The sequence below is a fragment of the Hemiscyllium ocellatum genome, chromosome 30 (genome assembly GCF_020745735.1).
Source record: "Hemiscyllium ocellatum isolate sHemOce1 chromosome 30, sHemOce1.pat.X.cur, whole genome shotgun sequence".
In the NCBI taxonomy this organism is placed as follows: Eukaryota; Metazoa; Chordata; class Chondrichthyes; order Orectolobiformes; family Hemiscylliidae; genus Hemiscyllium; species Hemiscyllium ocellatum.
Window position 1 is genome coordinate 54,958,215 of NC_083430.1, and position 288,358 is coordinate 55,246,572.

Here is a 288,358-nt window from a genome sequence, read left to right on the forward strand (position 1 = left end):
GCCTGTACTGCGCTGTAATGCTCAATGTTCTAAGACTTGATGGGCTGAATGGCCTGCAGCCATGCTCTATGGATTTTGTGAAGCTCAGAAACAAATACTGAGCAGAAAAGCCAAACTAGAATCACAGGTGCTGCCAGATCATTGATTTCTTCAAACACTTATTGTCTTTGTTTCAGATTTCCAGTATCGACAGGACTTTGCTTTCAATCAATATCATAGTATTAACTAAATTACGTGGTTTCACACCTTTTCAGAGGTTTTCAATATGTATACTGTCAGAGGTAGGTTTTTGGAAGTGTTGTTCCAATTATTTCATGATATTTTCATATAGTACTTAAGTTCAACATTGAAATGAATTTAAATTCCTCAAAACCTGATTCTCTGGGTCAAAGTTAATACCAATGAGGAGCTACAAGGATTCAATATAGTGATGGCTTTACTTTTAAGGACACAATAAGGAAGAACAGTAAATACTAGTGAACTTTTTAAATACCAACCTGTTCAGAGATGGTATTACACACCTCTGGAGCAAGTGAAACTTGAGCCCAGACCTCTTGGTTCAAGATAGGGTCACTACCACCGCACCATAAGATAGGGTCACTACCACCGCACCACAAGAGTCCAATGCTCGTAATAACAATAGATGCCAAAAACAGCAGCGATTGCATCTTGTGCAGTCATTGAGGAAAATACAAAGGCGAATGTTCGCTTTACTAACTGTCTACATCCCATCAGTGACACTGTTCTCAAAACTCACCCCAAACTTCCAGGTTGTATTTTACTTGCAGGATCCAGCAGTTAACAGCACATAGAGCTTTGTCGCAGTAATTAAATCTTTGAATGCATTTAAATAGATTTATTTAGTATTGTCACTTGTACCTCGGTACAGTGAAAGTGGATAGTGTCACCACATTCCAGCACCATCTTGGTTTACAAAATAAATTACAGAATAAATTGTATAAATGGCAAAAAAAAACCTGAATAATTAATACCAAATTAATATTACTGAGGCTGAAACAGCTTTAAAAGTTCATCTCACTCTCTCCATACACTTCATCCCCTCTGCCCTTTCAGTCACTGCTATCTAACATTGTCCCGGGTCCCTGACAATGTGCTCCTTTCCCATTGGCACCATTGCTTCCATGTCTGGAGACACTGACGCTGTACGGATCCTGTAGCCTCCCCTGACTCTAGATATTGACCGATGGGATCCTGGCTTGTCTTCTGATGCTGCCAGTCAAGATGGAGATACACAGGTAGATGATCAGAGCAGCTGCCCTTATGGCAGAGAGAGAACATTACCTCCAGGATGGAGATAGTGGGGGATTCAGTGATAAATATCAAGGGGTGATGGTTAGGTTCTCTCCTGTTGGAGATGGTCATTGCCTAGCCTTTGCATGGTGTGACTATCACTTGTCAGCCCAAGCTGAGATATTGTCCAGATCTTGCTGCATTTGAACATGGACTACTTCAGTGTCTGAGGAGTTGCGAATGGTGCTGAACATTGCACAATCATTGGCGAACATCCTTACTTCTGACCTGAATACTGTGTGCTGTTAGGTCTCCTCATTTAAGAAAGGACTTTAATGCATTAGAAGCATTCTGACATTTAATTGATTCATTCCTGGGATGGGCAGGCTTCTTATGAGCATGGGTTGTACAGGTTTGCCTTGTATCAATAAGGGTTTAAAAAAATGAGGAATGATTTTATTGAAACACATACTGACTCCTCCTCCTGAGGAGTTTTGACAGGACTAATGCTGGAGGGACGTGTTCCCTGTAGGAGAGACTACAACTGAGGTCACAGGTTAAAAATAAGGGATCTTCAATTTAAAATTGAGATAAAAGAACTTGTTCACTCAGAGAATTGTTAAGTCTTCAGCTCTCTCTTCCACAGAACGCGGTGGACATGGGGTAATTAACCAACAGGGACAGTCAAAAGGTATGAGCCAGATGGAAATGTAGAGCAATTGAATCAGCCGTGACCTTATTTCATGGCAGAGAAGTCATGTGGGGCAGAAGGGCCTCCTCCTGCTCTCAGTTTGTATATTTATAGTATTATTACTAACCTTTAATTGATGGCATTCAAATTAATTCTCTTTATCAGGTTAACCTCATAGTTCCAACAGTTTGCCATTTAGAGGATCATTCGTAACATTAGCAACATTGCCCCCTTGAGGAAATGACATGAATTAGAACTTATCCTTTTCATAAGAACATTAAAGAACAGAATTTGATAATGTTCCACACTGGAGATTACAGGGCATGGGACTGGGGGACATACTGGCATAGATTGAGATTTGGTTAATAGACAAAAAACAGAGTATAGGGATAATTGTATAATTCTCAGATGGCAACATGTTACTAGTGAGGTTCCACAAATGTTATTACTGGGTCTACAACTGCTTATAATCTGTACAAATGATTTGGATGTGAGAACCAATTGCCATATTGCCAAATTTGCTGATGACACCAAACTGTGCTGGAATGGGCTTGACAAAGTTTAATATGAAGTTATTTAGTTTAATAGAAAAGCAACAGAAAGCTCAAATTGAGAGTGTTTGGGAGGTGTCCATGTCCAAAGGAATCTTGTTGTCCCTGTTAATTAGTCACTTGAACTTAGTATGTAGGTGTATCCATGAATTAGAAAGGCTAATGGTATATCAGCCAAAATCACAAGAGGATTTGAATACAGGAGTCAAAATGTCTTGCTGCAGTTGTATGGAGCTTTGGTGAGACCTTGCACAGACTTTTATGTACAGTTCTAGTCTCTTTACTTATGGAGAAATGTACTTACTATGGATGCTGACCAGATTAATCCCTGAAGACAGGATTATCCTATGAGGATGGATTAGGACTGGGCCTGCATTCTTGAGAGGTTTGAAGAATGAGAGGTGATCTCATTGAAGCATATACAATTCTTCCAGGGTGTGACAGGATGTTTCCCCAGGCTTGTAACTCCAGGTCAGTTAGGACTGTGAAGAGGGGCAACTTCCTTACTCAGGGATGGTGAATGTTTGAAAATCTCCACCCCACAGGGTGGTGGAAGCTCAATGATTCAGCAGGTTCGGGACAGAAATTGATAGTTTCTAGAAACTAACAACAAGATATATGGAGATAATGTGGGGAAATGGCATTGAGTTAGAAAATCAATCATGGTGAAACAGACCTGATGGGAAGAATGGCCTACTCCTGTTCCTATGTTGATCTCAAAGTGATTCACCCTTCTCGATTTACAAGCACATAAAAAATGTTTTGGTGAATATGAAATACACACACATTAATCTCATTCATTCACCATTGGAAAGCCTACCTTAATTTATGCAAATAGGTTGAAATGATACATTTGCCATTTCTGGGACACAAAGTATCAAGAAATTGAAATGGAGCATAAAACCCAGCAATTTGAAAGCAAGCAATGACAACGTCTCTTATAATAAAATGAAATAACCCCCTCAACTCAGTTGATGTTAATTTTTTTTCTCAGCAAGTCTGAGTTCAAATGGATATCATGGAAGCAAGGCCATTCAGTCCTACTGGTCGATACTGGCATGAGCCCCTTCCTTACCCACATCCTTTCTCTTGCATGCAGTTTTTCTTAACTTCTCTTTAAACTACACCTTGTGACCACAGGGTCCACATTCTCATCAATTTCTGGGTAAAAACATTACTGCTGATTTATTGGTGACTCATTAATGATTGCATCTTGGTCTTTAGTTTATAATATCTCCACAAGTTGAAACGACATCTTTGCGAGTATCTGATTACAACCTCATATAATCTCCACCAGGTTACCAGTGAGCCCTTTGCTTTCCAAGTAGATCAATGAGTAAATGTTCGTTCACAATTTAAATCATGTGGAATGCTCTTTATATATGAATGATGCAGTCCCGTCTTTATCATTGGGTCAGGACAGCCATTCTGAGAAAGTCAATGTGCTTTAATCCATCTCCCCATTGACTGTTTCAAAACCTTTTTTTGTAATTCTGCCCTGAAAGCTTGGCCCATTATAATGAGATTTTGTTTTAAAAATATATTATTTGTTGAGGAACGATCTCAACGGAAAAATCAAACCTAGAGCTTTTATTTGCCTGGGCTTCAGCATTTCTGTTATGAAGAGAGGTTGGACACACTGGGGTTGTTTTCCTTGGAACAGAACAGATGAGGGTGGATAAGATTGAGATGTTTAAAAAATTATGTGATGTGTAGACAGGAAGAAACTTTTTCCCTTGATGTAGGGATCATGATCGGGGCATGAATTTAAAGGAAGGAGTAGGACGTTTAGAGCAGAGGGAAGCTTTTTCACCCAGAGGGTGGTGGGAATCAGGAATTCATTGCCTCTCAGGGTGGTAGACACAGAAACCCTCAGAATATTGAGGAATGTGCACTTGCAATGCCAAGGTACACAAGATTATGGGCCAAGTGCTGGAAAATGGGATTAGAAATAGTTAGGAGGGTGTTTTTCAATTGGCACAGACTCAATGGGTCAAAGGGCTTTTTTCAGTGATGCTGATCTCCATGACTATGACTATGACTAGTTATTGCTGAAATAAAAATCATAGCTGTGACCAGCTTTCCATTCCCTTTTCCCAGCAACAAACTATGAAACGATTTTTGGTTTTTCTTGATACATCTTGCAACCAGCACGTTAAAAGCTCAATGCTAGATTAGCAAGTCAGAATTCAAGAGCTCAAACCCTAACACAGGCTGTGAAATTGAATTCTACTGAATTTATAAATTGTGGGCCAGCACTAGAATCAGATGGAAAAGTTTTTGATTGTATTAAAACTTTTCAACTGATTGTTGGGTCTGAGGTTGGGGGGTGGGGGTGCTCACATTGTAAACTTTATTTACAACATTGCTGACTGACCTTTTACATCTAAAACACTTTACAAATTCTGGTTCTGATCTACTTAAGATTCCTTCTGAGTATCATCTTCAAATCTAGATTCTCAGTTCTCTGTTTCTTCATCCCAGACATGAGTATGATTTTGTGAAAAATGAAATCCCAGGACTGATCTCTGGGAAGAGATACTTATCACAACCTGTCAATCAGATTGTGATAAGTAGCACTTCATCCTTGTTTTCTGCCTCCTGCTCCCAAACCAATTTCCTCTATAATTGTTGCTAATAATTGACAGTGCATTTCAAACAAGTTCATCAAAAAAAAATTATATTATCAGCCTTAAGAGTGATCTCTTCAATAACTCAACCCCAGGTCATTATTTTGTGCCCAAGATAAGGCCTTACTGTCTGGTCTGAGAAGGTTTGTCAGGGAGCAATCACAATTATGTCATAGATGTACCTTGTCCATCCTTGGAACTAATAGGCAATTCATTAAAAAATCATCAGTTGTGTAATGAATGTAATTTGACCACTATAATCTCAGCTTCTGTTGTAGAGAAGTTGATGGCATATACAAACAGACAAGAGACCTGATCGAAAGAGATTCTGCTGAGGGCATATGAGCAGCTAAAGGGCTAAATTAAAAAGCAGAACCAAAAAGGTAATAATCACCAGATATTATTGTTCTTGCTAATCTGTAAGCAAGCAACAGCAGATAATTAAGAAGGAAATTCATGACTGTCAGCAAAATATATCCCAGTAAGGAGGGAAGATTCTAAGAGAGGGATAAATCAATCACAGTTAACCAAAGAGGTTAAGGAGAGTATAAACTGAAAGAAAAGCATAAAAGGAGGCAAAGGTCAGTGATAGCTGCAAAGTCTGGGATTAACTCAGAATCCAGCAAAGGACAACTAAAAAGATAATAAGGACAGAGAAAATAAACTATGGTGGCAACCCAGGAAGAAACTTAAAAACTGACAATAAGAGCTTCTTTAAAGAAAGCGAGAACTCAAAGTGAGCATGGACCTTTAGAAAACGAATCTGGGGAGATAGTGGAGGAGTTTAACAGATATTTTCAATTAGTCTTTAAGTGCAAGATACTTCCAACATCCCATTTATACTAAAGAATACAGGGGGAGAAATTAAATACCATCTCCATCACAAGAGAAACAATATTAGACAAAATAATGGGGCTAAAGGCAGATAAGTCCCCTGGCCCTTACGGCTTGCATCTTAGGATCCTAAAAGAGATAGCTGTAGAGATACTGGAAGAATTGGTTGTAATTTAGCACAAATTCTTAGATTCTGGAGAAGTATCAGAGGATTGTGACATCCCTATTCAAAAAAGAATGGGTGGAGAAAAACAGGTAACTATAGGCCTGTTCACCTGACATCTATTGTTGAAAAAGTTTTGGAATCAAATATTAAGGAAGTAATAGCAAAACATTTGGAAATTCATTGTTTTATCAAGCAGAGTCAGCATGACTTAATGAAAGGGAAATTGTGCCTGACTAATTTAAGCTTTTGAGGAGGTCTCAACTGGAGTGGATAGAAGGAAACCAGTAAATGTGTTGAATTTGGACTTCCAGAAGATATTTGACATTTCTCTCACAAAAGGCTAAGTCATAACAGCCCACAATATTGGAGGTAGTATATTGAAGATAGATGAAGAATTGGCTCATAGACAGGAAACAGCAATTGGGGTTGGAGGATGGGAAAGAATCAAAATAACTGCAGATGCTGGAAATCAGAAACAAAACCATAAATTGGAGAAACTCAGCAGGCCTGGTGGAATTAGGTTTGAGGAATCAATTGGCCTATTCCTATTTCTCACGGTCTTTCTGAACTCAGGCACCATTTGACCTGGATACAATCATAATCAATACATATAATTTCTCTAAAAGGTATGTACAATCTGTAATTCTTTTAAGGTTTTCATCAATTATGAAGGCCTAATTGTAATTTTTTGAATCAAGTGACAATTTCTTCTACTTAATTCAAAAGATGAGCTGACGAGGTCGTTAAACAGTTCAGGATGGCATGGCATTTAACTAAAGAGATTTTACTCAGTTCTAATCCTGTACATGGTCAGGACAAACACAGTCCCATTTTTCATCTTAAAATTACTCCAGATAGAAACACAAAAGTGAGACAAGTTGGAAATTCATTTGCTAATTTATTAACAGTAAAGAAATATATATATATATATATATATCATTGCACTAGTAATATTTTCCTAAAAACTTTGAAAATCATAGTTTATACCCTTAAGTGATTAAATTCATATTAATTAAGGCCATAGCCCATGTTAATGACCAACTACGCTGCAATATAAATGTAATGTCAAACATACATTGTGCAGTAAATTCTCATTCCTTTGCATTCACACTGCAGTGAGGATTCAGAAAATTGGCAGTACAGATACACATGTCAGAAGAAGGAATGAAGGAGCTGGGCCACAGGGTCTCTGTTTGAATCAAATCATTATGATAACATGGTTATCGACAAAAAGAACAAACATTCAGCTTATTCCTGATCAGTTATGCAACAAATAATCAAGATACTTTGAAGTGGTCCAATCAATAGGAGCTTGAGACTTACAGTTCAAAGGGTCCTGAACATTCCAATTATGGTATTCATGACAACCTCCTGTTTAAAAGATACAATTCTTTTGGTTTGGCTTCATGAATGTCACAACCTCAGGGTTTCCTTTACTAGGTCTTTGGCTGGTGGGACACAGCTCACCCTGCTGCTTAAAGCCACCTATGAGGCTTTACAATTTGGTTTTTAATTCATCTATCAGCTCACTCATCCCTTTTTTTTCTGAGAAATTGAATTTAAGATTAAAACTACAATTGCAATTCCTGGCCAGTGCAGAAAGTAAAACAAAGAACAAACAACTTTTAACATTTACATTGTTATATACACCCATGGAACCCTTCCTATGTGCCAGGTTACAGCAGAAAATTGGGAAGCCCCACTAGTACAAAGATTCAAAATTTAGAAACCTGATGAATACTGACTGTTTGTTCATTGTGAAGCAGTGTCATCATATACTGGCACTTAGGGTGCTGGGAACTTTGGAACTTTTCAGAACTCAGTAGAACTTCCACAGCCACAGTGAATCCTGTATCATATGAAGCATGTGGCAAGGTCCGAGGAAGATATCCAGTGAAAAGGGATTGGATGCTTGTGCAGGAAACAAATGGTTCACAATGAATTAACAATTCTGGAAAGCGATGCAATATCTTTGAAGAGATTTAATGCAGCATAGATTTAGGATTGTGGAAGTGAGTTTGAACATCTAAGTGCACCCTGAGAAATTGCGGAATTAAACAGCAAATAGAGAGCATAGTAATATGGACAAAAAGTAGATGCTGTCATTGCCACCCCCATCCTCTTCCCCAGAACTTCAAATGACCATTTGGCCTGTAAACAGCTTGGGAATAAACATACAAATAATTTGGCTTCAGCTATTTGACCCCACTCCATCTGTTTTATAAAATGTACATTTATATTGAAGAACATGATCACAATTTTAAATTAATTTGTGCAAGCCAAATATTGTCTCTTTAGAATATACTTGTTTCCAAGTGTGCTTTTTAAAGATTTATTTTCAAATAACTGATGCTTCCAGCAAGTGAGAGGCCTATTAAAGAACCTGATTTTTATTATTGGCCTTTGATTATGTCTAGCTCAAAGATAAAAAGTTGGGCTAATTCTAAAATACCCTTAGCATTTCTCTGCAAGAACAATCATCCTCAATGATCAAATAATTTCACAGACATAGCCATCATTTAATAGAACTGAAACCTGCCAAGTTCAGAATTTTCCCTGTGGCCATATCCATTTAAAATGATCAATTGCTGAATATGACAACTATTAACAACTTGTACAGAAAAACAATTATATTTCCAGGTGAAATTTGGCAGTGAGTGGATTCTGGTCCATTGAGTGTTAATGTTTAAATAATGATGAATACTTTGTTTCCAAACAGTTCTCTGGAACTGAGAAGCACACAGTTATATGTCCCACTGGGGTGACAAAGTAGATTAGATTACTTACTGTGTGGAAACAGGCCCTTTGGCCCAACAAGTCCACACTGACCCACCCATACCCCTACATTTACCCCTTACCTAACACTACGGGCAATTTAGCATGGCCAATTCACCTGACCCACGCATCTTTGGACTGTGGGAGGAAACCGGAGCACCCGGAAGAAACCCACGCAGACACGGGGAGAACGTGCAAACTCCACACAGTCAGTCGCCTGAGTCGGGAATTGAACCCGGGTCTCAGGCGCTGTGAGGAAGCAGTGCTAACCACTGTGCCACCGTGCTGCCCGTTAAGTAGCTGCACATTAATCTAAGATAAGGATATGAATGCCAAATGAAAGGATTTGGATGTGGGATAATCAACAGAATGGTGCCATTATTGTTAAAGGAGGGCTGGTGCAATTTATTTTTCTGAAATCCAACAGGGTAGTTGTTATAAATGCCCATTGAAATTCTGGTTTAATTATTAATAATAATAAAAGATTATTGTTATTAATTTTTCAGTGTATAATATAAGCTGTTCACTTACCAATCGAACTACCAACATCTAGAAAACAAATCATTTTAATCATGCAGCTCTCAGGCAGCACCACAAGCCTCTGCTTTTAGAGGGGATGGTCATCATGAAAATCCAGCAAGTGACCATCCTCAAAATTAAACTCAAAGATTCATGAAAGACAAGTCATGACCAAGTCCTTAGTTGCCTGTTTTACACTTGTAGATAATGGTATATAGGTGGGTTTCTCCAACAAACAAGTGGAGGAGGGAAACTGCAATCAAGAGAGGAGTGCAATATTTGAAATGTGCAAAGTTTCCAGACAGCTCATTTAAAGACTGAATACAAAGCTTCTGTTCCAAAGCTGGCCAATGCATGTTTGTAAAGGGAAAACAGGGAAGTGTAAAGCAACATCTTTGATTAATGTTTTCCCTTCTCCCCTTGGCTCTGAGGAAGAACCCTCCTATATTGAAACAGAGCTCACAAAGCCAGTGCAGATGTTATAACAGGAGCGTCCTCAAATACTAGCTGCTTCACTTAAATGAGGGTGAACAGAATTAAACATTTCACTCCACAGGAAGACGACTGTTGATGATATTGTATCATTATGTATTCACTTGCTAGAAACAAGATTTAAGAAAAATTGATTACACAGAAGACACATTAACTGCAGAGTTTACAGAAAGCTTCGGAATGACTGAAAAAAATACCACATTGTCCATTTGTATTTGAATAGATTGAAGGTAATTCAGTGCTCTCATGAGACTACAGAAATAAAATTAGTGCCAACATTTATTTCAACAAAACTTAAATAAACCCTACATCCAGTGAAAATAGAATGTTGTACAAAAAAATCAGTGAAAGTGGAATGACAGTCTCTTCACTAGAGACTGGAGAAATTAGCTTCTTTTATTCATCATATTCATTTACTTGTGATAAGTGTACCAATTTCAAGAATTTAGAGCCCCTGATATTGATTGATTTGGATTTACTAATTAACTCTCAAGAATCAGACAATTCAAGGTTTTTCAAAAAAAAAGAACTTGCACTTTATAAATATATATCAAAGCTCTTTTCTCAGCTACCAGCAATCTAGCCTTGGGTCCAAATCTTCATCTTAGCCTTTCTATTGTTTCTCAAATACAGAACGCATGAGGTGTTATAATCCAGTGACAGTTACAAAGAACCTTCAATTCAGTGACTGTCCTTGAACCAGACCTCAGTTGGCTTCAGAGAATATAGCATCATTACCCAATGAACTGACAGTATTGCAGTGCTCCAATAAGACTGGACTCAGGTTAGGTTGGGAGCTGGAGAATGAGGCATTTTGTAACCAGGAAGTTGCAGCTTTCTACCATTGGTTCCAGATAATGCCACATTCTAAGATAAAAGGAAATCAGTGCCCAAAATCAACCCCTGTCTTTGCACACTGAAGAGACTCAGGTTAGAAATCTAACATCACCTTCATAATAACAAAAGAATGAGGGCGGGGACAAAATATCAAAAGGATAGGCAACTTGTGAAAGTCACATTATGGCCTGTATGTAGCTGCTGTCATTAGCAGGATAGTGGTATTATAATTTATTTACAATTTCAAAACCACAAGCTGAACCACAGCAAGTGACTTCTTTAGGGAGATCACTGGAAAGACAGTCTCTGATTTTTGATAGAGGACTTTTTTTGGCTTCAAGTTATTAATAGTCATTCTGCCTTATAAGTTAACAAAAAAGAATAAATTTCTAAGTAATTGCTGGTTTTGATTCACAGATAAAGTAACCCCAAATCCCCTCATTTTATAAGATAAGTGTGCTTCCTACTGATTCTTTTTAAAATGTAGTTATTTAGACAGGGAAACATTATATCCTCATTGACAAATTTAAAAAGTCTTAAACCACCTCCCTTAACATGCATCTTGTTGCCATAGAAACCACAGCATTGAGTGCCAGGTGGTGGTGTTACAATTGCACAATCCAGAATGACTGACAAAAATTATCCTCGCTCGTCTGAGATCCCTCTGATCTCTGACTGTAATTAGCACAGCGACACTTTTCTGTCTTCTGCTTTCATGGAATTCAGTTACAGTATAAAGTAAAAGGTGCAGCACTCCAGGCAAATGTTTTCTTAGTTTTGCATAAACAAGGCCATTACGTTTCAGCAGAAAAGCTTTTCTGAAGAATTGCTCATTTTGGATTGTTTCTGTCTTCCAAGGCAGGGAGATTGACTTTGAGCGCAGTGAACTCTGAGGTTTGACGCCCAAATTCTTCAGTTACTCTTGTAGGGCCAGCTGTCCATTTCCAGCTTCCAGCTTCCCTACATTTAGGAAGAAAAATGTTTTAACTCACAGTTGTTTAACTGATGTGGATAAATCTCTCAAACAGAACCTTCCATTTCATGCAAAATCATTTGCAATTTACAGATACAATTTTATATCAGCCAGGTTTAGAGGAATTTATTGCTGAACTTTTAACTCTTTCCTATTACAGCACAAAGTCATTTTAATGAAAATTTTCAAACAGGCCTCTGAACAGGTCAGGATTAAACAGATTTCCTTCATTTCCTGTCTGACCAAATTACAATCCGTTCATTAGAACAGAGGAGTGGTGCAAGAGAGGGCTGGGAAATAGACAAAGGGGAAGGTCAGTGGCAGATATTTAAACAGATATTTCATAATTCTCAAAATTTATTCCAATCAAGAAGAAGGACTGTGTGTGAAGGATGAAGCACTCAGTTAACAAAGGCCATCAAAAACTAAAACAAACAAAATGCTAAAAACCAGAGGAATTTCTTTTGAAGAATCAGAGGCAGATGACTCAAAGGTTAATAGAAAGGAAGAAAATTAATTCTGAAAGTAAACTGGCAAGCAATATAAAAACACAGAGCAAGTGCTTCTGCAGGTAAATAAAAAGAGAATAGTCATATAGGACTCTTTGAGGATGTGACAGGGAATTTATAAAAAGTAAGAGGGAAATGGCAGATACTTTAAACCAATATTTTGCATCTGGCTTCAAGGTAGTAGACACCATAAACATTCCACAGATATCATTTAGATACACAGCCTTAAGTCTTATCATTTTTAGTCCTATTCACAATATTAGAATCATAGAATTCAGCCCATTGGTTCCAAACTGACCCTCCAAAGTGCATTCCACCCAGACAGTCGCCTGAGGCTGAAATGAACTTAGGTCCCTGGTGTTGTGAGCCACTGTGCTGACCCGATGTAGTTGGAACTCTCTATCACTTTTCTTATTTTTGATTCTGCCCTTGTTCTTGTCTCTGCTGTCTCTTAGTTTTGGTAGGTATCCCTCTTCTGGAGGTCCAAGTAGACCACATCTACAGGTTTCCTTTTGATAAACTCCACTTGTTAGAACTTTAAAGACTGACAAACTTGAGAAATAGATAAAAACAATGACTGTAGATGCTGGAAACCAGATTCTGGATTAGTGGTGCTGGAAAAGCACAGCAGTTCAGGCAGCATCTGAGGAGCAGGGAAATCGACGTTTCGGGCAAAAGCCCTTCATCAGGAACAGATGTATTCCTGATGAAGGGCTTTTGCCTGAAACGTCGATTTCCCTGCTTCTCGGATGCTGCCTGAACAGCTGTGCTTTTCCAGCACCACTAATCCAGAAACTTAAGAAATACCATTTCCCTTTAACAAAATCATATTGATTCTGTTTGAATGCATTAAGCTTTTCTTAATGACCTGCTATTTCTTCCTTAATAATGGACTGTAGCATTTTTCCAATGAAATGTTAGATCAACTGGTCTATAAGGTAAAAACAATGACTGCAGATGCTGGAAACCAGATTCTGGATTAGTGGTGCTGGAAGAGCACAGCAGTTCAGGCAGCATCCAAGGAGCAGCGAAACCAACTGGTCTATAGTTTGCTGCTCTTAGTCACCCACATTTCTTGAGCAGGAACATTATTAAACTTTGCAACCAACCTGGAACCCTCTCAGAATCCAGCAACTTCAGGAACATTTCAGCTAATGCCTCCTATGTCCCTGCAGTTACTTCCTTTTAAAAATTAAAACCTTTTAATTTCCCTCTTCCTTTTTATTAATTCCCCAGTCATATCCTCCATGGATCCCACCCACATCTTTTACATACCTGCAGAACCATTTGCTGTTTCATTTAATATTTTTTGTCAGTTTACTTTCAAAATCAATTTTCTCCCTTTTAAAATGGTGGGCCATCAGGATTTGGTGAATTATCTGCCGTCAGTCCCATTCATTTGTCATATACTTTGTTCTCATGTCACAAGACCTTACCTCCCCTTGCCACCTTGTTTATCGGATTTCTTTTTAATGTTAATTGTGTCTACCACCTTGAAGACCAATGCAAAAATATGGTTGAGGAGTTGAAACTAAAGCAGATCAGACATAATCTTATAGAATTGCAGGGCAGGTTTGAGGGGCCAAATGACCTACTCCTGCTCATATTCCATATATTTTTACATTCTATAATTTTTAAGAAAGTTGTGTGGGAAAGACATTTTTACCCACATCCCTGCAAATACTCGAAGAGAAAAGAGACTGAAAGCAGCATTTTTCAAAACCTTGTTGTTTTCCGTGATGATTTACTCCCCTGTCCCTTTCCAAAAGGGCGGCACGGTGGCTCAGTGGTTAGCACTGCTGCCTCACAGCACCAGGGTCCCAGATTTGATTCCAGTCTCGGGTGACTGTGTGTGTGGAATTTACACATTCTCCCAGTGTCTGTGTGGGTTTCCTCTGGGTGCTCTGGTTTCTTCCCACAGTCCAAAGATGTGCATGTTAGGTGAATTGTTCGTGCTAAATTGCCTGTAGTGTTAGGTGCATTAATCAGAGGGAAATGGGTCTGGGTGGGTCACTCTTCAGAGGGTCGGTGTGGACTTGTTGGGCCAAAGGACCTGTTTCCACACTGTAGGGAATCTAATCTAAAAAATACAATGAGGCCAAACCCACTGTAAGTTGTGAAAGGCTCTACTCCCATTCAGGAAGGTTTGCATTACAAACTGTCTGCAGAGGCAAGCCTGCTCTGGGAGATGGTGAAGGATTTCAAACTACAGAACTGAGAGGCACCCCACCTCATCCCCACAGTCAGAGAACTTATCTGCCAGCATTTACTGGGAATGCCAAGTTAGGAAAAAGAAATCAGCTGGAGCTTGCACATTCCCAGTATGGCAGTGAAATTGGGAATGGCTTGGCGCAGCTCAACCCATTTCTTATATATATAAAATCCAGATTTGTATTTCAGGTTAAAATCTTGATCGGATTGGTCCCCTAAACCTAATCGTAAACGCATCCTTTCCCTTTTCAGATGTGAATGAACAATTGTACAACGTCAGCTCGACCACTCTCCCATGAAACATCAGTAATTTGGCAAATAAGTGAACAATACCTGAGCAGACAAATAACTGTTACAAAATTTGTAGATTTCTGTAACTACATTACAAACACAACAATAACTGTAGAAATTTGCTCTTCAGTTTCATTACTAACTTTGTGCTGTAGCCAAACAATTCAAACTTCAAATATTTTCTAAATTATTCAAACACCCATTCAGCTATGGCCCAATGTACAGTAACTGTCTGATTAATGTTCATTTGAGAAGTTTTGTATTTGATTGGTCCTGCACCCAAAGTATGCACGGTTATCTTTATTCCAGGATCTGGTTTATATCAGTTGTCTTCCTGTTCATCTTTGTAGTTACCTGGTGCTTACCTTCCACCCCACCAACCTTCGCATAAACCAAATCATCCGCCAACATTTCCGCCTCTTTCCTCCAAAAAGACTCCACCACCAGGGATATATTTTCCTCCCCGCCCCTTTCCACCTTCCACAAAGACCGTTCCCTCCGTGACTACGTCGTCAGGTCCACGTCCCCCTACAACCCACCCTCCCATCCTGGCACCTTCCCCTGCCACCGCAGGAACTGCAAATCCTGCACCCACACCCCCTCCCTCACCTCTGTCCAAGGCCCTAAAGGAGCCTTCCACATCCAAAGTTTTACCTGCACATCCACTAATATCATTTATTGTATCCGTTGCTCCCGATGCGGTCGCCTCTACCTTGGGGAGACTGGGCGCCTCCTAGCAGAGCGCTTTAGGGAACATCTCCGGGACACCCACACCAATCAACCACACCACCCCGTGGCCCAACATTTCAACTCCCCCTCCCACTCTGCCGAGGACATGGAGGTCCTGGGTCTCCTTCACCATCGCTCCCTCACCACCAGACGCCTGGAGGAAGAACGCCTCATCTTCTGCCTTGGAACACGTCAACCCCAGGGCATCAATGTGGACTTCAACAGTTTCCTCATTTCCCCTTCCCCCACCTCACCCCAGTTCCAAACTTCCAGCTCAGCACTGTCCCCATGACTTGTCCGGACTTGTCCTACCTGTCTATCTCTTTTTCCACCTATCCACTCCACCCTCTCCTCCCTGACCTATCACCTTCATCCCCTCCCCCACTCACCTATTGTACTCTATGCTACTTTCTCCCCATCCCCACCCTCCTCTAGCTTATCTCTCCACGCTTCAGGCTCTCTGACTTTATTCCTGATGAAGGGTTTTTGCCTGAAACATCGATTTTACTGCTCCTCGGATGCTGCCTGAACTGCTGTGCTTTTCCAGCACCACTAATCCAGAATCTGGTTTCCAGCATCTGCAGTTATTATTTTTAACCTTGCAGTTACCTCGTAACGTACACATAGCTAAAATGGCACTAAGAACACAGCTACATAAACACATTCAGAAAAAATCTCAACTCAGTTTTAAACTATTCTAACATCTGAAAATCTTCTTTTGAAATCATTGATTTCACCTTCAGAGTTAACTACTCTGATACACACCCAGCTGACCTTGCAACTGCTGTTAATTGTTATCAGATTCTGCTGTTATTGCTTGGATTTACATACAGTAGAGAACTAAATGATGATGATGATGATGATGATGATGATCAGGACCTGATTCCAAACTCCCTCTGACATTGACAAGATCCTTAAAGTTATCAATGAATGGCTTCATTAAAAAAAAATTAAAAGCATCTATTTCATTGTTACTATGGAACTAATTGCTTCTATAAGGAGTGTGGTATGTGAATTAACTTTATTAATTAACATAGAGGGTGCAAGAGGAGGATGGGTGGCTGTTTGGCGTATGATACCATGGAGGTGGCTGATCAAGGCAGGGAAATGTGCGCATGAAGTTTGAGGGGAGGGCTAGTGGGTTTTCTTCTTTTGGTTATAACCGGATGAAATCCCGCAGCATTAAGCTGTGCCTTGTAAAAAGAGAGCATTTACCTCCACACCCAGCAGGCAAAGCTGAGTGTGAATTCTTTCCTAGGTCCATTGATCCCACTGCAGTCCACACTGTGCAGTCCCACATCTCCCTTCACTCCCTGCTGCAGCATCTTTACTGTCAATGTACCAATGCTCAGAAATTCCCTATCTATTCCCTTAAATTTTCTTTCAAACATACCCTGGATAAGCCTCAGGTTACCCATCCTAATATCCTGCAATGTTTATGCTTCAGTAAATATTGTGAAGCAACATGAAAAATTTTCCTAAAATACAGGTATGTTACTGTTGGAATAAAATATTATTGCTGCTCATCTTGCAAAGCCCCCTGAGCAAATTACAGCTGTTATTCCAACAAGTAGAAATGAGAAGGTATGTTAATACAATAAATCACACACAAATTATGGGGGTTAGGAAAGTGTTTTTAAAACTTCAAAGGCCTTGTACACAATGGTCAATTCCAGAAACTTCCCAAAAATAACATGTTGGGTTGCCAGTTTGGTGCTAAATCACAACTTCTATAAAATGGAAGTAAACAGCCAGGGAGGAGTAGGAAAGAGATGAAGGAGTGATTGACAAAATTATCACGTCTTTTAACTTTATTCAAAATGTTGATTCATTGCAAAACATGTAGCTTCAAAATCACATTAATATGGGCCGGGTGCTGACAGGTGGGACTAGATTGGGTTGGTTTCAGAATGCAATGCCAAAAATATAAGCTGTTTAACATTCAAAACTGAACTTAAAAAGCACAGAAGAGTTGAAGGAGGAGTGAAACAACAGTCTCACGGAGTGAATCTGACCATCGCCCCTTGACATTCAAAGACATTACCTTCACTGAATGTCCACTATCGAATCCTGGGGGCTACCACTGACCAGAAACTGAACTGAAGGAGAGATTTGTTTAGGGGCATGGGGATAGAATCATAGAGATGTACAGCATGGAAACAGACCCTTTGGTCTAACCCGTCCATGCCGACCAGATATCCCAATCCAATCTAGTCCCACCTGTCAGCACCCGGTCCATATCCCTCCAAACTCTTCCTGTTCATATACCCACCCAAATGCCTCTTAAATGTTGCAATTGTACCAGCCTCCACCACATCCTCTGGCAGCTCATTCCATACACATATCACGCTCTGCATGAAAGAGTTGCCCCTTAGGTCTCTTTTATATTTTTCCCCTCTCACCCTAAACCTATGCCCTCTAGTTCTGGACTCCCCGACCCCATGGAAAAGACTTTGCCTATTTATCCTATTCATGCCCCTCATAATTTTGTAAGATCACCCCTCAGCCTCCGACACTCCAGGGAAAACAGCCCCAGCCTGTTCAGCCACTCCCTGTAGCTCAAATCCTCCAACCCTGGCAACATCCTTGTAAATATTTTCTGAACCCTTTCAAGTTTCTCAACATCTTTCCGATAGGAAGGAGACCAGAATTGCACGCGATATTCCAATAGTGGCCTAACCAATGTCCTGTACAGCCGCAACATGACTTCCCAACTCCTGTACTCAATACTCTGACCAATAAAGGAAAGCACAACAAACACCTTCTTCACTATCCTATCTACCTGCAACTCCACTTTCAAGGAGCTATGAACCTGTACGCCAAGGTCTCTTTGTTCAGCAACACTCCCTAGGACCTTACCATTAAGTGTATAAGTCCTGCTAAGATTTGCTTTCCCAAAATGCAGCACCTCGCATTTATCTGAATTAAACTCCATCTGCCACTTCTCAGCCCACTGGCCTATCTGGTCCAGATCCTGCTGTAATCTGAGGTAACCCTCTTCGCTGTCCACTACACCTCCAATTTTGGTGTCATCTGTTACTAATTCTACCTCTTATGCTCGCATCCCACTCATTTACATAAATGACAAAAAGTAGAGGGCCCAGCACCGATCCTTGTGGCACTCCACTGGTCGCAGGCCTCCAGTCTGAAAAATAACCCTCCTCCACCACCCTCTGTCTTCTACCTTTGAGCCAATTCTGTATCCAAATGGCTAGGTCTCCCTGTACTCCATGAGATCTAACCTTGCTAATCAGTCTCCCATGGGGAACCTTGTCGAACGCCTTACTGAAGTCCATGTAGATCACATCTACTGCTCTGCCCTATCAATCTTCTTTGTTACTTCTTCAAAAAAACTCAATCAAGTTTGTGAGACATGATTTCCCACGCACAAAGCCATGTTGACTATCCCTAATCAGTCCTTGCCTTTCCAAATACATGTACATCCTGTCCCTCAGGATTCCCTCCAGCATCTTGCCCACCACCGAGGTCAGGCTCACCGGTCTATAGTTCCCTTGCTTGCCTTTACCGCCCTTCTTAAACAGTGGCACCACGTTTGCCAACCTCCAGTCTTCCGGCACCTCACCTGTGACTATCGATGATACAAATATCTCAGCAAGAGGCCCAGCAATCACTTCTCTAGCTTCACACTGAGTTCTCGGGTACACCTGATCAGGTCCTGGGGATTTATCCACTTTTAACCATTCCAAGACATCCAGCACTTCCTCCTCTGTAATCTGGACATTTTGCAAGATGTCACCATCTATTTCCCTACAGTCTATATCTTCCATATCCTTTTCCAAAGTAAATACTGGCGCAAAATATTAATTTAGTATCTCCCCCATTTTCTGTGGCTCCACACAAAGGCCGCTCAGCTGATCTTTGAGGGGCCCTATTCTCTCCCTAATTACCCTTTTGTCCTTAATATATTTGTAAAAACCCTTTGGATTCTCCTTAATTCTATTTGCAAAAGCTATCTCATGCCCCCGTTTTGCCCTCCTGATTTCCCTCTTAAGTATACTCCTACTTTCTTTATACTCGAAGGATTCATTCAATCTATCCTGTCTATACCTGACACATGCTTCCTTCTTTTTCTTAACCAAATCCTCAATTTCTTTGGTCATCCAGCATTCCCTATACCTACCAGCCTTCCCTTTCACTCTGACAGGAATATACTGTCTCTGGATTCTTGTTCTCTTATTTCTGAAGGCTTCCCATTTTCCAGCCGTCCCTTTACCTGCGAACATCTGCCTCCAATCAGCTTTCAAAAGTTCTTGCCAAATACTATCAAAATTGGCCTTTTTCCTATTTAGAACTTCAACTTTCGGATCTGGTCTATCCTTTTCCATCACTATTTTAAAACAAATAGAATTATGGTCGCTGGTCCCAAAGTGCTCCCCCACTGACACCTCAGTCACCTGCCCTCCCTTATTTCCCAAGAGTAGGTCAAGTTTAGCACCTTCTCTAGTAGGTACATCCACATTACTGAATCAGAAAATTGTCTTATATGCACTTAAGAAATTCCTCTCCATCTAAACCTTTAACACTATGGCAGTCCCAGTCTATGTTTGCAAAGTTAAAATTCCCAACCATAACTACCCTATTATTCTTACAGATAGCTGAGATCTCCATAAGACATAGGAGTGGAAGTAAGGCCATTCGGCCCATCGAGTCCACTCTGCCATTCAATCATGGCTGATGGGCATTTCAACTCCACTGACCAGCATTCTCCCCGTAGCCCTTAATTCCTCGTGACATCAAAATTTTATCAATCTCTGCCTTGAAGACATTTAGCGTCCCGGGCTCCACTGCACTCTGCGGCAATGAATTCCACAGGCCCACCACTCTCTGGCTGAAGAAATGCCTCCGCATTTCTGTTCTGAATTGACCCCCTCTAACTCTAAGGCTGTGTCCACAGGTCCTAGTCTCCTCGCCTAACGGAAACAATCTCCTTACAAGTTTGTTTCTCAATTTCCTTCTGACTATTGGGGGGTCTGTAACACAATCCCAATAAGATGATCATCCCTTTCTTATTTCTCAGTTCCACCCAAATAACTTCCCTGGATGTATTTCCAGGAACATCCTCCCTCAGTGCAGCTTTGTTGTGCCTTTGGACCAAGGTGGCTGAGAGAGATTTGTCGAGGTGAATGGACTTATTAGGATGAAATATAAGAAGGAACTATTTCAATTAGCATCAAGACTAATAATCAAGGGTAGAACTTTGAAGTAATTGATGGAAGGATTAGAGAGTATTTGAAGACTTCTTACATGGGTTTAGAATATTCCAAAATGCTTTACAGCGAATGGATGTTTTTAAAGGGTAGCCATTGTTGCAACATTGGAATCCCAATCTATGATGTCATACAGTAATGTGATAATTCATGATCAGATCATCTGTGTGTGTTGATGATTGGCAGAACACCATGTTTCATTCCTCTCTCTCTCACAGAGTCGTGCTGTGGGATATCTTGTTTTAATCAGGAATAGCAGGAGCCTCAGATAAACAACCAAAAGCAAAATACTGCAGGTACTTGAAATGGAAAATAAAATCACAACTCTGGCAGTGTCTGAGTCAAAAAATAGAGTTAACATTTCAGGTCAATGACCTCTTAGCAGAATAAAGACTTTAACTCATTTCTCTTTATAACTGATACCAGAACAGTGCAGTATGTTCAACAGTTCCTTTTCTAAACCCTGATTTGACACCTCATTCAAACCTCTGACAATGTAGCTGTTCCTTAGCTCTGTATTAGTTTAAGGGGAATGGGGATCAGGAGACTGCTACCTGAAAAAGGGATTTAGGCAGAAAACCAAACTCACTGAAAGATAGCATGGCTATGAAGTTGAAATGCTGGAATCTGTAGAGATTACATTAGGGAAGCAAAACATGAAGACCAAATGGTCTCCTCCTGCACTGACTGATTCCACTGCAATAGAATCTCCTCACAAAGCAGATCCATTGCTTAAAATCTGATTGAAGATTTGTAGCTCGGGTATCCGTTGTTGTGGTTCTGCTCGCCGAGCTGGAAGTTTTTGCTGCAAACGTTTCGTTCCCTGGCTAGGGAACATCATCAGTGCTGTTGGAGCCTCGTGTGAAGCGCTGCTTTGATGTTTCTTCCGGTATTTATATTGGTTTGTTCTTGCCGCTTCCGGGTGTCAGTTTCAGCTGCAGTGATTTGTATGTGGGGTCCAGGTCGATGTGTCTGTTGATGGATGTTCTTGCCGTTTCCGGGTGTCAGTTTCAGCTGTAGTGGTTTGTATATGGTGTCCAGGTCAATGTGTCTGTTGATGGAGTTTGGGGATGAATGCCATGCTTCTAGGAATTCTCTGGCTGTTCTCTGTCTGGCTTGTCCTATGATAGTGGTGTTTTCCCAGTCAAATTCATGTTGCTGGTTGTCTGAGTGTATGGCTACTAGAGATAGCTGGTCGTGTCGTTTTGTGGCTAGCTGATGTTCATGGATGCGGATTGTTAGCTGTCTTCCTGTTTGTCCTATATAGTGTTTTGTGCAGTCCTTGCATGGTATTTTGTAAACTACGTTAGTTTGGCTCATGCTGGGTATTGGGTCCTTTGTTCTAGTGAGTTGTTGTCTGAGCGTGGATGTTGGCTTGTGTGCTGTTATGAGTCCTAAGGGTCGCAGTAGTCTGGCTGTCAGTTCTGAGACGCTCCTGACGTATGGTAGAGTGGCTAGTCCTTTTGGTTGTGGCATGTCCTCGTTCCTCGGTCTATCTCTTAGGCATCTGGTGATAAAGTTGCGTGGGTATCCGTTTTTGGCGAATACCTTGTATAGATGTTCCTCTTCCTCTTTTCGCAGTTCTGGTGTACTGCAGTGTGTTGTGGCCCTTTTGAATAGTGTCCTGATGCAGCTTCGTTTGTGTGTGTTGGGGTGGTTACTTTCATAGTTTAAGACTTGGTCTGTGTGTGTTGGTTTCCTGTGTACCCTTGTGGTGAATTCTCCGTTGGGTGTTCTCTCTACTAACACGTCTAGGAATGGGAGTTGGCTATCCTTTTCTTCTTCTCGTGTGAATCGGATTCCTGTGAGTGTGGCGTTGATGATTCGGTGAATCACACCGAATCATCAACGCCACACTCACAGGAATCCGATTCACACGAGAAGAAGAAAAGGATAGCCAACTCCCATTCCTAGACGTGTTAGTAGAGAGAACACCCAACGGAGAATTCACCACAAGGGTACACAGGAAACCAACACACACAGACCAAGTCTTAAACTATGAAAGTAACCACCCCAACACACACAAACGAAGCTGCATCAGGACACTATTCAAAAGGGCCACAACACACTGCAGTACACCAGAACTGCGAAAAGAGGAAGAGGAACATCTATACAAGGTATTCGCCAAAAACGGATACCCACGCAACTTTATCACCAGATGCCTAAGAGATAGACCGAGGAACGAGGACATGCCACAACCAAAAGGACTAGCCACTCTACCATACGTCAGGAGCGTCTCAGAACTGACAGCCAGACTACTGCGACCCTTAGGACTCATAACAGCACACAAGCCAACATCCACGCTCAGACAACAACTCACTAGAACAAAGGACCCAATACCCAGCATGAGCCAAACTAACGTAGTTTACAAAATACCATGCAAGGACTGCACAAAACACTATATAGGACAAACAGGAAGACAGCTAACAATCCGCATCCATGAACATCAGCTAGCCACGAAACGACACGACCAGCTATCTCTAGTAGCCATACACTCAGACTACCAGCAACATGAATTTGACTGGGAAAACACCACTATCATAGGACAAGCCAGACAGAGAACAGCCAGAGAATTCCTAGAAGCATGGCATTCATCCCCAAACTCCATCAACAGACACATTGACCTGGACACCATATACAAACCACTACAGCTGAAACTGACACCCGGAAACGGCAAGAACATCCATCAACAGACATCGACCTGGACCCCACATACAAATCACTGCAGCTGAAACTGACACCCGGAAGCGGCAAGAACAAACCAATATAAATACCGGAAGAAACATCAAAGCAGCGCTTCACACGAGGCTCCAACAGCACTGATGATGTTCCCTAGCCAGGGAACGAAACGTTTGCAGCAAAAACTTCCAGCTCAGCGAGCAGAACCACAACAACAGATCCATTGCTTTCAATTTCAAAACAAATACTTTGCATCTGTCTTTATCAAAGATGAGGATACTGCTTTTGAGAGGAGGGAACTGCCACATTAATAACAAGTAGTCACTTCAACTTGACAAGGCACCAAAACCAGATGAGATGCATCCAAGGATTGTGAAGGAAATAAGGGTAGAAATTTCAGAGGCACTGGCATGATCTCAGTCTTCCCTAGACTTGAGGTGCCAGAAAACTGGAGAATTGCAAACATACAGTTTTGTTCAAGAAAGGATGTAAGGATGATCCCAACAATTAGAAGCCGGTTGGCTTAATATGGGTAGTGGAGAAACTTCTAGAAGTAATTACTCTGGATAAGATTAATAGTCATAAAGGGAAAGTTAGGTTGATTAGGAAAATTCAGTGCAACTTCTAAGAGGGAAATAGTGTTTAACTAATTTTCTGGAGTTTTTTTTGAAGAGATAACAGAAAGGGTTGATGAAAAAAATGCTATTTGATGTAGAAGGTGTTTGATACAGTGCCACACAACAAACTTGAGAGGACAAGATGTGAGTCATGAAACAAAATGGACAGTGGCAACTTGGCACAGAACTGGCTGACTGAGGGGAAACAGAGAAGGTCAATCTTTTGGACTAGAGAAAGGTTTGTTGTGGGGTCCCCCAAATGTTGGGATCGGGACCCCTTCTTTTCCTAATTTATATTAACGATTTGGATCTTTTTGTACAGAGAACAATTTCAAAGTTTGCGGATAGTATAAAACTTGGAAGACTTGTAAACTATGAAATGGACAGTGGGGAACTCAAAAGGACATTGACAAGTTGATGGAGTGGCCAGGTAGGTGACAGATGAGATTCAATACACAGACATGTGAGATGATACATTTTGTTAGGAACAAAATTGAAAGAAATACAAAATAGGGGGTACAGGAGCAGAGGTACCTGGGTGCATACATGCACAGGTCACTACAGTGGCAGGACAGGTGCAGAGATCAGTTAAAGTATATTGTGTTTTTGGTTTTATTAACTGGGCATATATTACAAGAGCAGGGAGGTGGTGATGTTGAGCTTGTACAAGAGTGCATGGGATCCGCGGTGACTCAGCCACTTGGATTCAGAATTAACTTGTCCACAGAAAGCAGAGGGTAGTGGTGGAAGGGTACTTTTCAGGCTGGAGATCTGTGACTTGCGGTGTTCCGCAGGAATCCATATGGGACCTCTGCAGTTTGTGACATATATAAACACAGATGGCTGGGCTAGTAAGCTTGTAGTTGCAAGGTTTGTGTAAGTTTGTAGCTCAGGTTGAGGTTTAGGGTGTAGGTTTGCTCACTGAGCTGTAGAAAGCAGGAGACAACAGCTTCGCTTCACTTGGAGGTCACCACTGATGATGATACCTAGCCAGGTAATGAAACATCTGGATATCAAACCTACAGCTCAGTGAGCAAACCTACACCTAAAGCTTGAAGTGTAAGTTGTGGATAGTGTAGGTGGGTGTCAAAGGATACAGTGAGATATAAATCAATTTTAAAATGAGGGGAGAAGTGGCAGGTGGAGTTTAATCGTATCTGTGTGAGGTGCTGCACCTTTGGAGATCGAGTGTTAAGGAAAAGTATACAGTTAATGGCAGGACCCTGAGCAACATTGATGTAGCGAGATCTTGGGGTTCAAATGTCTAGCTCCCTGGAAGTGGCCACACAAGTAGGTAGGATTGTGAAGAAGGCATATGGCATCCTTGCCTTTATTGGTCAGGGAATTGAGTAGAAGAGTCAGGATGTCACACTGCAGCTGTATAAGACTTTGGTTAAGAGCATGGTGTCCAATTCTGGTCACCACATTACAGGAAGGATGGGAGGCTATGGAGCGGGTGCAGAAGAGGTTTACCAGGATGCTGCCTGATTTAGAGGGCATGAGCTAGATTAGATTTTAGATTAGACTTACAGTGTGGAAACAGGCCCTTCGGCCCAACAAGTCCACACCGACCTGCCGAAGCACAACCCACCCATACCCCTACATTTACCCCTTACCTAACACTACGGGCAATTTAGCATGGCCAATTCACCTGACCCGCACATCTTTGGACTGTGGGAGGAAACCGGAGCACCCGGAGGAAACCCACGCAGACACGGGGAGAACGTGCAAACTCCACACAGTCTGTCGCCTGAGTCAGGAATTGAACCCAGGTCTCAGGTGCTGTGAGGCAGCAGTGCTAACCACTGTGCCACCGTGCCGCCCTAGGCTATAAGGAGAGGCTAGAAAAACTCAGGTTGTTTTCTCTGGAGCAGCAGAAGCCGGGGGGAGACTTGATAGAAGTCTATAAAATTAGGAGATGCATAGATATGGTCATTGGTCAGAATCTTTTCCCCAGAGTTGAAATATCTGAAACAAGGAGATAGATATGATAGAGGCCTTTGGGAGACTTTTAGATAAGCACATGAATATGCAAGAATCAGAGGGATATGGTTCAAAGGCAAGCAGAAGTTTAGTGTCATGTTCAGCACAAAATCATGGGCCTAAGGGCCCGATCCTGTGCTTTATGGTTCTATGGTCCATGTTCTAAGACACTCATTAGACCACACCTGGAGTACTGTGTACAGTTGTGGGCACCACATTATAGGAAGGATGTGAATGCACTGGAGAGGGTCCAGGAACAGTTTACAAGAACTGTTCCAGGAAAGTGAAAATTCAGTCATGAGGATAGATTGAAGAAGTTGGGACTGTTTCCCTTCAAGAGAAGGTTAACAAGAGATATGATAAAGGTTTTCAAATCATGAAGGGACTGGGTAGAGTAGATAGAGAGAAGCTTTTCCCACTTGTAAAAAGAACTAAGAAGAAAAGGACATAGGTATTAAGTGATTTGTAAAACATGTAATACAAGAAAAGAAAAACAACCTTCACACACTGTAATTTAGGCCTGGAATGCATTGCCTGGAAATGTGGTGGAGGGAGATTCAATTGAGGCATTCAAGGGGGGCATTGGGCAATTACTGAATCAGAAACAAGGTGCAGTGATGCAGAGATTAGGCAGAAGATTAAGCTATGATGCTCATTTTGAAGAACTGGTACAAACATGATGATCTGAATGGCCTCCTCTGTGCTGTAACACTTTGATTCTACCAATATGCTGCTTATGTCTTCTTCACAAATACTTTCTTACCTATCTTTGTGTAGTCTGTAAATTGAGCCATTGTGGCTTCACTCCTGATATTGAAATCATTGATGCTAAAGGTTCCTCTCAGACCCCTCTGGGACTCTACTGTCATATCCAACCAATCAAACAAAGTTTCTTGATGTATACTCAACATTCTTCCAGCTGACCAATCTACAATCCATACAAATGAGTTTTCCTTTTACTTTCTGCAAAATCCCTCATTTGCTCCTGGAACCAAAATTCCGTCAAACCCTCAGAAATACCCACCGAACACTCCCCCCAACCACCCAGAACTACCCCCCCCCACCCCCACCCCATCCCCACCTCGGCTCACCACCAGGGGCAGAAAAGATAGCACCTTTAATATGATCACATTGATCCAACTGCAGAGCATTGGAGTGTAGTCCTTCACTGGACACTGGGCCTGTGGTGAGGATAGAGAAAATGCTAGATGGGGAGGATGGGTGAGAGAAGCTGCAACTGAGAGCATAAAGATTCTGGGATTTACAGAATCATAGAATCTTACAGGACAGAGGTGGCCATTCAACCCATTGTGTCTCTATCCAGCTCATCGCATTCTCCAGCCTCATTCCCATAGCCCTCTAACTTCATCACTTTCAAATATTTATCCAGCTCTCTTTTAAGGAAAATGATTTGATCATACTTCCCAGGGACTGGATCAGGAGATGGAAAAGTTTCATTTATTTGGGATCGTATCAGTTTGATCCAGGGCAACGTTGATTCAAGCTGAAATCAACAGAGTTCTACAAGTAACATAATGATATGGAGTAAGAAAATAAAATACAATGATCCACCAACGAGGGCTTTAAGATTCATGGTCTGCACCATGTAAGATCCGACACCCACTCAAGAATATAACCTAACAAATAATTTCAACTGTTTAACTCTCAATGCTCCCGGCGCTAAATTTTCTCAGAGTAAGCTGAACAGAACATTAGTCCCACTGTATGGATTAGACAATTGAAAAATTCAAAAGCTTCATGACTATTTGGTAAATGTCAGTATTAACAGTTAAAACATTAACTGAATTAAATTTTATCTTGCGATTTAATATTCTGTTAAGTAAACTTGTGACTAGTTATGAATAATTTGTTCTTGCTTTTCACTTCACATTATCGTTTCCTATCTTTATTCTATTGGATCCGCCCAAGAATTCCTCTTTGGTATTTGCTTTAACTTCTTAACTCTTGTGCAATTATTTATAGATAACTGTCAATGGGAGCAGCAGTTTTGAGAGAGCATGGTTTCCTAAGAAAGGAATATAGTGGCTCGGAAAAATGTATTTTTCTGTTTATATTTGCACTTTTGCTGAAATAATGGTTACTAGTTCATGGTAACTTTGACAGCAACAAATGTATTTTTAAATAAACAACAGTGCTATAGTTACCATGTGCTATTGTATACACTGTTCCTGGACATATTGTGCCGATTTGTGTTCTAATACTTGAACAGCACCATTTACTCTAAATTTGAGAACATTCTAGCCCTCAACTAATTAACTAAGGTCCACACCTGAAGACAATGCTAAAATCACAAACACATTTGTGAACAAGGGACTATTGCAGATATACATCTGGCATGAGATCAGAGATTCAGATTCATTTAAGGGCAGGGCACTTATTGGTGCAGGGCTATATGGGCGAGAGTATATACTTAGAACACTTTCTTTTCTAAACCGATGTGCCCCAGAATATCAACAAACTGCTCTCGAGAATCACCATGTACAATGTCATTCTCCTTTGTGAATGCCAATGCAAAGTATTCCTTAAAGACCTCACTTATTTCCTCCAGCTCCACACACAAATTCCTTTCTTTGTCCTTGAGTGAACCTATTCATTCCTTAACTGTCTCTCGTTCCCTGCAACATGATGGCTCAATGGTTAGCACTGTTGTTTCGCAGCGCCATGGACCCAGGTTCAATTCCACCCTCAGGCGACTGTCTATGTAGAGGTTGCACGTTCTCCCCATGTCTGTGTGGATTTCCTCCGGGTGCTCCGGTTTCCTCCCGCAGTCCAAAGATATGCAGGTTAGGTGGATTGGCCATTGGAAATGCGGGGTTATAAAATAGGGGGCTCGGTCTGGGTGATATGTACTTTGGAAGGTCGGTATGGCCTCAATGGGCCTATTGGCCAGCTTCCACAGTGTAGGGACTCTACAATTCTGTGATAAAGAAATGTCTGTTTGGAAGTAACATTTCTGCATCTTTCAATATCTATTCCTCTTATCCCACTCCATAAACTTACTGATGCTGGTCAATTGATTTATTTTGAAATAGTGAAAAAAGCAGAAATTACTGGAAAAGCTCATCAGGTCTAGCAGCATCTGTAGAGAGAAATCATACTTAATGTTTCAGGTCAAGTAACCCGAGGTTCAGAACCCTAGTTCTCAGGAAGAGTCATGTGACATTAAACAGTAAGCATGATGCCTCTCCACAGATGCTGCCAGACCTGATGAGCTTTTCCAGCAATTTCTGTTTTTGTTTCTGATTTTCAACATCTGCAGTTCTTTCTGTTTTCCTTTTAACATAATGACCAACTCACTGAATGGAGAGCAAAGGGAACCTTAGATATTTATAATCAAGCTGTGCACAGATATTAGTACACACTCTTAACCTGAACCTAGACCCCCTGGCTCAGAGATAGGGACACTGCAACATTAAAGTTTTAAAAACTTGGACCAAAGGGAATTGTAGACTGGAGTGATAGAATCATTTCCCTCGCTCATTAGTACAAAACAGCTGATGGTGGGGATGGCCAAAGGTTATGGTCAGTATTTTTTTTTCCTGTCACTGTTTTCGGTGGAGGAACATATATTCAGAAAATAGGACCAAGTGTATGAAGTTTCCGGTGTTGCTAGGTTCCTGATATCCGTGATGCTAACTATTATGACAAGATGGTCATCAAATCCTAAACCAAGAACACTAAGCAACGTGATCCTAAACCAATATCCTGCAAAAGACATTTGCTGATATACTTTCTCTCAGCTATTACTGGTGCCAAATCAGAAATAGCCCTCACTGCAAAAGAAGCTCCAGACTGAATCTGAGGGAGGAAAGAATAGGTTGAAGACTTGAAAGGGTTCAGAAAAGATTTACAAGGATGTTGCCAGGGTTGGAGAAATTGAGTGATTGGGAGAGGTTGAACAGGCTGGGGCTGTTTTCCTTGGAGCGTCAGAGGCTGAGGGGTGACATTATAGAGGTTTACAAAATTATGAGGGGCATGGATAGGGTAAGTAGACAAAGTCTTTTCCCTGGGTCAGGGAGTCCAGAACTAGAGGGCATAGGTTTAGGTGAGAGGTGAAAGATATAAAAGAGATCTAAGGGCAACGATTTCACACAGAGGGTGGTACGTGTATGGAATGAGCTGCCAGAGGAAGTGGTGGAGGCTGGTACAATTGCAACATTTAAAAGGCATTTGGATGGATATATGAATAGGAAGGGTTTGGAGGGATATGGGCCGGGTGCTGGCAGAGGGACTTGATTGGGTTGGGATATCTGGTCGGCATGGACAGGTTGGATCAAAGGGTCTGTTTCCATGCTGTACATCTCTATGACTCTAGTATTTTAAACAAAAGGAGAATGATGAGGGCATGAAGCAGAATACAGTATTAGGTAGATTCTGACCAGAAAGAAAATTTCCAAGGGGTGGATCCACCATGCATAGTTAACCAAAAATGTAAAGATAGAGTTAAAGAAAAAGCTTATAATGGTGAAAGATAAGTGGCAGGTCAGAGAATACAATGAATGTCTGAGATGGAGAGACAATTTAGAGTGCGATAGAGAGCTGGCAAGAAATATCAAAACAAGTTGTAACAGTTTCTACAAGTATCTGAAAAAGAAGTGTTGAAGAGAGTGTTAGTTCCATAGAGAGGGAGTTTGAGGAATAAATAGTAGGAAATAAGGAGATGGCAGATGATTTGAACAGGTATTTTGGTATTGGTCTTTACGGCAAAACCATACAAGGAACATTCCTAAAATTGCTACAAATCAAGTAATGGAAGGAGGGAGGAATTCAGGAAATGCATAATCACCAGGAAAGTGGGAGTGAGTAAATAGTTGGAGCTGTGAGCCACACAGATTTGATCCCCTTACTGAAGGAGGAATGTAGTTGTATTGGAGTCAGCTCAAAGGAGGTTCACTAGATTTGATTCCAGAGAGGAGGAGTTTGTCTTATTATTGCGCAGTTTCAGTTTATATTCTTTGGAGTTTAGAAGAATAGGAGGAGATCTAACGGAGGTATACAAGATGCTATAGGGCATTGACAAAGCAAATGTGGAGAAGCTGTTTCTTCTTCTGGAAGAATCTAGAACAAGAGGCCACTGTTTTAAAAAAAAGTCAGACAACAGCCAAACACATGGAGGGTTGAGTGCCTTTAGTTCTCTCTTCCTACACAGGTGGTGAAAGCAGAGTCCTCAAATATTGTGAAAAACCAAGGGAGAAGATTCTTGTCAAACAAGAGGTGAAAGGTTATCAGGGGTAGGCAGCAATCAGATCAGCCATGACAGTGCAGGCTCAAGCAGCTGAGTAAACTCCTCTGGCTCCACATTTGGATGGTTGTATATTCTCAAACACTTTGAACACTTTAACCTAATATTTTTATGACCATTATTTCTTAAACCACCTCACTATAGACCAAAAGACTCCTTTTATTTCAAATATTGCACAGCTGTCAGCACGATTGACAACAATAAAACGGATTCTAAGAAACAAATGGGTCCACAGTTACACTGGACAGCCTTGATTTGGACTGGGTTGTACAAAGTTCAGAATCACACAACACCAGGTTATAGTCCAACAGGTTTAATTGGAAGCACACTAGCTTTCGGAGCGACGCTCCTTCATCAGGAGGTTACCTGTTGGACTATAACCTGGTGTTGTGTGATTTTTAACACTGGACAGTCTGTAACTGAAGTCATGGATATTCCCTAAGCTTCCAGCTCAGCGAGCAAACCTACATGCAGGACCTCAACCTGAACTATATTTCTTCTCAAAACTCACCAATATCCCCTAAGAACCTAAAGTTGATCTTTTCACATCACTACACTTTCTTTCTGGATGCTGAGAAAACTGGAGAAGTAGCAACTGCAACCAGTTTGATGTTATCTTCATAACAAAATTTTTTTTGAAAACTAGACATGATCAGACTTACAACACTGTAAAGCAACCACTAGACCCTAAAATGTTCTTTCCATGTCACATTTACACAATATCAATTTGTGGAGCCAATGTCTTCGACTAAACACCCAGACCCAAATTATAATCATTTGTTCAAGCTGTCTGACATCGTTCAATTCTCACATGAAGAGTTACCTTTCTCGTCCTTGGTGTCACTTGTAGTTTCATGGGCACCAGACATTTCCTGCGCTGGTGGAGTTTCTGTTGCATTAGATGATGCGATGTGGGGTCTGTGCGCATTTGGTAAAAACAAAGGCTTTTTGGCAACAGGTGGGGGAATTCTGCTGGGTTTTTTTGGTGCAGAAATGGTTTCTGAGAATGCTTTACTCTGTGCATCTGTCGAACCTTTGGATTCGCTCTTTGAGGCTATTCGTTCAGAGACAGAGTTGAGCTCAGCCACAAAGTTCCTCTTCACTTCAGCTTCTGCCTCTGGGGAGCGAGGACTTTCAAAGATCAGCTTCTTGGGACTTACATTTTTAGAAAGAATGAAGCTCGCCGTTGAGGCAGGTGATTTCTGCGGAGCCCCATCATCAGGGGGTTTAAATGTACTCTGTCCGTGAACTTCACCAGCTGTCGGTTTCTTTCCAGAGTGAGAACTGTTAGGTTTGATTGAAGATTCCGAATCGGACGAGGATGATAAGCGGTGTGTTAGAGACCTGCGAGCAGGCTTGCTTGGTGCAGTCACGTTAGTTTTGGCAGGTGGTTTCAAATCAGGTTGGATTTTGGTTACTGGATGCTGACTGTCCAGCCCTCCAGGCATGTACGTGTTCATCTGCACAGAGCGTAACCGTACCATCTGTAAGAGAGATGGTGTGACAACTGGTTTCCCACCTTGATCGCTGCCATTTTGATTAGGTGAAGACTGAACATTCAATTTATTTTCAGTATCCTGACTGGACATCTTTGGTTTCGGAGTTATTACTTTTGAAAAGTGAGAATCTGCAGGCGGGGTTCCTGGGAGAACAAGGGGCTTCTGCTGAAGCTGGTTTGACATTGATACGGCTGCAGGTGAAGCAGAGGGCTTTGGCCCAGATGTCTGGTTGGTTTCTGTAGGAAGTGGAGGTGGAGGTGGAGGAGGTTGCGATGAAGGTTCTAAAGTTGCAGGCCCCGGGATCGTGTTCTCCAAAGATTTGTCAAGGGGTATTGGAGGGGGAGGGGTTGGAGACACTGACTGTAAATCTTGCGCAGAAATTCTCTTCTCTTGCACGGAGATTGTCAGGAGGGAAGGAGGCGGGGGGGGTGGAAACAGGAAGTCAGCCTCCTGCCCATCCTGATGGGTAACATTAGCATTCTCAGGCGTTGACAATGGCTCGGTTGAGGGTGGAAAGGCAGACAGGGTCAAAGGAGGAGGAGGAGGAGGCCAATCAAATCCTGACAGCCTTTTGGGCTCTAAAATAGAGGAGGAAGATGGGGGTGAGGATGTCCCAGTTGTTGTTCCTTTCTTTGGTGGTGGTGGAGGGTGATGGGATGGCGGGGGTGACGGTGGGGGTGAAAGGCGCTCTGTTGCGACTGGAATGATTTTCTGTTGTCCAGTAGGAGGTGCTGATGAGATGGATGTGTCCACAGGGTTAGATGAAGCATGCACAGCTTCAGAGGCTGAAGGAAGGACAGCCACAGGAAACATCCCAGTGACTGGAGGGGCCTGAGCAGCTGTGGCCACAGTGACCGGTGGGGCTTGATTGGATACCGATGTCGTAATCAATGAGGGCATGGTTGCAGTGATCAGCACAGCCTGATTGGACACTGCCGTGGTGACCGGTGAAGCCTGAGTAGACATTGCCGTGGTGACTGGTGAAGCCTGAGTGGATATTGCCGTGGTGACCGGTGAAGCCTGAGTGGACATTGGCGTGGTGACCGGTGAAGCCTGATTAGGTGTTGCCGTGGTGACCGGCGGAGCCTGAGTGGATGCTGCCACGGTGCCAGGTGAAGCCTGATTAGATGTTACCACGGTGACGTGTGGAGCCTGATTGGATGTTGTCGTGGTGACCGGCGGAGCCTGATTGGATGTTGTCGTGGTGACCAGCGGAGCCTGATTGGATGTTGTCTTGGTAAGAGGTGGAGCACGGGCAGCTGCAGGGAAGAGGAAGGAAGGTTTCCGTGTGGGAGGTGATGGTGCTGGTCCTGCTGGAGGTGGAGGGATCGATGCAGGTCCCCAGGAGTATAACAGAGATGGTGCCAATTTTGCAATTTTTACAGTGGGTGGGGGTGGAGCAGGTGACGATGGTGGAGGAGGGATTGAAAAGAGGTCAACCCGTTCAGAAATGGAGGATGGTATCGATGCTGAAGAGGAGGAGAGTGACTCTTCTGGAGAAAGCAGAGAATTGGATCTCTCAGGTTTGGATATTCCTGCAGGAAGGGAGGGAGATGTGGAATCCTTGCCCATAGTGGGAGTCCCGCTCTGACTGGAGTATCCACTCGATGGTGACATGGTTCGCTCAGATTTGTTGGGCGAGTTTATACTTCCCGGAGGAATGCTACTCTTTCCTTTTGACATTTCTTCTATCTGGCTTTCAGCTGTCACTGAGGTATGATGAGCTGGAGTGTTAGCAGCAGCGAAGGGAGAATCCACACAGTGTTCAGGTTTGATGCGATTGATTTCACTGAGTGCTGGTGAAAACACATCATCTTCCTCAGGTGACGCACAACTTTCACCTTTAAGTTTGGAGTTCAGCTCCTCCTCCTTCTGCTGTAAGGAATGGATTCTTCTCGGAGGAACTGGTGCCTTTTTCATTTTCCTAACAGACAGGCTTCTTGAGATCGATCGCTCACTTGTTACACTCTGTGTGTCCGAAGCATCAACAATACTACTGGTGCTTTCTGCAGGAGATAGTGGTTGGTTGTCAAAACCATTACTTTTCAGTTCATCAGTTTGATAGTTCGAGGTATTGTGTGCAGGGGCATCCTCAGTGGTTTCGGAAACATTCTGTGCAGAACATGCATTAACCCACCTACTGGTATCTGCACGGAAATCTGGAACAGAATTAGTTAGATTGTGTTCATCGCTCGATTTCTCTCTGACCTTTTCCGCAGAATGATTCCGGACATTTCCCTGTGACGAGATAGTGGAATTGTTTGACACTATGGTTTCTGAAGATTGAGATTGGCTCCACGCATCACTCGAAGCATAATCCCTGCCATCATAATTCTGCAGGGAGATGGATCGGGAACAGGCAGGAGATGGGGCGAATATTAAGCTGTCCCTGCTGACAGTGCGCAGGCAATTCTGACTGGTGTTGATCATCACAACATCCACCGCAGAAGGCAGTATTGCATTGGGAATTATCTTGGATAAGTACGTTGCCTGAGGTGACATGGACATAACTGGGTTTTGAAGTTCACTTGATGGGGTTGATTTTGGAACGGCTAATGACTTTGGTCTTTGGGAAAAATCTATCAGTCCCCAGTTCTGTTGGTCATGAATTTCTAAAGTGCTTATTGATTCAGTAGCTCCCTGTGATGAATCTGTAAAGGTTACAGACCGCAAAGAGCCCCTTGCTCTCGAGTGTGGGACTATATTGAAGCAATGATTTCCCTCTCCCCTGGATTCTGAGACAATGCCAGCACTGTCATCACCAGGCACCTTCACAGCACGGATGGAGACATGGGATCCCTTTCCAAACCCTGTTTCAAAACAGAAAGAACAATATGAAAACCCAAAAATGGCTTAGAACTCAATTTGTTGACAACCAAAAGTTAATGCTCAACTGAAGAAAGGCGAAGTTATCTCCTCACACTTTGTCAATAAAATGCAGACATTCTCTGGAGAGAAGAAGGAGGAAGATAGGTGACCTGATCGAGATATACAAGGTAATGAGATGCATGGATAGAGTCAATAGCCAGAGACTTTTCCCCAGAGCAAGATTGACTGGGATGAGGGGTCATAGTTTGAAGATATCAGGAGCAAGGTATAGAGGAGATATCAGAGGTAGGTTCTTTATGCAGAGAGTTGTGAATGCATTGCCAGCGGTGGTGGTGGAAGCAGAGTCATTAGGGACATTTAAGCAACTGCTGGACATGCACATGGATAGCAGTGAATTGAGGGGTGCATAGGTTAGGTTATTTTATTTTGCATTAGATTAGATTACTTAGTGTGGAAACAGGCCCTTTGGCCCAACAAGTCCACACCGACCTGCCAGAGTGCACCCACACAGGCCCATTCCCCTATATTTACCCCTGCACCGAACACTACGAGCAATTTAACATGGCCAATTCAGCCAACCTGCACATTTTTGGACCCAGAGGAAACCCATGCAGACACGGGGAGAATGTGCAAACTCCACACACAGTCAGTCGCCTGAGGCAGGAATTGAACCCGGGTCTCTGGCACTGTGAGGCAGCAGTGCTAACCACTGTGCCACCGTGCCACCCATTAGGATTAATCCTCAGCACAATATTGTAGGCTGAAGGGCCTGTTCTGTGCTGTACTTTTCTGTGTTCTATTCAATCCTGTCCAAGAGAATGTGGGAAATAACATTTACCAAAAAGTTATTTATCTGAATTTTTGAACTTAAATTATTCAACTGCTGCAATAAGTAAGGCTTACTTAAGGTAGAAATACACGATGAGGATTTGCTGCAGCAACGGGGTGAGGCTTCTTCAACAGAATGAGCACAAAATGTTGCACAAAAAGACAACTTGGAGAGTGTGACTGCAGCCTCTGAGGTGGGAGTATTCCCCTGAACCTTACCACATGCTACTATACCACCTCAGTACCATATCTATGATCAACCTGCACTGGCCCTTTAACTAAAATAAGATGTAGGTGTTAGACAATTCAAAAAGAGCTATTGAACTGAATAGACTTTATTAAAAATGGAGAGGAATTCTAACTGGGGAGGGAGAGTAAAGAGTCAGCTCAATCTGCTCTATTCCCCTGCCCCACTAAACATGAGGCAATTAATCTGGATCTTTCAGTGAGTGGTGGTGTTATACTACAGTGAGGCACTGAAGAGGAAAAATACAACATTGAGCTTAAACAACGAACATTTGAATGCAATAAAAAGCTGGAATTAAGAGTCTAATGATACCCATCAAACCAATACCACTTGTCAGGAAAAACAAAGCCCATTTGGGTTCATTAATGTCCTTCAAGGAAGGAAATCTACCATCCTCCAACCTGCCGTCAGTTTCCTGATGAAGGGCTTTTGCCCAAAACATCGATTTTGCTGCTCCTCAGATGCTGCCTGACCCGCTGTGCTTTTCCAGCACCACTCTAATCTTGAATCTGCCATCCTCACCTGGTCTGGCCTACATATACCTCCAGACCCACAGCAATGTGGTTGGCTCTTAACTGTCCTGTGGGCAATTAGGGATGGGCAATAAATACAGCCTAGCCAGTGACTCCCTCGTCCCATGAATGAATATAGGTCCAGGCTTTCAAACTGTAGTTAAACATTTTCTAAAGTAATTAGTACTAAAAATCATTCATAAAGAGCGATTCTAAGTCTTATTGTGATATTTCTTCCTGAACTTGAATGTCACTCTATCAGATTCTTCCCCAGAATCCTCAGTGACCTTCAGATGTTAGGTTTGTTCCCTAATTAAAATTTTAATCAGCCAACCTTCAGCGTAGAGTCTCAAACTTCAACCTTGGTTGAATAGTGCTCTCTAACAGTTTGAGGTCAGGGTGAGGGAACAATAGAGGAGCTGCTGTTACACTGAACCCCTCACAACAGCCAGTGAATGGAGAACTCCTCAGGCACAGCATATTGTAACAATACAATCACTCTTCATGATGTACACTAGAGAAAGGGGTCAGAAGCAAGAATCCTCACCACTCCCAAACCTCACTGTGCCTTTATCTGTCCAATGCCATGGGGCTATGTCCAGATATAACCCACTGTAGAAGCGAGCAAATGCAGCACAAACTAAACAACAAAATGGACCCTGTCTTCAGCCACAAAATGCTCTCTGCACTCCAGGCTCCTATAGAGCATATGGGAAATTATCATTCTTTTTCATTTCGGTGAGAGTCAACCTAATGCCCACATCTGCTACATTTTCTATCCCGGTTACATCCAACTCCTTCACAGATATGCCAAGAAATACAAGAGTCTGATAGGCCAGCAGTTTGTAATTGGTAAGTGAACGATACGCAGACCTAGTTCCTGTTGAACATGCTGTGGGAGTCCCATGATTGTGGTTCTTCGAATTCTCTTCTCTTTCAGCTTGGGGCCTTTAAAAGATGACTGAAGCTTCTGTGGAGGTTTAAATGTTGTTCCTGTTTGTTATAAAAAGTTAGGATGTTACGTACTTACAATGAATTTGTAATGACATGAATATTCATTTTTAATTTATTCAAGTTCTTCTTCAACCTAATCCGAATATATATTGCTTCCTGAATTTGTGGGACTAGAAAAATTTACCTAATTACTATAGACCTGCTCCATGACAAAACATAAAGCATTCCCTCCTGATCCCCCTCGGGCTGTCAATAGTCTTTAGTCCATTGGTGGTTTGTCTTCAGTCGCTGTTTACCCAAGCTCTAGAATCCACCTCTATATTACTTTTCTCTGTCAAGTCATTCCTTAAAACCCTCTTTCTGATCAAGCTTTATATCCCTCAAACTAATCTCCTATGTGACTCTGCATCATGTCTTATTTTATAAAGATTCCTGTAAAGGACCTTGGGGTGCTTTATTACATAAAGGATGCTAGAGAATTCAGGTAGCTGTTGTACTTTTATGCAGGTACATGATAGCCTTAAGCTGGCGCTCTGACATTCCATCATTATAAAGCTCACTAACATTAATGATCCCAGCTCACTTTGTTTGGTACAGAATCAAAGCCCCAAAAGCAGCTGGTGATGTTCAAAGTCATTTGAGTAATTTCAAGGAACTCAGAGCTTCACCAGTAGATGGCGAGCCACACTTTGGTGAACTGTTCAGGAATGTTACACCCTCTCCCAGGGTGTTAGTACTAGAATTTAATGTATAGAATCATATTGTAAATTACAACGTACATGGAAAAAACCTAGACTGCATAAATGGTTCAGGAAATCAAGATACCTCTATTTATACACAATCTTCTCTTGTTAGATTGGAGTCTTTTAAGCTAATGATCATTTTCCCATTCAGCAAAACTAGTACCTTTGCTACACGAGGAATTAATTTTGAAATCTACAATCCAATTTCACGTTAAAGCAAGGTTAATTAGTCCAGTGTTGAAACCCAATTTCCTCCTACATTCAGGAAGAGAAAGTACCCACATCAACGTTGTATTCTCCCAGCACAACCTGATCACTAGACAGTTACCAGTTGGGATGACTCCTGACCGAGGCGACAGCGAATCCTTTCGGATCTCATCAGGGGTTGGTGGTGGAAGTGACCTGGTTTTGGCCCAAACCTCGTCATTGGGTGCACATGATCCAGACTTCTCACCATGGGACACATCATCACCATCCTGTGCCAATGACAAGTAAGCCATCACTCTTAAAATCATCAATATTAAAAACAACAAACCATTTCCATTTATAAATCTGTACATTGAAGACAAAACATTTAAGATTAAACTCCTCTTAGAACAACATTCTGAATTCTCTTTGTAAAAAAAAAATCAGCCCAAAATTCAAAATTGAAGTCCTGACACTCTGGACATTTCTGGGTTCGCTGATTTCTGGATCTGAATAATTCCCCAAAACAAACTGCAAAGTGGAGAGAAAAATAAATTATTGATAGAAATCCTTCAAACCATCCCCTCAAAACTATACAGAGCCTCAGTATCTAGCAAGCTGTTGGTTTGAATTCTCTTTAAGCAGAGGATACACTCACAAAACAAGGAGGTAAATATTTGACCCATTCATGTGAAGCCATACCATCTACCCTTAACAGTACAGATCATGCCCTCCTAACCTGCAATCCTCTTCCTGACCTCTCCGCCCCCACCCCACTCCGGCCTATCACCCTCACCTTGACCTCCTTCCACCTATCCCACCTCCATCGCCCCTCCCCCTAGTCCCTCCTCCCTACCTTTTATCTTAGCCTGCTTGGCTCTCTCTCTTATTCCTGATGAAGGGCTTATGCTCGAAACGTCAAATTCTCTATTCCTGAGATGCTGCCTGGCCTGCTGTGCTTTGACCAGCAACACATTTGCAGCTGTGATCTCCAGCATCTGCAGACCTCATTTTTTACTCGAAGATTTTAACCTACTGCGAATCCTCTTACAAGGATAAAATCAGACCTGCTGCAGCGAATCCTCAGAAATTCTCACCTGTTTCAGGCTGTATGTTTGTTGCAATTAGTTACTTCAGACCAATTGTACAACATAAAAGTAAACTTTTCATCAGGGATAATTATGTGACTGCAACTCTGAGCTAATAGACAAGCCATATTCCATGGTATTTAAACTGGCTCCATGGAAATGGAATATTTGTGAAGCAAAGTTGGCCACACCCAAAGAAGGCAACTAATTTTACTGAATAATTATAAGATTTCAATCCAGCACAGACAATTTCATAGTTGTTATTTTTACAGATTCCGGTTTAAAAGGTATTTGGGGATCAGCATATTCATAAAACCGGAGCAAAGTTTGTCTTAAATAAACACATGGAGAAGGTTTTGACAAGAAATGTTGCAATAGTTCTGCAATCAAACCCCAGACTTCACGTCCCAGACCCTCCTCTCACCCTTCACATCGCCTTCTCATTATTCCATCCAAGTCAGCATTTTCCTTACTGATAAAGGAGTCTCCTTTATTCCCTTCTTTCACTGCTCCAATAACCATCTTCTTCTCCATAATTTGTATGAGTCTTGAGCCTGTGTGCAGGCTTTATTTCCACTCTGACCTCATCCAATAACAGGGAGCATCACCATCGGAGGAGCTCAAACAAATCTCCCTTTATCCTGATTTACATGCCCTCAGGTCAGAGCAGAAGCCTCCTTACCCGATGGCTCATCTGCCCTCCAACACCAACACCCACTGGTCACTAATATAACTAGCTGAGCAAACAGGTTTGCCAGAGATGCAATTACTAAGCATTGTGAAGTAGATATTCTGCATGGCATTGTTTTAGAATTCAAATTGATTAAACTCACTATTAAAAAGCTGAAGTTCAAGTTATTAAATATTGTTTTATAGTATTTCTGTGATAGCAGTCTTCTCATTTTCTGTAAGAATGTTGGAATATGTAAATGGAGGAAAAAAAAACAGACCTAATTTGTTTAAAATAAAATGATCCTTTTCCTTCCATTAATTCTCCTGGAAGATTGAATGGCAAACTTTTGATTATTCATACAATTAATCATCAATCCCCATGACTTACATGCTGACTGGTGTCTTCTGCATAACCACAGCCATTTCCAATCTGCTGCTGGGAACATCCAGCTAGATTTCCTGAAACAGAAACAGACAAAACATCACAAAATTAAGAAAACCACAGATTCTCAAAATCATCACCAGAGGCTGCAATTTATTTCCAAGTTTCTTTGACATAGAATCATTCACTACAGACTTCAGAACAAGTCAAGGACTGACAGCAGAACTACAAACAGAAGTGTCATGGCTGTAGTCAGTCACCGGTGCTACAAAATGGCTGATATTGCTCCTCAAAGTTAACAGCTCAAATTCAGAATCTTTCTCATCTCACTGCACTAGCCTCAGGGGAGAAACAGCCTCTAATGCTGTGATTTTCATTTGGAGGATGGGAATGTATTGTGGGATGGAGTCAGATGGATTGATCCAGATACTGATCGGAAATGCTCTGTGTTGTGGTGAGAACTGGCTAAGAAACCACCCAGCTCATGGAGATTCTGTCCAAGTTGTTTTGATATATATCATGCCTTCCAGCTCTCACTCATGGCATTCCCCTCACCATCCCACCCACATCCACTCGTAAGACCACATCAATGACAGTTAATTCTTTAAAAACTTCTGATCTGTCACTTAGACCATTAACTTACAGCTCCCTTGCTGGGATAACTGTAGGTTGTTGAAAATGTGATATTTTCCCAGATGACCACTTCTGGCACCTTGTGATATTTACTTTCACAATATGCTACTGGGTGAGGGCTGGTTGAGATAATTTACTACCTCCAAATCTCTGTTGTATTTGTTTTGTCTTAGGCCTATTGAATGATAATTGATGGCATATATGACAATGTAAAGTATCTACAGGAGAGGCATGGTTCTTAAATTACAGGGTTATTGATGATAGCTATAAGTACATTTGATCAGGTATGATTACTAGAACCTTAAAGTACAGACTCTAGAGCAGAACCTCTTCCTTTTCACCTACAAACATCAGTAGAACAGGTGAAGCCAATGAATATTAATCTCCTCAGAACCATTACTTCACATACCAGTCAGCATTTATAATGAGAATATTTAGGGTAATAACAATCAACAGCTACTGTAACTATAAGAACAGAACTTTCTCCAAATCTCTGACACAGATAGGTCTTGGTTTTTTAAAAATGGTTGGGAATATAAATAACTCGACAATTTGACAGTTCTCCAGAACTTTTTGATCCTTCATGAGTATTTACATAAGTCCTCCAGAAATGTGGGGCACCCATACTGCAGGAACAAGCCAGAATGCAATTTGTTTGAACTCAGTCATGGAGTTTAGGTTTCTGCTCAAGAGTTAGATCCCACCCCTTTCCCTGACTGTCAAAAATAGGATCAGTTAGAAATTGGGGTGGGACCTCCAGATTCAGCACCCATTTAATTTTAAGCATCGAAGACACTCCACAACTCTGAAAACTCTCAACACCAAGTGTTGCCATGTCATCATTACCAAGAGGACAGATGCTACTGAGGCAAAGACAGATACAAAATGTTCAGTCAATACCTGCACCATGCACCCTATCTCCATGCATAAAAGCCCTTTTGGCTTCTACTTTTACCACCTTTTAAGGAACATAGAACTCAGGAACAGGATTAGGCCCTTTGATCCTGCTTTCAATATCATGGTTAACCTAGTTCTGCACTCAGTTCCACTTCCCTAACTGCACCAATAACCTTTGACTCCCTTGTCCATCAAAACCTAGCCAACTTTGTCCTGGACAAACTAAAATGCCTCGGTTCCACTACCTTCTACAAAAGAGAATTCATTCAAATGATCCTCAGAGAAGGCGGCATTGGGATTTCTTTTCACGACAGCTGCAGGCTCTTCTTATGCTCATGTTTTGCTTTTCACTTCCTCTCCACACCTTCCTTATTTAACCTGGTTCTCTACTATCTACCTAACATCCAACATGGAAAGTTAACAACCCAATCGTCATATGCAGAAAGGAGTTCTGAACTTCTACCGTCATCTGCATGGGGATTCCAGGCTGGAGATTCCGTCCTGTTGTACACAGCACACACGGAGGAGTAGCGTCCTTCAACCATTAACTGTTTAGGTCATGGCAACTGACACTTTCCCATTATTTATACTCAATAGTGGCCGCAATAAAATGAGCAACACAATGCATCTCTCCAAGTGTGTGTCATGGAAGGTAGTTGATTTCCAAGTAAATATATTGTTTACACAATGTAATATTAGTTGTAAAAGGATATCACATTTTAATGATCAAATATAGTGATCAGGATCTGGTCTGTTAGCATTACAGCAGGTTGTGTGCAGACTGCATTGTGAGAGAATCCCCTAGTCTGGAGCAAAGTCACCAACTTTTCAAACATATTTTAATCAGACATTTATTATTTCAACTAAAATATAAAACCAGCACAGGGAACTGAAACAATATCTACTTGGAAACCATATTTTTAAAGTTTATTTCTGAGCAAGCCATCAAATTGCAGACATTTTATGGACAGTAAGGATTTCTCTATATAGAAATATCCCAATATTAAATAAAAACTGCTTTGTTTTACTTTTAAAGGACCATATTCATAAAAACCATGATTTAAAATTAAAACACTTTTTTTTAAAACCATATTTCTTAGACATGATTTCAAATCATCCAGGGTTTAATTTAGAAAAACTTCATTGAGATTATCACAGAAATTCAAAACAAAGTTTTAAAACAAAATAAACTTTTTCAAAAAAAAATGCTGATCTCTGCATAATCCAAGGAGAAAGTTTCTCAAAAATAAAATGTCTGACCTGTATTTAAATTGCTTTCGGTCTATTTCCAGCTGAGCAAACACCAATAATAACCAAGTCAGCACAAACTGCATCAGTAAGGCGAGCAAAATTGCACAGAACGCTCCAAATATGGTCTCACCAAGGCCCTATATAATTACAGTAAGATATCTTTACTTGGGTACTCAAACCTTCTTGTAATAAAGACCAACATTCCTCTTGGCTTGTTAATTACTCCCTACCTTCTTGTTAACTTTCAGTGATTCATGAATAATGATAGCCAAGTCGTTTGATGTTCAACTCTTCCTAACCTCTCAGCATTTCAGAAATACTTCATTTCTGTTTCAAATTGCTAAAAGGGGACAAAGAGTTGAAGTTTTTCATTTGAACTCATCTAGATTTGGGTGCAAGAAACTGACTGTATTAAAAAACAATATTTTACAGAGCATGAGAAAGTGAGTGCTGATTGGCTGCGCTATCAACAACACTGAGGTGCAGCAGGAATGGTTAATTGTCAATCTACACTGTCAGACTAGGCAGGTTGATTGATTGGTCAGGGTGTTGCCATGGGAATGCAGATGATGTTGGAAGTCTCTGTGACCCTTACTTTGCACCCTTTTTCATTGTGAAAAGTAAGTACAAATTCTTCTGCCCAAATAAAACAGGGCCCTATGCATTAATTTACGTAGCTTACAGATTAGATTAGATTACCTACAGTATGAAAACCTGATGAAGGGCTCATGCTCGAAACGTCGAATTCTCTGTTCCTGAGATGCTGCCTGGCCTGCTGTGCTTTGACCAGCAACACTTTTGCAGCTGTGATCTCCAGCATCTGCAGACCTCATTTTTTACTCTACAGTATGAAAACACCAACCCTCCAAAGAGTAAACCACCCAGACCCATTCCTCTGTTCTATATTTACCCCTGACCAATTCACTTGAACCACAAATTTTTGGGATTGTGGGAGGAAACCGGAGCACCCGGAAGAAACCCAAGCAGACATGGGGAGAATGTGCAAACTCGACACAGACACTCGCCCGAGGTGGGAATCGAACCCAGGTGAGACAGCAGTGCTAACCACTGAGCCACCGTGCTGCCGTACGCATTCATTCAAATACATCACACAAAGCATCCAAATGACAACATAATATTGGGTTCTCAATGCTATTCAGATTATTTAATTAAGTGGCCCTTTGGCTTTGAGTGGAGTTCAATCCATTTCAGATTACCCAGGGAACAGATTACTCCAAATGACCCCAGGGGGAGGGGTATGATTATTCCAAAAAATGCAAGCAATAGGTAAAGTTAGCTACCTCATACTGTAACTTTGCAATAAACCCATGAATGGTCTTCTCCACTTACAGGATTCTGCTTCAAGCTCTCAGGGTGTTTTTCCTACCATATACAAGAGTAACATGAGCCGAGCTCTGGTGCCAGTGATATGCTGTAGCTGAACATCCATATGACTGGTGGACCATGTCAAACAGCACCTCCCTGCTAACCATCGACAGTGGAAAGCAGACCATTCGTGCTGAACTAGCCCATACCTTCAAGCCTCAGGAACCACTGTCCAACATTAGATATGATTCTGCTACTGGACAACGTTATACCGAGTATATCAATCAGTGCCAAGAATTACACCAAAAACCAATTTAAGATTGTGAGATTTGTGTATTTGGCAATCCCTGCTGCATTCCTATAGCAGCATCATGACCAGAGTCTCTCTGCCTGGGTCTACAATTAAGATTGACAGTTAAATGTTCTTGCAGCATCTCCATATCAACAATGGCCTAATTAATCAGGACCCTTTCTCATTCTGTATAAAATGGTGTCTCTTTTTCCAAGTCTGTTTCTTTCTTCTATTTCTGAGTGCATAATAGAAAACATTCATTCCTTGTCTTTTAGCAATGTTTAATTTCTATATTTCTGATTTTGCCTACCATAGTGAGTAACCTCACATTTCTCCATGCTGTTTTCCATCTGCCAAATCTTTGCCTACTCTTAACTTCTTCAAATCCCACTGAAGAATATTTGCATCCTCATCAACATTTCCACACCAATGGCCTAATGGAAATATCTGACAATGGTGACAATTGCACTACCTCAAAATTTTGGTTACACACAACACATTGCCTGCACCAACCAACTGCTCCCTTGAAGCTGGAAATAAACCCTCAGAAGATTATGTGTTAGGGTTAGTTTCAAAACACTAAATATTGAAGGCTCTTGAGACTTTTCAATACCCTGTTTAATCCAGTAGAGGAAATAGAGTTGATTGGTTCACCTAGATCCTGATATTCTCCTGATTTAATAGTTCATAGATTCAAGGAGAGAGGGAGACAGAGAAAAAAAATTCCAAGAAACTCCAGGCCAGTTAGCTAGATGTCTGTGCCACTAGGGAACTTACTCAAATCAATCATTAAGGAATTTGTAGCTGGGCACTTTGAAAAACTCCAGGTAATCAGGACAAATCAGCATTACTTGCGAAAGGGAAATCATGTTTAACAATCTTATAGTGTAGTAACATGTGTTGTGCATAAAGGAGAAGCTGTAGAGGTACTGGATATCAATTTCCACAAGATATTTGAGAAGGTGCCACATGAAAGGTTAATGTGTAAAGTAGAAGTTTATGCTGTAGCAGCAACATATCAGCATGGGGAGAATATTGGCTGGCTGGTAGAAAACAGAGTATGCACACACGGGTTTATGTCTGATTGGCAGGATGTGATGAATGGAATGCTGGAGGGGTCTGTGTTTCATAATTTATATCAATGTCAGAATTTAAACAAGGAGATCAAAGGTGTGATGGCTAAATCTGCAGACCTCACTGAGACAGGTTGGAAAGTATGTTTGATGATGGCATGATGAGGTGACAGATGAATAGGTTGAGTGAGAGTGGATAAAAATCTGGCAGAGGAACTATGATATGGGAAGATTTAAATTTGTTCACTTTGGCAGGTAAAAGGCAGAGAGCATTAAATAAGCGGCAAAGAATGCAGAATTCCAAGGTGTAGGGGGACTTGGGCATCCTGAGCATGAATCACAACATGTTAGTAGCAAAGTACAGAGTGATTAGGAATAACTTAAGAGTCCCTACAGTGTGGAAACAGGCCATTTAGCCCAACAAGTCTACACCGACCCACTCAGACCTATTCTCTCACCACTCAACATTTACCCCTGACTAATGCACCTAACCTACACATTCTTGAACACTATGGGCAATTCTAGCATGGTCATTCCATCTAACCTGCACATCTTTGGATTATGGGAGGAACTGGAGCACCTGGAGAAAACCCACGTAGATACAGGGAGAATGTGCAAACGCTTCACAGTCACCAAGGCTGGAATCAAACCCAGGTCCCTGATGCTGTGAGGCAGCAGTGCTCACCACTGAGCCACTGTCCCTGCCCTGATCAAGGTGGATAATGCATTTACTCTTTATAAAAAAAGAGGAACAGAGTATAAAGGTAATGAGGTAATGCTTCAGTTATACTGAAGAGCAGTGGTGAGACAACAGCTGGAAAACAATAATAAAAATAAAATACTGCAGATGCTGAAAATCAGAAATAAAAGCAGGGAGTGGTGGAGGAATTCCAAAGAACATCAGAACTAGAAGCGGGAGTAGGCCGCCCGGCCCTTTGAGCCTGCTCCGCCATTCAATAAGATCATGACTGATCTTCTCGTGGACTCAGCTCCACTTACCAACGCTTTCACCGTACCCCTTAGTTTCTTTAATGTTCAAAAATGATCTTCCTTAGCTTTAAAAACATTTACTGAGGAAACCTCAACTACTTCCCTGGGCATAGATTCACAACCCACTGGGTGAAGAAGTTCCTTCTCTATTCAGACCTAAATCTGCTCCCCCTAATCTTGAGGCTATGCCCTCTTGTACTAGTCTCACCTGCCAGTGGAAACATCCTCTACTTCTATCTTATCTATTCCCTTCACTATTTTATATATTTCTGTAAGATCCCCACCTTATTCTTCTCAATTCTAATGAATATAATCCCGGTCTACTCAGTCTCTCCTCATAAACCAACCCCCTCAACTCAAGAATCAACCCAGTGAACCCCCTCTGCACCCCCTCCAGTGACAGTACATTCTTTCTCAAGTAAGGAGACCAAAACTGCACACAGTACTCCAGGTGTGACCTCACCAGCACTCTGTACAGCAGGTTTGACAAAAGAGAGAGAAACAGAGTTAATGTTTCAAGTTCACGATGACTCTTCTTTGAATCCAGAATGGCCTTTATAAGGTGGACATGGAAAGGATGCCCTTTTATAAAGAGAATTTGTTTACTCTATCTCAGATGGTTGTTCAATTTTGAACCATTCTGCCTCAGAGGGCAGTGGAGGTTGAGTCGCTGAATTGTTTTGAAGGGGAGGTATTTCTATCCTTGTTAGGTGTGGATCTACAGTAATCAGGAAGTGGTGATAATGTGGAGTTCAAGAAACAAACTGGTCAGACCTGATCTCATGGACTGGCAGAGTATGCTCGAGGGGCTGAATGGTCTACTTCTGCTCCTAATTAGCACATTCACATGCACACGTGGACACAGACTTGGTGCCGGTTCTGATGGAGGGGCCACATGAGTCAACTGGTCACTCCCTAAGTCTCTTTTTCACTGCCTGTCCAAGATCAGCTCTTGCCTCTTACTGTGAGTGTGTGTGTTCAGGAGGGCAGAGTGCCAGGGGGGAGAGGTGGACAGCAGGAGGATCAGTGATAGTAAGTGCAAAGCAGAGTCATTCTATAAAAAGCTAGATGTTTTGTTCACTGTATTCCATTGCCATTTTATTAGACGGTGCTCAGGGGCAGGAGAGGGTGTGGCCGCAGTCACACAAGAATATCAGAAAGTTTGAAACTGCTTTCCGGCAGTGTGGGAAGGCTTGTAAGTAAAAATGTCTTCCTCTGCTCACAGATTTTGAGTTAAACATTTGGTTTATTTCAATCCCCACAAACTCGCTCTGCCTGGTCAAGGTCTATAATTTCACAGCTCCACCCCTGCCAAGAGTCACTTCAATGCTTCCATTTATGGGTGCATTTGTTAGTAACCACACAGCACAGAGACCAGGACCAATCGAAATACTGAGTGGGAGAAACACAAACTGGAAGAGACAATGCTAATTGAGTGTTGCTGACTATGTAAATAGCAGTGACTCATCACAGTCCTGAAACTCTGCTACACCCAAACTCTGTAGAATCATTTCAAACCACAGAACAAACTCTTCATCTATAAGGTCAAAACAATGACTGCAGATGCTGGAAACCAGATTCTGGATCATTGGTGCTGGAAGAGCACAGCAGTTCAGGCAGCATCCAAGGAGCAGCGAAATCGACATTTCGAGCAAAAGCCCTTCACCAGGAATGCAGGCTTTTGCCCGAAACGTCGATTCCGCTGCTCCTTGGATGCTGCCTGAACTGCTGTGCTCTTCCAGCACCAATGATCCAGAATCTTCATCAATATGTACAAACTGTCAGCGACATGAAAACAAACCCAACCTGATTTACTCTGCAGTAACACAATGTGAGTTTAAAAATACGCTAAGGTTATGAGAGTTCACAGAATTATTACAACAATTCAGCCCATTGTGTCTACACTAGCTTTCCAAATGAGCAGCTGACTGAGTTGCCAAATGTCCAGGATTATCTTTGACCCCCCCCCCCCCGCCCCCATTGCAGGAATTAAACACTAATTGGCTGGTCACTGCTGTAAGTCAAAAAAAAGGGAACTCCTCATTGAAGGGACTGTGTTGAACAATTCAGGTTTTTTCTTGTAAAATAAATTGAAGACGGGGTTGTGCAGCTGGAAGTGGAACACATGGTCATGTGATAAAACCACCAAGGACACACCCAAGCAGAGTTGGCAATGCTATAGGTCACATGACCTTGTGTCAGGAGCACTTTACAAGCTTAATGGTGCAGGATATTAATTCAACGCTTTACATCCAAACAATCCTTTCCTCGCAGTATTTGCGGGGCCATAGTTTCTGAAAAACCTGGTGGTCTTGCACTGGGGCAGCAGGTAAACAGAAGTGGATGGAATCACTGTGGGAGCTTGTGGATCAGGTGAGGAGGGTATAGAGTGCACACACCCTCTGATCCTACAAGCAGTGACCCATAACCAATAGCCTCTGCATCCAGCACTTTTCTCCCTTCAGTTACTGGGCTTCTCAAAGGCTTGGAAACACCAGCTCATAATCTTTTTATATGGTCTATAATGGATCTTTTATAGACTGGACTTTTTTTTAGATTAGATTAGATTAGATTTACAGTGTGGAAACAGGCCCTTCGGCCCAACAAGTCCACACCGACCCGCCAAAGCACAACCCACCCATACCCCTACATTTACCCCTTACCTAACACTACGAGCAATTTAGCATGGCCAATTCACCTGACTCGCACATCTTTGGACTGTGGGAGGAAACCGGAGCACCCGGAGGAAACCCATGCAGACACGGGGAGAATGTGCAAACTCCACAGAGTTTTTAATTTCTTTATGTTTCGCATAGCGAGTTTTAAGAGGATTTGTAGCTCAGTTTGAGGTTCTGGATGTAGGTTTACTCAAGGAGCTGTAAGGTTCAGTTCTAGACATTTCATCACTCTACTAGGTAACATCTTCAGTGGGCCTCAGGCGAAGCATTGTACGGGATTCCTGCTTTCTATTTATATATTTGGATTTTTTGGAGTTGATGATGTCATTTCCTGTGGTGATGTCATTTCCCATTCTTTTTTCTCAGGGGGTGGTAGACGGGGTCTAACTTGATGTGTTTGTTGATTGAGTTCTGGTTGGAGTGCCATGTTTCTACGAATTTTCGTGCGTGTCTCTGTTTGGCTTGTCCTAAGATGGATGTGTTGTCCCAGATCCTATGTTTCTCATTTTATTTCCTAAGAATGTATACTCAAGAATCTATATCTAGGTACCTTTGTATCGCCAGTGGAAATTGTAAATGTTTCACTGTACTCATGTGAGTACATGTGACAATAAAGCTAATTCAATTCAATTCAAAACCATTATATTTGTAGATATGGGTATATGAGGCCTTAGACTCAGTGAAAATAGTTAAAGACATCACTGGGCTTGTCACCCAGCACCAATTCACTCTCAAAATTGGTTTTGATCCTTCCCTCCTCTCTCTTGAGTTTAATCTACACAAAAAGGGTGGGTTGGGAATGACAAGGATTTGTTTTTAGTCACTGGTAGGATGTGGATGTCACTGGCCAGGCCACATTCATTACTGTCGAGGGGGGCAATTAAGAGTTAACTACATTGCTGTGGGTCTGGAGTCACATGTAGGTCAGACCAGGTGAGGATGGCAGATTTCCTTCCCTAAAGAGGACATGAGAGAACCAGATGGGTTTCCAACAATAATTACATGGTCACCAGTTGTCTATTCCAGACCTTTATTGAGTTCAAATTTCACCGGCTGCCCTGGTGGGATTAAATGCCATGTCCTTAGAGCATTAACCTGGGGTTCTGGAATAGCATTACCACTACATCAGCACATCCCCTAACTGGCCTGTTTAGTTTCAGAGTTAGATACAAGACAAAAATGTGACACCAAATGTAGCTGCTTTTTAAAAACTATCAATTGCCCAGTGTCTAATCCGGTTTTGTATTGGATAAAAGGGACCAACTCAGCTGGCACTTGAGACGATAAAAGTCTGAGCTGCAGTTTAACAAAAATCTGGTTCTCATTAGGTACAGTGTACTGTCTACAGACTAAAGTGTTTGAAAATTCATTTCAAGAGGGTTTTGTAAGAGACAACATACAAAAGGCCTGCAGGGAAAGCCTCCTTCTACCAATTGCCCAATGCAAAGGGATATTTATACAGTTGCTGCAGTTACTAACAAGCTGACAGAGTCTGTTCTCACAGTTTGTCAGCAATAAATAATCTCTACCCTTCTACTTTGCAGTTGTTCATTAGAGCATTTGTTTGTTACAGAACTATAGAACAATGGACATTAACAACTTCACAACATGTCCTTGTACAAACAGCTCATTTCATTAGCATATATTTCACCTGACCTGCACATATTTGGACTGTGGGAGGAAACCGGAGCACCTGGAGGAAACCCACACAGACACGGGGAGAATGTGCAAACTCCACACAGACAGTTGCCTGAGGCGGGAATTGAACCCCGGTCCCTGGCACTGTGAGGCAGCAGTGCTAACCACTGAGCCACTGTGCCGCCCAGACTGAACAGATTGATGAGGAAAATATCTACAAGATTAATTGGGCCATATGCAGCTGAGCTATTTGGCTCTACCCTGGAAGCCAATCCATTTTGTGGGTGTTTTGCACTAATCCAAATGTTCATTAAAAATACTGGAATGAACACAGACCAAGTGATGCTGGACCATGTTGGTCCAGTTCGGCCACAAAATTTCACCTGGACCTAGTCCAATTAGTCACTGTTTTTGAAGCCAAATTTTTGCCCCTTTCCTACCTTGTTCCTGGAGAGATTTGAGGCCAAGTTCAGCTTCTTTGTGCAGATCCTCTATGTGTGGTGGTCGGGTGGATGGGATGAAGACATTTTCCTGTTGATGTTCGTACTGTGCTGGTTTGTAATGCACGGCCCATTTACTCTCATCATCCACTTCTGAGGCAACTGTCAAGGAACAAAGAGAAATGTATCTCACTGGAAGTCAGTTAGCAGCTGCTTATTCTCAAATATATCTGCAGCTGTGTGTATTAATCATTACAAACACCAGAACTTTTACACCTGTAGCATTTCAGTAAATTTTACAGCATTTTTGATTATTGAGATATTAGTCTACTTAAACTTTACAACAATAATCAATCCGTTGAAAAACAGACAACTGTATTTATGTTTGATGGTGTAATGGTAATCAAATCAGTGCTCACTGCTAACCTCAGAACACTGCCCCTCAATCTCTCCCATAGAGATTTTTTATTGGCTGACGTCAATCTGAATGGAGTCAAAGGAATCTCCAGCAACAGTGATGTCATCAATCAGGGCAAGCAGCCAAGCACAAGTCGTCTCTTGATGACATCAGTATCAATGAGAATTCAGAGAAGGCCAAGGATTGATCCTTGGGGACACAGGGGGGAAGGTGGAGGCATCAGGAAGAGAATCAGTTGCATGTGATGTTCTGGCCAAGGTCAAATGAATAAAAAGGGACCAAGGCAGGAAAAGTGGCTGCCACAGGGCACCAGTGATATGGTGCGGATGGTGATGTGGTTACCATGGCAAAGGAAACAGGCAAGCCAAGTCTGTTACCGTGGTCATATGGCATGTTAGCAGTGACTTGCAACCAGAGCTGCTCCGGTGCTGTGACTAGGTTAGAAACATCGGTTTAACACACAGTTTTGGAAAGGTGCACATTCAAGGAACAGTAAAGCTTCTTCTCACAGTCCTGAGACCTCCCAAAGCATTAGTAACCAATTAATGACTTTGGCATGTACTTGCTATTGTGGAGTTGACAGAAATGTCAACCAATTTGCACACAGGAAGGTTTCTTAAACAATTAGATCCCAAATCAAATTTGTTTTTGGTGATGTTTTCAAAATAACAGACAGGAAGACCAGGATAAAATTTCCCATAGTTTTCTTTGGATGAAGAGGCATAGACTGAAAATAACAGCTAGAAGGCAAAGTGGGGATTTGAGAAAGGTTTTCACTAAAGGGTGATGGGAGTCTAGAACTCCCTGTCTGAAATGGTGGTTAAGTTAGAAACAGTTGTAATATCGAAACAGTATTTTGATCTTCATTGCATTGGCATTGCCTCAAGGGACATGGGTCAAAAGCTGGGAAATGGCATTAGTGTAATCAGATTTTTGTTGACCAATGCAGACATGGTGGTCTCTTCTGTGCTGTAATAGTCTTGAATTCTGATGTGGGATCAGTTACATGCACACAGAATTCCAATCAGAATCACATTTTAACATTTTATCTCAAAGGTGGTACCTACAACAGTATAGCGAGGAAGCAATGGCCTAGTGGTAGTGGTATTATTGCAGGATTGTGCATCCAGAGACCCAGATAATGTTCTGAGAACCTGGGTTCAAATCCTGCTTTGGCAGGCAATGGAATTTGAATTCAATAAAAAGTAATCTATGAATCTATTGTCAATTGTTGGGGAAAAGCCCACCTGTTCCACGAATGTCCTTTAGGGAAGGAAACTGCCATCCTTACCTGGTCTGGCCTACATGTGACTCCAGACCCACAGCAATGTGCTTGACTCTTAATAATTAGAGATGAGCAATAAGTGCTGCCCAGTGATGCCCTCATCTTGTGAATGAATAAAGAAAAGGCATTGTGGCAGCCTAGATAGCCTGTCCACATCTCAAACTAGAATCTGCTCACAGCTTTGATTTAGATCAAGCAGAGCTGCCTTGGAGTCCAATAAGATTTAACAGACAGAAATATATCAACATGTTCTTCACAAAGCAATTCATTTATCGGCCATTAATTATGTAATGTCACTAAAATAGCCCTCCCTCCACAATATAATTGCAAGCAAATAATTCCTATAATATCTTTCTGATCATTTTAAAATAATAGAACGTAGTCACTGAAGTCCAATACTGAACTTCAGAGTTTACTTGAAATAACACATCCTCCTTTAATAAATGCAGTTCATTCAGAAGTTGAACCCCATAGTTGAACTAACTCCCTCATGTAATGCTGGAGTGCGACATGGTCAAAAGCATTATCTTTTGAACATGATATTAGATCGAGGTATGGCCTGATAGGAAGATGCAGAAACAAAAAAGGTCCTGGAACACAATCTGAAGAGCAGTTACTTTGTGACATGGTCAGCAATCTCAAAGACAATTAATGATAGGAACAATTGCTAACAACTCTTCCAACTCATTCAACAAATCAATATTTCTCAAACTACAACAGTTACCATTACTGGTCAGATTTGTGATTGCTTCATTTTAGCAGAAGAGTAAAAAAAATTGCATTTAAAAATTGAGCAGTGACTAAGAGATAATAAGCACTGAATCAAAAACCACCAGAGCTGTAGATTTGAAATTAATCAGTAACAATAGTGAATAATTCACATTAACTCAATCCTTTTTGGAACCTTCTCACCTGCCTCGGTTTTGATCTGGATCAATATGATTTGTCAAACTTTCCAAAACGTGACCCGTGGATTAAATTGATTCCATGTTGGTAGGTAGTAATGTAGTTATGCTAATACGATTGGCATCTTCAAGGGGAGGGTTAACCTCTGGTTCACTATACCTCCAGTCAAGCAAAAATGTTCAAAGCCTCAGTGTCTATTTACAACAGGTGAATAAACTCTTGAGCAGGAGGTGAAAGATTATGGGTGGTAGGTAATCAGATCAGCCATGATCTTACTGGCACATAGGCTAGAAGGGTCGAGTACAGGTAACTAGCTCCTTTTCCTAATTCATGTTCATATTCAGCCAGGTGTGGCCAGGCTAGCCACCTGCAAGAGCAACGCAGTGAGACCCACACCCCTACTCTTTCTCTTAAAGCTGAAAATCCCTCTTTGAAAGCTACAACTGAACTTGTCTCTACCACAATCTCAAGCAGTGCCTTCTAGCTCTCAGTTTCTAGTCTTGAATCACACTATACACTACCATCCTTAAAGATCTACTAGCCAATCAGTTTTGCTGAGAATTACTAAATCCAGGTTTTCAACCAGCATTTAGAATAGGTTTCACCAAAAATCCATCCATTCAAAAAACTATTCAAATGTAGACCCTTGTGATTAAAAACCTGTCAATAGGAAATGTACAAGTCTTTGATGACTGGAGAAAGGACACCTCATCTTCGGCCTTGAGACCCACCAACCACACAGGATCAATGTGGATTTCACCAGTTTCCTCATTTCGCCTTCCCCCACCTGATCCCCGATCCAACTCGGCACTGCCCTCTTGAACTGTCCATCTTCCTTCCCACCTGTCTGCTCCACCCTCCTCTCCGCCCTATCGCGACCACTCCCACCTTCATCCATCTATCGCATTCCCAGCTACCTTCCCCTCCAGCTCCAGCCCCCTCCCATTTATCTCTCCGCCCCCTTGGGCCACCCCCTTATTCCTGCTTATAATTGAAACATCAACTCTCCTGCTGCTCAGATGCTGCCTGATTGTGGTGCTGGAAAAGCACAGCCAGTCTTCGAAACTCCTTTTTGTGCAGAGCCTGGATGGACCAGACGATGAGGCCCATACAACACACAACCTTCCAGCTCCAATAGCAGCAATATACCTAACATGATCACCATTGGCACCTTTTATTAAGAATATTAAAGAAACAGCATCCCTCTAGTACTGGGATTAAGGCCATTTCTCATTCTGTTTAGGAGAATAAAACTGCATCGCTCTGTAGAAGTGACCCTCTTACCAAGGTAAAGGCTTGAATTGAAATCTGCTCTTTGTGAGTTAAAAAAAGATACTTTCTGTTGAACCAATGATTTCCAACACAGCTATAATGCAACAGAATAAATGCAGTACTATTACTTTCTTTATTTACACAGTACCTTAACAGGATGAAGTTCTGGTACTTAAAGTTAATGACTGAACACTTGCTCAAATACAGGACAGAGAAATGTCAATCGTGAATTTTTTTTATGATAAAATTCACTGGCATCATTTGAAGGCCTTGCTTCCTAATGACTATCCAAAAGAGATATTAGATTAGATTACTTACAGTGTGGAAACAGGTCCTTCGGTCCAACAAGTCCACACTGACCCACCCAGACCCATTCCCCTACACTTACCCTTGACTAATGCACCTAACACTATGGGCAATTTAGCATGGCCAATTCACCTGACCTGCACATCCTTGGATTTTGGGAGGAAACCGGAGCACCTGGAGAAAACCCACGCAGACATGGGAAGAATGTGCAAACTCCACACAGACAGTTGCCAGAGGTGGGAATTGAACCTGGGGTGCTGGTGCTGTGAGGCAGCAGTGCTAACCACTGAGCCACCGTACGGCAAATTATTTTGAGAACTACTTTTTGCAAATTGTGGCAAAGTGTGGGATTATGGAGTTTAATAGAGCACTTCTTCAATTAACTCAGATACTGTACACTAATGTAAATCATGCACCCACCAGCACTCTCCCAACACCAGACTGAGCACAGCATAGCAACACCGAGAGCAATACAAAATGGGGAAAACCACTGCACCAAGAAAGGCAACTATTGTATTTAATGATTAGAGGAATGAAACACAGAAGTAGGAATAATGTGGTATAGTTGTACCTGGCCTTCATGAGGTCACTTTTAGAGTACTGGACAGATATATCTGCGTTAGAAGCAATTCAGAGAAGATTCGTCTGACTGACTCTCGGGATGGAGGAGTTTTCTTTTAAAGGAAAGTTTGACAGATAGAACCTGTGCCAATTGGACTTTAGAAGAATGAGCAACAAGATGATTAAAACATATAAGATGCTGAGGGAATTTGATGGGATGGATTCTGAAAGGATCCCCTTCTAGGAGAGGCTAGACCAAGGGTCACATGGTTTCCAATTTAAAGCAGAGGCTATAAGAATTTGATTTTTTTTTTATAAAGGGGTCATAAGCCTCTGGAATCTTTCCCACACAGCCACAAAGACAGGTTAGAGATTTATTCTTTAGTCAGAAGTAGTTATTCTTGACTAACAAAGGAGTCAAATGGGATTGGGGTAGACGGGGAAAATGGAGTTCACACCACCGTTAGATCATCCACGATATGATTAAATAGAAAAGCAGGGTCAAACAACAAATGGCATCCTCCTAGTCCTTACATGTTTGCCTGTTTGTAAAGGAAGGTTGAGGTCAGACATCCCAGCTCCAGGACGTCTCTGCAGAAACTCCTCAGCATTGTGTCTTAGGCCCAACCATCTTCAGCTGCTTCATCAATGACCTTCCCTCCATCATAAGTTCTGAAGTGGGGATATTCACTGATGATTTCACAACGTTCACCACCAGTCATGACTCCTCACATGCTGAAGCAGTCCATGTTCATGTGTAAAAGACTTGGACTATTTTCAGCCCAAACCAGAATACAGTAACAAGGAACATCTGCACACACAAATGCCAAGCAAATGTCCATCTCCAAAACAGAAAATCTAACCATCATTCCCTGACATTCATAGAATCTCTACCATAAGGATTCTGGGTAATCCAAGATGGAGGATGGGAAAAATTTCTGGCTGAGAGCGCTGCTCCTTTTTGAGGTATTTTAGGTGTTGGAGGCGATTCCTCGAATTCCAGGAGCAGCAATTACTGTTTTATATGCTGTCGCGTTGTTTTGGAACTTTGGGAAAAAAAAGTCAAAACAACAGCAGTTTTAAAAGGGAGAAGAACAGACAAAGGAAGCACATGGTGAGGTCAGTGCAGGAGAGAAAGAGGGAAAGAAACTGACATTGCCTTTGCTGTTTGAATTCACGTATCGCTGGACATTAGAGTGCATCTGGGAAAATTAACAAACAGTGAAAATCACAACTGATCATGGAGGAACTGTTAGGCGAAGCTCACAGCACAGAATCAGATAAATTAATTGTTGTTTTAAGTGTGATCTACAGAAAGTCTGCAGTAATGAGTAAAGTAGGTTCTTTCTTGATTGTGTGTTTTTGGAGATATATCTCCTGATTAAACTTAGAATATAAGCCATAACTATGAACTTAACCTGGAGCAGAGTTTGTAGTGGAGTAAGACGGTGTAATTTTCTGGATCTATAGATTGTGAAGAAGCAAAAATGGCCTTTAGTAGAGTGATATGTGGTTCTTGACAGATGTGGGGGTTTAAAGAGAGTTTAACGGTTACTGCGGATTATATCTGCCATAAATGGTGTTGGATGTGAATTGGATCGGTGCTGGGTCCTCTACGTTTTGCCATTTACATAAATGATTTGGATGCGAGCATAAGAAGTACAGTTAGTAAGTTTGCAGATGACACTAAAAGTGGAGGTGTAGTGGACAGCAAAGAGGGTTACCTCCAATTACAACAGGATCTTGACCAGATGGGCCAATGGGCAGAGAAGTGGCAGATGGAGTTTAATTCAGATAAATACAAGGTGCTGCATTTTGGGAAAGCAAATCTTAGCACGACTTATACACTTAATGGTAAGGTCCTAGGGAGTGTTGCTGAACAAAGCGACCTTGGAGTGCAGGTTCATAGCTCCTTGAAAGTGGAGTCACAGGTAGATAGGATAGAGAAGGTGGCATTTGGTATCTTTCCTTTATTGGTCAGAATAAAGAGTGCGGGTTTGGGAGGTCATGTACAGGACATTGTTTAGGCCACTATTGGAATATTGCGTGCAATTCTGCTCTCCTTCCTATCGGAAAGATGTTGTGAAACTTGAAAGGGTTCAGAAGATTTACAAGGATGTTGCCAGGGTTGGAGGATTTGAGCTACAGGGAGAGGCTGAACAGGCTGGGGCTGTTTTCCCTGGAGCATCGGAGGCTGAGGGGTGACCTTATAGAGGTTTACAAAATTATGAGGGGCATGGATAAGGTAAGTAGATAAAGTCTTTTCCCTGGGGTCAGGAAGTCCAGAAGTAGAGGGCATAGTTTTAGGGTGAGAGGGGAAAGATATAAAAGAGACCTAAGGGGCAACTTTTTCACGCAGAGGGTGTTGCTTGTATGGAATGAGCTGACAGAGGATGTGGTAGAGGCTGGTACAATTGCAACATTTAAGAGGCATTTGGATGGGTATATGAATAGGAAGGGTTTGTAGGGATATGGGCTGGGTGCTGGCAGGTGGGACTAGATTGGGTTGGGATATCTGGTTGGCATGGACAGGTTGGACTGAAGGGTCTGTTTCCATGCTGTACATCTCTATGTGGAAGCAAGCCATTCTGGTAGGGGGGCTGGGATGAGATGTGTTGTGGGGGGGGGTTGTGGCGGTGTGAGGGTCGGGAGAAGGAGATTGCTTCAGTTCTGTTTCTACTCAACATAAAAACTATGGTCAAGTGGAGAATGTTCTTCCTTTGCCTGGATTGGTGCTGCTCCAACAACACCCAAGAAGCTTGACACCATCCAGGACAAAGCAGCTCACTTGATTTACACATCCACAAGCATCCCATCCCGTCAACACCAATGCTCAGTAGCTGCAGTGTATACTGTCTACAAGATGCACTGTAGAAATTTACCAAAGACTTTTAGAAAGCACCTTCCAAGCCGACAGCCACTTTCACCTGGAAGGACAAGGCCAACAGATTCATGGAAGCATCACCCCCTACAAGTCTCTCTCCAAGCCACTCACCATCCTGACTTGTAAATATATCACCCTTCCTTCACAGTTGCTGGGTCAAAATCCTTGAATTTCCTCTCTAAGGACATTGTAGGTCAACCTACAGTACAGCCAGCAGTGCCCATATCCCAAAAATGTAATTGTTGAAATCCCAAAGTAGGTAATTTTAAACCATTGAAACAGTATTTACAGACCCAGACAATAGAAAAGAACAGAAATGGTGAGGCACGTGAAGAATCACAGAGCGAGGTCTGTTTGCACAGCCTTTTTCCAACTTGGGGGCTTCAAGCAGCATTTATCCCACGCAGATTAAGATATAGATAATTCAGATATCATGTGACCAGGACACATCTCAAAGTTTTGATTTGAGACAGTCAAACATTTATCAAGCGTTAACTGCATAAATTCAGACATTTGTAATATATTGGCGCTCAGTCTTCAATTCAAAGCTCCAAAATTCGCCTCGAATCAGATCTGCTCATTTCTCTATTTATTACATCCCTCTGATTTCTTACACAAATAAAACAAGGTTGACAGGACTAATTATGCAAATTAAAACTATCATATTAAATAGCTTCATCAAAGACATCCCCAAATGTTTTTCACCTCAAATCCCCCAGAGAATGGTGCACACAATGGGATCGGTGTCTCATCACATAACAGCAAAGTGCAGGATTGGCCCATTACAGGTAGCAGCAAACGCTCTGATAGCACATTGTCAGGTTTGGAACTTGTGGCTGTTACATGTTTCCCAGCAATCACCACATTAGGCTTACATCTGTGCAAAATAATTTTGCTTTGCTACATCCTTCAAGTGCCAATTAAAACATTTAAAAACAGATATTCATCTCCAAACAGATCAATAATGCACTTTAAGAGATACAGCTATGTTTATAATTTTAAAAAATTTATAACTTCAGAGAGCTCTCAGTCTGCAGTCAATAAAAATGTCTAGCCAACATAAAATAAAATGTAAGCTACACAGTTCTCTGAAGAATATAAAAAAAGTTACACATAATACCAGGTATAAAAGTGAGATCCAATGCATCAAGAATTTCCCCCATTTCTCTGAATCTCCAAATTTAAGAAAACTAATACAAAGTTACACGGACAGAGCAGGGGAATGGGACTGACTAGTTTGGAGTTTGGGAGCAGGCATGAACTTGATTGACTGAACGGCCACCTTCTGTGTCATAGTTATCAGGTCAGTTATGACACAGAAGGTGGCCGTTCAGTCAATCAAGTTCATGCCTGCTCCCAAACTCCAAACTAGTCAGTCCCATTCCCCTGCTCTGTCCGTGTAACTTTGTATTAGTTTTCTTAAATTTGGAGATTCAGAGAAATGGGGGAAATTCTTGATGCATTGGATCTCACTTTTATACCTGGTATTACGTGTAACATGGCGGAAAGACAGCATCTTTTCAGGATAAATACCAAGAACCTGGCTCTGAGGACCAGGCTACAGGGATGGAAGGTGCTCTGTGTCTCAGCAACACTCAGACTGACCCCTTTCCCAAACCCTCAACCATGGATAAACCAGGCACAATAGTCCTGATGAAAGGTTCCGACCTACTCCTCTGATGCTGCTTGACCTGCGGTGCACTTCCCAGCTCCACACTTTATCCAGTCCACATCCACTGTGACCCAGAGCGAGAGAGAGAGAGAGAGAGATAAAACAGGGGGGTGTCACTGAAACAGTGTCTCAGACCCAGGATTTGAGTGCATGGTTTAAATTCCAGTGTAAGATAGTGGAATTTTAAATCAATTTATAAAATTTGGAATTATAAGTTAGTAATGGTGATCAAGACAAGCTCATCAACTGCTGTAAAAAGTCATCTCATTCGGGGAAGCAAATCTTCATTTCTACCTGATCTGTCATAAAAGTGACTCCACAGCCACTGCAATGTGAATGAATTTTAAATAAATAAATTGAAGAAATGCACTGAAACCTATTCCTCTCTGAAATGGCAAGGTATCAGACAACAGGAAGCAATAAACAGTGCTTCAGTGACCTCCCAGACACGGAGATGAACTGAGGGATGTTACTGGTACTAGCTTCAGAAGATCCAAAGGATAGAATCAGAGGGAGAGCTGGATCCCAGAAGTGTCACTCCCTTGGCTTGAATATAACAATCTCATTGGCGAGTGGCAGCCTGCTCAGACATTGCTCCTGGCTGAAGTAGAGATGGAAAGAAAGATGGCCCTTGGTGCATGTTATCTCCGAGCAACCTCTTTTCATCAACCTCTCACAAGAGAACATTTCCTGTTCAAAGGCCATTCAAAACAGAATAATAATGTGGAGCAACAACAGCTCTCGGTCAACTCCTGTAATACAGTAATCCCAATTCCTCGATAGTGACACAAGCATTTCACCTGACATTGGAATCTTGCTGAACCAAGGAGTTCTTCTGTGTGGCTGAACAAATGTTTGAATTAGACCTCCCCAGTTCTGGGAGCTATATTTCAGACAGAATATGAACACATTGGAGAGAGTGAGAAAGTGCTTTACACAAACTGTTCCAGGGATGAGGAAAACTTCAGTTGTGAAGGTGGGATTGAAAGGGCTGTTTTCCACAGTAAGGAAAGGGCTGAGAGAACCTTTGTTCAAAGTTTTCAAAATCACAATGGGTCTGGACAGAGTAGACAGGCAGATACTATACCCTCTCTGAAAAGGATCAACAATGAGAAAGCACAGACAAAGATGAGAAATGCCTTTTTCTCACACGGATTAATTCGAGCATGCAAGACACTTCGTGGGAGTGTGATGGAAGCAGGTTCAATCAATCAAAACGTTCAAGAGGGCATTGGATAATTACTGAACTAGAAAATGTAGAGGGTAATGGGGAAAAGACAGGAGAATGAACAGAGTCATTATAATCTGTGAGCCGGTGCAGACACAATAGGCCGAATGGCCTTCATTCTGAGACTAGGCCGAAGTGAAGACTTGCAGATGCTGAAGATCAGAATCTAGATTAGTGTGGTGTTGGAAAAGCACAGCAGGTCAGGCAGCATCCGAGGAGCAGGAAAATCGACTTCGATTTTCCTGCTCCTCGATGCTGCCTGACCTGCTGTGCTTTTCCAGCACCACTCTAATCTAGTCTTCATTCTGAGACTAACAATTCTGGATTTCGATGGAAAATTATTTAGACCTGAAAAAGTAACACCGTTTCTCTTTACACACAATGCCAGACCTGTCGAGTATTTCCAGCATTTTTGTTTTTAACTTCAGATGTCCAGCATCTGAGGTATTTTGCTTTTTAACAAGTGCGTTTTTTCAAAGCTGGTGTAAGCAAAATGGCAGCTGAATGATCATCAGGCCAGACTAATGATACAATCCTCTTACTCTGCTTCCACCTCGCGCACACACAGGAGTTAGTGACAGCGCGCTTCACAATAGTCACTGAAACCAGTTAGTAACCAGTGACACTACACAGAACAATGGTGTGGCCTTCACTTTCGATTTTCCGACAATAAAAAAACTACAATCTCTCAAAACTAGCTCAGAACAGTCAGACGCCATTGTGAAGGCAGTGACCTTTAATATGTAGCCATGATCAAATTTACACAAAACAGCATTTATCACCTTGAGGATATATTCCAAGCTGAACTTGTTTTTGTTCCATATTTCAACATTGGGGTCACATTGCAAAATGGGGAGGAGCAAATCGGCTGGCTTTCAGCCAGTTCAAAGTCCTGGAGAACTCCAACACAACTGTGTAGTCAGGAGACCCAGCAGCCAGGCTTATCGACTTGAACTAACAAGCAGCAGAATTCCTTCACAAACAGGGAGGGGCTGAAAAGGAAATGTCACAGGACAATACAAGCCAGGGCGTGGTGATTAGTCACACCTGTACCTTTATAAAAACAAAATTACTTGAAATTTTAGGGGCAAGTAATGAAACCAGGTCCCAGACAGACATTTTGGAATAAAACCGAAATTGTTGGTGAAACTCAGCAGGTTATTCCTTCCTGTCTTCAGCATATACACAAACCTTATCTGAGCCACAATCACTCCTGAGGAAGGCACACAAAACCCCAAACATTAACTCTGCTTTCTCTCCATAGATGCTGCCAGAGCAGTTGAGTGTTTCCAGCAGTTTCCATTTTTATCTCAAATTCCCAGCATCTGCAGTTCTTTGTGTGTGTTTTTGTTCAATCTTTTGGAGTGTTGTCCATATTCAGAAATGAAGCAAAGACTTTAATCAAAATTAAATCTAGAACTCCTGAAAATTCATTACTGTGAAACTGTAGACCTGAAATTGTGTACTGAAGCTGGACTTCAGTGTCAATATATTTTTGGTCAGATGGATTCAATAAAGTGAGCGAATTAATGGCTCCAATCTTTACTAACACCAGGTGCTGCAATTTTCAGTACAATTTTTCTGAAATCAATCAAACCAATCAAAAGGAGTGATCAAAGAACTTGATAACATTCAGTAAAGATATATCCGTGATAAGGATCCATGAGAGAGGGAAATGCCACCCATGACTTCAGGAAGTTAAAAGGTAGCATCAAGCCGAAACAAAAAGCAGATAACTCCTCAAAATGACTGGCAGGTCAGAAGATTGGACAAAATCTAAAAACCTAAAGACCAAAAGGAAGAAATTAGAATGAGAGAAATGTAGCCAGAAATACAGGTTCCTTTGGGTATTTAATGAGGAAAGGAGCAGCTAAAATGGGTGTTAGCCCTTTAGAGGGAGTCTAGGGAATTAATAAGGGCAAATACACAATGTTGATGCATTGAGCAGATACTTTTATTGTAAAGGATTCAAATAATATCTCTAAAGTTATTCTAAATCCAGAGGGGAAAGGTTGACAGAATTTAAAGCAAGGTAAAAACAATGACTGCAGATGCTGGAAACCAGATTCTGGATTTGTGGTGCTGGAAGAGCACAGCAGTTCAGGCAGCATCCAAGGAGCAGCGAAATCGACGTTTCGAGCAAAAGCCCTTCATCAGGAATAAAGGCAGTGAGCCTGAAACATGGAGAGATAAGCTAGAGGGTGGGGGGGGGGGGGGGGGGGGGGGGGAGAGAGTAGCAATGGGTGAGTGAGGGAGGGGATGAAGGTGATAGGTCAGGGAGGAGAGGGTGGAGTGGATAGGTGGAAAAGGAGATAGGCAGGTAGGACAAGTCATGGGGACAGTGCTGAGCTGGAAGTTTGGAACTAGGGTGAGGTGGGGGAAGGGGAAATGAGGAAACTGTTGAAGTCCATATTGATGCCCTGGGGTTGAAGTGTTCCGAGGCGGAAGATGAGGCGTTTTTCCTCCAGGCATCTGGTGGTGAGGGAACACCTAGTTCCAAACTTCCAGCTCAGCACTGTCCCCATGACTTGTCCTACCTGCCTATCTCCTTTTCCACCTATCCACTCAACTCTCTCCTCCCTGACCTATCACCTTCATCCCCTCCCCCACTCACCCATTGTATTCTATGCTACTTTCTCCCCACCCCCACCCTCCTCTAGCTTATCTCTCCAAGCTTCAAGCTCACTGCCTTTATTCCTGATGAAGGGCTTTTGCCCGAAACGTCGATTTCGCTGCACTTTGGATGCTGCCTGAACTGCTGTGCTCTTCCAGCACCACTAATCCAGAACTTAAAGCAATTTTAATCACTAGAGAAACAATATGGAGATAATTATTACATCAATAAAGGTGGCTACACCCTAGATCCAGGTGGAATTCATTATAGGGTCTTACAAGGTAGATAGTCAAATTATAAATTTAAGATTGAAGCATCTACTAGAGACAAAAAAAACTGCAGATGCTGGAATCCAAGTTAGACAACAGGAGACTGGGAGAACACAGCAAGCCAGGCAGCATCAGGAGATGGAAAAGTCAACTTTTTGGGTGTAACCCTTCTTCAGGACTGAAGGGTTACACCCGAAACATCGACTTCTCCACCTCCTGATCCTGCCTGGCTTGCTGTGTTCTTCCAGCCTCCTGCTTGTCTGTTGCATCTATTAAACTCCCTAGATTCTGCAGAGATCTGATCAGATTTGAAAACGGAGAACATGGCTCTTTTTCAGAGAGGGGGATATTGGACACGAGTCAGAAAGCAGGAAGCTATAGGCCAGTTTATCTTCCAGCTGTCATAAACAAAATGCTCAGATCTGCTCAGGAGGGCACTTAGAAAATCTCAATGCAGTCAGGCAGAGCCAAAATATGACAGTATTCTTTGAGGAAGTCTCAATCAATGTGGATAAAATCTGTGAATGTGGTGCAGATTTCCAGAAGGTTTTTACACAAACAAGAGTTTATGATATGGAGGAATATGTTAAAAGATTAGCTGGCTAACAGGAACAAAAGGGTAAATGGGTCATTTCCACATTGGCAAGACGTGGTGAGAGCACGGCCACTGGGATCTGTGCTGGGGCCTCGATTATTTATATCGATGATTTAGATGATGGGACTAAAGGCATGGCTGCTAAAGTTACTGGTGACATAAAATAGGTGGGAAAGTAAATGCTGGAGAGGACACAAGGAGACTACAAAGGAATATGGATAGGTTAAGTGAGTTGGTGAAAGTTTTGCAGATGCAGTGTAATGTAGGAAAATGTAAACTTACCCACTTTGCCAGGAAGAATAGAAAGATAGGTGGAGCGAGAGAGTGAAGAACACAGCTACAGAGGGATCTGGGTACCCTGAATCACAATGTGTCCATATGACAGAGGTGGTGGTGCTGGATGTCGTGAAAGGCATAAAGATGGAAAAGTCCCCAGGACATGATCACGGTTCCCTAGAACTCTTTGGGAAGCTAGGGAAATGAATGCTGGGCTCCTTGCTGAGATATATGGATCATCGATAGCCACAGGGGAGGTGCCAGAAGACTGGAAGTTGGCTAATGTGGTGCCACTATGGAAGAAAGGTGGTAAGGAAAAGCCACACAACTATAGACCAGTGAGCCTGACATCGATAGTAAGGAGGGAATTATTGGAGGGAATCCTGATGAACAGGATTTACATGTATTTGAAAAGGCAAGAACTGATTCGAGTCATAGGAGTATTACGTTTATTTTCTTAAGTATCCATCACATCTTTCTCCCAAATCATCCATTGCCTACAGCTCTTGACTTCCCACGGGGTTAAGTGGTGGTGTATTGTTTAACAGATGATGAAAGAAGATTATTTCAACAGTGAGATGTCAGACTACACAAGCAAGTAAAATAAAAACTTTGATTTGTAATTGGTCCTTTTTTGAGAGGGAAAAATACACAAAAGGAAAATAAAGGTTCTATAACTAATCACATCCAGTTCCACAAAGTTGAGTAAATGGTCATTGTTCAGAGTTAGTTTATCCAATTATAAATATTCAAAATTGCATGAAACATCACATCAAAAAACTGACTTTGGACTTTGCCATTTCATGCTGAAGTGCTTAATGAGCTTTGATGCCATTTCTGAATCTATGTGCAGCAATGACAAGGGTCACCTACAGAAACCTGAAATACTTGTCAAGATTTAACCTATATAAACACATGGATAAGATGGAAATACGCAAGGCTAGCCAAGCTTTCATTTCTACATTCAAGAGAAGGATAATGATTTTGTTCTTCGAGTTTATCTCTCCCTCAACATCACCTCACTTCCTGATTCCTAAAAGACAGGTATTGACTGCAAACTTTATGGTGCATTTCACAATCCCTGTCACTGACCCATCAGCCACATGGTAGGAACAGGAGCGACTTCATTCTGAGGGTTTAAATGAGGCGCTTTGAGCATTCGTGTCTCAAGGGAGAAAGAAACCTGAATCTATGGCATTTAGACCAATCAGCAATGTTACAGTCTTTTCATCTCTCACAATTTTGGAGTTGAAATGCCCATCAGCCATGATTGAATGGCAGAGTGGACTTGATGGGCCGAATGGCCTTACTTCCACTCCTATGTCTTATGGTCTCCTATGGTCTTAATTAATTCATCATCTAATAGATAAACACAACGGTTTCCATTAGACTAAGTGTCAGTGACCAGGAATCACAGATTGAAAGGGAACCTGAGAGGATGATGCAATATTCCTACAGGTAGGTGTCCAAGATACACAAGTTCCTTTTCTAACTCAATGCTTACTTTAATATCTCCAACACCTAATCACCTTCATCAATAGGCAGTGTTAAGGCTAGATTTCACTTTTACAGCTTTTCCTTCAGAAATCCCCAATTATAGTCAATGACTTTACCCATTGATCACAAGGGAAAACTTGTTTTTGATCAGGTTTTTGTTTAAGACAAGCAGAGATGGAGTGAGATGATAGTACACTCAAGGACGTATCAACAAACATCGCCATGATAACATTCCCCATGGGTTTGAATGGGCAAGAGAGAAGTCATGACAGTTGCACCAACTCCAAAGGTTCAGTTGTAAGCAGGGTCAATTCACAAGTGACTAGAACAAAACTGTGAATCCCACTTCAATGATTCATAAAGAATCAGAACAAGATTTAACCTTTTACAGGGAGGATGAGTTTTCCTGTAGAAATGTGAAATTTCCATAGAACTGGAAACTGCGTACACATTGTAGTTTGGAATATCTTAATTCTACAAATGAGATACATCCATTGTTTCCCTTATTCACAGAATATTTACTCCTGTAAGCACAGTCCATATTGCAGCTAATAAGGTTCACGGACTGTGACATCAAAGAGTTTTGAATGATTTGCAAAGGCCTAAGATTCAGGACTGAAGCTGTGCATTTCTTCCTGTGGTAGTTTGATTACACGTTTCATTTTACAGCAAAGTTATAACTACTTCAGATTTTCTCAAATGAAACCACCTCCACCTGCAATGATGATAAAAGTTTAAATAGGAAATTAGGACAGGAATCTGACCCAATCAGAATGCTGAAATATGGAAAATAAGTAATTGAACTGAATTAACTTCATTCTCACATGTACTCAAATGAATACTGTGAAAAGTTTTGAACAGCTTATAGAGATTGAAAAACTGAATCTCTAAATAGGTGGCCCATGAAACTGTCCAGATAGTCATTCACATCAACATTATTCCAAAGAGACGGAATGACAACTTTCCAATATATGATTCCAATATTCTTTACAATTTGTCAAACTCAAACTAGGTGCCTAAATCTGCTTTAGAATGGGCTTCAGGTTTCGGTTCATTAATATGTAAACGCCAGAACTTCTTTTAAATCACATTCTCGAGATAACTTAAGGTTTTATAAAAAAAAGTGACATCTCAACTCAGACAATGAATTAAAGGTGTCAGGTTAGAGTCTGTCTGTATCTCAATCTGGAGTCAGACTGGTTCTGTTTCCAAAGTAGGAATGTATAATGTTATATGGATGGACTACCTGCAGGTTGTGCGCCTTTTGGGCAACACCGGCATCTCTACCTCAAAATTCTGCTTTGACTAAGATAACCACAGAAACCATTGATATAATTTTCAAAGTTTAATAATGCTGTCAATTCCCCAACCTGTACATTACCAGGAATCAACTTCAAATATCCACACACACCGTTTTGACAAGATGTTTTATAAAAATTCTCAGTCACCATTTATTATAGTGTAAGGAGTGACTGTATTAATTACATTAAAAGTAGTGAAATTTGTTAATTATATGGTAAATCTTAATAGCAGATAATAAATACATTTAAAAATGTTTGTGCTGGAAATACACAGCAGGTCTGGCAGTACCTGTGCCAAGAGAGAGATGTGAATATTAGTAAACTGTGTTCAGTATCCCACACAACAGAACTTGAAAATATCAGGGAATGAAAAAATGATGATTAACTACCTGCAGCTGGAATTGTCACTGTAGCACAGGAAAAATGTATTTCTCTCTTTAAAAGATGGAATATGATCAAATTGCTTTTGTTATGACAGAAACTCCAAGCACAGCACACACCAGTCAACAGTGTGAGTAAAAAGCTAGCCTATTCGAGACAATGTAATCACTGTCAATTGTTGTTAAAATCCATCAGGTTCACTCATATCCTTTAGGAAGGAAATCAGCCATCCTTACCCAGTCTGGCCTACATGTGACTCCAGACCCACAGTAATAATTCTGTGAGCAATTAGGGATAGTCAATAAATGCAGCTTAACCAGTGACATTGACATCACAAATGGGAAAAAAAAATGATAAAGTTATACTGATCTAATTAAAACAAACCAGAAAAAAAATCCAATTGTTGTAAGTATCGATTATTGTTAAGAGTTTCTTGGAGCTGCAAATACATGTAAGTTAAGTGTAATCTTACATTTTCATCATGACAACATTGGGTTTTAATGTTGGCCAGGGGCTGTTCACACTCAAAAACAGCAAATCTGTGAACTGAAGTTACCCGAAACTCAGGCACCGGCTTAGTCTGGCATGAACCAGATCAGTTTGGAGGATGACATAAGGTGCAAGTCCTTATTTGGAGGAAAAATAATGAGGTAATCCTAAAGATGTCCTTCGTGTAACCTATAGTGGGAAGATACCAGCTCATCAGATAAACTAAGAACCAATAAGAATAAGATGTCACAGTTCATGAAGAGAAGAAAAAAAAGGATAAAAATGAAAATATTTCAAAGTACCATCAGTGAAATTGCAGAGAGCACCCTTTGAGAAGCAGATCCTACACTTGGAGGCGTGAAGAGGGCCCCGAGCCTGGACAGAAAGCACCTGGCCGATGTGAGCTTCCAGTAGAATCATTAAATAGAATCCCTAGACTTTGGAAACAGGCCGTTTGGTCCAACAAGTCCACACTGATCCCCCACAGAGTAACCCACCTAGACCCATTCCCCTTCCCTATACTCTACATTTACCCCTAACTAATGCACCTAGTCTGCACATCCATGAACATTATGGGCAATTTAGCATGGTCAATTTACCTAACCTGTACATCTTTGGATTGTGGGAGAAAACCTACGCAGACATGGGGCAAATGTGCAAACTCCAAACAGAGACAGTCGGCAGAGGCTGGAATCGAACACAGGTCCTTGGTGCTGTGAGGCAGCAGCGCTAATCACTGGGCCACCGTGCTGCCAGCATTCATTTTTGTTGACTGTTCAGGAACATGATTGAAAATCAAATGGATTCTCCTTGCATGAACTGCATCCTGCTGTTAACCTTTTCTTAACCAGTGTGAATTCTGTCTATTTTAACTCAACTAATAAAGTTAGTGGTTCGTGATTAGTTGATACAGACTCTTGTCCATTTTGAGCTGAGCCAATATCTATTGCCAAAGGCAGTGACTGGGTAACACCACGATCACCTAGCAGATTTTTGGCTGAATTTATTAATTATACTTGTTTTTTAAAATAGAGAGGACATCCAGCCAAAAATTGATGGAAAACAAAACTCCTGAGCAATGTAATTCAGTGACTGCTCCGGAGGTCTCTGTGGCTTGTCCTCGGCGTAGAGGAAGATCCAGGAATGTCAAATTTGGCAGATGGTGAGGGAAGTTTCAAATAAAAAGAAAGATTTCAAACAAGGGTAAAATAAACTGCAAATTTAACTGTAATCTCAAGTTATCTCAGACTATGATCATGAGAGAAAAAGGACAGCAGTTTGAAGAGGCACACATTCCTGTTTGTCCTTTCAAGAATGAGGGTTCTAAGCTTTGTTCTGTGTGTTTTACTGCGCAGAGGAGTGTGGCTGGGGGTCACTACTGAGAACCCCACATTGCACGTAACAAGGAAATCTCTCCCTTTTGTGGGAAGCAAATGAAGCTGCAGTCAGCAGGATAAAGATCTTTCAGCTGAATTGTAAAGCTAAGCATCTCAAAATCAACTATTCACACACCTACAGAGTTATCAATGTCTCCAAACAGAACAGCTGAAACAGTCTATCATTTATTTTGAGGAACTCAGATCTGGACATCTTTTTAACTTGTAGCTTTTTTGGACTCCCCTGTCATGTGCAGTGTGTGTTGGACCATTGTTTCTTCTCATGGTTAGTAACTAATAAACTCTCTCGTTAACACAAAAAAGCCAGGCTCAATTAGCTCCTTTTAAAACAGAAATTCATTCAGTCTGGAGAAAAATAACCACAAGAGATGACATCCTTTGTATATTGCGTTGTTGTGACAAACTGAGGGATTAGCTGAATAAGGAAAGGGGAATCCAGTTATCCCTCCTGACCTGGGTGTACAACAATTTAGAAAGTTGATATGGTCCTGGCTGACGTTATTGCTGGAGGGGTCAGATCCCAGAATGAAATCTGGCTTGACAGAAAGAAAAATATCATCTAATATTTTATTGCGGTGCTGTCTCACTGGAGCAAGCAATGCTGCAGGCTTGGTTTTAACAACAAAACAAAGTTTCTTACACAAAAGAAATAAATAAAACAAACCAAGCCAATTCCATAGAACATAATTTGAAAGGGTTCAAAACACACAATCACTGGACCCAGGCGTGTCAAAAGAACAGAGTAAGAGTGACGGCCATACCTGAAAGATTGGACCATTACAGAAATGATCAAAGATTTTTTTTTAAAAAAACAAGGCAGGTTTCAAGAATCATCTTAAAAGGAGCAGAGGAAGAGGTGGAGAGGTTTCCAGAGGAATTTCAGAGTTTGGGGCCCAGGCTGCTGACAGTGTAGTCTCCAATGGTGAAGGGATTAGAAGTGGTGATACGCAGGAGGCCAGAATTAAAAGGAGGAATGATATCTTGGAGGGTTACAAAGCAGTTGGAGATAACAGAGTGCAGAGTTCATGAGGAATTTGAAAACAAGGACAATGTTTAGAGCTGGTGTAGGCCAGTGAGTATAGGGATGGAAGGTGAATAGGACTTGAAGTAACTACTGCTTTGTGAGAAGTAGAATCTCAAATGTTTAATCACTAATTCCAGAACACAATTAGTTTCAAGGTCAGTACAACACTAGCTAAAGACTTTATACATGTTATTAGATTAAGCTGGGGGCCTCAACTTACTAAGTAAATGAGCTCACAGAATGGCAGAATTCCTAATCTTTAATATTTAACCATGATGTGACTAATGTGTACAGTTTTTCCATCAGTAATTTCCTGAGCTGGCAGACTCCAGTTTTAAATTTATTCAGTTCTTGTGGTATCAAAATGAAAGGAATATACCATAACCAATGAGGCTATTTACTACATGACCACTAAATGCAAACCCCAGAATAGTCAGGCGGTTGTTTTTGACTGGCACGGATGTGTTGGGCTGAATGGCCGTTTTGTGTGTTGAGGATGTCTGACTCGATAAACCCACAGAACTGCGAGTGTAACAAAAGAAACCCAACTTTTTAAAACTTTGGAAATTCATTAAAGCCAGGCCTCAGAGCTAGAGTGAAGTCTGCTTTTATAAAAAGAATCAGCCATTCTTAGAAAATATCAGTTAAATCAAAGTTCACATTACTCATTTCATCTTCATATACCTTGCCTTGCATCAGATCATGTTCTAAGTTAATATAAAACAATTATTACCTCCCTGCACCAATTGTTAGAATTCTAATAATCATGATAACATTGATGGTTTATAAAATAGAGATAGTGTTCCTTATCACGTGCTATTTCTACTGATGTGAAGCCAGTAATTTTCAAGCATTAAAGAATCATTCTGCTGTTATGTGAACAAACTGAATGTTGACTAGGTCCAAGTGCACACCTCAAACATTTATACTAGAGGTGATCATTTGAAACAAGCCATGTGCAGACACCACCACACGACCTCACCCCAAATCCACTGATTGTACTCTATAATGTAAACAATGGCTTCTTTATCCAGATGATTTCATCAAGATAATGAGAGATGATCCCATTTACTTTCTGTACAATTCAAGTTAAAAGCTGAAACAAGCAGACTAGCTCCCACTTAAACAAAATAGGTATCATTCTCTCAAATATAACAGTAAGAGGTCACAATGAATACATTCCACTGTAATCATCATCCTGACTAACAGCAGCAAACAATGAGCTGCGATCCATTATCAATTATGTTTCAGGTCTAAAATCATTTATTGTCAGCACAAAGCAGCAACCTGCTTTCAGCATTCAGATTTTACACACATGCACAGATACAGACGATGGACACACACATAATATACACATAAAAGCTAAAACAGAATGTTTGGTTTTTGAAAATGGAAACAGCAATTATCGAAAGAGAACACGGTGAGTTATGTGGGACTGAATTAGTGCTGAAGGCCTCGGAAAGAATAAATATTATCTTCACAGAATCATAGTATAGAAGAGGCCCATTAGCCCATCGAGTCTGCACCAACATGTGAGAAAGACCTGACCTTCAACTTAATCCTATTTACCAGCATTTGACTGTTATGATGTGCCATATGCTTATCCAGGTACGTTTTTTTTAAAAAGAATGTGAGGCAACTGCCCTCCCCGGCAGCACATCCAGACTGTCACCACTCTGGGTTTAAAAAAAAAGCTTTTCATCACATCCCCCTTAAACTTCCTGGCCCTCACTGTTAATGAGTGATCCCTCATGACTAATTGTTCAACAGTTGCTCCTTATCCCCTCTGCCCATGCCCCTCATAATTGCATACACTCAATCAGATCACCCCTCAGTCTTCTCTGCTCCAACAAAACCAACCCAAGCCTATTCAACTTTTCTTCAAAGTTTCCATCCCAGGGAACATCCTGGTGAATCTCCTCTGCACTCCTCCAGTGTAGTGTGATAATCAGAACTGCACGCAGTATTCCAGCTGTGGTCCCACCAAAGTTTGGTGCAACTCCATCATGACTTCCCTGTTTTTGTAATCTATGCTTTGAATGATAAAAGCAAGTATCCCATATTCCTTTTTCACCACCTGACTAACATGGCCTTCTGCATTCAGAGATCTATGGACAAACACTCCAAGGTCCCTTTGCTCCACAGAACTTCAGTGTCAAATTACTCCTTCCAAAGTATATCATCTCACACTTTCCAGGGTTAAATTGCATCTGCCACTTTCTGCCCATTTGATCATCTTGCTTACATCTTTATGTAGCCCGAGATGCTCAACCTCACTGTTAACCACCTGACCAATCTTTGTATCATCTGTAAATTTACTAATGCAATCCAGTTCAATCTAATCCAGTCACTAAAGCAGCCCCTGTCATCACACAGTCTCCTACAACTGAATTAATTTTGAATCCACTTTCATCAAATGACCCTGTGTCCCTTGTGCATTTGCTGTCTTGATAAGCCTTCTGTGTGGGACCTTGTCAAATGTTTTGCTAAATTCCATATAATCAACTGTACTACCCTCATCTATACACCTGGTCACCTCCTCAAAAATTCAATCAAAATTTGTTAGATATGACCTCCCTCTGATGAAACCATGCTGACTGTCCCTGATCAAGTTTTGTATCTCCAAGTGGAGATAGGTGCGCTCCATCAGAATTTTCTTCAATAGTTTCCCTGCAACTGAAATGAGACTCATAGGTCTGTAGTTCTCTGGCATATCTCTACAACCCTCCTTAAATATTGTAACCACGTTCGTTATCCTGCAATCCTCTGGCACCTCCCCTGTAGGCAGAGAGGAATTAAACATTTGGGTCAGTGCTCCTGCAATTTCATCCCCTGCCTCCAGCAGTCTGCTCCACAAATCATCTGGGCCTGGAGATTTGTTCATTTTAATTCAGCCAACATCTTCAATATCTTGTGCCTCCTGGTGTCAATTTGCTTAATCACCTTGCAGCCCCTCCCCCTGGGTTCCATACCTTCATCTTATTCTCTTGGGTGAAGATTGATGCAAAGTATTGGTTCAACACTCTACCACCAGTGTTCTCTGGCTCTGCCCACAGATTGCCTCCTTGTTCCCCACTCATTCCTGGGTTATTCTCTTCCCATTGATATTGAATATCTTGGGATTTTCCCAACTTTTACCAAACAGAGCTTTCTCATATCCCCTCTTTGCTTTCCTAATTGCTCTCTGTAGCTCCACCCTGCACTTTCTGTACTCCGCAGTTGGGTCCACTAATTTGTTCCCCTTGTCCCTACTAAAAGCCTCTCTTTTCCTTCTGATCGGATCCTGAATATCTGTAGCATCCAAAGTTTAAAGAAACAGGAAGTTGTGAACAGCAGTGTTTTTCAGAAGAGGGAAAAGGGAAGCTGTTCCTTTGGTGTTAGTGTCAATGCTGGGTGAGCAGAGTTCCTCACCACCTACATCGCCATCTAAGTCGCCATGTATAATGGCTTTCCAGACATCAGGGGGTTTGCTCAGTTTGAGCCAGGGATCAGCTTGTTACAATTTCCCATTCAACAGTGCTCCCTGCAACGTGGGGGAGGGGGTTGTGCTGGGGTGTGCATATGGGACAGGGAGGGAACGGCCAATTCACCGCAAGAGAGGATCAGCCTACCTGCAGACGTTTACCGGGAGACCAGGATAATAGGGATGATGGTAGGTACAGTGAACTCTGGTCCACACCTCAGCAATCACCAGAAACCAGGGCACCAGTCGGTGATCAGGAATTAGGAATTGAATGGAGTAAAGGTGGGGGTAGGGAGAGTCAAATACATTACGTTAAAAATGCAGCTCCCTGTGATAGTTTAAGTATTTTAAAGATTTTAACCCCTCCCCTAAATAATTAGGCCAATTTATATGTTGCATTTAAACCTTATTGCAGAATCAGTGTCAACTGAATCTGTAATGAGATATAAATATTTATACTGACAAAACTCCTCCTGGAAAAAGTGAGGTCTGCAGATGCTGGAGATCAGAGCTGAAAATGTGTTGCTGGAAAAGCGCAGCAGGTCAGGCAGCTTCCAAGGAACATGAAATTCGACGTTTCGGGCATAAGCTGATGAAGGGCTTATGCCCGAAATGTTGAAAACTCCTCCTGTACCATCCACACAACCAGGAACAGTGACGTGAGACAAGAAACCTCCATGCTCAGAGCAGCAGTGAAACAGGATAAAGCTGAATCTGCTCATCTCCTTTCACAATACAACCAGAAAACCTCCCCTTAGAACTGCACATTGCTTTAAAAAAAACATGCACACACAGCAACAGTAACTATAGCCCTAACTAGAATAATCCCTCCACCTAGAAATCTGACAGCAGTATTGGCATGTCAAGCCTGATTGCACTATTGGCCTCAATCCAAATTACTTTACAACAATAGTTTGTTCACCCGGTGACTATCAGGTGCATTTTACTGGCACCACGATAGACAGGCCTCTCCCTCTGTTCTGGCAGCATTTAAATTCAAGGTTTGCATATTTTCTCAAACAAGCTCAAACTAGTCAAATGCTAAAATCCATATTTCCATTTCATAACTTTATATCCCAAACAAAATGACTTATTTTAAAATGTTCAGGTTTTACAAAATAAACTAGTATCACAAATATTTACCAATTTCAAATTGTTCTGTTCTTCCAAACTTTATCACCACACCCAATCTCTCTTCCTTCATTTTTGTTTCCCAAATCCATGTCTAACTTTCCTGAAACGGGGATTTTGATCACCCTTGAATCTGGTTTCTGGCTGTGCTCATACTGAAACTCCAAGTCCCAATAACAGTGCGCTCCTTGAGATTTTTGCATCACTAATGCATTGACCACATCATCCTCCACCAACAACCCTCCACCATCACTCAGCTGGGTGAGGCTACACATTTCCATTTCTACCTTGGATCACCATTCCCACCATTATTCAACTCTCTCCATAGACTGAATTCTCCTGTAGATCCATAACCCACCCACATATCTGCATTCATCCAATTCAGGCCTTTTGAGAATTTCAAGCATTAAGTCACATGATGACTGGGTAGCCACACCTTCAGCTGGCTATGCATTAAGCTTTAGAATTCCTTTCCAAACTGCTCCATCTGTTTCTACTCCTTTGCAATGTTCCTAAACACCTCCATCTTGGTCCAAGCTTTCGGTCACCTAATTTAACAGCTCCCGCTGGGGTGTAGTGTTCATTTTTATTTGATAATAGTTTGGGACGTCTGACTATTGAGAAATGGTACACAATAATGTACGTTGTTGGGCCTCACTTTGTACAGTGGATGGAATTGAAATCTGCCCCTCCCTGTCTCCACCCAATGTTCCCTCCGAGATGCACAGCTGTAGGACACAGACTGCAAATTGCCAATATCATTCCCAATGGACTTCCAAATGTGGGAGTCTCTGCTGGGCATAGACCTTGGAGACCAGAACCCCCTCCAGGTTAAGTACTAACTCCACAGACAGGTTTCCTGCTCAAACACCAAATGGCAGCGCATAGTCTGCCCTGCTTACAGCCTCACCATCAGAGCCACTATATCCAAAATGCTGCATTTGCCTGTAGACCTCCGAGAGGGACATGCCAAGGAGGGAAAGATGGACGTCTTCTGCCAGATGTGGAATAGATGGGTAAGAATTCACAGGAATAATGCCTGATCCCTGCAGCAATTACAAAGCATGAGGTGTCCATTCACAAAAAGCACAGCAATGCTTCAGTTCCCATCAAGGACAATCCCACAATGCTTCAGCTCCCACCAAGGACCATTCACAATTGGACAAGGTACCATGGGAAAGAGTCACAGCCAATCACTTAAATTGTCAAAAACCTGAAACAGAGATAGTGCTAAAGGTGGCCACTTGACCCTGCTTATTATATGAGCATGATTACTTAATGCCAGTCTCCTGCTCTTTCCACATATCCTCACACTTTATTTATTTCTACCCAAATGTGCTGATGAATGCCTCTATTGAACCTGCTTCCATCCAGCTTCAGATTATTCCTATTTCTGAGGCCATAAAACACAGGAGCAGAATTAGGCCATTGAGCCTGCTCCACGATTCGCTCATGGTTGATAAGTTTCTCAATCCCATTCTCTGCCTTCTCCCTGTAACCTCTGATCCCTTTGCTAATCAAGAACCTGTCTTAAATATACTCAATAACCTGGCCCCCACAGCCCTGTGTGGCAACAGTACCACAGATTAACCACCTTCTAGCTGAACAGATTCTTCCTCAGTTGGTCTTATTAGCAGGACATCTATCTTAGCAGCAAATGCCTGGTTTAGTGAGCACCAACCACAGACATGTTGGTGAAACACCGATATTACTCCATAATGATGGCATGAGGAGAAACAGAAACGAAACCATAAGGTGTCCGTCTGGCAGACAGCCTTTCTGCAAGGGGCCACGTGACTCTCACTCCATTCTCCAGCTGGGAGGGGAGGGATTCTCCATCCATGCCAGGATATTGGTGTGAAACTATGTACTATAGCTGTTGGTATCACATTACTCTGACTGCTAGACCAGCCAAAAGTAGGTTGTGATATTATGTTTAAGTAGGTCTCACACCCATCGATTAGTAAGGGTTGAGAAACATATCAATCACAACTGAATGGCAGAGCAGACCTGATGGGTTGAATGGCCCAATTCTGCTCCAATCTCGTGGTCTTATTAGGTCATTGTTGCCACTCATTTCTTAAGAAATAAATGCAGTATTAACAGGAACATAAATCAGAACAAGACTGATGAATTTAGAGTGCGCACTCATTTCCATAGACACTTCCAGGCAGTAAACATTTTAAAACTAAGCTGATTTTAACACAGCTATTACCTGTTGATTCAAACTGGTTTTCAAAATGAAAATTCACTGGAGAATGAAGAAAGCAATTTGACAAAACAATGACTGTGAACTGGTTAAAAAGAAAGCCTTACATTTACACAGCGTCTGTCATGAGGTCCTATCATCCCGAAGTGCACCAGCTGAAACAGTATTTGCTATCACAATGCAGCCACTTTGTGCACAGCAAGATCCCACAAACAACAGCATAATAATCACTCTTAAATCTGTTTTAGTGGTGCTGAGATTAAGGATAGAGATTACCAAGGCTATGAGGGATAGATGCCCTGTGACAGCCAATTCTGTTTGAATTGGAATGTCAGTTATGACAATCTAAACAACAAATGATATAAATATTAAATGACTGGATTGATTCATTGAGAAATTAATGAGCCAACTATCAAACAGTATAATTGAAAGATACAAGAAATGAAATACAAATTAAAATATTAAGAAAATAGTTTCGCACTATACTGTATCTCCCCTTTGTCCAACATGTTACATGTGTAAAGGTTTACTTGTGACATTTTACAACATCTAAAATTGTATTTAGTCACAATGTGGATTCAGTCAGGAATAACTTTAGCAAAGAAACAGTGTTAGGAACAGCAGAAAGTGATCCCGGTGATTATCCTGCAGCAATGAAGACATGCAACAAATGTCGGAATGACCTCAGCAATTGGGTTTAAGCTTCCCTTAGAAGTTATGATTCAGAGAGATGGAGGAAAAAAGACACACCCACTGAGCACTTGTTATTTACTGGAACTTTGCAGAAAGATTAAAGGGCAAGACATGGTTAATTCTTGAGCATTGTAAATTCAATTCTACTCTAGTTTAAAGGGTTTTTAAAACAAGTTCCTACTCTGATTCAAAGCAATCAACTTGATCAAAGTTGGTAGAAAGCTGTTTTGTAGAACTGCACTGATCCAAGAAAGGCAGTGTACCTTAAGACATTTCATTGATGCTCCAGTAATAAAGGCTATTGTCTCACATTCAGCAATGAACAGTATAGTGGACAGTTATTGCATTTTCTGCTCAGGTACTTCAGAGTGACTTCTTGACCACTCCACTACGATGCATAGGGAGGTTTTATGAAACTTTTGTACATCAGATGTGTGCATAACTGAGTGGCCAATAGTCATTTCCCATTCATAATGGCCCTCAGGAAAGTGGTGCTGTGTTACGATCATGAGCTGCTGCAATCTCTTTGGAGAATATATGTACTCTCAGTGCTGTTTGGTGGAAGTTGCTACATCATCAGAGGGGTCATTAAATGGAGGTTCCTTGTTGGTTAAGTGTTCAGTTGGTCATTAACACCAAATACCAACATTTGTCCACTGCATCTTCCTTTCACCCAACACAACTGAAAACATGTGCAGAGACATTCAGCTCATTGCTATTTTGAGATCTTGTTGTGCATGTATGACTGCTGTCCTCCATCGATACATGTCACAGTATTTAATCATGTTAAAAAGCAAAGACTGATTTTTATTTAAATACAATTTCTTCAAAAACAAAAAAAAGAGTGCTATACTGTCCACTGACCAGTTTCCAATCAATGCCAGTATATTTCCCTCAATCTCATGTTAACTATCCTCTTGTATGGGACCATACAGAAGGTCCTCTGAAAATTTTGACATATCACTTCCACGTTGTTCATCTAGTTTTCCAGTTACATTCAAAAAAGCCCTCACAACAAGTTCAAACATGACTGCCAGTACAAACATTAATTTCAAAAGTGCCCTGTTACCATGGGATTTACATCATAGCATTTTCTCTATGACCAATGCTAGGCTGACAAATCTGGAATTCTCTGCTTTCACTTTTCCTCATTTCTTAAAAGTGAGATAACATTTGCTACCTTCCAATGTGCAGAAGGGCATGGCAGATTCTTTCCAATTTTTAATGCTTAACATCTACCAACTGTCCAGCCACTTCTTTCAACACTTGAATGGAGATCAGCAGGCCCAGAGGATTTATCTACTTTTACAATTTTTTGCAGAAAGCAGTTGAGGACAAAACATTGAATGGTTTTAAAGAGTAAGACATAGTTTTAGGGCTCAAGAGATCAGTGGGTAAGGGGTAAATGCAGGAACACGTACTGAGTTGGATGATCAGTCATTATCTTACTGAACAGTGGAACAGACCTGATGGGCCAAATGGTCTATTTCTTATTGTCTTCTGGTCTAGCAGGCTCAAAAGGACCAAATAGCTTACTCCCACTCCTTTTCCCTTGTTTACTTTTTAACATTAATATCTTGTAACTCTTCACTTACAAAAGCCCCTAGATTCTCCATTATTTCTAGAAATTTTCCAGTATTTTCCTTCATTAAGCCAGACACAAAAGTATTTGTTTAGTTTCTCTGCCATTTCCTTATTCCCCATTATAAATTCACCTGATTTTTCTTGTAATGGAATTTTTTTGACCATTTTACATACTTGTAGCAGCTTTACAGTCATGCTTATGATTCTTGCTCAATTAGTCTTGAATTTTATTTCCATTTTCTTAATCTTTTTCTTCTGGAAGTTCAAGTCTTTGAGTTTATATAGAGCTTGATGGATTTTGAAATGCCAATGACCGAAAGTGATGTGGAGTGTGTGAGAGGAAAGGCATTGCACTGGATGATGAGCCATGCTCCAGTAGAATGGTGAAGCAGTTTTGATTGGCTGAATAGGCTACTCTGTTCCTAACTGACTGTTTTAATATCATGACCAGAGTGCAAAGCATTACTTTGAGGGAATCCATTGAGAAAACAATAACATGCAACAGATATTGCCTGTGGGTTTAACAACAGTTATAGACCAAATATCTACAGAAACTAATGCACAGTCACTCCAAAGGCACATTGGCCACAGATTGGGTACAAGGAGAACACATCCCATCAGGAGATACAAGGGAATTATCAGCATTGTCAGGTTTTCAGCCTCCATCTTGTTAAATGTGTGAAATCTCTCAGTAATCACCTTTCCTGCAAATGATTTGTGTGCATAAGAATGCTGCTGTTGCAAATATATCAGCATTTACTGTCCTTTTTTAATCATCCTAGTCTTCACACCTCTCACCATTCATTCTTCATCCCTTCACAACCCTCAGACCTTCAGCCAGACAAAAAGTCACAAACTGTTAAATCTTTCACTAATTTGCCAGCAAAGGCATTTTAAAATCATTCAACATACTCAGCTCAAAACCCAATTTCTCCTGCACCTCAAACCTCAACATCTGGATTGAACAAAACTTTAAAATCCATTTTTCCATGCTAGCTTCAGTTATCTTTCACTATTAAATTGGGTTCTTTTCTCTGTAAATCACCGCTGTATTGTATTTCTTTTTACTTTTCTGGTCGTAAAAGTATCAACTATTTTTTAACCATACAAACTGAAATGATGGAAAGCTAACCAACTCAATATTAAATTACTAAAAGCTTTAATAACAATGTTAACTTCAAAATGTTATGCCTCAATCAAGTGAAGCCAATCAAATTTAAGTGTAACTATCAAAAAGTGATTTCTCACAAAAAGTCTTTAATTGATAAATTCTTGTTTAGATTGATACATTCTTGATGTCTCGAGGAATTAAGGGCTAGGGGGAGAATGTGGGTAAGTGGAGTTGAAATACCCATCAGCCATGATTGAATGGCGGAGTGGACTCGGTGGGCCGAATGGCCTTACTTCCACTCCTATGTCTTATGGTCTTTAATCCAATGGACAGGCAAATTTCAAAATGAAAGATTAAATCAAGTTAAACACAGACATCAAGTTATATAAAAAAGTCACTTCCAAGCCATCAATATGATATATTCTTTAGGTCAAGTCTAAATGAGAAGCAAGTTATAAAAACATTGTAGCCTATAGGTCAACGCCACTTCTGTAATGAGAAACTAATCTTTAAATAGTTGCGTACATTAGTGGCTAGACTTCAAAAGCAAATAAAGTACTTTGTGACATTTCACCTTAAAAGAAACCAAGTGAAAACTACAATTATTTTTCATAATCAGAATGGACAGGATTTCTATCTGGCATCATATTTCCTTCTTTAAGTTTTAGATTTTAGCAAATACATTTCCAGTTGCTTAATAGCATTTGGTGAATATAGAACCTCTCTCTGAAAGGTAATGCTTAACAAACTGACAGAAAACCTATCAACATAATCTGCAAATCATTAAAATAAATTGATCTATGGCAATTCCTTATTCACCATGTACTTGGCAGGTACTCACGTGACTCAGCCAATTATTATCTATCTCATACGCTGCAGACAAGGATGCTCTGATGCACAGTACATTGGCGAGAACAAATAGACACTACGGCAACGGACGAATGACACCGCACAAAAATCAACAGGCGTGAGTGTTCCCTCCCAGTTGGAGAACAGTTCAGCGGTCTGGGACACTCTACTTTGGACCTTCAGGTGACAGGCAACAACACAAATTGGCCAAGCAGAGGCTGATAGCCAAGTTCAGTACCCATGGGGATGGCCTCAACTAGGACTTTGTGTTCATGTCACACTACAGGTGACCCCCATTGCACTACACACACACACCCAGACGTATACCCCATTACACTGATACATTCTTTCACAGACACTCAACCCCACACACACCCACATGCACACACCCACGCCGTCTTCCCTGCACGCGCGCACTCAAAAAAGCTCGTGAGGTAAGTTTGTACTTACAAAATCACATTTTATTTTGCTCAAAAAGCCTAAGTACCTTGTTTATGGCATTGATGAGTAACCCATAAAAGGAGTAAACAAAGATGCTTTTCTTGCCACGGTTTGCATCGTTTTAAATTATCTAACAATTAATTAAAAATTCTCATATCAGCGATAATGTGTTTTGAACTGCATAAATCCATGAAAGATTCTGTAACTCCCACCTTAGAAATAGAATCAGTCTGACCTAACATTGGGACACAGACACACTTTGACGTCACACCTTCAATGCAGTGTCTGAAAGGAGATGACAGCTATTGTTAAAATCCAGCTTAAGAATGTAACTTTAAAAATGTTTTGGGATTTACAAATGAAGGAACTGAAAATAACATGGTCATTCTAAAAGATGAAAGAGTTAAGCTAAACTGGTTTAATATTACATTTCATGACACTGTAATCCTGTTTCAATAAAGTCTGTGTCTTAAGGTTCTGCTCCACAACCACCTTATAAAGAAGCAGCACTTCGAAAGCTAGTGATTCCAAATAAACCTGGTGTTGTGTGACTTTTAACTCGGTCTAAAATTACCAAGGTTATCTCTACTTCCCTTCTTGAACAAGATGGCAACATTTGCTATCCTCCAGTCTTCTGGCACTATTCCTGTAGACAATGACAACATAAAGATCAAAGCCAAAGGCTGTGCAATCTCCTTCCTGGCTTCCCAGAGAATCCTAGGATAAGCTCCATCTGGCCCAGGGGACATATCCATTTTCACACTTTCCAGAATTGCTAACACCATCTCCTTGTGAACCTTAATCCCATCTCGTCTAGTATCCTGTATTCTCCTCAGCAACACTGTCTTTTTCCAGTGCCTTTCCTATCTCCTCGGACTCCACACACAACTTCCCATTACTGTCCTTGATTGGCCCTAATCTTTCTCTAGTCATTCTTTTATTCCTGATATACCGATAGAAAGTTTCAGGGTTTTCCTTGATCCTATCTGCCAATGATTACTCATGTCCCCTCCTGGTTCTTCTTAGCTCTCTCTTTAGGTCTTTCCTGGTTAACTTGTAACTCTCAAGCGCCCTAACTGAGCCTTCACGTCTCATCTTAACAGATGCCTTCTTCTTCCTCTTGACAAAAAAATTCAACGTCTTTAGTGAATCACGGCTCCCTTGCTCGACCACCTCCTCCCTGCCTGACAGGTACATACTTATCAAAGACACACAGTAGCCGTTAATTGAATAAGCTTCACATTTCAATTGTGCCAATCTCCTGCAGTTTCCCTCCCCATCCTATGCATCCTAAATCTTACCTAATCACATCATAATTGCCTTTACCCCAGCTGTAGCTCTTGCCCTCTGGTGTATACCTACGCCTTTCCATTACTAAAGTAAACATAACCGAATTATGGTCACTATCACTAGTGGGCGGCACGGTGGCACAGTGGTTAGCACTGCTGCCTCACAGCGCCTGAGACCTGGGTTCAATTCCCAACTCAGGCGACTGACTGTGTGGAGTTTGCACGTTCTCCCCGTGTCTGCGTGGGTTTCCTCCAGGTGCTTCGGTTTCCTCCCACAGTTCAAAGATGCGCGGGTCAGGTGAATTGGCCATGCTAAATTGCCTGTAGTGTTAGGTAGGGGGTAAATGTAGGGGTATGGGTGGGTTGCGCTTCAGCGGGTCGGTGTGGACTTGTTGGGCCGAAGGGCCTGTTTCCACACTGTAAGTAATCTAATCTAATCACCAAAGTGCTCACCTACCTCCATATCTAACACCTGGCATGGTTCATTACCCAGTACCAGATCCAATGTGGCCACACCTCTTGTTGGCCAATGTACCTACTGTGTCAGGAAGCCCTCCTGCACACATTGGACAAAAACTGACCCATCTAAAGTAGTCAAACTATAGTATTTCCAGTCAATATTTGGAAAGTTAAACACCCCCATAATAACTACCCTGTTATTCTCGCTCTTATCCAGAATTATCTTTGCTATCCTTTCCTCTACATCTCTGGAACTATTCGGAGGCCTATAGAAAACTCCCAACAGGGTGACCTCTCCTTTCCTGTTTCTAACTTCAGCAGACAAGTCCTCAAATGACCTTTCTGCCATCATAATACTGTCCTTGACTAACAATGCCACACCTACCCCTCTTTTACCACCGTCCCTGTTGTTACTGAAACATTTCAATCTCCGAACCTGCAACAACCATTCCTGTCCCTGCTCTATCAGTGTCTCTGAAATAGCCACAACATTGAGGTCCCAGGTACCAGCCCATGCTGCACCTTCACCTACCTTAATCCAAATGCTCCTGGCTTTGAAGTAGACACACTTAAAACCACATTTCTGCTTGCCAGTGAACTCTTACGACCTTGAAACCTTATTTCTGACCTCACTACTGTTAACCTCCTGGACACTGGCACTACAATTTAGGTTCCCATCCCCCTACCGAATTACTTTAAACCCTCCCGAAGAGCATTAGTAAAATTTCCCCCTCCAGGATATTGGTACCTGTAATTATCACACTGTGTTGTTGTCTCTCACTTTGCAGGGAGAGGCGGGGGTCCAGATTTTTTAAGGAGCCATGATGGCAAAGTACCATCTGGATTGCAAACCTCCCTTTCTCCCTGAAGTCCTTGGATATATTGTTACCTTCTAGATCCATGCACATCTTTTCAGAAGTTCTTTCAATCAGGTTCTACCTTGGCACAATACAGAAACAGTTCTCAAAGTCATGTGTGATTGTAGTTTGGGTATAATGGAATCATGCGATCCCTCCAAGTGTGGAAAGAGTAGAGTCTGCACCAATCCTCCAAAAAGCATCCTAACTAGACCTGCCCTCTATCCCTGTAACACCATATTTCCCATGGATAAGTTACCTATGGACATCCATGGACACTATGGGCAATTTAGCATGGCCAGTCCAAATCACCTGCACATCGTTGAACTGTGGAAGGAAACCCACGCAGACACGGGGAGAATGTGCAAACTCGACATAGACAGACAGTCGCCTGAGGGTGGAATTGAACCCAGGTCTCTGGTGCTGTGAGGCAGCAGCGCCACCCGTATAGGGGTAGACTTTCCCTCATGATTCCTTCCTGAGCTGCTTGTTCGCTTTGACCCAGTGACTAACCCCTCCTCCTCCAAATACCATCTACTATCGCACCCCCACCCTCAGCCCCACCCCTCGCTGGGACTGCTCACCTCTGGTTCAGGCAGAAAACCTTTTGCAATTTCTTCCCTCCTGTTCCTGCACAGCAACAAACTAAAAGGAGGACCCAGAAATATCAATTGAAAAAAAAACAAATGTTGCTTTCACTGTCTTAGTGGATGCTCAGTAAATAATGAAAGCTCCTTGCCAATCTAACACACAGCTTTCTGACCTTCGCCCTCACACATCTTGCCCTCCCTCCCTCCCTCACCCAGGGGCTGTCTGTGTCACAAAATCAGGAAAACACAAACCAAGGAAACTGCCCCTTGCAATCAGAGAAAGTGATTTCAGGGAAAACCGAGAACTGTCTGACCTCACTGGGCACACAGAAACGTAGGAAATTGGAATTCCACCTTCTACATTCCAGTAACTGTGATTTAGAAATCTGATTGACAGCAGCCCCAAGAACACTTCAAATAGTTTGTCGGTTTGGAGGGAATTAGTCAGGGCCTTCCATGATGTCAGACAAAAAGGACAGAAGTGAGCTCAGCTGTGATGCCCTCTTTAGTCAAACAGCCCTCTGACACTTGTGACAAGATTCACATCCAGAGAGAGGTTACGCGGAATGAACGATTATAGGAGATTGGATACTATCTGCCAATGTCAAGGAAAGAAAACGAAGCAAGTTTTTTTTAAAAAAGCTGAGTAGCCCCATGCAGTCTCTCTCAAAAGGGCTGCTTTGGGAATGTAGATTATTTTGGGACATGTGTGGGATGGTATTATAAGGAGAGGGAGAGGGGCAGGGCCATTGTGATCCTGATTCTGGGGTGAAGTGCACCGCAAGCCTGTATGTTCCTGCTTTAGGTCCCACTCAGCACAGGTCAGGTCCCGATTGGCTGCCCAGCCTAATTAAGGTTGTTGTGCTGCCAACCCAGTCTCAAGACTGGCACCACAAAGGGCAGCCAGGAACTTCCAACCTCAAAAGCAGGAACTTGAACAAAACCATTGAGAAGGGGCAGAGTACAATCCTTGCAGGGAGGTCAGTGTGGGTCATAGGTGCTGCCTTCTCAGATAGTAAATTCTTCTCTACCTCACAAGAGCCATTGGGACTAGAGTAAGGATTCAATTGGTGGTAGCCCTTCACAAAGTGATGCTGTCCTGACCTGGGCAAAGTGCTAACAACATTACAAAGTAACCCCCTATTTAGCTTGCAATGGTGCAAGCTGGTTAGTCCAACTGGTTACAGTGGGAAACATGTTACAGAGTCACAGTGCCATCAGTAATAGCCATGGAACCCATGGCTTATCAGAGTGGCCGGAGAATCCCGATGGTCCTACAACTTCACCAGCAACAAAAGGGACTGCACTAATGATCTGAAAACACATTCGCATCCCGTAACTGTTTGGGTATCTACATTCAGTTGAAGCTGACCCAGAATATCAGGTGTAATGATCACAAAGCAATCAGATTGTGGTAAAAACATCTGGTTTACAAATGTCCTTCCCTGGCCTGGCCTGAGTGGCCTACACAAGATCCCAGGCCCATAGTAGGACTGACACTTCAATGCCCTCCTTCAGTAGCTCACTCTGATGTGTCCAGGAAACCAAGGAATGGGACAGTAAATGCTGGGCCTGCCAGTGACACCCACTTCTCATAACGCAATAAAACTATACAACTTACATGAAGCCAGGCTCTTGTACAGACCTAATGAAGCATTATATTTATTTTATATCAATATGAAGAAAGGTCATCTGGGGTTGAGGACAACTCCATATTACTGTTTGGGGCTATTCCAACAATTGTTTAAAATCTGAACCTGGATGAGAACATAGAACATAACAGCTCAATACACGCCCTTCGGTCCTCGATGTCACACCGACCTGATGCCCATCAAACCTACCGTTCCATTATGATCCATACGTATGACAAATGCCCTTTTAAGTGCCCTTAACATTGACTAGTCTAGCACCGTTGCAGGCAGGCCATTCCACACCCCTACTACTCCGAGTGAAGAAACTACTCCTAATATCTGTCCTATATCCATCACCGGCACGGTGGCACAGTAGTTAGCACTGCTGCCTCACAGCGCCAGGGACCTGGGTTCAATTCCCGCCTCAGGCAACTGACTGTGTGGAGTTTGCATGTTCTCCCCGTGTCTGCGTGGGTTTCCTCCGGGTGCTCCAGTTTCCTCCCACAGTCCAAAGATGTGCGGGTCAGGTGAATTGGCCATGCTAAATTGCCCGTAGTGTTAGGTAAGGGGTAAATGTAGGGGTATGGGTGGGTTGCGCTTCGGCGGGTCGGTGTGGACTTGTTGGGCTGAAGGGCCTGTTTCCACACTGTAAGTAATCTAATCTAATTTAAAGCTATGTTCCCTTGTGTTATCCTGCACCATCCGAGGAAAAAGGCTCTCACTGTCCACTCTATCTAACCCTCTGATTATCTTATACGTCTCGATTATGTCGCCTCTCAACCTTCTTCTCTCTAATGAAAACAGCCTCAGTTTTCTCAGCCTTTCCTCATAACACCTTCCCCCTGTACCAGGCAACACCCTAATAAATCTCCTCTGAACCCTTTCCAAAGCTTCCACATCCTTCTTCTCTTGCGGTGACCAGAGCTGTACACAGTACTCCAGGTGCGGCTGCACCAGTGTCTGTTACAGTTCAAGCATGACCGCGTGGCTCTGAAACTCAATTTCCCGACCAAAAATGCCAACACACCACATGCCTTCTTAACAACCTTATCAATCTGGGTGGCAACTTCCAGGGATTTATGCATCTGGACACGGAGCGTTTTCTGTTCATCTACACTCCAAGAATTCTACCATTAGCCCAGCACACTGCATTCCTGTTACTTCTTCTGAAGTGAACTACCTCACACTTTTTCACATTAAGCTCAATTTGCCACTTCTCAGCCCAGCTCTGCATCTTATTCGTGTCCTTCTGTAACCCACAACATCCTTCGGCGCTACCTACAACTCTGTCTATCTTAATGTACTAATTCATCCTTCTACGCCCACATCCAGATCATTTACAAAAATAACAAACAGCAGAGACCCCAAAACAGATTTTTGCGGCACGCCATTGGTAACGGAGCTCCTGGATGAATATTTCCCATCAACCACCACCCTCTGTCTTCTCTCAGCTAGCTAATTTCTGATCCAAACTGCTAATTCACCTTCAATCCCAAAACTCCATATTTTGTGCAATAGCCTCCTGTGTGGAACCTTATCAAACACCTTACTGAAATTCATGTACACCATATCAACTGCTTTACCCTCACCCACCTGTTTTGTCACCTTCTCAAAGAACTCAATAAGGTTAGTGAGGTATGACCTAACCTTCACAAAAACTGTGCTTACTATCCCTAATCAAATTATTCCTTTCCAGATGATTATAATTCCTCTCTCTTATAACCTTTTCCAACATCTTACCCACAACTAAAGAAAGACTCACTGGCCTATAATTACCAGGGTTGTCCTGACTCCTCTTTTTAAACAAGGGAGCAACTTTTGCTATCTTCCAGTCTTCTCGCACTACTCCTATCGACAATGATGATGTAAAGATCAAAGCCAAAAGCTCTGCAATCTCCTCCCTGGCTTCCTCGAGGATCCGAGGATAAATCCCATGTGGTCAGGGGTCTTATCGGTTTTCAGATCTTCAAAAATTGCTAAAACCTCCTCTTTGTCCACCTCAATCCCATATAATCCTGTAACCTGCATCTCCGTATTCTCACGTGAATAATGTGAATACTGATGAAAAGTATTCATTAAGCACTTCCCCGTGTTATCAGATTCCACACAATTTTCCACTACTATTTGATTGGCCCTAATCTTACTCTAGTCATTATTTTATTCCTGCTACACCTATAGAAGGCCTTAGGGATTTCCTTGATCTTATGTCCCTTCCTGGCTCTTCTTAGCCCTTTCTTTCTTCAAAACAATACAAAGATTCTCCAAACAACAGAGATTGGTTACACGCGGAGATGGGGGGAGCAATGTGAGATATTATTACAGCATTTTAAAGCACAATTTAACATCAAGAATCTTCAAATTGCCACAATTTATCAGATGACTTTCAGTAACATCATAGAATTATGTGGCAGACGTTTTTGCCCCTTGAGTCTACACTACAAAAACTACTCAATCACTCCATATCCTGGCCTCAACACTGGCTAGATCTCCAGGGAAATTAATCATTGGGAACTTCCACAAACTGCTTGTGGGTTTGAGGAGATTCCACAGATTAAACTGTAACATTCAAACAGAAGGGGTGGAGTTTACAGGGGCCCCCGGGAGTGGGAATGATGGTGGATGGGGTGTCTCCATCAGTGGTTCCCTGAACTTGGCTTTAGGATGGCAGAGTAGGTTTGACAGATATTAGCAACCACTGCCCCTTACATTTACAAATCAGAAATGTTCATTAAATCACATGCTCAAAATTAACTCAAACCTTCAGTGAATCATCAGTGAATGGAATTGGTGCCACTTGGTTTCTGATTGGTTAAAAGGGAGTGGGTACTGAGGTAGAGGTCCACTTGGATCAGAAGTGAATATTGTCTTGGTGAACAAAGAGGAGAATGGGGGGCAATGTTCATGGGGAGGAAGGAGGCAATGTCAGCAGGTCAAGGACAAAATAAGAGAGTTTGGCGAGGTCCCCTGAAATGATTGGACTTGTGGTAGAGGGTGGGACAGAGAAAGAGGGCTGTTGATCTCAGGAAGATGTAGAATTCTAAGGGGCAAGGGGCAGGTGGGGGTGGGGGTGGGGGGGAAAGAGGGGAGATGATGATGAGAGAAGATGTGAAGGCTTGGGGGGTGGGGAGGGGGTGTTGACTTCTGGATGCCAACCTCCCAAATCCATGGCTCTTGCCTCCAGCTGCTTGCTCTGAGCAGTACAATCACCTGGTAGCAAAGTCCAGCCAATTCCCGCTCCGTCCTGATATTCATCAACCACCCTGCACAGCAGCACAGGCATCATTTATTTTGACTATAGCTGATCATTCAGCTCAATACGCTAATCTTTACTCTCTCCCTCCCACCACCCCCATCCCTCCACCACCTTCTCCGGACAAAGTGGCTACACTCCAAAAGCTTGTGATTTCAAATAAATCTGTTGGACTATAACCTGGTGTTGTGGAACTTCTGACTCTATAACTGCAGAAAGACATCACTGCTCCTGTACTCAAATCCTCTCGTAATGAAGGCCAACGTATAAATTTGCCCTTTTTACTGCCAGCTGTACCTGTGATTAACTTCAGTGATTGCTACCTCAGGACCAAGTGTCCATCTCCTGTCTCTTTCCCAGATTCCTGCAAACTATTTCCAAAAAGCTTCTTTTTCTCACATATCCCTCACTTCTTTAGCGTGCTTTAAACCCATGCCATCTTGTTCTCAATCCTTTTTATGAGTTGGAACAGCTTCTCCCTGGGTAAAAACAATGACTGCAGATGCTGGAAACCAGATTCTGGATTAGTGGTGCTGGAAGAGCACAGCAATTCAGGCAGCATCCAAGGAGCAGCGAAATCAACGTTTCTGGCAAAAGCCCTTCATCAGGAATAAAAGCAGAGAGCCTGAAGCGTGGAGAGATAAGCTAGAGGAGGGTGGGGGTGGGGTGAAAGTAGCATAGAGTACAATAGGTGAGTGGGGGAGGGGATGAAGGTGATAGGTCAGGGAGGAGAAGGTGGTGTGGATAGGTGGAAAAGGAGATAGGCAGGTAGGACAAGTCCGAACAAGTCATGGGGACAGTGCTGAGCTGGAAGTTTGGAACTAAGTTGAGGTGGGGGAAGGGGAAAATGAGGAAACTGTTGAAATCCACATTGATGCCCTGGGGTTGACGTGTTCCGAGGCGGAAGATGAGGCATTCTTCCTCCAGGCGTCTGGTGGTGAGGGAGCGGCGTGAAGGAGGCCCAGGACCTCCATGTCCTCGGCAGAGTGGGAGGGGGAGTTGAAATGTTGAGCCACGGGGCGGTGTGGTTGATTGGTGCGGGTGTCCCAGAGATGTTCCCTAAAGCGCTCTGCTAGGAGGTGCCCAGTCTCCACAATGTAGAGGAGATCGCATCGGGAGCAATGGATACAATAAATAATATTGGTGGGTGTGCAGGTAAAACTTTGATGGATGTGGAAGGCTCCTTTACGGCCTTGGATAGAGGTGAGGGAAAAGGTGTGGGCACAGGTTTTACAGTTCCTGCGGTAGCAGGGGCAAGTGCCAGACCGCAATTTCCCTTCCCATGTGGTTAAAGATGCCCTCCAATGCACCTCGTCCACATCCCGCACTTCCGCCCTCAGACCCCACCCCTCCAACTGTAACAAGGATAGAACGCCCCTGGTGCTCACCTTCCACCCTACAAACCTTCGCATAAACCAAATCATCCACCGACATTTCCGCCACCTGCAAAAATACCCCACCACCAGGGATATATTTCCCTCCCCACCCCTTTCCGCCTTCTGCAAAGACCGTTCCCTCCGTGACTACCTGGTCAGGTCCACGCCCCCCTACAACCCACCCTCCTATCCTGGCACTTTCCCCTGCTCACCGCAGGAACTGTAAAACCTGTGCTCTTCCAGCACTAATCCAGAAATAGCTTCTCCCTGTCTAATCTGTCCGTCTCACATGGGATTTTGAAAATCGCTATCAAATCTCCTCTCGGTTTTCCTGTCTGAAGAGAATGTTCCAACTTCTTCAATCTATCCTCACCACTAAAACCAATTTTGTAAATCGCTTTTGCACTCTCTCTCTAACGTCTTCACATCTTCCCTATAATGTGACACCCACATCTGTTTACAATACTCTAGCTGAGGTCTAACAAGTTTCTTGTACAAGTTCAACATCACCTCCCTGCTCTTGTACTCTGTGCCCCTGTTAAAAAAGCAGAGGGACACTTATTTGTTTAGCAAGATTTATTATAGTGTAATCAGTGTTAGTAACGATTTTCTGACCCAATTTTGCCTGTTTTCTCCCACAACTCTTTACATAATGAGTCACAGGATAAAAATGTGCCCTTTATGGACTTCACAAGAAAGTAGTACTGTGTCCAAAATCACCATCAGTAGATTTTTCCCATTTGCTTTCCAGCTGGGCCCTGTAAACAAACAGTAATTTTGTGGTTTGCTCTTTCATTATCCCCGACATATTTTGCCTGGATGGCAGTCTGTGACCACACCCTCCTTCAGCCAAGACAACAAGTATCTTTTCTTCATTCTTCTCATCAAGTTTAGTATTGGCCAGTACTAGGTTTACACGAGATTCCTTTAAGTAAAGTGAGTTTGAATGTGGTGTTTAAGTATGTGAAGCAATGAGACTGAACACCAAGGATGGTACAAGAGAGTCGGAACGATCTTCTAAAGGTACATTCATTAGCAAAAGTTTACATCAGTCCATTCTACTGGATTTTTTATTTAATCAACTTCTGGCCAAAAGGGCTGCTAACCCTAGCCATGATGACGGATTGTTAAAATTGTTAATAGCCTTGCAACATACCAGACAGATACAGCCTGCAAGGTGAAAGTGCCAACATAAGGCAAACCAACGCCAAAAATTCACACAATTACATTCTCCAGTGAGCTGGATTTTTTTTCCTTTGGATAAATTAGAAAGCACTTAAAATGCCAATTAAGAAAAAATGCAGGTTAATTAGAAGACCATGTTTGCACAAAATTTATGAATGAAGTTTTATTGCTCCCACGTCCATCTTGCGCAACTCAATATGGTTATCCTGTTGTGAAATATTTTCCATGTTGCACTTTTAACCAGCAGATTCCCACACTGCTTCCCTCAAAACACAAAACTTTCACAACCAACATCACTCACTCATTCCAGCTCGTTATAGTCAGTCAAAAGGCTAATGCCTGTTCACCAGTATCGCCCATATAGTATCATCATATTCAGCTTTTCCTTTAATGTAGTCATGTCTCAAGCAGCTTCAGAGAAATGTTCATTAAACTTGGCACGGAGTCACATATGGAGATATCTGGGAGACTTGAAGGGCCATCCTTAGGTCAAGGCAGAGAAGTCAATTGGAAGGGAATTCCAGAGGCTAGGGCCTGAGCAACCCAAGGTGTGGGCACCAAGACTGCAGCATTGGGAGTTATGAGATGCTCAAGGAGTTTGGAATGGCCTAATATTTGCTCCTATGTCTTATGGTCTGATTAGAGGGATACAGAGGTCAGAGGATGTGGGGCTGAGAGCAACTAGAAATTGCAAAGTGACATGAAAACCTGAATGAACAATTCAAATGGAGTACAGGATGGCAGCAGGGTAAGGACAGAGGCAATAAGCACTAGTTTACAGATGGTAGATATCAGAACAGTCAGGATTGATATGGTATAGTCAGGTCTAGAGGTAAGACGGTGTGGTCGAGGGTTTCAGCAGTAGATGAGCTGAGAGAAGGAGAGTTGTATAATGTTACAAAAGGTGGAAAGAGCTGGTCTTAGTGGCCAGGAGCTCACTCCCAATTCAGACAATTGTTTTTGCTGACAACCAGAGAGTTAACCACAAAGGCAGCTTTCACCATCATTCATAGCCTTGTTTTGCAATTACTCACTCATTCAAAAAAAAGGCATACTTTTGGGAATGAGGTTGGAGACAGAGTGGGATGTTCATTAAAAAGAAACACTGTTGGAAATATTGATTTCATCTGGTGGCATCTGTGGAGAGGGAAACAAAGTGACATTTCAAATGAACTACATTTCTTCTTCAGTCATTCTGGATTTCAAATGTTAAGAAATGCTGCCAGACCTGCTGAGTTTTTCCAGCACTGTTTTGATTTCAAACCTCCATAACTGGCAGAATTTTGCTTTTAACTTGGAGGTTAATTGACATGGGTCACTTTTCCTCCTGCTCATTTTGCAAAAGGCATTATCTATTGTCACCAATTCCTTAAACCCAGAGATGGAGGAAACCGATTGGTCAGCCATGCTGCAAGGTCATATTCCCCTGGTTAATGCATAGTCACCAACTGAAGGAAACTGAAGCTAAATGAGGGGTTTCTTTTTGCTCTAGATCCAATTCTCCATCTGACAGAGAAAACATCTAGTTCCACAACGTGTGTCATTTCAAACAGCGATGACAGTGAGATAATGCAGTTATACTTTGTGTTTAATAAGCTGATCACAGTACAGTTTATACAGTAATGAAAGAAACCACTCAATACTGAAATGATTATCCTATCCCATCTGTCAATAATTAGCAAAGTCAAAGAAAAAAAGGATATTCACTTCAAATATGACTTTGAAAGTTGTGAGCAAATGGCTTGTAACTTACAGTATACAATCGAATATGTTTTTAACTGAAAATTAATGAAAAGCTCATTTCCAGTCTTTGGAATCTAGCTGTCTCTGATGCATTTGGCACAGGACTTTATTATTTTAATCATCAGGACTGCAGCACAATTTTTCTTTAAAGACAGTTTGGAAAGGACATGCATTGCGTTTGTCTAACACACAAAAGACAAACCAAATCTGGCAATTCTCTCCAAATTGACCTCAAAAGCAATTAAGTTTCCCAACAAACTTGCCAGTTACAAGTCAATTTTATAACTTTGACTTCTATCACTTGGCCAGATACAGAAATGCCATAATAAACAAATCATCAAATGATTTCATTCCTAAGACATGTTTAGGATGGGTCTGCCTTAAAATCCTAGGATTGTAGCTGAAAGGATTTAAAACAATAACAGAATGGCATGATAACTTCTCTTTACTGGCAGAAACCAGCTTCAGAATCACTACTGTCATACATATACTCCTGATGCTGCAGCCAGCAGAAAATACACTTTCCAATAAACCAGAAAACATTTTTACAATTAACACAAATCCATCATTCGTTTATTCTTCATTTTGGAATCTTGACTGGAAAAATATACGTCAAACATGATCAAGGAACATGCCTTTACAACACCCCACTGTACGAGGAGTACGACTGTAACAAGGTGTAGTTAGTTCTAGATTTAGTGGAAAGTCAACATGCAATTTTCAGTGAATTGACACGGTCGATCATTCTGAGCAAAGAGCACACGGTTCATGGGTGTAAGGTGGCTGTTGTGGAAATGGAGTTTGTTCCAAGGAAAAGCAGAATTATTTTTCACACAACCATAAACAAGAATGACCCCTTTGATTCTCCACAATAATTTGAGGGGTGATTAAATTCAGAACAGAATTACAGAAGTAAAAAGTGGAATAAAAGGAAATTAACACATTTTATAAAAATTGCAATGGAAACTTTAATGGGACTAAACGCCGTTAAGTCTTAGGACTAAAAGGTGGCAGCCATGGGAATGGTGGATGTGTTGGTGACTTCTTCCACAATTCTGTCGATTTTGGATCAGTCCCAACAAATTGAAGGCAAACATAACCTCACTGTTTCAAAAAGGAGGGAGGGAGAAAACCAGGAATTACAGCCTGATTAGCTAAACAGTAGTGGGGAAAATGCTTGAATCTATTATAAAGGATTTGATAACAGAACACTTAAAGATCCCAATGGCATTACACATGGATTTATGAAAAGGAAACCATGTTTAAAAACCTCCTAGGGAGTTAAGGATTAAACTGGGATATGCCAGTGTTGGACTGGGGTGGACAAAGTTAAAAACCACACAATACAACAATCCACTGGGAGAACCAGTGGACGTGATACAATTGGATTTTCAGAAAGCTTCTGATAAATTGGAGATGCCGGTGTTGGACTGGGGTGGACAAAGTTAAAAATCACGCAACACCCGATTATAGTCCGACAGGTTCAATGGGAAGCACACTAGTTCCGAAAGCTAGTGCTTCCAATTAAACCTGTTGGACTATAACCTGGTGTTGTGTGATTTTTAACTCTGATAAAATGGTTATTGTGCAAAATCAAAACAATGTAGGATTGGGGCAACATGCTGGCATGGACTGAGAATTGATCAGCAGACAGGAAACACAGCAGGAATAAATGGATCATTTTCTGACTGGCATGCTGTGGCTTGTGGTCTGCTACACGGATCAGTGTTTAGGCCCCAGTTATTCACAATATGGCTCAACAATGTGGATGAGGAAATTCAAGTATAATATTTCCAAGTTTGCTGACAGTACAAGACTAGGTGGAAGTGAAGGTGACGAAGAAGATGTAAAGAGACTTCTGGATGTTTCAAACAAGTAGCATGAGTAAGCAAATACATGGCAAATGTGGTATAATGTGGATAAATGTGATGTTTGGTTGGAAAAACAGAATAGCAAAATTAAATTTGAATGATCGATTGGGAAATGTTGATGATCAAAAGGACCCAGATGTCCTTGTGCACTAGTCACTGAAAGCTAGTTTCAGGGACAACAGTTACGAAGGCAAAAAATATGTTGGTCTTCACTACAAGAGGGTTGGAGTACAGGAGCAACCATCTTTCTGCAGCTGTACAGGGTCTTGGTGAGGCCACATCTGGAGTAGTGTGTAGGCTTGTTCTCCTTATCTCATAAAAAGATATACTTGCCATTGAGGGAGAGCGGTGAAGGTTCACCTTACTGATTCCTGGGAACGTGATGCCAGAAAATCACAGCAGGTCAGGCAGCATCCGAGGAGCAGGAGAATCAACGTTTCAGGCATAAGCCCTTCATCAGGAATGAGGCTTGTGGGCCGGGGGGGGCTGAGAAATAAATGGAAGGGGACTAAGGCTTGGGGGGGGGGGGGGGGGGGAGAGGAGGGGGGGGGGGGTTGGGGAAGATAGCTGGGAATAAGATAGGTAGATGAAGGTGAGGGAGAAGGTGAAAGGTTGGAGAGAAGGACAGAGTTGATAGATGGGAAAGACAAGGGACAGGTCAAGAAGGCGGTGCCAAGTTAGAGGCTTGGGACTGGGATACAGTGGGAGGAGGAGAAATGAAGAAACTCGTGAAATCCACATTGATCCCGTGTGCTTGCAGGGTCCCAAGGTGGAAGAGGAGGTATTCTTCCTCCAGGTGTTGGGTGGTTAGGATTTGACGATGGAGGAGGCCCAGGACCAGCATGTCCTTGACAGAGTGGGAGAGGGAGTTGAAGTGTTCAGCCACGGGATGGTGGGGTTGGTTGGTGCAGGTGTCTCAGCGATGTTCTCTGAAATGATCCACAAGTTGGTGTCCTGTCTCCCAATGTAGAGGAAACCACAGAGTTCAACCAATACAGTAGATGACATCTATGGAGGTACAAGTAAATTTCTGTCGGAGGTGGTTGGATGTTTTGGGGCCATGGATGGACCCGAGGGGGGAGGTGTGGGCACAGGTTTTACACCTCTTGCAGTGGCAGGGGAAGGTGCCGGGAGTGGGGTGAGGGCTGGATCTGACAAGGGAGTCACGGAGGGAATGGTCTCTCTGGAATGCTGATAGGGGTGGAGAGAGAAATATATCTCTAGTGGTGGGGTCTGTTTGTAGGTGGCAGAGGATAATGTGAAGGATACGGAGGTTGGTGGGGTGGAAGGTGAGGAGCGGGGTGGGGGGCTCTGTCCTTGTTGCAGTTGGGAGGGGTGGGGTTCAAGGGCAGAGGTGCAGGAAATGGAGGAGATGTGCTGCAGAGCATCATCGACCATGTCCAGAACTGGACACAATATTCCAAGTTTGGCCGCACCAGCGTTTTATATAGTTGCAGCATGATATTGCAGCTCTGGAACTCCATCCCTCTACCAATGAAACCTAACACACGGTATGCCTTCTTTAATAGCACTACCAACCTGGGTGGCAACTTTCAGGGATCTATGTACATGGACCCCAAGATCCCTCTGCACATCCACACTACCAAGAATCTTTCCATTGACCCAGTAAGGGGTAACTGAGGTCTTTGAAGGAGGAAGTTGGTCATCCTGTGAACAGATGCTGCTGAGGCGGAGAGATTGGGAATAAGAGCTGGCATTTTCACAGGAGACAGGGTGGGAGGAGATGTCGTCCAGGTAGTTATGGGAGTTGGTGGGCTTATAGGAGATGCCCATGGTTAGTAAGTTACTGGAGATGGAGATGGAGAGGTCCAGGAAGGGGAGGGAGGTGTCCGAGATGTTCCAGGCAAATTTGAGATTGGGGTGAACGGTGTTAGTCAAGGTGATAAACTGTTCAACAGCCTCATGGGAGCACAAGTTAGCACCAATACAAATGCAGCAGAGGAAAAGGTGGGGAATGATGCCAGTGTAGCTGCGGAAGATGGACTATTCCATGTACCCAACAAAGAGGCCAGTATAGCTGGGGCCCGTGCAGATGCCCATGGCTACCCCTTTGGAGATGGGAGGATTGGAAGGAGAAGTTGTTGAGAGTGAGGACCAGTTCAGTCAGGTGGATGAGTGTGTTGTTGGAAGGGTACTAGTTGGGACGGCATGAGAGAAAGAAACAGAGGGCTTGGAGGTCACAATGAAGGCATTCTTATTGCATTCTCAGTTACCTCCCCACCACCCCCCCAACCCCACCCCCTCCCATTTATCTCTCAGCCCCCTGGCCCACAAGCCTCATTCCCGATGAAGGGCTTATGCCCGAAACGTCGATTCTCCTGCTCCTCGGATCCTGCCTGACTGGCTGCGCTTGTCCAATGGCATATTCTGGACATCTCCAGCATCTGCAGTGCCCACTTTCTCCTTCCTAATTCCTGGGAATGGCAGGTTTATCTTGTGAGGAGAGATTGGTTCAATGGTGTCTGCATTCACCAATGTTTAGAAAAATGAGAGGGATCATTTTGAAACATTTAAAATTCTGGTAAGACTGAATGCAGGAAGGTGGTGTCCCCTTACTAAGGAGCCAAAGCAGGGGGTCACAACTTAAGGATACAGGGTGGTCGGGAAGTTGGTATTTTGGGAAGAGCGACCACAATTCTGTATGCTTCAAAGTACTTATGGATAAGAACAAGACCAGTCCTCAGGTGAAAGTAGACAAATTGGAGAAGACTAACTCCCATAATATTAGGCAAAAGCTGGGGAAATATAAATTGAGGGCAGCTGTTTGAAGATAAATCTATACTTGGCATGTGGGAATCTCTTAAAGGCCAGTTGATTAAAGTTCAGGACAAGCATGTTCCTTTGTAAATGAAGGATAAAGATGGCAATATTCAGGAACCTTGGATAACAGGTGATTTAGTAGTTTGGATTAGAAACTGGCTTTCTGAAAGAAGGCAGTGAGTGGTGGTTGACAGAAAATATTCAGCCTGGAGTCTGGTTACTAGTGGTGTGCCACAAGGATCTGTTTTGGGACCACTGCTGTTTGTCATTTTTATAAATGATTTAGACAAAGACTTAGATGGATGGATTAGTAAATTTGCAGACTACACTAAAGTCGGTAGAGTAGTGGACAGTGTGGAAGAATGTTACAGGTTGCAGGAGGACTTGGATAAACTGCAGAATTGGGCTGAGAGGTGGCAGATGGAATTCAATGCAACTAGATGTGAGGTGATGCACTTTGGGAAGAATAACAGGAAGGTAGAGTACTGGGTCAATGGAAAGATTCTTGGTAGTGTGGATGTGCAGAGGGATCTTGGGGTCCATGTACATAGATCCCTGAAAGTTGCCACCCAGGTTGGTAGTGCTATTAAAGAAGGCATACCGTGTGTTAGGTTTCATTGGTAGAGGGATGGAGTTCCAGAGCTGCAATATCATGCTGCAACTATATAAAACACTGATGCGGCCAAACTTGGAATATTGTGTCCAGTTCTGGTCATCGTATTTTGGGAAGGATGTGGAAGCATTGGAAAAGGTGCAGAGGAAATTTACCAGGATGTTGCCTGGTCTGGAGCGAAGGCCTTATGAGGAAAGGCTGAGGGACTTGGGTCTGTTTTCATTGGAAAGAAGAAGGCTAAGAGGGGATTTGATAGAGACATACAAGATGATCAGAGGGTTAGATAGGGTGGGCAGTGAAAGTCTTTTTCCAAAGATGATGATGTCAGCCTGTACGAGGGGGCAAAACTACAAATTGAGGGGTGATAGATTTAAGACAGATGTCAGAGGCAGGTTCTTTACGCAGAGAGTGGTAAGGACGAGGAATGACCTACCTGCCAATGTAGTCAACTCAGCCACATTAGGGAGATTTAAACAATCCTTAGATAAGCACATGGGTGATGATGGGATAGTATAGGGGGACGAGCTGAGAATAGTTCACAGGTCAGCGCAACATTGAGGGTCGAAGGGACTGTTCTGTGCTGTATTGTTCTATGTTCTAAGAGAAATTGTAAGTTTAATCAGAAAAAAAAATGAGGCGCATAGAAGATTTGGGAATCTGAAGACAGACAGAGCCCTTGAAGCAGGAAAGAACTCAACTAGGAATTTGGAGGGTTAAAAGAGGCCAGGTGATAACTTGGACAAACAAGATTAAGAAAAATCCCAAGACATTTACATAAGAGGATAGCTAGGCAAAGGATAGGTCCGCTTAAGGACAAAGGAGAGAATTTATGCATGTAGCAAGAGGAAGCGAGTGAGATCCTTAATGAATACTTTGCGTTGCTATTCACAAAGAAGGCCATGGTGGATAGTGAGTCTCAGGAGGGAAATGCCAATATCCTAGGGCATGTCAATACCAAAACATGAGGTGATGTTGGGTTTTTGTTTGTAAAACAATAAGGTAGACAAGTCCCTAGGACATGGTGGGATCAATCACAGAATACTGAGAGAATCAACTGAGGAAATTGCTCAAGCCTTGTACAAAATCTTTGTATCTTCTGAAATCACAGAAGAGGTCCCAGAGGACAGGAGAATAGCCAATATGTTTCTTGGTTTTAGGAGGACAACAGGGATAATCTGGAAAATTACAGGCCAGTGACCCATATGTCAGCGGTAGGGAAATTATTGGAGATGGGATTTACTCACTTTTGAAAAATATAGATTTATTAGAGATAGGCAGCATGGCTTTGTGTGGGGAAGGATTGTGTCTCCCAAACTTGACTGAGTTTTTTGAGGAAATGCCAAAGATGATTGAAGAGGGCAGGGTGATGTGTTGTCTATATGGACTTTAGCAAGGCTTTTGACAAGGTTGACATGGCTGATAGAGAAGGCAAGGTCACATGGAAAGAGAGAGATGGATACAGAATTGGCTTGGTCATAGAAGACACAGACGCAATGGAAAGGTATCTTTCTAACTGGAGCTGTGTGACCAGTGGTATCCCACAGGGATCCGTGCTGGCACCCCTGTTGTTTGTAATATACATGTGATTTGGAGGAGAAGGTAGTGGCCTGTTTAGTAATCTTTGTCTCGTCCACAAACTTGAGGGAACTGTGGATAGTGAGGACAGTTACCAGACAATATAACAGGATACAGATAGGCTGGAGACTCGGGTGGCCATGGCAGATTGAATATAATCTGGACAAACGTGAGGCGATGCTTTTGGAAGATCTAATGCAGGAGGGAGGTCTATAGTCTATATAGGTCTACAGAACTCTTAGTAACATCGACATACAGAGGGATCTAGGTGTACAGGTCCACAGTTCTCTGAAAGTGGTATTACAAGTGGATAGGTCAAGAAGGCATAAGGCATGCTTACCTTCACCAGGTGGGGCAGAGAGTGCAAAAATTGCTCTGTCACGGAGGAGCTGTATAGCACTTTAGTCAGGCCACATTAGAACATTGTGTGCATTTCGGGTCGCCACGATACCAGAAGGATGTGGAGGCTTCAGAGATGGTACAGAAATGGTTTATCAGGATGTTGGTTTGGAGGGTATTAGCCAGGAGGAGAGGTTAGACAAACTTGGTTTGTTTTCACTTGAAGGATGATGAATTGCAATTTGATAAAAAAATTATAAGAGACATGGATAGTCAGAATCTTTCTTTCCCAGAATAGAAATGTCAATTACTAGCAGACTTAGGTTTCAGGTAAAAGGGGATAAATTTAAAAGGAGATGTGAGAGGCAAGGTTTATTTTTAAAAACACAGAGGGTGGCAAGTGCCTGAAACGCACTGCCAGAGGTGGTGGTGGAGGCAAATTTAAGGGGTATCTTGACTGATAAATGAACAGCGAGAGAATAGACGGATATCAACCATGTAAAGGCAAAAGCGTTTTTTAGTTTAGGAAGACATCATGTGTCAGTGCAGCCTTGGTGGGCTGAAGGGCCTGTTCCCTTCCTATACTGCTCTTTGTTCTTTGGTAGACCATTTAGGATGAGAACACATTTTGAATGGTAGCAAACCTGTGAAATTCTTTAGCACAGAACGCTGTAGGGATAAAGTGACTGAATATATGAAGAAAGCAATTTCTAGATGTTAAAACAATACTATGGGGTTTGGGGAGAAAGTAAAATATGGTGTTGAAGTAGAGGATCCATCATGATCATGTTGAATGGCAGAGCAGGTTTGAAGGGCTGAATGGACTACTCCAGCTCCTATTTTTGTCGCTTGCTGTCAGTTCAATTCTCAGTGATACAATGCGATTCATATAAATCAGGTTGGGGACTTGGGCTCCAGTCTCAAATGCGTATGAGAAGAGGGAGATCTTGGATATTATACTAAAGAGCTGGATTTGATAACCTAATATTTACAGATACAAGTAAAAGAGTGATTCTGTACATAAAGAATTGGAGAGGTTACTCTGAAGAGGTATTATATTGGACTTAAAACGTTAACTATTTCTCTCTTCACAGTTGCTACCAGATCTGCTGAGGGTGTCCAGCATTTCTGCCTTTCAGTTCAGATTTCCAGCATCCACAGCATTTTGCTTTCATTTAAAAGGAGTTAAAGAACTTTACTTTGAGAGAAGGAGCAAATAGCCCTGAGGACTGTACATGTGCATGTGCGCGCATGCACACACACACACAAAGTGGAAACCCTCCATGTGCCAGTGGCAGTATTGGTTTAAAGCATAAGGTAAAGCACTCATCACAGAACTCGTAAAAACCAAAGCACGTAATTCCATGATTTGAAATATGGCTAAACTGGAACAGGTTTAACGAGCATATTCCCAGAGTGTTTTACAGTGACAACGGTCTGATGTCACTCTCTGTAAGCAGACAGTATACGTACACCGGGAGAAAGTGAGGGCTGCAGATGCTGGAGATTGGAGTAGAGAGTGCAGTGCTGGAAAAGCACAGCAGGTCAGGCAGAATGTCAGGAGCAGGAGATGAAGGGTTTATGCTTGAAACATCGATTCTCCTGCTCCTTGGATGCTGCCTGACCTGCTGTGCTTTTCCAGCACCATACTCTCGAGTTTACATACACAGTCGTATCCTGACAGTGCCTCAACCTCAGAATATGGCTCTCTTAAAAGTAATCTCATTTCCCCTGTCCTTTCTACAAGTTAATTGAAATGCTGGAGGCTCTACTGACCTCTCAGTACCTGGGAAGACAGAACCTGGTTCTAATGGATGGCCACTGGTTAAAGCACAGCAGGTCAGGCAGCATCCAAGGAACAGGAAATTCGATGTTTCGGGCAAAAGCCCTTCATCAGCAACACATTTTCAGCTCTGATCTCCAGCATCTGCAGACCTCACTTTTTACTCTAATGGATGGCCATCGGACATGACACAAACTCTGCCTGTCCTGCTGGGTGGTTCTTAATTCAAACCTTTTCCTCACAATATTGAAAGAGTGTGTTTAGGAATTATTCTGGCTAACATAGTTTGAAATGACCTTTCAGGCTATGCTACTGGTAACTGCTTTGCTCTCTAATAGGTCACTTGTCAGTCTGCTCCACCCTCTGTAACTGTAGCTCAACATCAGGCATCCAACTCCACCCAGATAGACCCCCTCATTCTGCTGTCCTCCTCTTTGCACGCTGAATGGACTTCTGTAACTGGCCAAAGTATTGAGGTTTTCCAGATGCTGTTACTATTCAAGAGCTTTCTTGTTTCAAATATCCCTTCATTTATCGTCATTATCATCATCATGTATACTTTGCCTGAAGGCAGTCGTTTTTCTCCATGTCTCTTAATGCTCTTCTGGTCTTTTCACTTTGCAATAACTTCGTGCAATCTTCAAGCCACCCAGCATTGACATTCACTTCTTTTCTAATCATCCTCTGCCTTGAAATCCTCCTTCCGTGTCTTAGTCCATTTCTTCTTATGATCTGCCCTGCCCAATATCGCTCCCAAATTACATTCAGAAGTTTTGTTCATTCACTCTGGACAGAAGTTTATTTGTAGTTTTGGCTCAGATCATCTTTTCTAATTTCCTCCAAACCCACATTTCAAACCAATTAGTCCATTGTCCTTGTGTGGTTCAAATCTCACATCCACACAAAGCACCTCCACTTGTTTATTCAGTCTTCTGTTTAGTACCTGTCTCTTCTGACCATACAGCCTCTCCCATTGCTATCCTTGTTCTTATTTCTTCTATTTGCAGAATACTTCTTGATGCCTTCGAGATGTACATTGCATTTGTTTTGTCAGAGATCATTGCCATTCTAAAGTTCAGGTCCTGGTATAAATGGTCTCTGCACTCATTTGCCTGTAATCTTCCTCCTGTATTTGCAGATGATGAAGCATTTTGAGCAAGTGTCTGATGTCCTCATTCACCTCCAAGTGCTCGTCTCTTCAAACCTATAATCATTGCCTCTGCAAACTAACCCAAAGAAACCAGATCACAATGTGATATGACAAGCTTTCAGAGCGACAATCTTTCATCAGGTGCATCACTCCGAAAGTTTGTGATTTCGAATAAACCTGTTGGACCACAACCTTGCTGTGTGATTCTTTGCTCTGTCCACCCCAGTCCAACACTGGCACCTCCACATCAATGTAAAATGGTTTGTTCTGGTAGTTTGTCTGCATTTAGCTCAGAGCTTCTGTCTTACTGTCTTCAAGGTGATAGGAAATAAAGCATCAACAACATTCAAAACTGGTAAATGAAGTTACGGTCAAGTAATTTATCATGGTTAACGCAGACCAGTAACACACTTTCCTGAACCCAGAACAAGGTGAATTAATGTACAGAGGTAGCCTATTAGCCTCAATACATCAAATCGCCCTCCTCCCAGCAGCAATCCCCACACAAGCAGAATATAATCTATACTTTTAATTTGTGTATCAATCTTTGCAGGGGACAGCACAGCCTAAAAGGTTTTATTGTAAGTGATACATGGATGAAAGAATAGCAGCAAACTATTAATAGTTGCAAGATCCAGATATTTATGAAGATCTGTAAAGCAACCCTTTCACAATTATTGACTGAAATATTTATATGGCAATCATCATTGAATTAAGCTGTCTCTCAAGTAGTCAGGAGCTAGACTGGAACATTCCAGATTTTCATCTCAGAAAAAAATTACAACCCCTCCATGCCAACCCCACCCTCTGCTATTAATGCTCACCATGAGTAATGGCAGCAGTCTAAACTCATCACATTTGGTAACTGGATTGGGTGAGGATTTTATTGGGCGAGGATTTTATTGGGCCTAGTCTCCCCTTAGTAAGTAAATTTTGTTATAGTTGTCATTGTGTTTAAACTTCTTAGAGCAGGAGACAAACACCTCACACACAGCAATGTGAGGTGTGAAAGCATCTCAAGGCACAGCCAATATTTCTGTGACTGTAAAACATGATCCGCTGTGACAGCACAATTCAGACAAACACTATCAGCTGCTTCAATTGGACACTTTCAAACAGCTTCGATAAACTAAAACAGTTGTTTGGAAAAGAGTGCCGTAAACTTGACCTTCACTGCAGCAAGTAACCAGGTGACATGGCTGTGAAATCAATACTTTTTATCTTAAGGTTTTTATTCAGTATAGAATCCCAGACAAGATAACAGAACATGCAAATCACTGAATGACTACGGTAAACAAAAAGGCCATTCGATCTCTTATATCCATGTTAGCTCTCTGTGAGAGCAACTCAATAACTTACACCCCCACAGTCCTTCAAATTTCTCCATATTATTATCCAATTTTCTCGAGTCATAATTGAGGGCTCTTGTGGTGCAGCAGTAATGTCCTACATTGAGCAAGGAGATACAAGATGTGTATAACATCTCTCAGCAGGGTGATGAGAAAGTTTCTCAGAATCTTCCTTTACATTGAGATCTATTAACCAATAAGGAGCAGGACCTAGTTTATAGTTCCTCACCCTTTATTTAAGAAACAGTGATGTTGTGGTGCAGTGACAGAGTCCCAGCCTCTGGGATGGTCGGCCCAGATTCAAGTCCTACCTGGCAATATGTAATAATATCACAGAGCCATTCAGTCCATTGACTTGGTTCCATCATTCAATGACATCATGCTCTGATCACCCTTGATGCCACTTTCTTGCCTTTTCCCCATAATCCTAGATTCCCTTAACAATCTCTCTTCCCTGAATACATCGAATGATCCAGCCTCCACAGCACTCTGTGGTAAAGAATTTCAAACATTCACTTCTGTTCAAGGGCAATTAGGGATGGGTATTGATTGCTGACCTTGCCAGGGATGGAGGTGCCATATGAACAAATACAAAACAGCGACAATGAAGGAGCTACAATAAATTTCCAAGTCAGATACAGAACTTGGAGACTCAGAATGAAGGGGTCAGCCATCAGGACTGGGAAATGGTGAAATTTCTTCACTCAAACGGTTGTGAAATGTTCAGAATTTTCTACACCAGAGAGCTGTGGATGAACACTCACAGAGATGAATCAAGGGAAGATGTTAGATTACTGGGCACTGAGAAAGCAAACAATCCCTGCCATAAATTATTCATGATTAAAGCTGATCTGAAAGAGGTCACTGCTCCTTAATTTTAGTCAATATTATTTTATTTAATGTAGTAGTCGCAGTTACCCTGTCCAGTCTCCAAACAATAAAGAACAATTTGTTCACTCATTTAATCAATAAAGCCAGCAGCCACGAACGCCCAGTCCAGTTGCCAGGTGCTAACACTTCTATAACGCATCGACATTACGATAGAGAGGTGTAGTTCTGTGATATAGTAGAACAGTCCAAATATTGAGTTAATGTCAGGCACCAGGTTGAGGAAGTGAGAAGCAAAAGCAGCTATTTGTGCTCTCACCTGCTGCTTTGTGTGTTTACACATCATCTCACCTTGTCTGATCATCAGGAGTACACAGCTACCTCGCGTCCATTCAAGCCTCAAAGAACATTTTGTTCTTAAAAGGGTTACGCTACAATCTGCCTTTCGAACTTCATAGGAGGTCGGAATTACAATCCATGATAAATCCCAGTGGGCTGTACTTTGAATTTTCCCAATGATTTAATTCTTTAATCCTTCTTCCTCTTCATTAGGATTGTGATCTATTAGTCAGTTTTGCAATCTTAACAGAGAATCAGATAGTCTTACATTCACACACAATTTAAATATAACATATAAAAAGGTCTGGAGTACAAAGCAAGAATTGCTACTTTCAGTGCATTTTCTCATATGAAACAACACTGACACAACAGAACTTTCATTGAATTAATTCAATGTTCCATTTCTGACATCATTTTAAGTTTTGCTATTGAGATCTGAAAAAAAAGTGTTACATTATAACTGTTCAAAGTCAAAAGTCCTAACCAACCAATACCAGAATTAACCTAGCTTATGGTTTACTTTAAATTCCAGTTCAATTTCTGCCATACTACACACACTGACATCAGCTTCAAATCCACCCTCAAAATCCCCAAAACACTCAGGAAAATCCAAACAAGGACAACCAGCAGAAAGCTGCCCCTTTCAGGAGAATGGAGAGCAGTGTGGACCTACTCCTCCAATCAAAGGCTCGTTTTGGCTCATATTTGCTGCTGATAGGCTCAATTCTCTCTCCTTCTTAACCATGAGTGAGTGACTGAGTGAGCAAGCAAGTGAGAGTGAGTGAAGACTTTTGTTGGAGGCTGAGGAGCCTCCATCAAACAAGGGGGAGGGTACAGGGAGGAGGGGAAAGTGGGAGAGAAAAGGGGAGTGTCTGTGTTATAAAAGGGTGTGACAAATAAAGGACTCCACAGTATTAGCAAACATTTTGTGCCAATGATACATACATTACTATTTAATGGATACTAATCATTTAATTTAGATAATTTAATGCTTTTCCCCCCAAAATTCTCTATATTTTAGTACGGTCAGACAAAAAGTTGGCAAGAGTAATACTATTTTGACATGTCTGCACAAGGACCACAAATAGCATCCAGGTATAGCAAACAATTAAAAATAGGCAAATGGGCACAACAACGGCTCAGTGGTTAGAATGCTGCCTCAGGACCAGCTTCGGGTGACTGTGTGTGGAGTTTGCACGTTCTCCCAGTGTCTGCGTGGTTACCTCCCCCAGTACAAAGATGCACAGGTTAGGTAGATTGGGCATGGGAAATGCAGAGTGAAAGGGATAGGGTAGGGGGTGAATCTGGGTGGGGTATTGTTTGCAGGGTCAGTGTGGACTTGTTGGCCAAATGGCCTATTTCCACATTGAATCTATGGAATTGCATATTGGCCTTCATTGGGAGAGGATTATAACAATAAGGACATGTTATGTGAAATAAAAGATTGTACAGGGCTTTGGTGAGATCACATCAAAGGTACGGTGTCTCATACTGCTCTCCACTTCTAAGTGAAGATGTACTTTCCTTGAGATCAGTAACTGGCTGCTGCAATGAGTCACCTTTGCTATGCTGACAGGTTGAGAAAATTAGACATATACCCTCAGAGGCTTAGAGAGGTGATCGCATTGAAAGCAAATTTTTGAAGGATCTTGACAAATTGGAATCGGAGAAAATGTTCCCCATGATTGCAGAATCCAGAACGTGATGGAGGGCAGACCACAGTCTCACTGTAAAAGGACTGACCAATTATGACTTAGATGAAGGAAACTTCTTTTTCCCCCACTCAAAGGCTGTGAAACTTTGAAATTCCTAATCCAGACAGCTCCATCACTGAACATATTTACAGCTCATGGAGTCAGATACCTGATCCCTCAGGGAATTAAGGGATATAAGCATGAGGCAGAGAAATTGAGCTGTAGTTCACAATCAGCTGTGACCTTCCTGAATGGAGGAACCAGCTCAGGGCTGAGGTATTCATTCCTGCTTACACACATTGTTACACTCTTAAAAACAGTAAAGACGTGTCATGGAAATACATTCAAAATATATGCTAATACAATAACAGCAATTTCTACGCTGATGGTTTTAGCATCAATACTTTTCACACATTTGATTAGTTTTTATTTTAATCACATCCTTCACTACGAATGCTCAAGGAATTTTCACCTACAAGTCCCTGCACAGTAGAAAGCTACAGTCAAATCTCATCATTATAAAAAGGACCTGCTGTCTTTTCTCCTCTTTTGAGGGTCAGACTCTGGACTTCCAATGGGTTGGTCTACACTAATAGGAAAAGTACTGCAGTAGCTGCTATTTGCCTCTGCCAGACAGTGGACCTGGAAAGTCTCCCATTCTTATCTCCTGCCATCAGGAAGACTGACAATCCACCTGCTCAGTCACATTACAAACACACCTTGCATGGCCAATATAATGGTGTGGAAATTGAACCCCAACTTTCTGGTCCAGGGGTCAGGACCTTACCCACTACACCGCAAAGACATCCTGCTGAAAGGACTAAAGAACTTTCGTAGTTTTCATCATTTGTTTAGCCATATCAAGACCAACCAGTACACAAATGCAAGCAGCCACACATGTTCCCATCACGTCCTTACAGACAACTTCTTGGAATTGTGGGTAGAGAGGGCACGTTGACTCAGAATTAAATAAAGGTTTACAGTCAGTATTAATCATTGCATTTTCCATGGCGATAGCTCTACTGAGCAGAGTACACTTGCTAACCAATCGGGGAGGTAATAGCCTCATAATGATTGTTGTCCATTTTTTGGAAAAGCCCATGTGGTTCACTAAGGCCCTTTAGGGAAGGAAACTGCCATCTGTCCCTGGTCTAGACTACATGTGACTCCAGACCCACAGTAAAGTGGGTAACTCCTACCTGTCCTCTGGGCAAACAGGAATGGGCATTAAGTGTTCACCAGGCCAGCAATGCTCACGTCTCTGAACATTTTTTTAAATCACCTTTCATATAACCACAAATGAATTTTTGGTATTTCTTTCAAATTGCCCTGATGAGTGCAAGACAAAACAGCTCCAAACTGCTATATTTTTTTCAGAAATACTCAAACTGAATAAAAATGAATTTCCTTTTCATAAAACCATGGTAACTCTGCCTATTTTATAAATCTCCTTAGTAACAATTCTAGCATTTTTCCAATGACAGATATTAGATGAACTATCCTACAATTTCTTGCTTTCTGAAGCCTGCATTTCTTCATTTGTAGTTTTCTGATCCATTGTCCTGTTTCAGAATCTAGGGAAATCAATGTATATACATTAACTTAACATACCCAGATCCTGACTGTAAGAATCAAAGAGAATTAAGAACCTTTAGTTCCATTAGTTTCACAAGTATATTTTTTAGTATTTTGAGACTGTGATTGTTTTAAGGACCTCCTTCCCATTTACCTCTTGATTTTCTACTTTTATTGGAAGCTTTTTCCATCTCCTATTGTAAATGATACAAAATATCTATTCAAAGCAGCACCATTCCCAAAACAATTTGAGCCTCACCTTCAAATGGACCAATGCTTACTTTCTCTAATAAATTTCCTCTTTTATCAAATGTACTTGTGTAGAAGCTTTCACAGTCTGTTTTTTATATTGATTGCTAGTTTTATATCATATTCCAATTCTTCCTTTTGAATTGTGTACCATTCGCATAGAATCTTTCTTTCTTAATGGAAGTGACTTAAATGTCCAGGACTGCTTGTTGACAGTTTTTAAATCCTCCTCTGCAGAGAACAGATTTCTTTTTATAATAATGGGTCATGTCCCTCCTACATCTCAAATAATTCTATTTATAATGATCAGCTTCGAAATCCTATATCCTGTTGTTATGTAGATAAATATGGAAAGCATCCTTCTTTCTTCCAAATCAAAAATAAAAAACAAGAATCCTCACCTCAGAATATGGAATTGCTATTTTCAAGGCACATGTAACAGTTTCTCAAAATGTGTGCAGCATGGGGTGGTCCCTCCCAAAAGGCACAGGTAAACTTTCTGAAACACTGGAGAATGTTAAATTTAAAAGAAACAGAATGAATTCACGATCAATGACATGCTACAAGATCACTGGAGATAAGAAACGTTTACCTTTTTGTTTCTTGAAACGAAATGAAGGGAAGTGTCAAAAAGTGACAAGTGTTGGGAAAACAGATATCACATGAAGAGACATGAGGATGCAGCAGTTTGAGACTACCTGTTCCTGATTCCATCACTGAAAGAACTTGAAGGCATTCAGAGCCTTGGGTCCTTCTGCACCCACAGGCAACATTCAAGAATCCAAGGGATACAAAGTTTCTCTGCAGGGCTTTTACGTGCCTTTATAAATAGCTTAACAAAGCTGCACAAGTATTGGAAATTGATTACAGTATCATCAAAAGTAAAAGGAATAGATCTAAAGTCATTAATGTAATAGAATCAAGAACAAAGAGGGCACAGATTTAAACTGATTTGCAAGTTTATGGGGAGGAAATTCTTTTTTTAAACACATCAAATTGTGAGGGTCTGGAATGCACTGCCTGGAAATGTCACAAAGGCAGATTCAACTGAGGAATTCAAGAGGATATTAGATTGTTCCTATTGAAATACAATGTGTAGAGAAAAAGGAAAGAAAATGTCATGAAGTCATGATCTTCATTTGGAGAGATGGTACAGATGTGATGGGCTGAATGGCCTCCTGCACCAGAATTAGTAATCACACTGAAAGGGATTACACTGAAATCGATTGGAGGCTGTGTCGATATTAGTAATTGCAATGAAAAGCAACAGTAGCCACATTCAGAACAAATTTGCAAAGTGTGTGGGCTTACTCTTCAATCTGGCGTCAGATCATTTATGTCCTGCGCCCGGACCATACAAAACAAGTGCAGAAGAACTGTCAAGATTTAACACTCTTGTTCAACTTCATTTCAGAAAGCAAAGTAATTCCATTCATTTCTTTTCTCTATCTAAACAGAAATGGTCATTTTGGGGGAAATACACTTCCTAAACCATTCTTCCCTACTCAGTCAGGGGCAACATTAAAATTCTCAAAAATAATCTCACTAGCATTCTATCCAAACTCCAAAGCCCAGTGACCAGCATGGACTCTCAGCCCTTTAACTCCAGATCCTCCCAATGACCACTCCCAACATCTCTTGAAACTCACTCTCAGCCAGGAACTCTGGAAAAGTCGTTATCGTGCCCTAATCCAACACCATGCTCTACATTGACAACAGCTCCTCCAACAAATTGGCGTCTTTGCACAATTTGCAATGATCGTTGACTTGGAGAAGTCAAAGTGAGAGAAGAGCCCAGAATAAATAGGAAAATATTGAGAAGTTTCAAGGGAGACCTTGGAGTGAATGTTCAGAGATACCTGGAAGGTAACAGGACAGATTGGAAAAGGTGGTTAAGAAAGTAAATGAAATCATCTCCTTTATTTGTTGATGTCTGGTGGAAAAGAACAGGAAGGTGCTGCCAGATCTTTACAGATCATTAGTTAGTGAGCAGTGTACACAGTTGTAGTCAGTTCATTACAAAATGGGTGGAATTGCGTACGAGGGGGGACAGGGGAAACTCTGAAAGTTGTTACCAGGACTGGAAGTGCAGCTATGAAGGAAGATCAGGCTGGCCGGATCTTTCTTGGAACAGAGCAAGCTGACGGGATTTAACTGAAAATTATAAAATTGAGAAGGGCTTGGAGACAGTGGATGAGAGCCTATTTACCTCAGCATAGAGGTCAGCTCTTTGGAACATAGACTTATTAAGTGATTGGTGGAAAGATTGGGAAGGAGGAGAATATTTCTCAGCTAGAGGGTGACTGGAGTCTGGAACTCACTGCCCCAAGAGGCCAATAGAGGTAGAAACCTTCAACTCATTTCAAAGCTGCTAGAGACTGCGGGGCTTTGGACCACATACCAGGAATTAGGTTGGGTGACCTTCCTTTGGGGCAGACTAGACAACAGGCTAAGTGGCCTCTCTCTGTGCCACAGACTTTCTGTGATTCTAGAATAGAGCACTCGGGGACAAGATAAATTAATTGCAGAGATGATTAAATCCACATCTTTCTTGCAGGTTGACTTGTGAATCTATTCACTTATTTCAGGACAACAAAACATTTATTCTGAATCAACTTTAGTAAAGTGGTTACATTGTCCTGACAAGTCGCCATTTTGTCATGTAGAGATACGTCATTAGGAGATTTATAACACAGACATTTGAGCTTTTATATTTATGCACCTCAGTGAATATATCTTGGAACCTCAGACAGCCAATTCTCAACTTCCCAATAACTTGCATTCATCTCAATAAGGGATTTGTTGGAGGTGTCTAAACAAATCTATTGGCAAATCAAAAAAAAATCAGTTTTTCATTAATCTGACATCATGAAGCAGAGAGAAGGGAAGCTGTTAGATGTTTGGAATGTTTGTATATACATTACAAAGTTCTCTTTAATAAGTCATAAGCTGGTCATAATTCTTACTGATGCCAATAGATGGGTGGGGTCAGCACAAATTTAAAAATTTTAAGTTACATGTAAACCAAAATGATTTGGTTAACCAAGCAAACCCCAGCTGGAGCTATTTCTGTTCCACTTTCCCCAGCTTTGCTTTTCACTCATTTAGTTTAAAACTGTGCAATCACAGTGTCTGAAGGTGGTCTAGAAAAACTCAGAAATTACCCATAATGATCACCCTAACAGATATATTCAAACCCACAATCAGAGTTTCTAAAATAAAAATTGGTTATATGTCAGTCAAATCAATCTGGGACTCGTTATTGTAACAACTTGCATTCATCTCACACCTTTACATTGGTACCACCTCAGACAGCAAAGAATTGTATTAAACTTTAGCTTAATGTTCAATCAAAACAGGCAAGTTTAGACAGGAACAGTTCAACAGAAACAAACTATGCCTAAACTGACAATTGCACTCAAATACAATTAGTTGCTTCACCAGAAAGACGGGTGCAGTGAAATAGACTGGAGCTGTACAATGGATATATTTTCTGCTTTCGCTGAGCTGATCCAGTTTGGTTCCATTTGGATTCGGCTGAACTAAGAGCAGTTTCTTTAGCAGAGATCAAAATAAAAAAGACATGATGGCTCTATTCATGAATATAGCACAGAAAAATTTTGAAGTACAAGATATCTACATGAGGATACAAATTCATCGCCACCACTCCCCAGAACATATGAACCTGAAAAATGTTGAAACTGATTACTGACCAACATTTGCAGGCCTTGAAAAGCAAAAGGTTATAGTTTGCATTAATGATTAATACCAGCCCTTCACTGATACTGATGCCAACAGCCAGACACAAACTGAACAAACCCAGCAAGAGAAAGATAACTCAAGAGTTCAAGATCAATAACAATTTGCCAAATGACATTGTTTAACAACATGTTTTGTGGGACCAGCTCCATGTTTCACTGGTCATCACTGAAACAGGGTGAAGAACTGGGAATTTTCCTGAATGAGGAAATGAATGCTGGAACAGAGCATTCAATCCCAGTCTCTAACTACTAGCAAGATTTTTAATTGTTCCAAAAGCATGTTAAATAATTAAATACCACTAGACTAAATTGAGAGAGAGTGGTAACTGTAAGAGAAAGCACAGTGCGTAGTAAGCATTGACACATTTTCCCAGAAACATTCTATTCACCTTCATACATTACACCAACAGCTAGTTAGGATCAAAGTTGGTCGACAGGCAGGAGGCTGGAAGAACGCAGCCAGCCAGGCAGCATCAGGAGATGGAGAAGTTGACATTTCAGGTGTAACCCTTCTGCAGGACTTGGGGCTAGGTGTAGGGAAAGCTGCAGATAAAAGGTGTGGCAGGGGGCAGGATGATGAAGTGGGGATTGGTGAAGACAGGTCATGGCACTGAGGCAGTGAGAAAGGGACTCCCTGAGTGTACGTCTGAGGGAGGCTGAAAACTTCCTCAAAGTGGTCATTCTTTGAAGAGATATTGTAGTGGAACAAACTTGGCTAGACAAAAAAAAAAATTGTAGATGCTGGAATCCAAAGTAGACAGGCTGGAAGAACACAGTAAGCCAGGCAGCATCAGGAGGTGGAGACGTCAACGTTTTGGGTGTACCCTTCAGGTTTGGGAGTGGGAAACAGCAAATTTACTCCGGGAATGAGAAGAAACAACTACAGATGTTTTACCTTTTGATAAGTAACAATGCTGGAAATGCATTAAGCCACAGCCACGGCAGCATGGAATATGGCAAAGACTTCAACAGAACATAACAATAGTTAGAAGGTAATCTTCATATTAACTATAACTCAACTTGCTGCAAACAAAACATGCAATTTAAGAGAAACATAGGTCATTGAATGATTACAGAACAAAATGAGACCATTTGGTCCATTGACTCTATGTTATACCTCTGTAAGAGTACTTTGTCCAATTCCACTTCCTCCTTTTTCCCTGTCTCCCTGCATGTTTCTTCTTCAAATAATAATCCAATTCTTTGTCTGAAAGCCACATTTTGAATCTGTCTCCATCTCAATCTCTGATGGAGGTTTCCAGATTCTAACCACTCGCTGTTGCAATATGTTAGTCCTCAAGTCGCCATTGTTTCTTCTGTCAACTACCTTAAATCCGTGCCCTCTGCTTCTCAATCCTTCCATCAAAAGAACAGTTCCTTCCTATTTATTCTATTTGGACTCCTTAACGTTGAACAGCTCTCAGGTCTCCTCTGAAATATCCACTTCTCCAAAGTACAAAACAGTCTCAGTTTTTTTCAATCTATTCATGCAACTGAATTTCCTCATCCCTGCAACTACTTGCATTTTAAAAAAAAATTTCTGCACCCTCTCCAATGCCTCCATTTCCACATTGCCCAATCTTCCAGTCAAGGCTTAAATGAAATGGTCTATACAAGTTGATCAGAATATTCACATATTCAAATGCTCCAATTGACAAAGTCCAGGATACCATGTGTTTTACTCACTCTCCCAACCTGTACCATCACCTTCAATAGTTGATGAATACCCAACTTCCCTCCCATCTCTGTTCCTGCACTCACTTTAAATATGGTGTTCTTTATTCTATATTGCATCTCCTTCCTCTTAGCAAACTATAATACACAAATTGGATAGTGATAAAGTTAGTCTTTTTTATTTGTTCATGGGATGTGGGAATCACTGGTTAGGCTAACATTATTGCCCACCTTTAGTTGCTGAGAGGGCAGTTAAAAATCAATCACATGACTATGGGTCTGGCACCACATGACCAGGTAGAGATGACAGATCTCCTTTCTAAAGGACATTAGTGAACCAAACACCAGTGGTTATATAGTCATCATTAGACCAGTGTTTTACTCAAAATTTTACTGAATTCAAATTTCACCATCTGCCCTGGTGGAATCTGAACCTACACCCCCCGAACATTGACCTGGGGTTCTGGATTAGTGCCCAGGTATCAGTACCATTACATGATCATCTCCATGTGTATGGTCATATCCCAAACCTAATACTTCTATAGTTTAACACCAACCTCCTCAAAGTTTTGTGTCATCTTCAAATTGCATCCTGCAAACTTGGGTTTAGGGATTAATATATATTTGGAAGAGCAGAGGTCCTAACACGGACCCTAAGGTTCCACTGTTATTTACCATTACACCCCTTGGAAACAGGGCTAAAGCATTCTCGAGTCATCTGGCACTACACAGTATCAAAAGAGCTTTGAAAGAATTTGGACAAACACTTGTTAAAAGCTTGAAACTAGCACAGGACATCTTTTCTGAAGGACTGTTGGCATGTTCCACATTTTGAGTATATTTAAGACAGAGATTGTTGGTTCTTGGTTGTCAAGGGTTACAGGGAGAAAGCAGGAGAACGGGGTTGAGAATCTTATCAGCCATGATTGAATGTGGAACTGATTCGATGGGCTGAATGGCCCAATTATGGTCTTATGATCTTGTTTTAAATTAATTTACAATTTAAATGAAATTCAAATATTGGGAAGATATGTTCTCGATCCTACGTACAATCATAGCCAATGTATTTTGCATCAGTATTTACTGTGGAAAAGGATATGTAAGATATACACTGTAGGGAAATAGATGGAGACATCTTGCAAAATATCCAAATTATAGAGGAGGAAGCACTGGATGTCTTGAAACGCATAAAGTTGGATAAATCCCCAGGACCTGATCAGGTGTACCCGAGAACTCTGGGAAGCTAGAGAAGTGATTGCTGAGCCTCTTACTGAGATATTTGTAGCTTCAATAATCACAGGTGAGGTGTCTGAAGACTGGAGATTGGCAAACGTGGTGGCACTTTTTAAGAAGGGTGGTAAGGACAAGCCAGGAAACTATAGACCAGTGAGCCTGACCTCGGTGGTGGGCAGGTTGTTGGAGGGAATCCTGAGGGACATGATGTACATGTATTTGGAAATGCAAGGACTGATTAGGGATAGTCAACATGACTTTGTGCATGGGAAATCATGTCTCTCAAACTTGACTGAGTTTTTTGATGAAGTAACAAAGAGGATTGATGAGGGCAGAGTAGTAGATGTGATCTATATGGACTTCAGAAAGGTGTTCAACAAGGTTACCTATGGGAGATTGGTGAGCAAGATTAGACCTCATGGAATACAAGGAGAACTAGCCAATTGGATATAGAACTGGCTCAAAGATAGAAGACAGAGGGTGGTGGTGGAGGGTTGTTTTTCAGACTGGAGGCCTGTGACCAGTGGAGTGCCACAAGGATTGGTGCTGGGCCCTCTACTTTTTGTCATTTATATAAATGATTTGGATGCGAGCATAAGAAGTACAGTCAGTAAGTTTGCAGATGACACCAAAATTGGAGGTGTCGTGGACAGCGAAGAGGGTTACCTCAGATTACAACAGGATCTGGACAAGAAATGGCAGATGGAGTTTAATTCAGATAAGTGCGAGGTGCTGCATTTTGGGAAAGCAAATCTTAGCAGGACTTATACACTTAATGGTGAGGTCCTCGAGTGATGCTGAACAAAGAGATCATGGAGTGCAGGTTCATAGCTCCTTGAAAGTGGAGTCACAGGTAAATAGGATAGTGAAGAAGGCGTTTGTTGTGCTTTCCTTTATTGGTCAGAGTATTGAGTACAAGAGTTGGGGGGGGGTCATGCTGCGACTGTACAGGACATTGGTTAGGCCACTGTTGGAATATTGCCTGCAATTCTGGTCTCCTTCTTATTGGAAAGATGCTGTGAAACTTGAAAAGGTTCAGAAAAGATTTACAAGGATGTTGCCAGGGTTGGAGGATTTGAGCTACAGGGAGAGGCTGAACAGGCTGGGGCTGTTTTTCCTGGAGCGTCGGAAGCTGAGGGGTGACCTTATAGAGGTTTACAAAATTATGAGGGGCATGGATAGGGTAAATAGACAAAGTCTTTTCCTTGGGGTTGGGAGGAGTCTAGAATTAGAGGGCATGGGTTTAGGGTGAGAGGGGAAAGATATATAAAAAAAAAGAGATCTAAGGGGCAACTCTTTCAGAGGGTGGTACTTGTATGGAATGAGTTGCCAGAGGAAGTGGTGGAGGCTGGTACAATTGCAACATTTAAGAGGCATTTGGATGGGTATATGAATAGGAAAGGTTTGGAGATATGGGCCAGGTGCTGGCAGGTGGGACTAGATTGGGTTGGGATTTCTGGTTGTCATGGATGAGTTGGACCAAAGGGTCTGTTTCCATGCTGTTTCCAAGGCTTTAAGTGTATAACTAACTCTACAGAGTAAAGGCCAGCAGGAGGGAAAACATTGTGAAAGGTTTGGTCTGTAAACGCATAGTGGGCAGAGAGCAACAGTGCTAGAGGGGGGCTCATAGTGGTACACAGAGTATGGTTTTTAAGTCAGCAGTAGCACAGACAAGTCTGTGAGCTCAGAGGATACAGGCACCTTGTTCCAGGACCATACCAATAACATTAACCTCCTGGATCCCTTTTACCAATGCAGTGACAGAAAATGCTCCATTGAGATCATTAAAGAGCAAGAGTGGAGTGTTTTCACAATGCATTATGCGCTGCCTGACATGAGGAGGGCACTCATAGCACATGCCTCCATTACGCTGCATTAAGACAATGGGATTACATTTACAGCACGGCTCCTGAAGGCATTTACCTGCCTGGTCAATGTTCTGTAACTACTGACATGTTTCCTTCCAGCACCATGCTTTATCTGACGCAGCAATGTTCATGTTATCTTCTGTAACAGAAGGAACTGTGCAACAACGTCACTGTATTCAGGAAACCAACAGAAATTTATTCTATTTAATTATGTATAAAAATCACTTTCCTCAGCCAGGCAGGCATGTGGACTAATGTTGAGCTTTACACAGGTGCTCAATCCTAGTAGCACATCATGCTTTAAGAGATTCAAGGTGCAAAGGAGTATGAGATCTTTATACACTCACATCACGTGCTCCAACTCATTGATGATTTGATGAACATTTCTCTTACTGGAAAACTGAGACTAACCATTAGACAGAACACAACCACAAAGCTGGAAAATGAGTCTTTATTAAGATTCTAAATTTCACTGAGGAGACATCAGGCCAATCTACACCTTACAACCGGTGTTATAAGAACAGGAAATGACATCACCACAAGAAGTGACATTACCTACCCAAGAAAGCCTAAACAAAAGAAGTGGGCCATACCACCAGTGCTTCACTGGAAGCTCACTAATGGTGTTACCTAGTATGGTGACGGAACGTCTGAAAACAAACTTCCAGCACAGTGAGCAAATTTACATCCAGAATCTTACAACCTGATCTGAAAACTCTGCTTAGTTTTGACAATAGGGACAAATTCCAGCAGCTTTTGCAATCCACAACAAGTAAAAACAATCAAAAAACATTCCAACAAAAAAAAAGTCAATTGCCTATTGCCAAAGTAAACAATCCTTTATAAATTCCAGGATCCAAAAAAACTAATGTGACCTTCCTTAAGCCATAATTGTACCAAGTTTCATTGAAATCTGTTCATTAGCTTTTGTGAGATATTGTTTACAAACACCAGGGAAAATGTTAATAGTCTCCACTGGTAAAGTAGACAAAATTAAAAGGTTAATAAAGATTTTGATAAATGCAACTGCAGGATTACAGGGCAGGCATGAAATTTCTCTTTCAAACAGCTAGCACTGGCAGTGGTGAAATGGCCTCCTTCTGTGCAGTATCATATGGAGATATGGCTGGTAAGTTTGAAGATGACACCAAAATTGGAGATGTAGTGTACAATGAGGAAGATTACCTCAGATTACAACGGGATCTTGATGATGGGCCAATGGGCTGAGGAGTGGCAGATGAAATTTAATTTAGATAAATGTGAGGTGTTGCATTTTGGGAGAGCAAATCTAAACAGAATTTATACATTTAATGGTAATGTCCTGGAGAATGTTGCTGAACAAAGGCCTTGGAGTGCAGGTTCATAGCTCCTAGAAAGTGGAGTCACAGATAGATAGGATAGTGAAGGCAGCATTTGGTAGGCTTGCCTTTATTGGTCAGATTATTGAGTAAGGGAGTTGGGAGGTTGTGCTGAAGCTGTACAGGGCATTGGTTAGGCCACTGTTGGAATATTGCATGCAATTCTGATCTCCTTCCTATCAGAAAAATGTTGTGAAATGTGAAAGGATTCAGAAAAGATTTACAAGGATGTTGCCAGGGTTGGAGGATTTGAGCTACAGGGAAAGGCTGAACAGGCTGGGGCTGTTTTCCCTGGAGCGTCGGAGGCTTAGGGGTGACCTTATAGAGGTTTACAAAGTTATGAGGATAATGGATAGGATAAATAGACAAAGTCATTTCCTTGGGATGGGGAGAGTCCAGAACTAGACAGCATAGGTTTAGGGAGAGCGGAAAGATTAAAAAAATAGACCTAAGGGGTAACTGTTTCACACAGAGGGCGGTGCATGTGTGGAATGGGCTACCAGAGGAAGTGGTGGAGGCTAGTACAATTGTAACATTTAAAAGGCACCTGAATGGAAGGGTTTGGAGAGATATGGGCAGGGTGCTAGCAAGTGGGACTAGTTTAGGTTGGGATATCTGGTTGGCATGGGAGAGTTGGACCAAATGGTCTGTTTCTGTGCTGTGCATCTCTGACTCTATGACTCTTGTAGTGGAAGTCTAGATGATTAGCATAACACTATCAGCTAATCACAATAGCCAGATCATGCAAAATACTAATCTTCTGCTAATTTCTAAAGATCCTTGACTGTTTTGCTCAACGTATAATGAGGGTTAGTTTTGAAGTTTAAATTATTGGTAGAGCCAGAGTACAGAAGAGGCTCTTCATCCTACTAAGACCAACCCATCCACATAATGCCACTTTCCACACTAGGCCCATAGCTTTGAATATTGTGACATTTCAAGGGCCCATCCAAATAATTTTGAAGTATTGAAGTTGCCCACCTCAACTACCCTCCCAGATGGCATATTTCAGATTCCCAACACCCTCTCAGTGAAATAACATATCCTCAACTCCCCTCTAAACCTTCTACTCTTTGCCTTAAAATGATTCCCCCCTCCTACCCTCCGCCCATGCCTCAACCTTGTACAAAAGTTGTTGGAGATGATTCTGAGAGATAGGATTTACATGACTTGGAGAGGCGAGGAATGATAAGGATAGTCAGCATAGCATGTTTTGAGAAGATTTCTAGCTCAGGTTGAGGTTCTGGATGTAGGTTTGCTCGCTAAGCTGGAAGGTTCGTTTCCAGACATTTCGTCACCGTAGTAGGTAACATCTTCAGTGAGCCTCCAGGCGAGACACTGCTGATGATTCCTGCTTTCTATTTATATGTTTGGGTTGGTGATGTCATTTCCTGTTCTTTTTCTCAGGGGTTGATAGATGGGGTCTAACTCATCGTGTTTGTTGATAGCATTCCAACTGGAACTCTATGCTTCTCAGAATTCTTGTGCGTGTCTCTGTTTGGCTTGTCCTAGGATGGATGTGTTGTCCCAGTCAGAGTGGTGTCCTTCCTTATCTTCATATAAGGATACTAGCGAGAGAGGGTCATGTTGTTTTGTGGCTAGTTGATGTTCATGTATCCTGCTGGCTAGTTTTCTGCTTGTTTGTCCAATGTAGTTTTGTTACAGTTCTTGCAAGGTATTTTGTAAATGACATAAGTTTTGTTTGTTGTCTGTATAGGGTCTTTCAAGTTCATTAGCTGCTGTTTTAGTGTGTTGGTGGGTTTGTGCTACCATGATGCCAAGGGGTCTGAGTAGTCTGGCAGTCATTTCAGAGATGTCTTTGATATAGGGGAGAGTGGCTAGGGTTTCTGGACATGTTTTGTCTGCTTGTTTGGCTTTGTTGCTGAGAAATCAGCGGACTGTGTTCATTGGGTACCCGTTCTTTTTGAATACACTGTACAGGTGATTTTCCGCTGCTCTGCGTAGTTACTCTGTGCTGCAGTGTGTGTTGGCTCATTGAAATAATGTTCTAATGCAGTTTTGTTTGTGGGCGTTGGGATGATTGCTTCTGTAGTTCAATATTTGGTCCGTATGTGTTGTTTTCCTATAGATACTGGTTTGAAATTCCCCATTGGCTGTTTGCTCTACTGTGACATCTATGAGTGGCAGTTTGTTGTTGCTTTCCTCCTCTTTAGTTAATGTTATGCCAGTAAGGGTATTATTGATGGTCTTGAAGGTTTCCTTTGATTTATTTCATTTAGTGATGACAAAGGTATCATCCACATAGCGGACCCAAAGTTTGGGTTGGATGATTTGCAGGGCTGTTTGTTCAAGTCTCTGCATTACTGCCTCTGCTAAGAACCCTGATATCGGAGATCCCATGGGTATTCTGTTGATTTGTCTGTAGGTTTGGTTGTTGAAGGTGAAGTGGATGGTAAGGCATAGGTCCACTGGCTTGACGATGCTGTCCTTGTTGATGAAGTTGGTGGTGTTTGGTGTATGTGTCTTTGGGTCATCTAATAGTGTAGTCAGTGTTTCCTTGGCCAGGTTAATGTTGGTTTATGTAAACAGGGTGTCACATCAAAGGAGACCATTATTTCATCCTCTTCTATCTTAGTGTCTTTGATGGTCTTCAGGAATTCTTGGGTGGAGTGAATGGAGTGGCATAAATTGGTGTTCCAGTTAGCGAGACTATGATCTGAATGGGGCTCCTAGTTTGTGAATTTTGGGTAATCCGTAGAAGTGAGGTGTGTTGGATCCATCTGGTTTCATTTTTTGGAAGTCAGTCTTATTTACTTCTCCAGATTTCTGAAGTTTTTTGAGGTATCAGCAAAGGCAAGGGATTCAGGGAGGGCTTGCCAATTGGATACAAAATTGGCTTGACTATAGGAGACAGAGGGTGGTGAGGGAGGGTTGTTTTTTGGACTGGAGGCCTGTGACCAGCAGTGACCCACAGATGTCAGGGTCCACTTTTATTTATCATTCAACTATTTGGATGGGAATATAGGAAGCATGATTAGTAAGTTTGCAGATGATGCCAGAATTGCTGGTATGGTGGACAGTGAAGAAGGTTCTCTAAGACTACAGAGTGATCTTGGTGACCTTATAGAGATTTATAAAATCATGAGGCGCATGGATAGGATAAATGGACAAAGTCTTTTACCTGAATCCAGAACTCGAGGGCATAGGTTTAGGACAAGAGGAGAAAGATATAAAAGAAACCTAAGGGGCAACTTTTTCACTCAGAGGGTCGTATGAGTTGCCAGAGGATGTAGTGGAGGCTGGTACAATTGCAACATTTAAAAAGGCATCTAGATGGGTCTACGAATAGGAAGCGTTTGGAAGCATGTGGGCCAGATGCTGGCAGGTGGGACTAGATCGGTTGGAGTATCTGGTTGGCATGGACAAGTTGGACCGAAGGGTCCGTTTCTGTGCTGTACATCTCTATGACTCTAAATGGGTCAATGGGCTAATGATTTGGATAAAAGCGAGGTATTGCATTTTGGCAAAACAAACAAAGGCAAGAGTTGTACAATTAATGGTAAGAGCCTGGGTAGTATTGTAGAACGAGGAGACTTTGGAGTTCAGGTACATCATTCTTTGAAAATTGCATCACAGGTGAGAAAGCCTGTAGTTTTAAATGTGACACATCTGTTACAGAAGGAGGGGGGAAAGCACTTGACCATGACATGGTGGTGGGGGGGGCGCGGAATATCTGTTCTTAGTGTTAATGGATCAGATAGATCAAGTGTAAATAAGGTGAAACTTTTGTTCACTTGTGGAATGTGTGGCAGTACATCCTTCTCACGAAGGAGGCTGGAGGCATGCATACTTGACAGTGGGATATCAGATAATTAAGTTAGTAGGTTATATCAAAGAATCTCAACAAAACTCATACTCAACAGGAAAAGAACTTGCAATTAAATTGAGTGAAATTTGCACGTAATGGAACAATCCTGATAGATTTTCATGCATACCAGACTTAGCAGATCTGAATTTATGAAGCTCAACTCCCTCATCCTGACTTTTCTGGGAAGTGAATGTCTCATTACATTACAGGTTGGGAAGACACAAAGGCTGAAAGTTGGAAGATGTTCATGAGCGCGAAAGAGAGCGCGAGAGAGAGAGAGAGAGAGAGAGAGTGCGAGCGAGAGAGATGGTGGAAAGATTAACCCTTTTTGGTCTGAAGTGAGTGAACACTGGCTTGTCATGGATTGAATGTGTGTGTTGCTCCCTGGAGCTCGAGATCCAGGAATGTTATGAACTTAAGTTGCATTCAGGGAATCTAAAATGATTTTAAAAGAAACAGCCATTTTGTAGACAAATTATACTGGACATGTTAGCTGGGCGAGGTGACCCCATGACCTTTTTCCACATAGTTTAGACTAGTCTCATGATGCACTAGCCAAGGCAAATTCACCATTTGGCCTGGCTGGATCAAGATTTCCCATTTTGATGTGCATGTAACTTAATTAGTCAAGCGTACACTGACCTGTCAATGAGTTTCTCTTCTTCTGCAAACTTTTGCCATTTTATTGCTGCTTATCAGATTAAGGACGTGATGTTTTTGTAATTTTAATACAAATTTCTGTATAAAGGCAGCTTGTTTGCAGCAATAAGGGAGTACTTGAGAGAGCTCTTAGGGTATGAGCTGGTGCTGCTGCTCAAGCCTGGCTTGTAGTATCTATGTTAAAGTGTAACATTGATGCCACTGATAAATAGAACATAGAACAATACAGCACAGCACAAGCCCTTCGACCCTCAATGTTGCACCAACCTAAATAAAGGTAATTAACTTAAACTAAACCGTCTGTGGTAGTCTGGAATATAAAACTCTTAACAGAGTACAATCTCTCGGATGAACCCAGAGAGACTTACAGGTCGAGTCCATCAGGGATTCCCTGAGCCATCTTAAATAGGTACTTTAACACAGTGTGGTTCAGAAGGTGTTTAGCACATTTTCCTTTATTGCTCAGACCATTGAGTATAAGAGTTGAGATGTCATGTTGAGGTTGTAGGATACATTGGTGAGGCCATTTCTGGAGTACTGTGTATGGTTCTGGTCACCCTGCAAAGAGGAAGATTATTATTAAATCGGAGAAGGTTCAGAAAAGGATTTACCAGGACGTTGCCAGGACTAGAGGGTTTGAGCTATAAAAATAGGCCGGATCAGCTGGGATTTTTTCCACTGGAGCACAGGAGTATGTGGGGGGGGGGTGCGCTTATAGAGATTTATAAAATCATGAGGAGCATAGATAAGGTGAATAGCAAGGATCTTTCCCCTAGGCGGGGAACATCAAAACTAAAGGGCGTACCTTTAAGATGAGAAAAGAAAGTTTTAAAAAGGACTGAGTGGCAACTTTTTTGTACACAGGGAGTGGAGGATGCAGGTAATAGTTACAACATTTGAAATACATTTGGATAAGTTCATGAAAAGGACAGGTTTGGAGGGATAAGCGTCAAACACAGGCAAGTTGGAGGGATTTAGTTTGCGAACATGGTAGGCATGAACTAGTTGGACCAATGGGGTCTGTTTCCATAGTTTATGGCTCAATCAGGTCCCCTCTTCAGCCTTCTTTGCTCAAAAGAAAACAACTCACTTTATTTGTATGAATTTAATCATCCAAACATTCTCAAGAAGAAGATTTCTGTTCCCAAGACTTTTAATCAGTGCAACAGGAAGTAAAAGTGAGAACAACTCCAATTGGCAAGTCTGCACAACTCCCTCATCCGTGGTGTCCAAGTGTAATTTACCATAATCCATCAAAGTGAAAACGAGAGCAAGTCAAAACCTAGGAACCTATAATTTCAGATCAAAACACGTAAATACATGGATACACACTGCTCATCTTCAAATCAAATGTACAACAGATGCTGGACGTCCTAAAAAACTGAAATACTGGAAATACTGTGCATTTTGCTTATCCCTCCAAACCTGTCCTTTTAGATGCAAAAGCTTCCCTTTTCCAAAGGCTCATTATTAATTCCAAAGAGATAAAACCCACTTTTTTTTTTACCCTGGAGAGAGAAATTCGAGCAGTCATTAACCCTTTATTGAAAGCAGAAGACTATTTTCATGTTTTATAAACAAACAACCTACGCTAGCAGAGACACCTATCATTATGTTTAAATGAATCAATTACAAACAGAACATCTGTTAAACTCTGGCATGAAGTATATACCAAAATAATGCACACTCTGAAATCCACTGGACTATAAATAGTCCAAGAAAGACAAAGGGCAGATATGAGAAGCAACAGCACATTGAATTTGAAAATGTTAATTCTGTTGCTCTCTCCATAGGTGCTGCCAGACCTGCGGAGTTCCCCCAGTAATTTCTGTTTTTATTCACAGCATCCTCAGTCTTTTCCACATCTGAGATGAGGAGAGATTTCTTCACTCAGCTCTGAATCGCTGGATTTCTCCAGCCTGGAGGATTGTGGATACATCAAATTCATTTAGGATCAAGAGGATCAAACATTTACTCTCTCAGAATCAAAGCACAGGAGCAGCAGGCAGGTGAGACCATCTGCCATGATTTTATTGAATGGCACAGCAGGCTTGAGGGGCTGAATGGCCTACTCCTGCTCTTATTTCACACGCAATAGGTAATTCAGGACTATATTCAGTCAATATTAGCACATTGGGAAGGTTCAACATAAACAGAACACAGACATACCAAAGAACCTTAAAACAATGTACATTGCAAATAGAAAATATTGACAACAAACATATTTCCACACAATTCCCTCATGAGAATAAATGGTCAATACAGAAAAATGTTTAATATTAAAGACTTGTGCAAATTACCAGTCATTGAAATTCATTATTAGTTAATTCAGATCTCGGGAGTATTTTGCCTTTCACCTGTACAAGTGCAGGCAGGTTCTCCCAGACCCAGTTTCCTCTGCTACAAACAAAGCTACCTTTCATTCCAACCTTGCAGCATACAGCCGAGCTCCAGACACCCAGGGGACAGCCAAACATCTTGTTAAACACACTAACATCTTTCTCTTAAAGATTGGTCTCTGATCTGCAGAGCTGTTGAATAGTGAGAGCAGAGAAATCGTGAGATCACTAATTACAAACGCCAGCAACTAGAGAGAAAACCAACAAACTGCTTCCCCAACCATCCCCCTCCCACTCCCCAGGACCGCCATGGGGATCAGGAAAGGGAGTAACCTTAGTTACAGCGCACTTCGAAACCAAACTAAAACCTGTTTTGCCACTTAAAATAATTTAACATTTTCTAGCTACAACGGAAGCAGGTTCTGTTACACGTAATGGTCACACAAAGGACACTGTCTCAATCAAACAGACTGTAGCTTGCTGTCCTTGTCATTAATTCTCCCCCAACTCCGATCCCAATCCAGAGTTTCAGAGAACTGCTTCGTTGCAGGGCACCGGCAATAAATGCATTGAAACTGCGGGAACACAGGATATTTTACACAGACCAGCAGCTCCCGCAGTATCAGACACACACGGAGTAAAAGTTCCAATATCTACTTGAACACAATCAGGGACTTACCTATCTTCTTTTTGTTCGGCCGCCTAAGAGCGAAGTGCCACAAGGGTCTGCCCTTAGCACCCTGTACCTTCTTGGTGTGATGGACATTCCCCATGCTGCGTGTGTTTGTACCTAGTGCTGCCCACACTCTCCTTCATTGCTGCAGAATGGGTGACACCTGGCAACTGGCCAGAAGCTGAGACAAGCTCCAGCACACTCAGTCTCCATCAATCACTGAGCACAGCCAATAGGAAACACGGAGGGAAGGCTTTCCCCAGAATCTCTCCCAACAGTCTGCCTCCTCTTCGCTCATCCCATTTTTATTTGTTTCACTGTCCCGCATTTTTCAGTCCCAGTTTATGCCTTGTCTTATCTCCCTAGATCTTCCTTTTTGGTCAGTTTCTTTCCTATTTCAATTTCTCAATCACATCTCTACTCAGTTTTAAAATTCTCTCCCTGCCTCTCTTACCTTTTCTCAGTCACATTCTTATCTGTCCCATTCTAATAATCTCCAGTTCGCTCAGATTTTTAAAACCATGTTTTTATTGTCAGCTGGGGTGAAAAAGGAGATTTAAACAGAGAGTGAAATCAAATGAAAAATACTGAATCAAAATCCGACAAACACAGGAAACCAACAAAATAACCCAGAAAGCCTGAGACAGTGAGCAGGTCTAGCTGCGAGTGTTAATGTTCCAGGAAAGAGTCTGATCGATTTTAATTGAGGTCAGCGAAGCCCCACTCAAATCCAATGGGAACTGTCTCAATTCCCAATTGAGCCACAGGTATGGGAGGTAAGAGTAAGTGAGGGTGGGTGGTGGGGGAAGAGGAATGGTCCAAGGCTGATTGTCAGGATGGCGAAGGTGGAAGACACTAAATAGATGTTTGAGGCAAGGAATGAAATGAAGGTGCGGGGGGGGGGGGGGGGGGAATTGGGAGGCAAGGGCTTATTTTGTTCATTCATTGGTGAATCAGATGGGCTTTTATGCTAATCCAACAGTTTGATCATTTTATTAATAAGGCACCGTGCCTACAGCATAGAAACGGACCCTTCAACCTAACCATTCTTTTCTGCAGTTTATGCTTCATTCAGCCCTCCTCCCATCTGTCACCATAGTAACCTTCCACCTCTTCTCCCTCCCATGGTTTTCTAACTTTCCCTGAAATACATCAACACTCCTCACTCCAACTACTACCTGAGGCACTGAGTTGCACATTCTCCCACTCTCTAGGTATAGGAGCTTGTTCAGAATTCCCGATGGAATCTTTGGTGACAATCCTATACTGACATCCTTGAAATGGTCTCCCACAATTTCCATATGTCCACTCAACAAAACCTTTCATTGTTTTAAAGATCTTGGTCAAGTGAAGGGGGGACCCATTCTGTCAAACTTTTTCTGATATATAAATGTACCGACACCACCTCTCTATATAGACTCTCTCCTGATAGAAACTCTTGACTGATAGGTACGTACATATTTAGACTCTGTCCTGATGCATCAAATGTAGGGTCTCTGCATTACTGTATTATGCTACCACTAAAAACATCACCACTATGGAGGAAAGATAGATGGGGAAGAGAAGAGGGATGAGAGTGATGTATAGCTAGGAGAGGGATAAAGGGTTATGCCTGAAATGTCGACTTTCTTGTTCCTCAGATGCTGCCTGACCTGCTGTGCCTTTTCCAGCACCACACTTTATCGTCTCTGACTCTTCAGCATCTGCAGTCCTCACTATCTCCAAGAAGAGGGAGAATCAAGCTTTGAGATCTGAGGGTTTCCTGCTGGTCTTCCAAAGTGTTTGCCCTTTCCTGGCTGTTCTGCTGTGTCCTTCCAGCATCCTCTGTAGGGCTTTCACACTGGATGGACTTCCCTGGAGCTTCCCAAATGTCACACAGCAGTAGCAGTGAGATCATCAGGTTAGAGGTTAAATGAGGCCCTGATCTCCCAAAGCCTCAGTCTTGCTTCACTCGATGAAGGAGTCAACCTCTGGCTGGAATGATCTTGGCCTTATCACCTGCCCCATCCTCACTGGGGGCAGGGGGACCAAATCCACCCACAGGGCAAGCAGCTAAAGGAAGATCAGCCAATGCTCCTGCTCCTGACTGTTTCCTAGTGATAGCTGCAGGCAAGTTCCATTTACAAATCAGGTCACATATGCTGTGTGTGTAGTGATGCCCTACGTGGCCAAATACCTTTTCACACTCAAATCAGAAGAAGGGCCAGTTGGAGTTTTACCTCAGCTAAATGGCATCAGGACAAGAGAACTCTGGAGCAACAAATATAGCATTTTAAATATTAATTTTAACTCTAAGTATGGATATTGCTGTGATTAATAATACTCTGCAGGTATGTTTGCTTTGAAAACATATATTTCACAATGAATTATGAAACTTAGGGCCATACAGTCATAGAGATATATAGCATGGAAACAGACCCTTCCATTCAACTCATCCATGCCAACCAGATAACCTAAGCTAATCTAGTCACATTTGCCAGCACTTGGTCCATATCCCTCCAAACCCTTCCTATTCTTATACTCATCCAGTTACCGTTTTAAATGTTGTATTTGTGCCAGCCTCTACCACTTCCCCCGGCAACTCATTCCATACACACACTACCCTTGGCATGAAAAGGCTCCCCTTAAGTCCCTTTTGAAAGTTTTCCCTCTCACCCTAAACCTATGACCTCTTGATGTAACTTGCTCACTAAGCTGGAAGGTTTGTTTTCAAGTGTTTTGTCACCATACTAGATAACATCATCAGTGAGCCTCCAGTGAAGCAGTAGTGTTAGTGATCCACTTTGTCTTTATGTGTTGAGGTTTCCTTGGGTTGGTGATGTCATTTCTTGTGCTGATGCAATTTTCTGTTCTTTTCACAGAGGGTAGTAAATGTGGTCCATAAGACATAGGAATAGAAATAAGGCCATTTGGCCCATCGAGTCCACTCCGCCATTCAATCATGGCTGATAGGCATTTCAATCCACTTACCCGCATTCTCCCCGTAGCCCTTAATTGCTTGTGATATCAAGAATTTATCAATCTCTGCCTTGATGACATTTAGCGTCCCGGCCTCCACTGCACTCTGCGGCAATGAATTCCACAGGCCCACCACCCTCTGGCTGAAGAAATGTCTCCACATTTCTGTTCTGAATTGACCCCCTCTAATTCTAAGGCTGTGTCCACGGGTCCTAGTTTTCTCGCCTAACGGAAACAATTTCCTAGCATCCACCCTTTCCAAGCCATGTACTATCTTGTAAGTTTCTATTAGATCTCCCCTTAATCTTCTAAACTCCAATGAATACAATCCCAGGATCCTTAGCCGTTCCTCGTATGTTAGACCTACCATTCCAGGGATCATCCGTGTGAATCTCCGCTGGACACATTCCAGTGCCAGTATGTCCTTCCTGAGGTGTGGGGACCAAAACTAGACACAGTACTCCAAATGGGGCCTAACCAGAGCTTTATAAAGTCTCAGTAGCACAACAGTGCTTTTATATTCCAACCCTCTTGAGATAAATGACAACATTGCATTTGCTTTCTTAATCACAGACTCAACCTGCATGTTTACCTTAAGAGAATCCTCGACTAGCACTCCGAGATCCCTTTGTACTTTGGCTTTATGAATTTTCTCATAGTTTAGAAAGTAGTCTATGCTTGTATTCTTTTTTCCAAAATGCAAGACCTCGCATTTGCTCGCATTGAATTCCATCAGCCATTTCCTGGACCACTCTCCCAAACTGTCTAGATCCTTCTGCAGCCTCCCCACTTCCTCAGTACTACCTGCCTGTCCACCTAACTTTGTATCATCGGCAAACTTTGCTAGAACGCTCCCAGTCCCTTCATCCAGATCATTAATTTATAACATGAACAGCTGCGGCCCCAACACTGAACCCTGCGGGACACCGCTTGTCACCAGCTGCCATTCCGAAAAAGAACCTTTTATCCCAACTCTCTGCCTTCTGTCAGACAGCCAATCCTCAATCCATACCAGTAGCACACCTCGAACGCCATGGGCCCTCACCTTACTCAGCAGCCTCCTGTGTAGCACCTTATCAAAGGCCTTTTGGAAGTCTAGATAGACCACATCCACTGGGTTTCCCTGACCTAACCTACTTGTCACCTCTTCAAAGAATTCCATGTCAATGTGTTGAACATTAACTAGCCACAAAAAAGACACAACCCACTCTCACTAGTATCTTTACATACAGATGAGGAAGGACACCACATCAACGGGGATAAATCCATCATCAGACAAGCCAAATAGAGACACACACAAGAATTCCTAGAAACATGGCATTCCAACCGGAACTTTATCAATAAACACACTGACTTGAACCCCATTTACCACCCTCTAAAAAGAACAGGAAATTGTATTACCACAGGAAATGACATCACCAACTCAAGGAAACCTAAACACATAAACAGAAAGTGGGTCACTAACACCAGTGTTTCACTGGAGGCTCACTGATGATGTTACCTAGTATGGTGATGAAAAGTCCGAAAACGAACCTTCCAGCTCAGTGAACAAACTTATACCAGAACCTCAACTTGAGCAACAAATCTTCTCAAAACTCCCTGTGGTCTCTAATTCTGGACTCCCCCACCCCAGGGAAAATACCTTGATTTTATAAACCTCTATAAGGTCACCCCTCAGCCTTCGATGCTCCAGGGAAAACAGCCCCAGCCTATTCAGCATCTCTCTGTAGCTCAGACCCTCCAACCCTGGCAACATCCTTGTGAATCTTTTCTGAACCCTTTCAAGTCTCACACCATCTTTCCAATAGAAGGGAGACCAGAATTGCACACAATATTCCAAAAGTGGCCTAACTAATGTCCTGCACAGCAGCAACATGGCCACCCACCTCCTAGGATTTCCAAGACGTGGATGGTTGGTTACCAAATATGTGTCACTTTAATCTGGTACTGACCTTGTTGAGGAAGATTGTTCATTATTTTAGGAAGGTTAAGGCTAACACAATCAGATGGTTCAGATAGTCAGAAGTTTGTAATTCAGTTTGGTGTAAAGTCTGGTTCAATCTTTAAAAGAAAAATTAATGCAATTAATGAGTTCAAAAGCAGCCTGCAAGTGGTATTGACTTGCAATACAAACCCAGAAATATGCAGAAGCATATGATAAACAGACGGTTATTATTGGATTGCTTACTGAATAAAATTACAGGGTTTACTTGAGTGAGTTTTCATTTTATATTTCTGCAGACGCTCCCCACTCTCAATGCTTCCTCGAGATTGTTTGTTTCTGTTTCTGCACTAAGCAACAGGAACAAACAAAAACACATCCATGACATCCTATAAATTATATGTAATAGGTTTGAAGATGCAATTACCCAGTTTGACTCCTATGTATCTTTATTCTTCACAGCATTAGCTGTACTAATTAACCCTACATAAATCTCCTGTAATCAGATTAGAAATGTCCCAAATATTGTAACAATTGTAATAATTTCAAAAAATTTCAAAACAGGTGGTTATTGTGCCAGTTACTTTTTAAACTCAATTATCTGTGTTTTCCTGCTCTCTTGAGTAATGGGAAGGCCCTGAAGTGTTGAAGCATTTTGTCCATTCACCTGTGCATTCTGGCTGCCTGTCAGACCTGAGCGTATTATTTCCATTGCCCTTATTGGTTCTCTTCACTTTACTCCTCCTTACCCACTAGGGAGGAACCTATCGCTTCGCCATCGAAGCAGGAACCGTAACTATAGAACATAGAACATTACTGTGCAGTGCAGGCCATTCAGCTCTTGATGTTGCGCCAACCTGTCATACCAATCTGAAGCCCATCTAACCTACACTATTCCATGTACATCCATATGCTTGTCCAATGATGACTTAAATGTACTTAAAGTTGGCGAATCTACTACCGTTGTAGGCAAAGTATTCCATACCCTTACTACTCTCTGAGTAAAGAAGCTACCTCTGACATCTGTCCTATATCTATCACCTCTCAATTTAAAGCTATGTCCCCTCGTGCTCGCCGTCACCAAACTTGGAAAAAGGATCTCCCTGTCCACCCTATCTAACCCTCTGATTATCTTATATGTCTCTATTAAGTCACCTCTCAACCTTCTTCTCTCTCACAAAAACAGCCTCAAGTCCCTCAGCCTTTCCTCATAAGACCTTCCCTCCATCATAGGCAACATCCTAGTAAATCTCCTCTGCACCCTTTCCAAAGCTTCCACATCCTTCTCATAATGCGGTGACTAGAACTGTACACAATACTCCAAGTGCGGCTGCACTAGAGTTTTGTACAGCTGTAGCATAACCTCATGGATCCGAAACTTGATCCCTTTATTAATAAAAGCTGAAACACTGTACGCCTTCTGAACAACCCTCTCAACCTGGGTGACAACTTTCAAGGATCTGTGTACTTGGACACCGAGATCTCTCTGCTCATCTACACTACCAAGAATCTTACCATTAGCCCAGTACTTTGCATTTAGGTTACTCCGACCAAAGTGAATCACCTCACACTTGTCCGCATTAATCTCCATTTGCCACCTCCCAGCTCAGCTCTGCAGCTTATCTATGCCTCTCTGTAACCTACAACATCCTTCGTCACTATCCACAACTCCATCGACCTTAGTGTCGTCTGCAAATTTACTAACCCATCCTTCTACGCCCTCATCCAGGTTGTTTATAAAAATGGCGAACAACAGTGGACTCAACACCGACCCTTGTGGTACACCACTGGTAACTGGACTCCAGAATGAACATTTCCCATCAACCACCACCCTCTGTCTTCTTTCAGCTAGCCAATTACTGATCCAAACTGCTATATCTCCCACAATCTCATTCCTCCACATTTTGTACAATAGCCTACTGTGGGGAACCTTATCGAAGGCCTTGCTGAAATCCATATACACCACATCAACCGGTTTAATCTCATCTTCCTGTTTGGTCACCTTCTCAAAGAACTCAATAAGGTTTGTGAGGAATGACCTACGCTTCACAAAACCGTGCTGACTATCCCTAATCAAATTATTATTTTCTAGATTATTATAAATCCTATCTCTGATAAGCTTTTCCAACACTTTACCAACAACTGAAGTAAGGCTCACTGGTCTATAATTACCTGGGGTGTCTCTACTCCCCTTCTTGAACAGGGGAACCACATTAGTGTCTTCTGGCACTATTCCTGTAGACAATGATGGTTTAAAGATCAATGCCAAAGGCTCGGCAATCTCCTCCCTAGCTTCCCAGAGGATCCAAGGATAAATCCCATCCAGCCCAGGGGACTTATCTATTTCCACACTCTGCAGGATTTCTAATCCTATTCCTTGTGAACCTCAATCCCACCCAGTCTAGTTGCCTGTATCTCAGTAATCTCCTCGACAACATTGTCATTTTCTAGAATGAAAACTGTTGAAAAGTATTCATTTAGTGCTTCCCCTATCTACTCTGACTCCACACACAACTTCCCACTACTATCTTTGATTGGCCCTAATCTTACTCTTGTCATTCTTTTATTCCTTAAATATCTATAGAAAGCCTTAGGGTTTACCCTGATCCTATCCACCAACAACTTCTCATGTCTCCTCCTGGCTCTTCTGAGCTCTCTCTTTAGGCCTTTCCTAGCTACCTTGTAACCCTCAAGCGCCCTAACTGAGCCTTCACATCTCATCCTAACATAAGCCTTCTTCTTCCTCTTGACCAGAGATTCGACTTCCTTCGCAAACCACGGCTCCCGCGCTCTACAGCTTCCTCCCTGCCTGACAAATACATACTTATCAAGGACACACAGGAGCTTTTCCTTGAATTAACTCCACATTTCTAATGTGCCTAGTCCCTGCAGTTTCCTTCCCCATCCTATGCTTCCTAAATCTTGCCGAATCGCATCGTAATTGCCTTTCCCCTAGCTGTAACTCTTGCTCAGTGGTATACACCTATCCCTTTCTATCACTAAAGTAAACATTACAGAATTGTGATCGCTATCACCAAAGTGCTCACCTACTTCCAAGTCTAACACCTGGGCAGGCTCATTACCCAGTACCAAATCTAATGTGGCTTCGCCCCTTGTTGGCCTGTCTACATACTGTGTCAGGAAGCCCTCCTGCACACACTGGACAAAAACTGACCCATCTATAGCACTCGTACTATGGTGTTCCCAGTCAATATTTGGAAAGTTGAAGTCCCCCATGACAACTACCCTGTCTCTCTCACTCCTATCGAGAATCATCTTTGCTATCCTTTCCTCTACATCTCTGGAACTATTCGGAGGCCTATAGAAAACTCCCAATGGGGGAACTCCTCCTTTCCTGTTTCTATCCTCAGCCCATACTACCTCAGTTGACAAGTCCCCAAACATCCTTTCTGCAACTGTAATGCTGTCCTTGACCAACAATGCCACCCCTCCCCCTCTTTTACCATCTTCTCTGTTCTTAATGAAACATCTAAATCCTGCATCTATCACAACAGCCTCTTTCTGCAAGCTGCTCAAGACCCTCATGTAAAACATTTTTACAAGCGAGCTTCAAAGCAAATCAGAGAAAATCCCAAAGCTTTGCAAAAGATTTGAACTTGCCCCCAGCCATCATTTACTTCAGATCATTTTAGTTCCCAATCTTATTTGACTAGGAAGCTGCTTACCCCCACATAACCTCCACTTATTTGTACTTGATGAAAAATATTTATTATGGAATTGGCATACTGATTATTAATAATTTTACATATATGTGGTTTGCCTGGTTGAATGATTCAGGTAACTTATTGACTTGTGTATCAGAAAAAGTCAACTAAACCTGGGCCTGAAAAATCCACCGGAGAGAAAATGTGGAACAGGCAAGAAGGAAATGTGGGATGTGTGAGAGGGAAATGTGGGATGTGTGAGAGGGAAATGTGGGATGTGTGAGGGGGAAATGTGGGATGTGTGAGGGGGAAATGTGGGATGTGTGAGAGGGAAATGCTGACTTCAGAACATCTAAGTGACTATGAAAATTAACATGAAGGATCGATCCCAAATTCTTGGGCATCAACCGGAGGAAAACGTAGGGCATTGAATTTTAAACTAAGTAATTGTTTTTGCAAACAGTTTAGTTCTTGTTAGACAAACTGAATAGCCAGGACCTAGAATCAGTTAGGCATTTGGGTATAACTATATGGGACATTTTTAGTAACAACAGCTAGGAGGTGAAAACACTTAGTTCGATTCATTTTCAGAATAATTGTTTAATTCACATCGATACATTGACTAGTCACACTACAAAATATAAAACAAGGAGAGTTTGTACAATATAAATATCTAGTCAATAACATAAGCTGAAACCTTGATGAAGTAGACTGTCTTGAGGAAAATCAAAACATGTTATTTAAGTTTGGCTGGCTGACTAATACATTCTGTGCTTTAATTAACTCCTGTTTGAGGCTCTGTACCATCACTGGCTTGATGTGGAAATGCTGGTGTTGCACTGGGGGGACAAAGTTAAAAATCACACAACACCAGGTTATAGTCCAACAGGCTCATTTGGAAGCACTAGCTTTCGGAGCGCTGCTCCTTCATGATTAGATTTTCTATAGTACGGAAATAGGCCCTTTGGCCCAACAAGGCAAAAGTGAGGACTGCAGATGCTGGAAATCAAAGTCTACTTTAGAGTGGTGCTGGAAAAGTACAGCCAGTCAGGCAGCATCCGCAAGTCCACACCAACCCTCCGAAGAGTAACCCACCCAGACCCATTCCTTTACACTTACCCCTGACTAATGCACCTAACATTATGGGCAATTTAGCATGGCCAATTCACCTGACCTGCACATCTTTGGATTGTGGGAGGAAACCCACACAGACACAGGGAGAATATGCAAACTCCACACAGACAGATGCCCAAAGCAGGAAGCAAACCCCAGTCCCTGGCGCTGTGAGGCAGCAGTGCTAACCACTGAGCCACTGTGCCACCCATCAGGAGGTTGTGGAGCATAAGATCATAAGACACAGAATTTATAGCAAAAGGTGACTGTATCATGCAACTGAAATGATATATTGAGCAAACTTGGATTGTTCTTAAGTCTTTCATCTTTTAGAGTAGGTTGTAGGTTTCAGTTCATTAAAATGTAAATCCCAGAACTTCTTTTAAGACACCTTCTTGAGATAAGTTAAGGTTTTATAACAAAAGGTGACACCTCAGCTCAGGTATTGGCGAGACCAAGCAGGTGCTACGACAATGGATGAATGGACACTGTGCAACAATCACCAGACAGGGGTATTCCCTCTCAGCTGGGGAGCACTTCAGCAGCCAGTGACATTTTGGCTCAGATCTTCTGGTGACCATCCTCCAAGGCGGACTTCAGGACAGGCAACACCACAAAGTGGTCGAGCAGAGGCTGATCGCCAAGTTCGGTACCCATGGGGATAGTCTCAACCAAGACACCTTGGCTTCATGTCACACTGCAGGTGACCCCACTACACTATACAATCTCTCATACACTGGCAAGCACACATACATACACACTCTTAGATACTCACACACTCATGCAGGCCCTCTTTCAAACGCACATATATACAGCTCCCCATACTTACAACCACCCACACACCCTCCCATAAGCTACACTCCATCACACCCACGCACACACTTTACCAAGTTTTCACTCAAGCAAACACACTCTCTCATGTGCTCTCACACACACATACTCATATGCACACACACAGTCTCTCTCTCTGTCATACATGCACACACACATACAAGTCTATGTGGTGAATTTGTGTTTGCAGTATTATATTTGCAGGCACACCTATTTTGTTAAAAAATGCACAATCTGCAGGTAGTCAATGGCAGCACGGTGGTTCAGTGGTTAGCACTGCTGCCTCACAGCGCTCAGGCGACTGTAAGTTAGGTGCATTAGTCAGGGATAAATATAGGATAACAGGGTAGGAAAATGGGTTTGGGTGGGTTACTCTTTGGACGGTTGATGTGGACTTGTTAGGCCAAAGGGCCTGCCTCCACACTGTAGGGGTCCTATAAAAAAATCAATGTAATAGTTTGCAAATTCCAATTTGGAAGTCAAACCAGTCTAACTCAAGATTGGGATACAGACAGACTCTAACCTCACACCTTTAATGCACTGTCTGAGCTGAGATATCACCTTTTGTTATAAAACCTTAAGTTATCTTGAGAAGATGATTTAACAGATCCAAGTTTGTTCAATATATCATTTTTGGCTATAAATCTTTGGCTATAAATTCTGTGTCTTATGGTCCACAGCTACCTAATGAAGGAGCAGCGCTCCGAAAGCTAGAGTTTCCAAATAAACCTGTTGGACAATAACCTGGTATTGTGTGATTTTTATCATCAGCAGCTTGGGCCGACTGACCAAAAATCCTTTCGAAAATTACATCGATTACAGCAGCCTTACTAATGCCATGTGTAAAAGTGTGGTGCTTTTCAACTATTGCAGAAAGAGCAAGCCAAGCAGCCCTGAATAGAGAGTGCAAAGCTGCACTTTTTCCGTAGGAACAGCGTCCTACACTAATAATCATCATTTCATTATCCAAGTCTTTGAAACAAATTTAATGTGAGCAGGTGCAGATACCAAGTAATCAGGATTAGAGTAATTAGAACATAGAATACAAAATGTTCACCTCAAAAATGTTCAGATTCTGATTAAGTCCTTTATACCTTTTCATATTTGCTTAATTTATAGTTACTTTGTTGATATTGTTAACAATTATTATTGTAACTGATGACTTGAGCTGTTCATAAAATGGAGAAAAACGTAATTATGTAACTGATACCCTCTTTACCTTATATGGTTAGCTTGAAATTATGCTGCTGGGTGATAAAATTTGATTCTGAGTATTTCTCCAAGTATTACACTGAGGATAAGAAAAGTTGTGTAAAAGTATGTATGAAATGTTTAATTAAAAGTTGTCCCATATTCATTCTTGTTGCTAGCCCTGAGGCAAAGTAAGTATTTACAGACCAGACCTTACAGGACATGAGCTAATTTTTAACTAAAGTTTACACATAAAATGAAAGCTATACATGCAACAGCTGACTAGGGGTATACATTGTAAAGATGCAAAACAAACCTACATTTCAGGAGAACTTGTTTTATACTGAAGTAATCCTCTCAAAACTCACTTTACAGCTTGACTATGTTATTTAAGATTCTTGCTTATATTACAGACTTTGTGAGTTCCACCCAGGTGCTTACTACTCCAGCTGCATGCAAAGAACAAGGTAGTCCTAGTTTTTCATGAACCTATATTTAAACATATTGAAACTAAAAGAATAGCATTGTATTTCATGGATTTTTAAAATGTTTATGGTTCAGATCCTGCAAGGTTAAAAACATCTCAAGAATTTTACAAAACTTTTATCCTTCAAAGATCAAGTAAACCACAACCAAATGAGTTATTCATACAAATATGTCAAAAAAGAGAATGTTGGGTATAAACTAGATACTCACACAAATTCACGCATACCTTGAACAAGTTATTGCTGATCAACAAAGCAAAGACAAAACTAAACATTGTTGTTTATTGATTAGCAGAAGTGATAATGTAGCAGTAATGTCATTGCATGGGTATTCCACAAATTCCAGGCTAATTGTCCTCAGGACATGGGTTCAAACCCCACCACGGCAAATGATGAAACTGAAATTCAGAGCTAGTCTACTTATGACTGTGTAAATTATTGTTTGTTGTAAAAGCTCATCTGGTTCAAAACCCTTGTTCATGTTACCTCAGCATTTGCTTCTTCGAATACCTTTCTGAATTACTGCTCCCATTCCTATAAACGCAAGATTATTGATATCTCTGCCACCTGTATCCTAACTTGCACCAAGCACCAATTTCTTATCACCCCATGCTTGCTAACCTGCAATATCTGCCAATTAAAATGCTCATTCTAGTTTTCAAATACATCACAACTCTCCATAATCTCATCCAGCTCGTACAACCTTCCCAATCTCTGTATCCTATACCCGATCCTACATCCCTCAATACCTTTGTAACCTCCTCCAGACCCCATCCCTCTCCCTTACTCTGGAACCTCCTCCAGTCTGCAAATCCCTCTCTATCTCTGCAACCCCCTTCAGCCCCACACCCCTCCCTATGTAATCTCTGCCAGCCCTTAAAACCATCCTATCTCTATAAAGCCATAAGATTTAGGAGTAGAAGTTGACCATTAAGTCCATTAAGTCTGATCCACGATTCAAGAAGATTATGGTTGATCTGATAATCTCAAACTCTACTTTTCTGCCTGTTCCCCGTAATCCTCGATTCCACCCCCACCCCCGCTCCTCCACCCCCCCTTACTGATATTATGGAGCAGGCCAGACCCCCTCAAAACATTTCAAGAAAGTAGCCTGGACCCTAACTTTTCAAGCTCTTTTAAGCAGGTCTGAGTGGATATTCCAGGAGTGGTGCATCTGACCCAACCACTTAGTTTTAAACAAAATAGAAATTATTTGCAAGATTGCTCAATGAAACACATAAAAGAGAACAGAATGTAGAATAACTACCTCAACTGAAAACCCAACAGATTATCCCAGCTTAATGATGCTGTTCCAAATACTTTCAACAATCCCCATAAACACTGCTTTCCAAGAACAGGAAAAATCCAACCCAGGGTCTTCTGAGAGAGAGAGCTGGCAGAGAGACTCAGCACGGAGCAGCTTCTTCCATGTAGCTGTTTCTTGGTCTAGCAGCCTTCCAACTGACTGCCTGCTAAAACTAAACCAAACCCGAACCAGAGCAAAGCTGAGCTGGGAGAACTGGCCACTCCCCTTTCATTGTACAAGTTTTTTTTAAACTTAAAAGCTTCTTCAAGTAGATCAACCCCAAACATTTTGGAACCTCCTGAAAAAAAAACAAGAACAGCATAACCTTGTTAAAGGAGCAGCAGCATCACACTGATTAAAAATTTGTTTATCTCAACCTTGAATATACTTAATGGCCCAGTCTCAAAAATCTTCTGTGGTACAGAATTCCACTGATTCGCTATGCTCAGAGAGAAGATCTTTCTCCTTATCTCTGTCTTAAATGTGCAACCCCTTATTCTAAGATGATGGTCCCTGACTCTCCAAAAAGGGAAAGCAACCACTGCACATCAAATCCCGAAGAATTTTATAGGTTACAAGGAGGTCACCTCACTGTCTTCTAAACTCCAATGAATACAGGCCTAATCCATTCAACCTCTCCTCATAAACCAGTCCTTCTATATCCGGTAACAGCCTAGTGACTGACTGCCTCCAATGCCAATACACCTTTCCTTAGAGAAAGACCCCAAACTGTTCACAGCATTCCAGCTGTGGTCTAACTAGTACCTTGTATAGTTTCAGTAAAACATCAAGGTGTTTATGTTCCATACCCTTTGAGATAAAAGCCAACACTGTACTTGCCTTCCATATAGACTGCTGAACTTGGGATGATAGCTTTTTGTGATTCATAGACGAGGATTCGTAAATCTCTCCATTATGCAGCTTTTCATATTATTTTTTCATTTAAATAATATTTAGCTCCTCTATCCTTCCTGCCAAAGTGTATAACCTCATATTTTCCCACATTATATTTTATCTGTCAAGTTTTTGCCCTATCACTGAATCGGTCTCTATCACTGGTTGATTCCTTTGTTGTCCTCATCACTTGCCTTCCCACTTGTTTTTGTGTTATGCACTATTACGGCAAAAGTACATTCACTTTCCCCATCCAAGTCATTAATCCCAGTCACTGATCCCTGTGGTACTCCACAAGTTACAGGTTATCATTCTGAAAATGTTCCCTTTATCCCAAATCTCTGTCTTCTTTTAGTCAACTAATCCTCTAGCCATGGTAATATACTACCTGCAACACCATGGTTTCTTATCCTATTAAGTAGCCCTTAGTGTGGCGCCTTATCAAACTCCTTCTGATATTCCACATATTATATCCACAACTTCCCCTTTATCAGTCCTGTTTTTTAGACCTTAAAAAAATTCCAATAAATTTGTCAGGAATTATGTCTTCTTCATGAAGCCACGTTGACTCTGCTTGATCACTTTCGTATTTCTGCTTTTTTTGCTAAAATGGATAATCTCACATTTCTCCACATTTTACAACATCTGTCAAATATCCACCCATTCACTTAGCCTCTCCAAATCCTTTCAAAGTGTCTTTGCATCTTCATCATTATTCACACATCCATTGAGGGGGTATCAAGGTCAAGGGGGATTGAGGCAGTGTGAGGATGAGGGGTGTGAGGATGAGGGAATTGAAGGGGTGTGAGGGTGAGGGGATTGAGGGGTGTGAGGTTGAGAACTGGTGTAATATTTTACATTTTTTTTCATTTAACTTTTGGACACAGTGCCTGAGTGTGGCAGCGAGAGCTTCCTCAGGTCTTTCTGAGTCACCTGGTCAAGTCCCAAAGCGGCCAATTACCTCCTGATCCTCCCATTCATCTGAATGTGACTTGTCAGCCCAAGCCTGGATAATTTCCAGACCTTGTGCATTTGAATATAAACTATTTCAGTATCTGGGGACAGCATTAACGGCTGAAAATGATGGTTGAGAGTTTGAGATGACCCAAAAAAAAGTGTGAAAATGATGGCTGTTTTCTGTGGAGGTCAGAAGTTAAATAAAGACAAGGGAGGCTATTCAGTGCTGAACAATGTGGAATCATCATTGAATATCCCCATTTCTGATCCTACAATGGAGGAAAGGTCATTGATGAAGCAGCTGAAGATGGTTGGGCCGAGGACACTAACCAGAGGAACTCCCCCAGACTTGTCCTGGAGCTGAGATGACTGACCTCCAACAATCACAACCATCTTCCAATTTGCAAGCCTGACTCCAACCAGTAGACAGTTTTTCCCCATGCCAACTGATACCAGTCTTTGTGGGGCTTCTTGATGCCACACTCATTTAAATGTGGGTCGAGAGTGTGGTGCAGGTCAGGCAGCATCCAAGGAGAAGGAGAGTTGACATTGAGCATAAGCCCTTCATCAGGAAGAAGTTCTCCTTGCATCTGCAGTCCTCACTTTCTCCTCATTCAAACATGACCTTATTGTCAAGGGCAATGCCTCTCACCTCATCTCTTAAAATTCAGCTCTTTTGAGCATGTTTGGACTGGGCTGTAATAAATTCTGAAGCTGAGTGGCATTGACAGTTAGCAGGTGTCAGTTAGCAGGTTATTGTCACATATCAGGTATAACAATTTGTAAATTCAGTGGGTTACAGAACAGAGATAGATATTGGGTAGGTTCATCAACACTGACAGAGACCAAACAGAAACTGACATCACTGAACCCAGAAGCTTTTGAAAGCAAACCACTTACATCATGACACAACAACACCATTTATACTGGGTCATTTATACTGGGACTGGACATAAATATGTGAACAAATTCTCTGCAGAAAAGGTTTGTGTTGCTGGGACTTTACCTGTTTATCATTATTCCCACCTGTAAAGGCATCAAAATATGAAATATTCAAACAATGGGGAATTTTTAATTGATAAAGGATTAATCTCCTGAGGATCATTCATTTACTGACAAATAAGTGGCGAAGGAATTAGTTAACGTTCCAGTGAAAAAAATGCTCAGAAAGACTGGCTTCATATTAACAGATTACAGTACTAACTTGGAGAATCTTTATTATTCCAAGTGAAACTTGTTCCTTTTTCTCAATTTCCCCAGGTAATCAGACACATCTGTACTGTTGCCAAGTTTAGTGATCTGATGCCAACCCTGAGTGTGTCCAGATCCAGTGAGATAACTTTTGTTACAAGTGAGATTCCTTTCAGTAACTGAAGACCATGAGGAGTAAGATTATTCTTTGATTTAAGTTGCTCCATTGGCTGCAGAGTGAAGCCTGTTCAAACAGGCTTGGCTGTAAAGTTCACTTTTAGATTAGCACATACCTGCTGTCTTCAGTTATAAACTGTTTGCTGATTTGTGTTACCTTGGGTTTTACGAGAAAAACAGTGCCTAGATCTCCCTTTTAAATGATTAATGTGAAGGGAGTCACAGAGAGTTGGGTTGTGAGAGCTCAAAACCTGTGTTGGTTAAAATAAAGAACACATGGACACAAAGTCTTGCAGATTATTGCAACAGCAGTAACAGTGGAAAATCATGGTCAAGCATTTGAGATGACCCAGAAAACCAGCATCACAATGACGGCTATTTCCTGTGGAGGCCCAGAGTTAAAAAAAAAGACAAGGCTATTCAGTCTGTCTTCCTAATCAAAACCTAAATCCAATAATCCTCCAGTCTAACCATTCAACAGGTTCCTGAATATCTGTGGGCTCTTCGCCTGTACATCATTCTTCTTCATGTTCTCAGCCAAATGTTAATTCACAGTGTGAAGGTTTTCTTCCTGATCTCAATCCTCAATTATTAATTTGCATCTCTCAACAATGTTGATCTAACTTGAAGTTCACCTATTACATCAGTCAATATCACAGAGTTCTTCAATCCCTCACTACCAACCCCACCATCACCACTTCCCCCACCCACAGCTCAACTCCAACCACACCCCACTAGCACCCTCACCTTCCCTAACCCTAGCCCCCCTTCACCCCTCCCCCAAACTACAGCTCCCTCACCACATTACTTGATGAACTTGCTGTTTGTGGGATTTGGCCTGATGTATTTAAAGCAACATACATTTGATTTATAGCACACAGTCATTTTCAGAAGAATCAAACTCAGCTCCACATAGAGTCATAGAGATGTACAGCATGGAAACAGACCCTTCGGTCCAACCCATCCATGCCGACCAGATATCCCAACCCAATCTAGTCCCACCTGCCAGCACCCGGCCCATATCCCACCAAACCCATCCAAATGCCTCTTAAATGTTGCAATTGTACCAGCCTCCACCACTTCCTCTGGCAGCTCATTCCATACACGTACCACCCTCTGTGTGAAAAAGTTGCCCTTAGGTCTCTTTTTTATCTTCCCCTCTCACCCTGAACCTATGCTCTCTAGTTCTGGACTCCCCGACCCCAGGGAAAAGACTGTGTCTATTTATTCTATCCATGCCCCTCATAATTTTGTAAACCTCTATAAGGTCACCCGTCAGCCTCCGACACTCCAGGGAAAACAGCCCTAGCCTGTTCAGCCTCTCCCTATAGCTCAAATACTCCAACCCTGGCAACATCCTTGTAAATCTATTCTGAACCCTTTCAAGTTTCACACCATCTTTCCGATAGGAAGGAGACCAGAATTGCACGCAATATTCCAAGAGTGGCCTAACCAATGTCCTGTACAGCCGCAACATGACCTCCCACCTCCTGTACTCAATACTCTGACCAATAAAGGAAAGCATACCAAATGCCTTCTTCACTATCCTATCTACCTGTGACTCCACTTTCAAGGAGCTATAAACCTGTACTCCAAGGTCTCTTTGTTCAGCAACACTCCCTAGGACTTTACCATTAAGTGTATAAGTCCTGCTAAGATTTGTTTTCCCAAAAACGCAGCACCTCGCATTTATGTGAATAAAATTCCATCTGCCATTTCTCAGCCCATTGGCCCATCTGGTCCAGATCCTGTTGCAATCTGAGGTAACCCTCTTTGTTGTCCACTGCAACTCCAATTTTGATGTCATTAGATTAGATTAGATTACTTACAGTGTGGAAACAGGCCCTTCGGCCCAACAAGTCCACACCGACCCGCCGAAGAGCAACCCAACCATACCCCTACATTTACCCCTTACCTAACACTACGGGCAATTTAGCATGGCCAATTCACCTGACCCGCATATCTTTGGACTGTGGGAGGAAACCGGAGTACCCGGAGGAAACCCACACAGACACGGGGAGAATGTGCAAACTCCACAGAGTCAGTCGCCTGAGTCGGGAATTGAACCCAGGTCTCAGGCGCTGTGAGGCAGCAGTGCCACCGTGCCGTCATCTGCAAGCTTACTAATTGTATCTCTTACGCTCACATCCCACTCATTTACGTAAATGACAAACAGTAGAGGGCCCATCACCGATCCTTGTGGCACTCCATTGGTCACAGGCCTCCAGTCTGAAAAACAACCCTCCACCACCACCCTCTGTCTTCTACCTTTGAGCCAGTTCTGTATCCAAATGGCTAGTTTTCCCTATATTCTATGAGATCTAACCTTGCTAATCAGTCTCCCATGGGGAACCTTGTCGAACAGCTTACTAAAGTCCATATAGATCACATCTACTGCTCTGTCCTCATCAATCTTCTTTGTTACTTCTTCAAAAAACTCAGTCAAGTTTGTGAGACATGATTTCCCACGCACAAAGCCATCTTGACTATCCCTAATCAGTCCTTGCCTTTCCAAATACATGTACAACCTGTCCCTCAGGATTCCCTTCAACAACTTGCCCACCACCGACGTCAGGCTCACTGGTCTATAGTTCCCTGGCTTGTCCTTACCACCCTTCTTAAACAGTGGCACCATGTTTGCCAACCTCCAGTCTTCCAGCACCTCACCTGTGACAATCAATGATAGAAATATCTCAGCAAGAGGCCCAGCAAAGACTTCTCTAGCTTCCTACAGAGTTCTCGGGTACGCCTGATGAAGTCCTGGGGATTTATCCACCTTTATGCACTTCAAGACATCCAGCACTTCCTCCTCTGTAATCTGGACATTTTGCAAGATGTCACCATCTATTTCCCTACAGTCTATATCTTCCATATCCTTTTCCATGTAAATACTGATGCAAAATATTCATTTAGCATCTCCCCCATTTTCTGTGGCACCACACAAAGGCCCCTTACTGATCTTTGAGGGGCCCTATTCTCTCCCTATTTACCCTTTTGTCTTAATGTATTTGTAAAAACCCTTTGGATTCTCCTTAATTCTATTTGCCAAAGCTATCTCATGTCCCCTTTTTGCCCTCCTGATTTCCCTCTTAAGTATACACCTACTTTCTTTACACGCTTCTAAGGATTCACTCGATCTATCCTGTCTATACCTGACATATGCTTCCTTCTTTTTCTTAATCAAACCCTCAATTTCTTTAGTCATCCAGCATTCCCTATACCTACCAGCCTTCCCTTTCACCCTGACAGGATTATACTTTCTCTGGATTCTTGTTATCTCATTTCTGAAGGCTTCCCATTTTCCAGCCGTCCCTTTACCTGCGAACATCTGTCTCCAATCAGCTTTCGAAAGTTCTTGCCTAATACTGTCAAAATTGGCCTTTCTCCAATTTAGAATTTCAACTTTCAGATCTGGTCTATCCTTTTCCATCACTATTTTAAAACGAATAGAATTATAGTCACTGGCACCAAAATGCTCCCCCACTGACACCACAGTCACCTGCCCTCCCTTATTTCCCAAGAGAAGGTCAAGTTTTGCACCTTCTCTAGTAGGTACATCCACATACTGAATCAGAAAATTCTCCTGTACACACTTAAGAATTTCCTCTCCATCTAAAACTTTAACACTATTGCAGTCCTAGTCGATGTTTGGAAAGTAAAATCCCCTACCATAACTACCCTATCATTCTTACAGATAGCTGAGATCGCCTTACAAGTTTGTTTCTCAATTTCCCTCTGACTGTTAGGGGACTATAATACAATCCCAATAAGGTGATCATCCCTTTCTTATTTCTCAGTTCCACCCAAATAACTTCCCTGGATGTATTTCTGGGAATATCCTCCCTCAGCACAGCTGTAATGCTATCCCTTATCAAAAATACCACTCCCCCTCCTCTCTTACCTCCCTTTCTATCCTTCCTGCAGCATTTGTATCCTGGAACATTAAGCTGCCAGTCCGGCCCATTCCTGAGCTATGTTTCTGTAATTGCTCTGATATCCCCATCCCATGTTCCTAACCATGCCCTGAGTTCATCCGCCTTCCCTGTTCGGCCCTTTGCATTGAAATAAATACAGTTTAATTTATTAGTCCTACCTTGTCCCTGCCTGCCCTGACTGTTTGACTCACTTCTGTTCTCAGCTGTACCCGTCTCAGATCGATCTCTTTCCTCACTATCTCTCTGGGTCCCACCCCACCTTAATCGTTTAAATCCTTCCAAGCAGTTCTGGCAAATCTCCCTGCCAGTATATTAGTCCCCTTCCAATTTATGTGCAATCCGTCCTCCTTGTACAGGTCACTTCTACCCCAAAAGAGATTCCAATGATCCAAAAATGTGAATCCTTCTCCCATACACCAGCTCCTCAGCCATGCATTCATCTGCTCTATCCTCCTATTCCCGCCCTCACTAGCTCATAGCACTGGGAGTAATCCAGATATTACTACCCTTGAGGACCTCCTTTTTAAATTTCTGCCTAACTCTCTGGTAATCTCCCTTCAGAGTCTCTACCTTTCCCCTTCCAATGTCGTTGGTTCCCATGTGGACAATCATCTCCTGCTGGCCCCTCTCCCCCGTGAGAACATTCTGCACCCTCTCTGGGACATCCTTGATCCTGGCATCAGGGAAACAACACACCATTCTGCTTTTTCTCTGCTGGCCACAGAAACGTCTGTCTGTACCTCGGACTACAGAATCCCCTAACACAATTGATCTCTTGGAAGCTGACGTACTCCTCGTTGCATTAGAGCCAGTCTCAATACCAGAAACTTGGCTGTTCGTGCTACATTCCCCTGAGAATCCATCACCCCCTACATTTTCCAAAACTGCAGACCTGTTTGAAATGGGTATACCCACAAAAGACTCCTGCACTAGCTGCCTACCTCTCTTACCCTTCCTGGAGTTAACCCATCTGTGTGACTGTATCTGAGACATCCCCCCTCCTATAACTGCCATCCGTCACATACTGTCGCTGTTGCAAATTCCTCATCGCTTCTATCTGTCTCTCCAACCGACCCACCCGATCTGATAAGATTAGCATCCAACAGCATTTATGGCAGATATAATCTGCAGTAACCCTTAAACTCTCTTTAAACTCCCACATCTGACAAGACGTACATATCACTGCAAAGGCCATTTTTGCTCCTTCACAATCTACAGACCCAGAAAATAACACCATCTTATTCCTCTACAAACACTGCCCCAGGTTAAGTTAATAGCTATGGCTTATATTTTAAGTTTAATCAAGAAACTTATCTCCAAAAACATGTAATCAAGAAAGAATCCACTGTACTCACTACTGCAGCCACTCTCTTGGACAGACTTAAAACTTACCTGATTCTGTGCTGTGAACTTCGCCCAACAGTTCCTCCAAGATTAGTTGTGAATTTCACTGTTTGTTAATTTTCCCAGATGCACTCCGATCTCCAGCGATACATGAATTCAAACAGCAAAGGCAGTAACTGTGCAGGCTCTCTTTCTCTCTCCTGCACTGTCCTCACCATGTGCTTCCTTTGTCTGCTCTTCTCCCTTTTAATCTGCTGTTGTTATGACTTTCTTTTTCCAAAGTTCCAAAACAATGCAACAGCATATAAAACAGGGATTGCTGCTATTGGAATTCGAGGAAATCACCTCCAACGCCTAAAATACCTCAAAAAAAAAAGAGCAGCTCTTACAGCCAGAAATTTTTCCCATCCTCCATCTTGGATTGCCCAGAATCCACTCAATAATAAATATTTAATTTCGTTCAGGATAAAGAGATCGTTGTCTAAAGAGGCAAATGATAAGAACATTCTTGTTCTAGGAAGCTTTGCATAATCAAAAACAATATATTAAGTCTGGATAATACCAGGTATTCACAGCTTGATTCCAGCATCACGGGATCTATTTTGTGAGGCTTAGTGAGGAGCAGCAGTCACATTAGGTTGGGATACAGAAAGAGGGCATTCAGTATGGAAATCTCAGCCCGCTACAACAAGGACGTGCCATTAGTGACAGCGACTAGCTGAATGAATTAGAAAACTGAACTACTTTTATTTTATTCATTCATGAGATGTGGGTGTCACCGATAACTAAGGCCAGATTTACAATTGCCCCTGAACATGGTGGTCAGCCCGCTTCCTTGAACCGCTGCAATCGATGGGGGTGTCGGTGACTCGTAGGACTGTTTGGAAGAGAGTTCCATGACTTGGAGATATTGTAATATGAACTTGGTCATTGGCTGTGAGGTGCTCTTGGACTTACTGAATATGTTGGCCCATTCCCCACTCCTGCACCACGACAATCACCTGAGGCATCTTCCATTTTATCTGGAGCCCACAAACAGACCACGTTTACAGGGACACAATGTACACAACTCTAGATAAAAGGAGGAGAAATTATACCAAAGTCACTCTCAGCCTTGTGGACACTTTTGTATAAGGCTGTCGCAAACTTTGTACAGACTCTCGATACACAAACATCAGATGTCACTACACATTGAGGTTCTTACTGTCCCCAGTGTTATAAAGGATGGGCCTGGCCACATTTCTGTGCATGTTCCAAGTAGTTGGACATTATCACCTGACCCTTATGTCGGGTCTTGTTCAAAAAAACCCTTTTGACCACAAGCTCATCAGAAAGTGGTCAGTATATAATGTGCTTGAGATCCTGCAGGGAAAAGGCGAGACTCTATCCTGTCAGATGGATCCCTGAGCAGACCATCAAAGCTATTTGGCAGAATGCATCATTGCTCGAACTTCCCAACAAGCACTAAGATGGAACCTGGTGTGTGGCTGGACTTTCACTCTCTGCCTGCATTGTCCTTGAGGGGCCTGTGCTGGGCAAGAGACTGATGTTCACCCCCTTGTGGAACATAACTTATAAGAATGTCTGGTCAGGGATGCAGTAATTTCTGCCAAGGGTCATGCCGAGTCTGATCATTCATCTCTGAGTGAATGATTAAGTAAAAATGAATCATTGTACTTTGTAAGTACAACATGTTAAGCATCAAAAATCACCAAGAAACGAAATGCTTATTTTGGTTTGGAGGTTTTAGAGTCATACGCATCATGGAAACAGACCCTCCGGTCCAACTCGTCCATGTCAGATGTCCTAACCATTTGTTAGCATTTGACTCATATCCCTCTAACTCCTTCCTATTCATATACCCATTCAGATGCCTTTTAAATGTTGTAATTGTACCAGCCTCCACCACTTCCTCTGGCAGCTCATTCCATCCACGCACCACCCTCTGCTTGGATCCCTTTTAAATCTTTCGCCTCTCACCTTATATCTATGTCCTCTAGTTTTGGACCCCTAGCCAGGGAATATACCTTGGCTATTTACCCTATCCATGCACCTCATGATTTTATAAAACTTGGTAAGGTCACCCCTCAGCCTTCAATCATTCCTATCAAGAAAGGCTTGCATTTAAGTCATACCTTTCACTTGAGGATGCTCCGAGGTACTGGAGTAACAGGTAGGAGATGCAACAACCAATTTCCACACAGCAAGATCTCTCAAAACAGCAATAACAGACTGGCCAAAAAATTTGTTTCTGGCTGTTGTTTGAGGGAAAAATAAATGTTAGCTCCGGATAATTTAAGCTGAGATAAGCTGTCCAGAAACTGCATTATTAGAAAGGTCAGCTCCCCTCATCTTAAATTATCCAGCCAAACATCAGATCATACAGTCTTCCCCAAAATGGAGTGGCCCCCAGTCACAGTTTTAATATTTAATCCTGCCGCTCCTCCCAAAACACACAGTGAAGAAACATTAAACATCAAAAACATTTCTGTGAGTAATCAACTGAAAGGGATTGGGTTTAGTCAGCAGGTGCTTTCTCATCTCTAAGCTATTGGAAAATATTTGCAGAAGATACAGGAGCAAAGCCACGTTTAACTATTTGATTTTTCTCGATAAAGTTCATCATCTTCTTATTACTTTTGACTTGGAATTTGGAGAATGTTATTTGGAATGCTAAAGCCATACCCTGCCCAGCCAACCCTGCAAAACCTTCCTTACTAATATCTGTAAGCCTGTGCCAAGATTTAGAGAGTTGTTCCACAGTTGTTCCATTTAATTGCAAGGAATAAACTCAACCTGGAGATTCTCCAACCTTTTCCTGCTGACAGACACGGAGACGGGCTTTGTGACCAATCGTGATGAATCAGCAACCTTGTATGATTGAACTAGCTCTATTCCTGAGGAAGGGCTTTTGCTCCTCGGATGCTGCCTGAACTGCTGTGCTTTTCCAGCACCACTCTAATCTAGAATCTTGTACGATCGAACTGAATGACAGAGCAGGCTCAAAGGGCTGAAGAGCCGACTCCCACTCCTCGTTTCTACATCTACTCAGCACTGAACTCAGCCCAGGGGACTGTTGGAAGGGGAGATGATCAACAGTTTCAAAAGAAAGCTGGACAGGCACTTGAGAGAAATTAATTTATACGGTTCAGGGATAAAGTGGAGTAATGGGAAGAACTGGATAGCCCTGTAGACAGCCAACAAATACCTGATGGACTGAGTGGCCATTTCCTCTGATGTAACGAGTCCGCATGACAACATCGTGTGGACTTGCGTTGAGGACTCCTCCCAACTGCAATGGCACCTCCAGTGGGTCTGCCCAGGGACTAGGTGGAGCCAGGGATTGTGGTGGTGGTGTCTGTGACATTGACTGGAAGTTCGGATTCCGAGAGTGTGACTGTGTCGGGCTACTGTTAGGCTCATGGGTGGAACCCCTCTCGAAAACTTGGCACATATTTGAAGACATTAGTACAGAAGGTTTTGCAGGGGTGATGGGCAGGGCATGCCTTTGCATTCTAATTAACATTCCCCAAATTCCAAGTTTAACATTGGATGGTGTGTTTGACTTTATTCTTCTTCAAAGTTTCTATGGTGGTTTGTTCAGGCTGAGTGTTTTACTGGACCATGGCAAGGGCAGTTGGACAGACTGACTAAGGTTTGCCAGTTCCTTTTCCCAAAGGACTTTATTGAAATACCTGTAGAGTAGCAATTTTTGCCATTGAGACAGGATAATCCATTCAGGAAGTTTCCTCACTCTGTCAATATATCTCCTTTAAAAGGCATTCTCACACCATTTTCATTCTGGGCATATGGGACTTTGATGAAGCTACACTCTCACCTCTAGGCATTGTTAGGAGGCTGCCATGGAAATGGCTGAGAGCTGAAGTGGACAGGTTAGAGTCATGGAGTCACAGAGGTCTGCTGCACTATTCACTGAGACAGAATCCCTGTTGTCACCAAAGCTATTAGACCCTCTAGACCAGCCCCTCACACCCCCTCGCTTTCCAAGTCACCCCCATATCTTCCATGTCCATTCAACCACCATTCCCCAGCTATGCCTGCCTCTTCGTATTGCCATGGGCACCCGCATGGGCCCCAGCTATGCCTGCCTCTTCGTATTGCCATGGGCACCCGCATGGGCCCCAGCTATGCCTGCCTCTTCGTATTGCCATGGGCACCCGCATGGGCCCCAGCTATGCCTGCCTCTTCGTATTGCCATGGGCACCCGCATGGGCCCCAGCTATGCCTGCCTCTTCGTATTGCCATGGGCACCCGCATGGGCCCCAGCTATGCCTGCCTCTTCGTAGTTGCCATGGGCACCCGCATGGGCCCCAGCTATGCCTGCCTCTTCGTAGTTGCCATGGGCACCCGCATGGGCCCCAGCTATGCCTGCCTCTTCGTAGGATATGTGGAACAGTCCATCTTCCGCAACTACACTGGCACCACCCCCCACCTTTTCCTCCGCTGCATCGATGACTGTATCGGCGCTGCCTCGTGCTCCCACGAGGAGGTTGAACAGTTCATCAACTTTACTAACACCTTCCATCCCGACCTGAAATTCACCTGGACTGTCTCAGACTCCTCCCTCCCCTTCCTAGACCTTTCCATCTCTATCTCGGGCGACCGACTCAACACAGACATCTATTATAAACCGACTGACTCCCACAGCTACCTGGACTACACCTCCTCCCACCCTGCCCCCTGTAAAAACGCCATCCCATATTCCCAATTCCTTCGTCTCCGCCGCATCTGCTCCCAGGAGGACCAATTCCAACACCGCACAGCCCAGATGGCCTCCTTCTTCAAGGACCGCAGATTCCCCCCAGACGTGATCGACGATGCCCTCCACCGCATCTCCTCCACTTCCCGCTCCTCCGCCCTTGAGCCCCGCTCCTCCAACCGCCACCAAGACAGAACCCCACTGGTTCTCACCTACCACCCCACCAACCTGCGCATACAACGTATTATCCGCCGCCATTTCCGCCACCTCCAAACGGGCCCAACCACCAAGGATATATTTCCCTCCCCTCCCCTATCAGCGTTCCGCAAGGACCACTCCCTTCGTGACTCCCTTGTCAGATCCACACCCTCCACCAACCCAACCTCCACCCCCGGCACCTTCCCCTGCAACCGCAGGAAATGTAAAACTTGCGCCCACACCTCCACACTCACTTCCCTCCAAGGCCCCAAGGGATCCTTCCATATCCGCCACAAGTTCACCTGTACCTCCACACACATCATCTATTGCATCCGCTGCACCCGATGTGGCCTCCTCTATATTGGTGAGACAGGCCGCTTACTTGCGGAACGCTTCAGAGAACACCTCTGGGCCGCCCGAACCAACCAACCCAATCACCCCGTGGCTCAACACTTTAACTCCCCCTCCCACTCCACTGAGGACATGCAGGTCCTTGGACTCCTCCACCGGCAGAACACAACTACACGACGGCTGGAGGAGGAGCGCCTCATCTTCCGCCTGGGAACCCTCCAACCACAAGGTATGAATTCAGATTTCTCCAGCTTCCTCATTTCCCCTCCCCCCACCTTGTCTCAGTCGGTTCCCTCAACTCAGCACCGCCCTCCTAACCTGCAATCCTCTTCCTGACCTCTCCGCCCCCACCCCACTCCGGCCTATCACCCTCACCTTGACCTCCTTCCACCTATCCCACCTCCATCGCCCCTCCCCCTAGTCCCTCCTCCCTACCTTTTATCTCAGCCTGCTTGGCTCTCTCTCTCTTATTCCTGATGAAGGGCTTATGCTCGAAACGTCGAATTCTCTATTCCTGAGATGCTGCCTAACCTGCTGTGCTTTGACCAGCAACACATTTGCAGCTGTGATCTCCAGCATCTGCAGACCTCATTTTTTACTCGAACATTCAACCACTATTGGCAATGGAATCATGTTAAGTGGTCCCTGCTGCTCTCCACTTTGGTTTTGTCTCGTCTTGCTGGGAGGACCATGTCTCTCCATGGTCAGGAGGATTTTTGTCAGAACCTCCCCTGTGGTGGACAGCACACTTTATAGTGACCACAATCGATCTTATCTCTTTTCTTGAAGATGGCCACAATATCTCATAGCAAGAACCTTCACGTAGAATCGTTCAAAATGAGGAGGCTGTTACATTGAGCTAACCCAGGATTCTGGTTCACTAGGAAACTGAATGTATAGATGTTTCAGATAGTGTTACGGACAGTGATACAGATAATACCTTTACAGACACCCAGATAATACCTTTACAGACATCCAGCGAAACATCCCTGAATCAGAATTCTGATTCAGGAAAGCTCTGAAGGACGGTAAACCAGTGTCTGCCAGACATTGGCTGGACTCACTGGGACCATGGGGCCAGCCCTAGTAGGGGGCAGCCCGTGGGATCATGACATGCACCAGTAAAAACCAACAGCCCCTGCAACAGGAATGAGCATTCCCCCATCAGGTCTCAGCATCTGAAGCTGAACATAAGTTAAAAAAAGCTTTCAGTTTCTTCAAACAAAACTGAAACCATGGAACAAACACAGAATAGTTACTTCAATATTAAACATTTGAAAATGATTGGACTAACCATCTCCCTCATCGGTACTAATTTTGTGATTATGAAATAGGAAATAAGGGAAAAATCAAGTTGGGTTTGACATTGCTTCTCACTATCCAGGGCTCTGTGCCCGAATATTTGAGAATTTTAGATATTGGTCACAGATGCAACTGAAAGGACCACCAGAGGAACAGAGCAGCTGCTGGCTGGATTGTTATGAGCAGTCAGCCTTTCATTTCTGCTCTGATATTCTAGATCATGGCTTATCATTTCCCTCAAATGGCATTTGCCTGCACTACACTCGTCTGAGAAATAGCTCTAATGTCAAGGAATCTATTAATCTCTGTCTTAAATATCCAGTCTATCTTCTCCTATCCTAGTATTCTGGCAAGTTCTGAATCATTTTGACAAACAATCTCTGTCAAGTATTTCACAACAGGTGGAGATTTGACATGCAGTGATAGAAAGCCTTGAGAAATACAGTATCTGAGTCAGAGAGATTTTTGATCAACAAGAGATGGGAGACAGGCCGGAAGGTGGAGTTGAGACACCAGTCAAATCAGTCATGAAGTGTTAAGGGACTGAATGGTCTACTCTTCTAGATTTCTGACCTCATGAACCACTTGCAGAGTGCACCTGGTACCTTTGTCTTGAAGATTAATGCAAACAAGGCCACTTTACATTAGCCCGGGGTTTACAGTTTATCAGAATGATGAAGCTATTGGATTTACATTGTTCCCTCACAAGAGGCACTGCTGGTAACTTTGCAGAGGGAATCAACACTGAGTCTGTAATTTGAGATGAACTTGAAATTAGTTACAAATAAACACACCCAAAATTTGATGATCAGGGCTCAAATTCTTGAATCACATGTATCTGAGTTGTTAATGTCTTATTTATTGCCAAATGTTTCCAACCATGAAAATATAATTTTTAAAAGTGTTATCTTTCATTCCCTTGCAACATTTCAAAATTACAGGTTTTCAAAATCAATTTGAACAATTTTTAAAAATTTTTCAAGTTTTGCTTTTTAGGTTTTTCTCTAAGTTCAATGTCCATGTCTAAATCTTTGTTTTAATTTCCACTTAATGACTTACAATGGTTTAAACAATTTATTTTCCTTGTTTCTTACTTCCTGATTTGCCATTGGTGACAATTCTTCAAGGTCATTGGTTGACTGTCCTGCTTTCTACCTGCCCTGTTTCTGGATACCATAGATTCCAAAGTGACAGTGAAAAGGGGCAAGTCTATCACAGAGAATGCCCATAACACTGTGTGGACAGTTTTTTGAGATTAAAAGCAAGCTGCCTCTGACTACAAAAATGTAATTCTGTAAGTAAACCCTTAGTACCATCATTTATGGGTATGGACGAAAGCTGAAATTCAGCTTCTAAATCCTGGATTTTGCACAGTCCTAGTCATCTGACCATCCATGATATTCAAAAGAACATTGCTGTATGTGCGAGAGGAGTTTCCCAGTTCTTACATGATGCATAACTAATTTTACAAAATAAGTTATGCATAACTACAAAGATTCTTGAGTGATTGACATGTGAATTTCTTTTTTGATAAGCCACACTGTAGTAAATCAGAATCACATTATATCTAGTTCTGGAAAGAATGCTGAAGCAATTTATCACATGCATGCAAACAGCTCCAGGCCTTCTCCTGTTCGAGCTTGTTTCAGTAAGATCTAACCCAAGGCAGAGAAGAGCCGGAAAAGTTAACTCTCGAATTTGATGAAGGTCATAGCACTTATTTGAATCACAAACAGTGTTCTTCTGTGTAATCCAACTTCATTTAATTTACAGTCCACTGGCTCTGGTAACACCTCCTTTCGCAGGAGCTCTGAACATTTCCTTTTGCAGTGCAGAGGGAAACTATGCTAAAAATCTCTTCATGTAGGAGTCACACATGATCACACCCTGATGTACACACGTACTTCCAGAAGCTCAGGCATGACAAGCAGCACTGAGGCAGTCCATACATCAGCACTACTCCTGGGGAACTCTGCAAATGTATTGCTGGTCAAAGCACAGCAGGTCAGGCAGCATCTCAGGAATAGAGAATTCGACGTTTCGAGCATAAGCCCTTCATCAGGAATAAGAGAGAGAGAGCCAAGCAGGCTGAGATAAAAGGTAGGGAGGAGGGACTAGGGGGAGGGGCGATGGAGGTGGGATAGGTGGAAGGAGGTCAAGGTGAGGGTGATAGGCCGGAGTGGGGTGGGGGCGGAGAGGTCAGGAAGAGGATTGCAGGTTAGGAGGGCGGTGCTGAGTTGAGGGAACCGACTGAGACAAGGTGGGGGGAGGGGAAATGAGGAAACTGGAGAAATCTGAATTCATACCTTGTGGTTGGAGGGTTCCCAGGCGGAAGATGAGGCGCTCCTCCTCCAGCCGTCGTGTAGTTGTGCTCTGCCGGTGGAGGAGTCCAAGGACCTGCATGTCCTCGGTGGAGTGGGAGGGGGAGTTAAAGTGTTGAGCCACGGGGTGATTGGGTTGGTTGGTTCGGGCGGCCCAGAGGTGTTCTCTGAAGCGTTCCGCAAGTAAGCGGCCTGTCTCACCAATATAGAGGAGGCCACATCGGGTGCAGCGGATGCAATAGATGATGTGTGTGGAGGTACAGGTGAACTTGTGGCGGATATGGAAGGATCCCTTGGGGCCTTGGAGGGAAGTGAGTGTGGAGGTGTGGGCGCAAGTTTTACATTTCCTGCGGTTGCAGGGGAAGGTGCCGGGGGTGGAGGTTGGGTTGGTGGGGGGTGTGGATCTGACAAGGGAGTCACGAAGGGAGTGGTCCTTGCGGAACGCTGATAGGGGAGGGGAGGGAAATATATCCTTGGTGGTGGGGTCCGTTTGGAGGTGGCGGAAATGGTGGCGGATGGTACGTTGTATGCGCAGGTTGGTGGGGTGGTAGGTGAGAACCAGTGGGGTTCTGTCTTGGTGGCGGTTGGAGGAGCGGAGCTCAAGGGCAGAGGAGCGGGAAGTGGAGGAGATGCGGTGGAGGGCATCGTCGATCACGTCTGGGGGGAATCTGCGGTCCTTGAAGAAGGAGGCCATCTGGCCTGTACGGTATTGGAACTGGTCCTCCTGGGAGCAGATGCGGCGGAGACGAAGGAATTGGGAATATGGGATGGCGTTTTTACAGGGGGCAGGGTGGGAGGAGGTGTAGTCCAGGTAGCTGTGGGAGTCAGTCGGTTTATAATAGATGTCTGTGTTGAGTCGGTCGCCCGAGATAGAAATGGAAAGGTCTAGGAAGGGGAGGGAGGAGTCTGAGACAGTCCAGGTGAATTTCAGGTCGGGATGGAAGGTGTTAGTAAAGTTGATGAACTGTTCAACCTCCTCGTGGGAGCACGAGGCAGCACCGATACAGTCATCGATGTAGCGGAGGAAAAGGTGGGGGGTGGTGCCAGTGTAGTTGCGGAAGATGGACTGTTCCACATATCCTACGAAGAGACAGGCATATCTCCAGCATCTGCAGACCTCATTTTTTACTCCTGGGGAACTCTACCTAGTGATCAGGTTTAGTGCAAAACATGCAGGAGAGAGTCTGAGCTATGCGATGCTGTAACTGTGAGAGACTCTGCTAGCCGGTTGGAACTAGACAGAGATGCTTGTTCCCAAATCATCCTGCATATATTGTTAATAAAATTATTCAAAGTAACACTGTGAGGTCTGCTCTGAATCAACAAAACCAGGCAAACACATTTATAGTGAAGTACTGTTCCCTGGAATATACAGAGGTCTGTTGAGACAAGGTTGTTAAGTTTATTAAGATTGGATAGACATATCTTTAATCAGAGCTGAAAATGTGTTTTGGAAAAGCGCAGCAGGTCAGGCAGCATCCAAGGAGCAGGAGATTCAACGTCTTGGGCATAAGCCCTTCTTCAGGAATCATTCCCGAAGAAGGGCTTATGCCCGAAACGTCGAATCTCCTGCTCCTTGGATGCTGCCTGACCTGCTGCGTTTTTCCGAAACACATTTTCAGCTCTGATCTCCAGCATCTGCAGACCTCACTTTCTCCTCGATATCTTTAATCAGGAAGGGAATAAATGGTTATGGGGAAAAACAGTAATGTTCTCAATATAGATTTCAGCATCTGCAGTAACCTGCTCCTAACAGGAATGTAGAGGATTGTCAGATCAGCCATGATCTCATTGAATGGTGTAGTAGACTCAATGAGCTGAATGGTCTATTTCTGCTCCTACATCTCAAGGGTCTTATGTTAAAGCCATTGTTGCTCAGCTGAACTCTACAGTGGGAAATTGTCATTAAAAGCTTTTACCTACACTGACAATCTGGCTACATTTTCTTGGAAAATTTTACCAATGTGCCTACACGGTGAATGTGCAGCCTCCAGACACAACCACTACTTTAGCAGAGATTTGTCAATCCAGAACAAATTCACCAACCTGCTGCCAAACTGTCTCAAACGTGGACATCCATTGAGTCTAAGCCCTTCAACGATCTCCCAGCAACCCCAAAGCTTGACACCCAAAGCTCAGATGAACTCACAGTACAACCAGATGGTTCAAACTGTTCATTCACGAATAGTGGACAGCTACCAAGCACCTCAGAAATTATCACGATCAGTGCTGTCACCTTCTCTGCAGCTGGAGATTAAAGTTTGTCCATCATGTCACCGTGCAGTTTCTAAATAAACTTTTATTTGGAGGAGCAAGTGTTGGACTGGGGTGGACTTAGTTAAAATCATGTAACACTAGGTTTTAGTCCAACAGGTTTATTTGGAAGCACTAGCTTTCAGAGTGGTTGTGAAGCAGGATCATAAGGCACAGAATTTACAGCAAAAGATTACAGTGTCATGCAGCTGAAATGATAAATTGAACAAACCTAGATTAAGTCTTTCATCTTTTAGAATGGGTTTGCTAGTTTCAGTTCTTTAATATGTAAATCCAAGAACTTCTTTTAAGTTACATTCCCTAAATAACTTAAGGTTTTATACCAAAAGGTGACATCTCAGACAATACATTAAAGGTGTGAGGTTAGAGTCTGTCTGTATCCCAATCTTGAGTCAGACTGGTTCTATTTCTAAAGTGGAATTTATAAAATATTACATGGATTGACTGCCTTTAGGTGATGTATTTTTGAGCAAAATAAAATGTTTCTGCAAATATAAACGTACATGTGCGTCTGTGTATGTGAAGAGAGCGAGAGAGAGAGAGAGACAGAGACAGAGTGAGTGTGCGTATGTGAGTATGTGTTTGCATGTGCACAAACTTGGTAAAGCATGTATGTGAGTGTGATGGGGTATAAGCCTATGAGAGGGTGCATGCATGGGTATGAGTGTGGGAAGTGTATGTGTGTGCATATGAGAAAGTCTGCATGAGCGTGAGAGTATCTAAGAGTGTGAGTGAGTGAGTGAGAGAGAGAGAATAGTTCAGTGGGGGTCATCTGTAGTGTGTCATGAACTCAAGTTCCCAGTTGAGGCCATCCCCATGGGTGCTGAACTTTGCTATCTGCCTCTGTTCAGCCACTTTGTGTTGCTGTCTGTCCCGAATTCCACCTTAGAGGATGGTCACCCGAAGGCCCGAGGTCATTGCAGTGTTCCCCAACAAGGTAACAGCGATGTCCAAGGTTAGAAACTTCACAGCATGTTATGAAACTATTCTGTTGATGAACATCTAGTCACTTACATTTGTAGAAGCCTTGGTGTTTAAATTAAAACGATCTTTCCCTTCGCCCATCATCTTTCCATTCACAGGACAGCACAATACAGCTGGACACAGGTGGACAGTCTCTGAAGCAAACATGACACTCGGCATTTTACACAATTCAACAAAGCAGCAATTGAAGGGGAAGGAAGTGGAGCTGAGTAAAGCAAAGTACGATCAATCACTCTCATTAGCTGAAACATTTTATAGACGTTAGCAACTAACCCTTAGCTTGAACTGAAAAAGGACTGTTTTGAGTTCCCGACTGAGTCGATTTCGGAACATAGTGCTAAGCATGGAACAGGTATCTACATAAGCTGCCAAGTTTTATGCCAGTACTTTAATTCCTTAATAAACTGCACTACTTTATAAATTGACATTTACCTGTTGTTTTACTTTGGTCTAGGTTCTGAAAGATATAAGCTATGGGTTATATTCCATGTGTTAATTTCAGTTTCTTATAAACTTGGTCAATCCTTCTGAAGTTGAAAATGTGTTGCTGGTTAAAGCACAGCAGGTTAGGCAGCATCCAAGGAACAGGAAATTCGACGTTTCAGGCTTATGCCTGAAGAAGGGCTTCTGCCCGAAACGTCGAATTTCCTGTTCCTTGGATGCTGCCTAACCTACTGTGCTTTAACCAGCAACACATTTTCAACTGTGATCTCCAGCATCTGCAGACCTCATTTTTTACCCAATCCTTCTGAATGTCTTTTCACTTTTAACTAAAGGTTTCGCTCCAGCTGTGAGGTTATTGTGGATGCCTACACCAACAGCATGGCTGCAGCAAAGGCCTGGCTTGGAGGTGGAGTCTCCCTGCCTCACAACACCTTCCAATATTAGCTTTGCCTACACAGTCAGCTTCCCATAACAAACTCACTGCAGCTTAATCTGACCCCTCCTCCTTTCAGCATCAAATACAGCCTCTTGTTTAAGATCCTTGTTTATTAAATGCACAGCAAGTCAAGTTTCTCACTAAAATAGTTCCATTGCTTTCCTCGCTAAGCCTCTGCATTGAGCAACTTCTCATTATCAGTGATTTAACCTCTGTTTGAACTCAATACGATTCATCTCTTTTGAGGTCTGCCCTGTTATGCTCCATTCATCTATCCATCCATTGAAACTTACAGCGTCCAGTCAGGGACACTACCTTGAACTTTCCATCTCGCCTGCACTCACTACTTCCATTATTTCTATCACCAATAAAGTCATCTGTATCATATCCTTAGATCACTCACCACTACATCCCTCCTTTTGTAACCATCCTCGGACATACCTCTCCCACTTTACTAACAAGTGAACCTTCAAAATACCAACTCTCTAGTCTTTAAGCTTCCATTCACAGGATTTCTGCACCTAGTGATTTAATTGACTTCACCCTCATCTCAGTTTTCCGAGTCCCCAATAAAACCATCACACATGCTCTGTCTGTTCCCACTTTTTGACCCACATGCTATGTCCTTAAGGCCAAGGAATGCAGACTTTAAGGATTAAGATGACCATCTGGTTTAGTAATTCTCCCCAAGATCTGAACACTATTGGATTTGGCTCAATCTGCTCAAACCATTCACTAACCCAAGTACACTGACATCCATGGATGAACTTCGGTTTCTCCTTTCAACTCCAACCATCTGCTTAAGCCCTCTCCTCACTCAACCCTTATCTCCAGAAACAAGTGACATGATTGCTCCTCATGAACTTCCTTGTCTTTACGATTAAGATAATCCAGTCAGCATCCATTGTATCATTCCTCCCTTTCACTGCCAATCTGAACAAAGACCTCAAAAGATCACTTTGCCCCAGTCTTGAAGTTGTATCTGTCACACGTTTGTCATCCATCTCTCCACACGTCCCCTTGAGCACATCTTGCTGACAAGACCCTTCTCCAGCTTCTTTGACCCTATTTTCATTAAACGATCAGTGCAAGGCCCTCCAGGTTGCCATGTTAGTCGATGTAGTGAGTGATTTCTCTCAAGTGTTGTTCCTCTTTCCTATAAATCTGCTACCATCTGTCCTCTCTCAAACACATCAACCTTAGACAACTCTGTCCTCACAAACGACTCTCCTGCCTCCATTCTCCCTTTCTTTTATTTCAAAACCATTCAGGGTTTGTGGACAGCACGGTGCCTCAGTGGTTAGCACTACTGCCTCACTGTGCCAGGGAGCTGAGTTCAATTCTCACCCTGAGTGATTGACTGTGTGGAGTTTGCCCATTCTCTCCATGTCTGCGTGGGTTTCCTCCGGGTGCTCTGGTTTCCTACCACAGTCCAAAGATGTGTAGGCCAGGTGAAATGGCCATGCTAAGTTGCCCAAAGCATTAGTCAGGGGTAAATGTAGGGAAGTGGGTCTGAGTAAGTTGCTGTTTGGAGGGTCAGTGTGGACTTGTTGGGCCAAATGGTTTGTTTCCACATCGCAGGTAATCTAATCAACATTGATGATAGTGATGAGCTGCCTTCTAGAAACACTGTGTTCCTCAGGACATGTGAAGAGACTTCCGAGACTTTGACACAAGTTAAAGTTATGGATAAAGATCATTTGGTTTAATCCAATCATCCAACCAAAGCAAACCTTCAAATCCCATTACTTCTTAAATGGTTCCCCTCCTTGTCCTGCAAGTTCATCACACATTGATCATTGTGCGGCAAAGAACATTTCACCATTATCAACCTTTTCCCTTATCTTTTATTACCTTGACATTGAGTACAAAGCAGCAAACGGAGCAGTGCAACAGAAAGCACTCTTTGGGCCTCCTACAACATGAAACTAAAGTATCAAAAATTAATGAAACATCTTTTGACTGTTTTACATTTTTGTTTTGCTGCAAATAGTGTTGATTTAGAAGAGTTTCCTCCAGCTGCTAGTCCCCTTTCGATCTGTATTGAACAAGGTTGCAAAGAAATAAACTAACCTGGGGGTATGGAGCAGGTGGGATCTGAGAGAATACTTTGTAACCCAGAGGGAGGGACACTACCACTGCACCACAAAGAGTCCTTTTGCTAAGCTTTATATAATTACTGTAGCTGTGCAGGCATCAAAGGTTTGGGGTGTGTCTGAATAAGTCACATTGTCATTCACATCTCCATTTAGCACTACATTATAAAACAGCATTTATCTGCCAACACCTTCACCACCACCTGCATGGACGTGTACTTAGAATCAATGTATAAGCTAACAAGGCAAAGGGGCTGTTGTCATGTAGGTGGCAGTATCCCTATATTTGGACCAAGAGACTTTGGGTTCAAGTCTCACCTGCTCGAGGGGAATGTCTGCAAAGATAGATTGGCTACAAATAACGAGCTGGCATTGCATTAGGGCTGTTGTGGTACAGGTGGCAGTGCACCTTTGGGCCAAAAGGCTTTGTTCAAGTTGCACCCTGCCCCAACATTGGGGGGGGGGGGGGCTAGGGTACCAAGATCCCACAAACAGCGATGGGATACTGACCACAGAATCGGTTTATATGATGTCAGTTGTTGGATGAATGTTGGCCAGTTCACAACAGAGAATACTCATAGTCTTCTCTGAAACATTGTTAAGTGATGTCTACTGTCAAAAGGGCCGTGATCTGATGCTATTTTCTGAAAGACGTCACCATCAACAGTGCAGACTCCCTCAATTCAGCATTGGAAGGTCAACTCTCATTGTGGTCACATGTCCTGGAATGGAACTTGAATACCAAATCTCGGATGTGAGGGTCCAGTGGATGTGATGCAGTCTGAACCAGTTCAGGAGCAGAATCACACTTCCATGTTTACTTTTATGATCAGAGGAATTGTGCACCACTAGACAGGCAGTACTATCACGGTACAGATTAACCTACATACCTCTCAGCTACAACGAACACACTGACAGAGTTAAGATTGAGCAGGTTTAGCAGAATGCTCACAATGACCAGGTACAGTACGGCACACCCAGAGCAAACTGTTCCTGTAGCTGTCACATGAGATGAACTCCATCAGACTGAAACCCTGTGGAATATCCTGAGGGTTTTGTGTGCACAAGTGTTTATGTGGCATTTATGTATGTATGCATGTGTGTGTATTTGAGTGTCTATGTGTATGTCTGTGAATGTTTGTATGCACATGTGTGTTTGTGAATTTGAATGTTTATGTGTCTAAGCGTGTGAGAGTGCGCCATAATTAAAATCAAATTTACTCAGTCCCATTGAAAGGTCACAGCACTGTAACACTGGGACATTCTCCTGACCTGGAGGGACAATGTTGGGGAGGGGTAAAGTGGGGAGTTATTATTGGGTAACTTTCCAATGTTCCTGCTGCTGGAGTGAGACTGAACATGAAGCAGCTGCTTGTGAAATGGAGATTGTCAGGTAATTTAGATATCTAATGACTCACTTTGAATCAATTCTTCAGTTCTGAAGGTGGTCACTGGACCCAAAATGATGACTCCGATTTCTCTCCACAGATCTAACGTGTTTTTTCAGCAATTTCGGTTTTTGTTTGATTTCCAGCATCCACAGTTCTTTTGGGGTTGATCTATATATAGCTTTGTTTTTGGTTTATTTTCTTTTGAATAATAAACTTGTTTTCACTTGTTACAAGTAACTTTGTATGATCCTTCACTAACCACCACAGTAACCAAATTACAAACTAAAACAAGCTCATTCTGACTCTAGAATCTGACTTGTCGAGTATTACCTTCAGCTGCCTCATATTCTAATCCCATTGGAATAAAGACTGCAAAATCTATCATACCTACAAAACCTATCATAGACAATGATCCCATGTGAAGTGCATTAAGACAGAAGTGGGAAGTTCAGTGTGGACCCTGTGGAGATCGGAGAGGTGCTAAATGAACATTTCTCATTGGTTTTCACTCAGGAAAAGAAGAATATTGAACAGGAGAAGAATGAGGTACAAGATATTAGACTAGAAAGGATTGAGGTTAGTTACAAACAGGTGTTATCAATTCTAAAAGGAGTGAAAGTAGACAAGTCCCCTGGGCCAGATGGAATTGATCCGAGGATACTCTGGGAAGCTAGGGAGGAGCTAGCAGAGGCTTTGGCTTTGATCTGTGAGTCGTCATTGTCTACAGGTTTAGTACCAGAGGACTGGAGGGTTGTGCCCATGTTCAAGAAAGGCAGCAGAGATAACCCAGGTACTCATAGACCAGTGAGCCTTACTTCTGTTGTCAGAAAGATTTTGAAAAAGATTACAACAGATAAGATTTATAATCACCTAGCAAGCAACAATTTGATTTCAGATAGTCAACATGATTTCGTCAAGAGCAGGTCATGTCTCACAAACCTCATTGAGTTTTTTGAGAAGGTGACCAAGCATGTAGATGAAGATAGGGCAGTTGACGTGGTATACATGGACTTCAGTAAAGCTTCAGTAAGGCTGTTGGAGAAATTGCAGAGGCATGGAATTGAGTGCGATTTAGCAGTTTGGATTAGAAGCTAGCTTTCTGAAAGAAGGCAGAGAGTGGTGGTTGATGGAAAATATTCAGCCTGGAGTCCATTTACTGTTGGTGTGCTACAAGCATCTGTTTTGGGACCACTGCTGTTTGTCATTTTTATAAATGACTTAGACGCAGGCACAGGTGGATGGATTAGTAAATTTGCAGATGACACTAAAGTCAGTGGAGTAGTGGACAGTGTGGAAGAATGTTTCAGGTTGCAGGCGGACTTGGATAAACTGCAGAATTAGGCTGAGAGGTGGCAAATGGAGTTCAGTGCAGATAAATGTGAGGTGATGCACTTTGGGAAGAATAACAGGAAGGCAGAGTACTTGGTCAATGGAAAGATTGTTGGTAGTGTGGATGTGCAGAGGGATCTTGGAGTCCATGTACATAGATCCCTGAAAGTTGCCACCCAGGTGAATAGTGCTGAAAAGAAGGCATACAGTGTGTTAGGTTTCATTGGTAGAGGGATTGAGTTCCGGAGCCGCAATATCATGCTGCAACTATACAAAACGCTGGTGCGGCCACACTTGGAATATTGTGTACTGTTCTGGTTCGCCATATTTCGGGAAGGATGTGGAAGCATTGGAAAAGGTGCAGAGAGATTTACCAGGATGTTGCCTGGTCTGGAGGGAAGGTCTTATGAGGAAAGGCTTAGACACTTGAACCTGTTCTCATTGGCAAGAAGAAGGTGAAGAGGAGTTTGATAGAGACATACAAGATGATCAGAGGATTAGATAGGGTGGACAGTGAAAGTCTTTTTCCTAGGATGATGATGTCAACTTGTACGAGGGGGCATAACTACAAATTGAGGGGTGATGGATTTAAGAAAAATGTCAGAGGCAGGTTCTTTACGCAGAGAGTGGTAAGGGCGTGGAATGCCCTACCTGCTAATGTAGTCAACTCAGCCAAATTAGGGAGATTTAAACAATTCTTAGTTAAGTACATGGATGAATTTGGAATAGTGTAGGGAGACAAGCTGAGAATAGTTCACAGGTCGGCGCAACATCGAGGGCCAAAGGGACTGTTCTGCGCTGTATTGTTTTATCTTCCATGTTCTAACCACTGCTGGTAAATCATAAAAAAAAAGCAAATGTTGGAAATCAGAAACACAAACAGAAATTGCTGGAAAAGCTCAGCAGGTCTGGCAGCATTGGTGGAGAGAAAACAGAATCAATTTTGCAGGTGGGCCTTCCTCAGAACTGAATATAGCTGGGAAAAGGTTGGTATATAAGCTAGAAGGCAGGGTAGGGACCATGGGGAGGGGTAAATGATAAGTGCAGACAGATCCCAAACTGACACAGAACAACAGTTAGACAGACAAAGGAAAGGGTAAAGGTTAGCCTGGGAGAATGGGCAGCTGCTAATGGGAACCCTTAGTGGCTGACAATGGGGTGTTTGTTGTAGCTGCCCATGGGATGACAAGGCCTGGTGGGTGGAGTCGGGGTAAAGACTTGGGAGAAGATGCTGAGGCCTAACACTGCTGAAGCCGATATTGACTCCTGAAGGCAGGGTTCCCAAGCAGAAAATGAGGTGTTGTTCTCCCAGATTACACTGAGCTTTGCTGGAGCACTACAGCAAGCCTGAGACAGAGATGTTAGTCAGGGAACAGAGTGGGGTGTTGAAATTGCAGGCAACTGGACACTCGGGCAACTTTTTGTGGAAGGTGTGTCTGGGGTCTTGGATGGTGAGGAGGGAGAAAGTAAACTGCACCTTCTGCAGTTACAGATGAAGGTGCCATGGAGATGTTGGGAGTGAAGGAGAAGTAAACAAGGGTGTCCTGGAGGGAATGGTCCCTGCGGAAGGTTGACAAGGGAGGGGAGGGGAGGGGAGGAGTGTATGTGTCTGGTGGTGGTATCCCACTGGAGGAAGCAGAAATGGTGGCTAACGATCATTTGGATGAAGAGGCTAATGGGATGATAGGTGAGGACTGGGGAGCCCTATCACTGCTGTGGGAGGAAAGAGAAAGGGTGAGTGCCAAAATGTGGGAAATTGGTCAGACCCGGCTGTGGGCCTTGTCAACCCCAAAGCAAAGAATCCTTGTTTGAGGAAGAAGGTGGACATTTCGGAGGCACCCTTGCAGAAGCTGGGATCATTGGAACAGATACAACAGGGACAGTGGAACTGGGAGAATGGGATAGAGTCTTTACAGGAAGCAAGGTGTGACGATGTACATGACAATCACCTGAGGTAATCACTTCTGGCCTCAGACCGTCAAAGAGTAATTACTTTGACGACATGACGCTGGGTCAAGACTGATTTTCAGAGAAATGAGGAAAACATGTTACTATTGCAATATATCATCACTCTTGGGCAAGCGATCACATGTCAAGGCAATACCTTGGTGTTATAAGCACACATGAAGCTAAGGGGGCCTTTATCTCAATTTTTCTCTCTATTTCTGTCTTCACAATGTGCAAGCTTTGGACCTGACCTGCTTTTCTCAACTCCGTCTCAGTGGACAGGAGGCAGATTTTTTTAAAAAACTCAATCCCACAGCTGTGTCTTCAGAAGAACAAGAATCAATCATTTATATCTTCAACCAAAAGATTCCAGCATCCACAGTAAGTTGCTTTTAATTATATCTTCAGATTGGATGCATTGAGATTATTGAAGCCAATAATCTAGCTGAGCCTATGAACTGTACACCCTTTAACCTTTTTATGGACTATTCCTTCCTTCTCTGTAATCTGTATTTATGTCTCTGTGAGTCTGTGTGCCTGCCTGTCTGTCTGTCTCAGACTGTGTGTCAGACTGTCTGTATGCCTGTCTGTGTGTCCTTGTGATTGTAATGTGGTCAGCCTGGTGGATCTTGTAGAATACGAGTTCCCTGATTGGGGCTATTAATCTGATGCAATCAGAGAGCCCTGGCTGACAAATATAAAAGGGAGTGTCAGGGGTTCTGCTCTGTATGTGTGATAGTCTGATACAGACGGACAGTCTGTCTGTGTGTGAGTCTGAGTGCCTGTGTCCGTGCTTGTGTGTGTGTGTGTGTCCGTGCTTGTGTGTGTGTGTGTCCGTGCTTGTGTGTGTGTGTGAGTCTGAGTGCCTGTGTGTGTGTGTGTGTGTGCGTGCGCGTGTGCGTGTGTGTGTATTTCAAGTTACGTCTGAGGTTACCATGAAGGATTCTCCTTCGTAACTTCTCCCCTTGTCTGAGGTGTAGTGACCCTCAGGTTAAACTCTGATCAATCATATCTCTCTCTCTCTCTCTCTCACACACACACACACACACACACAGCGTAGGCTGTTGTATGTGTGTGCCACAGTTGGAGTGCAATTTAACTTTGATCTGTTTAAAACTAACCTTTTTTTTGTTACACATATGAAAATCTGCAACTATTCATCCTTTTATGATCACATTCGGCAAATAATAAAGTAAATAGCCATGAAAGGTATTTCCATTCTCTAGGAATCTCTGCACACCCCCAGCTGCCACCTTGGTATGTATCCTTGAATCTTTTCTTTCAAGTAGGTTCAACTTCACTTGTTTTGTCAAATTGTTCCTGAATTCAAAACTAATTTTAAGACAGTATAAGAATCTAAAGCCATTAAATCTGGTCTCTAATGCTAACTTGGCAGAGTTTCATATTTGGAATTTATGAGGAGACTCAGTTTACATAGAATAGAGTGAGGCCACCAAAGTAATAAACTGGAGGCAGTCACAGAATTCACTTTCTTTGACACCTGTTGGATAAAACATTTTCCAGCAATAATACCTGCTCACAGGTCCCTGGTCATTGTCAAACCTGGCCTGGTACAGTACAAGCTACCCCAGTGCTTCTCCCCTGCCCAGCATCTGAATCAAGGACTGCACAGACCCTCCAATCACTGCTTCAAAATGTCTCTTTTCAAATCATCAAACTTTCCAAAAGGTTAGCTACAGCACCCAAACATTTTGCATCTTCCTCTGCTCCGCATTCCTGGAACAAACTGGTACAGGCTCCAACACCCATGTTGATTTGTATTGTTAGTCTGTAACCAGTTTGCTAAATCTACAAAGAAGATTTTGTGACTTCATGATCCTGACACTTCACCCTGTCAGATCACTCTCAGTGATTTGGACAACAATATCGCAGCCCCAAGAAATTTAGTGGAAATTTAGTGGACCCGAGCCCTCCAAATTCAGGACATGTGCCATTCACTGGCTGAAGCTTCAGATCCCCAGAACATTGCCTGAGTCTCTAGAATAAAGATCAAGTGATAATACCACTACGCTGTCAGCTACCTGCGTGGTACAGATGAGATGACTTGCCAAGTTCAACTTCTGGCCAATGGTAATCCCCAGGAAGTTGATAGTGGGAGTCTCAGTAATGGTAATGCCATTAATGTCAAGGTAAATGGTAAAGTTCTCTCTTATTGGATATTGTCATTGCCTGGCATTTGTGAGGCACAAATGTTACTTGCCTCTTGTTAGCCCCAGTCTGGATATTGTTCAGATCTTGCTGCATTTAAACATGGAATGCTTCAGTATCTAAGGAGTTGCGAATGGTGTTGAACATTGTGCAATTATTGGCGAACATCCTCACTTGTGACCTTATGATGGAGGAAAGGTCATTGATGAAGCAGCTGAAGATATTTTGGCCTAGGACACTGTCTAGAGGAACTCCTGCAGGGATATCTTGAAGCTGAGATGATTGGCCTCCAACAACCACAACCCTCCTCCTATGTGACTCCAACCACCAGAGAGTTTGCCCCGATATCCATTAATTCCAGTTTTGCTCAGACACCTTAATGCCACTCTCAGTCAAATGTTGCTTTGATGTCAAGGGTGAGAGACAAAAAATCTGCAGATGCTGGAATCCAAGGTAGACAAGCAGGAGGCTGGAAGAACACAGCAAACCAGGCAGCATCAAGAGGTGGAGAAGTCAACGTTTCAGGTGTAACCCTTCTTCAGGACTGGGGGTGGGTGTAAGGGAAGATACAGATAAAGGGGGTGGGGAAGGATTGGGGCAAGATGGGGTGTAGTGAAGAGATAGAGATAGGGGAACACATGCAGAGGGTATGACCTCATTAGTCGAAGGGAGGAATGAATTCGATTGGTAGCTGGAATATGGGTCAGTCAGAGGAATGGATGGGAGGGGATGTCTTCTCTACATCGATGAGACCAAACGTAAGCTCAGGACATGTTGTGTTAAGCATCTCAGCCAGGCTAGCAGAGGCCGACCTGACTTCCCAGTCACCAGCCATTTTAATTCCCCTTCCCACTCCCTTTCCAACAGATCATCCTCGGCCTCCTCCATTGCCACAATGACTCAGATCACAAATTGGGAGGAACAACACCTCACCTTCCACCTGGGCAGCCTACAGCCTAAGGACTCAACATTGAGTTCTCCAATTTCAAATAACCTCCTTTCCCATCCCCTGACTCCTTTCCCACCCCCTCTCCTTCCCCTCCATCCCTCTGACCAACCCTTCCTTCCAGCTACCAACTGGATTCATTCCTCCCATTGATCAACCAGGTCATACCCTCTACCTTTTACCTTTTACTACCTCACCACTCCACCCTGTCCCCCAATGCTCCCACCCTTATCTACAGCTCTCCTCACAGCCACCCCAGCCCGGTAGAAGAGTTACACCCAAAACACTGACTTCCCCACCTCCTGATGCTGTCTGGCTTGTTGTGTTCTTCTAGCCTCCTGCTTGTTTACCTTGATGTGAAGGCCTGTCACTCTCACCTTACCTCCAAACTTCATCCCTTTTGTCCATGTTTGAACCAAGGCTGTAATGGGGTCTCGAACTGAGTGGCCCTGGCAGAACCCAAACTGGGCGTCACTGAGCAGGTTATTGCTGATCAGATGCTGCTTGATAGCCCTGTTGATGACAGTTTCCATCACTTTACTGATCAAGAGTAGACTGTTGTGATGGTAATTGCCAGGTTGGATTTGTCCTGCCTTTTGTGTACGGGACATACCTAGGCAATTTTCCACATTGTCAGGGAGATGCCAGTGTTGCAACTGTACTGGAAGAGCTTAGCAAAGGGAGCAGCAAGTTCTGGAGCACAAGTCTTCAGTACTATTGTCTGAATGTCGTCAGGGCCCATAGCCTTTGCAGTATCCAGTGTCTCCAACTCCAAGAATCTCTACAGTGTGGAAACAGGCCCTTCAGCCCAACGAGTCCATACCGACCCTCCAAAGACTAACCCACCCAGACCCATTCCTTGATCCTATATTTACACCTGACTAATGCACCTAACCTACACATCCCTGAACACTGTGGGCTATTTTCTTAATATAAGGCAAAGTGAATTAAATTGGCTAAAGCCTGGTATCTGTGATGCTGAGGACCACTTGCGGAGGCCACAATGGATTATCCACTCGGCACTTCTGGCTGAAGATTGCTGTAAAAGCTGCAGCCTTATCTTTTGCACTGATGTGCTGAGCTCTTCCATCATTGAGGATGAGGATATTTGTGAACCCTCCCCCTCCAGTGAATTGTCATAGAACAGAATCCTTACAGTGAGGAAACAGGGCCACACCGACCTTCCATAGAGCATCCAACCCAGACTTATCCTTTCCCTGTATTTCGTTGGCTATAACCTACACATCTTTGGACTGTGAGAGGAAACCAGAGCACCCAGCAGAAAGCCACGCAGAAAGAAGGAGAACGTACAAACTCCACACAAACAGTTGCCTGAGGCTGATATTGAAGCTGGGTCCCTGGCGCTGCGAGGCAGCAGTGCTAACTACAGAGCCACCGTGCTGCTCCAAAACTTTTAACTGTCCACCACCATTCACAACTGGATACTTCAGACCTGATCCACTGGTGGTGGGATTGCTTTGCTCTAACACTTGCTGCTTATGTTGTTTGGCATGCAATTAGTCCTGTCTGATAGGTTCACCGGATTGACACCTCATTTTCAGGTTTGCCTGGTCCTGCTCCTGCCATGCCCTCCTGAACTCTCCTTTGGCTTGATGGTATTGCCAGACAATGAGTTACGGATTGTGCTGGAGTACAATCCTGCTGCTGTTGATGGCCCATAGCTCCTCTTGGAAGCCCATGAGTTGCCAGATCTATTTGAAGTCTGTCCCATTTAGCACAGTGATAGTGCCACACAATATGATGGAGATTATTCTGAACATGAAGATGGGACTTCAACATCCACAAAGACTGTGTGGTGATCACTCTCACCAATATTGTCATTGACAAATGCATCCACAGTTGCATTTTTGGAAACCAAATCTTAGCAGGACTTATACACTTAATGGTAAGGTCCTAGGGAGTGCTGCTGAACAAAGAGACCTTGGAGTGCAGGTTCATAGATCCTTGAAAGTGGAGTCACAGGAAGATTGGATAGTGAAGGCGGCGTTTGGTATGCTTTCCTTTATTGGTCAGAATATTGAGTACAGGAGTTGGGAGGTCATGTTGCAGCTGTACAGGACATTGGTTAAGCCACTGTTGAAATATTGCGTGCAATTCTGGTCTCCTTTCTATCAGAAAGATGTTGTGAAACTTGAAAGGGTTCAGAAAATATTTACAAGGATGTTGCCAGGGTTGGAGGATCTGAGCTACAGGGAGAGGCTGAACAGGCTGGGTCTGTTTTCCCTGGAGCGTCAGAGGCTGAGGGGTGACATTATAGAGGTTTACAAAATTATGAGGGGCATGGATAAGATAAATAGACAAAGTCTTTACCCTGGGATCGGGAAGTCCAGAACTAGAGGGCATAGGTTTAGGGTGAGAGGGGAAAGATATAAAAGAGACCTAAGGGGCAACTTTTTCATGCAGAGGGAGGTATGTGTATGGAATGAGCTGCCAGAGGAAGTTGTGGAGGCTGGTACAATTGCAACATTTAAGAGGTATTTGGATGGGTAAATGAATAGAAAGGGTTTGGAGGGATATGGGCCAGGTGCTGGCAGGTGGGACTAGATTGGGTTGGGATATCTGGTCGGCATGGACAGGTTGGACCGAAGGGTCTGTTTCCATGCTGTACATCTCTATGACTCTATGGTGGCTGAGTGGCTCGCACTGCTGCCTCCCAGTGCTGAGACCCTGGTTCAAGTCCAGCCTTGGATGACTGTGTGGAGTTTGCATATTTTCTCCGCGTCTGTGTGGGTTTCCTCCGGGTGTGAAAAGTGTGGTGTTGAGAAAGCATAGCAGGTCAGTCAGCAGCCAAAGAGTGGGAGAATTGACATTTTGGGCATGTTTTGGAATGTAGGGCTTATGCCCAAAACATTGATTCTCCTGCTCCTCAGATGCTGCCTGACCTGCTGTGTTTTTCCAGTGCCATACTTTTTGACTCTCATCTCCAGCACCTGCAGTCCTCACTTTCTCCTTTCCTCCATTTGCTCCAGTTTCCTCCCATTGGCCAAAGATGTGCAGTTAAGTGGATTTGCCATGTTAAAAAACTTCCCATCATGTCCAGGGATGTGCAAGCTTGGTTAGCCATGGGAAATGTGGGGTTACAGGGGTGGTATGGGTCTGAGTGGGATGCTCTTCGGAGGGTCAATGCAGACTCAGTGGGCCAAATGGCCTCTTTCTGCACTGCAGGGACTGTGTGATTAGTAAGAATGAGGTCAAGCATGTTTTCCCTTTTGTTGGTTCCCTGACCACCTGTCATAGCCCCAGTCTAGCAGCTACATCCTTTAGATACCGGCCAGCTCAGTCTGTAGTGCTGCCACCGAGCCAATCCTGTTAGAGGATTACCAGTGATGATAATGTTGTTTCTGGTGCCGAGACTGATGCCCGATTAGTTCCCTTTCTTCTTTTTAGACTTGAGTGGTTTGATACAATTCAGGAGGTTGTTAGTGCATTTCAGGGGGCATTTAGAACATAAAACATAGAAAAGTACAGCACAGAACAAGCCCTTTGGCCCACGATGTTGTGCCGAGGTTTAATCCTAATGTAAAATATAGTAACTTAACCTATGCACCCCTCAACTCACTGCTATCCATTTGCACGTCCAGCAGTCGTTTAAATGTCCCAATGACTCTGCTTCCACCACCACCGCTGGCAATGCATTCCATACATTCACAACTCTCTGCGTAAAGAACCTACCTCTGACGCCTCCTTTATACCTTCCTCCTAACATCTTCAAACTATGACCCCTCATACCAGTCAATCCTGCCCTGGGGAAAGGTCTCTGGCTATTGACTCTATCTATTCCTCTCATTATCTTGTACACCTCGATCAGGTCTCCTCTCTTCCTCCTTCTCTCCAGAGAGAAAAGTCTGAGTTTATTCAACCTTTCTTCATAAGGCAAGCCCTCCAGTCCAGGCAGCATCCTGGTAAACCTTCTTTGCACCCTCTCCAAATCCTCTGTATCTTTCCTATAGTAGGGCAACCAGAACTGGACACAATATTCCAAGTGTGGTCTCACCAGAGACTTGTAGAGCTGCAGCAAAACCTCGCGGCTTTTAAATTCGATCCCCAGTTAATGAAAGCCAAAACACCATATGCTTTCTTAACAACCCTATCCACCTGGGTGGCAACTTTGAGGGGTCTATGTACTTGCACACCCAGATCCCTCTGTTCCTCCACACTGCCAAGAATTCTGCTGTTAATCCTATATTTAGCATTCAAGTTCGACCTTCCAAAATGCATCACTTCGCATTTATCCAGATTGAACTCCATCTGCCATTTCTCAGCCCAGCTCTGCATCCTGTCTATGTCACTCTGCAGCCTGCAGTAGCCCTCAATACTATTGACGACACCTCCAACCTTTGTGTCATTTGCAAATTTACTAACCCACCCTCAACCTCCTCATCCAAGTCATTTATAAAAACTACAAAGAGCAGAGGCCTGAGAACAGAGCCCTGCGGGACCCCACTCAACACTGACCTCCAGGCAGAATACTTTCCATAACAGTCAATCAACATCACTGTGGGTCTGGAGTCACGTGTAAACGAGACCAGGTAAGGACAATTGATTTCCTTCCCGAAAGGGAACCAGATTTTTTTAAAAGAGAATTGACAATGGCTACATGGTTGACCTTAGCGTGACTTTTTAACCTCAGAATTTATTGAATTCAATCATTTCACTGTGTGCTATAGTGGAATACAAACCAACAAGAGGGCAGGATCAGGATTACAAATCCACTAACATTACCACTTCACCAATGCCTCCCCCCTGAATGTGAAACATTAACTCCATTTTTCTCTCTCCACAGACACTACTTTGACCTGTTGAATATTTCCATCATTTTCTGTTATATTTCAAATTTCCAACATCATTGAGGTTGAAAAGTGTGGTGCTGGAAAAGCGCAGCAGGTCAGTCAGCATCCGAGGAACAGGAAAATCGACGTTTCGGGCATAAGTCCTTCTTCAGGAAACATCCGTGAGGTTTCATGTTTTGTTTATTGAGGAAGTCTGAAGAACTAAGCTGTGAAGTTCCTTTAAGTTTTGTCCACTTGCCCTTCCTGGTCTCTGGCTCACTGGATGACAAGCTGGAAGCCTGGTTGATCTCCCTCTCCTGGTGTCCTGTCATTCTGATTAATTATGGTGCCTCTCTCACTGTACTCCCCTCAACCCATGCTGCGCCACCACCCCAACTCCCCAACATCCCGCCATGCAGATCAGCTCACTCACGTCACTTGAACCCACAGGTTTTTTGAGTTTGGGGCTTGGTAAGACACAGTATTAAATTTCTGAGCAGTATCTCCTGGAGTGTACAATCTTTTGTGAAAACCACTTTGTCCTGACTGTAGTATGTTTTATTAGAAACTTTAATAATTTTCATTTCATTTTGCAATTGGAATGTATTGATCCAGGAACCATCACTCATCGAAAAGCATGTCTTACTAAATACGAATAAATTTTCTGGTCACTTCTCCATTCTGTCCCATACTCATAAACATACTGCTTTTACCCTGCTAATTGTAGCAGTCTTTCATCCTCTAAGTCCCCTTTTAGAAATGAACATTTAAGTATTAAACAATTGGGTATGGTTACAGCATCAAAATTCACTCAACATCTTTACATTTTACATCAGAGGTTAGCAGGTTGATAAAAATACCAACAGGCTCTTTGTCAACACATAAAGCCATCATCGCATGATGTTCATCATTCAGGAGTCATTTTCTCAGCATTAACACTGTTGTCTGTAGCAACAGTCAAATGACTGAAATGCATCCAACAACAATTCAAGAATGTTGCCATCTGTGTTCCAACACTGCCAGTGGCCCCCTGAAGAATGCCAGTCCCCTGTAATTAGAAAATCCTCCACTAGTGAGATACAGTGTAAAACACACACGCTCCGACTGCAAAATATTTCCAAATAAATTCAGATAGAAAACATTCATGGTTCAGCCAAAACTGAAAAGCTGAGTTGGAGGGGAGTAGAACTGTGGTAAGCAAGAAAAATGAATAACAAGGCAGCACCAAACTTTTAGCAGCAGCTTTGTCACAACTTAATAAAGATAACCACCTTCTTTTGATCAATCACCATGAAATCACAAAGATAGCTCCAGAACACTGCAGAGATTAACAGAGCATCAGATGATCAGAGCTGTTGCTTCAGCATCACTAACAGAGAAGAAAACTAGACTCTGATCCGGAACAGCAATAAATATCAGATATTGTATTTCACAATTGTTATTCCCAGCTGGACCTAACAGGATAACATCAGAGTCCCAACATTTCTGCTCCTTGGTTAAAGAGCAGCTATTTCATAAAGTAAAAAATGAGGTCTGCAGATGCTGGAGATCACAGCTGCAAATGTGTTGCTGGTCAAAGCACAGCAGGTTAGGTAGCATCTCAGGAATAGAGAATTCGACGTTTCGAGCATAAGCCCTTCATCAGGAATAAGAGAGAGAGCCAAGCAGGCTAAGATAAAAGGTAGGGAGGAGGGACTGGGGGGAGGGGCGATGGAGGTGGGATAGGTGGAAGGAGGTCAAGGTGAGGGTGATAGGCCGGAGTGGGGTGGGGACGGAGAGGTCAGGAAGAGGATTACAGGTTAGGAGGGCGGTGCTGAGTTGAGGGAACCGACTGAGACAAGGTGGGGGGGGAGGAGAAATGAGGAAACTGGAGAAATCTGAATTCATACCTTGTGGTTGGAGGGTTCCCAGGCGGAAGATGAGGCGCTCCTCCTCCAGCCGTCGTGTAGTTGTGTTCTGCTGGTGGAGGAGTCCAAGGACCTGCATGTCCTCGGTGGAGTGGGAGGGAGAGTTAAAGTGTTGAGCCACGGGGTGATTGGGTTGGTTGGTTCGGGCGGCCCGGAGGTGTTCTCTGAAGCGTTCCGCAAGTAAGCGGCCTGTCTCACCAATATAGAGGAGGCCACATCGGGTGCAGCGGATGCAATAGATGATGTGTGTGGAGGTACAGGTGAACTTGTGGCGGATATGGAAGGATCCCTTGGGGCCTTGGAGGGAAGTGAGTGTGGAGGTGTGGGCGCAAGTTTTACATTTCCTGCGGTTGCAGGGGAAGGTGCCGGGGGTGGAGGTTGGGTTGGTGGGGGGTGTAGATCTGACGAGGGAGTCACGAAGGGAGTGGTCCTTGCGGAACGCTGATAGGGGAGGGGAGGGAAATATATCCTTGGTGGTGGGGTCCGTTTGGAGGTGGCGGAAATGGCGGCGGATGATACGTTGTATGCGGAGGTTGGTGGGGTGGTAGGTGAGAACCAGTGGGGTTCTGTCTTGGTGGCGGTTGGAGGAGCGGGGCTCAAGGGCGGAGGAGCGGGAAGTGGAGGAGATGCGGTGGAGGGCATCGTCGATCACGTCTGGGGGGAATCTGCGGTCCTTGAAGAAGGAGGCCATCTGGGCTGTGCGGTGTTGGAATTGGTCCTCCTGGGAGCAGATGCGGCGGAGACGAAGGAATTGGGAATATGGAATGGCGTTTTTACAGGGGGCAGGGTGGGAGGAGGTGTAGTCCAGGTAGCTGTGGGAGTCAGTCGGTTTATAATAGAAGTCTGTGTTGAGTCGGTCGCCCGAGATAGAAATGGAAAGGTCTAGGAAGGGGAGGGAGGAGTCTGAGACAGTCCAGGTGAATTTCAGGTCGGGATGGAAGGTGTTAGTAAAGTTGATGAACTGTTCAACCTCCTCGTGGGAGCACGAGGCAGCGCCGATACAGTCATCGATGTAGCGGAGGAAAAGGTGGGGGGTGGTCTCAGACTCCTCCCTCCCCTTCCTAGACCTTTCCATTTCTATCTCTGGCGACCGACTCAACACAGACATCTATTATAAACCGACTGACTCCCACAGCTACCTGGACTACACCTCCTCCCACCCTGCCCCCTGTAAAAACGCCATCCCATATTCCCAATTCCTTCGTCTCCGCCGCATCTGCTCCCAGGAGGACCAATTCCAACACCGCACAGCCCAGATGGCCTCCTTCTTCAAGGACCGCAGATTCCCCCCAGACGTGATCGACGATGCCCTCCACCGCATCTCCTCCACTTCCTGCTCCTCCGCCCTTGAGCCCCGCTCCTCCAACCGCCACCAAGACAGAACCCCACTGGTTCTCACCTACCACCCCACCAACCTCCGCATACAACGTATCATCCGCCGCCATTTCCGCCACCTCCAAACGGACCCCACCACCAAGGATATATTTCCCTCCCCTCCCCTATCAGCGTTCCGCAAGGACCACTCCCTTCGTGACTCCCTCGTCAGATCCACACCCCCCACCAACCCAACCTCCACCCCCGGCACCTTCCCCTGCAACCGCAGGAAATGTAAAACTTGCGCCCACACCTCCACACTCACTTCCCTCCAAGGTCCCAAGGGATCCTTCCATATCCGCCACAAGTTCACCTGTACCTCCACACACATCTATTGCATCCGCTGCACCCGATGTGGCCTCCTCTATATTGGTGAGACAGGCCGCTTACTTGCGGAACGCTTCAGAGAACACCTCTGGGCCGCCCGAACCAACCAACCCAATCACCCCGTGGCTCAACACTTTAACTCTCCCTCCCACTCCACCGAGGACATGCAGGTCCTTGGACTCCTCCACCGGCAGAACACAACAACACGACGGCTGGAGGAGGAGCGCCTCATCTTCCGCCTGGGAACCCTCCAACCACAAGGTATGAATTCAGATTTCTCCAGTTTCCTCATTTCCCCTCCCCCCACCTTGTCTCAGTCGGTTCCCTCAACTCAGCACCGCCCTCCTAACCTGCAATCCTCTTCCTGACCTCTCCGCCCCCACCCCACTCCGGCCTATCACCCTCACCTTGACCTCCTTCCACCTATCCCACCTCCATCGCCCCTCCCCCCAGTCCCTCCTCCCTACCTTTTATCTTAGCCTGCTTGGCTCTCTCTCTTATTCCTGATGAAGGGCTTATGCTCGAAACGTCGAATTCTCTATTCCTGAGATGCTGCCTAACCTGCTGTGCTTTGACCAGCAACACATTTGCAGCTATTTCATAAAGCCTGGCTTTCAGCCTGGCCTTACTGCCTTCCTAAATCATCAGCTCAAGGATCAAACATTTTCCAGAACAACTGGACCCAGAGTTTTATTGGTTATCAAGACAAGCGGTTACATTGTTTACCACTTATTATCCAGGAGGAAACTACTCAAAGTTTGCTCATAAGCAATAAAACCACCAAATATCTCAAACATTCTGATTTGCCTGGACCTTTTAGTGGCCAATCACAGCCCCTGGTACTGATAACACAACTCCAAATCAGGACAACAGGACTCACTGCTCCTTTGTCAATGTTTCCAACGGGAATGACCAACTGTTTATAGCCTTCTTAATTCACATTCCAGCCCCGAAACTGGGGTAGACTTTGGAGGAATAAAAGATTAAAGATTGGGAACTGTGACATCAAGTGGTCACATGTGGTATATTGCCAGGTTTCACCACCAACGGCTGGGTCCTCCATTCTATTGGATTAAATTCAATGCCATCCTTCCCTGTTTCCCAGGATCTGGGAAAGGTGCCTGTTAAGTTGAGCCAGCAATGCCTTTGGGTTGTTGGAACCGTCAGGAGAATCAAGCTCCAATATTTGTTCTCCATATGCAAAGGCTGCACAGAAGCAAAGTGAGTGTATATGGATATAGAATTTTTTTTAATAAATATATTTTCGAAATATAAAAAAATTTGAGACAGCACTGACCAGTAAATTCCCGTCATGGCCCAACTCTGAAGTGAGGGTGAGCAAGAAGCTTCCGCTCGCTCTCAAACCAAACCAGCTGTCGATCACAGGCTTTCCACACTGCCCATCACTCTGCCCTTCCCCGCAGCACACCACCCACCATGTGCTTCCCAACTGCTGTGCTACTGCCCCTTCACTGATCCATTCAGGAACTTCCTGCAGAGTTGTCTTTGGTCATTATTTGTTACCCATCAGTTGAGAAACCTGACTGGCCTGCTTTCGAGAATCACTGTGTTAAATACAGCTCGGAAAGAAACCTGGATTTCTATGCGATAGACTCTTTCCAGAGACTAAGAAATAATGAGAGGAAGCTATTTGATCATTGCTACTATCCTGAACACATATAATTGGAGCATTTCAGTATCTCAAATTCGACACAGAGCAATCTCCTTCCGCTTGGCCAAGCACCACTCCACTACTGCCAGAATTTTCTAGTCACCCCATCCCGAAGTGTTCGCAAGTTTTCCAGAATTTACTTTGTAATTAGAGCATTCTACAGGGCTGGGGGATGTTGTGAAATCGCTCTTGCATTTTCCAGCAGCATGTGGAGATTGTGGGATTGAACTGGGTCCAGTCACCCCTAATACCAGCTCCTAAAGCAAGTTTGCTTTTGCAAGTCACCGAGGCTGGGTCAGCTGTAGAGTTTGCTGAATTATTATTTGTATGTCACTAAAACTGAAACACAACCACAAAGACAAACTGCGAATACGCTGACAACGTAGAGGGTGTGGCTTTCATTGGTTATACTCACATTATTTTGTATAAAAAATGGATCCTGTGTACAGATTATCCGAATATTGAATTATCCAGCAAGATTACAAGGTCCCGATGCTTGGCTAAGCTATGTTATCTGGCATTCAATAATCCAGAATTGGATTAACAGACGAAATACGCCCCACCCGTGTCCTTCAGATAATCGAGGTTTCTCTGTATACTTCTGTAACAGCCAATTTCATTTAAACTTCAAGTCCTAACTTTTAGCCAAAAAATCCAACCTCCTTGTCATATGCTACCCACCCACCACTGAAGCTTAACCACCCGAGGTGTTTGATAGAATTTATTATTAGGACTTTCTTGGTGCCTCAGATACATGTAAGTATTGTTTTGTAAATGTAAGAAATATAGAACGTAGAACATAGTAGTACAGCGCAGTACAGGCCCTTCAGCCCTTAATGTTGCGCTGACCTGTGAAACCAATCTGAAGGCCATCTAACCTGCACTATTTAATTTTCATCCTTATGTCTATTCAATGGCCATCACCATCCGAGGGAAAGTAGTGAATTTTTGAACTCCTCCAGAATAACTGTCTTTCTTAGAGCGTCATATGTTTGATCTATTTTCAATGCTCTTATCCACCTATCAGAATTAGTTTGTTTGATCTTTTCAAACTCTATGTACGTTTGACCAGGTTTCCTCCTTAGATTCCTAAACATTATCTCTAGGCTTCTGGCACTAGATCATATGCACTTACGATGGCTTTTTTCGCCTTATTATACTCCCCAGATACCTCCAATGATAGTTATGCAAATATGTCACTAGCTCTACCTACCAACTTTGTTTGGATCAACAATACCTGCATGGTCACCAGCCATTTCATTTGGTTAGCAACTTGCTCAAATGAAATGAAAAAAGCTTCGACAGTCAATTCTGCGATAATACATCTTCCTTTAACGCAAATCATTAATGCAATTGATTAATAGGGAATGCTGTTTCTAATGTGCGAACTTCTAAAATGTGTGTTGGTTATAATGCGATTAGATTGCACTTAAATCTAAGTGTTATTTGCATTGCACAATTGTTGTTTAGAGCAGAGTCACACAGGAACGTGACTATCGCGTTATAGAAGAAGTGACTGCACATCCGTCTTGTCGAACTTAGGCAATGAATAGAATAAAATCCCTACAGTAAGGAAACAGGCCCTCCAGCCCAACAAGTCCACACTGGCCCTCCGAAGAGTAACCCACCCAGACCCATTTCCACTAAATTTATTCCTAACCTATACATCCTTGAACACAATGGACAATTTAGGATGGCCAATTTACCTAAGCTGCACATCTTTGGATCGTGGGAAAAAACTGCAGCACCCAGAGGAAACCCACGCAGATATAGAGAGAACATGCAAACTCCACATAGACTATCGCCTGAGGTGGGAATCCAACCCTGATCCTGGTGCTGTGAGGCAGTAGTATTAACCATGGCTTGAGCTTATTTGAATAGATCCCCACCAGGCCTAGTGCTACAATGGGATTGCTCTCCATCACTGTCCTCATCATTATTCTACCTTTCAATTCTACCTCTGCCATTTTGAGACAACTTTGAGTTTTCAATTCGAATCTCTAGTTCAAAAACTCTTTCTTCTGCTAGGGCCATTCCTCTCCTTTCTCTTCCCTCTGCTTTCAATCATAACTCAAACTGTTTCATTTCCCTTTTTCTTTCTTCTTGTTCTGCCAGGAATTTTCTCAATATGTGAAGACTGCATAGAATTGAACTGCTCTAGTGACTATGTTCGTACATAAAGATGTTTTATGAACAAAGTATATTTTTGAGATAAAAAGTTTAAGTGGTGCACGATGAAACACCAGCTCAGCTCCACCAGCTGTATTTGCACATTTGGGGAGGGAGTTACCAGGCTCAGTGACTCCAGATTGTGAGATGACGAGAGACAGTGAATCTCACTCCCTTTAAAATATTACTGTGTACAAGTTGATCCCTTACATTTTGACTAAAGTAGGTCGACTTATACATGAGTATGTACGGTAATATGTTCTCAATTGCAATTAAGGATAATCAATAAATGCTGGTGCAATCAACAACACCCACGTCCCATGAACAAAAAATGTAGTGACAGGAACCAGGTGAAAGAGAATTCTGACCACTAACAAAAAAACTGGAGGGTTCAGACATAACCACAAGAGGCAGACAGACTTGATCAGGTTTTCTTCTCCACCCTCAGCCTGCATTGACCATTTGCCAGCACGTGTCCCTCACTGTAGTGTGCATATTACTCTGAGATGGAGCTGACAAATTAGATTCTGTGCTGAATAAAACTGGAGGGCTAAATGTTGAAGTACATGACAGATCCTGCTGGAAGCAGGGATGAAATATAAACAGGCCCACAGCTGGTGGTTATGCAATACTCCTTACAAAGATCACTTTAGCTGCTCTTCAAAGAGAGGGAAAAAAATAAGTTATTATCCACACCATCTCTGAACACTGATCTATTCTTTACTTTAGTTACATTTAGTTCAGAATAATAATTCCAATAATATTAATAATGAAACAAATGGACTGATCTTGGTATTTCAATGCCAGCCTCTCCCCTTCTCAAGCAAGTCAATTTATCCTGACCTTGGTGTTTCTAACCACAATTGTTTCAAATATGTTGATGTTCAAACTTGGAGTCTCTGCTCATCTCAACTGATGTCATTTGTGCTGTACCTCCAGATGAGATTCTGTATGATACTCAGTAAATCCTAGCACAATCCATTCTGCGCTGCTGGTGGACACTATTTATAAAATCTCAGTGAGTACAGCACAGTGTGCAGGAGGTTACACTGGCTATAGAGGTCCAGCTATGTGTGGGTATGTAGAGGGTCTTTCTGGACCCGGGGTGAGGCAGGTTCACAGAGCTTGATATCTCCATAATCAAAGAGGCTGCTATTCAACTGGAAGAACAGCTAGTTCCTTGAGGTTATTTCTTCATTTAGCAGTTTTTTTCAAAGATTCTCCTGGGAAGTTGTCCCTAATTACCTTCGAACAGATTGGATCTCTAGGCTATTTCAGAATGCAAATTGCTGCTGTTAAACAATGGCCTTCTCAAGTGGAGTTTAAGGTGATTAGTTCATACTCAGTCTGGAAAGGGGACATTCCTCGGTAATGTGCAGCATTGTTTGTCTCTCCACAAATGCATAAGGGGTTTGGAAACAGAATATCTGGATACACAATGTACAGATTTGTACATACGAATGATTAATTCTGATCTCTGCATGTAAAAAAATGGAATATATACAATGTAAGGCATCACCAATTGTATAGCTATCAAAATAAGTTCATGAATAAAGTATATTTTTTAAATAAAATCAAATAAGGAGTTTGGAAGTCACTGAAGCACTCTAGCATCAGAATGATTGATGTTCCCTGAACTCTGCACATTGTCTGTCAGTGCTGCGGCCCTGTGGTAGTGGGCCAGCATGGCCATCACCTTTCCCAACACGGTCATCACCTTTCCCAGCACGGTCATCACCTTTCCCAGCACGGTCATCACCTTTCCCAGCACGGTCATCACCTTTCCCAGCATGGTCATCGCTTTTCCCAACACAGCCATCACCTTTCCCAGCATAACCATCACCTTTCCCAGCTCAGCTATACCTTTCCCAGCACAGCCACTACCTTTCCCAGCACAGCCAGCACTTTTCCCAGCACAGCCAGCACTTTTCCCAGCACGGTCATCACCTTTCCCAGCACGGTCATCACCTTTCCCAGCACGGTCATCACCTTTCCCAGCACTGCTGTTGGTGTGGCAAGGGAACATGGAAGCTGAATGTTAACTGTTGACCCCAGAAAAGACTCAAGGAGCTCAAAAGGGATTACAGGTTGGAGAACCGTCAAGAAGTTCTTTATCCACAGAGCTGTTCAGAAGGCAACAGAGAGATGGAGAAAACTGTCCAAATACCAGAACCTACTCTGCTGCAGATGGTAGGGTTGACGTCACTAAGAGTCTCCAGGAGGTGAACGGCCAGCAAGCCTTGCTCTTTGTCTCAGAGGCCTCCAAGATAATCTTCCTGTCCAGGGTCCACTCCATGGAACAGGATAAGAAGTGCTCACGTTCCTTCTCCAGATGGTGCACACGGAGAGCTCCATGCTCAGCAGTCTGAAGGAAGAAGATGGCTCAGTGATGTCATCTTAGTTTGACATCCTGAGGATCAACAAATCCTTTTATGCCAGTCTGTATGACATGAAGCCCACAGGCTGTTCGGCCACCTGGTTATTACTGTCCTCCGTCCTGGAGGTCTTCGACGACAGCATGCGGGAGAGACTGGACCATCTGCTATTACTGGATGAGCTGACGTGCCTGAAACGTCAATTCTCCTGCTCCTTGGATGCTGCCTGACCTGCTGCGCTTTTCCAGCAACACATTTTTGAGCTGACCAAAGCCCTCAAGCTCTCAGAAAAGAATAAAATTCCTGAAAGCAATTACTGCTGAGTTGTATTCAGCTCTGTGGGATATGATTGGCCAGGATCTGCAGGAGGTGTATGACAATTGCTTCTGCCAGTTGGCAATTGTAAATCATTGAGGAAAGGTATCATCACCCTCATCTAGAAGAGGAAGGGAGAGAGAGAGGAAATTAATAATTGGCGACCAATTTCACTGCTGACTGCAGATTACGAAATCCAGTTAAAATCATTGCCAACTGGGTCAGGTCTGCTCTGAGATACGATAGCCTCTGTGCAGGTCAGGGGGGTGGATGGCTGTCTCATCAGCCTGGACCAGGAGAATACCTTCAACATCTGGTCATCAGATACTCTCGTTGTTGTATGTGGCAAGGTCTGGCCAGTTCCCTGAGCCTGCACCACTGCAGTCAGCCAAACCATTTTTCACTTCATCTGAAGGTCGGAGTGGGACAGTGTCCGCAGGCTGAGATGCCTCAATTCCATGGAATGCCCAAGTAGTTGGACCATTTGGATCACCCGTTCCTTGTGGAAAAATTTGCAAAGAAAGCACCTTTCACCACAATCCATCGGGAAGTGGTCGGCACATAGTGTCCTCAAGACCCTGCAGGAAAGGAAGAGGATGGATCCTATTACATGGTTCCCTGAACTGACTGTCAATCATTTGGCAGAAAGCCTCATCACCAGAACTTCCTAACAAGCACCAAGACATCGTTTGGCACTACCTGTGTGATCCTTCATGTATGCCCGGTCGGTCTTCGCCACCAAACGCTGCCCTTGAAGTGGCTGCGGGGCAGGTAAAGACCGTCACACATCTCTTTCTGGAATGGGCCTTTGCAAAGGAAGTCTGGAGACAGAGAGACAGTGTTTTTTAATTGAAATTTGTCCCGAACAGCTCTGTGACGTGGGACTCTGTGCTCCATGGTCTGTTCCCCTGAATGGACTCCGAGACAGGACGACCATCGACTCAGTGAAAGTTGCTCTTTCGTCTTCCAAAAACGTGTTGTCTTCCAGTGCAAAGAGTTGACCTTGACTGAGTGTTGCAGACTGGCACATTCCAAGGTCCAGGACCACGTGCTGAGGGATGCACTGAAGCTTGGGGCAGCTGCCACCAAGGCCCGGTGGGGAAAGACCACCATCTAAGGTCTTTCTGCTGAAGTTAAATGGGGGTCCATTCAGCTAGTGGACCCTCTCTTTGCCTCACACTGAATGGAAATAATGTGTTGCATGAGCACAAAATGCTTTTGTTTTTGCAAATGCAGAGAAGCCCTGAGGAATGTCAAAATTCCATTGATTTGTTTGGTTTTCTCTGCAAAGAAATGTTTTAGAACCTTCTCCCCGTGTCTGCGTGGGTTTCCTCCGGGTGCTCCGGTTTCCTCCCACAGTCCAAAGATATGCGGGTCAGGTGAATTGGCCATGCTAAATTGCCCATAGTGTTTGGTGAAGGGGTAAGTGTAGGAGTATGGGTGGGTTGCGCTTCGGCAGGTCGGTGTGGACTTGTTGGGCCGAAGGGCCTGTTTCCACACTGTAAGTAATCTAATCTAATCTTTGTAAGTACTGATAGATGATTTTTATAAATAATGTATATTTTTGCAATTAAAACAAAATCAAGGTCCCCACTGTGGAGGTTTGCTCACAGGGATCTTGGCTTGCCCTGAACCTGATTAGCCATCGCCATGACCATGGTCATACAGAGCCTGATTGTGACTTTCCATGTTTCTTATTCCTTGACCCGAGTGATGTCGGCCGGTGGGTCTTGCTCAAAAAGGTTCCTCCATGTGGGGCACTTATTTGGAACATTGACAGAAGGTGAAATGACCATTATGGAGTCGGTAGGGGAGAATGTAGTACAAATGGTTTTAAACTAGCTTGTGGATTTTTCTCAGTCGGTGACTGTATGGAATGAACAGGAAGCCGGAGAGGAAGAGGACAATGCGGGGAACTGGTTCCATTTAGGGCTTTAAAGCACAGTCTCCAACCAAATCACCCTCCCAAAGCTCAGCTCCCATTGCACCGGGTGAAGAATTACATCTTTGAGTGGAATGCTGACCATGCCTGGCCTTTCTATCGAGCAGGGAATGAGATTAAAATCCAAACCAGTGTACGGGAGAGCTCTGCAACAACTTGTTCCTCCGTATTCTGCTGAATCACTGCAACCAGTCCTCACTAATCTTCACAGCATCCCTAACACACTCAGTAACCATGGAACCTGAATTCCTCATTTAAAAGGTGTCGTGCTGGGGGTTCCACTGAGTGAACAGCCTGGAAAGCAGTCTCAGAGTTGAGGGTTCAATTGCTATCCCTCACCTGTGGACAATGTTTCTCCCATAGATATGATTCATTTTACATAAAGTTGTTTTGCTGCAGTGTTTCAGCTGTTGGCTTCGAAGATTTCAGCAGTTTTGAAAGCAGCAATTCTCAGATTCTGTGTATTTTAGACACAGGCTTTCCTAGATTTTACGAAGGACAACATCCACGAAGGTTAGCAATTCTCAAGCTGCAACACTAGCTAGAAAATAAAACATCTAAATTGCATCAACATTCGCTCAGCACTGACCCTCCAACAGAGTGGGGCTCCCTCAGCACTGACCCTCTGAAAGTGCAGCACTCCATCTGTACTGACCCTCTGACAATGCAGCACTCCCTCAGTAGTGACCCTCCAAACTATCAAACTAACAGTTGAAAATGTATTGTGCCAGATCTTCTTTAATGTCATATTTTGTATACAGGTGACACTGGTTAGGTCAGCATTTACTATTCAACTTTGACTGTCCTTCAGGTAGTGCTGACAAGTTCTGTATTTGAGTACAATTATCAAGTTATTTCATTTTAAAGAACCAACTCCCCATTGCTGTGGGTCTGGAGTCACATGTAGGCCAGATGAGGTAAGGACAGCAGCTTATTTCCCTGAAGAGTGTTAGTGAACAGATGGTTTTGTATGAAGTAGTGTTAATGTATGGTACTCATTACTGATGTTAGTTAATTATTCTGGACAGAACTTAAAAGCCCCAATGTCACAGTAACATCTGAATGTCACATCTCCAAGGCCAGCTCCCTCCACTACAATTAAGCTACTATCCCCATGGAGACTTTAATTTTCACAAGCTGCACTGGAAATTAAAATATATTTCAGTCAATATGTTACTGTCTGGAGCTCTCTTAGCAGTTTAACAAATATTTGATAATCACTACAGCAACATGAAGACTGGATTATAGATAACTAGCTGATTCAAGTCAGGTACAAGTTAAAAAAGGAGATTAGACTAGACAATCCAGCGAGCATGAAGGGAGTCACCTGATGATGCTTATGTCTGAAATACATCACAGTGGGTAGTGTTTTCATCCACAGGAATTTGTTTAAATAACATCAAAGGCTTTACTGATGGCTAATCTGGTAAAGCATGATGAACTGAACCGTACAAATGAGGAAGAGCCCTGTTCTCTCTGAATGAAGCAAACTTAACCAATACCACTCGGCAAAAAAGTTTGGAACTGAAAATTTATCAATCTGCAATTCTCACCCACTGGCTCAGCAAAACCCTGAGACACAAGAGGATGACAGGAAGTTCAGGATTGGAACTCTGTGCTGATATCGCCACTGTATAAACAGCAAGTCAATATCAATCAAATAGACTCATTTCCTTCTTCATCCCTGCCATGTGAGGTGTGCTGGCTAGGCCAGCATTTACTGCTCATCCCTCATTACCCCTTGGGGGAGTAGTATTAAGTTAGTTTCTTTACCTGCTGCAGTCTCCATAGACAGTGATAGACTGGCAGTGCTATTAGAGAAGGAGTTAATGGTTTTTGACCCAATACTGATGAAGGAACAGCAATGTAATTCCTAGTCAGAATGGTGTGAGCTTCACATTGGTGAAGTACTGAAGCCAGCCAGAACTGTAACTCAGCTTGAGACTGATCTTCAGAACATACAGAACAAAACAGAATCACAGAATCCCTAAAGTGCGGAAACAGGCCCTCCGGCCCAACAAGTCCATACCAACCCAACAAAGAGTATCCCACCCAGACCCATTCCCCTATCCTATTTCTTTATATTTACTCCTGTCTAATGTACCTAACCTACAAATCCCTGAACATGATGGGCAATTTAGCATGACCAATTCACCTAACCTGTACATCTTTGTACAGAGGGAGGAAACTGGAGCATGTGGAGAAAACCCAAGCTATTATGGGGAGAGGGTGCAAACTCCACACTAACAGTCGCCCGAGGCTGGAATCAAACCCGGATCCCTGGTGCTGCGATGACCACTGAGCCATCGTGCTCAAAATTTAAAGTGCATCAAAGACTTGATACAGATCCTATGAGCCAGTTAGCTGGCCAGAGTATATTATAAGTAAGTATATGATAAATAGATTATTTTTCTCATAAACAGCTGAATCATCCAGACCAAGAAAACAGTTTTTCTTGGTTGCTACTTTCTCAGTTTGTTACTATGATCCATGGTGTTAACACACACTGGGGAAAAGGAATGGGCAATGAATAGGGCTCTGACTACCAATCTATGCAGAAATCCCCCTCTAAATGGGCAAGTGTGATGTTCCAACTCAGCATCAATGAACTTCACAATCCAATATCCAATTGAAAAGTCTCAGACATGAAGAATGGCTACTGAGGTAGTGAGGTGGAACCAACACCTGTCGAACATTTGACAACCTTGGATTCATAACTGTTTTGGAAATATATAACTACGGTGGAAAACTTATTAAGAAAATAATAGATGCCAGAATATAAAGCATACATTGCTGACACAAACCAAACTGATTAAAAAATCAAGGAGCTCAAAATGGGGAAACCAATTCAAAACATGTTCAACTAAACTGCTCCAATTGTCCAATTGACTTGATTCAGCAATGGGATGTTATTAATCATGCATTCTGTTCTATAATGGTGTATGCTCAAAAATTCAGCGTGATGTTTACTGAAATGGCACAGCTGGCTAATGTGTCATGGGATCAGAAAACTGGTTTCATTTCAGATAGTCTGTGTCACCGTGAGCACAATATTGGAATCAGATTTATTTTGCTCAAACTTCCTGGAGTAACAGCAGATCAGTATAGTTTAACCCTTTCATGTCCTTATTGTACTTCTATGTTTTTGACACTGACCAACTTTTTTGATGTACAACACACAATACATTCCTGATATTGAATTTATATTTTGGAGCTTGGAAAATGAAAATAAAGTATACTTATGGAACCACGATCTGCTTTGAATTTGTAAAAAATCATATTTTCTAATTTTCCTCCACCTATGTACAGTGAAATTACATAAATCAAACAGATACATATCAATCTGAACACAAAGACAGAATATATTTTAAATGGAGGGACATTGGGAAGTGTGAATGTACAAAAGGTTCTCAGAGGTCCTTTTACATCAGTCAATTGAAGTAGTCAGGAAGGTGGGGCAAACAAGTAAGGTTTGGGTTCAGACATAGGGGTGTCCTACTGCAATTCTATAGGGTCTTGATGAGACCAAACCTGGAGTATTGTGTGCCATTTTGGACTCCATACCTAAGAAAGGGTATACCTGCCATAGAAGCAGTGCAGTGGAGGATGGCTAGGCCAATACCAGATGGCAGGACCATCCTAAGAATAAAGATTGGTTTGATTGGACTTGTATTTACTAGTTTAGAAGAATGAGAGGGGTTCCGATTGAAATGCAGAAAACTGTAATAGGGCTGGACAGACTAGACACAGGGAAAGTGAGTAATATCAAAACAGATATTAAAAAGGAAGTGAGACGTCAAAGTGAACACAGGCTCCTGAAGAATGAGGGTGGGAAATAATAATAGGAAATGGCAGACGAGTTGAATAAGTACTTTACATCAATATTTGCAATAGAATTCCAAAATTACTAAAGATTCTAGAAACAAATAGATAAGGCACCAGCCTCTGAAGCCAGGGGATTGTGGTTTCAAGTCCCATCTGGAGTGTCTGATTTTTAAGCCTGGTCTTCATTGCTGATCTTAGTCCAATGTCAACTTCATCTTCAATCCACATTCTCATCTCCCTATGTCAAAATCCCCACGTCTGTATTGGGTTGATGGTAAATAGTGTTCAATGGGAACTTGGACAAGGTAATTGGAAAATCGCAAGATTTGGGGCAGCATGGTGGCTCAGTGGTTATCACTGCTGCCTCACAGCACCAGGAACCCAGGTTCAATCCCCGCGTCGGGCAACTGTCTGCACGGAGTTTGCACATTCTCCCTGTGACTGCATGGGTTTCCTCCAGGTGCTCCAGTTTCCTCCCACAATCCAAAGATTTGCAGTTCAGGTGAATTGAACATGCTAAATTGCCCATAATGCTAGGTGCATTGGTCAGGGGCAAATATAGGGTAGGGGAATGGTTCTGGCAGGGTTACTCTTCGGAGGGTCAGTGTGAACTTCTTGGACCGAAGGGCCTTTTTTCATACTGTAGGGAATCTAATCTAATCTAATCTCATCAAAAGGAAAAAAGAAAATAAATATAATAACTATCACTAGAGAAAACCACTTGGGAAACTAATGGGGTTAAAGACTGCTAGGTATCCTGGATCTGATGGGATACATCCGAGAATATTAAAGGAAATCGCTAAAAGAGATAGTGTGTGCACTGATAGTAATTTGCCAGGAACCCTTTGATTCTGGAAAGTGCCAGAGAATTGGAAAACCACCAAAGTAACACTTTTATGTAAAAGATGAGACCAAAATATGGTGACTATAGGCCAGTTGGCTTAACATCTGTTATTAGGAAACTGTTGAGTTTATTATAAAAAATGCAACAGCAGAGCATTTTAAAATAAATACTATGATCAAGCAGAAAGAACATGGCTTCATGATGAAAATATCAGGCCTGACAAATTTACTGGGATTCTTTGAGGAGGTGACAAGCAGGATAGATATAGGGGATGCAGTGGATGTAATCTATTTGGATTTTCAGAGGGTGTTTGATAATATACCACACATTGGGCTGCTTACTAAGAGTAGTGTTCTTGATTAGTGGTGCTGAAAAAGCACAGCAGTTCAGACAGCATCCGAGGAGCAGTAAAATAGACTGCAAAAGCCATTCATTAGGAATACAGCTTAATACTAAGGAATACTAAGAGTACTACATTAGCCTGGATAGAGGATTGGGCAACTGATACAACACAGAGAGTTGAGATAAGGGGGCATTTTCAGGATGGCACCATATAACTTATGGTGTGCCACAGGAATCAATGTTGGGACCATAATTATTTACAATGTCTATTAATGACTTGGATGAGGAAAGTGAATGCACTACAGCAACATTTGCAAATGGGTGGGAAGGCAAATGGTGAAAATGACACAAAGAATCTGCACAGGAATATAGACGGGTCAGTGGAGCTAGTTTTGAGAAGATGTGTAGCTCAGGTTGAGGCTCTGGATGTAGGTTTGCTCACTGAGCTGGAAGGTTCATTTTCAGACGTTTTGTCACCATTCTAGGTAACATCAACAAGGAGCCTCTGGATGAAGCAGTGGTGGCATGGCCCACTTTTATGTATGTGCTTAGGTTTCCTTGGTTTGATTATGTCATTTCCTGTGGTGGCAGCATTTCCTGTGGTGATGTAATTTCCTGTCCTTTTTCTCAGGGGGTGATTAGTGCACTTTGGCAGGAAGATTAGAAGAGTAGAATATTTTTATAGAGTGGTACAGCATGTAAACAGACTTTTCAATCCAATTCATCCACACCAAACACATTTCCCAAACTAAACTTGTCCCACTTGTGTTTGGCCCATATCCCTCTAACTTTTCCATTCATGTACCTATCCAAATGTCTTTTAAAATGTAACTGTACCACGTCCTCTGGCAGTTCATTCCACAAACAAACCATCCTGTGTGTGAAAAATATGCCCCTCAGGTCCCTTTTAAATCTTTCTCCTTTCATCTTAAAAATATGCCCCCTAGTTTTGAACTCTCTCACCCTAGGGAAAAGGCCTTTGCTAATCACTTTATCAATGTCCCTTATGATTTTATAAACGTCAATAGGGATACCTCTAACTTCCTACATTCCAGTGAAAAAAGTCCCAGCCTATCCAACCTCTCCTTATAATTCAACTCCTCCAGTCCCAGCAACATCCTGATAAATTCTTTCTGAACCGTCTCCAATTCAACCATGTCCTTCCATAGCAGAATGACCTTTAAATCGAGGAAGACTGCAGAGAGCTACAGAGCAGGCGGACTGAGAAGTCCTCATACACCACGTGTAGGAAGTTCTTGCTATAACTGTACAAGGTGCTGGAGAGATCTCAACTGGAGTAATATGAGCTATTTTTAATTCTCTTATTTAAGAAAATATTTTATTTCATTGGAGGTAGTTCAGAGAAAGTTCAGTAGGATGATCCCCAATGTGCATAGATATCTTATGAGCAAAGGTTTAATAGATTGAGACTCTACTCGAGATTATAAGAATGAGAGGTGATCTCTTTGAAACATAACAGATTGTTAAGGGACTTGATAGGCTAAATGCTGAGGGGATATAACCTCTAATGGGAGAGTCTAAAACTAGAGGGCATAGTCTCAGAATAAAGGTACACCAATTCAAGACTGAGATGAGGAGAAATTTCTTTTCTCAGAGGGTTGAGAATCTTTGGAACTCCAAAAAGCTGTGGGAGCAGAGTCCTTGTGTATTTTTAAAGCGGAGGTAGATAGATTCTGATCATGTAAGGAATCAAGGGTTCCAATGAAAGGGCAGGATGATGGATGTGAGGGATCAGTCATGATCTGATTGAATGGCGGAGCAAGCTCAGGGGGCCAAACGGTCTATTCCTACTTATTAAAAATTTATTATTTAAAGGGATGAGGGGATACTGGCTGGGCTGCATTAATTGTCCACACTTAATTGCCGAGAGGGCAGTTAAGAGCCAACCACTTTCCTGTGGATCTGGAATCACATGTCGGCCAGACCAGGTAAGGATGGCAGATTCCTCCCCTAAAGGACATTGGTGAACCAGATGGCAGTTTCCAACAATCAACAATGGATTTATGGTCATCATTAGACTCTTAATTCCAATTTATTTTTCTTTTTTATTCAATTCAAATTCATTATCTGGGTCTCTGAATTAACAGTGCAGCAATAACATCACTAAGCCATTGCCTTCTGTTCCTGTTTCTTATTTCTTAAGTGGTCTTATGGAATCACAAAAAGCTAGCACCCAAATACCATGAATATTTTGAGGTGACTCAAGAATAAAAGCAGGTAGGTATTAGTAAGTTTTGAGAAGATTTGTAGCTCAGGTTGAGGTTCTGGATTTATGTTTGTTCACTGAACTGGAGGGTTTGTTTTCAGGCATGCCGCAGTAGAGGGAATACCAGTGGGGAACTTCAAACTAGCATCTATAGGAAAACAACACATATGGACCAAATATTGAACTACAGAAGCAATCATGCCAACAGTCACAAGTGAAGTTGCATTAGAACATTATTTCAAGGAGCCACACCACACTGCAGCACAGAGGAACTACGCAGAGCAGAGGAAAATCACCTATACAGTGTGTTAAAAAAGAACGGGTACCCACTGAACACAGAACACCAATTTCTCAGCAACAAACCCAAACAAGCAGACAAAACATGTCCAGAAACCCTAGCCACTCTCACCTATACCAAAGACATCTTGGAAATGACTGCCAGACTCCTTGGCATCATGGTAGCCCACAAACCCACCAACACACTAAAACAGCACCTAATGAACTTGAAAGACTCTATATAGACAACAAGCAAAACTAACGTCATTTACGAAATACTGTGCATGAACTGTAACAAACACTACACTGGACAAACAGGCAGAAAACTAGCCAGTAGGATACATGAACATCAACTGGCCACAAAAAGACATGACCCACTCTCACTAGTATGCTTACATACAGATGAGGAAGGACATCACTTTGACTGGGACAACACATCCACCCTAGGACAAGCCAAACAAAGACACGCACGAGAATTCCTCGAAGCATGGCATTCCAGCCAGAACATTATTAATAAACATATTGACTCGGATCCCATTTGTCACCCCTGACAAAAAGAACAGGAAAGATATCACTATAGGAATTTATATCACCAGAGGAAATGGAATCCCAAACATGTAAATAGAAAGCGAGCTACACTTTGTGGGCAGCACGGTGGCAGTGGTTAGCACTGCTGCCTCACAGCACCTGAGACCCGGGTTCAATTCCTGCCTCAGGCGACTGACTGTGTGGAGTTTGCACATTCTCCCCGTGTCTGCGTGGGTTTCCTCCGGGTGCTCCGTTTTCCTCCCACAGTCCAAAGATGTGCGGGTCAGGTAAATTGGCCATGCTAAAATTCCCGTAGTGTTAGATAAGGGGTAAATGTAGGGGTATGGGTGGGTTGCGCTTCGGTGGGTCGGTGTGGACTTGTTGGGCCGAAGGGCCTGTTTCCACACTGTAAGTAATCTAATCTAAAAAAAAACCACCAGTGCTTCATCCGGAGGCACACTGAAGATGTTACCTAGTATGGTAACGAAACATCTGAAAACACACCTTCCAGCTCAGCAAACAAACCTACATCCAGCATGGAGATATTGCTAAAACTATACAAGGCAATAGTCAGATCACAGCAGGAATACTGTGAACAGTTTTAGGCCCCTTATCTAAGGAATGTATACTACCGTTGGAGGAGATACAGAGAAGGCTCAATAATCTGATACTGATATGAAAGTCATGAAAGGTGCTATGTAAATGCAAGTATTGTTTTCATAGAAAAGGTTTAGTTCCAGGTTATCATTGATGTAGGTCTCACTACATGACAGACACAGTTTAGTAACATCAAGTTGGCCATGATTCTGAACTTGCTGTTTTAATATTGTGAAGACGATTCAGCATCCTAGTCTGTCCTGCTGCTTAGACAATCTGTGACTGAACAAACAACAGCCACCAGCATCTTATACATTCCCCCAGCGACACCCCCTGCAGAGAAACTTGAAAACACAGTTCAAGAAGGAAGCAAATTCAAACCTTCCACTGACAACAGCTTAAGCTCAGTCACGTTACAGCACAAGCTTCACTGATGCTGCTAAAATATAAACATTTCTAATGTGTATGCAAAGTAGGAATACATTTCACTACAAAATGCCTTTTGGCAATGTCAGCAACTGTGGTACGTTTGAAGGGTGAAGAAAAAATCTATGTAGATTAAACATGACCATTACTGCTCTCCAGTTATTAATCTTATTGACTTGAGGATATCGCTTGAAGCCATCTTTCACCATTTCACATGATACCCTCAGGTTACTGGCATGCTGCTATTGGAAAATTATCTGACTGTTGCTTCACTATTTCTTGATCACTATTTTTCCATTTTGCTAAACTAACTTAAATTCTATTAACTTCATAGACACAATTTCGGAGTTTGTGACAATATTATCAAATGGACAAACCAGCATCTTAGTTCAGGTTGGCCAGTTACTGGCCAGTATTTCTGTGGGTTATTTGTACACAACATAGAGTCATACAGCACAGAAACAGGCCCTTCAGTCCAACTCGTACATGCCAAGCAGGTTTCCTAAACTGTAATTACTTCCATTTGCCTGCATTTGGCACATATCCCCCTAAGCCTTTTCTACTGATGTAGCTGTCCAAATGTCTTTTAAATATTGTAATTGCACCTACCTCTACTACTTCCTCTGGCAATGTGTTATATGTGTGCACCATCCTCGGTGTGAAAAAATTAGTAAGGTTCCTTTTAAATCTTTCTTTTCTCACCTAAACTATGCTGTCTAGTTTTTGACTCCCTTATTCTTGGGAAAAGGCCTTAGATAGTCACCTTATCTATGCCTCTTGTGATTTTATAAACCCTTATAAGGTCAGCCCTCAGTCTGCCATGCTCTGGGAAAAAGGTCCCAGGCTATCCAGCCATTCCTTATTATTCAAACCCTTCAGTCTCAGTAATATCCTTGTAAATCTTGTCCGCATCCTTCCCAGTTTAATAACATCCTTCTTATTGCAGGACAACCAGAATTGTACACAGTATTCCAAAAGTGGCTTCACCAATGTACTATACAACCTCAACATGGCATCCCAACTCCTATACTCAATTCCCTGATCAAGGTAGGCAAGTATATCAAACACTTTCTTTGTCATGATGTCTACCTGTGACTCCACTTTCAAGGAACAATGTACCTGTATCCCTAGGTTTCTTTATTGAACAACATTCCCCAAGACTCTAGCATTAACTGTCTAAATCCTGCTCTGGTTTGTTTTATCAAAATGCAACATCTTGCACTTATCTAGATTAAACTCCATCTATTATTCCTCAGCCAGTGGTCCATCTGATTAAGATCTCATTGTACTCTGAGATAATGTTCCTCATTGTCCACTACACCAGCATATTTTGGTGTTATCTGCAAACTCAGACTGCATTCAGAAATCATGCAGTGTGGAAAATGGTCTGACTACACTCATTATTCCTCAATGTTTGTTTCATCAAATCAGTTTCCTTTAGATGTTGCTTTTCTCTGTTCATTGCCAATGTCCACTTTCCCAGTGTTACCCCCAAAAGCAGTGACCGGATGTGATGCAGCAAAGTCCATGGATTCAGTTTGTCAAAATTGCAGTTTTTAATCAAAGCTACCACACTTTCAACATTCAGATAAATGTGTTGCTTTGGATACGGTCCTTTTCCCTGTTGTCATGTCGAGGTCAGATCACATCCCAAGTCAAGTCCAGTCATTATCAGATCCGCCTGTCAGGGCTGTTTCACACTGATGCTAGTTTAAATACATTCCGATGGACACATCACACAAACTTGAGAAATGATTCCTTCCATACGCCCAAAACACATTGGCTCTGACCCTGGGGCTCGGCATTAGGTCACAGATACCTGTGAGTTATTTCACCTCAAATGATTTGCTACTCTCACCCAATTCTGCCTTGAGACAGCTTGTGCAGACAAATAAACAGGAAAGGGTTATTTGTAGAAATCTGTAAATAGAACCATTTCCGGAGAGTGACGGGATCACACGGTGTACCTGAACAAGGTCACGGAGCTGAGAGCCCGGAGAGCAGATTACACAGGGCTCTGAGTCTACATCCCGGGCCAGAGACAACTCCAGGTGGTCACATTCCCCACCCACCCACCCACACCCACACCCACAGGCTCTGAGGGTCAGTGTGGTCTTGCCTCTCCCTCAGGGCCCTGCCCTAAACACGGGATTCCGCTGCTCACCTGAACTTTGGGAATCTCTTCTCAGCTTCGCTCCGGCTTTATCTCCCTCACTCTTGGATTTCTTTTTCTTCCTCCCGGACAGCCGGAGCCAGCTCAGAGCCCGCCGCAGAGAGCCCGGCTTGGACTTTCTCTTCCTTTGTATAGCCGCCTCTGACTCCGAGGGGTCATCCATCAGACTGGCCGAACGGTCGCAACGCTCCCGGAGCCGCCCCCTTGATCCCAGTCCCCGATCCCTGAGCCGCTGGAGTTGACGCTGAACGGGATTCACTCGCTGTCGGTAACTCTCTCCCAAACTAAAGGCGAGCTGTAACTCCCAACAGTTTCCACATCGAAGAGCTTTCTGGAAACATTAACTTCAATCCCGCACCACAGCGAAACCACGCAGCATTTTCTCAGCCAGAAAGTATTTCAACAGTCGCTACACAATTCCTGTCTTGCTTGACAGCTCATGCTGCTGCTGCCTTCAGTAAAACACAGAGAGAGTATGGCCCAGGACCCAGCCACAATCTGCAGCAGCTTCTCAACAAGGCAATGTCATAACACCTGGAGAGACCAGGCCCACATCTCCCGGAGCAGGGAATGGCAGTGCAGGCTGGCTGACTCACATTAATCCCGCATCATCCTGCAAATTGAACCATGGCTTTAACTCCACCCTGAAGCGACAGTCAATGCCGGTTAATATTAGAAATCTGGAGAATTCACCATTTCACTGCATCTTTTTTCTCCTGGGTAGCTGCAGGCTGGAGATATAGGAGAGTCCTGAAAGTTCCTCTGCTGGTCGCCACAGCTTCCAGAGGCGAACAAACCAGTCCCGGACTGTCAGCCACTCCTTGCACTGGGAAGTACTGAGGAATATTACCATGCAATCTGACACTCCTCCACTGCAAGCCTTTATAGATCTACCCACCCTCTTTCTTTGAACAGAAAGGACAATAAAAGGTAGGAGTTGCCAAACCACACAAGACTTTAGCAATGAAATATTGTAACACTGGGAATGAGATGAGTGCCACATTGAGTTAATTCTGTGCAGAAGGCTGCTACAAACCTAAATAGTTTCTCCTTAGCAGCACAGTTAACCTTTGCCCTGTTGAACAGAACTGCTGTCGTCACATGAACACAAAGAATAACGAGCAGAAACAGTTCTTTAATTTCGTAACCTATGCAAAGTCAATCCTTTGTGCTGTTACTGCTAAACTACTGTGTCTAAAGTCCTATGACACTCCAATAACCTGTTCAATCATATGAACCCAGTGATGAAGTCCAGAATTCCAGTGTGAATTTTTGAGTATCATTTCTGAATGATTCTGTTTAATTCATAACAGTGTCACTAACTTGGGTTTTGTTCAGCACCAGGTTTAATGTTGATTCTTTGTGTTTCCACTGCCTGCTCCAGTTCCAACAAGGCAAGATGCACCTGATCGTTAGGAGATCGCTCTTTGAAATCCTCCGAGGCTAAAATGTTTGGAATTGTTGAAACATTTTGCTGTTAGTTGTAGGTGGTCAGTGGCTCGGATGATTTCTGGACAGTGATTGAGTTGGTGTATGTGAAAATGATCTGAGTCATCAGGTCACAGTTTGAAGCCAATCTGTGCAAAGTCCACTTCAGGAGGTTATTCTGAGAGCAAATCAAATATGGAGTGACTCTTTCAAATATTCCTAAAGATTATTCCCAGCATGAAAATTGACTGAACCACCTGGTGGAAGCATTAGGACTGGAAAAGGCTTTTTATGCCTTTGTTCCACTGCCATTCAATATGATCATGGCTGATTTCCAAGCTAACTTCCTGCACCCAGTTTCAAAGATAAGTCATTGGACTCAAAATGTTACCTCAGTTTCTCTCTTGACAGATGCTGCCAGACTTGCTGAATTTCTGCGGCACTTTGTTTAATTTTATTGCATCAATATCTGATAATTGTAAAACTGACAGGACTGTATCAACCACCTGCTTATACTCTGTCTAACCCTACTTTCTACTCACATCAGTTGGTGGTGATCTAACCAGTCAAATCCTCCAACAAAAAAATGCTAACTAAAAATATTCACTCATGAAGAGACTCAGAAATCAAAACTCTTGTTGACACTTGTAAGAGGAAACTACTGGAAATCTTAGAATAGATAGCAAGAGTTTGTACAGGTATGTAAAAAGAAAGAGACTAAGTGATGTGAGTGTCAATTGTAGAGTCAGAGAGCTGTACAGCAGAGAAACAGATCCTTAACCCATGTCGATCAGACATCCTAAATAAATCTAGTTCCATTTCCCAGCATTTGGCCCATATCCCACTAAACCCTTCCTATTCATGTACCCATCCTGATACCTTTTAAATGTTTAATTGCACCAGCCTCCACCACTTCTGCTGGCAGCTCATTTCATACAGATACCCACCCTCTGCGTGAAATGTTGTTCCTGAGTTTCTTTTTAAGTCATACCCTCTCACTTTATAAACCTATGCACTCTAGTTTTGGACTCCTCCACCCTGGGAAAAAGACCTTGACTATTTATCCTATCCATGGCCTTCATGATTTTGTAAACCTTTATCAGGTGCCTTCTCAGCCTCTGATGCTCCAGGGAAAATAGCCCCAGCCTATTTAGCCTGTCCCTCTTGCTCAAACCCTGCAACCCTGGCAACATCTTTGTAAATCTTTTCTGAATCCTTTCAAATTTAACAACATTACTCATATAGCAGGGAGACCAGAATTAGATGCAGTATTCCAGAAGTGACCTAACCAATGTCCTGTACAGCCGCAACATGACCACCTAATTCTTATACTCAATGCACTGACCAATAAAGGCAAGCACACCAAATGTATTCTTCACTATCCTGTTTACCTGTATCTATATTTTCAAGGAGCTATGAACCTGCATTCCATGGTCTCTTTGTTCAGCAACACTCCCAGGACCTTATCATTAAGTATATAAATTCTGTCCTAATTTGCTCAGTCAAAATATGGCACTTCTCATCCCATTGGCCCATCTGATCAAGGTTCCATTGTGCTCTGAAGTAATTTTCTTCACTAATCACCACACCTCCAATTTTGATGTCATCTACAAACTTACTAACTATGCTTCCTATGTTCACATCCAAATTATTTATATAAATGATGAAAAGTAGTGGACTCAGCACTGATCCTTGCAGCACCCCACTGGTCACAGGCCTCCAGTCTGAAAGGCATCCTCCCAACTACTACCCCCTGTCTCCAACCTTTGAGCCAATTTTGTATCCAAATGGGTGGTTCTACCTGTATTCCATGTGATCTAACCTTGCTAGTCAGTCTACCATGCAGAACCTTGTGTAACGCCTTACTGAAGACCACATAGACAACATTCACCACTCTGCCTTCATAAATCTGCTTTGTCAATTCCTCAAAAAGCTCAATCAAGTTCATAAGACATGATTTCCCAACCATAAAGCCATGTTGATTATCCCTAATCAGCCCTTGACTTTCCAAATACGTGTAAATCTGTCCTCAGAATCCCCTTCAACAGCTTGCCCACCAATCATGTCAGGCTCACTGTAGTTCCCTGGTGTTTCCTTACCACGTTTCTTGAGTAATTGCATGGTCCTCTGGAGAGTGAGAATGGGGAGTTAAATGCATTAACAGCATTGCAGGTAAAAACCTAAACGATAGCAGCAAGAGTAGGCCATTTGAAACTTGAACCTGCTTTGCTGATCACAGCTGATCATTTGAGTTCAATACCCTCATTCCCACCCTCCCCCATATCTCTTGATCCCTTTAGCCACTACACCAGTATCTACCTCCTTCTTGAAAACACACAATGTTTTTGGCCTCAGCCACTTTCTGTGGTAGTGAATTCCATAGGGTCACCACTCTCTAAAAATGAAAAAAAATTTCATCTTAGTCCTAAAAGGTTTATTGCTTAAATTTAAACTATGACCCATGGTTCTGGACTCCCCTACCATTAGGAACATCTTCTTGCATCTGAACTGTCTAGTCCTGTGAGAGTTTTCTAAGTTTCTTTGAAAACTCTCCCTCATTCTTTGAAACTCCAGTGAGTATAATCCTGACCCACTCAATCGCTCCTCATAAATCAACCCTGCCATCCCAGGAATCAAACTGGTGAAACTTCACTACACTCCCTGTAGAGCAGGAGCATCCTTCCTCAGAGAAGGGACTAAAACTGCTCACAATATTCCAGGTGTGTCCTCACCAATCTGCTTCCTAATTGCAGCAAGGTATCTTTATTCCCATACTCCAATTCTCTTGTTATGAAAGCCAACATACAATTTGCTTTGTTTACTGCATGAGGTCTGGTTGCGCATTCTCCTCTCTCAATTTACAGCCAAATAATAATCTGTTGTCTATTTTTGCTACCAAAATGGATCACCTCATATTTGTCCACATAATACTGCATCTGCCATGTATTTCCCCACTCACTCAGCCTGTCCAAATCACACTGAAGCATCTCTGCATTCTCCTCACAACTCACCCTCCCAACCAGTTTTGCATCCTCTGTAAAGTTTGACATTATATTTAGTTCCTCTGTCTAAATCATTAATATATATTGTGAATAGTTGGAGACCAAGCACTGATCCCTGCGAAATCCCACTGTCATTTGGAAAAAAGACCCATTTATTCCTACTCTTTGTTTCCTGTCTCCTAACTGATTTTTCTCTCCATTTTAAACATTACCCCATCCTATGCACCTTAATTTTACAAATTAATCTCTTGGGTAGGATTTGTCGAAAGCCTTCTGGAAGTCCAAATAAACCACAGCTACTACCTTCTCTTAAACAACTCTACTAGCAACATCCTTGAAGAATTCCAGTAGATTTGTTAAGCATGATTTCCCTTTTGTAAATCCATGTTGTGTCTGATTCTGCCACTGTTTTCTAAGTGCTCTGCTATAAAATCCTTGATAATGGACTCGAGCATCTTCCCCACTATCAAAGTTATGAAAAGAACAAATACTTTGCTTCATTCTTCACTATAGTGATGTAAATCTGGACATGGAAGCAAGAGAGAGGGACTTAGGTGTAATTACAATCATTAGGAAAGTGGTACTGAGCAAACTGATGGGGCTGTGGACTGACAAATCCCTGAGTCCAGATGGATTTCATCCTAAGGTTTGAAAAGAGGTTGCTAATGAGGTAGTGGATGTGTTGGTGTTAACATTGTCATAGAATGATCTGTGTATGTAATGAGTAATCCAGAACCTCAGGCAAATGTTCTGGGCCAGGGGTTCGAATCCCACAATGGCAGATAGTAATATTTGATTTCAATAAAATGCTTGAATGAAAAGCTAGCCTAAAGGTGACCATGTAACCACTGTAACTTCCTTCTTTAAGGAAGGAAATCAGCCAACTTTACCTTATCTGTACTCCAGACCCACCATAATATGACTGAATTTTATCAGCCCTCTGGACAAGTCAGGATGGGCAATAAATGAAGACCAAGACAGCGATGCCCACAAACCATGAGTAAATGAAAACAATCTCCAAATTTCCCTATATTCAAGAAAGATTCCATTGATTGGAAAGTAGCAAATATATCTCTTCTTTTCAAGATGGGCAGAGATAGAAAACAGGAAACAATGGCCAGTTAGCTTGATGTCTGTCCTGGGGAAGGTGTTAGGATCAGGAAAGGGATTAAAGTTGCACACTTAGAAAAATTCAAGCTAATCAGGAAGGTTGAGCAAGGTTTTATCAAAGGGAAGTCAATTTAGTCAAATTATTAGAGTTAAGGACTAACGTGTTGTGGATAGCGGAGAGACTGTAGATATATTACACTTGAACGTCTTGGAGGCAAAGGACAAAGTACAACACCAAGATTATTGCAGAAAATTATGCCTCCTGGTGTAGGGAGTATCATATTAAACTTGACAGAAGATTGCCTGCCTGGCAGAAAACAGAAAGCATATATAAATAGGTCTTTGTCTGATTGGCAGGATGTAATGAGTGGGGTCCTCGAGAGGTCTGTGCTGGAGCATCAACCTTTTACAATTTTTATCAATCACTTAGAATGAGGGAGCAAAGATACAGAGGCTAAATCCATACAACACCAGATCGATAGGAAACTATGTTGTGAAGGAAAATTTGGAAATTGCAAACTGATATAGACAGGTTGAGTGAATGGCCAAAAATCTATCAAATGTATTATAATGTTAGAAAACATGAAGGTGTTCATTTTGATTGGAAACATGAAAAAGCAGAGTATTACTTAAATGGAGACCGACTGTGGAATTCATGGTGTAGCAGGATCCAGGAGTTCTAAAACAAACGTACAGTCACAAACGGTTAGTTTGCAGGTACAGTATATTATCAAGAATGTTAATGGGATGCAGTTTTTTTTACCAGGAATTGCACACGAAAGTAACAATGTTATGCTTCAGTTATACAGGGCATTGATGGCACCACATCTTAAATACTATGGACTACATCTTATAATTTGTTTTAGCTAACTCTGAGTTTCATGAAGTTTTTTGAAGGCCTCGTGAAGGCCTATCTTACCAAACTTAATGATCTACTCTGCCCCGGTCTCTTTCATGTCCGATTTCCATCTTAACACATGCCATTCCCATCCAACTTGCACACAGCAGATATCGACTGAAACACCAGCAACTCTTGTGCCTGCCCCACCTTCAAAAGCCCATTCTGCACCCAGAATGGCATAGGCATTCTGAACTGCTCTGCTCATTGATGGACAGAATTGGAACACGGTAGAGAAAGGCAAGATGGGGATTTTCCAACATGGGCCTCAAGGCCCTGATGAACAGGGTGTTGGAGAGGACAGGAGTCGTCCTGCCAGAGAACTGATTAGACAATGAGACACTAAATCACAAAACTCTCAGTAAGCACTGCTATAGCTCAAAGCTGTGAGGAATCTATTGGACAAACCTGTAAATATCTGTCAGTCAGACCATTTAATCATATTTATGGACAGATATCTTTTTTCTTTATATGAAAATGAAATTCTGTTTGAACTATCTTTATTCCATATGACCACTGTCTTTTGTAGATCATAAGCAGATGCTCCTGAAGAGACCATTTAAAGCACCTTGCAATAAACATGCATATTCATAGATGGACCAACAGAAGAGTTATGATTCTAAAGCAAATGCTCGAGTTTCTATTCACGTTCAGACAAGCTGACTTCTCCCAGATTCAATGAGAATTTGAACTCCAGCATTTTCCTGAATTGGAGACCTCAGTTATGAGAAAGCAAATCTGTTTAACCTTGTGGCTATTCAACTATGAAACTCAGTGACTATACAATACAAATTATGAAAAACTCACACAACAATAGATGTGAATTCGGTGAAAAAAAAGTAAAAATTTGTTTCCAGTGAAATTTGCAACGCAATTCAAAAATGTAAAATGCATCAGAAGACATTTTATATTTTTATTTGAAAATGCAAAAATGTTGACTATTGGATATAAGTTTGCTCGTTGAGCTGGAAGGTTTATTTTCAGATGTTTCATCACCATACTAGGTAACATCATCAGTGAGTCTCTAGTGCAGCAATTGTGTTATAACATGCTTTCTATTTATGAGTTTAGGTTTCCTTGGGTTGGTGACGTCATTTCCCACAGTGCAGCCAACAATGTCTGAATTTGTTGGTACTACCCTGTCTTTCTAACCTACCTTTTATTCTTAGCTGCCTGTGTTCTTTGCTGTTTGAAGGTAGCAATGCCATTATTTCAGCTCAATCCTAAAGTAGTTTGTTTTTGTGCAAAATTCCCCTAGTCCATGAGGAAGAGGACACAGTTGCTGAAGTTCACCGTCATGAAATCCAGGAACCCTACACTCAGCTGATCTCACAGGCACCGTTTAAGTTGTGAATACATGGCCACTTTTGGAATTTTATCATGTGTCATATGCACCAAATGTCCGCTCCATCAAAGAAGGGCTCTGATAATGAGTCCTTTAATTCCAGATCTTTTAGCTCCTAGTATCTCATTATTGGATATTTTGGTGTCCCATTTGATGTTCATGATTTTTTGTGGAACCTTCCAACTGCTCAGTATGTCTCAAGTAGGTAGTCAACATCTCACAGTATATAGGAGAGTCAGTGGATGTACATTTGCTCACTGAGCTGAAAGGTTTGTTTTTAGATGTTTCATCACCATATTAGACAACATCATCGGTGAGCCCCCAGTGGAGCACTGGTGGTATGGCCCACTTTTTATTTATGAGTTTAGGTTTCTTGGGTTGATGATGTCATTTCCTGTAGTGATGCCATTTCCCACAGTTATGTAATTTCCTGTTTTTTTTCAGAGGGTGGTAAAGGGGTCTAAGTCGATGTGTTTGTTGATAGAGTTCCGGTTGGAATGCAATGCTTCTAGGAACTATAATGCAAGTCTCTGTTTGGCTTGTCCTAGGATGGATGTATTGTCCCCAGTCAAAGTGGTGTCCTTCTTCATCTGTTTGTAAAGATACTAGTGAGAGTGGATTATGACTTTTTGTGGCTAGTTGATGTTCATGTATCCTCCTGGCTACTTTCTTGCCTGTTTGTCACAGTTCTTGCATAGTATTTTGCAAGTGACATTATTTTTGCTTATTGTCTGTAAAGGGTCTTTCAAGATATTAGCTGCTGTTTTAGAGTGTTGGTGGGTTTATGGGCTATTATGATATCAAGAGGTGTGAGTAGTCTAGCAGTCATTTCTGATATGTCTTTGATGTAGGGAAGAGTGGCTAGGGTTTCTGGACGTGTTCTGTCTGCTTGTTTGGGTTTGTTGCTGAGAAATTGGCAGACCATGTTCATTGGGTACTCGTTGTTTTTGAATATGCTGGATGGGTGATTTTTCTCTGCTCTTCGTGGTTCCTCAGTGCTACCGTGTGTGGTGGCTTGTTGAAATAATGTTCTATTGCAGTTTTGTTTGTGGGTGTTTGGCTGATTGCTTCTGTAATTCAGTATTTGGTCCGTATGTGTTGTTTTCCTGTAGACACTGGTTTGAAGTTCCCATTGGCTGTTCCCTCTACTGCGGCATCTCAGAATGGCAGTTGGTTGTTGTTTTCCTCCTCTTTAGTGAATTTTTTTTGCCAGTAAGGGCATTATTGCTGGTCTTGAAGGTTTCCTCTGATTTGTTTCATTTAGTGATGACAAAGGTGTCATCCACGTAGTTTGGGTTGGATGTCTGGCAGAGCTGTTTATTCAAGTCTCTGCATTACTGCTTCTACTAAGAACCCTGATTTTGGAAATCCCATGGGTGTTCTGTTGCTTTGTCTGTAGGTTTTATTGTTGAAGGTGAAGTGGGTAGTAAGGCATATGTCCAATAATTTGATGATGCTGTCTTTGCTGATGAAGTTGGTGGTGTTTGGAGTTTGTGTCTTTGGTTCTTCTAATAGTGTAGTCAGTGTTTCCTTGCCAGGTTGATATTGATGGATGTAAACAGAGCTGTTACATCAAGGAAGACCATTATTTCATTCTCTTCTATCTTGGTGTCTTTGATGGTCTTCAGGAATTCTTGGGTGGAGTGGATGGAGTAGCATGAATCTTCTACTAAGTGTTTTAGTCTTTGGTGTAGCCCCTTGGCCAATCTGTAAGTTGGTGTTCCAGATGGCAAGACTATGGGTCTGAGGGGGGCTCCTGGTTTGTGAATTTTGGGTAATCCTTAGAAACGTGGTGTGTTGGATCCATTTGGTTTCACTTTTTGGAAATTGGTCTTATTTGTGTCCCCAGATTTCTGAAGTTTTTGAGTAGGGCTGTGATCCGGTTCTCTAGGTATGGGTTGGGTCTATCACCACTTGGCGGCAAGTGTTGGTATCTGCAAGCAGTGTGTTCGCTTTCTCAATATAGTCTGTTTGATTTAAAATGACTGTCAAGCATCCTTTGACTGCAGGTAGGATAAAAATGTTTTTCAAAATATTTTTAGTCCTTCTAGTGCTTTTCTTTCTTGTGTATTGCGTGTGTTTCCTTCCTTTTTCCTGCTTAATGTTGGTGTGACTGTCTGATGGTTTGCTGGGCTTCTTCTGTGAGTTAATTGTCTTTCAGTGTTGTTTCTAATGCTATTAAACAACCTTTCTTGTCCGCATCCTCGAAGTTGTAATTTAGTTCTCTTACTAAGACATCTTAGTGAGAGGATTAAATTAGAACTTCCAGGATGTGGACAAGAAAGATTTCTTAGCAGCATTAGAAGGAAATACACAAGAAAGGAATGAACTTGAAGCACAAACTCAAACAAGCAAACAAAACAGATCCAGAAACCCTAGCCACTCTCCCCTACATCAAAGACATCTTGGAAATGACTGCCAGACTACTCAGACCCCTTGGCATCATAATAGGCCACAAACCCACAACACACTAAAACAGCAGCTAATAAACTTGAAATACCCGATACAATCAACAAGCAAAACTAACATTATTTACAAAGTATCTTGTAAGAACTGTAACAAACACTACATTGGTCAAATGAGCAGAAAACTAGCCACCAGGATACATGAACATCAACCTGCCACAAAACGACATGACCCACCTTCACTAGTATCTTCACATAAAATGAGAAAGGACACCACTTTCACTGGGACAATACATCCATCCTAGGACAAGCCAAACAGAGACACGCACGAGAATTCCTAGAAGCATGACAGTCCAACCGAAACTCTGTCAACAAACACATTAACTTAGATTCCATTTACCACTTCTTAAGAAAAAGAACAGAAAATGACATCACCAACATAATGAAGCCTATACAAAAAGAAAGCGGGCCATACCATCAGTGCTTCGTCAGAGGCTCACTGATGATGTTACCTAGTCTGGTGACGAAACGTCTAAAAAGGAACCTTGCATGTCAGCGGGCAAATGTATATCCAAAACCTCAACCTGAGCTATAAATCTTTTTCAAAACTCGCTAGGAGAGTCAGTTTTACTACACCTTTGCACACAGAAATTTTTAGCACAAATGTAACACTTGATTTCCTCTTCAGCCTTTTGGGCAAACAGATAAATGGTGGATTTTCTTTAGCAGTTCAATCAAACACCACGCTATCAATCCAGACATTTAAGGAAATCATGTTCCTGAGGAAGGTGAAGATGTCGACAGTCATCACAGTTGTCTTATTGAGAGTTCCAAAATGGGGAATGTAATCCAAATTTGGTTGCAATTTCTGTCTTTCTTTAGATGTTCCTTATCATAATCATCAACCACTTTTGAAGAAAAGGCCCCTGATTCTTTGAAGGCCAAGCTCAAGGTGAGGGTACAGTCAACAATAGTTCCTGTGTCATCGTCTTTGATATCTTGGTTGAGGATTTCCAGCGTACTCACCACAAGTGACAACTCTGGCTGTCACTCCATCATGGAACTACGAGATCAGACTGGCAGCTCTATTGGATATCCAGCTTTTGCTAAGACTTCTCACAACGGCTTCTTTATTCAGTGGCTCAGAAACTTTCCTTAGGCCAAAGACAAAAAGGGGTCTCATCTGCTAATTCTGGCATTTCCCTCCTACTTCCTGTAAAGATCTTAAGACCATAAGGCATACAAGCAAAAATCGGTCATTCAACTCATTATGTCTGCTTCACCATGGCTGATTTGATCATCTTCAACTTAATTTTCTTGTCTTTTCCTCATAACTCTTGATTCCCTTTCTGATTAGAAGTCTGGCTATCACAGCCTATTATATACTTAATGAACTGTCACTAATAACCATTTGTGGTAAAGAATTCTATAGATTCACTACCCTGTGTGAAAAGGGATTTCTCCTCATCTGTTTTAAATGTATGACCTCCCTATTCTGAGATTATGCTCACTGGTCTTAGGCTCTTGCACAAGGGGAAGTAACTTTTCCACATGTCCCTTGTCACGTCCCCTAAGAAACTTTAGTTTCAATCAGAAAAACTTCTCATTTTTCTATATTCCAATAAGTACAGGGCCAATTTACTCAACCTCTCATAAGACAGACTTTCCCTACGTGGGATCAGCCTAAGGAACATTCTCTTATGTCAGTCTATCTTTCCTTAGATAAGGAGCCAAAACTGTTCACAGGATTTCAGTTGTAGCCTGATTAAGTGTCTTCGAGTAAAAAATGAGGTCTGCAGATGCTGGAGATCACAGCTGAAAATGTGTTGCTGGTCAAAGCACAGCAGGCCAGGCAGCATCTCAGGAATATTCCTGAGATGCTGCCTGGCCTGCTGTGCTTTGACCAGCAACACATTTTCAGCTGATTAAGTGTCTTGTATAGTTTTAGCAAAATGCCATTACTTTTATACCTTGTTTCCTGTGAAATAAAGGCTGATATTTCCTTTCCCTATTACTTTCTGAACTTAGACACTAGCTTTTTGTGATTCATTGTCAAAGTCTTCCAAACCCCTCTGTTCTGTAGCTTTCTGCAGCCTTTCTCAAAATTGTCCAGAAATGTAACTGGACCAGCCACATAAATACAGTAGCCACAAGAGCAAATCAGAGACCAAGAAATTTGTAGTAACTCATCTCCTGAATCCTCAAAGCCTGTCCACCATCTACAAGACACAAGTCAGGAGTGTTATGGAATAATCCCCAGTTGCTTGGACGAGTCCAGCTCCAGCAATACTCAGAAGGTTTATCATTATCCAGGACAAGCAACCCACTTGCTTAGCATCACACCCACAACCTTCAACATTCACTCTCTTCCCACCAAAACACAGTGGAGAAACTCAAAAGGACTTTTTGACAAGATTGTCCACACCCACAAACTCTTTCATTGAGAAGGACAAGGGAAATATGAAGTTCCAAGAAAGACCGGTATGCACTCGCAGCTTTATTAAGGAAATTAGATTAGATTAGTTACAGTGTGGAAATAGGCCCTTCAGCCCAACAAGTCCACACCGACCTGCCGAAGCACAACCCACCCAGACCCATTCTCCTACATTTACCCTATCACCTAACACTACAGGCAATTTAGCATGGCCAATTCACCTAACCTGCACATTTTTGAACTGTGGGAGGAAACCCACGCAGACACGGGGAGAATGTGCAAACTCCACACAGTCAGTCACCTGAGACGGGAATTGAACCTGGGTCTCTGGTGTTGTGAGGCAGCAGTGCTAACCACTGTGCCACCGTGCTACCCATGTTCCCTCTGCATGCAGCAAGGTGAGAAAAATATGTTTCCTGCCCAAAATGGCTGATGACATCATCATTTCATCACTTGATCAGACTCTTAAAGTGACAGTCTGCCATTCTTTTACAAATAAACACAATACCCCTCCTCCTTTACATCAGGGGTTCCTACAATCCAATATACAACAATCAGGAGTCAGGTATTATGGAGTATATCATTTATGTATGGCTGGTGTTTATCTTTCTCATTGGCCTTAACCTCTTGTGTTTTAGGTGTACTCGGAATATCATCGGTAGTTGTCTTTTCCCAAGATGATTGAATATTTGAGATTCACACAATGTCATGGTTTTCTCCACTGACGTAATGTCTCCCTCAGATGATCCAGTTGCTGTTCTGTCTTCAGGTATATCCATTTGGCTCAGTTATTTAAGGATCTTCAACTAATATCTCTGGAACATTCATTCTGGTTGCTAACAATTGATCTGGATGTCTTCTCCATACGACATCATCTCTCACCAGTACAGTGTAAGAAACTGGTCCAGTCTGTGCTACTGTGACGGCTAGTACATACTTCACACCAACGAGGTACTTCTCACCAACACCTCGTCACTGTTTTGGAAATCATGTCATTTGGCCTTGCTCTCCTGGTGGAAAAGTTGATTCTATGGTTTCCTGTCAACAATGTGTTTTGTCATGGCTGGTTTCAGCAAATCAAATGCCGTGTGCATCTGACACTTTACCATGAGTGATGTGGGAAGGATTCTGGGTAATCCAAGATGGAGGATGGGAAAAATTTCTGAATGTAACAGCTGCTCCTTTTTTCAGGTATTTTAGATTCTGGAGGTGATTTCCTCGAATTCCAGGAGCAGCAATTACTGTTTTATATGCTGTTGCATTGTTTTGGAACTTTGGAAAAAAAATTCAAAACAACAGCAGTTTTAAAAGGGAGAAGAACAGACAAAGGAAGCACATGATGAGGTCAGTGCAAGAGAGAGAGAGAGAGAGAAAAAAAGAGAGAGAAAGAGAAAGAGAACGAGAACCTGCACAGTTACTGCCTTTGCTGTTTTGAATTCATGTATCGCTGGACATCGGAGTGCGTCTGGGAAAATTAACAAACAGTGAAATTCACAACTAATCTTGAAGGAAACTGTTTGGGCGAAGTTCACAGCACAGAATCAGATAAGTTAATCATTGTTTTATGTCTGTCCAACAGAAAGGTGAGTAGAGTGGGCTCTTTCTTGAGGATATGTTTTTGGAGATATATCTCTTAATTAAACTTAAAAGTAAAGCCTAACTATTAATTTAAGCAGGGGCAGTGTTTTGTAGAGGAATATGATGATGTTATTTTCTGGGTCTGTAGATTTTAAAGGAGCAAAAATGGCCTTTAGTACAGTGGTATTTACTTCTTGTCAGATTTAAAGAGTTTAAAGAGAGTTTAAGGGTTACTGTGGATTATATCTTCCAGGAATGCTATTGGATGCAAATCTTATCAGATTGAATGGATCAGTTGGAGAGACAGTTAGAAGCAATAAGGAGTTTGCAACAGCAACAGTATGTGATGGATGGCAGTTATAGGAAGGGGGGAAAGTCTCAGATACAGTCACATAGATGGGTTAACTCCAGGAAAGGTAAGAGAGGTAGGCACCTAGTGCAGGAGTCTTTTGTGGGTATACCCATTTCAAATAGGTATGCTGTTTTGGAAAATATAGGGGGTGATGGATTCTCAGAGGAACGTAGCACGAACAGCCAAGTTTCTGGTATTGAGACTGGCTGTAATGCAACGAGAGGTACGTCAGGTTCCAGAGATCAATTGTGTTAGGGGATTCTGTAGTCTGAGGTACAGACAGACGTTTCTGTGGTCAGTAGCAAAAAAGCAGAATGGTGTGTTACTTCCCTGGTGCGAGGATCAAGGATGTCTCAGAGAGGGTGCAGAATGTTCTCACGGGGGAGAGGGGCCAGCAAGGGGTCATTGTCCACATTGGAACGAATGACATAGGAAGGGAAAAGGTTGAGATCTGAAGGGAGATTACAGAGAGTTAGGCAGGAATTTAAAAAGGAAGTCCTCGAGAGTAGTAATATCTGGATTACTCCCAATGCTACGAGCTGGTGAGGGCAGGAATAGGAGGATAGAGAAGATGAATGCATGGCTGAGGAGCTGGTGTACGGGAGAAGGATTCACATGTTTGGATCATTGGAATCTCTTTTGGGGTAGAAGTCACCTGTACAAGAAGGACGGATTGCACCTAAATTGGAAGGGGACTAATATACTGGCAGGGAGATTTGCTAGAACTGTTCGGGAGGATTTAAACTAGTAAGATGGGGGTGGGGGGGACCAGGGAGATAGTGAGGAAAGAGATTAATCTGAGATTGTTATACTTGAGAACAGAAGTGAATCAAACAGTCAGGTCAGGCAGGGACAAGGTAGGAATAATAAATTAAACTGCAGTTATTTCAATGCAAGGGGCCTAACAGGGAAGGCAGATGAACTCAGGGCATGGTTAGGAACATGGGACTGGGATATCATAGCAATTACAGAAACATGGCTCAGGGATGGGCAGGACTGGCAGCTTAATGTTCCAGGATACAAATGCTACAGGAAGGATAGAAAGGGAGGCAAAAGAGGAGGGGAGTGGCATTTTTGATAAGGGATGGAATTACAGCTGTGCTGAGGGAGGATATTCCTGGAAATACATCCAGGGAAGTTATTTGGGTGGAACTGAGAAATAAGAAAGGGATGATCACCTTATTGGGATTGTATTATAGACCCCCTAATAGTCAGAGGGACATTGAGAAACAAATCTTTAAGGAGATCTCAGCTATCTGTATGAAATATAGGGTGGCTATGGTTCGGCGATTTTAAGTTTCGGAACATAGACTGGGACTGCCATAATGTTAAAGGTTTAGATGGAGAGAAATTTGTTAAGTGCGTACAAGATAATTTTCTGATTCAGTATGTGGATGTACCTCCTAGAGAAGGTGCAAAACTTGACCTACTCTTGGGAAATAAGGCAGGGCAGGTGACTGAGGTGTCAGTGGGGGAGCACTTTGGGGCCAGCGACCATAATTCTATTCGTCTTAAAATAGTGATGGAAAAAGATAGACCAGATCTGAAAGTTGAAGTTCTAAATTGGAGAAAGGCCAATTTTGACAGTATTAGGCAAGAACTTTTGAAAGCTGATTGGAGACAGATGTTCGCCGGTAAAGGGACGGCTGGAAAATGGGAAGCCTTCAGAAATGAGGTAACGAGAATCCAGAGGAAGTATATTCCTATCAAGGTGAAAGGGAAGACTGGTAGGTATAGGGAATGCTGGATGACTAAAGAAATTGAGGGTTTGGTTAAGAAAAAGAAAGAAGCATTTGTAAGGTATAGACAGGATAGATCGAGAGAATCCTTAGAAGAGTATAAAGGAAGTAGGAGTATACTTAAGAGGGAAATCAGGAGGGCAAAAGGGGGACATGAGATAGCTTTGGCAAATAGAATTAAGGAGAATCCAAAGAGTTTTTACAAATGCGTTAAAGAAATAAGGGTAACAAGGGAGAGAATAGGGCCCCTCAAAGATCAGCAAGGCGGCCTTTCTGTGGAACCGCAGAAAATGGGGGAGATGCTAAATGAGTATTTTGCACCAGTATTTACTGTGGAAAAGGATATGGAAGATATACACTGTAGGGAAATAGATGGTAACATCTTGCAAAATGTCCAGATTACAGAGGAGGAAGTGGATAAAGATGGATATATCCCCAGGACCTGATCAGGTGTACCCGAGAACTCTGTGGGAAGCTAGAGAAGTGATTTCTGGGCCTCTTGCTGAGATATTTGTATCATCGATTGTCACAGATAAGGTGCCGGAAGACTGGAGGTTGGCAAACGTGGTGCCACTGTTTAAGAAGGGTGGTAAAAACAAGCCAGAGTACTATAGACCGGTGAGCCTGACGTCGGTGGTGGGCAAGTTGTTGGAGGGAATCCTGAGGGATAGGATGTACATGTATTTGGAAAGGCAAGGACTGATTTGGGATAGTCAACATGGCTTTGTGCGTGGGAAATCATGTCTCACAGACTTGACTGAGTTTCTTGAAGAAGTAACAAAGAAGATTGATGAGGGAAGAGCAGTAGATGTGATCTATATGGACTTTAGTAAGCCATTTGACAAGGTTTCCCTGGGAGACTGATTAGCAAGGTTAGATCTCATGGAATACAGGGAGAACTAGCTATTTGGATACAGAACTGGCTCAAAGGTAGAAGACAGAGGGTGGTGGTGGAGGGTTGTTTTTCAGACGGGAGACCTTTGACCAGTGGAGTGCCACAAGGATTGATGTTGGATAATTTTTGTCATTTACATAAATGGTTTGGATGCGAGCATAAGAGGTACAATTAGTAAGTTTGCAGATGACACCAAAATTGGAGATTTAGTGGACAGCGAAGAGGGTTTCCTCAAATTACAGCATGATCTTGATCAGATAGGCCAATGGGCTGAGAAGTGGCAGATGGAGTTTAATTCAGATAAATGCAAGGTGCTGCATTTTGGGAAAGCAAATCGTAGCAGGACTTATACACTTAATGGTAAGTTCCTCGGGAGTGTTACTGAACAAAGAGACCTTGAAGTGCAGGTTCATAGCTCCTTGAAAGTGGAGTCACAGGTAGATAGGATAGTGAAGAAGGCGTTTGGTATGCTTTCCTTTATTGGTCAGAATATTGAGTACAGGAGTTGGTTGTGCAGGACATTGGTTAGGCCATTGTTGGAATATTGCCATCAATTTTGGTGTCCTTCCTATCGGAAAGATGTTGTGAAACTTGAAAGGGTTCAGAAAAGATTTACAAGGATGTTGCCAGGGTTGGAGGATTTGAACTTCAGGGAGAGGCTGGGGGTGTTTTCCCTGGAGTGTTGGGGGCGAGGGCAAGCTGCACACATTCATGCCCTCGCCTCAATTTCGGAGTTAAGCTCTGGCCAGCAAAAAAGCTTCTGACTATCTCCTTCATTCTGACAAAGCCACAGTGACCCTGGGGTAGATGATGTAACACACATTTCCTCAGCTGTGGTTGAATGATGACCCTCCTTCCCCACAGGAGACTTTCAGCTTGAATAGATAGTTCTATCTTCCTTGTGACACAGCTTCAGTTCAAGGGTTGTTCCTGTGATTTTGACACAAAGAATCAAGCCCATCACTTTTGATTGTAGTGGATCACATCTCGTGTACTTCTTAACTAGCCACGACCAGAGTGTTCTCTACTTGTTTGAAGTGTAGACCACTCGTGGCAATGGTCTTCTGTAAAGCCCACCAGCATTCCCATATAAGTTAGATTGCTCATAATAACCCATACAAGTGTAAACAACAATGTCCACCACTGCATACAGATCACTGTTAGACAAGGTATTCCTACAGGAAGCTGAAACCTTGGGTCAATGATCTATGGTCTGTTAGTGGGCAAATTCCCAACAATACAGGTATTGGTGAATCATCTAATGACAAAAAGTATCCCTTAAGCTTCTTTTTCAATCTGTGCATAGTTTGTTTCTGCTTTGTTTAATGATCTCGATTAAAAGTCTATTGACTTCATCATTGCATAATGAGTGAGAAACGACTGTATAAAACTCACTGAGCTTGGAGAGCGCAGCCTAGTCTGCGGAGAACAGCTGGAATGCAGAGCAGTAACACGGAGTGAATGTAAAACTCACTGAGCTTGGCCTAGTCTGCACCAACCCTCTGAAGAGTAACCCACCCAGACTCAATTCCCTCTAACAAATGCACCTAACACTATGGCCAATTCACCTGACCTACACATCTTTGGACTGTGGGAGGAAACCGGAGCACCCAGAGGAAACCCACACAGACACGGGAAGAATGTGCAAACTCCACACAGACAGTCGCCTGAGGCTGGAATCGAACCTGCGTCCCTGGTGCTGTGAGGCAGCAGTGCTAACCACTGCGCCACCATGCCACCATGAGGGTATGAAAACTAGCATAAGGGCACTTTATCTGAACGCTCGTAGCATTCATAACAAGTTCGATGAGTTAGTGGCATAAATCATGATGAATGAATATGATTTAGTATCCATTACAGAGACATGGTTACAGGATGGTCAGGACTGGGAGTTAAATATCCAGGGATAGCAGACTATTCAGGAGGACAGACAGGAAAGTAAAGGAGGTGGTGTAGCTCTGATATTCAAGGACAACATTAAGGCAGTGCTGAGCGATGATATAGGTTCTATGGAGAATAAGGTTGAATCCATTTGGATGGAAATTAGAAATTCTAAGAAGAAAAAGTCACTGATAGGCATAGTCTATAGGCCACCAAATAGTAACATTACACTGGGGCAGGTAATAAACAAAGAAATAACTAATGCCTATAAAGATGGTTATGGCAGTTATCATAAGCGTTTTTAATCTAGATGTCAAATTGGTCAAATCAGCTCAGTCAGGATACATAGAACACAGAAGATAACAACGCAGTACAAGCCCTTCGGTCCTTGATGATTCCACAGGTCGGTGCAACAATCTGAAGCCCATCTAAGCTACACTATTCAATTCTCGTCGATATGCCTATCCAATGAGCATTTAAATTCCCTTAAAAATGGTGAGTCTACTACTGTTGTTGTAGTTGAGGGTAAACTAGGCAAAAGTGAGGATTGCAGATGCTGGAGATCAGAGTCTAGCTTAGAGTGGTGCTGGAAAAGCACAGCAGGTCAGGCAGCATCCGAGGAGCAGGAAAATTGACATTTTGGGCAAAAGCCCTTCATCAGGAATCAGCCCTTCCTGATGAAGGGCTTTTGCCCAAGATGTCGATTTTCCTGCTCCTCAGATGCTGCCTGACCTGCTGTGCTTTTCCAGCACCACTCTAATCTAGTAGAGGGTAGACTTAAGGAGGACTTTGTTGAGTGTATCCATGATAGTTTTCTTGAACAGCATGTAATGGAACCAACAAGGGAGCAAACTATCTTAGATCTGGTCCTGTGAAATGAGACAGAATAATAAATGACCGAATAGTTAGGGATCCTCTTGGAAGGAGCAATGAAAGTCTGGTTGAATCTAGAATACAGATGGAAGTGTGAAGATAAAATCCAATACCAGGGCTCGTGCTTAAACAAGGGAGACTACAATAGAATGAGGGAGAACTTGTCTAAAGTCGACTAGAAACAAAGATTTTATGGTGGGACTGTTGATGAGCAGTGGAGGAGTTTCAAAGCAATTTCTCAAAGTGCTCAGCAAAAGTATATTCCATGAAAAGAAAGGACTGTAAGGGGGGAATCTGCCATGGGAAATAAGGAAGGCTATCAAATTGAAAGAGAAGGCATACAAAGTGGCCAAGGTCAGCAGGAAACTAGAAGATTGTGAAATCTTTAAAGGTCAACAGAAAGCCACAAAAAGAGCTCTAAAAAATAAGATAGAACATGAGAAAAAACTAGCACAGAATATAAAGACAGATGGCCAATGTTTCTAGAAATATGTAAAACAAAAAAGTATGGCTAAAGTTAACGTTAGTCCTTTGACGAGAAGGGGAATTCAGTTATGGGATATGATGAAATGGCTGAGGCATTGAATAGGTATTTTGTGTCAGTCTTCACATGCACTAAGTGACAAAGAGACAAAGGTAGGTGAGGACCTGGAAACAATCATTATTACAAAAGGGCTAGTATTAGACAAGCAAATGGAGCTAAGAATAGACAAGCCTCCTGGTCCTGATGGAACGTATCCCAGGGTACTAAAAGAGATGGCAGGAGAAACAGACCCAGCAGATTGGAAAACAGCAAATGGGATGCCACTGTTTAATAAGAGAGATGGACAAAAGATGGAGAATTATAGACTGGTTAGCATAACTTCTGCAGTGGGGAAGATACTTGAGTCAATTCTCAAGGAAGAAATAGCAAGGCATCTAGATGGAAATTGTCTTGTTGGGCAGGTGCAGCATGGGTTCATGAAGGGGAGGTCGTGCTGAACTAATCTTCTGGAATTCTATGAAGATATTACGAGCACGGTGAACAACGGGGACCCAGTCAATGTGGTGTACCTAGATTTCAAAAAGGCCTTTGACAAGGTGCCATACAATAGGCTGCTGCATAAGACAAAGTTACCTGGTGTTATGGGTAATGTATGAGCATGGATAGAGGATTGGTTGACTAGCAGGAAGCAAAGAGTGAGTATAAATGAGTGCTACTCTGGTTGGTATTCAGTAACTAGTGGTGTGCCTCAGGGATCAGTGTTGGGACCGCAATTATCCACAATTTATATAGGTGATTTGGAATTGGGGACCATATGTAGTGTGTCAAAGTTTACAGATGACACTAAGATGAGTGGCAGAGCAAAGTATACAGAGGACTGTGAAAGTTTGCAGAGGAACATGAGGGCAAAGGTCTGGCAGATGAAATACAATGTTAACAAATGTGAAGTCATCCATTTTGGTCGGAGTAACAGCAAAATAGATTATTACTTGAATGGTATAAAGTTGCAGCGTGCTGCTGTGCAGAGGGACCTGGGTGTCCTTGTGCATGAATCGCAGAAGGTTGGTCTGCAGGTATAACAGGTAATTAAAAAGGCAAATGGGATTTTGTCCTTCATTGTTAAAGGGATCGAGTTTAAAAGCAGAGAGGTTATGTTGCAGCTGTACAGGGTGCTGGTGAGGCACCTGGAGTACTGTGTGCAGATTTGGTTTCCTTACTTGAGAAAGGATGCACTGGCACAGGAGGGGGTGCAGAGGAGGTTGATTCTTGAGTTGAGTGGGTTAGTTTATGAGGAGACACTGAGTAGACCGGGATTATATTCATTGGAATTTAGAAGAATGAGGGGGGAGTCTAATAGAAACATATAAAATGATGAAGGGAATCGATACGATAGAAGTAGGGAGGATGTTTCCATCCGGGTGAAACTAGGACAAGAGGGTGTAGCCTCAAAATTAGGGGGAGTAGATTTAGGACTGAATAGAGAAGGAACTTCTTCACCCAGAGGGCTGTAAAGCTATGGGATTCCTTGCCCAGTGAAGTAGTTGACACTACTTCAGTAAACGTTTTTAAAGCTAAGATAGATTTTTTTAAAATAATAAACGAATTAAGGGTTATCATAGGTGGGGGTAAGTGGAGCTGAGGTATAAAAAGATCAGCCATGATCTTCTTGAAAGGTGGAACAGATGCAAAGGGCGGGATGTCCTACTCCTGCTCCTAGTTCTTACCTTCTTATGACTGCTCCCACTCCACATGGTGGTGCATCGCTTGCCAGTTGCAATGGGTCAAAAGGGATCAGGACTTCTGACTTTCAGAAAGCCACTTTGGCTTGTGTACGGGCTCTTTCACATTGATCTTCCCATTTCCAATTCTTGTTTCGGCACTAGAATAAATACTGCAGCAGCTTGAGAATGATTGCAAGTTTGCCATAGTAGTTTAGGGAGCCCAAAAATGATCATAGTTGGTTTACATTTTTTGGTGTTGATGTCTTTGTAGTTGTGGCTTTTACTTTTGAAGATGACTTGTATCGTCCCTTAGCATCAATGATGTGGTCTAAATATTTGATGAAATGTTTTAAAAATTCACACTTTTCTTTCCTCTGATGATAATCTTCAAGTTTCTGCAGAGTAACACCTAAACTGTAGGGATGGTCTTTTTGTTTATCTCTGTGACTAAAATGTTGTCTCGGTAACACTGGACTCATTCCAATCCACTAAAAACCTAATCAATGGCACACTGGAATAACCAGGTGCAGATGTAATTCTGATGGACATCTCCTGTATTTGAATAATCCTTTGTGTGCTACAGTCATCAATATTTTCTGTGACTGAGGATTGACATTCATCTGGAGATACACTTGACTGAAAAGCTGACCTCCAGCTAGTGCAACAAAGAGGTCATCAATTAAAGGTAAGAGATACATCTCAGCACATAGCGCCAGATGAATTGTGACCTTAAAATTGTTGCAGATGTGTACCCATCCATCTTTCTTCATTGCTGGTGCAACAGATGTGGCCCAGACACTCAAATTTACAGGTTCCAAGACTCCCATCTTGACCAGTCTCTCTAGTTCTGCCTCACCCCTTGGTCAGATTGCATTAGGCACCAATGTTGTCTTATGACATTTTCCTTGATTCTGATCCTTGAGTTTCAGTTTGACAGAGATCTTATCATGCTTCTCAGATGCCCACTGAAAACAATGGTACGCTTGTTAAGAATGTTTGACTAATCACTCTCAGAATCTGTCAAGCAATTTATTTCAGCCCAGTTGAATTTGATTCTGTCCAATCACATTCTTCCCAATAATGCTGGAAAATTTCTTTTGACAATGTGTAAAAGCAAGTTCTCAGATTGACCGTATCACTGAATAATCACATCGAAACAAATCCTTAAAGGCATCACTTCACTTGTGAATGTTCTTAGGACAATGTCTGAGAGTTGCAGCTTAACATGACTTAGCTGATTCCAGCACACTTTCAGGTACCAATGAAACCGCCCCTGCGGCGTCGACCTCCACGCTGACTGGTTTGCTGTTTAATAACAGCTTCTCTTTGGACTGAGAGTCTGGGCTTTTCTCATGCCTGTTTGTGTTGTGTAGAGTTTCTTCTTACTGTTACTGTACTTTCACTGTATATTTTTTGTGTTCTCAAACGTGCCCATTCAATGTGGCTTTTTTTTTAAAAACACTGTCCTGTGTACAGCTTCTTTGTTCCAGCAATGTGCTGCTAATGGCGTCTTTTTCCACACCGATGGCAGTATGGAGCTTGTGTTGGTGCACGTCTCTCCACTTTCTTTAATTCTGGGTTCCTTTCTGTCATTAATCTCTTATGGATTGCTTCACATCTTAAACCACACGCCAGTCAGTCTCTGATAATATCATTTAAGTTGTTTTTGAACTTGCAATATTCTGAAAACTTCTTTAAAATTGCTATAAACTGGAAGATATATTCACCATTGTGCTGTATAATCTGAAACTTTCAGCAATCAACAATGGTTTTGGTGAAAATGGTTCTATATATTGCCTACTGTTCCTTCAGAAGTTTTGGAATCCAGCCTTCCTGGCTGTACCAGGCTCTTCTGGAGGTTAAAAGACTTTCCTCCATAATACTCAGGAGGAGCACATATTAAACTTCTACACTCTTCACCTCTTACCTGGGGTGAGTTTTTTTTTGCTGACTGTGCCTGTGGAGTGATGGCATCTTTTGATTTCTTCTCTTTTTATCAGTGTCTCGGAGATCTGCAGCGAAGACAATGATTGGTTTGTTTTTGACAAATCAGTGGATTGACCGAGTGGATCTCGAAGCAGTTTTTGGCTTCAGTGCCAGTTTTTGTCTCTTGTTCCCAGAAGTACCAGGAGACTGAAGTGTTAAAGAGCAGGAGCTTTATGAACAAGGTGTATGCTCTGCAAGCAGCCAGGTTAGACTAAGCTGTTCCCTCCCCAAATGGCTGATGACATCAATATGTCACATGATCAGACTCTTAAGGTGACAGTCCACCATACTTACACAAATACACATTGGACAACAACACTATCACCTGTAAAAACTGAAAGAACTGCAGATGCTATAAATCAGAAATAAATGCAGAAGTTGCTGGAAAATCTCAGCAGGTCAGGCAGCATCTGTGAAAAGAAATCAAAGATAAATGTTTTGGGTCTGGTGACTGGGTCACTGGACCCAAATTGTAAAGTTCCCTTCCAAGTAGACAATATCCTCACTTAGAAATATATATTCTTTCACTATCTCTGCGTCAAAATCCTGAATTCCCTTCTTAACAATATTGTAGATGTACCTACACCTCAAGGAGTGCAGCTGTTCAAGAAGGCAGCTCACCACCACCTATAGGGCAATTAGGGATAATTGATTAATTGATTGTTGTACTTAGAATCATTGAGTCATACAGCACAGAAACAGACCCTTCAGTCCAACCTGTCTATGCTGAACATAATCCCAAACTAAACTCATCTCATTTGCCTGCTCCTGTCCCATATCCCTCCAAACCTTTCCTATTCATGTACTTATCCAAATATCTTTTAAACGTTGCAATTTTACCCACATCCACCACTTCCTCAGGAAGTTCATTCCACATGCGAACCAACCTATGTGTAAAAAATTTGCCTTTCATCTCTTTTTTTAAATCTCCCTCCCCACATCTTAAAAATGTGTCTCCTAGTCTTGAAAGAAGACAACTATCATTAACTCTATCGATGCTCTTCATTATTTTATAAGCTACCGTCAAGTTACTTCTCAACCTCCTATGCTGTACTGAAAATAGTCCCAGTCTATCACGACTTTCTTTATAACTTAAACCTTCCATACCCTACATCCTGGTAAATCTTTCCAGAACCCTCTCCAGCTTCATATTATCCTTCCTATAACTGGAAAGCCAGAACTGGACACAATATTCCAAAAGAGGCCTCACTACAGTCCTGTACAACTTCATACCCCTAAAATCAAAGGACTGAGCAATGAAGACAAGCATGCCAAATGCCTTTTTAACCACCCTGTCTGTATATGACACAAATGTCAAAGAATTATGTACCACCACCCCAAGTTCCTCTATTCTACTACACTACCAAGGCCTTACCATATAATTGTATAAACCCTGTTTGTTGTACCAAAATGCAATACCTTGCAGTTATTCAGATTGAACTCCATCTGCCATTTTTAAGCCCATTGACCCATTTCATCAAGATCCCTTTGTAGTCTTAGAAAGCCTTCTTTGCTGTCTACTATGGCACCAATTTTGGTGTCATCCACAAACTTACTAACCATGTCTTCTATATTCTCATCCAAATCATGTACGGAAATACAGTGGAAAGTGTTGTTTTGTTTGCTACACAGGCAGGTTGTACATTACAAAGTTTCAGGGTAGCAGAACAGAGTGCAGAATAGAGTGTTACAGCCACTGAGAAGGTGCAAAGAGAGAGGGATAAAGTCCAATGACATCAGAGAAGAAGCTATTCTTGAATCTATTTGTATGCATATACAAATTTTTATATCTTCTGCCTGATGGAAGAAAATGGAAGACAGTAAACTGGGGTGAGTTTACTCTTTGATGATGCTGGTTACTTTCCTGAGGCAGCAGAACATATAGATGATGTCACTGGAACCCACTTCCCATGATAAAACAAAACAGCAGTAATGTCCTGGAAGTCTCGTAAATGACAAATGAAGAAAATAATTCATTTGACTTGATCAATGTAACTTTCTACATATTTTAATCTTTTCCTGTATGATTATTCTATGCAACAGAAATATGCTGCATTATCCTCAACAAAGAACAACATTTTACTATTTTGCTTTATTTCCCTACAAGTCAGCTCCTCATTGGAAAAGTCAGTCTTCTGTAATAATGTGGTTTAGACAAAGTTTCTCCTTTCGTCATCCTGTGTTAGGACTTTATTACATCAAGGTTCAAAAATGCAACTGAAAATAAATGAGGTGGTTATGTCCTTGTTATTTATGAACTGTTTAAAAATAATTGCCACTTGTGCTGCCAAGGCAATAGATTTCAAAAGTAGGTTATTGTGTGAAACAGATCAGAATGAGTCAAAATGCTTTCTGCTCCTATACCAATGCTTTACATTTTAAACTCTAAGAAGTGATTTTGCATGTGGAAAAAAACTTACATTTTGATAGCACCTTTTGCAACTATAGGATGTCCCATAACATTTTACAGATGTAACTTCGAAAGCCAATTGCAGCCACTTTGTGCAGAGCAAACTCTCACAAACAGCAATGTGATAAGAAGCAGGTTTATGTTTGCAGGGCTATAGATTGAGAAATGAACATTGCCAAATTAGACAAGGAGAATACATCTTCTTTTCTTCCAGTTGTGGCTGTGGGATCTTTCATACCCATTAGAGATGGCATGTAAAGTCTTAGTTGAACAGTTCATCTCAAAGACAGCACCTTGAACAATGCAGTACACTGCGGACATGTTCATGAGTGAGAGTCAAACATACTGCCTTCTGATCCTATGGTGTATGTGGTACTTGCATTGATCTATAGTTAACACTCAGGAGAAAGCACCTATTCCACAGAAGGTCTTGAATGATCTTTCAATGGGACAGTACGGGTAAAAGCACTGGAGACATTCACAAGGCACTTCTTCAGAGAATGCTTTAGAGAACGAGCCAGTTGTGTTAAACTGCTTTCCTTACCAGTGCCAATTTGTGATTCTTTTGTCTAGAGGTGGCCCCTAGCCATGCTACCAGAATTCATACCAGCATGCACAAAACAATTCCACTTCCATTGACAGAACAATCTCCTTTCTCTAACAAGAACAAATTACTACAAAAACTCAGCAGGTCTGGCAGTATCTGTAGAGAGATTATCTGTGCAAAGTTAACATTTCAAGTCCAGTGATCCTACTTCACAATTGATTGTATCTTTGGAAAAGGTTGGAATATATGCTGAGAATTGGATAGGGGGAGAACTTGGAATTGGATAGGTGGAGATGGAGCCCAGAGAGAGAGAGAGAGAGAGAGAGTGAAAAACAGTGGGGCAGACAAAGGAAAGGGTTAAGTCAGCCAGGGAGAATAAATAGCTGTTAATGGCTACCCATTACTCTGATGTTGTGGGTCTCAGCAACAACAAGAAGATACAGAACATGCTCAAATGTATCAGTCTGCATCACTCCCAGCACTATGGATTCTAGCAATGGGTCATGGATCTTCCTGCTCAGGAGAGTAGCTGCAGCTGACTGCTGTGCAGGTGTAGACGTGGCAACCACTGAAGCTGTCACAGTGACAAGTAAGACCAGTTTATTTTAATCATTCTTCACTTTGCCAGCCATCACCACAAGATGGTGGTTGTCAGTATTCCTTCTAATTTTATTCCTGGTAACATGCCACCCCCCCACCAAGGCCCGTGCAGCAGTGAATTCTCGAAGCAGAAGTTAATGCTGTGATCAGTGTACCTACACCAATCACTGTGGGTGGAACTTTGATGTAGCTGCACATCCACACGGCTTCCTGGGAACGTTGGTGGTTATCCCAATGTAGATTGGAAATTAAGATCAAGCCAAGATGTGAAACATTTGATACTCCAGATAATTCACAGCTGTGACGGATGTCTCACAAAATGTGTGATTTACATGTTTTAATATCATTTGCTTTTAAGTTTGTATGTTTGAATTGATGACTTATAGGTTTTTCTGTGTGTCTGAAGGAGTTAATGATTAACTTGTAAATATTTCTGCAGCCATGGTGACTTATTTTAAAACAACTTGAAAGAGAGTTCGCTCTAAGAACTAATGGGTCTTTGTGTACATTAGGAGAATTTATGACAGAGCAAGGTAAACAAATGTGCTTCAAAATTTCTATTAGAAATTTCTGGGCTTGGATTTGTTTTAAACTTAAGGGAAACACACAGAGCCTGAAAATAAGTGTTAATTTTAGTTTCAATTTGGGGCAGTTCTGCAGAAAGATCCTTGAATAAAGATGAATGTGAAATACATGCTCCTGAGAAAGGGAGAAGATAATAAAAATCAATAAGACAATAAGAAATAGGAAGAGGAGGAGGCGGTTTAGCCCCTTGAGCCTGCTCCATCATTCAATAGGATCATGGCTGATCAGACTCTCCTCACATGCACTTTCCTGCTCTTGGTACACTCTGCCTATAGAACATGCAAAACAACAATTTTCACTGTATTTTGGTACATGTGACAACAATAAACCAAATCAAACTTTTGATTCCCTAACTGATAAGAATCTAGCTCAGCCTTAAATATACACAAGGACTGTACACCACAACTCCCTCTGGCGACTCTCTGCAAGAAGAAATTCTTCCTCATCCCAGTCTTAAGTTGGTGTCCCTTTATTCTGAGACTGTACCTTCTGATCTTGGACTATCCCATGAGGGGTAACATCCTCTCAGCATTTACCCTGTCACAGTCCTTTAGAGTCCTGTATGTTTCAATGAAATCATCTCGCAGTCTTCTAATTTACAATGAGTAGAGTCTGAAACCGTTCAACCTTTGCTCGTAAGACAATCCCTCCCATACCACGGATCATCCCAGCGAACCTTCTCTGAACTGCCTCCAGTGAAATAACATCGTTTCTTAATTAAGGGGACCAAAGCACTCAGATTCATAGAATCATACATCACAGAACAGACCCTTCGGTCCAACTAGTCAATACTGACCATGTTCTCAAATTAAACTAGTCCCACTTGGCTGCATTTAGCCATATCCTGCCAAATCTTTCCTAATCACATACTTATCTAAATGTTGTAACTGTACCGGCATCCAACACTTCCCCTGACAGATCATTCCTCATATGAACTATTCTGTGTAAAAAAATTGTCCATCACGCCCATTTTTAATGTCCTCTCACATTAAAAATATGCCCCCTAGTTTTGAATTCCCCCACCCTAGTGAAAAGACCTTTGCTATTCACCTTATCTATGCCCTTCATGATTTTATAGGCCTTTGAGGTCACTCCTCAACCTTCTTTACTCCAGTGAAAAACATCCCAACCTATCCAAACTCTCCTAACTCAAATCCTCCATTCCCAGCAACATCCTGGTAAATCTTCTCTGAACCCTCTCCAATTTACATCCTTCCTATCACAGGGCAACCAGTCCTGCACACAGTACTCCAGAAGATGCCTCACCAACTTCCCTTACTACCCCAACATGATGTCCCAACTCCAAAACCCAAAGATCACAGCAATGAAGACAAGTGAGCTAAATACCTTCTTAACCACCCTGTCTACCTCTGATGCAAATTTCAAAGAATTAAGTGCCTGAACTCCTAGGTCTCTCTGTTCTACAACACCACCCATGGCCTTACTTTTACTTGTATAAGTCATGCCCTGGTTTGTTTTACCAAAATGCAATTCCTTGCATTTATCCAAATTAAACTCCACCAGTCACTCCTCAGCCCATTGACCCAATTGAGCAAGATCTCTTTGCAATCTTAAATAACCTTCTTCACTGTTGACTATACCATCAATTTTGATGCCATCCACAAACTTACTACTCATGCCTCCTACTTTATCATCCAAATAGTTTATATAAATGATTAACAAAAGTGGACCCAGCACCAATCTCTGCACCAGAACACCACTGGTCACAGACCTCCAGTGCAAAAAAACAGCCTTCCACCACTACCCTCTGTTTCCTCCAGTCAAGCCAATTTTATATTTAATTGGCCAGCCCTCCCTGAATCCCATGTGATCTAACTTTACTAATTAGTCTACAATGTAGAAACTTGTCAAAGATTCAATAAAGTCCATGTAAACAACATCTACCATTCTGCCCCATGTTTTTGTTTGAGTAACCAAAAAATATCACGTTTGTGAGGCATAATTATCCTCAAATAAAACCATGCTGATTATCCCTAATCAGTCCTTGCCTCTCCAAACACATGTATATCTTACCTTTCAGAGTCACTTCCAACAACTTACCCACCACGATGTCAGATTCACAGGTCTATTGTTCCCAGGCTTCTCCTTACAGTCTTTCCTAGATATGATTTGCTATAAATCCTGTGTGTTAGGATTGAGCCCTCCACTATCACCTGATGAAGGAGTAGCACTCCGAAAGCTAGTGCTTCCAATTAAACCTGTTGGACTATAACTGGTATTGCGTGATTTTTAACTTTCTTAGATATAGTCACAACAGGATAAAGGCTGGGTACCACTGGTATGCCACAAGGATCAGTGCTGAGTCCACTGCTTTTTGTCACGTATATAAATGATTTGGGTGTGAATATAGAAAGAATGATTAGTAAGTTTGCAAATGACACCAGAATTGGTGGTATAGTAGACAATGAAATAGATCATCTCAGAGTACAACAGGACCTTGATCAATGGGCTAATGGGCTGAGGAATGGCAGGTGGAGTTTAATTGAGATAAATGTGAGGTGCTGCATTTTGGAAAGACAAATCAAGGCAAAACTTATACACTTTATGATATAGTCCTCAGAAATGTTGCCAAACAAACAGATCTTGAGGTGCAGGTTCATAGTTCCTTGAAGGCGGAGTTGTAGGTAGACAGGATAGGAAAAAGGCTTTTGGTATGCTTGCCATTATTGGTCAGTGCATTGAGTACAGGAGTTGGGAGGTCATGTTGTACAGGACATTGGTTAGGCTCTGCTTGGAAAACTGCATTAAAGTCTGGTCTCCCTGTTACAGGAAAGTTGTTGTTAAAATTGAAAGGGGTCCAGAAAAAAGTTACAGGATGCCAGGGTTGGAGGGTTTGAGTTGAAGAGAGACTCTGAATAGGCTGGGGCTGTTTTCCCTGCAGCATTGGAGGCTGAGGGGTGACCTTAGAGAGGTTTATAAAATCATGAGGGGCATGGATAGGGTGAATGGCCAAGGTCTTTTTCCCAGAGTAGGGGATCCAGAACTCGAGGGCATAGGGTTAAGGTGAGAGGGAAATGATATAAAAGGGACCTGAGGGGCAACTTTTTCATGCAGAGGGTGTGTGTGTATGGAATGAGCTGCCAGAGGAAGTAGTGGAGCCTTGTACAATTACAACATTTAAAAGGCATCGGAATGGGTATATGAATAGGAAGGGTTTAGAGGGATATGGGCCAACTGCTAGCAAATGGGACTCAAGTAATTTAGGACATCAGGTCAGCGTGAATGAGTTGGACTGAATGAGCTGCACAACTATGACACTATTAATCACCCTCCTGTCCTCCAGCACCACATCCATAGTTATAGATGATGCAAATATTTCTGCTAGGGGCCCTGCAATTTCGTTTCTCACTTCTTATGTTTGATCAGGCCTGGAAATTTATCCACCTTTATGTTTTCTAAGACCTCCAGCACTTCCTCTTCTGTAAGTGTACTGTTTTCAAACATTAAATTTATTTCCCAGTTCCCAAGCCTCAATTTCTTTCTCCACAATAAAAACTGACACAAAAATATTAATTTAGTATCACAGTGCTTCAGATGTAATCTCATCAGCATCTTGTACATTTACAGTATTCCCTATTCTTATACTCAAACATCTTTGATAAAAGGGCCCATATTCAATTAGTGGGTAAAAAGTGAGGTCTGCAGATGCTGGAGATCAGAGCTGAAAATGTGTTGCTGGTTAAAGCACAGCAGGTCAGGCAGCATCCAAGGAACAGGAAATTCGACGTTTCGGGCCAGAGCCCTTCATCAGGATGAAGGGCTCTGGCCCGAAACGTCGAATTTCTTGTTCCTTGGATGCTGCCTGACCTGCTGTGCTTTAACCAGCAACATATTTTCAGCCATATTCAATTAGCCTTCCTGATTCCCTGCTAGATTTCTGTGTTTCATGCACCACTATCCCCAAGTCCTCTTGTGATACAGCTTTCTGAAGTATTTCTCCATTTACATAATGTTCTGTTTATTTGCTCTCCCTTCCAAAATAAACAACTTCATATTTTCTCACATTGTTCTCCATTTGCCAACTTTTGCCTACTTAACCTATCAGTATCTCTGTGTAAGCTGTCCATGGGCCAAATCACCATCCATGCCAACACTACGCGGTCTCATCTTATGACTTAACCCTTTGTGAAGTACGCTGTTGAATGCCTTCTGGAAATCCAAAAACAATTTGTCTACTGGTTCCTCTCTATCCACTATGATTGAGGGTCTATCGATAAACTATAATAAATCAGTCTGAGACAACTTCCCTTCCATGAAGCTATGTTTACTCTACTTAATTAGAGAATGATTCCCCATTACCTCCCCAACAACTGATTCCAACATTAGATATTATCCAGTCAGCTTACATTTACCCCATGTTTTGACTCCCTCCCTTTTTGTATAGGGGCGTCATATTGGCAGTTTTCCAATCCTCCAGTACTTCTCCAGAATGCAAGAATTTTTGAAAAATTACAACTAATGTGTCCACCATTTCTGTAGCTTAAACTAGAACAAGGAAATTAGTAATAGTTCCAGAATAGAGCCCACATTTCTTAAAGCGTGGCACGGTGGCTCAGTGGTTAGCACTGCCGCCTCACAACACCAGGGTCCCAGGTTCGATTCCAGCCTTGGGCGACTGTCTGTGTGCACATTCTCCCCGTGTCCGTGTGTGTTTCCTCACACAGTCCAAAGATGTGCAGGCCAAGTGAATTGGCCATGCTAAATTGCCTATAGTGTTAGGTACATTGATCAGAGGGAAATGGGTCTGGGTGGGTTACTCTTCGGAGTGTCAGTGTGGACTGGTTGGGCCAAAGGGCCTGTTTCCACACTAGAGAATCTAATCTAAAAGTGTTTGAATTATTTGAAGCTGAAAATGTATAAACTCAGATATATAGAAGTTCCAAGGAAAGGCAATACCTTTTTCTAAACTGGAAATTGAAGTCACAGTTAAATTAAGTCTATCAGGGTGTTAGAGAAAGGATTCTTCTCTGGTATGAGTCCTCAACAGAGGTATTTATGGAAACATTAAAGGATTGCTTTGGGATTGTGTATCATGGGATTGTACTTTACTGTGTGTTTCAAAAACTCAAGACTAATGTTACATGTACAGAGTTTGTTTATTATGTTTTATCTTAACTTTTTTGTGAAATAAACTTCTGCTTTCTCATTAAAACCAAACCTGCAATATTGTGTCTTGATGTTTCAGAGACTGGGCACCTTGTTACAAGCAAATCAAACAAAATATGATCTATCAAACCAGATTTCAATCTGGGTTCCAATTTGTCCAGTAAACATTAGCTGGGATCATGACACAGGATAAAGGAGGATAACATCACAGTCAAAGTTTTCTTATTTTTATGGAAACGATCATTGTTATTAATTTCTAACATTATCATCAACAAATTAAATATAAAGATTCCTTCATCATCGATTAATCCAGACTTTGTATGTAATATTGATGTCATGCTATGTGCGTAATATAAGAAAATTGAAAAGCGTTTCTTGTTTTAAAGATACACAGATAATTGAAATAATTTTAGTACAAAATCAACAAAAGTAAACATAAATACTAATAAGATATAATCACAATTCTGAGCTCCAAGAGCAAAAACTGAACCAAATATTCAAGTATTGTTCACACCTCAGCATCTATTTCTTTAAAAAGCTCCCGGATTGTGGAAGTGTGATTCCCAATGTTGTGGAACTGCCAGGGCTGGGCTCCATTTGTTTCTTGCTCTGGCCTCAGCGCTGACCATCATCTCAGCTGGGTTAAAAGAAAATCCCTGCAATGGCACAATGAGACTGCTTCACTCACACTAGGATGACTCACAAAGTGACTGAGTGTTGTATGGTCTTGTACAGAGACACCTACAGAAGGTAAGCCAGCACCTCAAATGCCAGGGCTGACATGCAACCCAGTGACAGGGCAGCTCTCCACGTGCTCACTCTATGGAAACTCACAATCAGGACCAGCTTTATAAAAATATCCCAACAGAGGGTAAAGACTCACCAATACACAAGCAGTTGTTCCAAAGACTAACTAATCATTTAAGAGTTTCTTTTGCAGTCAGGTACTGAATATTCTAAAATAGTTAGGAATATGGGGGTCATTTTGAAACTGACTCTGAGACTGGCTGCGAGAGGCAGTAGGTCACTGGGTCTGACAATGGGGTGGATCGGTAACATAAAAACATACAAAATAGAAGCAGCAGTAGGCCATTCAGGCCTTCAAGCCTGCTGTGCCATATCGATGTCACAGGCAGGCAATACTGCAGCAAAAGTGTTATTTTACAATGTAATACATCTGAAGATTGGTGGAGGAAACCACAAGAGGCTATAATGTACATAGATCCCTCAAAGTTGCCACCAGGTTGATAGGACTGTTAAGAAGGCATTTGGTATGTTAGCTTTTATTAGAAGAGGGATTGAGTTTCGGAGCATGAGGTCATGCTGCAGCTATGCAAAACTCTGGTGTAGAGTATTGCATGCAGTTCTGGTCACCGCATTATAGGAAGGATGTGGAAACTTTGGAAAGGGTTCAGAGGAGATTTACTAGGATGTTGTCTGGTCCGAGGGAAGGTCTTATGAGGAAGGTTTGAGGTACTTGAGGCTGCTTTCGTTAGAGAGAAGAAGGTTGAGAGATAACTTAATTGAGACATATAAGATAATCAGAGGGTTAGATCCAGTGGACAGTGAGAGCCTTTTACCAAGGATGGTGAGGAGGCATAGCTTTAAATTGAGGAGTAATAGATATAGGACAGCTGTCAGAGGTAATTTCTTTACTCAGAGAATAGTAGGGGGGTGGAGTGCCCTGCCTGCAACAGTAGTAGACTCACCAACTTTACAGGCATTTAAATGGTCATGGGATAGGCATATAGATAAGAATAGTCATGATTTGGAGATGCCGGTGTTGGACTGGGGTGTACAAAGTTAAAAATCACACAACACCAGGCTATAGTCCAACAGGTTTAATTGCAAGCACACTAGCTTTCGGAGCGACACTCCATCAGGTGATAAAGACGAGAATAGAATAGTGTAGGATACATGAGCTTCAGATTGGTTTCACAGGTCGGCACAACATCAAGAGCTGAAGGGCCTGTAATGTTCTATAACACCCATTCAGTGATGTGATAACTGGTCTACTCTGCATTCCGTGTACATCAGAGGAAAATAGCAATTTGACAGACAAGCTCATTTTACACTTCATTAAAAAAATGACTCAGTACAACACAAACAAACACACCCATTGGCTTTCTCACACAGGAAGACAGTGGAAATGTTGTAGAGCAGAACAACCTCAATTTAAAAAAATCAATTGATCACAGAGTTACAATTCACAATTGATCCAGTATTAATTGTTATTTGCAAACAAGAGTTTGAAACGAGTGCAACTCTTTTTTGGTAAGAGTGTTTCCTAATTTCACTTTTGAAGGGTCTGGTTCTAACAGTTTATCCTCTGCCCTGTAGGCCAACACTCAAATGATCAAATCAATGTTTAACATCTAACATTTCATTTATTGATAAAACACAAAATTTTCAGACTTACGCTCATTGTAGTCACTGAATATTTTTTGTTGTTGATTAGTTCGAATCATGTTTATCAAAACAGTTAAAATCAGATTGTGCATGAATTATCTCAATGTAAGTCAATACAATACTTCTTTGGATTCTCCTTGGAATGTAATTCTAATGTAATATTCCACATGCATTGCAAATCACTGATTGATTACCCAGTGAAGATAAAAACCAACACATAGAGATCCCCACTTGGAGGAGACGCTGATGTCATAGTAATGTCACTACTGGCAACTGGTGGAATTAAATTCAATGAATAAAATCTGGAATTAATACCAGTCACAGTTATGGTGATCACACAACTATCATCAATTGTTGTAAAAACCCACCTGGTTCACTAATGTTCTTCAAAAAAGGAAATCTGCCGTTCTTACCTGGTCTGGTCTACACAAAATTGTTGGTGTAGTGAATAGCAAAGAAGGTTACCTCAGCGTATAATGGGATCTTGATCCAATGGCCCAATGGGCTGAGGAGTGCCAGGTGGAGTTTAATTTAGATTAAAGTGAGGAGTTTAATTATGTAAAGGCAAATCAGGGCAGGACTTACACACTTAATGGTCTTGGGGAGTGTTGCTGAAAAAAAAGAGACCTTGGAGTGCAGGTTCATCCTTGAAAGTATAATCCCTGGTAGATAAGATAGTGAAGAAGGCATTTGGTTTGCTTGCCTTCATTGGTCAATGCATTATGTATGAGTTGGAAGGTCATGTTGTAGCTATACAGGACATTGGTTAAGCCACTGTTTGCAGTTCTGGTCTCCCTGTTATAAGAAGGATGTTGTGAAACTTGAAAGGATGTGGCCAGGGTTGGCAGCTTTGAGCTATAGGGAGAGGCTGAATAGGCTGGGGCTGTTCTCCGTGGACCATCGGAGGCCGCGGGAGGAGTTTATTAGATTAGATTAGATTCCCTACAGTACGGAAACAGGCCCTTCAGCCCAATAAGTCCACATTGATCCTCCAAAGAGTAACCTTCCCAGACTTATTCCCCTGCATTAGTCAGGGATAAATATAGGGTAGGGAAATGGGTCTGGTTGGGTTACTTTTTGGAGGGTTGGTGTGGACTTGTTGGCCCGTAGGGGCTGTTTCCATGCTGTAGGAAATCTAATCTAATCTGACCCCTATATTTACCCCTGACGAATGCGCCTAACACTATGGGCAATTTAGCTTGGCCAATTCACCTGACCTGCACATCTTTGGATCGTGGGAGGAAACTGGAGCACCCGGAGGAAACCCATGTAGACATGGGGAGAATGTCTGTGTGGAGTTTGCACAGTCACCTGAGGCAGGAATCGAACCCGGATTCCTGGCGCTGTGAGGCAGCAGTGCTAACTACGGCATGATGGCTCAGTTGTTAGCACTGCAGCTTCACAGCACCAGGGGCCCAGGTTCGATTCCAGCCTCAGGTGACTGTCTGTGTGGAGTTTGCACATTCTCCCCATGTCCATGTGGGTTTCCTCCGGATGCTCCGGTTTCCTTCCACAATCCAAAGATGTGCGGGTCAGGTGAATTAGCCATGCTAAATTGTCCATAGTGTTAGGTGCATTAGTCAGAGGGAAATAGGTCTGGGTGGGTTCTCTTCGGAGGGTTGGTGTGGACTCGTCGGGCCGAAGGGCCTGTTTCCACACTGTAAGGAAACTATGGGTGGCATGGTGGCTCAGTGGTTAGCACTGTTACTTCACAGCACCAGGGACCCTGGTGTGATTCCAGCCTCGGGCGACTGTCTGTGTGGAGTTTGCGCATTGCCTGCGTGGGTTTCCTCCAGGTGCTCTGGTTTCCTCCCACAGTCCAAAGATGTGCAGGCCATGTGAATTGGCCATGCTAAATTGCCCGTAATGTTAGGTGCATTCAGAAGGAAATGGGTCTGGGTGGGTTACTCTTTAGAGGGTCAGTGTGGACTTGTTGGGCCAAAGGGCCTGTTTCCACACTGTAGGGAATCTAATCTAATCTAACTACTGAGCCACCATAGAACAATACAGCACAGAACAGGCCCTTCAGCCCTTGATGTTGAACCAACTTGTGAACTATTCTCAGCTCGTCCCCCTACAATATCCCGAAATCATCCATGTGCTTATCTAAGGATTGTTTAAATCTCCCTAATGTGGCTGTGGCCATGCCTCCCCTGATAGAAGTTTATAAAGTCACGAGGGGCATGGATAGCGTGAATAGCCAAGATCTATTCCCTGGGGTGGGGGAGTCCAAAAGTAGAGGGCAAGGTTTAAGGTGAGACGAGAAAGATTTAAAAAGGGACCTAAGGGGCAACTTTTTCACACAGAGGGTGGTACCTGTATGGCATGAGCTGCCAGAGGAAGTGGTGGAGGTTGCTACAATTACAACATTTAAAGTACGTCTGGATGGATATACGAACAGGAAAGGCTTTGAGGGATATGGTCCAAATGTTGGCAAATGGGAGTAGATTTTTTTAGAATATGTGGTTGGCATGGATGAGTTGGACTGCAGGGTCTGTTTTCAGGCTGTACAGCTCTATAACCATGTGACTCCAGATCCAAGCAATGTGGTTGCTTGTTATCTGTTCGCTGAAATGGTTGAGCAAGCTATATGATTATATCAAAATTACAACAGAAATCTCAATATGGATTAAGCACTCAGTACTGACCGAAGCATCAGAAACCAAAAGGGCACACACAGCCCTGTCAACACTACAAAGAATTCCTTACAAATATCTGGAACCCTGTGCTACAATTGGATGCGTGGACAATCCATCGCGATGTCCTCCAGAGATTCCCAGCTGCTTGTGATAGAGCCCACTGGGTGATATGCATTTGGTGAGATGTAATGAGGCAGACTTGATTAGGGAGCTGAAGGTGAAGGAACCTCAGGAGCAGTGACCATAATGATAGAATTCACCCTGTAGTTTGAGGGAGAGAAGATCGAATCAGATGTAACGATATTACAACTGAATAAAAATAACTACGAAGATATGAGGGAGGAGCTAGTCAGAATTGATTAGAGCGGTTGAGGACTGTGTGTGTGTATTCAATGGAGTTGAGAATGACAAAGTTGGGATCTGACTGAAACTTAGAGAATACTGGGAGGCCTGGATAACGTGGACTGGGAGAAGATGTTTCCATCAGTAGGAGTGATGAGGACCCAAGAGTGAAGGGACAACCCTTTAGAACTTAGGTGAGGAGGAATTTCTTGAGCTAGAGGGTGGTCTATCTGTGGAATTCATTGCCACAGAGATGTGGAGGTTAAATCATTAAGTGTATTTAAGACAAAGATGGCTCGGTTCTTGATTGGTAAGGGGATCAAGGGTTATGGAAGAAGGCTGGAGAATGGGATTGACAAACATATCAGACATGATCAAATGGCAGAGCAGAATCCATGGATCGAACACCTCATTCTGCTCCTATATCTCATAGTCTTATGATCACACATACCAGTTTTTAGCAAATTCCATTCACTCCATGTAATATCAAGAAACAGTTGGAGACACAGGATATTGCAAAGGTTATGGGCTTTGACAACATTCCATTCTGAAGAGTTGAGCTCCAGAACTTGCTGTTCCCTGAGCCAAGCTGTTCCAGTACAGTTACAACACTGGCATCTATGCAACATTGTGGAAAATTGATCAGGTATGTCCTGTACACAAAAAGCAGGACAAATCCAAACCAACCAATACTGCCCCATCAAAATGCTGTGAAAGCTTCAGCCTTATCTTTTGCATTGATGTATTGGGCTCTTCAGTCATGGAGAATGGGGATACATGTTGTTCTGCTATAATGCACGTTTCATTAATGCAAATTTGCTGTAATGCGATTGATGAATTGGGGACATTGTTTCTGAAGCGCTAACTTTTAAAATGTGTGTTGACTGTAACGCGATTACATTGTCAACACTTCAATAGCTGTTTCTAAAGTGCAATTTTTCTATAATTCAAGGTTGCACAAGAACGCAACCATTGCATTATAAAAGAGCTACCTGTATTTGCAAAGCCTCCTCCTCCAGTGAGTTGTTTAACTGTTCCCCCCCATTCATGGCTGATATAGCAGAACTGCTGAGATCTGATCTGTTGCTTGCGGGATTGCTTCGATCTGTCTCTCAATTTGCTGCCTTTGCTGTTTGGAATGCAAGTAGTGCTGTTTAGTAGCTTCACCAGGTTGACAATCCATCTTCAGGTATACCTGGTGCTGCTCCTGGCATGCCCTCCTGCACTCTCCATTGAGCCAGGGTTAATCCTCTGGCTTGATGGTAGTGGTTGAGTGGGGGATACGCCGAGCCATGAGGTTACAGATTGTGCAGGAGTACAACAGGGATTCTGGGTAATCCAAGGAGGAGGGCAGGAAGAATTTCTGGCTGTAAGAGCTGCTCCTTTTTTTGAGGTATTTTAGGTGCTGGATGTGATTTCCTCGAATTCCAGGAGCAGCAATTACTGTTTTATATGCTGTTGCATTGTTTTGGAACTTTGGAAAAAAAATTCAAAACAACAGCAGTTTAAAAGGGAGAAAAGCAGACAAAGGAAGCACATGGTGAGGACAGTGCAGGAGAGAGAGAGAGAGAGAGCCTGCACATTAACAAACAGTGAAATTCACAACTAATCTTGGAGGAACTGTTGGGTGAAGTTCACAGCACAGAATCAAATAAGTTAATTGTTGTTTTAAGTCTGTCCAAGAGAGAGGCTGCAGTAGTGGGTATAGTGGATTCTTTCTTGATTATATGTTTTTTGAGATAAGTCTATTGAATAAACTTAAAATATAAGCCATAGCTATTAATTTAACCTGGGGCAGTGTTTGTAGAGGAATAAGATGGTGTTATTTTCTGGGTCTGTAGATTGTGAAGGAGCAAAAATGGCCTTTGCAGTGATATGTACTTCTTGTCAGATGGGGGAGTTTAAAGAGAGTTTAAGGGTTACTGCGGATTATATCTGCCATAAATGCTGTAGGATGTGAATCTTATCAGAACGAGCGGATTGGTTGGAGAGACAGAAAGAAGCGATGAGGAATTTGCAACAGCAACAGTATGTGATGGATGGCAGTTATAGGAAGGGGGAACATCTCAGATACAGTGACATAGATGGGTTTACTCCAGGAAGGGTAAGAGAGGTAGGCAGCTAGTGCAGGAGTCTTTTGTGGGTATACCCATTTCAAACAGGTATGCTGTTTTGGAAAATGTAGGGGGTGATGGATTCTCAGGGGAACGTAGCATGAACAGCCAAGTTTCTGGTAGTGAGACTGGCTCTAATGCAACGAGGGGTACGTCGGCTTCCAAGAGATCAATTGTGTTAGGGGATTCTGTAGTCCGAGGTACAGACAGACGTTTCTGTGGCCAACAGAGAAAAAGCAGAATAGTGTGTTGTTTCCCTGGTGCCAGGATCAAGGATGTCTCAGAGAGGGTGCACAATGTTCTCACGGGGGAGAGGGGCCAGCAAGAGGTCATTGTCCACATTGGAACCAATGACATAGGAAGGGAAAAGGTTGAAATTCTGAAGTGAGATTACAGAGAGTTAGGCAGAAATTTAAAAAGGAGGTCCACAAGGGTAGTAATATCTGGATTACTCCCAGTGCTACGAGCTAGTGAGGGCAGGAATAGGAGGATAGAGCAGATGAATTCAAGGTTTGTGCGAAGATTTGTAGCTCGGGTGCTCGTTGTTGTGGTTCTGTTCTGTCAGCTGAAACTGACACCCGGAAGCGGCAGGGACAGACCACTATAAGTACCGGAAGAAACATCAAAGAAGCGCTTCGCAGGAAGCTCCAGAGCACTGATGATGTCTCCGAGCCAGGGGACGAAACGTTTGCAACGAAAACTTCCAGCTCGGCGAACAGAACCACAACAAAGAGCAGATGAATGCATGGCTGAGGAGCTGGTGTACGGGAGAAGGATTCACATGTTTGGATCATTGGAATCTCTTTTGGGGTAGAAGTGACCTGTACAAGAAGGACGGATTGCACATAAATTGGAAGGGGACTAATATACTGGCAGGGAAATTTGCTAGAACTGCTTGGGAGGATTTAAACTAGTAAGGTGGGGGGGTGGGACCCAGGGAGATAGTGAGGATAAAGATCAATCTGAGACGGGTACAGATGAGAACAGAAGTGAGTCAAACAGCCAGGGCAGGCAGGGACAAGGTAGGACTAATAAATTAAACTGTATTTATTTCAATGCAAGGGGCCTAACAGGGAAGGCGGATGAACTCAGGGCATGGTTAGGAACATGGCTCTAGGATATCATAGCAATTACGGAAACATGGCTCAGGGATGGGCAGGACTGGCAGCTTAATGTTCCAGGATACAAATGCTACAGGAAGGATAGAAAGGGAGGTAAGAGAGAAGGGGGAGTGGCATTTTTGATAAGGGATAGCATTACAGCTGTGCTGAGGGAAGATATTCCCGGAAATACATCCAGGGAAGTTATTTGGGTGGAACTGAGAAATAAGAAAGGGATGACCACGTTATTGGGATTGTATTATAGACCCCCCCAATAGTCAGAGGGAAATTGAGAAACAAACTTGTAAGGAGATCTCAGCTATCTGTAAGAATAATAGGGTAGTTATGGTAGGGGATTTTAACTTTCCAAACATCGACTGGGACTGCCATAGTGTTAAAGGTTTAGATGGAGAGGAATTTCTTAAGTGCATACAAGACAATTTTCTGATTCAGTATGTGGATGTACCTACTAGAGAAGGTGCAAAACTTGACCTATTCTTAGGAAATAAAGCAGGGCAGGTGACAGAGGCATCAGTGGGGGAGCACTTTGGGGCCAGCGACCTTAATTCTATTTGTTTTAAAATAGTGATGGAAAAGGATAGACCAGATCTAAACGTTGAAATTCTAAACTGGAGAAAGGCCAATTTTGACGGTATTAGGCAAGAACTTCCGAAAGCTGATTGGAGGCAGATGTTCGCAGGTAAAGGGACGGCTGGAAAATGGGAAGCCTTCAGAAATGAGATAACGAGAATCCAGAGAAAGTATATTCCTGTCAGGGTGAAAGGAAGGTAGTTATAGGGAATGCAGGATGACTAAAGAAATTGGTTAAGAAAAGGAAGGAAGCATATGTCAGGTATAGACGGGATAGATCGAGCGAATCCTTAGAAGAGTATAAAGGCAGTAGGAGTATACTTCAGAGAGAAATCAGGAGGGCAAAAAGGGGACATGAGATAGTTTTGGCAAATAGAATTAAGGGGAATCCAAAGGGTTTTTACAAATACATTAAGGACAAAAGGGTAGATAGGGAAAGAAGAGGGCCCCTCAAAGATCAGCAAGACGGCCTTTGTGTGGAGCCACAGAAAATGGCGGAGATACTAAATGAATATTTTGCATCAGTATTTACTGTGGAAAAGGATATGGAAGATATAGACTGTAGGGAAATAGATGGTAACATCTTGCAAAATGTCCAGATTACAGAGGAGGAAGTGCTGGATGTCTTGAAACTGTTAAATGTGGATAAATCCCCGGGACCTGATCAGGTGTACCCTCAAACTCTGTGGGAAGCTACAGAAGTGATTGCTGGGCCTCTTGCTGAGATATTTGTATCATCGATGGTCACAGGCGAGATGCTGGAAGATTGGAGGTTGGCAAACGTGATGCCACTGTTTAAGAAAGGTGGTAAAGACAAGCCAGGAACTATTGACCGGTGAGCCTGACCTCAGTGGTGGGCAAGTTGTTGGAGGGAATCCTGAGGGACAGGATGTACATGTATTTGGAAAGGCAAGGACTCATTAGGGATAGTCAACATGGCTTTGTGCATGGGAAATCATGTCTCACAAACTTGATTGAGTTTTTTGAAGAATTAACAAAGAAGATTGAGGAGGGCAGAGCAGTAGATGTGATCTATATGGACTTCAGTAAGGCGTTTGACAAGGTTCCCCATGGAAGACTGATTAGCAAGGTTAGATCTCATGGAATACAGGGAGAACTAGCCATTTGGATACAGAACTGGCTCAAAGGTAGAAGACAGGGGGTGGTGGTGGAGAGTTGTTTTTCAGACTGGAGGCCTGTGACCAGTGGAGTGCCACAAGGTTCGGTGCTGGGTCCTCTACGTTTTGTCATTTACATAAATGATTTGGATGCAAGCATAAGAGGTACAATTAGTAAGTTTGCAAATGACACCAAAATTGGAGATGTAGTGGACAGCAAAGAGGGTTTCCTCAGATTACAACAGGATCTGGACCAGATGGGTCAATGGGCTGAGAAGTGGCAGATGGAGTTTAATTCAGATAAATGTGAGGTGCGGCATTTTGGGAAAACAAATCTTAGCAGAACTTATATACTTAATAGCAAGGTCCTAGCAAGTGTTGCTGAACAAGGAGACCTTGGAGTGCAGGTTCATAGCTCCTTGAAAGTGGAGTCACAGATAGATAGGATAGTGAAGAACGCATTTGGTATGCTTTCCTTAATTGGTCAGAGTATTGAGTATACGAATTAGGAGGTCATGTTGCAACTGTACAGGTCATTGGTTAGGCCACTGTTGGAATATTGCGTGCAATTCTGGTCTCCTTCCCATCGGAAAGACTTTGTGAAACCTGAAAGGGTTCAGCAGAAATTTACAAGGATGTTGCCAGGATTGGAGGATCTGAGCTACAGGGAGAGGCTGAACAGGCTGAGAGTGTTTTCCCTGGAGCGTCGGAGGCTGAGGGGTGACCTTATAGTGGTTTACAAAATAATGAAGGACATGGATAGGATAAATAGACAAAGTCTTTTCCTTGGGGTTGGGGAGTCCAGAACTAGAGGGCATAGGTTTAGGGTGAGAGGGGAAAGATATAAAAGAAACCTAAGGGGCAACCTTTTCACGCAGAGGGTGGTACGTGTATGGAATGAGCTGCCAGAGGAAGTGGTGGAGGCTGGTACAATTGCAACATTTAAGAGGCATTTGGATGGGCATATGAATAGGAAGGGTTTGAGGGATATGGGCCGGGTGATGGCAGGTGGGACTAGATTGGGTTGGGATAGTTGGTCGGCATGGAAGGGTTGGACAGAAAGGTCTCTTTCCATGCTGTACATCTCTATGACTCTAATTCTACTGCTGCTGTTGTCCCACAGTGCCTTATGGATGCCCAGTCTTGAGTTGGCAGATCTGTTCCATTTAACACGGTGACAGTGCCACACAACACAATGGAGGGCATTCTTAGTGTGAAGGTGGGATTTCTTACTGAAACTGTCATCATGGACAGATGTATTTGTAGCCAGCAGATTGGTAAGGATGAAGTCAAGTATGTTTTTCCTTTTGTTGGTTTCCTCACCACCTGCTGCAGACCCAGTCTCGCAGGTATGTTCTTTAGGACCCAACCAGCTCAATCAGTCGTCCTGCTGCCCAGTCATTCTTGATGGTGGACATTGAAATCCCTACCCAGAGTACATTTTCCACCCTTGCCATTCAATGCTTCCTCTAAGTGTTGTTCAGCATGGTTTACCAACTCATCAGCTGAGGGAAGACGGTACATGATAATCAGCAGGAGGGTTCCTTGTCCATGTTTAATCTGAATCCACTAGACTTCTTGGGGTCTGGAATCAATGTTGAGAACTCCCAGAGCAACTCTATCCCAACTGTATCCCACTGTTCCGACCCCTCTGCCGGGTCTATCCTGCCAGTGGGACTGGATATATCCAGGGATGGTGATGGTGGTGTCTGGGACATTGTCTGTAAGGTATGATACCATGAGTATGATGATGTCAGGCTGTTGCTTGGCTAGTCTGAGAGACAGCATTCTCAATTTATCCCCCAGATGTTAGTAAGGAGAACTTTGCAGGGTCAACAGGCTATTTCTGCCGTTGCCTTTTCTCGTGCCTTGGTCGATGCCAGGTGGTTTAATTTCTTTGTTAAATCTTTGTAGTGACTGATACAACTGAGTGGATTGATTTCCTTCCCTGAACGACATTTGTGAACCAGATGGAATTTCTCTGACAATTGACGATGATTTCATGGTCATCCCTGAGTGAATGGATGCTTTGACAGTGAGTGAGGATCCTGGAAACACAGCCTGGGGCAGTCCCCGAGCTGGGGTGGGGATAGGGACCCCGAGCACACAGTCTCCTTGCTGCAGCGTTACAGTGAGAGTTACCAGAATAGCCTGAGGGGCAGTATTGAAGAGCATGTCCTGTAAGTAGATCAGAGATGTATCATAAGGGTTCATAGAGGCTGGAAGAGGTCAGATGCCAATGTCTGTAGGCATGGTTATGTGTGGCTGACACCAGTAGAGTGTATTGATGTCCAACACAGAGGCTTTTTGGAGCAAGCAATGAGCTGAATTTACCAGTTTCCCACTCTGCCTTCCATGTCGAGGTGTGCTGTTAATTATATGTTTAATAAGGGATTATCCCTGAGAACTAATGAGGTGCCATTGCTGAGTGAGAAACTCACCTCACAGCTTGGCAAATGCTTGAAAGATGAAGCAACATGAGCTTTGAGCTTCTCATCTGATTTTGTCACAAGTCTCACAGTAGCCCATGTTTTAGACTCCTAAAACATTTCATCCATTTCACTCACTGATTCACGAAAAGTGTAATGAAGCCTCAAACACCATTCCCTCACCCCACCTCGCCCCAGATAACAAACTTATGGCAATACTCCATCTACACTACACCCAGAGGCTGGTGCAACTCTGATGTCTGACCGTCAACCCAGAAACTGTATTCATACCCAAAACTTCATGTCAGGGATTTTGTTCCAAAGGCCTGAAAAATCAAAATTGTCCAGTCTCTTTACAACTAAAACATAATTCGCATGATCTCTGAACTTCCCCCATTTCAGTGAAAACATGACCAATTTACAACTGGGACTTGAACTTACAAATTTGTGGATCCGAGACTTGTACGAGACTAACTGAATCACACTACCATTTTGAGAGAGTTTTTCTTGACAGAGTGTTTTTGCATGGTTAGATATTCCCGAAGTTTAAAGCCTTGGGCTGTCCTTTAAGGGTGTCACAGAATTTCAACTACAGCATCAGAACAATGAAATGGAACCTGCTACACACAGTGCCTGAATTTAACCACACAGTTCTTAAATATAATACCCTAATCATATGTTCCATCTTTAACAGACAGTTCAGTGTACGTGGGATGTTTTATAATAATTGATCACTCAGGACCTTCCTGATGCCTGTGTCATGTGAATATTCATGAAGTAAACTTGCAGCTATTGAGTGAAGTTAACTTCACCTTGCAAAACATGAGTATATACATATAATGAGATTTTCTGAGCCTTCAGGCTATGCTATGTTTATTTGATGTGATACAGATACCAATACAGTGTGGGACAACCTGTCTAGGCACAACTCCATGAGTTTCTGTTTCACTAGCTACCAAACAATTTACTGGCGTCGGTGGGAACAAACTTCAGCCAGCCACATTAGTATTTGGCTCCAGTCTTAATGTAGCTTCAACTCCAATTACATTGTTGCTTTTCTGTCCAAGCTTAAAAAGTGAAAAGTGGAAGTTGGTGAAGTGAACATTTCAATCTTTAACTACACTGCACTAATTACAGTCCTGTGAGAAGCAACTTCCAGTAGTAAGATTGTGACACCCACTTTCCCTCCAGGTTAATGCCTGGCATAGAACATAGAACATAGAACAATACAGCGCAGTACAGGCCCTTTGGCCCTCGATGTTGTGCCGACCAAAGCCTACCTAACCTACACTAGCCCAATAACCTCCATATGCTTATCCAATGCCCGCTTAAATGACCATAAAGAGGGAGAGTCCACCACTGCTACTGGCAGGGCATTCCATGAACTCACAACCCGCTGAGTACCACCCCTTAATTTAAAGCTGTGTCCCCTAGTAACAGCTGACTCCATTAGCGGAAAAAGGTTCTCACTGTCAACCCCATCCAAACCCCTAATCATCTTGTACACCTCTATCAAATCTCCCCTAAACCTTCTTTTCTCCAATGAGAACAGCAAACAGCAACAAAGCTCTTGATGATTTACATTCATCGTTTTTTTAAAAAAAAAGTTTCTGCTTTCTTTGAAATAAGATTTACAGTCATGAAAATTTAAAATAATGCCAACCTCAGAATGGAAGAAAACTTTTGTCACTTTATAGTCAGAATCATACAGAAGAAAAGAGACCCTTGGCTCGTTGTCGCCATAGTCACCCATCCACACTAGGCACTTTCCAGCACTTGGCCCAGAGCTTGGAATATGATGACACTTCAAATGTTCATCTAAGTACTTTTTAAATTTTGCGACCTCAATACCCTCCCAGGAAGTGCAACACAGATCCCTCTGGGCAAAAACATTTTCCCTCAAATCTGCTCTGAACCTCCTATTTTTCACCTTATCATTATGTCCACCCTCATTATTGGTCCTTCAAACCAAGGGAAACAGCAGCTTTGTATCCACCCTGTCCACAGTCCTTCATAATCTTTTCACCTTAAACAGGTTCCCTCAACCTTCTCTGTTCCAAAGAAAACTATCTGAATTTATCCATCCTATCTTCATTGCTGAAACACTCCTTCGCAGGCAACATCCTGGTGAATGGCCTCTGCACTGCCTCCAGTGCAATCACATCCTTCGCATCGTGCAGTGACAGAACTGCAAACAGTACTCCAGTTGTAGCCTAACCAAAGTCCTGTACAGCTCCAGTAATAACCTCCCTGCTCTTATGATGCAGGTAAGAAAGGCATTATGACAATAATTATGGGGGATTCCAATATGCAAATAGACTGGAAAAAGCAGCAAATCTCAAGAAAAGGAATTCGTGGAATGTCTACGAGATATTTTTTTCTGAAGATGTTTGTATTAAGAAATTCTGAGTTTGGTGATGTGTAATGAGATGGACTTGATTAGGCAGCTGAAGGTGAAGGGAATCCTGAAGGCAGTTTAATAATACAATAGAATGCACTCTGTAGTTTGAGAGGGAGAAGACTGAATCAGATGTCATGATATTACATTTGGATAAAGGTGACTACAAAGACATGGGGGAGGAGCTGGCCAGAGTTGATTGGAAGGGCAGCCAAGCAGAGAAGATGGTGGAGCAGCAATGTCAGGTGTTTCTGGGGTTAATTCAGGAGGCACAGCAGAAATTCAGCCCAAGGAAGAAGAAACACACTCAGGGGAGGATGAGAGAATCATAACTGACAAGGAAAGTCAGAGACGATGTAAAAACATACATACAATGTGGTGAAGATCAGTGGGAAGCCAGAAGATTGGGAAACCTCTAAATACCAGCAGAGGATAACTAAAGAAACAACGGAGGGGGAGAAGGTGAAATAGGAAGGTGAACTAGCTAGTAATATAAAGGAAGATTGCAAGATTGCAAGAGGTTTTTTTAGATATCTCACAGCGCCAGAGACCCAGGTTCAATTCCTGCCTCAGGCGACTTACTGTGTGGAGTTTGCACATTCTCCCCGTGTCTGTGTGGGTTTCCTCCAGGTGCTCCTGTTTCCTCCCACAGTCCAAAAATGCGCAGGTTAGGTGAATTGGCCAAACTAAATTGCCCGTAGTGTTAGGTGAAGGGGTAAATGTAGGGGAATGGGTCTGGGTGGTTTACGCTTCGGCGGGTCAGTGTGGACTTGTTGGGCCAAAGGGCCTGTTTCACACTGTAACTAATCTAATCTAATCTAAGCAGTAAGAGAGAGGCAAGAGTGGACATTGGACCACATTAGAGGGAGGGTAGTGGCCATCACTAAGGAGAAGTATCTGGGGAAGCTGCAAGGTCTGAAGGTGGATAAATCACCTGAACCAGATGGACTACACTCCAGAGTTCTGAAGAAGATAACAGAGGAGATTGTGGAGGTGATCTGTCAGGAATCACTGGAGTCAGGGAGCCTCCCAGAGGATTGGAAAATGGCTAATGTATCACCTCTGTTTAAGAAGGGAAGGAAGCAGAAGACAGGAAATCATAAGCTGGTTGGCGTGACCATGGTTGTTGGTTAGATTTTAGAGTCCATTATTAAGGATGAGATTGCAGAGAACTTGGAAGTGCTTGGCAAAATAGGGCTGAGTCAGCATGGCGCCATCAAGTGGAGGTCATGCCTGACATATTTGTTAGAATTCTTTGAGGTGGTAATGAGCAAGTTAGACAAAGGAGAGCCACTGAATTTGATCTATTTGGATTTTCAGAAATCCTTTGACAGGGTGCTGCACAGGATGTCACTATATAAGATAAGAGCCCATCGTGTTAGAAGCAAGGTACTGTCATGGATAGAGGATTGGCAGATTGGGAGAAGGCAGAGAGTGGAGATACAGAGGTTTTTTTCAGGACGGCAGCTGGTGATTAGTGGAGTTCTGTTAACTCTTCAAAAGCTCCTGCAGATTAATTAAACATGATTTCAAATTCAGAAATTTGATGGCATCAGGTTTCAACAGAACTCCATAGCTGAGTATTTTCTGGCAGCCACACAAAGGTCTGTATGAAAACTTCAATGTCTACATTGGAAATGTAACAATGTGGCATCCTCTTTTTGAATACATCATAATTAATCCTGTTTGAACCCTGTTGTCTCTCCCCTTCCTCTGAAGGGATTACAACATTTAATTTGTATGAAAACGGCCTGTTTCATTATCCTGTGTGAGGGTTTGCATTGCAATTCTTCCTACACTGCCCCACATCACACTGAACAAAGTGTTGATACATTCCGCATTTTATAAATCACAGCAACGCGCCTGTAGAAAGTTTCACACTTCCACCTCTATGACATAATGTGCACAAACATTTCCTAATGGAAATAGTGCATGTGTTGATACAAGATCTTTGTACTCAGTATGGGAAATGTATCCCTTTCCCAAATGTGAGGAATAGACTAGCTTCAGGAGATATTCCTATTTTGGGATGTTCTCAGAATTCACTCAGAACATTTGAGTCAATGTTTGTGTTATTTTTCATGCAAAGCAGGTATCTGTTGACAGTAAATATTTTTCCTGAGAGATGTATTAGGTAACAAGGGTCTCCTTCAACACCACCTGCACCATGAAGGGTTCCTCTTTTGAATTTGGCCTTGATTTTATTGTCAATTTCACAAAATGTGAGCATTAAATGAAAAATTTCTTCACACTTTTTAAAGCAAACAAACATAATCAATAATGTGGGTAGCACAGTGGCTCAGTGGATAATACTACTGCCTCACAGCGCCAGGGACCTAGGTTCGATTCCAGCCTCAGGCGACTGTCTGTGTGGAGTTTGCACATTCTCTTTGTGTCTGCGTGGGTTTCCTCCGGTTTCCTCCCACAGTCCAAAGATGCGCAGGTCAGGTGAATTGACCATGTTAAATTGCCCATTGTATTCAGGGATATGTAGGTTAGGTGCATTTATGAGGGGTAAAATATAGAATAGTAGGGGAATGGTTTTGGGTGGGTTACTCTTTGGAGGGTCAGTGTGGACTTATTGGGCTGAAGGGCCTGTTTCCACACTGTAGGGATTCTATGAAAAAAAAACTGCAAATCAAGTAAGGTGACCCTGAAAACCAGAAGGAACAGGATCGATAACAAAATAAGAACGTGAAACATAAGAACTAGGAGCTAGAGGAGACCATTCAGCCCCTCAAGCCTGTTCTGTCATTTAATATGATCATTGCTGATCTCATCTCGGCATTCCACTTTCCTGCCCACTCTCTATTCAACACATTACTAATTAAAAATCTGTTTACCTCCTCAAATTTACTCAATGTCCTGGCATCTACAACACTCTGGGGGAATAATATCCACAGATTCACAATCTTTTGAAAGTAGTAATTTCTCCACATCTCTGTTTTAAATTTGCTAGCACTTATCCTAAAACTGTGACCACTCCCTCTAGATTGTCCCACAGGAGAAAATATAGCAAAATAAAGCCTCGTAATAATGATGTGCTGTTAACACAAAGACTTGCTACAATCTCATATATCACCCAAAATGTCAGCACCAACAGTAACCGATAGATCCAAATCAAAATATCTTCTGTCTGTCCATGGGGACCTGACTTTAGGGGTGAGCAATGGGTGTGGCAGCAGGGATATTCCATGTGGAAGGGAGGGGGACCCCTCCATTCTACCTGCGCCCTGAGCATCTGTTCCCTTGCCCCTGCCTTAATCTGAGGCCATGGAACACATCTCTTACATTGGTTGCAGATAGGGACCTTATCTACAGCCAATTAATACTCCACACAACAAGCAATGCATGTGGGGCTGCTGTGACCACGGGGCCAGTGTTTCCCACCAACTCTTCGGGCGATTTGGTAGGAAACCCTGTCATCTGAAAAGTCCAGCCTAATTTTCAACAAAACTGAAAATGCAGGGGGTGACAATGAAAGTTATAATGTGACCTCACAGAAACAGAGATGATAGAAATAGGTTTAGATGTAAACCCTGACCCGGAGTATTTTGGAATCATGCTATGGATATAGAAAAATATCAGTAGAAATATACAACAGGAAAAATTGAAATCAAATTAGAGTTAGGTTCAATTGTGAAAATAATATTTCTTGATAGTAATGTTTGAGTACAATAATTGAGTGTGAATTTAAGTGTTTGTGTTTTATATGTGTCGATTAAAATTATTATTAATGTAGTGCTAGAGAAAATAATACAATGAATTGTTGAATATAATCTGTCAAATGTAACAAATACTTAAATAAACTATTTGTCAGCAATATTTTTATGGTCTGGTTTTCAGCTTTAGTATTAATTTCATTCAGTTTATCTTCCCAGAGGGTAAATATATCAGCTAATTACTTCATTAGAACAGTTTTAAATCTTATTTTACAAACTTTATTTATAACTTCTGTTCCTTTACTTTCTGGGTTTAAGACAAGGAACCCATTTTGTACCTATACTAACCAACATATACATGCAGTTACACACATTTACCCTTAATATTGAACAACAACTTCCAAACCTGGTCTGTGAGGATTCAGTGTGACAGCTTTGATGCATTCAGTATCAAAGTATCAGATTATGTGTTATTGGGCAGGATGCTCAGAGCCCTCTTGGTTCCGAAACTCTAAAGGCATAAAACCCACAAGATACACCCATTGGTGAGTAATTATTAGCTCTGTTTCTCTCTGCAGACACTGCCTGATCATGACAGCACTTTTTGTATTCATTTCCAGTATCCTCAGCAATTTGCTTTTGTCTTAAGGTAGAAAACTTTAATTGGGAAATGAATTTAAATTTTAGTGTTCCAAAGTAAAACACTTTGCAAAACATTACCAACATCATCATGGTCCAGCACTTTGCCAATGGCTAATATTTTATTCATTAATTGTGATAACCTCTGAAATATAATCATTCCACGCAAGTCAACAGGCACTGCCTAATCATGTGGTGTATGAATCAGCAATACATAAGAGTGGAGCATTAAACAAATGCCAGAAAATCACATTTACACTGAGCAAATAACAACATCTTAAAAGAAGATTAAGTATTTTGACACAGCAAGCTTTTAGGAACTTTCCAAAAACGAGAAGCAGCGGAAACACAATTGGTAATTTCCACATAGATGGATGGATTTTGGTGATGAAGTTTAAAGCTGTTAACCTCATGGTGGTACAGGGGCATTTCAACCGTATAATCATGGAGTCAAGCAGAGAGACAAAAGCAGACTCTGAGCAGGAAGGGAGCTCTGTATTGTGGCTTCACAATGATTCCCACTCAGACCAGTATGTTCCCTCAGTCATCAGCAAACTAGAAAGGACTAATTTTAACTAGGAAACATGAACTGTATTGTTGAAAGTTTTTGCAGAACAAGCCAGAAAATATATTTTTTAAAAAAACAGACCTGTTTTAAAAGGAAAAAGTAAAATATAAATGCTCCTTTACAGAAAAAAGACCATTTAGCCCTTGTGTCATTCAAGTTAGGTCCTTCAACTAATATCTCTTTTTCTAATGTCTGGACTGTCAAATAACTTCCATTAGCAACAAAGGAAACAATATGCCCCCACAGCAAATTGCTAGGGGAACTGCAATCAAAAAGCCTAACACCATACAGTGTAGCACCTCCACCACCTTTACCTTCCACTTTGCCAATGCTCAGTGTGTACCATCGACAAGATGCAGAAATTCCCCAAGACTCCTTAAACAGCATCTTCTAAACCCATGACCACTACCATCTAGAAGGACAAGGGCAACAGATACATAGGAACACCACCAAGTTCCCTTCCAAGCCACTCACTATTCTGACTTGGAAAGAGTAATTTCACCTCAAAACATTAACTTTGTTTCTCACTATGATGTGGAGGTGTTGATGTTGGACTGGGGTGGACAAAGTACCCCCAACCTCCCCAAGCTTATCTCTCCACGCTTCAGTCTCTCTGACTTTAGTCGATTTCGCTGCTCGTTGGATGCTGCCTGAACTGATGTGCTCTTCCAGCACCACTGATCCAGAATCTGTTCGTTTCCAGCATCTGCAGTCATTGTTTTTACAAAGTTAAAATTTACACAACACCAGGTTATAGTCCAACAAGTTTACTTGGAAGTACAAGCTTTCAGAGCACTTTGTCAGGACTGTCCTATGATCCTGCCCCACCAGCTACCTAACGAAGAAGCAGCGCTCTGAAAGCTAGTGCTTCCAAATAAAGCTGTTGAACCATAACCTAATGTTGTGTGATTTTTAACTCTGTTTCTCTCTACGCAGAGGCTGCAAGAGGACAACCTGAAGTATTATAAAAACAGAAATTGGACCCAAAACATTAACTCCACAGACGCTGCCAAATCTGAACTTTTCCAGTAATTTCTGTTTTTATTTCTGATTTCCAGCATCTGCAGTTCTTTTGGTTTTTCTGATTTAGTTGTTTTGCTGCCATCTAGTGCTATGAAAAGGTACAACTCTGCAGAGAGACAAAGGACAGAACACACCAGATGACCTCCTTCTTTAGAGACCGCAATTTCCCTTCCCACGTGGTTAAAGATGCCCTCCAACACATCTCGTCCACATCCCGCACCTCCGCCCTCAGACCCCACCCCTCCAACCGTAACAAGGACAGATCACCCCTGGTGCTCACCTTCCACTCTACCAAACTTCGCATTAGCCACATCATCCACTGACATTTCCGCCACCTCCAAATGGATCCCACCACCAGAGATATATTTCCCTCCCCACCCCTTTCTGCCTTCTGCAAAGACCGTTCCCTCCGTGACTACCTGGTCAGGTCCACGCCCCCTACAACTACCCTCCCATCTTGGCACCTGCCACCACAGGAATTGCAAAACCTGTGCCCACACCTCCCCCCACCCCTCACCTCCATCTAAGGCCCTAAAGGAGCCTTGCACATCCACCAATATCATTTATTGTATCCGTTGCTCCCGATGCATTGGGGAGACTGGGCGCCTCCTCGCAGAGCACTTTAGGAAACGTCTCTGGGACGCTCACACCAATCAACCACACCACCCCGTGGCCCAATATTTCAACTCCCCCTCCCCCTCTGCTGAGGACATGGAGGTCCTGGGCCTCCTTCATTGCCGCTCCCTCACCACCAGACGCCTGGAGGAAGAACGCCTCATCTTCCGTCTTGGAACACTTCAACCCCAGGGCATCAATGTAGACTTCAACAGTTTCCTCATTTCCCCTTCCCCCACCTCACCCCAGCTCCAACCTTCCAGCTCAGCACTGTCCCCATACCTGTCCTACCTGCCTATCTTCCCTTCCACCTATCCACTCCACCCTCCTCTATGACCTATCACCTTCATCCCCTCTCCCACTCAACTATTGTACTCTATGCTATTTTCTCCTCACCCCCACCCTCCTCTCATTTATCTCTCCAGCCTTCAGGCACTCTGCCTCTATTCCTGATGGAGGTCCTTTGCCCGAAATATCAATTTTCCTGCTCTTCGGATGTTGCCTGAACTGCTGTGCTTTTCCAGCACCACTCTAATGCAGAGAAACAAAGGATAAAATCTCCCAGAATTTCCTCGAAGACAGTTTCACCCAAATTGAAGTATTGTAGTTTACGTGTTCAGTGCTTGGAAGTTTTGGCATTTACTTCCACATTTATGTAACTTAAAGTTTCTTGATGTCATTTGTGTGCATGTTTTGGCCTCCACTCTAGGGATGAAGTTAAAAGTCACACACCAGGTTATAGTCCAACAGGTTTATTAAGAAGGTGAAAGTGGGGACTGCAGATGCTGGAGATTAGAGTTGTGAGTGTGTTGCTGGAAAAGCACAACAGGTCAGGCAGCATCCAAGGGGCAGGAGAATTGACATTTCAGGTATAAGCCTTTCATCAGGAATGAGGCTGTGAGCCAAGGGGGTGGTGAGATAAATGGGGGGGGGGGGGGGGGGGGGGGCAGGGTGGAGGGTAGCTAAGAGTGGAATAGGTGGATGGAGGTGGGGTTAATGGTGATAGGTCAGAGAGGAGGGTGGAGCAGATAGGGGAAGGGAGATGGACAGGTAGGACAGGTCATGAGGATGGAGCCGAGTTGGAAGGTTGGATCTGGGATAAGGTGGGGGGAGGAGAAATGAAACTGATGAAATCCAAATTGATGCTGTGGGGTTGGAGGATCCAAGGCAGAAGATGAGGCGTTCTTCCCTCAGGTGTCGGTTGATTAGGGAATAGCAAAGAAGGAGGCCCAGGACCTGCATGTCCTTGGTGGTGTGGCAAGGAGAGTTGAAGTGTTCAACAACGGGGCAGTGGGGCTGGTTGGTGCGGGTGTCCCGGAATTGTTCTCTCAAGCACTCTATGAGTAGGTGTCCTGTCTCCCCATTGTAAAGGAGACTGCACTGGGAACGGCGGAAACAGGACATGACATGTGTGGAAGTGCATGTAAAACTTGGATGTGGAAGGTTCCTTTGGGGCCTTGGACGGAGATGAGGGGGCAGGTATGGACGCAGGTTTTGCAATTCCTGTGGTGGCAGGGGAAGGTGCCGGGAGGGGAGGGTGGGTTGGTGGGGGGTGTGGATCTGACGAGGGAATGCTCTTTATGGAAAGCGGATAGGGGTGGGGAGGGAAATATATCTCTGGTGGTGGCATCCATTTGTAGGTGGCAGAAGATGTCATTTAGTGTCATCTGCAAACTTACTAACTACACCACCTATGCTTTTATCCAAATCATTTATATAAATGATGAAAAGTAATGGACGAAAAGCACTGATCCTCGTAGCACTCCACTGGTCACAGGCCTCCAGTCTGAAGAACACCCTCTACCACTAACCTCTGTCTTCTATCTTTGAGTCAGTTCTGTATCCAAATGGCTAGTTCTCCCTGTATTCCATGAGATCTAACCTAGCTCACCAGTCTCCCATGGGGAACCTTGTCGAACGCCTTACCCGAAGTCCACATAGGTCACATCTACCGCTCTGCCCTCATCAATTCTCTTTGTTTCTTTTTCCAAAAAACTCGATCAAGTTTGTGAGACATGATTTCCCATGCATAAAGCCATGTTGACTATCCCTAATCAGTCCTTGCCTTTCCAAATATGTGTAAATTCTGTCCCTCAGGATTCCCTCCAACACCATGCCCACCACCAATGTCAGGTTCACTGGTCTATAGTTCCCTGTTTTGTCCTTACCCCCCCTTCTTAAAAAGTGGCACCACGTTTGCCAACCTCCAGTTCTCAGGCTCCTCACCAGTGACTATTGATGATACAAATATCTCAGCAAGGGGCCCAGCAATCACTTCCCTAGCTTCGCACAGAGTTCTATGGTACACCTGATCAGGTCCTGGGGATTTATCCACTTTTATGCATTTCAAGACATCCAGCACTTCCTCATCTGTGATATGGACATTTTTCAAGATGTCGCTATCTATTTCTCCACCTTTTATATCTTGCATGTCCTTCTCCACAGTAAACACTGATGCAAAATATTCATTTAGTATCTCCCCTATCTCCTGCATCTCCACACAAAAGCTGCCTTGCTAATCTTTGAGGGACCCTATTCACTCCTTCAGTTACCCTTTTGCCCTTAATTTGTAAAAACCCTTTGGATTCTCCAGAACCCTATTTGCCAAAGCTATCTCATGTCCCCTTTTTGCCCTCCTGATTTCTCTCTTAAGTATACTCCTACTACCTTTATACTCTTCTAAGGATTCACTCAATCTATCCTGTCTGTACCTGACATATGCTTCCTTCTTTTTCTTAACCAAACCCTCAATTTCTTTAGTCATCTAGCATTCCCTATACCTACCAGCCTTCCCTTTCACCCTGACAGGAATATACTTTCTCTGGGCTCTTGTTATCTCATTTCTGAAGGCTTCCCATCTTTCAACCGTCCCTTTACCTGCAATCATCTGCACCCAAACAGCTTTTGACAGTCCTTGCCTAATACCATCAACATTAGCCTTCCTCCAATTTAGAACTTCAACTGTTAGATCTGGTCTAGGCTTTTCCATCACCATTTTAAAATGAATAGAATTATGGTCACTGGCCCCAATATGCTCCCCCAATGACACCTCAGTCACCTGCCCTGCCTTATTTCCTAAGAATAGGTCAAGTTTTGCACCTTCTGTAGTAGGTACATCCACATACTAAATCAGAAAATTTTCTCGTACACACTTAACAAATTCCTGTCCATCTAAACCCTTAACACTAGGGCAGTCCCAATCTATGTTTGGAAAGTTAAAATCCCTGACCATAACTACCCTATTATTCTTACAGACAACTGAGATCTCCTCACAAATTTGTTTCTCAATTTCTCTCCAACTATTAGGGGGTCTATAATACAATCCCAATAAAGTGATTATCCCTTTCTTATTTCTCAGTTCCACCCAAATAACTTCCCTGGATGTATTTCCGGGAATATCCTCCCTCAGCACAGCTGTAATGTTAAACCTTATCAAAAATGCCACTCCCCCTCCTCTCTTACCTCCCTTTCTATCCTTCCTGTAGCATTTGTATCCTGGAACATTAAGCTGCCAGTCCTATCCATCCCTGAGCCATGTTTCTGTAATTGCTATGATATCTCAGTCCCATGTTCCTAACCATGCCCTGAGTTCATCTGCCTTCCCTGTTAGGTCCCTTTCATTTAAATAAACCCAGTTTAATTTATCAGTCCTACCTTGTCCCTGCCTGCCCTGACTGTTTGACTCACTTCTGTTCTCAACTGTACCAGTCTCAGATCGATTTCTTTCCTCACTATCTCCCTGGGTTCCCACCCACTGACACCCCCCACCCCTACCCCCACCCCTCCAACTCCCACACCCCACAACGTTACCAGTTTAAATTCTCCCAAGCAGCTCTCGCAAATCTCCCTGCCAATATATGATTAGATTAGATAAGATTCCCTACAGTGTGGAAACAGGCCCTTCGGCCCAACCAGTTCACACAGACCCTCCAAAGAGTAACCCACCCAGACCCACTTCTCTCTGACTAATGTATCTAGCACTATGGGCAATTGAGAATGGCCAATTCACTTAAGCTACACATCTTTGGACTGTGGGAGGAAACCAGAGCACCCGGAGGAAACCTACATAGACACAGGGAGAATGGGCAAACTCCATACAGACAGACAGTCACCTGAGTCTAGAATTGAACCTGGGACCCTGTGTTTTAGGCAGCAATGCTATCCACTGAGCCACCGTGCTGCCCAAATTAGTCACCTTCCAATTTAGGTGCAATGTGTCCTCCTTGTACAGGTCACTTCTATCCCAAAAGAGATTCCAATGATCCAAAAATGTGAATCCTTTTCCCATACACCAGATCCTCAGACATGCATTCATCTACTCTATCCTCCTATTCCTGCTCTCACTAGCTCGTAGCACTGAGAGTAATCCAAATATTACTATTCTTGAGGACCTCCTTTTTAAACTCCTGCCTAACTCTCTTAATCTCCCTTCAGAATCTCAACCTTTTCCCTTCCAATGCAGTTGGTTCCAATGTGGACAATGACCTCCTGCTGGCCCCTCTCCCCCGTGAGAACATTCTGCACCCTCTCTGAGACATCCTTGATCCTGGCACCAAGGAAGCAACACACCATTCTGATTTTTCACTGCTGGCCACAGAAACGTCTGTCTGTACCTCAGACTAGAGACTCCCCTAACATAATTGATCTCTTGGAACCTAAAGTACTCCTCATTGCATTAGAGCCAGTCTCAATACCAGAAACTTGGCTGTTCGTGCTACGTTCCCCTAAGAATTCATCACTCCTACATTTTCCAAAACAGCATACTTATTTGAAATGGGGATAGCCACAGAAGATTCCTGTACTAACTGCCTACCTCTCTTACCTTTCCTGGAGTTAACCCATCTATGTGACTTTATCTGAGACTCCTCCTCTCTTCCTGTAACTGCACGTCCCCTTGCTCTTGTAAATTCCTCATTGCCTCAAACAGTCACTGCATCTGATTGTTTCGATCTGATAGGATTCACAACCAATGGTGTTTACTGCAGATATAATTGTCAGAAACATGTAAACTCTCTCTAAACTCCCACATCCAACAAGAAGAGCATGTCACTCTACTAAGGGCCAATTTTGCTTCTTCTAATCTACAGAAAATAGCACTATTTTATTCTTCTACAAAACACTGCTCCAGGTTAAATTAATATGTATGGCTTATATATTAAGTTTAATCAAGAGACATAACTCAATAAAATATATAATCAAGAAAGAACCCACTCTATTCACTACTGCAGACTTACTGTAAAGTCCACGCTTAAAATATCCACTTATCTGTTTCTGTGCTGTGACCTCTCCCAAACAGATTCCTCCAAGATTAGTTGTGAATTTCACTGTTTGGAGTGCATCTGGGAAAATGAACAATGTCCAGTGATACATGAATTCAAACAACAAAGGCAGTAACTGTGCAGGTTCACTGCTGTGTCAGTTAGCAATGTGGGTGTCTTTCTCTCTATCTTGCACAAACCTCACCATGTTCTGCCTTTGTCTGTTCCTCTCCCTTTTAAAATTGCTGTTGTTGTGACTTTTTTTCCTCCAAAATTCCAAAACAATGCAACAGTATATGTAACAGTAATTGCTGCTCCTGGAATTTGAGGAAATCACCTCCAACACCTAAAATACCTCAAAAAAAAGGAGCAGCTCTAACAGCCAGAAATTTTTCCCGTCCTCCATCTTGGATTACCCAGAATAATTATTTTCTGTTATCCCTTAAGAAATAAAACTGTTAATTTTTGCTTTAAATAGCTCTTGGCCTCTCGAATTTTCACAGATTACAGCATGGGATAAATCTTTTCTATGTTGCTAGTTTAAATTAAGCAGGATGGTTTATCCCGTGTCATAACAATATACACCACATCAACCGCTTTACTCTCATCCACCTGTTTGGTCACCTTCTCAAAGAACTCAATGAGGTTTGTGAGGTACGACCTAGCCTTCACAAAACCATGCTGACTATCCCTAATCAACTTATTCCTCTCTAGATGATGATAAATCCTATCTCTTATAACCTTTTCCAACACTTCACGCACAACCCAAGTAAGGCGCACTTAATTACAATGGTCATGTCTACTTCCCTTCTTGAACAAAGGGACAACATTTGCTATCCTCCAGTCTTGTGGTACTATTCCTGCACACAATGAAGTCATAAAAATCAAAGCCAAAGGCTTGGCAATCTCCTCCCTGGCTTCCTAGAGAATCGTAGGATAAATCCCATCTGACCAGGGGATTTATCTACTTTCACACTTCCCATAATTTCTAATGCCTTCTCCTTGTGAACCTGAATCCCATCTAGACTTGTAGCCTGTTTCTCAGTATTGTCCTTGACAACATTGTCTTTTTCCCAGTGTGAATACTGACGAAAAATATTTATTTAGCGGTCCCCATCTCCCCTGACTCCTCGCACAACTTCCCATTACGCTCCTTGATTGGCCCTAATCTTACTCTAGCCAAGTCTAATAATAGGTGTCATTTCAGCTCTGACCATGCATTGAGAGAGAGAGAGAAAGAAAAAGAGAGTGAGAGTGAGAGAGAAAGAGACACAGAGACAGAGAGAGAGACTTCACCAAGGCCCTATATAACTGCAGCAAGTCATCCTTATTCCTTTACTCCAATCCTCTTGCTATGAAGGTCAGCATGCCATTACCTTTCCTCCCTGCCTGCTGCACCTGCATGCCAACCTTCAGCGACTGTTCCACCATGACACCCAGATTGCGTTGGACCTCACTTTTTCCTAAACTTCCACCATTCAGATAATAATCTGCCTTCCTGTTTTTGCAACCAGAAGTGGATAACTTCACATTTATCCACATTATATTTGCAAATTTTTTTCACATTCAGCCAGTCTGTTACTCTGCACCCTCTTAGCATCCGGTCGCCCAGCTTAGTCATCTACAAATTTGGAGATATTGCATTCAATTCCTTCGTCCAAATCGTTAATGTATATTATGAACAGCTGGATCCCAGCACTGAACCCTGTGGTACCCAACCCCTCACTTCCTGCCACTCTGAAAAGGACCTTTTTATTCCAACTCTCTGCTTCCTGGTCTGCCTACCTGTTCTCTATCTATGATAATACATGATCTCCAATACCATGAGCTTTAATTTCCCTTACTAATGCCTTGCGTGGAACCTTGTCAAAAGCCTTTGGAAAGTCCAGATACAAATGATGGTGGCATGGTGGCTCAATGGTTAGCACCGCTGCCTCACTGGTTAGCACCGCTGCCTCACAGTGTCAGGGTCCCAGGATCCATTTCAGCCTCAGGCAACTGTCTGTGTGGAGTTTGCACATTCTCACTGTATCTGTGTGGGTTTCCTCCCATAGTCCAAAAGTGTTCAGGGATGTGTAGATTAGGTGAATTAGTCAGGGGTAAATGTAAAAGTAATATGTAGGGGAGTGGGTCTGGGTGGGATACTCTTCAGAGGATCGGTGTGGACTTGTTCGGCCAAATGGCCTGTTTCCACACTGTAGGGATTCTATGATGATTCCATGACAACATCTACTGCTTCACCCTTGTCCATTTTACTGGTCACATAGAATCCATAAAATCCATAGAGTCTCTAAAGTGTGAAAACAGGCCATTCGGCCCAACAAATCCACATCCAAGCAAGTCACCCAAAATCACCCCCCTACCCTATTCCTGTAGCCTTGCATTTTCCATGGCTAATCCACCTAACCTAGACATCCTGCACACTATGGGCAATTTAGCATGGCCAATCCATCTAACCTGCACATCCTCAAAAATTCCAGAGAAACATGTACACAATCCGCCGATTCCTTAGAAACAAACCCAAACAAGCAGACACAACGCTACCAAAAACTATAGCCACAGCAAAGACATATCAGAAATTACTTCCAGTCTACTCAGATTCCTTGGCATCGTGATAGCCCACAAACTACAAACATTTAAACAGCAACTAAGTGTGGTTGCCATTAAAAAAGAGAAAGTGCTAGAAAAGCTAAAAGGTCTTAAAATTGATAAATCTCCTGGCCCCGATGGGATACATCCTAGAGTTCTGAGAGAGGTAGCTGAGGAAATAGCGTAGGCATTGGTTGAGATCTTTCAAAAGTCACTGGAGTCAGGGAAAGTCCCGGATGATTGGAAGATCGCTGTTGTAACCCCCTTGTTCAAGAAATGCTCAAGACAAAAGATGGAAAATTATAGGCCAATTAGCCTAACCTCGGTTGTTGGTAAAATTCTAGAATCCATCATTAAGGATGAGCTTTCTAAATTCTTGGAAGAGCAGAGTCTGATTAGAACAAGTCAACATGGATTTAGTAAGGGGAGTCGTGCCTGACAAACCTGTTGGAATTCTTTGAAGAGGTGACAAGTAGGTTAGACCAGGGAAACCCAGTGGATGTGGTCTATCTAGACTTCCAAAAGGCTTTTGATAAGGTTTCACACGGGAGGCTGCTGATCAAGGTGAGGGCCCATGGTGTTTGAGGTGAGCAACTGGTATGGATTGAGGATTGGCTGTCTGACAGAAGGCAGAGAGTTGGGATAAAAGTTTCTTTTTCGGAATGGCAGCCGGTGACAAGCGGTGTCCCGCAGGGTGCAGTGTTGGGGCCCCAGCAGTTCACGTTATATATTAATGATCTGGATGAAGGGACTGGGGCATTCTAGCGAAGTTTGCCCATGATATGAAGTTAGGTGGACAGGCAGGTAGTACTGAGGAAGTGGGGAGGCTGCGGAAGGATCTAGACAGTTTGGGAGAGTGGTCCAGGAAATGGCTGATGGAATTCAACGTGAGCAAATGCGAGGTCTTGCACTTTGGAAAAAAGAATAAAAGCGTAGACTACTTTCTAAACGGTGAGAAAATTCATAAAGCCAAAGTGCAAAGGGATCTAGGAGTGCCAGTCGAGGATTCTCTAAAGGTAAACATGCAGGTTGAGTCCCTGATTAAGAAAGCGAATGCAATGTTGTCATTTATCTCAAGAGGGTTGGAATATAAAAGCACTGTTGTGCTACTGAGACTTTATAAAGCTCTGGTTAGGCCCCATTTGGAGTACTGTGTCCAGTTTTGGTCCCCACACCTCAGGAGGGACATACTGGCACTGGAACGTGTCCAGCGGAGATTCACACGGATGATCCCTGGAATGGTAGGTCTAACGTACGAGGAACGGCTGAGGATCCTGGGATTGTATTCATTGGAGTTTAGAAGATTAAGGGGAGATTTAATGGAAACTTATAAGATAATACAGGGCTTGGAAAGGGTGGACGCTAGGAAATTGTTTCCATTAGGCGAGGAGACTTGGACCCGTGGACACAGCCTTAGAATTAGAGGGGGTCAATTCAGAACAGAAATGCGGAGACATTTCTTCAGCCAGAGAGTGGTGGGCCTGTGGAATTCATTGTCGCAGAGTGCAGTGGAGGCCGGGATGCTAAATGTCTTCAAGGCAGACATTGATAAATTCTTGATGTCACGAGGAATTAAGGGCTAAGGGGAGAATGCTAGTAAGTGGAGTTGAAATGCCCATCAGCCATGGTTGAATGGCAGAGTGGACTTGATGGGCCAAATGGCCTTACTTCCACTCCTATGTCTTATGGTCTTATGGTCGTATGGTCTAATGAACCTAAAGAATCCATTAGATACCACCAGTAAAACTAACATCATTTAACTAATTCACTGATGATGTTACCTAGTCATGGTGACAAAATGTCTGAAAAAAACCTTCCAGCTCAGAAAACTAACGTACATATTTATCAAAAATAGGTATTAATTTAGGGGTTTTTTTATATTCAGAAGTGCTGTTACACACAACTGAATTTTGTTTTCCTATCACTAAATCACCCACGGTTGTTTCGCCAGGTTTTATCATCATAGCAACAGCAAGCAGGGTCAATTACTTCATAACTGCATTTATGCTTTCTCATAACTGAACTATTCAACAAATTTATTTTTATTAAAACAGTAGATAAATAGCTAAAATATAAAAATACTTTCAGAATTATTCAAAAACGTAAAACAAAAATTGCTTGACTTCTGTTATATGCTGCTGTCATAATAACAGACTAGTTCTTTAAAGTAATGCAGCATGGGGATGGGAACCTGAATTGTAGTTCCAGTGTACAGGAGGTTGAGGGTAGTGAGGTCAGTGATAGGTTTACAAAGTCGCAATGTTGGTTTGAAATGAGTGTACTTCAAAGCCAGGAGCATCCGGAGCAAGGTGGGTTGGTACCTGGGATTTTAATATTGTGGCCATTTGAGAGACATGGGTTGAAGAGGGACAGGAATGGCTTATGTGGATTCCTGGATTTAGACTTGTCAGCAAGAACAGAGAAGATGGTAAAAGTTGCTGGGGGTTGGGGTGGTGGTGGTGGCATTGTTATTCAAGGATAGTATTACAGTAGCTGAGATAACGTTTGAGGACTCATCCACTGAGGTAGTTTGAGCTAAGGTTAGAAACACGAAAGGAGAGGTCACCCTGTTGGGAGCTTTCTATCGGCCTCCGAATTGTTCCAGGGATGTGGAGGAAAGGATAGCAAAGATCATTCTCGACAGGAGCAAGAGGAACAGGGTAGTTGTTTTGGGGGACTTTAACTTCCCCAATATTGACTGGGAGTACTATAGCTCAAGTGGTTTAGATGGGTCTGTTTTTGTTCAATGTGTGCAGGAGGGTTTTCTGACACAGTACATAGACAGGCCAACACGGGGTGATGTCATATTGGATTTGGTACTGACCAAATCCAGTACCATAATTCAGTTATAGTGACCATAATTCAGTTATGTTTACAATAGCAATGGGCAAGGATAGGTTTTTACTGCAAGGAAAGAGGTATAACTAGGGGAAAGTCAATTATGATACAATTAGGCAAGATTTAGGATGCATAGTATGGGGAAGGAAACTGCAGGGGATAGACACACTTGAAATGTTGAGCTTATTCAAGGAACAGCTACTATGGGTCCTTGATAAGTATGTACATACCAGGCAGGGAGGTAGTTGCTGAGAGAGGGAGCCATTGTTTACTGAAGAGGTTGGAGCTCTTGTCAAGAGAAGGTGGCTTATGTGGGGATGAGGCGTGAAAGCTCAGTTTAGGGGCTTGAGAGTTATGTTAGCCAGAAAAGATCGAAAGAGGGGGTTCAGAAGAGCCAGGAAGGTACTTGAGAAGTTGTTGGCAGATAGAATCATGGAAAACTGTAAGGCCTTCTATAGGTCTATCAGGAATTAAAGAATAACTAGAGTAAGATAAGGGCCAATTGAAGATAGTCATGGAAAGTTGCATGTGGAATCTGAGGACATAGGGGAAATTTTTCGTCAGTATTCACATTGGAAAGGACAATGTTAGTGAGAATACGGAAATACAAGCTACAAGATTATATGGGATTGAGATTGACAAAGAGAAGGTTTTAGCAATTTTGGAAGATCTGAAAAATAGATCAGACCCCTGGGCTGGATGGGATTTATCCTTGGATTCTCTGGGAAGTCGGGAAGGAGATTACAGAGCCTTTGGCTTCGATCTTTATGTCAACATTGTCAACAGGAGTAGTACCGGAAGACTGGAGGATAGTAAACATTGTTCCCTTGTTTAAGAAGGGAAGTCAGGATAACCCTGGTAATTATTGGCCAGTGAGCCTTACTTCGGTTGTGGTTAAGTGTTGAAAAAGATTGTAAAGGTTTTGTGAAGGGTAGGTCGTGCCTCACTAACCTTATTGAGTTCTTTGAGAAGGTGACAAAACAGGTGGATGAGGGTAAAGCAGTTGATATGGTGTATGTGAATTTCAGTAAGGTGTTTCCGAAGGTTCCACACAAGAGGCTATTGCACAAAATATGGAGTTTTGGGATTGAAGGTGAATTAGCAGTTTGGATCAGAAATTAGCTGAGAGAAGACAGAGCGTGGTGGTTGATGGGAATTTTAGGTGCTGGATGTGATTTCCTTGAATTCCAGGAGCAGCAATTACTGTTTTATATGCTGTTGCATGGTTTTGGAACTTTGGAAAAAAAATTTAAAACAACAGCAGTTTAAAAGGGAAAAGAGCAGACAAAGGAAGCACATGGTGAGGACAGTGCAGGAGAGAGAGAGAGAGAGAGAGAGAGAGAGAGAGAACCTGCACAGTTACTGCCTTTGCTGTTTGAATTCGTATAGCTCTGGAGATCGGAGTGCATCTGGAAAAATTAACAAACAGTGAAATTCACAACTAATCCTGGAGGAACTGTTGGGCGAAGTTCACAGCACAGAATCAGATATGGTAATTGTTGTTTTAAGTCTGTCCAAGAGAGTGGCTGCAGTAGTGAGGACAGTGGGTTCTTTCTTGATTATATGTTTTTGGAGATAAGTTTCTTGATTAAACTTAAAATATAAGCCATAGCTATTAATTTAACCTGGGGCAGTGTTTGTAGAGGAATAAGACGGTGTTATTTTCTGGGTCTGTAGAATGTGAAGGAGCAAAAATAGCCTTTGCAGTGATAAGTACTTCTTGTCAGATGTGGGAGCTTAAAGAGAGTTTAAGGGTTACTGCGGATTATATCTGCCAGAAATGCTGTTGGATGCGAATCTTATCAGATCGAGTGGGTCAGTTGGAGAGACAGATAGAAGCGATGGGGAATTTGCAACTGCAACAGTATGTGATGGATGGCAGTTATAGGAAGGGGGGAAAGTCTCAGATACAGTCACATAGATGGGTTAACTCCAGGAAGGGTAAGAGAGGTAGGCAGCTAGTGCAGGAGTCTTTTTGGATATACCCATTTCAAAAAGGTATGCTGTTTTGGAAAATGAAGGGAGTGTTGGATTCTCAGGGGAATGTAGCATGAACAGCCAAGGTTCTGGTAGTGAGACTGGCTCTAATGCAATGAGGGGTATGTCGGCTTCCAAGAGATCAATTGTGTTAGGGGATTCTGTAGTCCGAGGTACAGACAGACGTTTCTGTGGCCAGCAGAGAAAAAGCAGAATGGTGTGTTGTTTCCCTGGTGCCAGGATCAAAGATGTCTCAGAGAGGGTGCAGAATGTTCTCACGGGGGAGAGGGGCCAGCATGAAGTCATTGTCCACATTGGAACCAACAATATAGGAAGGGATTGAGATTCTGAAGAGAGATTAGAGAGTTAGGCAAAAATTTAAAAGGGAGGTCCACAAGGGTAGTAATATCTGGTTTACTCCCATGCTACGAGCTGGTGAGGACAGGAATCGGAGGATGGAACAGATGAATGCATGTCTGAGGAGCTTATGTATGGGAGAAGGATTCACATTTTTGGATCATTGGAATCTCTTTTGGGGTAGAAATGACCTGTACAAGGAGGACGGATTGCACCTAAATTGGAAGGGGACGAATATACTGGCAGGGAAATTTGCTAGAACTGCTTGGGAGAATTTCAACTAGTAAGGTGGGGGGGGGTGTGTGTGTGTGTGACCCAGGTATATAGTGAGGAAAGAGATCAAACTGAGATTGTTACAGTTGCGAACACAAATGAATCAAACAGTCAGAGCAGGCAGGGATAAGGTAGGACTAATAAATTAAATTGCATTTATTTCAATGCAAGGGGCCTAACAGGGAAGGCAGATGAACTCAGGGCATGGTTAGGAACATGGGACTGGGATATCATAGCAATTACAGAAACATGGCTCAGGGATGGGCAGGACTGGCAGCTTAATGTTCCAGGATACAAATGCTACAGGAAGGATAGAAAGGGAGGCAAGAGAGGAGGGGGAGTGGCATTTTTGATCAGGGATAGCATTACAGCTGTGCTGAGGGAGGATATTCCCAGAAATACATCCAGGGAAGTTATTTGGGTGGAACTGAGAAATAAGAAAGGATGATCATCTTATTGGGATTGTATTATAGACCCCCTAATAGTCAGAGGGAAATTGAGAAACAAACTTGTAAGGAGATCTCAGTTATCTGTAAGAATAAAACGCTGGTTACGGGAGGGGATATTAACTTTCCAAACATAGACTGGGACTGCCATAGTGTTAAAGGTTTAGATGGAAAGGAATTTCTTAAGTGTGTACAAGATAATTTTCTGATTCAGTATGTGGATGTACCTACTAGAGAAGATGCAAAACTTGACCTACTCTTGGGAAATAAGGCAGGGCAGGTGACTGAGGTGTCAGTGGGGGAGCACTTTGGGGCCAGCGACCATAATTCTATTCGTTTTAAAATAGTGATGGAAAGGGATAGACCAGATCTGAAAGTTGAAGTTCTAAATTGGAGAAAGGCCAATTTTGACAGTATTTGGCAAGAACTTTTGAAAGTTGATTGGAGGCAGATGTTCGCAGGTAAAGGAACGGCTAGAAAATGGGAAGTCTTCAGAAATGAGATAACAAGAATCCAGAGAAAGTATATTCCTGTCAGGGTGAAAGGGAAGGCTGGTAGGTATAGGGAATGCTGGATGACTAAAGAAATTGAGGGTGTGGTTAAGAAAAAGAAGGAAGCATATGTCAGGTATAGACAGGATAGATCGAGTGAATCCTTAGAAGAGTACAAAGGAAGTAGGAGTATACTTAAGAGGGAAATCTGGGGGGACATGAGATAGCTTTGGCAAATAGAACTAAGGAGAATCCAAAGGGTTTTTACAAATACATTAAGCACAAAAGGGTAACTAGGGAGAGAGTAGGGAACCTCAAAGATCAGCAAGGCGGCCTTTGTGTGGAGCCACAAAAATGGCGGAGATACTAAATGAATATTTTGCATCAGTATTTACTGTGGAAAAGGATATGGAAGATATAGAGTGTAGGGAAATAGATGGTGACATATTTGCAAAATGTCCAGATTACAGAGGAGGAAGTCCTGGTTAAAGGTGAATAAAACCCCAGGACCTGATCAGGTGTATCCTCGAACTCTGTGGGAAGCTAGAGAAGTGATTGCTGGGCCTCTTGCTGAGATATTTGTATCATCGATAGTCACAGGTGAGGTGCCGGAAGACTGGAGGTTGGCAAACGTGGTGCCACTGTTTAAGAAGTGGCGGTAAAGACAAGCCAGGGAACTATAGACCGGTGAGCCTGACCTCAGTGGTGGGCAAGTTGCTGCAGGGAATCCTGAGGGACAGGATGTACATGTATTTGGAAAGGCAAGGACTCATTAGGGATAGTCAACATGGCTTTGTGCGTGGGAAATCATGTCTCACAAACTTGATTGAGTTTTTTGAAGAAGTAACAAAGAAGATTGAGGAGGGCAGAGCAGTAGATGTGATCTAAATGGACTTCAGTAAGGCGTTCGACGAGGTTCCCCATGGGAGACTGATTAGCAAGGTTAGATCTCATGGAATAAAGGGAGAACTAGCCATTTGGATACAGAACTGGCTCAAAGGTAGAAGACAGAGGGTGGTGGTGGAGGGTTGTTTCTCAGACTGGAGGCCTGTGACCAGTGGAGTGCCACAAGGATCGGTGCTGGGTCCTCTACTTTTTTGTCATTTACATAAACGAGTGGGATGCGAGCATAAGTGGTACAGTTAGTAAGTTTGCAGATGACACCAAAATTGGAGGTGTAGTGGACAGCGAAGAGGGTTACCTCAGATTACAACAGGATCTGAACCAGATGGGTCAATGGGCTGAGAAGTGAAAATGGAGTTTAATTCAGATAAATGTGAGGTGCTGCATTTTGGGAAAGCAAATCTTAGCAGGACTTATACACTTAACGGTGAGGTCCTAGGGAGTGTTGCTGAACAAAGAGACCTTGGAGTGCAGGTTCATAGCTCCTTCAAAGTGGAGTCACAGATAGATAGAATAGTGAAGAAGGTGTTTGGTATGCTTTCCTTTATTGGTCAGAGTATTGAATACAGGAGTTGGGAGGTCATGTTGCGGCTGTACAGGACATTGGTTAGGCCACTGTTGTAATATTGCATGCAATTCTGGTCTCCTTCCTATCGGAAAGATGTTGTGAAAGTAGAAAGGGTTCAGAAAAGATTTACAAGGATGTTGCCAGGGTTGGAGGATTTGAGCTATAGGGAGAGGCTGAACAGGCTAGTGCTGTTTTCCCTGGAGCGTCAGAGGCTGAGGGGTGACCTTATAGAGGTTTACAAAATTATGAGGGGCATGGATAGGATAAATAAACAAAGTCTTTTCCCTGAGATTGGGGAGTCCAGAACTAGAGGGCATAGGTTTAGAGTGAGAGGGGAAAGATATAAAAGAGACCTGGTACGTGTCTGGAATGAGCTGCCAGATGAGGCTGGTACAATTGCAACATTTAAGAGGCATTTGGATGGGTTTATGAATAGGAAGGGTTCGGAGGGATATGGGCCGGGTGCTGGCAGGTGGGACTAGATTGGGTTGGGATATCTGGTCGGCATGGACGGGTTGGACAGAAGGGTCTGTTTCCATGCTGCACATGTCTATGACTCTAAATATTCATCCAGGAGCCGCAAGGATCTGTTTTGGGGCCACTGCTGTTTGTCTTTTTTATAGATGATCTGGATGTGGGCGTAGAAGGATGAATTAGTAAAACAAGGTAGGCAGAGTTGTAGATAGTGCCGAAGGATGTTGTGGGTTACAGGAGGACACAGATAAGATGCAGAGCTGGGCTGAGAAGTGGCAAATTGAGTTTAATGTGAAAAAGTTGAGATAATTCACTTCAGAAGGAGTAACAGGAATGCAGAGTGCTGGGCTAATGGTAGAATTCTTGGCAGTGTAGATGAACAGAGAGCTCTCGGTGTCCAGGTGCATAAATCCCTGAAAGTTGCCACCCAGATTGATAGGTTTGTTATAAAGGCATATGAGGTGTTGGCATTTATTGGTAGGAGGATTGGGTTTTGGAGCCACGAGGTCATGCTTCAGCTGTACAAGACACCGGTAAGGCCGTGTGTGGAGTATTGCATGCAGTTCTGGTCACCGCAAGAGAAGAAAGATGTGGAAGCTTTGGAAAGCACAATGGTCCAGTGGTTAGCACTGCTGCCTCATAGCGCCAGTTTTGATTCTAGCCTCAGGTGACTGTCTGTGTGGAGTTTGCACATTCTCCCTGTGTCTGCGTGGGTTTCCTCCGGGTGCTCCGTTTTCCTCTCACAATCCAAAGATGTGCGGATCAGATGAATTGGCCATGCAGAATTGCCTGTAGTGTTCAGGGATGTGTAGGTTAGGTGAATGAGTCGGAGGAAATGTAGGGTAATAGATCTGGGTGGGATACTCTTCGAAGGGACAGTGTGGACTTGTTACGCCAAAGGACCTGTTTCCAAACTGTAGGAATTCTAATTCTGAAAGGGCTCAGAGGAGATTTACTAGGGTATTACCTGGTATGGAAGGAAGGTCTTACGGGAAAAGGCCGAGGGAACTGAGGCTGTTTTCATTGGAGAGAAAAAGGTTGAGAGGTGACTTAATCGAAACGTATAAGATAATCTGAGGGTTAGATAGGGTGGATAGTGAGAAACTTTTTCCTTGGATGGTGAAGCTAACACAAGGAGACATAGCTTTAAATTGAAGGGTGATAGATTTCAGCAAGATATCGGGGTAGTTTCATTACTCAGAGAGTATAAGGTGTGTGGAAGGGCCTGTCTGCAACAGTAGTAGACTCACTGACATTAGGGGCATTTAAATGGGCATTGGACATACATATGGATAATAATGGTGTAGGTTAGATGGACATCAGATTAATTCCACAGGTCAGCACAAGACTGAGGGCCAAAGGGTCTGTACTGCGCTTTAACGTTCTAAGAACATAGAACAATGCAGCGCAGAACAGTCCCTTCGGCTCTCGATGTTGCGCCGACCTGTGAACTATTCTCAGCTCGCCCCCTACACTATCCCAAAATCATCCATGTGCTTATCTAAGGATTGTTTAAATCTCCCTAATGTGGCTGAGTTGACTACATTGACAGGTAGATCATTCCTCACCCTTACCACTCTCTGAGTAAAGAACCTGCCTCTGACATCTGTCTTAAATCTATCACCCCTCAATTTGCAGTTATGCTCTCTTGTACAAGCTGACATCATCATCCTAGGAAAAAGACTTTCACTGTCTACCCTATCTAATCCTCTGATCATCTTGTATGTCTCTATCAAATCCCCCCTTAGCCTTCTTCTCTCCAATGAGAACAGACCCAAGTCTCTCAGCCTTTCCTCACAAGGCCTTCTCTCCAGACCAGGCAACATCCTGGTAAATCCCCTCTGCGCCTTTTCCAATGCTTCCACATCCTTCCTGTAACGGGGCAACCAGAACTGTACACAATATTCCAAGTATGGCCGCACCAGCGTTTTGTATAGTTGCAGCATGATATTACAGTTCCGGAACTCAATCCCTCTACCAATGAAACCTAACACATCGTATGCCTTCTTAACAACACTATCCACCTTGGTGGCAACTTTCAAGGATCTATGTACATGGATTCCAAGATCCCTCTGCACACCCACACTACCAAGAATCTTTCCATTGACCCAGTACTCTGCCTGTTATTCTTCCCAAAGTGCATCACCTCACATTTAGCTGTATTGAATTCCATTTGCCGTCTCTCAGCCCAATTCTGCAGTTTATCCAAGTCCCCCTGCAACCTGTAACAGTCTTCCACACTGTCCATTACCCCACCAACTTTAGTGTCATCTGCAAATTTACTAATCCATCCACCTATGCTTGCGTCTAAGTCATTTATAAAAATGACAAACACCAGTGGTCCCAAAACAGATCCTTGTGGCACACCACTAGTAACCGGACTCCAGGCTGAATATTTTCCATCAACCACCACTCGCTGCCTTCTTTCAGAAAGCCAATTTCTAATCCAATCTGCTAAAGCACCCTCAATCCCATGCCTCTGCATTTTCTCCAACAGCCTATCATGTGGAACCGTATCAAAGGCTTTACTGAAGTCCATGTATACCACGTCAACTGCCCTACCCTCATCTACATGCTTGGTCACCTTCTCAAAAAACTCAATGAGGTTTGTGAGGTTTTAAGTTCTATGTTCTATGTTTTTCTTCAGTAATTCCCAGCCTTTCCCACATGGCTGTAATTCCAGCATCAGGATCAAATAAATAAACATCTCTAGCAAATTAAAAAGTTAAACAAGCAACATCAATCAAGAAAATAAGGATATGTGTAAAGGTGGCACTGATTTACTGAGCGTCTGCTAGAACACAGGGGTACCCATTCCATACACTCATTCTGGCTTTCAATAATGAGACCACTGTCTTAGACACTTGTATTCATTTATCCAACATGAAATATTCACAATGCTATCTCTTTCAGTACAGTAATCAGTGCAATAACAAGCCAGAATCAGAGAACAAATGATACAAGGTTTGGATTCAGTATTCTTTGCAACCATCAGTGTGTGAACAGAGCCCTGAACAAACTGAACTGGTGCATTAGTAACTGCAGGGCAATCAGCTCATGTTTTATCCAAAACCACTGCTGCTTGTGCTCTCACTCACACCATATCCTGCTCCCCATCGCTCAGTGCTCACCAGCACATTTGAGCTTTACCTCGACATTAAAATTCTCATCCTGATTTTCAAACCTCTGTATTGTCTACCTCCCTCTCTCTCCAGCCCTGTACACACTGACACTTTGTCATTCCTCTAATTCTGCCCTCTCTAAAATACCCAATTTTAATTACTACACAATTGACAGTCTTCAGCGGACAGAATTTCTGGAATTCGGCCCCTCTAACTCTGTACCTTGCTCCTCTTCTTTAAGCTGCAGAGCTGGGCAGAGAGTTGGCAAATGGAGTTTAATGCCAAAAATTGTTTGGAAGGAGTAACAGGAATACAGAGTACTGAGCTAATAGTAAAATTCTTGGCAGAGAGATCTCAGTGTCCATATGCATAGATCCCTGAAAGTTGCCACCCAGGTTGATAGGGTTGTTAGGAAGGTGTACAGTGTGTTAGCTTGTATTCATGATTTGGAGATGCCGGTGTTGGACTGGGGTGTATAAAGTTAAAAATCACACATCACCAGGTTATAGTCCAACAGGTTCAGTTGGAAGCACTAGCTTTTGGAGCGCCGCTCCTTCATCAGGTGATTGTGCAGTACGCATTAAGACATTATCTGGGCTGACACCAATAGTTAAAGTTAACCCAAGAATGTAACTTTTAAATAATGTTTTGTGATTTATATATGAAAGAAGTGAAACTAACATGGTCATTCTAAGAGATGAGAGACTTAACAAAGACACAGAATTTATAGTAAAGTTTACAGTGTGATGTAACTGAAATTATACATTGATAAATGTTTTGATTGTTTGTTTAAATGACAAAATGTTATTTAAAAGTTACATTCTCAGGTTAACTTTAACAATTGGTGTCAGCCCAGATAATGTGTTGAAGGTGTTTGCCCCCTTTGTGCTGCTGTCTGTGCCATAATGTTTGGACTGATTCTAATCTAAAAAACAAACTAACAGAGTCTTACATGGATACATACAGTTTTTGAACAAAGTACAATGTAACTCTGCAAGTACAAATTCACCCCACAAATATAGATGGGTATGCATGTGTGTGTGGTGTGTGTGTGTGTGTGTGTGAGTGTGTGTGTGGATGGGTGTATGTGTGTGTGTGTATGTGTGGGGTGGGGGGTTGTGAGTGTCTGTGAGAGAGAATGTATATGTGTGTGTGTGTTTGAGAGTAAAGGGGTGTATGTCTGTGAGAGGGTGTGTGTGTGTGTCTGTCTGTCTGTGTATGTATGTTTGTGTATATGTGAGAGAGAGAGAGAGAGAGAGACTTCAGTGGTCCATGACATTTGAACTCAGACCTTTGTGTGACTATCCTCCAAGGTGGACTTCAGGACAGGCAGCAGTGAAAAGTGGCCGAGCAGAGGCTGATAGCTAAGTTCGGTGACTATCATTGCATTACATACACACACACACATATACTGACACAAACACATATACAGTCAAACACACAGACACTCACACACACTCCCACATGCATCCTCTCTCAGACTTAGACCCCTTTACACTCACACACACACATGTATACACTCTCTCTCAAAGACATTCACAATCCCTGACTACACACACACATGCTCGCATACACATATATGTTTGTGGGGTGAATTTGTACTTGCAGAGTTACATTGTAATTTGCTCAAAAACTGTATGAATCCATAAAAGATTCTGTTAATTCATTTTTTAGATTAGAATCAGTCTAAAGATTATGGCACAGACAGCAGCACACGGGGGCTAACACCTTTAACACATTATCTGGGCTGACACCAATTGTTAAAGTTAACCTGAGAATGTAATTTTTAAATAACGTTTTGTCATTTACATATGAAAGAAGTGAAACTAACATGGTCATTCTAACAGATGAGAGACTTAATAAACAACCAAGGCATTTTTCAATGTATAATTTCAGTTAAATCACACTGTAAACTTTTGCTATAAATTCTGTGTTTTACAATTGTATCCTCCAAAACCACCTGATGAAGGAGCAGCGCTCTGAAAGGTGGTGCTTCCAATTAAACCTGTTGGACTATAACCTGGTGTTGTGTGATTTTTAGCTTTTATTCATAGAAGGGTTGAGATTTGGAGCCGTGAGGTCATGCTGCAGCCGTACAAAACTCTGGTGCGGCCGCATGTGGACTATTGTGTACAGTTCCTGGTCACTGCATTGTAGGGAGGATGCGAAAGCATTGGAAAGAGAGCAGAGGAGTCTTATCAAGATGTTGCCTGGTCTGGAAGGAAGGTCTTATGAGGAAAGGCTGAGAGACTTGAGGTGTTTTCATTACATAGAAAAAGTTGAGAGGTGACTTAATAGAGACATAAAAGATGATCAGAGGGTTAGATCGGGAGGACAGGTTGAGCTTTTTTCAAGGGCCGAAGGGCCTGTATTGTGCTGTCATGTTCTATGTTAATTCATTAAGTCACAGAATGGTTATAGCACAGAAACAGGCCATTCAATTCATTGTTGAAAAGGTGTTGCTGGTTAAAACGCAGCAGGTCAGGCAGCATCCAAGGAACAGGGAATTCGACGTTTCGGGCAAAAGCCCTTCTTCAGGAAATCAGCCCATTTCCTGATGAAGGGCTTTTGCCTGAAACGTTGAATTCCCTGCTCCTTGGATGCTGCCTGACCTGCTGTGTTTTAACCAGCAACACATTTTCAGCTCTGATCTCCAGCATCTGCAGACCTCACTTTTTACCCATTCAATTCATTGTATCTGTACTAGTTCTGTGTGAGAGAAATTTAGTTAGTTTCACTCTCCCACGTTTACCGTGTTACCCTGCAAATGTTTCCTCTTCAGTCTGAAAGCCTCAGTTGAGGGGCTCTTCACTCTCCTCTGTTCCCTCTCAAGGACCAGAACCAAATAAAATAATCCAGCCTGAATTCCCTGTTTTTGTTTTCAATGCCGCCAATTATTTTGGTCAAAATTCCTGATGTTTATCCCACCATCGCCCTGTCTTCTTTTTCTGCTAATGCATCGATATCCTGGTGCAGTCACTATATCATTCTCAATGCCACTCTCATATTTGGTATCTTTGGCACATTTTGAGAATTTACATTGTATTCCAAGGTTCAAATAATTTGCATAAAGTAAAAAAAGCAGCTGCCCCAGCATTGGCCTTAGCAAAAAACACCATCTCCTACCCTTCTGACCAAAAAACATCAATTTCCAATGATTCTCTGCTTTCTGTCATTTAATCAATATAGATTCATATAATTTCTACAGTGCAGAAAGAGGCCATTCAGTCTATCAAATCTATTCCAACCCTCTGAAGAGCATCCCACCCAAACCTAGTCCCCACCCCTCATCTGAATCTGGTAACTCTCCAATTAACCATGGCTAATCCACATAACCTGGAATTTCCAGACACCTGGGAAAAACCCACTCGGACACAGGGAGAATGTGTGAACATAGATCCACATAGATAGTCAAGGAGCTGGAACTGAACCTGGGTACCTGGCGCTGTGAGGCAGCAGTGCTAACCACTGAGCCACCGTGCTAATATCATGAGGTTTTAACAACACAAAAGACTCTTTGGTCCATCACATTTTCACTGGTCATTAAACATCTGTATACTCTAATCCCACTTTTCAGCATTTGACCCCTAGCCACATTTCAAACATTCATCCACATGGTTCATAGATGTTTGAGAGGTCTGGCCTCGACCCATCTTCAGGCAGTGAGGTCCTGATCCCATCAGCTTCTGGCTGAGAAATATTTTCTTCAAATCCCCTCAACCTCCAGCTCCTGACTTTAAAACTATTTATTCTATCTGTACACCACATAACTTTGTACACCTCAATCAGGTTTCCCCCACCTCCACCTTCTGTGCTCTAAGGACCGTAGTCTGTTTTCATCGCTGAATTGCTCCAGCCCAAGCAACATCCTGGAGAATCTCCTCTGTATCCAGTCCAGTTCAATTACCTCCTACCTGTAGTGAGGAGACATAGTGCTCCAGCTGTGGCCTAACATTACATACAGGTCCATCGCCACCTCCTTGAAGATATAGTCAGTGCATATATTAAAAAGCCAAGTTATGCCTTATGTTTTTTAAGCCACCTAATATAGCTACCCTGCTGCCTTCAAGGATCTCTGTGGACCTGCACAGCAAGGTCTCTGACCCTCTGTACTTCCCTGAAGCCCAGCTAAACAGCCTGTCTGTATTGTCCTGGAGTCTCAGGCTTTACCACATCAGCAATGTTTGTGTCATCTGCGAAGGTACAGGTTATTCCGGCTACATTCATGTGTAGATCATTAATCTTCTCAACAGCAAGAAATCCTGACACAATCACAAACACACCTTTGACCACCTGCTGCCATGAAGCCAGTTTTGGGTCTAATTTTCTCAGTTGTCCTGGGCTGCTCTCGCTCTCTCAGCTGTGCCGGTGTATGGAGCTGCCTGAAAATTACCGGAGGCTGGCGGCTCCAGGGCTCTGTGTGGCCGGCTGTAGGAGACAGGGAGAGAGGGGGGTGATCCGAGCACCTTACCTGGCTCCGTGCAGACGGCGCTGGGCAGCGGGCGGATGGCCACGGGCCGGCGGCAGGTCCCGGGGCATTTTTTCCGCAATGATTGAACTTTCCTCTGGAGGGAAGCGGCGCGGTTCTCCGCCTGTTGGAAGATGCTGGTGGCGAATTGGATCAAAGCGGCCAATTCCGAGAGGAGGGAGGCTGCGGGCTGCAGCGGGCGGCGGCGGTGACTGTGGCGGAAGCTCGGGGCCAGGTCCCGGCTCCATCCCGCTCGGACACACCGCCTCCGGATCCCCATCGCCACAGCTGCCCGTGTCCCTGCTCCTGTCCTCGGGAAAGGTCCCTCCTGGGAATACATTCCCGAGGGGAAACCTGTGCCAGCGGGAATCAGGGAACATTCCGCCCCATTCACTCCAACACATCGCTCAGCAAAATGGGGGACACACAGAGGAATTTCCCGCTTGCATTTGCGAATGCACGATGTTCCTAAATATCTCACCAAACAAACCCATTTCCATTTGTCCCATTCCAAAGTTAGCTCAATTTCGGAACTCTGCATTCTTCCCACGTCTTAAACGTTGCAAAATAATAAGGTATTTAACGAAACAAAAACATTTAAGAAACTTCGTAAAATTTCCTGCATTATATAGACATTTTAAATTCTCTTGCGGGATGTGGACATCGTTGGCTGTGCCCAGCATGTATCACCCGTCCCTAATTGCCCCTTGAGAAGGTGGTGCTGAGCGACTTTCTTGAACCAGCTGTGGATTGACCCTCAATGCCCATCAGGCGAGAATTCCGGCATTGTGACCCAGCCACTGTGATATATTTCCAAATCAGGACGGAGAGGGGCTTGGAGGGGAACTTGCAGGGAGTGTTCCCATGTGTTATGTCCATTTAGCGATTAGGAAGGATCTCCCTGCCCCACAAATGTTTGGTAAAGGTTAAATAATGTTAAGTATTTTCACAACTTCAAATTCAATCATTAGATGTGGCCTTCCAAGTTGAGCATCGACCATTGGGATGGAAGGTGCGAGGGTATTGTGTTTGTTGAATTATTGAGACACTTGAGAGTATTTTTCTCATAGAACATAGAACATAGAAAAATACAGCGCAGTACAGGCCCTTCGGCCCTCAATGTTGCGCCGACCGAATCCTACCTAACCTACACTAGCCCAATAACTTCCAAATGCCTATCCAATGCCCGCTTAAATGACCATAAAGAGGGAGAGTTCACCACTGCTACTGGCAGGGCATTCCATGAACTCACAACCCGCTGTGTAAAGAATCTACCCCTAACATCTGTCCTATACCTTCCACCCCTTAATTTAAAGCTGTGTCCCCTTGTAACAGCTGATTCCATTAGCGGTAAAAGGTTCTCAGTGTCTACCCTATCTAAACCCCTAATCATCTTGTACACCTCTATCAAATCTCCCCTAAACCTTCTTTTCTCCAATGAGAACAGCCCCAAGTGCCTCAGTCTTTCCTCATATGATTTTCCTACCATTCCAGGCAACATCCTGGTAAACCTCCTCTGCACTCGTTCCAATGCCTCCACATCCTTCCTATAGTATGGCGACCAAAACTGCACACAATACTCCAGATGAGGCCGCACCAGAGTCTTATACAACTGCAACATGACCTCAGGACTCCGGAACTCAATTCCTCTGCCAATAAAGCCCAGTACACCATATGCCTTCTTCACAGCACTATTTACCTGGGTGGCAACTTTCAGAGATCTGTGTACATGGACACCAAGATCCCTCTGCTCATCCACACTACCAAGTAGCCTACCATTAGCCCAGTAATCCATCTCCTTGTTACTCCTACCAAAGTGAATGACTTCACACTTAGCTACATTGAATTCCATTTGCCACCTTTCTGCCCAGCTTTGCAACTTGTCTATATCCCGCTGTAACCTGCCACATCCTTCCTCACTATCCACAACTCCACCGACTTTTGTGTCATCCGCAAACTTACTCACCCAGCTTTCAAGCCCCTCCTCTAGATCATTTATAAAGATAACAAAAAGCAATGGTCCCAAAACAGATCCTTGAGGTACACCGCTAGTAACTGCACTCCAAGATGAACCTATACCATCAACTACTACCCTCTGTCTCCTTCCAGCCAGCCAATTTCTGATCCAAACCTCTAATGCACCCTCAATGCCATACCTCCGTAGTTTTTGCATTAGCCTACCATGGGGTACCTTATCGAACGCCTTACTAAAATCCATATACACAACATCTACTGCTTTACCCTCGTCCACCTCCTTAGTCACCTGCTCAAAGAACTCAATAAGGTTTGTGAGACACGACCTGCCCTTCACAAAACCATGCTGACTATCCTTGATCACATTATTCCTATCCAGATGTTCATAAATCTTATCCCTTACAATTCTCTCTAAGACTTTGCCCACCACAGAAGTCAGACTCACTGGCCTGTAGTTACTCGGGCTATCCCTACTCCCCTTCTTGAACAAGGGGACCACATTCGCCATCCTCCAGTCTTCTGGTACTATTCCCGTTGACAATGACAACATAAAAATCCAGGCTAATGGCTCTGCTATCTCCTCCCTAGCTTCCCAGAGGATCCTAGGATAAATGCCATCAGGCCCAGGAGACTTATCTATTTTCATCCTTTCCAGTATTCCCAAAACCTCTTCCCTACATACTTCAATGCCATCCATTCTAATCACTTGTGACTCAATATTCACACCAGCAACAGTGTCCTGTTCCTGAGTGAATACTGACGAAAAGTATTGATTTAGTGTCTCTCCAATCTCCTCCGCCTCCACGCACAACTTCCCACTACTATCCTTGACTGGACCGATACCTACCCTAGTCATCCTTTTATTCCTGACATACCTATAGAAAGCCTTTGGATTTTCCCTAATCCTACCAGCTAAGGACTTTTCATGTCCCCTTCTCGCTGCTCTTAGCTCTCTCTTTAGATCCTTCCTGGCTACCTTATAACTCTCAATCGCCCCAACTGAACCTTCACGCCTCATCTTTACATATGCCGCTTTCTTCCCTTTCACAAGGGATTCCAATTCCTTATTAAACCACGGCTCCTTCACAAGACCCTTAACTCCATGCCTGACTGGTACATACTTATCAAGGACACTCAGTAGCTGTTCCTTGAACAATCTCCACATATCATTAGTATTCTTCTCTTGAAGCCTGTTTTTCCAATCCACACATCCTAAGTCATGCCTCACCGCATCATAATTTCCCTGCCCCCAGCTATAACTCTTGCCCTGCAGTGCACACTTATCCCTCTCCATCACTAAAGTAAAAGTCACCGAGTTGTGGTCACTGTCCCCGAAGTGCTCACCTACCTCCAAGTCTAACACCTGGCCTGGTTCATTACCTAGAACCAAATCCAGTATAGCCTCACCTCTTGTTGGCCTGTCTACATATTGTGTCAGGAAACCCTCCTGCACGCATTGGACAAACACCAACCCATCTAACGACCTCAAGCTATAGCTTCCCTAGTCAATATCTGGAAAGTTAAAGTCCCCCATAACAACCACCCTGCTACTTTCACTCTTCTCCTGAATCATCCTCGCAATACTATCCTCTACTTCTCTCGGACTATTAGGAGGCCTGTAGAAAACACCTAACAGGGTGACCTCACCTTTCCTATTTCTAACCTCAGCCCAAACTACCTCAGATGGCAAGTCTTCCTCCATCGTCCTTTCCACCGCTGTAATACTATCCTTGACAAGTAATGCCACACCTCCCCCTCTTTTACCCCCATCTCTGACCCTGCTAAAACATTTAAACCCTGGAACCTGCAACAGCCATTCTTGCCCCTGTTCTACCCATGTCTCTGTAATGGCCACAACATCGAAGTCCCAGGTACCAACCCACGCTGCAAGTTCACCTACCTTATTTCTTATACTTCTGGCATTGAAGTATACACACTTCAAGCCACCCTTCTGTTTACAGGCACCCTCCTTAGAGATTGCTGCCTTGTTCATAACCTCCCTACACTCAAGGTCCTGCACCCTAAAGCTACAGCCCAGGTTCCCATGCCCCGGCGGAGTTAGTTTAAACCCTCCCAAACAGCACTAGCAAACCTCCCCCCAAGGATACTGGTGCCCCTCAGGTTCAGGTGTAGACCATCCTTTTTATAGAGGTCCCACCTTCCCCAGAAAGAACCCCAGTTGTCCAGAAACCGGAATCCCTCCCTCTTGCACCATCCCTGTAGCCACGCGTTTAACTGCTCTCTCTCCCCGTTCCTCGACTCTCTATCACGTGGCACGGGTAACAAACCAGAGACAACAACTCTGTTTGTTCTAACTCTGAGCTTCCAACCTAGCTCCCTGAAAGCCTGCCTGACATCCTCACCCCTCTTCCTACCTATATCGTTGGTGCCAACATGGACCACGATCTGGGGCAGCTCCCCCTCCCCCTTAAGGACCCGGAAAACACGATCAGAGACATCACGTACCCTTGCACCTGGGAGGCAACATACCAATCTTGAGTCTCTGTCGCCCCCACAAACCGCCTATCTGTACCCCTCACTATTGAGTCCCCAAGAACTATCGCTCTACCTTTCTCCACCCTTCCCTTCTGAGCAACGGGGCCAGGCTCCGTGCCAGAGGCCTGAACCTCGTTGCTTGCCCCTGGTAAGTCATCCCCCCCACAAGTATCCAAAACGGTATACTTGTTCTTGAGGGGAATGACCGCAGGGGGTCCCTGCACTGGCTGCTTCCTCCCACTCCCCCTCATTGTCACCCATCTGTCTGTAACTTTCGGAGTAATAGGACAAAGAGAAAGGAAATCAATCCTGCAGGAAACAGAACTTGAGGATGTTGAATGTGAAGTGATTAAATGTCCATAGAATCTTTGAAATAAAAGGACTTGGGGAATAAAAAAAAACCTAGCCCTGCGTTCAATGACAGGCCAAGTGGTGGTGTTTGGTGGAAAATCCCCGATCTGTTCTTTCAGTTTCTGTGGGAGTCTGATCTGCATGTATTGTGGTTTGTTTTGACTGTGTCTATTGTGAATGCTTGACTGAGTTTCAAAAGCAACGGAAGGTCTTAGCTTTGCAGGTGGTTGTGTACACAGTTTGATTCACAGTTTTCAGAATTTGTAAAGAACTATCCATTTGTGATATGGCTTCTGAATGGATATTTATTTTCAGAATTCAATGTCCAATTGAGGGAATTTAGCCTTTTTTCAAGGGGTCTGTAGATTCCTTTGCAGTATAAAGTTTGCATATTTGAGAGATAGCTATGTTAGATTGTCAGAACACTTTTATCAAGTGTTTCAACCAAATACTACTGCTGTTACTCGGCTCCAAAGGTTTGCCCATGTTGGATACTGATTGAATAACTATCGAGGATAAATGGGAAATATGGAATATACAAAAGAAATGCACATCAGAGGTTCCCATCCAGTGGGCTCCCCAACACAATTCCACCTGCTGAGTTTTTTTGACCTTTTTATAAGAAAGGAATTGAATGACACAGAGGGTTTGATTGGGACTGAATGTTTCAATGTCAAAGGTCAGGATTCAAGATCCCCTGAAAATAATGAAATGTAATCAAAAATAACTTTGTCTAACTTTGACCACCTTCCAACACAGATGTGCCCCCAGCACAATAATTTGATAGATTTAGTACTAACTTAGCTCACTCTCTCACCCACTCAGGTCTCAATAAGAGCTAATGTCAAAGACTTCAGAATTCACAGTGATCTAATGAGAAATGCTTAAAGATGGGAGGAGCAAGAGAATGGTTCTGACAAAGGGTCTCCGGATCCAATCTCTGATTTCTCTCCACAGATGTGGCCAGACCTGCTGAGCTTTTCCAACAATTTCTCCTTTTGTTTCTGATTTCCAGCATCCGCAGTTCTACAGTTTTCTTTTCCATTACTCAGCAATTAGTTGGCCAGATTCGCCTCTTCTTACTTAATGTTGACTTTCTACTTTCCAGCAATGATATTGTCACATTAATGGGCACAAAAATAAAAATGAAATATCATAATTAAATGTAAAACAAAAAGTTATATCCAGCACCAAGGTAGAGGGTTGTAGTTGTTGGAGGAGAAAGTGAGGTCTGCAGATGCTGGAGAGCAGAGCTGAAAATGTGTTGCTGGAAAAGCTCAGCAGGTCAGGCAGCATCCAAGGAGCAGGAAATTCGACGTTTCGGGCATAAGCCTGATGAAGGGCTTATGCCCGAAACGTCGAACTTCCTGTTCCTTGGATGCTGCCTGACCTGCTGCACTTTTCCAATAACACATTTTCAGCACTTCCTCAGGACAGTGCACTAAACCCAATCATCAATAGCTGTGACATGAGAACATTGGAATTGGGGATTTTCATTAATGTTTGCAGTGTTCAGTTCCATTTTGAACTTCTGAAACAGTGTGATCAGCTGATAA

The 288,358-nt window shown here is 42.7% G+C and overlaps 1 protein-coding gene across 2 annotated transcripts; it reads right to left on the reverse strand.

Moving 5' to 3' along the window:
- Positions 1 to 7,001: 7,001 nt before the first annotated feature.
- LOC132829841 (uncharacterized protein KIAA1522-like) lies at positions 7,002 to 203,970 on the reverse strand. 2 transcript variants are annotated; one of them, XM_060847219.1, is made up of 7 exons: positions 203,162 to 203,970; positions 52,388 to 52,549; positions 41,176 to 41,246; positions 39,170 to 39,317; positions 38,018 to 38,137; positions 32,053 to 35,538; positions 7,002 to 11,706 (listed from the first exon to the last, which is right to left on the reverse strand). In XM_060847219.1, the coding sequence occupies exons 1-7, from the start codon at positions 203,331 to 203,333 to the stop codon at positions 11,663 to 11,665; spliced, it is 4,203 nt and encodes a 1,400-aa protein (XP_060703202.1). In that variant the 5' UTR covers positions 203,334 to 203,970; the 3' UTR covers positions 7,002 to 11,662. The 2 variants fall into 2 exon arrangements, with proteins under 2 accessions (XP_060703202.1, XP_060703203.1); XM_060847220.1 differs by lacking the exon at positions 203,162 to 203,970 and adding an exon at positions 130,171 to 130,339.
- Positions 203,971 to 288,358: the final 84,388 nt, after the last annotated feature.

What these genes read in the sequence shown, in the direction of transcription:
- LOC132829841 (XM_060847219.1), bottom strand. Translation starts at nt 203,333, where the DNA reads ATGGATGACCCCTCGGAGTCAGAGGCGGCTATACAAAGGAAGAGAAAG. An exon ending in AAGAGATTCCCAAAGTTCAG is followed by an intron (nt 52,550 to 203,161) that starts GTGAGCAGCGGA and finishes GTTCCTTGACAG; the next exon opens with TTGCCTCAGAAGTGGATGAT. An exon ending in GTCAGGAGTCATCCCAACTG is followed by an intron (nt 38,138 to 39,169) that starts GTAACTGTCTAG and finishes TATAACAAACAG; the next exon opens with GAACAACATTTAAACCTCCA.